The 223011-nt window shown below is 43.3% G+C and overlaps 10 protein-coding genes and 2 long non-coding RNA genes across 23 annotated transcripts in view; 6 read left to right on the forward strand and 6 right to left on the reverse strand.

Moving 5' to 3' along the window:
* The window catches only part of LOC120061359 (prickle-like protein 2), a 15708-nt gene extending 9184 nt beyond the window's left edge, over positions 1–6524 (forward strand). Inside the window, exons 2-9 of the mRNA XM_039011122.1 lie at positions 946–1059; positions 1174–1311; positions 2073–2276; positions 2681–2867; positions 4368–4522; positions 4614–5388; positions 5518–6407; positions 6459–6524. Of these exons, the coding sequence (XP_038867050.1) occupies positions 946–1059; positions 1174–1311; positions 2073–2276; positions 2681–2867; positions 4368–4522; positions 4614–5388; positions 5518–6407; positions 6459–6524 (2529 nt within the window). The remainder of the gene's footprint in view (positions 1–945; positions 1060–1173; positions 1312–2072; positions 2277–2680; positions 2868–4367; positions 4523–4613; positions 5389–5517; positions 6408–6458) is intronic.
* Positions 6525–15289: 8765 nt separating this feature from the next.
* Positions 15290–29752, reverse strand: LOC120061377 (periphilin-1-like). Of its 4 annotated transcripts, none has more exons than XM_039011151.1 (7): positions 29429–29752; positions 28753–28836; positions 28413–28510; positions 28046–28269; positions 25697–25755; positions 21542–21673; positions 15290–15961 (listed from the first exon to the last, which is right to left on the reverse strand). In XM_039011151.1, the coding sequence occupies exons 2-7, from the start codon at positions 28825–28827 to the stop codon at positions 15752–15754; spliced, it is 798 nt and encodes a 265-aa protein (XP_038867079.1). In that variant the 5' UTR covers positions 28828–28836; positions 29429–29752; the 3' UTR covers positions 15290–15751. The 4 variants fall into 4 exon arrangements, with proteins under 4 accessions (XP_038867079.1, XP_038867078.1, XP_038867080.1 ...); XM_039011150.1 differs by having other exon boundaries at positions 29269–29752; XM_039011152.1 differs by lacking the exon at positions 29429–29752 and adding an exon at positions 29269–29294 and having other exon boundaries at positions 28709–28836.
* Positions 29753–30937: 1185 nt separating this feature from the next.
* LOC120061393 lies at positions 30938–37292 on the forward strand. Its single transcript, XR_005478326.1, has 2 exons — positions 30938–31252; positions 36114–37292. It is a non-coding gene; the product is annotated as an uncharacterized LOC120061393 (long non-coding RNA).
* Positions 37293–38421: 1129 nt separating this feature from the next.
* On the forward strand, positions 38422–46792 carry LOC120061391. 2 transcript variants are annotated; one of them, XR_005478324.1, is made up of 3 exons: positions 38422–38517; positions 44768–44916; positions 46613–46792. It is a non-coding gene; the product is annotated as an uncharacterized LOC120061391 (long non-coding RNA). The 2 variants fall into 2 exon arrangements; XR_005478323.1 differs by having other exon boundaries at positions 38435–38664.
* A 9476-nt stretch (positions 46793–56268) lies between these two features.
* LOC120061358 (glutamine-rich protein 1-like) lies at positions 56269–63465 on the reverse strand. 2 transcript variants are annotated; one of them, XM_039011121.1, is made up of 12 exons: positions 63258–63465; positions 61696–61996; positions 61487–61588; positions 61201–61350; positions 60407–61129; positions 60067–60232; positions 59824–59978; positions 59610–59724; positions 59365–59473; positions 59119–59270; positions 58926–59016; positions 56269–57967 (listed from the first exon to the last, which is right to left on the reverse strand). In XM_039011121.1, exons 2-12 carry the CDS (start codon positions 61951–61953, stop codon positions 57790–57792), a joined length of 2199 nt encoding a protein of 732 aa, XP_038867049.1. In that variant the 5' UTR covers positions 61954–61996; positions 63258–63465; the 3' UTR covers positions 56269–57789. The 2 variants fall into 2 exon arrangements, with proteins under 2 accessions (XP_038867049.1, XP_038867048.1); XM_039011120.1 differs by having other exon boundaries at positions 59365–59479.
* A 757-nt stretch (positions 63466–64222) lies between these two features.
* On the reverse strand, positions 64223–70757 carry qars1 (glutaminyl-tRNA synthetase 1). Its single transcript, XM_039011118.1, has 23 exons — positions 70612–70757; positions 69884–70034; positions 69588–69697; positions 69317–69392; positions 69133–69197; positions 68952–69005; positions 68743–68797; positions 68576–68647; positions 68410–68495; positions 68188–68274; positions 67885–67984; positions 67669–67747; positions 67343–67582; positions 67158–67250; positions 66920–67057; positions 66389–66476; positions 66170–66316; positions 65990–66091; positions 65785–65877; positions 65436–65566; positions 65256–65322; positions 64988–65113; positions 64223–64803 (listed from the first exon to the last, which is right to left on the reverse strand). Exons 1-23 carry the CDS (start codon positions 70720–70722, stop codon positions 64753–64755), a joined length of 2322 nt encoding a protein of 773 aa, XP_038867046.1. The 5' UTR covers positions 70723–70757; the 3' UTR covers positions 64223–64752.
* Positions 70758–70970: 213 nt separating this feature from the next.
* On the forward strand, positions 70971–86207 carry ogg1 (8-oxoguanine DNA glycosylase). 3 transcript variants are annotated; one of them, XM_039011134.1, is made up of 9 exons: positions 70971–71086; positions 71169–71243; positions 83101–83233; positions 83410–83777; positions 83901–84080; positions 84202–84383; positions 85053–85200; positions 85297–85346; positions 85528–86207. In XM_039011134.1, exons 3-9 carry the CDS (start codon positions 83124–83126, stop codon positions 85699–85701), a joined length of 1212 nt encoding a protein of 403 aa, XP_038867062.1. In that variant the 5' UTR covers positions 70971–71086; positions 71169–71243; positions 83101–83123; the 3' UTR covers positions 85702–86207. The 3 variants fall into 3 exon arrangements, with proteins under 3 accessions (XP_038867062.1, XP_038867063.1, XP_038867061.1); XM_039011135.1 differs by having other exon boundaries at positions 70971–71243; positions 83083–83233; XM_039011133.1 differs by having other exon boundaries at positions 70971–71243.
* A 6397-nt stretch (positions 86208–92604) lies between these two features.
* On the forward strand, positions 92605–117725 carry LOC120061353 (proline-rich transmembrane protein 3). 2 transcript variants are annotated; one of them, XM_039011111.1, is made up of 5 exons: positions 92605–92840; positions 109022–109165; positions 109258–109907; positions 110127–110420; positions 114856–117725. In XM_039011111.1, exons 3-5 carry the CDS (start codon positions 109361–109363, stop codon positions 116883–116885), a joined length of 2871 nt encoding a protein of 956 aa, XP_038867039.1. In that variant the 5' UTR covers positions 92605–92840; positions 109022–109165; positions 109258–109360; the 3' UTR covers positions 116886–117725. The 2 variants fall into 2 exon arrangements, with proteins under 2 accessions (XP_038867039.1, XP_038867038.1); XM_039011110.1 differs by having other exon boundaries at positions 109022–109907.
* Positions 117726–119529: 1804 nt separating this feature from the next.
* Positions 119530–122594, reverse strand: LOC120061376 (cytosolic sulfotransferase 2-like). Its single transcript, XM_039011149.1, has 8 exons — positions 122435–122594; positions 121204–121342; positions 120987–121109; positions 120715–120815; positions 120506–120632; positions 120311–120408; positions 119988–120162; positions 119530–119782 (listed from the first exon to the last, which is right to left on the reverse strand). Exons 2-8 carry the CDS (start codon positions 121340–121342, stop codon positions 119670–119672), a joined length of 876 nt encoding a protein of 291 aa, XP_038867077.1. The 5' UTR covers positions 122435–122594; the 3' UTR covers positions 119530–119669.
* An 18548-nt stretch (positions 122595–141142) lies between these two features.
* On the forward strand, positions 141143–165736 carry LOC120061655. The gene is made up of 15 exons (XM_039011554.1): positions 141143–141332; positions 144151–144289; positions 144461–144589; positions 144987–145087; positions 145491–145623; positions 145770–145867; positions 146034–146208; positions 160843–160925; positions 163584–163866; positions 163961–164083; positions 164254–164354; positions 164437–164563; positions 164657–164754; positions 164903–165077; positions 165205–165736. Exons 1-15 carry the CDS (start codon positions 141324–141326, stop codon positions 165315–165317), a joined length of 1887 nt encoding a protein of 628 aa, XP_038867482.1. The 5' UTR covers positions 141143–141323; the 3' UTR covers positions 165318–165736.
* A 2587-nt stretch (positions 165737–168323) lies between these two features.
* Positions 168324–184422, reverse strand: LOC120061395 (cytosolic sulfotransferase 3-like). Of its 4 annotated transcripts, none has more exons than XM_039011170.1 (9): positions 184362–184422; positions 176652–176835; positions 170093–170231; positions 169876–169998; positions 169597–169697; positions 169388–169514; positions 169197–169294; positions 168874–169048; positions 168324–168746 (listed from the first exon to the last, which is right to left on the reverse strand). In XM_039011170.1, exons 3-9 carry the CDS (start codon positions 170229–170231, stop codon positions 168634–168636), a joined length of 876 nt encoding a protein of 291 aa, XP_038867098.1. In that variant the 5' UTR covers positions 176652–176835; positions 184362–184422; the 3' UTR covers positions 168324–168633. The 4 variants fall into 4 exon arrangements, with proteins under 4 accessions (XP_038867098.1, XP_038867096.1, XP_038867097.1 ...); XM_039011168.1 differs by having other exon boundaries at positions 184227–184389; XM_039011169.1 differs by having other exon boundaries at positions 176652–176851; positions 184227–184389.
* Positions 184423–184601: 179 nt separating this feature from the next.
* On the reverse strand, positions 184602–195758 carry LOC120061394 (cytosolic sulfotransferase 3-like). The gene is made up of 8 exons (XM_039011167.1): positions 195437–195758; positions 192738–192876; positions 192510–192638; positions 192008–192108; positions 190398–190524; positions 189825–189922; positions 185920–186094; positions 184602–185806 (listed from the first exon to the last, which is right to left on the reverse strand). The coding sequence occupies exons 1-8, from the start codon at positions 195443–195445 to the stop codon at positions 185694–185696; spliced, it is 891 nt and encodes a 296-aa protein (XP_038867095.1). The 5' UTR covers positions 195446–195758; the 3' UTR covers positions 184602–185693.
* Positions 195759–223011: the final 27253 nt, after the last annotated feature.

Below are 223011 nucleotides of genomic sequence, written 5' to 3' on the forward strand. Positions count from 1 at the left end.
CTGAAGCATTTTCCCTACTTTCTATCGTGTGACTTCAGCTCAGCAAGTTTTCCTGAATGCCTATAATTACTTTGATTGTAGCCTACAGGCATTCAGAAATCATAGATACTTTTTTATTTTCCCATCACTATGGGGGCTGCGGTAGCTTTGAGGGTGGGCCAGCTACTGGAAGGTTGGCGGTTCAAATCCTACTGTAGACCAGGGCAAACATCTAGTGGGAGTGAGCTGGCAGCTGGAGGTTTGCTGGCATTGATGTCTCAGGTTGAAGTAATAATTCCTGCTTGTCTCCACGGTAAAGTGCTGCACAGTGGGACCTGTGATGCAATGCTGCCACGCTCCCTCCCTTCCATGTTCCCTAGAGCAAGGCACGTATGTGTTGGATAAAAAGCAGAAGACAAATTTCCATCCTGTATGGACTAATAAAGCTAAGTAGAATAAGAGCCTACAATTGGGACTCTACAAAACACTGTCTGCAATGAAAGAGAACATTGCTCTCCAAGGCTGTGTCTGCGGCAGAGCCACAAGATCCTTTGTTCCAGACACTCCTATTTCCAGCCATTGTTCTCAAGGCCAAGAATGATGGAGGACAGAACAATAACCAACACAGCAGAATATAAAGCCCATCATCTATTCATTAGAAACTGCTGCTTTCAGGTTCATCTGGGAGGGTTCTTTAACTTTTGTTTTTAATCAACAGACATTTTACCATTCAATTTACAGAGATAGTAAAGTTTATAATGATGGGTAGGCACATGGCCTACTTCAGGAAGGATCAGACTAGCCACTCTATCAATCCTGTCATTACAAAAAATCAACAATCGTTGAGTGCAAAAACAAACATGTACCAAGGCTGTAGAAGATGCTATCATTGTCACTATGCTGAACTAAGACCCTTAGCGTTTTGTGAGACTAAAGCCAGAGTGTTGTGGTTTGTGTCCCTGTCAGGTGCATCAGTACTACGGTTCTCTACCCGAGGACAGGGTGCCGTATGTGAACAGCCCAGGAGAGAAGCACCGCATCAAACAGCTAATTCACCAGCTGCCCCCGCACGACAACGAGGTGACACATTAGTTTACCTGATTACCTGTGTCTAGTGACCTTTGACACATTTACGAAGGGATGTCTAATGTTTTTGATATGGGTGACGAAAGAGTGTTTTGGTTTGGTCGTCAGGTCCGATACTGCAACACGCTGGACGACGAGGAGAAGAGGGAGCTCAAGCTCTTCAGTAACCAGAGAAAGAGGGACAACCTGGGAAGAGGCAATGTCCGCCCCTTCCCCTTGTCCATCAGTGGGGCCATCTGTGAACAGGTACTCACTGCTGACACAAAACAAACATCACAGAAATCCTACAGCACAAAGAGCGGAAACATAGAGGGCACCACTAGGGGATGATGCAAATGGGATAAAATCCATGCTACAGCAAATTTAATTTATATTTGAAAATAAATTCAGCTTTCTACTCAGATCTGTTCATGTCTAAATGAGATGCTTTCTCTGCCTTGGTTTTGGATTGATGTCTAATCAGCAGGATTAGCCATAAAAGCCCTTCATTGATAAAATCATGCACTTCACATTTAGAAACATTGGATTATTCATATCGTAACTGGCATCTCTCTCCCCTCCTCTCCCTCCTCCTTCAATCTCCCCTCCGTCTCTCTCCCCCTCCTTCTCCCCCCTCCTCCTTCCTTCCCACTCCTTTTCTCTCCCCCCACCTTCTCTCTCTCTCCTCCTTCTCTCTCCCCCTTCTCCTCTCTCCCCCTCCTTCTTCCTTCCCCCTCTGTACATTTATTTTATCTGACTCTTACTTTATAACTCTATCTATTTATATCTTGGCCCCATTCTCTCTCTCTCTCTCTCTCTCTCTCTCTCTCTCTCTCTCTCTCTCTCTCTCTCTCTCTCTCTCTCTCTCTCTCTCTCTTTCTCTCTCTCTCTCTCTCTTCTCTCTCTCTCTCTCTTCTCTCTCTCTCTCTCTCTCTCTCTCTCTCTCTCTCTCTCTCTCTCTCTCTTTCTCTCTCTTTCTCTCTCTTTCTCTCTCTCTCTCTCTCTCTCTCTCTCTCTCTCTCTCTCAGTGTGGGGGCCAGATAAATGGACGGGACATTGTGGTGTTTGCATCGCGGGCAGGCCACGGCCTGGTGTGGCACCCTCACTGCTTTGTGTGCTGCATGTGTGAGGAGCTCCTGGTGGACCTCATCTACTTCCACCAAGAAGGGAAGATCTACTGCGGCCGGCACCATGCCGAGAGGCTCAAACCCCGCTGCTGTGCCTGTGATGAGGTAAGCACGCCTGGGTTCAGAGGGCTGGGGTGGTGGGCAGTCGGCTGGGTTAGCTGGAGCTCAGCGGGAGATGGGGTTTAAGGGGTGTTGAGGGGTCTCACCTTCCACATCTCAGTTATTTGAGGAAGTCTTGCTGGGTTTGACTAAGTCTTATTTCAGCTAATTCTAAGATATGTGTGATCTTCACTTGGTAAGAATCTGTCTCCGCTTGGTGTGTATTTCTCACCCTCTCTAGTGGTCTATGGTTTGACAGTCTTTTCTGTCTCTCCGGCATTTTATCTTGAATTATTTTTACTACTGATTTTGGTCTATCTATTTGCTTTAGATTCCGGTTTGCTGATGATTGTAATGTATGGTCTCTCTCTCTCTCTCGCTCTCTCTCTCTCTCTCGCTCTCTCTTTTAGATTATCTTTGCTGATGAGTGTACGGAGGCGGAGGGCAGGCATTGGCACATGAAGCACTTCTGCTGCTATGAGTGTGAGGCTCCGCTGGGCGGCCAGCGCTACATCATGAAGGATGGACATCCACACTGCTGCAACTGCTTTGAGTCTCTCTACGCAGAGTACTGCGACGCCTGCGGTGAACACATAGGTACACGGTTCTAGATGTTTCCTGAACATGATGTATACATACATTGAGTGAAACAAAACATTAGGAACACCTGCTCTTTCCATGACATAGATGAATCCAGGTGAAAGCTATGATCCCTTATTGCTGTCACTTCAATCAGTGTATTTCTCTTTCTTTGTTGTTGTCAGTTCGTATGTTCAATTAATAAATCATGTAGTGATTCTATATTCTTCAAAACACACCTGCATCCTATACTTGTACTTCCATATTTACATATTTACTCTATATAACTGCTTCTCTCTTCATTGCTGTCCATCTTCCTCCATCTCTCTTGTTGACATATCCATCCCTGCTTTTCTTTTTACCATTTCTTATTCCCTTGACCTATTTTTAGCCCTTTCTCGCTCTCTGTAGCTAGGTTTCCATCCAATTGGCGACAGATTTTCATGCGAATATTGTAAAATCCTCATAGAAAATATGCACATTTTCCCACCAAGTGTTGTTTCCAGCAAACTGACTTGTGGATAAAAATCAGTGTGTGATGACATAGTGCACACAAAATTCACTTTTTCATGTGCCGAATAAAAATCTAAAGTTCAATGTGTTTCCATCACATTTTCAACTCTACCAACTCTATTTTTATATGTCAAATAGCAGTCAAGCATCAATCATCATGTCGCCAGAATAAGACCATCGAAATGTATTGAAAGGAGCATTAAGATCACTGTGCACTTTCACCACTCTGTGAAGTTCATCATAACTTATTTCATCTGTAGCCTAATAAACTGCATGACTTTACTTGCATAAAAATTTTGGATGGAAACGTGGTTAGTGTCTCTTTTTACATGTATCTTGCCCCCTGTTTTCACGTCTCTATGACTGTGTTGTTCCCACACGCCATCAGTCTCCCTTTGTCTCTCTCTGTATCTCTACCTCCATTTCTCCACTTCTCAAATCATTTCATTATTGACATGTTTTACTGGTGACGACAACCTAACGGAGCCATTCAAAGAACCTGTGGTTGTTAAGTGCCAATAGTCATAAAATCTGAGATAAATGTATATTTATTTAGTTATTTATTTAGTTATTATACAGACCGCATAATCCCAGTTTTGGGTAAAATCACAATATCAACCTTCTGGGAAATAAAACGCAGCGTTTGTGCTGTATTTAATTTCTTCTTCCAGTAAATATCATAAAAATATTTTGTAGGCTCATGTTTTACAGATTAGCTGAGGCTCTGAGCAGGCTCTTCAGAGACTGTGTGCTTGGCTCAGCTAATTACTGAGGAAAGTTACAGTCTCTCACTATAGATAATGGGTTTCAGCCAGTCAGTTAGACTGACGGTAATGCTGCGGATATACCATATGCCTATGCCAGTGTTCTTTCATCCAAAGGCAAGATCAAGCCTCCAATTGTCTGTGATCATTAAGAATCAGTTTGTGATATCCCGAAACTGACACCTTATTAGTAGTAAGCATCATTTCTAATTCTAATGCCAGGATGTGATCCTCTCCCCAGGCATTGACCAGGGCCAAATGACATATGACGGGCAGCACTGGCATGCCACAGAGGAGTGTTTCTGCTGTGCCCGCTGTAAGCGCTCCCTCCTGGGGCGCCCCTTTCTGCCCAAACAGGGACAGATCTACTGCTCACGCTCCTGCAGCGCCGGACAGGTGAACAACCAGCATTTAACTGAATGTTCTGGTGACACCTATATGTGTCTTTTCTATGTATTTCAATTATGTAATCAATTCCATCAAACAGGACCCAGATGAATCCGACTCCTCGGACTCGGCCTTCCAGAGTGCCCGCTCCCGTGAGTCCCGCCACAGCACCAAGATCATAAAACAGGATCACCGAAATACCGAGCAGGAGCGTCGCCAGCCAGCGCCAATGCCTGACCGTCTGTCTGTCGAGGTGGACCCCCTGTCTATCCATATGGACCGTCTGAGCCTTGGCTCCATCCAGACACCCAGCCGAACCCCCAGTCGCACCCCAAGCCGCACCCCTAGTCTCAACCAGGTGTGGATGAGCCGGGACGAACCTTACCCCCCAGCATACGAGGCAGCCTATGAGGGCTCCCCACGGGACCCCTCTCCAACCCCCACGCCCCTGCTCCTGGGCCCGTGTAACCCCAGGCAGGGCTACAGCCCCAGCCCCAAACCCCACCCCCCAACCCAGAGCTCTGGCAACCCAGGGAAGAGGCCTGAGTCCTGGGTTAAAGAGCAGGGCAACACCAAGCGGACGCCCATGGCGGCATTGAGGGGCCAATCCTTCCAGGACAACTGGATCCACCACAGCCAGGACGAGTTCCGGCCACCCAAGCTGAGGACCCAGATGAGTTTTAACGAGGTGTCCAGCCAAGGCCAGGGCTTCTCAGATAAGAGGAGCATCAGCATGCATGGCTTCCAGAGGGACAGCAGGCCCCCCCTGACCAGGAACGCCATGAGCAACGGCATTAGCTTCACAGAGCCCCTCACCCCTCTGGAACAAACCCCCCGAGGATCCATGGAGTCTCTGGCCCTGTCCAACGCTACAGGTACTGTGCCCTCTCACCTGAGTTTAGAAGATAGACAGTAGATATGATCTAATATGATAATATGGCTAATGATTTATGCTCCCAATCAGGTAATAAAGTATAAATAACCTGTCTGTGTATCTTTCCCAGGTAACTCTCTGGATGGAGTCAATAAGCGTCAGGAGCACCTGTCCAGGTTCTCCATGCCAGACCTTAGTAAGGATTCTGGGATGAATGTGTCTGAGAAGAGCAACATGGGGACACTGGGTTCCCCTGTCCAGTTCCGCAGCTCTGAGTCCCTGACCTCCTCTCGGCCATACAGGAACCTGAATGCGCCCGTGCAGGTGGGGTACCCCCTGGGGTACTGGGACGCCCCCCAGCCTCTGGCCTTTGAGGGTAAAGGTCGTGTGGCCCTGATGGGGAGTAGTGGCAACCTCCGCATGCCCGCCGTGATTGAGAGGACACCTCGTCGTCGGCCCAATGAGCCAGAGCCCATACGGCAACAACTACCAACGCAACCACGGCGACGCAAACACCGCGGCAACGGTAATGATGGAAACGGCAACCACCGCAACAGTGGTCGCCACCACCGGCGCTCTCGACGCTCACGCTCTGACAACGCCCTCCACCTGGCGGCCGACCGGGCAAATCACATGATGGAACCACCACACCGTCGCGTTCAGGAGGACTACGACCGTTTACCCGCCGGCCGCACTGCCCGGGACCTGTTTGGGGTTGGGGGCATGGGTGGTTACAGACAACAGCCTTATAGACCCTGCCCTCGCACCACCTCAGACCTCACCCTGCACAATGCAGCGGGGGGCGGGGGGATTCAGCCGCTGGGCCTGGGGGGGCCATACTGTGGTGGAGAGGGGTATGGGGAGGGGGCAGACCCCTGGTGCTCTAGCTGCTCCTCGTCCTCTGAGTCTGAAGAAGATGAGGGGTACTTCCTGGGTGAGCCCATCCCCAGACCTATCCAGCTACGCTACCTCAACAATGAGGAGCTGCGCCACAGATACAGCCCTACAGGGGTGGGAGGGATGGGGGGCCACCATGGACCCATACATGGACCCCTACATGGAGGAAACCACGGGCAGCTGCACGGACAGCTACACATGCGCCAGAGGAGGAAGAGCAAGAACTGCACCATCTCATAGAGAGTGGAAGGGAGAAAGAGAGAGGGAGGGAGACAGAGAAAAATTAAGTGAGGGAGAGAGAGAGTATGTGAAAGAGTGTATGTGTATGTGTCAGAGAGAGAGAGAGAGAGAGAGAGAGAGACATATATATTTGATGTGTGTGAGTTATACAACTGGCTCTGTGCGCGGGGGGGGGGGGGGGGGGTGTTGTTTGTGTACACCTACACAGTATGATCTAATCAGAACAGGAAGCCTGCAATGGACCGGCTTCTTACACAACTGCAATGTTTACAATGGTGACTAACGATTGGCACGAGCATCACATTTGTATTGTTAACTGTTTATTATATAGAACAAGAAAGGTTATGGCAAATTATAAACTGTGTGTGTGCGTGTGCGCGTGTGCGTGTGAGAGTGATACATCTACAGATATATCCAAGAAATACTGGACGTATTCATAAAATGTACTGCCGTAGTAAAATTACTAGCTGTTTTTTCAAACCAGTTAAAACATTTATAGAAATTGGATTCATGCATGCATAATATTCAGTATGTCAACAAGGCATAAAATAATACTGCAAATAGTTGCAATTCATGATGGAATTTAGCAACTATTTAGCATTGTTTTCCATCTTGAAACAGACAGGGGATAAATTCACCATGTCTGTAAAGTTTAATGAATGCTCCCAAATGACTCAGTTTAAAAGAAGTAATGGTACACAGCAACAAGAGCTCTACGGGCCGAAGTGCTCACGTATTTTATGTACCTACTGGACCTTGGAAAACCACCTGAGTGGACCTCTCATACCAGTGATCCACCAATGACTTATAATCAGTCCATCAATTACTAAGGAGAACCAAAAACTGCCTGGCACACACGGCAGCCCTCCAAACCCAGTCAACTGGCTGCGTGATTGTGGAAAATGTGTGCTGTACAGTGTTGTCTTTTACCTCAGTGGAAACCAAGAGCTGCTGAATGTACAGTATCGTTGGCTAGCCGGCCATGTTATCACCATGTATAAGTAGCCTGTTGAACCTGACCCTGTGCTGTGTGTTTTACATAGCCTCCTGCCCTCCCTCCATCCATGCTTACCAAGGACAGCTCTAGCCTTTGCTCCTTGACCATTCAGGCACAGCAGCACCTCATATGGTCCCGTTTTCTCCCGCAACCTGCTTTGTTTTATAGAGTTAGAATACCACTACTAGATTAATAATAATGAAATATAATAACAATAACAATAATAATACATGTTAAATGTATATAACAGTCAAATAAATGTTATTTAATTTATGGATGTAGTAATGTAAATGTTCTGTACATAATGGCCCTACATATTTATATATATTTTGTAACTACAGAATCATTATTTGTATAACATGATGTAGGGATAGAAAAGTCTTGCATGTTTATTTGTTGATGTTGTGTCATATTGGAATTAAAGTGGATTTTAATGAACAGTGAAAATTTCACGTCTTCTTTTGGTAACACTTTCATAGACACTTTCATAACACTTTGTAGATTTGGCATTGTGTTTTAGGTTATTGTCCTGCTGAAAGGTGAATTCGTCTCCCCGTGTCTGTTGGAAAGCACACTGAACCAGGTTTAACTCTAGGATTTTGCCTGTGCTTATAGCTGTATTCCGTTTATTTGTATCCTAAGAAACTCCCTATTCTTTGCCAATTACAAGCATACCCATAACAAGATGCAGCCACCAACATGCTTGAAATATGAAGAGTGGTACTCTGTGATGTGTTGTGTTGGATTTGCACCAAACATGACGCTTCGTATTGAGGACAAAATATAATTTATTTGCCTCAGTTTTTTTGCCTTGTTTCAAACAAGATGCATGTTTTGGAATATTTGTATTCTGTACAGGCTTCCTTCTTTTCACTCTGTCATTTAGATTAGAGATGTAACTACAATGTTGTTGATCCATCCTCAGTTTTGTCATATCACAACCACGCTGTAACTGTTTTAAAATCACAATTGGCTTCATGGTGAAATCCCCGAGTGGTTTCCTTCCTCTCCGGCAACTGTTAGGAAAGACGCCAGTATCTTTGTAGTGACTGGGTGTACTGATACACCATCTAAAGCCTAATTAATAAATTCACCATGCTCAAAGGGATATTCAGGGACTGCTTTTTTTTTTTTTTTTTTTTTACACATCTACCAAATGGTGCCCTTCTTTGCAACCTCCCTGGTCTTTGCGGTTCAATCTGTGCTTGAAATTCACTACTTAGTTGAGGGACATTACAGATACAGTGGCTTGCGAAAGTATTCACCCCCTTGGCATTTTTCCTATTTCGTTGCCTTTACAACCTGAAATTAAAATAGATTTTTTGGGGGGGTTTGTATCATTTGATTTACACGACATGCCTACAACTTTGAAGATGCAAAATATTTTTTCTTGTGAAACAAACAAGAAATAATACCAAAAAAAAAGAAAACTTGAGCGTTCATAACTATTCACCCCACATTTTGCAGCAATTACAGCTGCAAGTCTCTTGGGGTATGTCTCTATAAGCTTGGCACATCTAGCCACTGGGATTTTTGCTCATTCCTCAAGGCAAAACTGCTCCAGCTCCTTCAAGTTGGATGGGTTCTGCTGGTTTACAGCAATCTTTAAGTCATACCACAGATTCTCAATTGGATTGAGGTCTGGGCTTTGACTAGGCCATTCCAAGACATTTAAATGTTTCCCCTTAAACCACTTGAGTGTTGCTTTAGCAGTATGCTTAGGGTAATTGTCCTGCTGGAAGGTAAATCTCCGTCCCAGTCTCAAATCTCTGGAAGACTGAAACAGGTTTCCCTCAATAATTTCCCTGTATTTAGCACTATCCATCATTCCTTCAGTTCTGATCAGTTTCCCAGTCCCTGCGATTAAAAACATACCCACAGCATGATGTTGCCACCACCATGCTTCACTGTGGGGATGGTGTTCTCGGGGTGATGAGAGGTGTTGGGTTTGTGCGTTTTACTTGATGGCTAAAAGGCTCAATTTTAGTCTCATCTGACCAGAGTACCTTCTTCCATATGTTTGGGGAGTCTCCCACATGCCTTTTGGCGAACACCAAACATGTTTGTGTACTTTTTTCTTTAAGCAATGGCTTTTTTCTGGCCACTCTTCCATAAAGCCCAGCTCTGTGGAGCGTACGGCTTAATGTGATCCTATGGACAGATACTTCAACCTCAGCTGTGGAGATTTGCAGCTCCTTCAGGGTTGTCTTTGGTCTCTTTGTTGCCTCTCTGATTAATGCCCTCCTTGCCTGGTCTGTGAGTTTTGGTGAGCGGACATTTTTAGTAATGGATTTAATGGTGCTCAGTGTGATGTTCAAAGTTTCGGATATTTTTTTTTATAACCCAACCCTGATCTGTACTTCTCCACAACTTTGTCCCTGATCTTGTTTGGAGAGCCCCCTGGTCTCCATGGTGCCGCTTGCTTGGTGGTGTCCCTTGCTTAGTGGTGTTGCAGACTCAATACTTATTTCAGTTTTTATTTTTAAATAAATTTGCTAATATTTCTAAAAATATGTTTTTGTTTTGTCATTATGTGGTATTGTGTGTAGATTGATGAGGAAAATAAACTATTAAATACATTTTAGAATAAGCCTGTAACGTAACAAAATGTGGAAAAACTCAAGGGGTCTGAATACTTTCCGAATGCACTGTACACTGAACAGTGATATAAACGCAACATGAAACAATTTCAAAGATTTTACTGAGTTACAGTTCATGTAAGGAAATCAGTAAATTCATCAGGCCCTAATCTATGGATTTCACATGACTGGGAATCCAGATATGCATCTGTTGGTCACAGATGCCTTACAAAAAAAGTAGGGACGTGGATCAGAAAACCAGTCGGTATCTGGTGTGACCATCATTTGCCTCATGCAACGCGATACATATCGGGGTGAACAGGCAGAGGCTCGGGTGGTTGTTGTCCTTGATGATCTTTTTGGCCTTCCTGTGACATCGGGTGCTGTAGGTGTCCTGGAGGGAAGGTAGTTTGCCCCCGGGGATGCGTTGTGCAGGAGAGCCCTGCGGTTGTGGGCGGTGCAGTTGCCGTACCAGACGGTGATACAGCCCGACAGGATGATCTCAATTGTGCATCTGTAAAGGTTGTGAGGGTTTTAGGTGACAAGCCAAATTTCTTCAGCCTCCCTAGACCCACTTCACCGTCTAGTACGGCAAATGCACTGCCCGCAACCTTAGGGCTCTCCAGAGGGTGGTGCGGTCTGCCCAACGCATCACCGGGTCACACTGCTTGCCGTCCAGGACATCTACAGCACCCGATGTCACAGGAAGGCCAAAAAGATCATTAAGGACATCAACCACCCCAGCCACGACCTGTTCACCCTGCTATCATCCAGAAGGCAAGGTCAGTACAGGTGCATCAAAGCTGGGACCGAGAGACTGAAAAACAGCTTCTATGTCAAGGCCATCAGACTGTTAAATAGCCATCACTAGGCGAACTCCAACCAGTATACTGCCCTGAACTTATTCACTATCTCTAGCCAGCAACATCCCGGTTACTAAACCCTGCACGTTAGAGGCTGCTGCCCTATGTACATAGACATGGAATCAATGGTCATTTTAATAATGTTTACATACTGTTTTACTAATTGTAATGTATATACTGTATTATAGTCAATGCCATCCTATTCAACTATTGCTCTATATATACTATTCTATCCACATATTCTTCAGATATACTACATATTCTATCCGCACACTGTCCTTAATGTCTATACATCCCATCACATATGCACACATATACAGTACCAGTCAAGAGTTTGGACACACCTACTCATTCAAGGGTTTTTCTTTATTTTTACTATTTTATACATTGTAGAATAATAGTGAAGACATCAAAACTATGAAATAACACATATGGAATCATGTAGTAACCAAAAAAGTGTTAAACAAACCAAAAAAATATTATATTTGAGATTTTCCAAAGTAGCCACCATTTGCCTTGATGACAGCTTTGCACACTCTTGGCATTCTCCAAACCAGCTTCATGAGGTAGTCACCTGGAATGCATTTGCATTAACAGGTGTGCCTTGTTAAAAGTAAAATTTGTGGAATTTCTATCCTTCTTAACGTGCTTGAGCCAATCAGCTGTGTCGTGACAAGCTAGGGGTGTTAAACAGAAGATAGATGTATTTGGTAAAATACCAAGTCCATATTATGGCAAGAACAGCTCAAATAAGCAAAGAGAAACGACAGTCCATCATTACTTTAAGACATAAAGCTCAGTCAATCTGGAAAATGTGAAGAACTTTGAAAGTTTCTTCAAATGCAGTCGCAAAAACCATCAAGTGCTATGATGAAACTGGCTCTCATGAGAGTTGCCACAGGAAAGGAAGACACAGAGTTACCTCTGCTGCAGAGGATAAATTAGAGTTACCAGCCTCAGATTGCAGCCTAAATAAATGCCTCACAGAGTTCAAGTAACAGACACATTTCAACATCAACTTTTCAGGGGAGACTGCGTGAATCAGGCCTTCATGGTCTAATTGCTGCAAAGAAACCACTACTAAAGGACACCAATAAGAAGAAGAGACTTGCTTTGGCCAAGAAACACAAGCAATGGACATTACACCGATGGGAATCTGTCCTTTAGTCTGATGAGTCCAAATTTGAGATTTTGGTTCCAACCGACGTGTCTTTGTGAGACACAGAGTAGGTAAACGGATGTTCTTTGTATGTGTGGTTCCCAACGTGAAGCATGGAGGGGGAGGTGTGATGGTTTGGGGGTGCTTTGCTGGTGCCACTGTCAGTGATTTATTTTGAATTCAAGGCACACTTAACCAGCATGGCTACCACAGCATTTTGCAGCGATACGCCATCCCATCTGGTTTGCGCTTAATTGGACTATCATTTGTTTTTCAACAGGACAATGACCCAACACACCTCCAGGCTGTGTAATGGCTATTTGACCAAGAAGGAGAGTGATGGAGTGCTGCATCAGATGACCTGGCCTCCATAATCACCCGACCACAACCCAATTGAGATGGTTTGGGATGAGTTGGACCACAGAGTGAAGGAAAAGCAGCCAACAAGTGCTCAGCATATGTGGGAATGCCAAGAGTGTGCAAAGCTGTCATCAAGGCAAAGGGTGGCTACTTTGAAGAATCTAAAACTTGAAGAAAAAAGAAGAAACCCGCACACTGCCCCTGATAGTATCACTGCTCTTTAATACGCTTCCTTATGGCCTCACGGCCTTCGTCAGAGCTTTTCATTTTTTTCAACTGATACCATGCACCTACAAAATAGATAGCTCAGATGTGTGAGTGCCTTTTGAATTAAGAATCTAAAATATATTTTGATTTGTTTAACACGTTTTTGGTTACTACATGATTCCATATGTTACTTCATAGTTTTGATGTCTTCACTATTATTATACAATGTAGAAAATAGTACAAATAAAGAAACACCCTTGAATGAGTAGGTGTGTCCAAACTTTTGACCGGTACTGCATATATGCACACATATTTCTATACTCCGGACTCCAACATTGCTCGTCCTAATATTTCTATATTTCTTAATTCCATTGTTTTCTTTCAGATTTGTGTATTGTTGTGAATTGTTAGATATCACTGCACTGCTGGAGCTAGGTACACACGCATTTCACTACACACAAAATAACATCTGCAAAATATGTGTATGCGACCAATAAAATTTGATTTGATCAGGGTGATTTGTAGATCAGGGTGATATGTGCATTAGGGTGATTTGTAGATCAGGGTGATTTGTACATCAGGGTGATTTGTAGATCAGAGTGATTTGTGTAGAAGGGTGTTTTGTAGATCAGGGTGATTTGTAGATCAGGGTGTTTTGTAGATCAGGGTGATTTGTAGATCAGGGTGTTTTGTAGGTCAGGGGGATTTGTGTATTAGGGTGTTTTGTAGATCAGGGTGTTTTGTAGGTCAGGGTGATATGTGTATGAGGGTGTTTTGTAGATCAGGGTGATTTGTGTATAAGCGTGATTTGTAGATCAGGGTGATTTGTAGATCAGGGTGATTTGTGTATAAGGGTGTTTTGTAGGTCAGGGGGATTTGTGTATAAGGGTGATTTGTGTATCAGGGTGTTTTGTAGGTCAGGGGGATTTGTGTATAAGGGTGATTTGTAGATCAGGGTGTTTTGTAGGTCAGGGGGATTTGTGTATCAGGGTGTTTTGTAGATCAGGGTGTTTTGTAGGTCAGGGGGATTTGTGTATCAGGGTGTTTTGTAGATCAGGGTGTTTCGTAGGTCAGGGTGATATGTGTATGAGGGTGTTTTGTAGATCAGGGTGATTTGTGTATATGGGTGATTTGTAGATCAGGGTGATTTGTGTATAAGGGTGTTTTGTAGATCAGGGTAATTTGTGTATAAAGGTGATTTGTAGATCAGAGTGATTTGTGTAGAAGAGTGTTTTGTAGATCAGGGTGTTTTGTAGATCAGGGTGTTTTGTAGATCAGGGTGTTTTGTAGATCAGGGTGTTTTGTAGGTCAGGGTGTTTTGTAGATCAGGGTGTTTTGTAGATCAGGGTGTTTTGTAGATCAGGGTGTTTTGTAGGTCAGGGTGTTTTGTAGATCAGGGTGTTTTGTAGATCAGGGTGTTTTGTAGATCAGGGTGTTTTGTAGATCAGGGTGTTTTGTAGGTCAGGGGGATTTGTGTATCAGGGTGTTTTGTAGATCAGGGTGTTTCGTAGGTCAGGGTGATATGTGTATGAGGGTGTTTTGTAGATCAGGGTGATTTGTGTATATGGGTGATTTGTAGATCAGGGTGATTTGTGTATAAGGGTGTTTTGTAGATCAGGGTAATTTGTGTATAAAGGTGATTTGTAGATCAGAGTGATTTGTGTATATGGGTGATTTGTAGATCAGGGTGATTTGTAGATCAGGGTGTTTTGTAGGTCAGGGTGTTTTGTAGGTCAGGGTGTTTTGTAGATCAGGGTGTTTTGTAGATCAGGGTGTTTTGTAGATCAGGGTGTTTTGTAGGTCAGGGTGTTTTGTAGATCAGGGTGTTTTGTAGATCAGGGTGTTTTGTAGATCAGGGTGTTTTGTAGATCAGGGTGTTTTGTAGATCAGGGTGTTTTGTAGATCAGGGTGTTTTGTAGATCAGGGTGTTTTGTAGGTCAGGGTGTTTTGTAGGTCAGGGTGTTTTGTAGATCAGGGTGTTTTGTAGGTCAGAGTGATTTGTGTAGAAGAGTGTTTTGTAGATCAGGGTGTTTTGTAGATCAGGGTGTTTTGTAGATCAGGGTGTTTTGTAGATCAGGGTGATTTGTAGATCAGGGTGTTTTGTAGATCAGGGTGTTTTGTAGATCAGGGTGTTTTGTAGATCAGGGTGTTTTGTAGATCAGGGTGTTTTGTAGATCAGGGTGTTTTGTAGATCAGGGTGTTTTGTAGATCAGGGTGTTTTGTAGATCAGGGTGTTTTGTAGATCAGGGTGTTTTGTAGGTCAGGGTGTTTTGTAGATCAGGGTGTTTTGTAGATCAGGGTGATTTGTAGGTCAGGGTGTTTTGTAGGTCAGGGTGTTTTGTAGGTCAGGGTGTTTTGTAGATCAGGGTGTTTTGTAGGTCAGGGTGTTTTGTAGATCAGGGTGTTTTGTAGATCAGGGTGTTTTGTAGATCAGGGTGTTTTGCAGGTCAGGGTGATTTGCAGGTCAGGGTGATATGTGTATGGGAGTGTTTTATAGATCAGGGTGATTTGTAGATCAGGGAGATTTGTAGATCAGGGAGTGTAGGGAGCAGCAGCATGAGACATTACAAGATTGAATCAAACACAGAGAGACCTAATTTTCAAGAACAGATTTTAATGCACCGAGAATATCCAAAGGTTGTGTAAATAGAAACTTGCTCTGTATTGGAAGAAATCACCCTTGTATATCAACATAGTATATAAAAATATTATAGGTCATGTATTAATCATGTCATAAATACATTTTCAATAAAAAAGACAACATTTCAATATAATACCGGGCTTGGAATTCATGAACTACACTTTGGTAGGAAGCACAAGTGCAATAGCTCTATCTTACATCATCACATTGTCAAGAGCAATATTGAAAGTTGACAAACATAAATTATTGAGTTTCAGTAGAAGTCACAGAGCTTCCAGAAGGCTGAGCACCAGGAGTGACTTTGGCTTGACTGACCAAGGACAGACCAGCTCACGAGTTTACATACCCAATATTACATACCCAATCAGCATGTATACACCACAATCAGTGTTTTTGTAGACAAGCCAGCCACTTACACAGGTTAAGACAAAGGTGCGTGTGTGCGTATCACTGTGGATGGTTCCCTGGTGTCATACTCCTCAATGAACTCTTGCATGGCCTCTACACAGCGCAGGCCAATCTCCCTGAGGTTCTCCTGTAGAGATGACTGGATGGGCCGCTCCAGGGAGGGGTCTTTGGCTATCAGCATCTTCACCACCACACCAAACGTGTCACAGTCCTGACGGTACACCTGCATAACACACAGACAGTCAGCTTTTTCACCATCACATTAAAACTGTGCATCACAGTCCTAAAACACAAACCTGTACACGCATCTTTTAAACCACATTATCTTCTAAACCACATTAAGCTGTGTCACAATCCTAATTGTACACCAGCATGACAAACACAAACATATTTTCATGGCACATGGGAGTTTTCTTTGCATTGTGGCTCCTGTTCCAGTGAGGAGCATAGCACAGATTGGTCTAAAGATACCTCAGCTCACTCTAATACCAAAGGAATGCTGCAGATATGAGCCTTCAGACACAGGTGGAGTAAGGCAAACAAAAGATGAAGAGGGGGAGAAAGGGGGTAGAGAGAGAGAGACAGAGAGAGAGAGGTGAAGAGCGAGAAAGAGAGAGAGCAAGAGAGAGGGGAAGAGCGAGGGGGAGAAGCTGGGCTGAAGAGAGAGGAGAATCACAAGAGATAGAGGATGGAAAGAGAGCGGGTGTGAAGAGAGGATGAAAGAGATGATGGAAAGCAAGAGAGGAAAAGAGGATGGAAAGACAGGGATTGAGAGAGTTCTAGGAGAGATGCTTGGGGCGAGAGGTCTCGTCATGTGTATGTCATTACCACTGAGTGGATTAGCAGTCCAGGGCAGCAGCACACACACAGACAGCTGTTCACACGACAGTACACACCATGAAAGGGCACTGTGTGGATCTTTGAAGGATGGGTGTATCAGCTACCTGTTTTGAGACTACTCTCTCACAGAGCCTACCATCTCCAGTAACCATGGAGATGTGAAGAGCGAGAGATACCTTCTCATCAGTCGAGTGGATGGAGACAACACAGCACACCTCCCACTGGCAACGCTTCATGTGATGCTCTGTCACATTGACTGTGACGTATCTATTAAAGCACGTGTATCAAAAGCTATTCAAAGAAAACAGCACCGTGCGCATGTGATGACTCATTATGATTTATGATTAAAAGACCTGGACAAACAACCTGACAATAACAGAAGTTCCATCTGTGAGTGATTGCAGGTAAACTACCCAGGGATGTACAAGCAGATTATAACCTCACCGTGTATTGGCTCTAATCATGAATGATAACCTATTCAACTGATTCAGCTGCTACAATGAAGAAAAAATTATAATAAATTAGAGGTGTCTCTGGCGCAATGTTCCTCAATTAGTTTTGGCACTGCAGTTATCAAATCACCCTTTCCACAACTCCCCTCTTTCTTTCTCTCTCTCCTTTCCCTCCCTCTCTATTCCCCTCGCTCTCATAATCCTACCTCCTCGTCTCTGTTCTTTCCTTCTCTCTCTCCTTTCCCTCCCTCTCTATTCCCCTCGCTCTCATAATCCTACCTCCTTGTCTCTGTTCTTTCTCTCTCTCTCTCAAATTCAAATTGCTTTATTGGCATGAAATACAATTTGTAGATATTGCCAAAGTGGTATGGTGGTACAGCATTTCAGTAAATACAGTACAATGCAATGAAGATAGTGAAATACAGTTCATTTCAGTAGTAATAATAGTACATATATAATCATGTATACATGTACAACACTACTGCTGTTGTATTGTGTAACCTTCAGTCATACATGTAATTAAATAAAAACACGATTATAAAAAGAAACAACAGCTAATAAATAAACAAACATGAATGATGGTTACACTATGTATTACTTGTAAGTTATATACAATGTAAATACCTCAGGGAATTAATTGTTGAGAAATGTCCCTCAGGCTATGGCAATCATATACATATATGGCAGTAATATTTGTAGTTTCTCCCTCACCCAGAATAATTCCCAGCTTTATGTCGTTAGTAAATGCAGAGAAGTTAGGATTTGATTGAGATATTTCTTGAAAAAAAGATTCTTATTTGGGAGTATTTCTTACAGTTGAGGAAAAAGTGTATCTCTGTCTCTACCTCCCCTGTTGTGCAGTGACCACATAGATGCCCCACTTTGGGTAGCCATGTTTTTTTGTGTCTCCCCTTTTCTATAGCAAATTGGTGGTATTTGGTCAGGATCTGTCTCTGTTTTGTATTTCTGACAGAATAGAGACATTCTGACAATTTCTATTCTCTTTTGAGTGCCAAATAGTGATTTTGTTTTCTCTGTTTTTGTTACATTTTTCCAATTTGTCAAATAGTTTTAATTTCTGTAACAATTTGATAGATTTCCCTGTGTGTTTGGATAATAGGGTTGTTTAGTGTTTTTAATAGCTGACACAGGGGTCTCTTTTCAGTGTTAAACTCTTGGATATTCAGTGCTTTGAATTGTAAGGATGTTTTGGGGCTTAATTTGAAACGGTGCAAAAATTTGTGTCATTTTCTTTATATTTACAATTAAAAGGTAAACTTCTGAGTTCTACTCTGCATGCATTATTTGGTACTTCATTTTTGTTATTTTTGATAATTCTGTATTAAGATTTTTCTCCCCATGCTTGTAATCGTAAATACAGGTTAGACCCCAAACCTCACATCCATAAGTGCAATTGGTAAAATTACCCTACTCAATATTTTTGCACAAAAATGATATATACAGTTAAAGTCGGAAGTTTACATACACCTTAGCCAAATACATTTAAACTCAGTTTTTCACAATTCCTGACATTTAATCCTAGTAAAAATTCCCTGTCTTAGGTCAGTTAGGATCACCACTTTACTTTAAGAAAGTGAAATGTCAGAATAATAGTAGAGAGAATTATTTATTTCAGCTTTTATTTATTTCATCACATTCCCAGTGGGTCAGAAGTTTACATACACTCAATTAGTATTTGGTAGCATTGCCTTTAAATTGTTTAACTTGGGTCAAACATTTCGGGTAGACTTCCACAAGCATCCCACAATAAGTTGGGTGAATTTTGGCCCATTCCTCCTGACAGAGCTGGTATAACTGAGTCAGGTTTGTAGGCCTCCTTGCTCGCACACTCTTTTTCAGTTCTGCCCACAAATGTTCTATATGATTGAGGTCAGGGCAATGTGATGTTCACTCCAATGCCTTGACTTTGTTGTCCTTAAGCCATTTTGCCACAACTTTGGAAGTATGCTTGGGGTCAATGTCCATTTGGAAGACCCATTTGCGACCAAGCTTTAACTTCCTGACTGATGTCTTGAGATGTTGCTTCAATATATCCACACAATTTTCCTATCTCATGATGCCATCTATTTTGTGAAGTGCACCAGTCCCTCCTGCAGCAAAGCACCCCCACAACATGATGCTGCCACCCCCGTGCTTCACAGTGGGGATGGTGTTCTTCGGCTTGCAAGACTCCCCCTTTTTCCTCACAACATAACGATGTTCATTATGGCCAAACAGTCCTATTTCTTTTCCATCAGACCAGAAGACATTTCTCCAAAAAGTACAATCTTTGTCCCCATGTGCAGTTGCAAACCGTAGTCTGCCTTTTTTTATGGTGGTTTTGAAGCAGTGGCTTCCTTGCTGAGAGGCCTTTCAGGTTATGTCGATATAGGACTCGTTTTACTGTGGATACAGATACTTTTGTACCTGTTTCCTCCAGCATCTTCACACGGTCCTTTGCTGTTGTTCTGGGATTGATTTGCACTTTCCGCACCAAAGTACGTTAATCTCTAGGAGGCAGAACACGTCTCCTTCCTGAGCGGTATGACGGCTGCGTGGTCCCATGGTGTTTATACTCACGTACTATTGTTTGTACAGATGAACGTGGTAACTTCAGGCGTTTGAAAATTGCTCCCAAGGATGAACCAGACTTGTGGAGGTCTTCAATTTTTTTCCTGAGGGCTTGGCTGATTTCTTTTGATTTCCCATGATGTCAAGCAAAGAGGCACTGAGTTTGAAGGTATGCCTTGAAATACATCCACAGGTACACCTCAAATTGACTCAAATGGTGTCAATTAGCCTATGACATAATTTTCTGGAATTTTCCAAGCTGTTTAAAGGCACAGTCAACTTAGTGTATGTTGATAAACGTTAGTGTATGTTGATAAACGAAAGTTGATAAACTTGTAACCCCAATTTTGAGAAAATGGCCCTTGAATGTTTTGGTACACCTACTGGAGAGCTCTTCTTTATCTACACCCATTCAGCATCATTCACACCCTCTTAAGCCTCAGCCCCACCCATTCCTTTAAGGATTTACGTGAGGCCATGTGCTAAACAATGAGTACGGTAGTGTACAACCAAAGATTTCAAGACTAAAGGCTGGTTTATACTACTTCTATCGACATGTCTGTATACAGTTGTTGCAGCAACATCATGAGCATTTTTTTGTCGTCCGACATCAAAATTGTCGTTGTGAAAAAGTATAAACACAAAAATGACAGGCTGCATGACATCAGTTACTACCCTGCATGAATATACAGGTAGCTAAAGCTAATAGCTAGGTTCAATGTTAGCTACCTAGCTAACAATATGCTATAACTAGCAATGCAAATGGCTCTGAGACACAAATAACATTACTACAAAGATCAGACACGTAACATTAGCTGGCGAGCCAATTAGAAACGTATAATATCTGAAAATGTAGCTAGCTAGACTCTCTTACCCATATAAATGGATGTTTGCTTCTGTCACTGATGCCATGGTTGCCCTTAGTTTAAAGATGTAATCCAGACAGGTGTTTTATACAACAGCCTTCTGTGTTCAGACAGGAAAGCCTAAGTAAAGCCGAAACAAAAGATCTACATACTTTGCTTCTCCCGGGGATTCCACTGATTTCATAACTCGGTCCTCCAGAAAGCGGAGAGCCTTAGCAACATTTGCGCAGTTCTTTATGATATCTTTCAAAAAAGCCGCTTTAGAAAGGATCACCTACACATACTAAACTCATGTTATAGACAGAAGCGCGCTACATGGCAAGCGCAATCCGAACTCATCTCTTGGCATATCCAGCCCATCCATTATCACAGCTAGTGAGAAGGTTCCTGTTTTTATCCATGGCTAAACCAATTAGGCTCGTAATTTAACAATTTTATTTGTATTTACAGATGGCATATACGTTTGTTTTTAAGGCACATGAAAGTTCACGTTCCAGAAGAAATTTGTGCCAAAAGATGCATTTTGATAAAAATAAAAAAACGACATTCAAATGCCTTTCCTGTGAAGTAGTGACGTACGACATACATCTATTTTCCTGAAATGAGTCACAAATGTATCCATCTTAGTTGATTACAGCTGGATACAGTAGATGTTTTCACTTTGCTAGTTGTAGCTAGGCATTTCTTAATGTAAACAAAGCCCACCTTTCTTGTTTTGTCTGAATTGTTTTCTCTTGCTTGTGTAAGTTTAGGTACTTGTTTTCCTGTCTTTTGTTCTGTCCTTTGCAGTTTTTTATTGTCATTTTTGTTGGCTAACAGCAGGTAGCTAGTAGCTAGAAACTCTCTTAGCAACTCTCTTGCAACGTGTAAACAACTGTTCGCGTGTTAGTATCCAGTTGAGTTATCAGGATGAAAGTTGTTTTCTGATTAACTTTATTTTATTCTTCTGATGTTATATTCTTAGTCCTTCTTCCTTTATCTTTCACTCATTTGTTTTTCTCAAATCTACTCTTCCTCTAAATCATTTCAAACATGATATACAATACTAGATGTTAAGAGCTCACTGTACTATACCTGTTCTATTTCTTTCCTCTTCTGTTGGATGGTTCTGTTTCGTGCTGCGGCCCTGCTCACGGTGGAGGGGAGCTCTCTTTCCCTCTCTCTTTCTCCCTCTCTGCTGTGGGATCTCTCCTTCTTTTGAGCCACCTACATAGACACAGGGGAGAGAGAGTTACAAGCAGTTATAAGCAAAGCACTACTTATGAACAGTGAAATTGTTTCAAATCTAAAAATTCTGCATTCCTTCTGGTTCGACCTCTGGTTTTACAGTCTTCTGTGCAACTATAATAGACACATACCACTTCAAATCAAATTTTATTTGTCACACGCACCAAATACAACAGGTGTAGAACTTAGTGAAATGCTTACTTACAAGCCCTTAACCAACGATGCAGTTTTAAGATAAATACGTGTGAAGTAAAAAATAAGTAACAAATTAAGAAATAAAAGTAACAAATAATTAAAGAGCAGCAGTAACATAATAGTGAGGCTATATACAGGGGGTACCGGTACAGAGTCAATGTGCAGAGGCACCGGTTAGTCGAGGTAATATGTACATGTAGGTAGAGTTAAAGTGACTATGCATAGATAATAAACAGAGAATAGCAGCAGTGTAAAAGAGGGGAGGGGGCAATGCAAATAGTCTGGGTAGCCATTTTATTAGCTGTTCAGGAGTCTTATGGCTTGGGGGTAGAAGCTGTTGAGTAGCCTTTTGGACCTACACTTGGAGCTCCGTTACCACTTGCCGTGTGGTAGCAGAGAGAATAGTCTATGACTAGGGTGGCGGGAGTCTTTGACAATTTTTAGGGCCTTCCTCTGACACTGCCTGGTATAGAGGTCCTGGATGGCAGGAAGCTTGGTCCCAGTGATGTACTGGGTCGTACGCACTACCATCTGTAGTGCCATGCGGTCAGAGGCCGAGCAGTTGCCATACCAAGCAGTCATGCAACCAGTCAGGATGCTCCTGATGGTGCAGCTGTAGAACTTTGAGGATCTGAGGATCTTTTGATCCATGTCAAAAAAAACAGCCAGGTCTCTGACCTCCTCCCTATAGGCTTTCTTATTGTTGTCGGTGATCAGGCCTACCACTGTTGTGTCATCAGCAAACTTAATGATGGTGTTGGAGTCATGCCTGGCCATACAGTCATGAGTGAACAGGGAGTACAGGAGGGGACTGAGCACACACCCGAGGGGCACCCGTGTTGAGGATCAGCATGGCGGATGTGTTGTTACCTACCCTTACCACCTGGGGGCGGCCCTTCAGGAAGTCCATGTTCCCTTTGTATTCCTTAAGACCTTAGCACATTTGCCATTCAGAGCCCACCTGATTGTTGTTGAGTTCATCTTCTCAAGGTTAGCAGGCAGTTGGAATCATCAGCATGGTAAAACGGAAGGAGACAACCTTCTGCTTCACTCTGCTCCTTTCTCTCTAAGTCAGACCATCCAACTTTCAATTCCATTCTTTATGCTGCACCTGTGCTCTCTCTATCCTTCCAATTCCCATCATAGCCAGGAGCGCGGAGGACACACACACATATAAATAATCTTACCGAGCAGACTAGCCAAGATTATTCAAATGTTTGAGTTTTTATTTTTTTTATATCTTTGATTTGAAGGACCTTGAAAGACGCTGTATGTGTGTGTGTGTGTGTGTGTGTGTGTGTGTGTGTGTGTGTGTAATAAACATTTTGACAGCGAGCATAATGGGCAAAGAGATTCACTCAAGACTTAAATTCAATATAAGTACATTTGTTGCAGTGCATACCTCCCAGTGTGGTACATACCTCCCAGTGTGGTACATACCTCCCAGTGTGGTACATACCTCCCAGTGTGGTACATACCTCCCAGTGTGGTACATACCTCCCAGTGTGGTACATACCTCCCAGTGTGGTACATACCTCCCAGTGTGGTACATACCTCCCAGTGTGGTACATATCACTTCTGAGAAATTGAAGCAGCAGTCAAGCAAGGGGGGGATCATGGAATAATGGATTATATGTAATCAGTTACATATAAGGGACTACTCAGTTTGCTTCCGTTTATTTTTCAACGCGAAGCAATGAGCCCAATCAGGCCTCCATGACTAAATAAATTAGGCTAATTCGTCCTTAGTTTTGGGGATATGATCAGGTAAAATAATGGCTAATCTATACTGAACAAAAACATAAATGCAACATGCGACAATTTCAAAGACTTTACTGAGTTACAGTTCATATAAGGAAATCAGTCAATTGAAATAAATTCATTAGGCAGTAATCTATGGATGTCATGTCTGGGAATACAGATATGCATCTGTTGGTCATAGATACCTTAAAAAGGAAGGTAGGCGTGTGGATCAGAAAACCAGTTAGTATCTGGTGGGACCATCATTTGCCTCATGCAACGCTACACATCTCCTTCACATAGAGTAGATCGGGCTGTTGATTGTAGTCTGTGGAATGTTGTCCCACTCCTCTTCAATGGCTGTAAGAAGTTACTGGATATTGGCGGGAATTGGAACACGCTGTTGTACATGTCGATCTAGAGCATCCCAAACATGCTCAATGGGTGACATGTCTGTGAGAATGCAGGCCATGGAAGAACAGGGACATTTTCAGCTTCCAGGAATTGTGTACAGATCCTTGTGTCATGGGGGCGTGCATTATCATGCTGAAACGTGAGGTGACGGCAGCAGGTAAATGGTACAGCAATGGGCCTCAGGATCTCATCATGGTATCTCTGTGCATTCAAATTGCCATCAATAAAATACAATTGTGTTCGTTGTCCGTAGCTTATGCCTGACCATACCATAACCCAACCACCACAATAGGGCACTCTGTTCACAACACTGACATCAGCAAACCGCTCACCCACACGATGCCATACACATTGTCTGCGGTTGTGAGGCTGGTTGGAGGTACTGCCAAATTCTCTAAAACAATGTTGGAGGCAGTGTATGGTAGAGAAATTAACATTCAATTCTCTGGCAAGAGCTCTGGTGGGCATTCCTGCAGTCAGCATGCCAATTGCACGCTCCCCGAAAACTTGAGACATCTGTGGCATTGTGTTGTGTAACAAAGCTGCACATTTTAGAGTGGCCTTTTATTGTCCCCAGCACAAGGTGCACCTGTGTAATGATCATGCTGTTCAATCAGCTTCTTGATATGCCACACCTGTCAGGTGGATGGATTATCTTGGCAGAGAAGAAATGGGGATGCAAACACATTTCTGCACATAAGCTTTATGTGCACATAAAAGATCCCAGAAATGTTCTATTTCCGCTCATGAAACATAGGACCAACACTTTACATTTTGCGTTTATATTTTTGATCAGTGTACATTTCCAAGTCCTATTCTTGAGGATCAAGGAGTATTTAATTAATTGGAATGACTGGAAATGTACACAGTTTTTTTAATGTGAAGATATAGCCTAATCGTATTATTATCTGTAGTAGAAAGCAATGGGTTAGAAGAACCCTACATAACCAACCCATAAAGTAAAATGTAACATTCATGTATGGCGAACTATGTAAACTATAAGATTGAATTTTCCTGCTATTGATGTCGTTCAAATGGTAATTTTGTCTTCAAAATTGTAACGCCCAGGTTAGTGGCTGGCACAGCCACAAAGTCATAAAATCTGATTTTAAATATAGCCCTAACCTTAACTACACTGCTAACAATAATGCCTAACCATAACCTCAAAATTTACTATATTGTAAAAACTTATGAAAACAAAAATGTGCTTTTTGGTCTTCATTTAAGGTTAGGGTTAGGCATTAGGGTTAGCACTGTGCTTAAGGTTAGGTTTAAAATCAGATTTTATGACTTTATGGCTGTGACAGCCACGAACCCGCGCCTCTTAAGGGGAAAGTAATCAGATAACATTACAGAGTTTTGATAATCCAAAAGTTACATTGTGGATTACAATTTGACAGGTAAATGTAACGGATTACATTTAGAATGTAACCTACTCAAACCCTGCTGGATAAACTTTTTTTATTTTTTATTATGAAGGAGGCCTACCTCATGTAGTTTTGGAAGAGAGAGGGAATGATTTACAAGTTCAGTCACCACAATACACTAGCAGAGCATGACAACAAATACAGGATGTGTGCCCTCCCTACTTTAAACAGCACAGACTCCCCAGATCCCAAACGTGCTGAGAGGAGTGGTGGAATGTGGACTTACTGTGAACGACACAGGCTGCTTCTCCTCTCTGCTGGCGCCTGCAGAAGACCTGAGAGCACCTGCAACATCACACAGACAAACCACATCTTCAAACAATACAACACAAGCCCCCACTCAACATAACACACACCTATAGCTCAGAACTGATGGGGGATAACTTAGAGCTAAACTACAGCAGCTGACATCTGTGATGAACTCTAATATCCTTGATTGGCCCAGTTGATATCTCTCAATTAACTCTAATATCTGTGATTGATGCTGGGACTACTCAACCTACCCAGTGTCCTCAGGGCCAAACTAACATCCCATTAGTGCCTCTAGCTGCAGGTATAATTCAGGACTAAGCTTCCCCATCTCCATCTCTCTGGCTGCAATCTGCCATCAGCGGGAGAGTTATTGTCTACAGGCAGCACGCAGGGGCTAAAATTAATGTTTCGTTAAGCATTCTTTCAGCATTGGGTGTGATTTGCACAGTCTGCCTCGCAATGTTTGACTGCAGTGTGTGAGGCGATAGCTTTGTTATGGTTCATTACCTGTATTCAAAGCTGGCTGTCTGCCCGGTACCTCACTCCCTCTTTCTCCTTGTTTTCTTTAGCTATATCTCTCTCGTTTTCCATCTCTAACACACACTATAGAAATGAGTCACCATCATAGCAGATCTCTCAGGCACATAGAGCAACCTGTTCCTCACACACTCACCCACACCCACACACCTCCACAGTACTGCAGTCTGCGCAGAGACATAGCAGCTGACTAAAATAGGAGAAAAAACAACCACCACCACTACTACCACAGTTGAGAATAGCGATACAGCTAATTTAAACAAAAGCAAGGAGATGAAAGATGACATGATGGTTTCTATTGCAGATAACAAGACCTGGGTCGTCTTCAGGCAATGCAAAGTTATTCAAGAAAACACTTTCAAACATGATAGAGAATGGGGCTTAAGCATAAGAAGTAATTGATGACTTACAGGCACATCGATTGCGGTCTTACTAAACCACTTTTATTCTTCATGATACTAATGCTAATGTGATGAGGCGAACTTTGATGATCAGAAATATTTACAGTTCAGTACTTAAAGGGATACTTCGGGGTTTTGGCAATGAGGAAGTTAGATGTAGTTTCATGAGTCAATGCTAACTCGCATTAGAGCAATGACTGGAAGTCTATGTGTATCTACTACCATACTAGCAGATACCCATAGACTTCCAGTCAATGCGCTAACGCTAGTTGGCATTAGCTCTCAAAACTACCTCTAAATTCCTTCATACTGGACACAGAGAGATAAAAATGGTATCCACGAGTTCATCTGGCTCCTGGGAAGTAGATAAAGGGGCTCTTTGCCAAAACCCCAAAGTGTCCCTTTAAATATATGCCCAATAGAGTACTGTATAAAATAAATGATATTATAATTTGATGCTCAGCAGCTGTTATGTATTCTACATAAGAGGTGACATAAATACACTGGTGTTTAATGAAGGTTGGAATGATTGGCACTTTTTCAGTAGGATACTATTCTTTGCCATTTCATTGTATAGAATGATGACATAATACTGTCATTATAATATCTACCAATGCTGTGTGCAGACAGTATTATGCAACATTGTCAGGTTGTTGCTTGGTGACTATCAACCACCAGGAATACTGATGAGCAAAACACATTCCAAATGTAGCTAATATATTCACTGTCTGAGTTGACATGAACACTGTTTGCTCATACTGCACTCTAGTGTTCACACGAGGAAAGTGATATAGGTATTTCAGGTATAATTTTTTTGTTGTTGCCTGTACTAGGGCTGGCCGCTATGGGTAAAATATGATATTTTTTTTTACCAAATGTTGCGATTAGATTTTTTGTGCGATATAGATCAAAACATTTGGGTGAACTGTTGGAATCCTAGAAATAGGATGACATATTGAGAAGCTAAGTAGAAAGCAGCATCGTTCTTGTTTTGAACAATCGGCTGACTGCATTTGATCTAAGAGAACAGCATGCAAACTTATATTGATCTAACAGCGAGGAAGAGGAACTGCGCTGCTTGATTGACGGGGGCGGGCTTGGTGGGAAACAGCCACAAGAGAACAAAAAAAATAGAAAACTTTTTTTAAAAGGCCATTACGCGGCTGAGATGCGTTTCAAAATATTTATTGCGATATGAATATTTCACATGTCAATATTGACATTTCGATGTGAATCTGATTAATTGTGCAGCCCTAGCCCCTACTATGAACTCTGCCAAGAGATCTGGTTCATGTTGGCATAGATGGTAATACGCTTACCCTGTAGCCACAGGTTAATTAATTTGGTCAAAACTCCCATCAAACACAACATGAGCGTAAACCTACTGGTGTGTCCTTTAGGTGAGGACTTGGCGGGGGAGTTCCTGTCCATGTTCCTCTGGTCACTGTACTGGCTGTTGGGGCCTGATGGGTCTTGTGGTGGGCCTGGGGGCCCAGGGGGGCCGGACTGGTCTCTCCAGTGAAACCGTGGGCGGGGGGTAAAGGAGTGGTATCTCTGGAACCCAAAACTGAAGCGGGGCTTCCGGAATGAATGATCGTCCCTTATGAATCTGTACAGTAAAGAAAACAGTAGAAAATAAAAAGCGTGAATGAGTGAGAGTATTGTGAGTCGGTGAAGGTGTGGAAATGTTGAAATGACCAAGAACAAACCTTAGGCTACACAAGCCTGCTCTGAAATGTCCTCAGGTCTTACCGTGGTCTGTTGAATCTTCCTCCAAACCTCTGCCTAAACGAACCAGTTATTCTGTTTCTAGGCGGACTTCTCATTCTTCTCAAAGGTTGTTTCTCCTCCTGAAAATGTCACATAGTAAGCTAATTAGTGTTCATGATGATAAATTGTATCCACTGTGATCTCGCTGTAGCCTGGTTTCCAGATCTGTATGCAGCAAATGCCATAGAATGAATATGGCAGAAGAGTTGGCTAAAGCAAACAACTATAAATCTGCGACTGGGACCATGCTGAACCTGGCATTACACAAAATGACTCACATGTAACTTCAGTTAAATTGATTGAGTGATTATATAACTGATACCGCAGTGACATGTTTGATATGTCCCTCGCGTGGCCTCTTGTCACGTGACTCTTCATTGCATTCTCTGTGTGGCATGGTGGAGCTCTGGAAAGTGAAAGTTGAATCATACTTCAGACTTTAGTGTTTTAATGGAGGTGTAACTCATGCATTTTTGTCTGGATTGGGACTGCTAGTACAAAGAGAATGTTCAATGTTTGATTGTGCTATGATGACCAATTATTTAGAAATATGTCTTGTAACAATAGTTTTAGCCGAGCCACAACTATGCCTGTTTGTTTCAGTTGTAAACAACACAGTGCATTGGTTGGACACTTCCTTCACAATGAAACAATCAGGAAGTGGATTTGAGTAGGAGATTACATAATTACATGATCAGGGTGCACTTCTTTGGTAAAACACTTAGTTGACAAAATAAGCTAGCTGACAGCTTAACGGATGTTTTTCCTTCAATGAGACAAACCAGAGTAGGAATGATCACACAGGTCAGTCGGTCTTAAGAATAGCGGGTATATTTACCTTGCCCTGCGTTGTCTCGTATGGCCGTGTATCCATTTATTTTATTTAGAAGTTCCAGTGAAATGGTTGTTTTCATTCAGTCGTTACCAGCAACACACGTCTGATCAGGTGTGGGCTTGTTGTGTTGCTCTGTCAGGTTCGTTTCATTATCACCACCTACCTTATGTATTTCGTGACAGCGTCATTTTACTTTCGATTCCTATGCGAACAATGCAGAAAGCGGTCCGTCCGGGGCATTCAACTTCTTGTTGTAAAAGTCTATGTATGAAAACTTTCAAGAAAGACAGCACACAAAGGCCTATGTACAAATGAGCCTGTCCTATCAACAGGTTTCATTAAAAACTAATTTGAAAAAAACAATAAACAAATGAATGCCCATAAAGGTTTGTACCAGCCATATTGTGCTACCTGGCGTTGTCACTTGTGACTTGCGTTGCCGTCAAACCTGCCTGCGACTTGTGAGGTTTCCGGTGTTGTGGCGAAAATCTCCCCCCTGACAGAATCCCTCCCTTCGCGTGAACGCGCACGCACTCAATTCTTCATTGCTGCGACTTGCTTGCTAGTAGAGATTTCTGATCACGTTAGACTACATTTTATTTTATATGTCGGTTTGATCGCAGGGGAGGCACTAGTAATGTCTGCAGTTTTCGGTTTGGCTATTTGTGTATTAGTCTATAAATAAATATCTTTGACAAAATTCGTCATCGCTCCCATGTCTTATTCGACTAGTAGTTTTTCTGAAATGTTTATTGCTTGCCTAAATGTTTTTCTCTATGTTTCATGTAACACACATATTAATTATTAATTTTGGTTGCCTATCCTGACGTGAAGTTTGTTCTATAGAAAGTATTTGACTGATGTGTGCCAAAATCCCCCCCCCCCCCCTTCTATCTTGGGACTGCAAGGCCTGGCACACTTTGGAATCCTTTTGGTAGCTCATGTTGACCAGTAGTGTGTGCCACAGAAAGTATTTGACACTAGCCACAAAAATAAGGAAATTATAAGGGGGGTGGGGGAATTCGGGCAAGGCCATTTTCTTGCCTGGCGAAATTCTCTCCCCCCCTCTAATTTCTTTAATACCTTAGTACTTTCTATAGAACAAACTTCACTTCAGGATAGGCAACCGAAATTAATAATGAATGTATGTGTGTTATATTAAACATAGAGGAGGGAGTAAAATGTAGGCAAGCAATAAACATTTCAGAACAACTACTAGATGAATAGGACATGGGAAAACTGCAGACATTACGGTCTCCCCCACGATCAAACCGACAAAAAAAATATGAAACGCATCCTAACGTGATCAGAAATCTCAACTAGCAAGCAAGTCGCAGCAATGAAGATTTGAGTGCGTGCGCGTTCAAGCGAAGGGGGGAATTCTGTCGGGGGAGATTTTCGGCACAATGCCTGGAAACGCGGTCATCACTAGTTACAACATTCACAAAGTCATAAACCCTGTCTATTTCAAGTTATCTTCTTAAAGTCTGATTTTAAACCTAATCTCAACCCTAACATTAACCACACTGCTATACTTATGCCTAACCTTAAACTTAAATTAAGAACCCCAAAAAATAAATCATGAATTTTGACGACATCGTCAATTATGACTTTGTGGGTGTGGTAACTAGTGGAAACCGGCAAACACTGTTTAATGATGGGCACAAAATGGCGTTATTTGATTTCCCACTCGTCTTCTGGGCAAGACACGCCTCCGCTGAAGTGTTGCGATTGGCTGCTGGTCGTTAGGTTCGAGTCTTGTAAGCGGTTTTGACTACGGTGCCGAGAAATTGCAAAAAAGTTACATCGAGCGCTTTGTTTTGACTAAGATGCAACGAAATAAACCGAGAAATTGCAAAAAAGTTACCTCGAGCGCTTTGTTTTGACCAAGGTGCAGCGAAATAAAAGAGCAAAAATACGACAGTTACGCCAGATTGTTTCCCGGGCAGCTGTTGAAGATGGTGAACTCAGATAGGATCAAGAAAAGGTAATAATTGATGATGTATCCTCTGATATACAGTACCAGTCAAATGTTTGGACACACCTACTCATTCAAGAGTTTTTCTTTATTTTGACTATTTCCTACATTGTAGAATAATAGTGAAGACATCAACACAATGAAATAACACATATGGAATCGTGTAGTAACCAAAAAAGTGTTAAACAAATCAAAATATATTTGAGATTCTTCAAAGTAGCCACCCTTTGCATTGATGACAGCTTTGCACACTTGGCATTCTCTCAACCAGCTTTGAGGTAGTCACCTGGAATGTATTTCAATTAACAGGTGTGCCTTGGTTTAGAGTTAATTTGTGGAATTGCTTTCCTTCTTAATGTGTTTGAGCCAATCAGTTGTGTTGTGACAAGGTAGGGGTGGTATACAGAAGATAGCCCTATTTGGTAAAAGACCAAGTCCATATCCAAGTCCCCTTCTACTGCCGGTACGGGGCACGGAACCCCGCCAATCCTCTACGACTGGAATACCTACATAATCTGCCCAAGGATTCCAACAGGCCCCTCAGGCGCGACGCCCGCTGAAGGCCCATTCTGCTAACCTGCTAGGCCTGCTAGTTACCTAGAGATACTTGGAACCCTACTAATTCCACGACTGGTCTATCGACGTCACTGCACGAAGAGGCAAAAACAGACTTACCCCCATCGCGACGTCCCCCAAAGGCTAACTTGCTAGCCCCGGTTTGCTAACTGCTAGCTTGCCTGCCCCGGTTTGCTAACTGCTAGCTTGCCTGCCCCGGTTTGCTAACTGCTAGCTTGCCTGCACCGGTCTGCTAACTGCTAGCCCCTGCTAACTGCTTGCTTGCTAACCCGGTCTGCTAACTGCTAGCTTGTTAGCATCGGCCTGCTAACTGTCTGAATCGTCGTGTCCCCAGTCAGCCCAACCACTCACTGGACCCACATGTTCACTTGGCTATGCATGCCTCTCTCCAATATCAATATGCCTTGTCCATTACTGTCCTGGTTAGTGATTACTGTCTTATTTCACTGTAGAGCCTCTAGCCCTGCTCAATATGCCTTAACCAACCATGTTGTTCCACCTCCTACATATGCGATGCCATCACCTGGTTTAAACGTCTCTAGGGACTATATCTCTCTCATCATTACTCAATGCCTAGGTTTACCTCCAATGTACTCACATCCTACCTTACCTTTGTCTGTACACTATGTCTTGAATCTATGCTATCGTGCCCAGAAACCTGCTCCTTTTACTCTCTGTTCCGAACGTGCTAGACAGCCAGTTCGTATAGCATTTAGCCGTACCCTTATCCTACTTCCCCTCTGTTCCTCTGATGTAGAGGTTAATCCAGGTCCTGCAGTGCCCTAGCTCCACTCCCACTCCCCAGGTACTCTCATTTGTTGACTTCTGTAACCGTAAAAGCCTTGGTTTCATGCATGTTAACTTTGGAAGCCAACTCCCTAAGTTTGTTTTACTCACTGCTTTAACACACTCTGCCAACCCGGATGTCTTAGCCGTGTCTGACTCCTGGCTTAGGAAAACCACCAAAAACCCTGAAATCTCCATCGCTAACTATAACATTTTCCGCCAAGATAGAACTGCCAAAGGGGGCGGTGTTGCAATCTACTGCAAAGATAGCCTGCAGAGTTCTGTATTACTATCCAAGTCTGTACCCAAACAATTCAAGCTTCTACTAAAAATGCACCTTTCCAGAAACAAGTCTCTCACTGTTGCCGCTTGCTATAGACCTCCCTCTGCCCCCAGCTGTGCCCTCGATACCATATGTGAATAGATGGGGGGCAATCAATCTTTTGAGCTCGTTCTACTAGGCGACCTAAACTGGGACATGCTTAACACCCCGGCCATCCTACAATCCAAGCTTGATGCCCTCAATCTCACACAAATGATCAATTAACCTACCAGGTACAACTCCAAATCCGTAAACACGGGCACCCTCATAGATGTCATCCTAACTAACTCGCCCTCCAAATACACCTCTGCTGTTTTTAATCAAGATCTCAGCGATCACTGCCTTATTGCCTGCATCCGTAATGGGTCTGCGACCAAACGACCACCCTCATCACTGTCAAACACTCCCTAAAACACTTCTGCGGACAGGCCTTTCTAATCGACCTGGCCGGGATATCCTGGAATGACATAGACCTCATCCCGTCAGTAGATGAGGCCTGGCTATTCTTTAAAAGTACCTTCCTCACCATCTTAAATAAGCATGCCCCATTAAAAAAAATGGAACTAGGAATAGATCAAGTCCTTAGTTCACTCCAGACCTGTCTGCCCTTGACCAGCACAAAAACATCCTGTGGCATTCTGCATTAGCATCGAATAGCCCCCGTGATATGCAACTTTTCAGGGAAGTTAGGAACAAATATACACAGGCAGTTAGGAAAGCTTAGGCTAGCTTTTTCAAACAGAAATTTGCATCCTGTAGTACTAACTCAAAAAAGGTTTGGGACACTGTAAAGTCCATGGAGAATAAGAGCACCTCCTCCCAGCTGCCCACTGCTCTGAGGCTAGGAAACACTGTCACCACTGATAAATCCACTATAATTGAGAATTTCAATAAGCATTTCTCTACGGCTGGCCATGCTTTCCACCTGGCTACCCCTACCCCGGTCAACTGCCCGGCACCCTCCACAGCAACCCGCCAAAGCCCCCACCATTTCTCCTTCACCCAAATCCAGATAGCTGATGTTCTGAAATCTGGACCCCTACAAATCAGCCAGGCTAGACAATCTGGACCCACTCTTTCTAAAATTATCTGCTGAAATTGTTGCAACCCTTATTACTAGCCTGTTCAAACTCTCTTTCGTATCGTCTGAGATTCCCAAAGATTGGAAAGCTGCCGCGGTCATCCCCCTCTTCGAAAGGGGTGACACTCTAGACCAAAACTGCTACAGACCTATATCTATCCTACCCTGTCTTTCTAAGGTCTTCGAAAGCCAAGTTAACAGATTACAGACCATTTCGAATCCCACCGTACCTTCTCCGCTATGCAATCTGGTTTCAGAGCTGGTCATGGGTGCACCTCAGCCACGCTCAAGGTCCTAAACGACATCATAACCACCATCGATAAGAGACATTACTGTGCAGCCGTATTCATCGACCTGGCCAAGGCTTTCGACTCTGTCAATCCCCACATTCTTATTGGCAGACTCGACAGCCTTGGTTTCTCAAATGATTGCCTCGCCTGGTTTACCAACTACTTCACTGATAGAGTTCAGTGTGTCAAATCGGAGGGCCTGTTGTACGGACCTCTGGCAGTCTCTATGGGGGTGCCACAGGGTTCAATCCTTGGGCCGACTCTCTTCTCTGTATACATCAATGATGTTGCTCTTGCTGCTGGTGATTCTCTGATACACCTCTACGCAGTCGACACCATTCTGTATACTTCTGGCCCCTCTTTGGACACCTTGTTAACTAACCTCCAGACGAGCTTCAATGCCATACTTTCCGTGGCCTCCAACTGCTCTTAAACACAAGTAAAACTAAATGCATGCTATTCAATCGATCACTGCCCGCACCTGCTCGCCCGTCCAGCATCACTACTCTGGACGGCTCTGACTTAGAATACGTGGACAACTACAAATACCTAGGTGTCTGGTTAGACTGTAAACTCTCCTTCCAGACTCACATTAAGCATCTCGAATCCAAAATTAAATCTAGAATCGGCTTCCTATATCGCAACAAAGCATCCTTCACTCATGCTGCCAAACATACCCTCGTAAAACTGACCATCCTACCGATCCTTGACTTCGGTGATGTCATCTATAAAATAGCCTCCAACACTCTACTCAACAAACTGGATGCAGTTTATCACAGTGCCATCTGTTTTGTCACCAAATCCCCATACACTACCCACCATTGCGACCTGTATGCTCTCGTTGGTTGGCCCTCGCTTCATACTCGTCGCCAAACCCACTGGCTACAGGTTATCTACAAATCTCTGCTAGGTAAAGCCCCGCCTTATCTCAGCTCACTGGTCACCATAGCAGCACCCACTCGTAGCACGCGCTCCAGCAGGTATATCTCACTGGTCACTCCCAAAGCCAATTCCTCCTTTGGTCGTCTTTCCTTCCAGTTCTCTGCTGCCAATGACTGGAATGAACTGCAAAAATCTCTGAAGCTGGAAACACTTATCTCCCTCACTAGCTTTAAGCACCAGCTGTCAGAGCAGCTCACAGATTACTGCACCTGTACATAGCCCATCTATAATTTAGCCCAAGCAACTACCTCTTCCCCTACTGTATTTATTTATTTATTTTGCTCCTTTGCACCCCATTATTTCTATTTCTACTTTGCACATTCTTCCACTGCAAATCTACCATTCCAGTGTTTTACTTGCTATATTGTATTAGCCTACCTGGTTAAATAAAGGTGAAATAAAATAAAAAATATTATGGCAAGAACAGCTCAAATAAGCAAAGAGAAACGTCAGTCCATCATTACTTTAAGGCATGAAGCACAGTCAATCTGGAACATTTCAAGAACTTTAAAAGTTTCTTCATGTGCAGTCGCAAAAACCATCAAGCGCTATGATGAAACTGGCTCTCATGAGGACTGCCACAGGAAAGGTTGTACTACTGTTTTTTTTTACTCATTGGACCACACGTGCACAGTACTTCAGTTTAGCATATGCCTTATGGGTTACAAAGGTTGTTTGAATGCATATACAATTAATTTCATTTTGGTTCATTTTCTGACAGGGGTTTGGGCATTATCTTGGTATGTGTATATATTATTTTTTGTTTGTTTAAGTAATTAGAATAATAATGAATGTACATTCATTGTGTAATGTACATTCATTTTATACATGCATACATTAATTTTATACATATACATGTGTTCAACTTTGCAGGTAACAACACTTCAAGAACGACCTGGAAAAGCTCTACTACCGCAGAGAATATTGTGCCCTGTGCTACTGAAAAACCATGCCAGTGAGAGGAAACGGCACTGACAACTTTGCAGAATCGGCCAAGAGGATCTTAAAGGATAAAATTCTGCCTGGAACAAATGCTTATAACGTCCCCCAGCTCTTCGACTTCTTGACCACTCGTCTGTCAGCTTACTATGAAGCCAAAGCGGCTTAGACATGCGTGCATACATTTTGTGTATGGGTGGTCTATTCACAGATCAATGACATGCACTTTGAAGTGAAGCGCTCGTCCTCACCTGGCCAGATCTACATAGTGGACATGTATATGGAGATGTGCAATTGTCCAGTGGGATGAAAAGGTGATCCATGCCAGCACCAGACTGCCATTATCATCCATCACCAGTGCCAGAGCAGCAACTTCTTGCCACTAACATCTGAAATGAGAGCAAAATGTTGCATATAGGCACAAATTAAAATATGTTGTAAATCAAAACGTTTTTTTTTTTAATCAGTTGAGATTTATTGTGTAAGACATCCCTTCAAAACTGTAATGTATGTTTGGCCGACGTGGCAGGGTGAACTGCGCTAAGAGATCCAGTGCCATCCAGTGAGCCTCCAGACATACAGGGCCTCAAATCTCAGCACAACCAAACATCGGTCGCACGCAGGAAGGACAGGTTGGGTGGACGAAGACATCCGGGCTGCAGGACGAACCACAAAAACATCAGGGCCTGACCTGTTGAGATTACATACACCTTTTTACTGTAATAGTTGTTCAGGAGTTGTCTGTATTGTCAAACTTGTTTTCCCAAGGTGAAAGACAACCCCGACTCCACAGAAAAGACCCATTGCAACTGACCAATGCTACACGTCTACCAGAAGCTCACAGAATGGTTTATTTAGGGACAGAACTGAGATAGCCAGGGATTCCAGACCCTGGTGAAAGCAGAGTTTGTGTAAATATTTCACTTCACAGCCTCTTAAGTATTTATTTTATTATTAATGTAACATTGTACAGTTGATTGATCCAAATAATGAATGTACAGTATGTATTTAATTATTATTGTGTGATTAAACAGTAGATTGATTCAATTACTATTTTGAATGTCAATGTTTTGTCAGTTTGATGGAATAAAATATTTATATTTACATTCTAAATCTGTTTGTTTCATGAGTGCCATTGATCTTTAATATAAATGGCTATGGTGTGCTTATAAGACGCAGACATTGAGTCTGTCGGTGGTGATAAAAATAAATTAGTCTGCCTGTCCCCTCAGTTCATTAGTAGTCTGTCTCTACTAGCTAGCAAGCTATCACGGTGTGCGTGGAACCCTGCCTGGTGCGCCCTTCAGCTGGCAAATCAGGAGGATTCTTGAGACTAAGGACCTTAATAAGCCAATCGCAGCACTTCAGTGGGGCGTGTCTTGCCCAGAATATGAGTGGGAAATCACATCACAGGATGGCGTGGTGAAATCACATTTTGATGTTACCCACTTGTTTTATAGTGGTGCACCCCAGATAAGCCACAAATCAGACGAATGGAAAAAAACAAGTACTCAAAATGAAAACAAACCAAAGCTTGTTTCAAACTTTATTTTTTTCATCAATGAATGCATGTCAGTTTTAGCAGCAGCCATTGGCGAAACCTGTGATTTAAAATACAGTAAGTTACATAGTGTAGAAATCATTAGGAACACCTTCCTAATGTTGAGTCACAGCCCCTTTTGCCCTCCATGGGGGTGATAAGGGACATATAAGGCTAGGCAACCGTACCACATGACATGATACCAACGCCTTCCTAACGTCTGCGTGACACCTGCATCACATGTCAACGAAAGTCATAATGTGCATAGTTTATATTTATATTAATTAAATCTCAACCTTAAATGTTAGAAACGTACAGTTGTTCCCGCAAGCAGACATTCCAACGTAGCCACCTTGAACTATAGTGTAGCCTACGGCTTGTGTATTTCCTGTTATCGCTAATGGCCTAGAAAAGATTATACCCAATCTATAGATAATCTGTTTTTTCCTCAACACCTCATGGCATGGTGTGTTATTTTATTTCGCTGTATACAGATCTAAATGTTGTTAGCCAATCACAGACTGTGTTGTTACCAGTTCACATCAGACAACCAATAAGAGTTGTGTCCACGGCTTTCAAAGGAGTTCATAGGTGCTATTCGGTATCCTTGGGATGTCCCTTAAGTCGATAGAGCAGTTCATACTTTCCCAGAGGGTATGTGCTATTTGGGATCCTTGGGATGTCCATACCTCTAACACATATAAATGTAAATTGGTTAAAGTTAGTGTTAGTTTAGGGTAAGGACGTCCCAAGGAGTCTGGATTGGAGTGACCATTCATAGAGTGAGAGACTGGCACGGTATTTGAGAGCTCGGCAGCAACACAGACATTCATTTGTTAGTTGTTTTTTTACAAGTGGCAGAAGCGATTTTCGAGTGTCTGCCCCATATAGTTTCATTGGAGACAATGAAAATAATTACCAAGATGTACTTGATCCAATTGAGGAGTAAGTAGGCTATATTTAAGTTGTGATATCGTTAGGAAATATTTAGTCCTACTGTGCTAAGGCAGATTTAGTTTATTTCAAAATAAGATTTTTTTGTTGATAACGTATTGTCGAAAGCATGTAGGCAATCTTACCTACTGAGGAGTGCATATTCTTTCCCAGAGGGTCCGTGCTATTCGGAATCGTTGGGATGTCCCTATCTCTATCAAGTATAAATATATAAAATGGTTAAGTTTTGTGTTAGTTTAAGGTTCAGGGTAAGGACGTCCCAAGGAATCCGGATAGCTGTGACCATTCATAGAGTGAGAGATTGGCACGGTATTTGAGAGAGCTAGCCGGCAAAATAGGCATACATTTTCTTTCTTTTTTTAAGTGGCAGAAGCGATTTTCGAGTATCTGACCCAGATAGTTTCCTTATTAGAGACGATTAAAAAAATTACCAAGATGTCCTTGATCCAGTTGAGGAGTAAGTAGGCTATATTTAAGTTGTGATATCTTTAGGAAATATTTAGGTATACCGTGTTAAGGCAAATGTGGTTTATTTGAAAATAATTATTTTTTGTTGATAACGTATTGTCGAAAGCACATAGGAAATATTATTTACTGTGTCGATAGCGGAGTAGGCTAGTGTACAATAACGTAATTTGATGTGCTAATATTATTTATTTAATCGATTAATTCAATTGTAAATGAAATAACTACTTTTCACTGAAGAAGGGAAACAAGGTATAACATGCTACTTCGATCGAAGACCTAAAATCATGCCTGACAATATCACAACGGTATCCTAATATAGTGTGGATACAGTAGTAGCCTATTCTACAACAATGTATGTGCTATGATTATTTATCTAATTGATCAGTTCAATTGTAAATGTGGATGGGTACGCTATTTCATTCAATGATTACGTTATTGTACATGGTAGATACAGGAGTTGTCTACATGTAAATGGGAATGGGTAGGCTACTTCATTCAGTGAATACTGAATGTCTTGCTATCTCTGGGAGTATGTTAATGATGGCTTTTCAGCTGTTGAACTATGGCAATGTCGAACTAATTTCTAAATCTCTTTCTTTTAGCCAAGATGTGAATTTCTAAATCTCTCTTTTAGTCAAGATGTGAACCAATCAGTTTCACTGCAGGTGCTCAACCCACCACCCTCACTGTTCTCCCTCCACAAGTAACCACATCATCTTCTCCTGTTCAACTACTTTGCCACCACACTAAAAATGACTGTCCATATACCCCTGTGCCCATCTCAGTGTAACATGATCCATCCAAGGCCTCAGCTGGATGCCTAAAATGTGAGAAATGTAAGCAAGATGCTATAGTATGTGTGTGTGTGTGTGTGTGTGTGTGTGTGTGTGTGTGTGTGTGTGTGTGTGTGTGTGTGTGTGTGTGTGTGTGTGTGTGTGTGTGTGTGTGTGTATGGATGGAGTTCTAAGTAAAGACTTGAGAAGATGGCTAAGGAGATAGTAATGAGAGTGAGAGCATACAGTATGAAAATAAAGACCCCTTGGGATCTAAAATGAGTGTGTGGTTCATCAGATGACAGTCTTATAACATGTTATACAATAAATCTATGTTTTGTTCGAAAAATGTGCATATTTCAGGTATAAATCATAGTTTTACATTGCAGCTACAATCAGAAATAGCACCGAAGCAGCTAGAACAATTACAGAGACCAACGTGAAATACCTAAATACTCATCATAAAACATTTATGAAAAATACATGGTGTACAGCAAATGAAAGACAAACATCTTGTGAATCCAGCCAATATTTCAGATTTTTTAAGTGTTTTACAGCGAAAACACAATATAGCATTATATTAGCTTACCACAATAGCCAAAAACACAACCCATTTATCAGCAGCAAAAGTTAGCGATCGCAAAAAAACAGCAAAAGATATATAATTTTTCACTAACCTGGACAAACTTCATCAGATGACAGTCCTATAACATCAGGTTATACAATACACTTATGTTTTGTTCGAAAATGTGCATATTTAGAGCTGAAATCCGTGGTTATACATTGTGAAAACGTAGCAACTTTTTTCCAGAATCTCCGGATATATTTCTGACACTCACCTATTCTGACCAAATAACTTATCATAAACTTTACTAAAAAATACTTGTTGTACAGCAAATGATAGATACACTAGTTCTTAATGCAATCGCCGTGTTAGAATTCTAAAAATAACTTTAGTACGACATACAGCTTACGTTATAGCGAGACAGCGCCCAAAATCTGGGCGGAATATACGTCTAAACATTTTCGACAGAAATACGAAATAACATCATAAATGGGTCCTACTTTTGGTGAGCTTCCATCAGAATCTTGTACAAGGGGTCCTTTGTCCAGAACAATCGTTGTTTGGATTTAGAATGTCCTCTTCGTCTGTCGATTTAGCAACCAAAGCTAGCCAAGTGGCGCAAAGCTGTCCATCGTCACCAAACGCAGAGAACGGAACACGCCAAAACTCCCGAAAAAATTTCAATAATCTGATAAAACTATATTGAAAAAACATACTTTACGATGATATTGTCACATTTATCAAATAAAATCAAAGCCGGAGATAGTAGCCGTCTATAACGAAAGCTTTTCAGAAGCCAATGCTGATGTCCTACCCGCGCCTTCCTGAACAAAGGAAATTGGGGTCATGTCATTCCAAGACCTCTCTTTTGACCTCAGATCAAGCTATACACTCCATTTCTTCTCTCACTGCCTATTGGCATCTAGTGGAAGGCGTATGAAGTGCATGTATACTAATAGATTTCAAGCAAATTAATAGGGAGGCCCTGGAACAGAGCCTCGATTTCAGATTTTTCACTTTCTGACAGGAAGTTTGCTGCAAAATGAGTTCTGTTTTACTCACAGATATAATTCAAACGGTTTTAGAAACTTGAGAGTGTTTTCTATCCAATAGTAATAATAATATGCATATTGTACGAGCAAGAATTGAGTACGAGGCCGTTTGAAATGGGCACCTTTCATCCAAGCTACTCAATACTGACCCTGCAGCCATAAGAAGTTAAAATCTGTTGCACATCATCTCATAGAAAAGGCACGTAAGCCTCACGGAAACATCCAAAGTCAATACAGTGCATTCGGAAAGTATTCAGACCACTTGACTTTTTCCACATTTCGTTACAGCCTTATTCTTAAAATGGATAAATATATACAAATCTCAGCAATCTACACACAATACCCCATAATGACAAAGTGAAAACAGTTTTTTTGAAATGTTTGCAAATGTATTCAAAATAAAAAAACAGATACCTTATTTACATAATTATTCAGGCCCTTTGCTATGAGACTCGAAATTGAGCTCAGGTGCATCCTGTTTCCATTGATCATCCATGAGATGTTTCTACAACTTGGAGTCCACTTGTGGTAAATTCAATTGATTGGACATGATTTGGAAAGGCACACACCTTTGTATATAAGGTCTCGCAGCTGACAGTGCATGTCAGAGCAAAAACCAAGCCATGAGGTCGAAGGAATTCTCCGTAGAGCGCCGAGACAGGATTGTGTCAAGGCACAGATCTGGGGAAGGGTACCAAAAGATGTCTGCAGCATTGAAGGTCCCCAAGACCCACAGTGGCCCCCATCATTCTTAAATGGAAGAAGTTTGGAACCATCAAGACTCTTCCTAGAGCTGGCTGCCCGTCCAAACTGAGCAATCGGGGGAGAAGGGCCTTGGTCAGGGAGGTGACCCGATGGTCACTCTGACAGAGCTCCAGAGTTCCTCTGTGGAGATGGGAGAACCTTCCAGAAGGACAACCATCTCTGCAGCTCTCCACCAATCAGGACTTTATGGTAGACTGGCCAGACGGAAGCCACTCCTCAGAAAAAGGCACATGATAGTCCGCTTGAAATTTGCCAAAAAGCACCTAAAGGACTCTCAGACCATGAGAAACAAGATTCTCTGGTCTGATTAAACCAAGTTGAACTCTTTGGTCTGAATGCCAAGCGTCACATCTCGAGGAAACCTGGCACCCTCCCTACGGTCAAGCATGGTGGTGGCAGCATCATGCAAAGTCAGGATCTTGGGAAAGATAAATAGAGCAAAGTACAGAGAGATCCTTGATGAAAACCTGCTCCAGAGCGCTCAGGACCTCAGACTGGGGTGAAGGTTCACCTTCCAAAAGGACAACCACCCTAAGCACACAGCCAAGACAACCCATGAGTGGCTTCAGGACAAGTCTCAATGTCCTTAAATGGCCCAGACAGATGCCGGACTTGAACCCGATTGAACATCTCTGGAAAGACCTGAAAATAGCTGTGAAGCAACGCTCCCCATCCAACCTCACAGAGCTTTAGATGATCTGCAGGAAGAATGGGAGAAACTCCCAAAATACAGGTGTGCCAAGCTTGTAGCGTCATACCCAAGAATACTCAAGGCTGTAATCGCTGCTATTTTTCAGATTCATCAGGGGGTCCTGCAGCACCGTCAGCATCCCTACGTCCTGTGGCTATGCACATGGGAAACTGTTGAGCATAAAAAACCCAGCAGCCTAGCAGATTAGCTGTTCAGGAGTCTTATGGATTGGGGGTAGAAGCTGTTAAGAAGCCGTTTGGACCTAGAGTTGGTGCTCCGGTATCGCTTGCTGTGCGGTAGCAGAGAATCTATGACTAGGGTGGCTGTAATCTTTGACAATTCTCAGGGCCTTCCTCTGACACCTCCTAGTATATAAGTCCTGGATGGCAGGAAGCTTGGCTCCAGTGATGTACTGGGCTGTGTGCACTACCCTCTGTAGTGCCTTGTGGTCGGAGGCTGAGCAGTTGCCATACCAGGCGGTGATTCAACCAGTCAGGATGCTCTCGATGGTGCAGCTGTAGAACTTGAGGATCTGAGGACCAATGCCAAATCTCTTTAGTCTCCTGAGGGGGAATAGGCGTTGTTGTGCCCTTTTCACAACTGTCTTGGTGTGTTTGGACCATGATAGTTAGTTGGGGATGTGGACACCAAGGAACTTGAAGCTCTAAACCCGCTCCACTACAGCCCAGTCGATGTGAATGAGGGCGTGCTCGGCTCTCCTTTTCCTGTAGTCCACAATCATCTCCTTTGTCTTGATCATGTTGAGGGCGAGGTTTTTATTCTGGCACCACACTGCCAGGTCTCTGACCTCCTCCCTATAGGCTGTCTCATTGTTGTCGGTGATCAGGCCTACCACTGTTGTGTCGTCTGCAAACTTAATGATGGTGTTGGAGTCGTGCTTGGCCATGCAGTCATGGGTGAACAGGGAGTACAGGAGGGGACTGAGCACGTACCCCTGAGGGGCCCCCATGTTGAGGATCAGCCTACCCTAGTCAATGAATAGCATTCTCACGTAGGTGTTCCTTTTGTCCGGGTGAGAAAGAGCAGTGTGAAGTGCAAAAGAGATTGCGTCATCTGTGTATCTGTTGGGGCGGTATGCAAATTGGAGTGGGTCTAGGGTTTCTGGGATAATGGTGTTGATGTGAGCCATGAGGATCCTTTCAAAGCACTTCATGGCTACAGAAGGAGGTGAAGATGCAGATGTGCTTGATGATGGCCGATATTGAGTGAGATATGAAGAACGACTTTGAGCAGAACAGGAATAGGGAAGCCCAGGACCGGAAGATGTTGACCAGCCTTCTTTAGGGCTTGGAGTCGGTCTACCAGAGACATATTGAGGAGATTCTGGACAAGATAGGGATTCTGTGGGACATCATGATCAACAACATTCTCCAGGACCTCCATGGAAGGAGAACAGTCCAGAACTCACTGTCTGCCCGGACCGGCCTTTCTCCGCTGGTTACTACAGCATCACAGCCAGAGAACCTCCATTTCCGCCGCAGCCTCCGTCTGGCCACCATCACCCCCCTGACAGCAGCTGGCAGGAAGCTCCTCCAGGGAGAAGCAGGAGAGGCCCAACAGCTTGGTGATGATGCGGACTTGATGATAAATGGAGTTGAGTTATGTAAAGGGAATATGTTTGTAAAACTATAACTGAAACGTAGTTAGCAAACAAGATTATGTTTATGAGGCGGAAGTATAATAGACCGTATGTACACCTTTTACAACCTGGACATCTAGATATCAGACACTACAATAATCTGCCATCTACCACTCTTAGGATGATGAGGCAAAGAAGACTGGCAAAGGGAAGACGAAGACGAAGAAGAAGCCAGAGAGAGAACAAGCGAAGGAGGAGGAGAAAGACAGTCAGGTGCAGCAGAAGGAGGAAATGGTGGAAAGTAAGCCAGAAGACAATAAAAAGTCAGGGTAAGTGCGCAGTAATTAAAGAGGTTGTGCGTGTTCACAGATTGAGAGAACGATAACTATTTACAGTTGAAGTCGGAAGTTTACATACACCTTAGCCAAATACATTTAAACTCAGTTTGTCACAATTCCTGACATTTAATCCTAGTAAAAATTCCCTGTCTTGGGTCAGTTAGGATCACCACTTTATTTTAAGAATGTGACATGTCAGAAAAATAGTAGAGAATTATTTATTTCAGCTTTTATTTCTTTCATCACATTCCCAGTGGGTCAGAAGTTTACACACAATCAATTAGTATTTGGTAGCATTGCTTTTAAATTGTTTAACTTGGGTCAAACGTTTCGGGTAGACTTCCACAAGCTTCCTACAATAAGTTGGGTGAATTTTGGATTCCTCCTGACAGAGCTGGTGTAACTGAGTCAGGTTTGTAGGCCTCCTTGCTCGCACACACTTTTTCAGTTCTGCCCACAAATTTTCTATGGGATTGAGGTCAGGGCGTTGTGATGGCCACTCCAATACCTTGACTTTGTTGTCCTTAAGCCATTTTGCCACAACTTTGACAGTGTGCTTGGGGTCATTGTCCATATGGAAGACCCATTTGCGACCAAGCTTTAACTTCCTGACTGATGTTTCAAGATGTTGCTTCAATATATCTACATAATATTCCTATCTCATGATGCCATCTATTTTGTGAAGTGCACCAGTCCCTCCTGCAGCAAAGCACCCCCACAACATGATGCTGCCACCCCCGTGTGTCACGGTTGGGATGGTGTTCTTCGGCTTGCAAGCCTCCCACTTTTTCCTCCAAACATAACGATGGTCATTATGGCCAAACAGTTCTATATTTGTTTCATCAGACCAAAGGACATTTCTCCTAAAAGTACAATCTTCATCCTCATGTGCAGTTGCAAACCATAGTCTGGCGTTTTTATTGTGGTTTTGGAGCAGTGGCTTCTTCTTTGCTGAGCAGCCTTTCAGGTTATGTCGATATAGGATTCGTTTTACTGTGGATATAGATACTTTGTACTTGTTTCCTCCAGCATCTTCACAAGGTCCTTTGTTGTTGTTCTGGGATTGATTTGCACTTTCCGCACCAAAGTACGTTCATCTCTAGGAGACAGAACACGTCTCCTTCCTGAGCGGTATGATGGCTGCGTGGTCCCATGGTGTTTATACTTGTGTACTATTGTTTGTACAGATGAATGTAGTACCTTCAGGTGTTTGGAAATTGCATCCAAGGATGAACTAGACTTGTGGAGGTCTTGGCTGATTTCTTTTCATTTTCCCATGATGTCAAGCAAAGAGGCACTGAGTTTGAATTGACACAATGTCAATTAGCCTATCAGAAGCTTCTAAAGCCATGACATAATTTTCCGGAATTTTCCAAGCTGTTTAAAGGCACAGTCAACTTAGTGTATGTCAACTTCTGACCCACTGGAATTGTGATAAAGTGAAATAATCTGTCTGTAAACAATTGTTGGAAAAATTACTTGTGTCATGCACAAAGTAGATGTCCTAACCGATGTGCCAAAACTATAGTTTGTTAACAAGAAATTTGTGGAGTGGTTGAAAAACTAGTTTTAATGACTCCAACCTAAGTGTATGTAAACTTCCGACTTCAACTGTATATGCATGCGTGACTGTAAATTGCTTTGGATAAAAGTGTCTGCTAAATGACATATATTATCCTCTGGGCAGGTTGGGAGGATGGCCCCTTCCCCAGAGGACCTCTACTTCTCCTCACTGCCCTTAATGCTCTCTAGTGGAACACAAGTGTTGTTATGAGTCAACCTGTTGCAACATGTAACACACTGTGAGCCCTTACTGTGGATCATTTGTCTGATGATGCAATGTTGAGTGTAATAAATGGTTATTAATCGGATTATTAATCAGTGTGTTTCTTTGACATAGTTGGCACTGTTGAATCTACCTATTTGATTTTAATTTGTAACTAAGGCTGGAAGAACATAGGCATTCACAGGTCGCAGTTGTAAATGAGAACTTGTTCTCAACTGGCCTACCTGGTTAAATAAAGGTGAAAAAATGTATTTAAAAAAACGATTTTTGTGCACAGCATTGACCTGTCAACACAGCACTTACTATACTATGATGCAATAGGGGAGATACTTTGTATATATAGTGTATGTGGACACGCCTATTAGTGGATTTGGCTATTTCAGCCACACTTAATGCTGACAGGTGTATATAAATCGAGCACACAGTCATGCAATCTCCATAGACAAATATTGGCAATGGAATGGCCTTACTGAAGAGCTCAGTGACTTTCAATGTTGCACCATCCTAGGATGCCACCTTTCCAACAAGTCAGTTCATCACATTTCTGCCCTGCTAGAGCTGCCCCGGTCAACTGTAAGTGCTGTTATTGTGAAGTGGAAAGTCTAGGAGCAACAACAGCTCAGCTGCGAAGTGATAGGCCACACAAGCTCACAGAACGGGACCGCCGAGTACTGAAGCACGTAACGCATAAAACTCGTCTGTCCTCGGTTGTAACACTCACTACCGAGTTCCAAACTGCCTCTGGAAGCAACATCAGCGCAATAACTGTTCGTCGGGAGCTTCATAAAATGTGTTTCCATGGCCGATCAGCCGCACACAAGCCTAAGATCACAATGCACAATGCCAAGTGTCGACTGGAGTGGTGTAAAGCTCGCTGCTATTGGAGCCTGGAGCAGTGGAAACACGTTCTCTGGAGTGATGAATCACGCTTCACCATCTGGCAGTCTGACAGACGAATCTCGGTTTGGCTGATGCCAGGAGAACACTACCTGCCCCAATGCATAGTGCCAACTGTAAAGTTTGGTGGAGGAGGATTAATGGTCTGGGGCTGTGTTTCCTGGTTCGGGCTAGGCCACTTAGTTCCAGTGAAAGGAAATCTTAACCCTACACCATACAATGACATTTTAGATGATTCTGTGTTTCCAACTTCGTGGCAATAGTTTGGGAAAGGCCCTTTCCTGTTTAAGCATGACAATGCCCCTGTGAACAAAGCGTGGTCCAAACAGAAAAGGTATGTCAAAATCGGTGTGGAAGAACTTGACTGGCCTGCACAGAGCCCTGGCCTCAACCCCATCGAACACCTTTGGGATAAATTGGAATGCCGACTGCAAGACAGGCCTAATTGTCCAACATCAGTTCCCGACCTCACTAATGCTCTTGTGGTTGAATGGAAGCAAGTCCCCGCAGCAATGTTCCAACATCTAGTGGAAAGCCTTCCCAGAAGAGTGGAGGCTGTTATAGCAGCAAAGGGGGGACCAACTCCATATTAATGCCCATGATTTTGGAATGAGATGTTCGACAAGCAGGTGTCCATATACTTTTGGTAATGCAGTGTACCTGCTGATATTCACTACTGACATTTTACCATCTTCAGTTTTTTCAATTTGAGACGTTCAAGATTCCTGTTAACACTGGTAACTAGTGACATATCAAACACAAATCAATACCATTTATCTTGAATGCTTTTGATTGTATTGGACATCCTTGTCAAACCATGAGGAAATAGGTCTCTGCAATAATCCTAGGTATACCGGTAACTCAATACTTACGCAAGGCTGTGGCTTGTATGACCTTTTTCTCCTGATCCATTTTGAGCTCTAGGTTGGAAGAGCACTGGTTATAAGCAGAAACCACCAACAAACCTTGGGGAAATTATCATTAGGCACTCATTATAAATGTCTCAATTGTATCTAGTCATGCCATGGTCACTTTCCCTGCTAGAATGAGATGCACAATTGAAAATCCTTGGGATGCTGTAACCTTGACTACCTAGCATTAGAATTTGGATTTCTAGAACTAATGCTAATTCTATGGACGAATGACCCTCTCCTTGTATTCATGGTCTCAATAAACAATGTTCCCCATCTGAAACAAAAATAAAATGAACTGCATTTCACAACAGCAATAAAAGATCCTTCATGCTATTTACATAATGTGTTTGTCTTTCTTGTAAGAATTCTTAAAAGTTGTTTTGGTATTTGTATAAGAGATATAAGTATATAATTAATAAGAATATTGCTAAGACCAGTGGTATCTGTTATTCAAGTCTACTGTGTAGGTCCTCTCTTGATTGGAGTGGTAAAGACAGGTTATCTAGCATGATTTTAAGGTGCGCAGCTGAGTATTATTACATTTTATAGGTACCATTCATGAGCAACGAGTGGGATTAAATGTGGCAGTATTACAATACATCTTCTTAATAAATATCAAATAAACACATTGTCCACAGCCACATACCTTCCTTAAGTATTTGTTTCTTTCTCTCCGCCCCTTTAGTCTCTGTCTCAACCCACCCCTCTCTCCCTGCCACTTTCAGAGAGAGAGCGAGAGAGAGGGAGAGAGAAATGAAATGTGGTGGTTTGGATAACTGGGGCAAGGTAACTTGACAGGATAGAACACATCGAAGCGAAGGGAGCCCCTGGTTGCTCTCTAAACTCTTTCTCACTTAAAGGAACACTTACAAAGGTAATAGTAAAATAAGAAATAATACGTTGGTGTTGCTCACCCCTTCTGGGCTGTACACTTGTTTTGTGTTGTAGACCTGTTGGTGTAGGTTTTTTCTAGTGTTCTCAGGTTGGTGATGAATGTGTTCTTTGTTTGTGTCAGACAGTGTTGAACAGAACGTGTTTTGGATGCTAGCAGTTGATTCTGCAACCTTATTCTGTAGGCTATATTTTACTTTGTTATATAGTGTGTTATATATATATTTTTTTTTAATGGTGTAATATGAGACATTCTTACTACCTCTGAGCTCCTTGAACAAATTCAAACCATCCTGTGTAAGAATGTTAGACTTCCGCCCAACATTTGTTTTCTATATTAATGCACATCTGTATATTTGTATGTTTTTATGAAAGTATTTGTTGTGTGTTTGTGTTTGGTGTGACATGGTCTTTTTGGTGAGCCATATTCCTCTTTAACTAGCGAGGGAAGGGTCAGTAACTTCAGTTTATTTCTACATTCAAGTTACACTTTTCTGACCATTTTGACCAAGGCATAGTAATCACAGAGGCTTTGCTATTTCTTCCACATGATCAGTGATGCAGAAGCCTCTCATCCAGGATTTGGCACTGCAATCATCTGGTCTGTTGTTCTACAACTACCCAACAAGTCTGAACCCCTCTACGCTACACACACCTGTTATTGGTTACCAGAGGAAGCTTAAAGCCTAATCTCTGCACCTGTAACAAAACATGAGGTGAGGAACTTTGAATGTCATTGAGCGACTGGATTGAATAACTTGAGTCTTTGTTGAAATGGTATTGAAGAGAAAAGTAACAATTGATTGGCTGATTGAATGCTGTTAGAACTGTTTTAGCCTATTGTTGCTTCCTCAAGTCTAATGGAATGATGGCATTAAGAACAATCTGGGTGTAGTCATTTGGAAAAATGCCACTTTGAGTAAAACTGGAGCTCAATTTAAAGAGTTGTTTAAAGAGTGTTTATTGACTGAGGATTGTTGCCATATTTCCATATAGGGTACGGGTGTTCTCACGGGCACATATACTACAGGAATTCCATCTGCGCTGTCAATCACTCGCTGCCAAGGACAACAGTGGTTTCTGGCAGAAGTTTGAGGTAAACCAATCTCAACCGGTCTTCTATTGAGTAATACCCTGGCTCTGTAATCCAGAAGTGTTTCCCAACTCCAGTCCTCCAGTATCCCCAACAGTACACATTTTTGTTGTAACCTCAGACAAGCACACCTGATTCAACTTGTCAACTAATCATCAGGCCCTCAATGAGTTGAATCAGGTGAGTTTTTCCAGGGCTACAACAAAAATGTGTACTGTTGGGGGTCGTGGAGGACTGGAGTTGAGAAACATCAGACTATTGAGCCTTGGAGACTTTGTGCAGCGTCTGCTGTGGCAGTAAAGTCCCACTTTCATAGTGTCCCTTCAGTTGCTGTTTTTTCACTGTTCAGGAGCTGAATGATGTTGGTAAAGAGTTCACTACCAGGGCTGGAAACCTGGAGGCCAACAGAGAGAAGAACAGATACCCCTACATACTGCCTTGTGAGTATTATGGTACATACCATATCAGGGCACCACCACATGCTACCTCTGAGTAATAGTTTATTACCATGATAATATGACCTGCCGTATCTAAGCACATAAACATTATCTTCACATCTATCCCATGTGTGGTAATGCTCCCCATTTTCTGATCACTTTGAGTAATGGTCCCTGTGGTTTCAGATGACCACAGTCGAGTGAGGCTGTCCCTGCTAGACTCCCAGCTACACTCAGATTATATCAACGCTAGTTATGTCCCTGTGAGTACTCTGTCTGTCTGTCCATCTGTCGCTGTATGTCTGTCCGTCTATTCATTCATCAAGTCTGCTGTCTGTCTGTCTGCTCCTCAGGGTGGATGTACGGAGCGAGACTTCATCTGTACCCAGGGTCCTTTGCGCAGCACCATCGCTGACTTCTGGAGGATGGTGTGGGAGCAGAACGTTAGGATCATTGTCATGGTGACCGCCCTGAAACAGAAGGACATGGTGAGTGAGGGATTTGATGGTGATGGGACACTGAACAATTCTAAAATGTATTAAACGTTCATGGGTAACATGTTGACTACATCCACAGCATCAAGTTTGACGTGTAGACTTGCATAGTTCTTCTGGTTTTATATTGCTCTCATTGCCACCCATGAAGTTATGGAAAAGTCTTCGTAAGCATATTCTTGCCCCTGTTGATGTGGGTGCTGCACAGAGTGGGTGTATCTACCATGAATTTGTTATAGTGTCACATTTCCTGCTGTGCACACAGTAGTTTCTATACTTTGTTAGTTAGACAACGTGTTGACTGTGTTTCTCCAGGTGCTGTGTGATGAGTACTGGCCAATGGAGCAAGGGACGGTGTCGTACGGAGTGGTCCAGGTTACCACAGTGTCTCGTAAACGGCGTCCAGATTATTTCATCACCACCATTCACTTACGACAGGTGAGGCCTAGGTCCTGTCATATCCTTGTTGTCCTTTTTTATTGTAACAAAGACTATTAGTTTCAGCCACTGGCCAACAGATGTAGGCTATTTCCAAGATGAATCGTGTGTCTGTGAGTGGTACAGATAGTGTGTTTGTCTGGTGTGTGTATGTGGTTGTTCTGGTAGTGTGGTTGTGCTGATAGTGTGCGTGTCTGTTGTTTCAGCACGGTTTTCCCGTAGAGAGGACAGTAACACACTACTACTACGCTGCCTGGCCAGACCAGGGTGTACCCAACAACCTCTCCTCTCTCTGTGCTTTCACTGAGCATGTGAGGCAGCATCTGGACACTCTACCCCTTCTGGGGCCTGCAGTGGTGCACTGCAGGTATGACCTCTCACCTCTGACCCCAACTCACCTAGCTTGCAAACTGTCCCACACTTTTTGTTTTCTGTGTCATTATTTATTAACGTCTACTTAGATTTTTGGCCTTGATATTTCTGTGACAGAAACATTAATAAAATGTTACATTTGCAAGTATACAATGTGCAGCACTCACAAAAGTCTGTTTTTTTGTTTATTAACTGTGAAAATAGCTGAATGCCAGAGTCACATTTCCATCACTGTAAAACATTTAAATCATAGTCATTGTGTTGGTGGTGGTTCCTTAATATTTGCAGATATCTGTGTATGAATCTCAGTTGAGACAATATCTCTATATAAAGTATGTGTGTGTCTCAGTGCCGATTACACATCTTTTAAATGCTGTTTGTATCTCTCTCAGTGCCGATTACACCTCTTTTAAATGCTGTTGGTATCTCTCTCAGTGCAGGTGTGGGGCGGTCTGGGACGTTTGTCGCTCTGCTGTGGCTGATGCAGCTGTGTGTGCGTGGCATCATGCCTGATGTTAGAGCAGCCGTGGAGGACCTGAGACGGCACAGAGTCATGATGGTCCAGAACCTGGTCAGTCCACAACTACTGAGAATATTGATGATTAGCTGAATCAGTTGTGTTGGGATATAAACAAAAATGTGCACCCCTATAGATAGAAACCCTACCCCAGGAAAGTGATTCATTAGGATCCTTGTTGCACATCATCATCATCATCATCAATAGATAACTGAAGGCCTGGAGACAAACTTATTTTGATGCTGCATTGAAAGTAGTTTGTCTCTAGCCTCCCCGTTTATTAAGTTGTGATAATGGTTCCTGATGACCTACTAGTACAACGTGAGGCTATATAACCCTTCAGAAAAGGATAGGGCAGCTGAAGGCTCCTCTCTGCTGGCAAGTTAGTCTGTTCAAGAGCTCAGCTTGTCACAATGTTCATGTCATCTTCATTAGCTGCAGAATGTTCTCAATGTTGTGTTCCCTCACTGCGTGTACCCAGGAGCAGTATATACTGGTTCATCAGTGTCTAATGCACTGGCTGAGTGGAGGGAGTGTGGGACCTCTAAGGTGAGAGCACAAAGCAAACACTCAAGTATTATCTTTTTTCGCAAATGTTAATGTTTCAGATGGTAACAATGTCTATTGAAACAGACAGTATCATATTACACTGTGCTATTTGATTCAGCTGGCTATCAGAACTCTCAATTTCTCAGCAGAGTACAGAGTCATGCTGGCCCTGCTCATGTTGATCGGGGGCAGGATCACCCCCTCACCTCCTCAGGGCGATCAGGTCAGGGAAACCCGCCGAGAGGGAGTCGCAGGCGGCAACAGGAACATCACACACCCCATCCAGTCCAAACCCAACCACAAACCCAGAGCTCCGTGCAACAGCTGCTCAACCCTAGGAACTTGCTAAGAAGACTGCTGCCCCCCTCTATGCATATTAATCCACAAAAACATACTTGAGGACTAATCGCACAAATGCAGACACACCCAACACCTTAATCCGCATTTACACACCAATCTATAGCCACACCCTCATCTTCACTCAGTCACACACCTGGAGGGGCTAACTGTGTCTGAACAAACAATAGTACACACACCTGTATCTACAAGTGAAACCACACATCCAAACTTTGCCAAGTGGGAATGGGCTGATTTATTCCTCTCCAACACACCTGGGGTTGAGGGAAGACGTCCCGACCTAGGGACTACTGTACGTTGTGTGTCCCCTTCCCACACCTGAGTGGGAAGGGGACTTGCCCTATGAGATGACTGTGTGTGTGTGTGACAAAAGACAGACAAAGGAGGCAGCCGCAACAATGGATCCATCTACTTCCTGGATCAGTCCGACAGACATACGGAGAGGAACATGCCTCTCCGGTTGAACCTGTTCCTCCAGACTGGATTACCAACCATGAAGAACTAAGGCCTGAGGTAATGGGGGAGATATGTACTTGATCACAAATGGTGCTGAGACGCACATCTATTCTCATGAATGTCTGACTGCAAAACCAAGATTGTCCCTATGTATAAGGTTGCAGCAATGTTGAAATGCATTTAAAAAGCATAGCAGTGTGCTGGAACAAGATTTGTATGTTGATGTACAACATTGTTTTATGTGTCTCTGACTGCTTGTTAATCCTCCCGGTGAAAAACAGCCTCTACCACAATTTAGACCCTTGATTTACATTAGGAAAATTATATGAAAAACATTTAACTACTTTGTGCAGAAACTAAGCACTATTGTTCACGTTATCTCCAGAGAAAAACACAAACACGTGGTGAGTCACTGCACAAAAAAGGTAATGTTTGAAAATCGCAGAGGCACTGTCATTCTCCATAAGGCTCTGAAAGCACTTACATAACATAAAGTAGACCTTGAAATATAGAAAACCCAGTTTGAGTTTTTCCTGCTCAGGCCACTGTAATTAGAGCCAGGAGTTATCAGACCCTATATCCTGGCCAGGGGAAACTCCTGGTTCTATGATGTATAATACACATGCTACCAAGTGCACTACTTTATCAAGTACTATTAATGCTGTTAGACTCCCTCATACAGTAGCTGCAGGCTGTGATGCACTGTGTTGAGGTCAGAGAATAACAAAGACCTCTAGTGACTAACAGGCTGTATTAGCATAGGCAGAATCATTGAGAGCTTCCACCATTTTAATGTAGTCAACTGGGTGGGACCTCCAACTTCATTGGCTGTTGACTCTGTTGGAGTCATGTCCAACCCAGTCATCAGGAGGGATCAGCCAATCGTAAAGAAGAAAATGTACTATTTCAGAATGGAGATTGCCATAATGGCACAGATGCAAAGAGGAGTCCTCCATCTTGCTCTATGGTTGAGGTCCATGTAAGAAAGTGGTTTAATAGTCAACAATGACTAAGCCTGGGTCACATTCAGAAGCCCACAACGTAGCAAAACATTTAACAGAAAGAAAAAGTCTGTTCTTATGACAAGTTTATGTGGAACACTTTCATTCACTGCCTGCCATAATCCAGTAGGGGCCACAACAGCCCGAGCACCATTCAGTCAGTTCACTGTGCCTCCAGACAGTTCAGTAAGGTCATCACAGGTCTGTTCAGTCCAGTATCACACAGAGAAGGAGAGGAAAACAAAGAGTAAAGCCCATCCTAGTTATGAACTTGCAGGTGAGTCCATATATACACACACCTGTTCACGGCTAGGCAACAATGAGATCAGGAAAACTATTAAGAAAGAGGAAATGCAACAAAGAGGGGTACTCATGACAAAGAAGCAACAGTGTCTAGTTAACACCAGCAACATAAAAAAATATACATGTATTTTACAGAATAAAACAGGAGAAATGCATATATCCCTCAGTCTGTTGGTGAACAGAAAATAACAATTACAACAGCAATGCTTAAATGAAAAAAAAACATTTGAAAAAAGATTTCACAGGTTAGTTTTTCATAATGAATCTTGTTCTGGATGCAGCTCTGCATTGGTTACTAGCTGGCACAACCACAAAGGCATAACATCTGATTTTAAACCTAACCCCAACACTCAAAGACCAAAAAAATATAAATGTTATGACAATATAGCCAATTTTGACTGCAGCTGGCCTATCTAAGGGGAAATCACAGTTAACCTACAGGACAAGACTCATGACACATTAACCTGCAACTACTTCCTTTGGCAAAAATATTTGATGGAAAGGTTGTATCTAAGGCTGAGTTTACAAAGGCAGCCCTATTCTGATGCCAATAATTGGGCAAAAAAAAACTATTGGTAAAAAGAAAAATGTATATATATATATATATATATATAGAATCTAATTGGGCTGTCTGTGTAAACGCAACCTAAGGCTTGCAAGCGGTATTCTCTGTATGGATGAAAGTTAAGTATGCATCTTGGGATGTGCAGTGTACAAAACTTTAGGAACACCTGCTCTTTCCATGACAGACGGACCAGGTGAATCCAGGTGACAGCTAGGATCCCTTATTGATGTCACCTGTTACATCCACTTCAAATCAGTGTAGAAAGATAGACAGGTTAAAGAAGGATTTATAAGCCTTAAGACATGGATTGTGTATGTGTGCCATTCAGAGGGTCAATGGGCAAAACAACAGATTTAAGTGCCTTTGAACAGTGTAGGGCAGTATGGTGCCAGGCACATGAGTTTGAATGTGTCAAGATCTACAACGCTGCTGAGTTTTTCCATGCTCAACAGTTTCCCGTGTTTATCAAGGAAATCCAGCCAACTTGACAAAATAATGGGAAGCATTGGAGTCAACATGGGCCAGCATCCCTGTGGAATGCAACTCAATATTAGGAAGGTGTTGCTAATGTTTTGTACACTGCATGCGCTATACACTAGTACTTCCCAACCCTCTTCTCAGAGACCACCAAATGTTTCAACTTTTGGTTTTAGCCAGAAACTGGTACAACTGATTCAACTAGTCAAGGGGTTGATGATTAGCAGACTAATTGAATCAGGTGTGCCAGTTTAAGGCTACAACAAAAATCTGAAACATCTGTTTGTCCCCAAGGAGAGGGTTGGGAAATCCTGCTATACACAGACAATCAACATATACATTTAAACGCCCACACCAATAGAAATCCACTTTTTCGGGGTGAAAGACAATTGCCAGAGCTTACCCATGATGTTGCACAACAATGTGAATCAATAAATCATCGTTTTAGTCAAAGTATGATATTTGGGCTTGAAGTGACAAATCCAAATGTGTAACTTCGGACGTTTCCATGAGGCTTACCTGCCTTTTTCTATGAGGTGACATGCAAATTATTTTCACCCTACGTTTCGCTTCGGGGCTGGGCTTTATTTAAATGTTATCACCCACCAACATGGCAATATTTATTAAATCAGAAACACCTGCTGCAAAGTTCTTCCTAATCGAGAGTCGTCTGAGAACCAAACAGCTTTTCTCTGTAGCCTACACTTGAGTTTCCACTAGATAAAAACAGCCACAAAGTCAACATTGGCTATATCATACATACAAATTCATGAAAACAAAAAGTAGCTTCTTTTTCACCTTAAGGGTAGGCTAAGGTTAGCAGTGTGGTTAAGGTGAGAGTTGGGTTTAAAATCAGATTTTAAGATCATGTTGAAATAGACAGGGTTTATGACTTTGTGGCTGTGTTAACTAGTGACGACCCTACACTTGGCCACCTTGCCACGGAGCAAATTAAGATAAGGGGTGCAAACTAATGTTTCTACCAGCAAATTATCATAATCCCTTGGATAATGTGTGAAGTTATAATTATTTTTGAGCCGTCAGGAGGGCTGGACCAATGAATTATAGGCCTACTCGTGAATAAACATTCCATAACTGCAGTTGGCAGTAAATCACCAACCAAGCTTTATACTGTTCAAACACCACACTCCGGGTGGCAGTATGAACCCTTTCAGTTTGTTTGCCAACTCATAGAAGTAGAAGAAGAAAATGTACTACTTCAAAATAGAGATGGCCTCAACGGCCCTGCCCATGCTCTCACCGACGCCATAATGATGCTATGTCTAAGTCAATGGTCATTCCCCTCCTCCAGTCCTGCTAGTGTATGTTGGCAACAGCTTCCTGGATCTCTCTCACGATGAGGCAGCGAGCGAGGATGTGCTCCATCTGCTCTCTGTTGATTGGCTGGGTGGAGTACCACAGGGGGCTGTTGGGCGCCACCACGGGTTCAGGGTTCAGGTAGAAGGCGTCGTTGCGGCCTTTAGCACTCTGTGGACTGAGAGAGAGAAGCAGAGAGAGGTTAGTATTATGTGACAAATGGAAAAAAAATGTCAATTTTAACCGCCATTTATTAGTTTTCCATTAAAAACGCTTCATAAAATATAATGGGAAATCCTACTGCGTGGTATGACTGCTAGGGGCAATGAAGTTCTACCGCAGTAGTCCGGGTAGCTATTTGGTTAACTATTTAGCAGTCTTATGGCTTGGGGGTAGAAGCTGTTCAGGGTCTGTTGGTTCCAGAATTGGTGCATCGGCACCGTTTGCCGTGCGGTAGCAGAGAGAACAGTCTGACTTGCGTGGCTGGAATCTTGACAATTTTTAGGGCCTTCCATCTACTGATTAAAAGGAGAATAATTTTAGCATTCTAATGCTGTTAAATCTATGCCTCAACTCCCATTAAAGGAAATAACACCATGTTGAAACGGGAGTAAATGTCGAACAGTGATATTGATGAGAAAGACGCAACTGTTTCAGCAGTGCGGGTCATGGCTCAAATGGTGCTTGCATTTAGCAAATTATCTCAACTCAAGTAGGCCATTGGCAATGGCTGCATATCAACTGCAATCATTTCTGTAATCAGCACTTTCTTTTCCAACTGTTAAGGACGATTACGTGCGGAGCGCTTTATATCCGTCACAAATCATTTGAAAGACGCATATCCCCTTTTAACGTCACAGCATTGTTGCGTTAGGTAGGCCAATTTGTAAAAAAATAAATTTAAAAAAATCCCTTTACGACGATGATCGGGACCTGTTAGTGGTAGTTTTGTGATAACAGCATTGTGATTTAAATTTCTTACTTTTACAGATTTTTTTTTAAAGATTTTTTTTTTAATGTAACGTTCACACCCCTAGTTGTATATTAGTGTTCTACAAATATCAGGCTAGATTCAGAGGCATTATGTACCGTTCAACTGTTTCCTTCACACCCTTACTCCTTGTCCCTCAACTCACCATTTGAAGAGGTAGAAGTCGTAGAGTTTGATGGGGCAGCGCAGAGGGTTCTCTGGGTGCTCCAACTGCTCTGCATACATGTCATCTGTCACTACGGGAGAGGGGTTAGAGGTTACCACCAAGTTTCTGCATGTCACAAAGAGCCATGTACAGTATTTGACCCCTGGCTCTCCTGTCCTGGGTGACCGCTCACCTTTCTGTCCTATCTGGTGCTGGCCAACAGGCTTCAGGTAGCGGATGCTGGTGCACTTGTCTTTGGGGTTGTTGGGGCTCTTCCTGGTGTGTCTCAGGACCTTGGAGAAGGCCAGCTTCAGATGCTGCTCCACAGTCTTCAGCTGGAAGTACCTAGGGGGGACAAAGAGGTGTTAGATACATGCATTTAGTGTGTGTGTGTGTGTGTGTGTGTGTGGGGGTGTGTATGTGTGTGTAACTTACTCACTTGGTGTTGAAGAACATCAGCGTAGTCAGTAGCGTTGCAGGAGAATGGGCACCCAGCTGTTTACACTCCCACAGCATCTCCTCTGTCACCTGACTGGCGATGAGGTAACCTGGGCCAGGAAGTCATAAAACACAGCAAAAAAACATGAAACACCTGACATGTTTTTTTCATCACTAATTCGTACAGGTGATATGTACAATGTGTATGGTTGGGCACTAATGGACTATACCGATTTCTGTTCTTACCTAGTGGATGGACGCTTGGCCGCCATGGCTCCAGTATCCGATGCAGACACTGGGAGAAGCGCCCGTAGTACGGGTCTGAAAACACGTCATCCACACGACCATTATCAACCAGATACTACAGAGAAAGACAGGAAAGACAAGAGAGTAAAAAGATAGTTAGAATATACAGTAGCTTCCATTATAGTTACTATATTCCTGTGTGTGTGTGGGGCACCTTCTGTATGCAGAGGAAGACGTAATAGAGAACGTCAGCCCCATAAGTCTCTCCCTCCAGTCCTCGGGCCTCCTGGCACATGTGAGACAGCCCCACACTGAGCTCAGCAACCGCACACGACACCAGGTCCTCCTGGAACCTCAGTGCCTGCCGGCCTACACACACAAGTATAAACAGTCAATGGGGTGCTGGCTAGCGAGGGGGTAGACATACTGTTCGACAAAAAAAGGTGAGTGTACTTACGGCCAATGGGAGCTAGTTTGTTGATCTCGTCCTTGTCCAGCTCGGCATTCTTCCTCTGGGCCCAGAGCTTCCACACGTCAAGCCCCTCCTCAGGCTTCAGAGAACAGGGAAGCATCATCTCTGTATGCCCCTGGCCCTCCATCTCTGCTACTGCCATGGTCTGACCCTGCGCAGACACACCAGGGCTATCAGTATGCAAAACAAATGCAGCAAGAGACCAGGCCATTCGAGTTAAGATCTCTAAACAGAAAAATTAAATCAAGATTATAAATTATATCAATCTTGATGTAGATATTTGGGGCTTGTAGAATTATAATCTGTAGCTGCTGAATAAAGTGACCTGTAGTTGCTGTACGTCCTGGACCTGCACCCCTCCCTGTGTGTGCAGCACCTGCTGCTGGGGGTCCCAGATGAGCGACTGCGTGGTGTTGCCGTACCCTTGCACCGCCACAGGGATGTGGATGTTCCCGTGCATGAACTGGGCCGGGAACAGAGAGTTGGCCGCCACTGTCTGGTATTGCACTTCTTCATGACCCACCGACGACCCTGTCATCGTGGAAACTGCATGACTCGAGCCGATCGTAACTTGCGTTGGCGTAGTGTGTGCCATTGTCGTTGTAGTCGCCCCACCAACCTGCACAGCGCTGTATGCTTCCTGGGGGATGGCGATGTGTGTGACGCCGCCCTGATCACGTGACCCTGGCGGGGCAGAGTAGACTGGGATGGTCCAGGTCTCTCCAGTGGGGCTGGTGATGGTACCTGTAGCGCTGTACAGGTGGCTGCTATCTACAGTCAACACGTCTGGCCTCAGAGATACGTAGCTCTGCTGCTGTCCCTGACCCTGGGGGATTGCTAGTACAGTGGCCAGCTGCTGACCAGGCAGGGCGTAGGACACTGTGATGGGCATGTCCACCTTACGCTTCTTGGCTGGCTGGAGGGGGGAGGTGGTCTGGATGGTGTTCCCCCGGGGAGAGCCCTGCTGCTGGGAGGGGGAGAGAGCTCCCACCGTCTGGATCTGGATCTGTTGACCACCCGCCACCGCTGCCATCAACTGGGCCTGCAGCTGAGAGGGAGAGATGTTAAAATACATTATCCGTTAGGTATATGTGTACACCAACTGGAATGTGTGTTTACCTGTTGGTGCTGTTCTTCTGTGAGGTCCCCGGACTGTATTAGCTGGGCTGTGGTGACCCCCTGCAGCTGTTGATTGGAGGAGGAGGGCAGCTGCAGCACCTGGCCCCCCACCCCAACCACCTGGCCCTGATGTTGCCCCCCGATCTGCACCTACAGGAGACATATACATTTCAGTTAACCAGGATAGTCATAGGCTCTCAGCAATAATTGGCACTCATTTTTAGGAGAGTGGCAGGGACAGAGCGAGACAGTGAGCGAGAAAGACAGAAAGAGTAGATGATAATACCTGTATTATGTCTTGGCCTTGGTGCATGGCTGTGGTCATATTTGGTGAGAGCTGCTGCTGTGCTGCCATCACCTGTTGCTGGGACACCTGTACCTGCTGTTGCTGAAGGTAGAGCACCAGGTGGTTTTTATTATAATATGGATCATGTCACCAAATCCATCTTGTCTTTCACAAACTCGACATGCTCTTTTCCTCTCTCTGTCTCTTACCGGACAGGCCAGTTCCAGCAGTGACCCAGCCACCTCGGTGCTGTCTGTGTATATGCAGTTTGCTCCCTGCTGGTACACCGTAGTGGTGGTAGTGGTTGTGGCGGCAGCGCCACCCTGATGGTTGAACTCCTGCAGTGCCTCGGGGCCCTTGTTGGCCAGGGACTCCAGGAACTCCTTCATCCGATGCTGGGGGACACTGCGGGCCTTCAGCCTCACCAGATCCTCAAACGAGCCCCCCGAACCCTCCATGTTATTCATCACAGCCCAACGTTACTCTTCTACAGGGGATAGGATGGGGTGCCTGTGTGGACATAGACAAGACGCATGTCAGTTATTTACCTTAAACCTGCAGTAATTTACTTACTGTCATGAAGGCTTAAAGGGCAACTCCACCACTTTTCAACCTCATCTCTTCATCATCTCTTTCCACAATATGTGAAAAAAAGCACATTTCTACATTTTAGAGAAATAAATCAAGTTAAAAAGTTCTACCCGATAACATCAAATGCCAAAACATAAAAAATAAAAAGATTTTCAAACTGATATACGGTGACGTGGGGAGCAAGAAAAATATCGTTGCAGGTTTTGAAAATCAGTTTCTTACTTTTAATCCTACCCTGTGATGTCACAGAGAAGCATTTTTTAGGACCTTATGTTTTTATCCTCAGATCATAGAAACGTACCGTTTTCACATATTTAGACAAAGATAAGGTGCTGTAGATAAAATGTTGAAGTGGTGGAATTGCCCTTTAAGTTACAATGAATATCTAAATAGAGTTGTGGTACACTACAGTTGTCTGTCACAAAAAAATTGCTTTAATTTTGGACGGAAATTAACGTTTTAGGACAAGAATATTTGCTGACAGACAAGGGGGCAACTTTTGTGGCCGTTCAATCGGTAGTAGGTGGCCTTAGACTCCGTTCTGTCCGGACAGGACTATGACAGTGGTTAAATGCAGGAATGTTTACATCTGACAGAAGCTAAAGGTTAATTCTGCTGGCATGGGGTATCGGGATTCGGAGGGTGCTGCAAAAGCGTTGTATCAAGTCAGAGGAATTAAATAATCCACTCCGAAGTCGGAACAATGTTCAGTGACAGTCGAGGTCAGGGCGAGCGCTCACCAGGTAGGTCTTGTCCTGGTTCTTCGCTCGAGCAGGTCGGTTGTGAGAACACCGAAAGAAGATGAAACAATCTCACATTTGACTGGGTGTGAATTAAGTAATTGTTCATATTGTCATTGATACTGAACAAATGCCAAGTGTACATTAACTACTGTTGCTAAAGGCGATATACTGGTGCTGTAAATCTACTGTAGCTAGCTAACGTTACAAGCTAACTAACGTTAGCTGACTACGGTATTTTGCTGGTTCCCGTGGAGTCCCCTCCTCCCTACCGGCCTACTAAACAAACAGAATATGCAGCTCTTCAGCAAATAAAATACGCCATGTTAATGAAAGCACAAAATAGATAATGTGGCGAATAGAACGTCAGTATAAAACGTGTTATGTTCAGTAACAGTATAGCTCGCTCCACTCTCCTCCCTGCCTGGCTTTACTGTTACCTCTCTTCTCCCAGGCCGACCAAATCCACTCTCTCTATCCGCCCAGAAATGCAGCTCCACAAGCCAGTAGCAGCGTTTTTCTTGTGCATAGGAGAGATACAAATTGTCTCAGTGATCTTTTAGACTTGGATTTTTCACGGTTTCTTGCTATTTTGTCTATTATTTTCCCTTTTATTTTGCAGTCAGATTTCACTGGGCGCCATCTTACAACTACACCCCTTTCGTCCAATCAGATGGCGTTCTACTGCGGCGTGTTGCTAACGCGAGATTACCCCCTTCAGATGCCGCGATAAATTGATGTGACGGTCATTTTAAAGGGGACATGCAGTGCAACATGCCACACGTGTCACAACCTCGTGACAAAACGCTTCCAGATGAAGCATAACTCAAGATTAAATAGCAATCTAATTCCTTTAAAGTGCGAATTAAATGTATTGTTCATAAGGCTGTGTGCTGCTCATGAGGAACAACCTAACAATAAATATCTCACTTTCCGTTTTTCCAGTTAAATCTTTTCCACATCCAAAAGCTTGAAAATAACATTTGCTCAGCACTGTAGTAGGTAACATTATTTTAGTGAAGAACCCTGACAGCAGGGTAATAATGACTGTGGGTACTGTGTTTTAGAAACAGCATCTGTCCCAGTCCACCTTAAAGAGCTTCCTACTGGTCTCTTGCCTAGTTAAGGGAGACCACAGTAACTGTGCAAATTATTCTTGTGGAGCTGGGACAGCTCTGGGCAGGCAATAGTTAATTCGCATGCACTCTACTTCCTCAAAAAGTGGTCTGTGTTCTTCCCACAATGCAAGTGTGCCTTTGAGTGGATTGTGTCATGAGTGAGTTAATGTCATCCCTTTCACTGCTTTTTAAAATTAATTTTTGTATTTACCTTTCACTGTTAAAGTTGATTAAGAAACACACCTACATTAACCCAAGGTAAACACTGACTCAGACACATTGTAATATCTATTTTACAATTGTTTTTCATGGTTTTATTCATGGTTTCCTCTCAAATGTGTCACCAAATGTTGCATTTGTAAGCATCTATGTTGTGTGAGATCAGCAGAGCCAAGCTTGATGATGATGATACGTTTGACCATGGACTCAGAGCTTGACAGGATGGGTTTACATCATACAAACTTACAGTAAGACCCTTATTACCCCAATTATAAATGAGTTGTGGTCCTCAAAAGGAGGTACCTTGCAACAGTTTCCAAGTCTGTGCAAATGCTAAACTGAAAGATGCCCGAAAACCCCAATTCTGGATTTCAAATCGACTCCTAAGCACATCTGTAGATCTGGATAGGTCTATTCAATATGGCAAAAAGTCCAACAAGCCTATCAGAGGTCTATCAAGATGGAGCATTGCTTATACCCATTGATACTTTCAGATCTAAATCATGTCAGGTGTAGGGGACAGGGGTTGATTTGGGATTCAGACATGTTTGAGGGCTCATGGGAAGCAGGCAGTCCAGCTTGATCTCATTCTGCCCAATCACATCTTCCCAGGATCCTCTTTGAGGGTGACTGTTCTGTTGAAGACGAGCTGCAGGGAGAAGAACGCTGCTGTTACCCTCTGGCTCATGCTCTATGGAAATTTCTCTTAGGTCACCAACTTCATAAGATGACATTCTACATTTCAAAGTAAACAATTGAATAACACCCCAGTTCTCACTCCTTTTTGCCACCTGTGTCAATCAACTATTCAGTTTCTGGTTGGTGGACCATACCTTGTCTGCTGTGCTGTCTGGGTCCAGTGCGAAGTAGCCCACTCTCTCAAACTGGAACTTATCAAACACCTTCGCCTTGCTCACGGAGATGTCCACCAAGGCACTGTCAATCACTTGCAGGGAGTTCTGGGGGACAGAGAGGACATAGGTAACATTTTGACATGGGTGCATCTCAAGCATCCTCTCCTTGTCTCCTTTCCTTAAATCAGCATGTGTGTATGTGCGGAGGTTGTGTGTGTCCATGACAGTAACACTTAGACACACTCACAGGGTTGATATCACTTAGGAAGCCGCCGGGCACCTCAGACGGGTCCTCAGGATTTTTGTGAAGGAATCTGTGGACAGACAACAAAAAAATTGACAGCGAGAGAGAAATCATTCCAGACAGATGTATTTACAGACGTGTCTCTCTCACAGACACACACGCAAAGCCTCTTCAGTGACTCACAGTCTTTCGTAGAGACGGATTTCACACTTCTGGGGCTCGCTGACCCAGTGGATGAAGGCCTTAGGTTTCTCTGCAGCCTCATGGGAACTACAGCAAAACACCTCCAACTCCACCACCCTGCCCTGGGCGTCCTGAGAGAGATGGAGAGCGAGGGAGAAACAGAGTAAGAAGGCCGAAGATAATAGCAAAGTGAGAATCAGAGAGAGGAAAGGCAGAGGACAGATGAGGTGTGGGGGACAGAAAGAGGACTTTAACATCCTGCCAGGACAAACAGGCATGTTTGTAGGTATATAGTCTTAACATGGTTCTTTGTTTTTTGTAGTCTTTCAATCTGAGAGAAGCAGCTCACCTTGATGACCTTCTGTACAGAGATGACATAGCCAGCATGCCTCAGGCCTACTGGCTGATCTGGGGTCAGACGCTTGTAGCCCTTCTCCATCACCTACAGAGGGAGATTGTGTGTGAGAGAGCAGCAGGGTTAACACACACTTACAATGTACACAGACCTTGTATTGAGAGCATGCGCACTAAGACCCACACAACTTGTCACCTACCTCTCTAAAGTCGCTCTGCTCGATGAAGATGGTGCGTGTAAATGGAACAACATGGCTGCCCATGAACTCATTGGCTGGGAAGTCAGGCACACGGACATCATTCTAGGAGAGAAGATAAATAAATGGTTCGCATTCGCACTAATCCTTGAAGCAAAAGTGATTGTGTGAGTGTTTACATACCCGTATGCCCTCAGGCAGGTTGGTGATGGTGACTTTGAGGGGCTCCAGGACGGCCATGGCTCGGGGGGCGTGGTCATTCAGCACATCCCTCACACACGACTCTAACATGTGGGGCTCCATTGTTGCCTGGGCAACAGTCACTCCCACCTGGTAAGATGGAATAAAACATTCAAACAATAGTATTGCTTACTCCACCATCTCTCTATCCCTCTCTCGTACCTTTGCACAGAAGTTGTTGATGGCCTCAGATGGGAAGCCCCTCCTCCTCAGAGCAGTCAGAGTGAAGAGACGAGGGTCATCCCAGTCCCTGCGAAACACAAACCGTCAGTGGAAGTCTCTCTCACACACACACACACACACACAGATAGTTACTTTGGCAAAAAATAATGTAGTTTGGCTCTGGAAACAAATCATTTGGTTGGGAGAAATCCAGATTTTCATACCATCATACGCTATTACCGAATGTGCACGCAAGGTGCTATAACAACAAAAACACAAAACAATTTAAGCAACAGGGATCTTGATCCAGGAGGGGATTTAATGTCTCTGCTGTAACCAAGAAGCTTGATATTGACAACTAGCCACTTAGCTAGCAAGTAAGCAAACCAAATGCATAGCTGGAGCCCTGAGCTGGATCATACCGTTTCAAAATACCCCGATATACGGTATATTGCCCAAGCCTACAGTTTGGCCATAGAAACAAATAGTTTTGCCTTAAACAGGATTTCCATACGTGTGTGTAATGCTGACCTGACAGTTCCTTCCTCCACCAGTTTGATGATCTTCCTCTTGGAGACCACGGTGTAGGTGAGGTTCAGACGGCCATATTCCCACTGCACAGGGCAGTACACGTCCAGAGCATTACACAGCCAGAAATACGATGACCGCCTGAAGGACACACACAAGCATATTAAGAGAATCAAAGGTTCTAAAGAACCAACAACTTAAAGGAAAGTTGACCCAGAAACAACTACAACACACAGCATACCTGGCCTGGAACTCCTTGGTGCAGAGTGAGTGTGTGATGTTTTCAATGGAGTCACACAGACAGTGGGTGTAGTCATAGGTAGGATAGATACACCTGTGAAGAAAAAAGGCAGGAGGGGGTAGAACTGTGATGAGTATAATGAACTGTTAGAAGAAACGCTAAACAACTGTGTGTGTGTATATTACCATGCGTCCCCAGTGCGATGGTGGGCTGTGTATTTGATCCTGTAGGCCACGGGGTCCATCTTGCCGTCCTCCATCACTATCTTCATCCTGACTGTGGCCTCTCCCTCAGCGAACAGGCCCCGCCTCATCCTGTCAAACAGCACCAATGACTCCTCAGCAGGACGCTCTCGCCATGGTGATGGGGGCGGGTTGTGACCCTTCAGCTCCTCCCCCCGCTGGTGACACACGTAGGCATGGCCCCTAGAGAGATGAGCAAACACAGACACACACATGCAAATTGTTCCACACATATGAGAATAAAGAGAAACACAGATAGCGTCACCCACCTACGGATGAGGTCCACTGCCAGGTCGTAAAGTCTCTGGAAGTTGTCGGAGGCGTGAGTGATTTCATAAGGCTTATAACCTGAGACACACACATACAGATGTTGCAATGTGTTATGGTTGACTGGCATGTCATTACCAGTCAGTGCTAAACCATTCTCTGGATGCTTTGCCAGTGTTGTTGTGATGTTAGGGTAACATTGTACAACGGACACTCACCCAGCCATTCCACCATGTCTTTGATGGCAGTGAAGTACTTCTCCTCTTCCTTTTCTGGGTTAGTGTCATCATACCTCAAGTAGCAGATCCCATCGTTAGCCTGAGGGAGAGAGGACAAGGAGAGAGGAAAAGAGGACAACACACAATTGTGATACTGTGTTATGGTCAGGGTTCTGTCAAGTACCCCATATGAAATCAACCCTTAGCCTTTACCAATAAGCTAAACGTAGCCGAAGCTATACTTAGCCTTCTGGTAGTGGTTAAGAGTGGTGCTGGTGGGTGGAGTGTGTGTCAGGGTCATACCTTAGCGTAGCCAAAATTAAAGTTGATGGCTTTGGCATGACCAATGTGAAGAATACCGTTGGGCTCCGGAGGGAAACGAGTGCGAATCTACAGTAATATAGACAGGCGAGAGAAAAACCAAGAGAGATCAATTAGTGAGTGATCAACAGTTTCACCTGCAGGCAGTATGAACCTTAAATGCATTCTGGTCATCCCACCTGTGACATTCCCTTATCTCCATACCTGTCCTCCAGTGAACTCCAGATGCTGCTTCAACAGGTCCATGGTTTTAGGAGTGACCACATAGCCCTCTGTTTTATAGTTCTCTCCTGGAGAAACAGGTCAGAGGCCAGGGGTTACAAGCTAGTGTACTTAAATTGGTCATGGATGAAGTGTGTCTCCATCTCACCTGGTTTGTGGAAATTCAAGGCCACTCCTCTCAGCTCATCCATCAGCAATCTGCCCTCAATCTTTAACTCCCCTACACACACACACACACAAAAGTATGTCAACACCCCTGTAACAGGGTGACCACTTAACCCAGAGCAGCTTTATGTGGAGTCCCCAGGTCATTACCATTCATAGTGAGCTCCTCCTTCACCTCACCATCTGGAGCCTTAGCCTTCTGAGCCTGCACATAGCGTTATTAATTTAGTACATTTTATGTGATTATGCAGTCACATAATGGATTGATCCATTAGTAAAATTATCTGCACTTTTGCGTGTGAAATATGATTACACATTTTTTTTTATAGACAGCCATGTTGAGCTGTGTTAAATGTTACCTTGGGTTTCTTCTCCAGGTCAGCCTCTGTCTTTGGGCCCAGGAGATGGAGGACCTGAGAGGGAACGGGGTCAGGATTGAACACAGGGTCACAATATAAACACACATCTGAGGTACAGTATATCTATGTTGATATACACAATGCCTTCAGAGGACAAACATAAATGTATTGCTACACACACCTGCATGTCCACCTCGTTTTTGATCATCTTCCCATCAGCCCACATCAGGCCGCCACGAGCCTCACCTGTGAAGACAGAGGCACTCTCAATGAGACTCACATCCTCTCCTCCTTACCAACACAGATATTAATTTCCTCCAGTCCCAGAGGAGGTAATCAATATTCTATCAGGGCTGTATTCTTACCCATGAGCAGTCCCATGTTAAAACGGTACCTCTCCTGCAGCAGCTGGTCTTTGTGCTTCTTGATCACTTTTTCCACCTGTAACATACCACTGTTAGTCAAACCCCTCACACTACCTAGCAACTGTTAATAATCATCATCACTGGACAGAGACTATGTTTACAACATGACAACATTGCATGCAGCATTATGGGTAAACAGGAAATCTCTGGGCCCTCTAGTTAGGGCTAAAGCCAGATGTTTTTCCAGGTCAAAATAAGCTCAAGTCCTCACCTTGTCTTCTATCTGCTCTGGTGTTATGACCACTCCCACTCCACACAAAGACTCAAACTCCTGCTGGTTGATAGGGTCCTGGGGATGGCTCTTCACAAACTCCAAAGCAGCTAGAGAGACGAGAGGAGCATGTTTAAACAGTCTGACACATTATGGATAGTTCACCTCAAAATCAAAGTGTCTTTGTGTGTGTGAGACAGAGAGAGAGAGGAATGGCCACGAGACAAAATGCTGATGACATACAGTCAACAACATTAATCAGCGATGTCAGGAAACGTGTGTTTGTGTGTGTCTACCTGCCAGTTGCAGCTCTGTACAGATCTTGCGTTGAGCGATGTGATCTGTGAGGAAGCCCAGGCGTTTGGCGTCTCGAAGACGAGAGGCCATTGTGTACAGGAGGGTCCCTGTCGCTTTGTCCACTCCTGCCACCCCAAGCACCCGCTGGGCCTATGGAAATCAACCAGTTGGAATAAATAGTGTTACAAATGTCAACACCACTTAACACTATTGAAACCAGTGTTTAGGCCAATACCAAGTTCCAGAGTAGACTAGACCTGGAGATGAACTGACAGGAAAGCTGTCAATTGAATAGTCTGGATTGCTACTTTCAAGAACAAGTGCAGTACTGTGGAGATCCGGGTTATTTTTAGGTGGTCAAGTCAGGGTAAGATGAATTCTAATGACAGGGTACACTAGAAAGAGGACTCCAAAGAAAATTAAAAGGGGCAGGCCTATAACACGTGTATGTGAAAATTTACAGTGAACTATCAGGTCTTTTCTTTCACTATTATCCTTGATTTGTCAATAATACGTTAGAATGTACGTATTCACTCAGACTCATATCGAAGTATGAACTTGTCTGACTGAAATAAATGCCACAGCCAAAAAGAGTCAGTGAAATGACTAACGTTACTAAACTAGCTAACGTTAGAGGGTTTATGATCCTGTCAATACTGTCAAATATAACGTTACCCACGCCCGAGCTGCCAAGATTTCATACTTTTCCCAATCTCTGAAGTCATACCTGTGCAATAGCATCCTTTAGGGCAGAACATAAGGCATCATTTTTCAAAGTCTCCTTCGCTTTCTGCTCACTTAGCCCGATAGAAGTGAATAGTGTCAACGGATCCGCCATCTTTTACAATTTACAACAGCCAAACACGTTGCAAAAAACCATTTGTCTATAGGGGCGGGGGTACTTCATAATCACGGAAAGAATGAAAGGACAGTCATATGAACCAATCATGTCGCGTCTTTTGGACCAATCATGAATGGTGTTTGTTGAAGTCGTTATATTACGCTCTCTCAACAAGCCAATCGTTGGTTGTGTTGATATCAGGAGGCTCCTGAGGAGGGGAGGGGAGGTTTCACAAATGTGTTGGTTGGTTGCATCAGACAGTAGACGAATGAAATGAGAAGTTTGAGTCATTCCTAAAAAAATCTGTAATACGCAGAATAATATTAGAAATATTAACTAGGAAGTCAAATTGGCTGTTAATGTAAGAACGAAGTGACAAATATATTATGTTAGTCAAAGATGTTAGGTCACTCCGCGTAATCTTTATTTTCCATTCTCAACAGTCAAACACCGGGAAAGTCATTATAGGCCCACACACATCCAGGGATTGAAGATACGTGTAAACATCTGCTCTCAAAGTAAGATTGTGAAGCTATAACTTCTTGGAATGACAAGCTGGTTTTAACTTAGATTTGCGTAATATGTTAGCTACTCTACTATGATTTTGAGGTGACTCATAGCATGTGGAGCTAACCTAATTAGTAGCCTGTAGACTAGCTAGCTAACTACTAATTTAACTAGTTATTACCAGAGCAAGAGCCGAAGTAATCAGTATACTGTAACGATCCTGGGTTTATAAGCGCGGAAATCGACTCTGCCGCACGAGCATGCTTTTGGGGCACAGTCGATAGCGCGCTGGACTTCGGGATAGAAGGTCGAGTTTATATTTTTATTTATTTCACCTTTATTTAACCAGGTAGGCTAGTTGAGAACAAGTTTTCATTTGCAACTGCGACCTGGCCAAGATAAAGCATAGCAATTCGACACATACAACAACACAGAGTTACACATGGAATAAACAAAACATACAGTAGAACAAAAGAAAACAAAAAGTCTATATACAGTGAGTGCAAATGAGGTAAGATAAGGGAGTTAAGGCAATAAATAGGCCATGGTGGTGAAGTGTTTTACAATATAGCAATTAAACACTGGAATGGTAGATGTGCAGAAGATGAATGTGCAAGTAGAGATACTGGGGTGCAAAGGAGCAAGATAAATAAATAAATACAGTATGGGGATGAGGTAGGTAGATAGATGGGCTGTTTACAGATGGGCTATGTACAGGTGCAGTGATCTGTGAGCTGCTCTGACAGCTGGTGCTTAAAGCTAGTGAGGAAGATATGAGTCTCCAGCTTCAGAGATTTTTGCAGTTCGTACCAGTCATTGGCAGCAGAGAACTGGAAGGAAAGACGACCAAAGGAGGAATTGGCTTTGGGGGTGACCAGTGAGATATAACTGCTGGAGCGCGTGCTACGAGTGGGTGCTGCTATGGTGGCCAGTGAGCTGAGATAAGGCGGGGCTTTACCTAGCAGAGATTTGTAGATAACCTGTAGCCAGTGGGTTTGGCGACGAGTATGAAGCGAGGACCAACCAACGAGAGCGTACAGGTCGCAATGGTGGGTAGTGTATGGGGCTTTGGTGACAAAACGGATGGCAATGTGATAGACTGCATCCAGTTTGTTGAGTAGAGTGTTGGAGGCTATTTTATAGATGACATCACCAAAGTCGAGTGAAGGATGCTTTGTTGCGATATAGGAAGCCGATTCTAGATTTAATTTTGGATTGGAGATGCTTAATGTGAGTCTGGAAGGAGAGTTTACAGTCTAACCAGACACCTAGGTATTTGTAGTTGTCCACGTATTCTAAGTCAGAGCCGTCCAGAGTAGTGATGCTGGACGGGCGAGCAGGTGCGGGCAGTGATCGGTTGAATAGCATGCATTTAGTTTTACTTGCGTTTAAGAGCAGTTGGAGGCCACGGAAGGAGAGTTGTATGGCATTGAAGCTCGTCTGGAGGTTAGTTAACACAGTGTCCAAAGAGGGGCCAGAAGTATACAGAATGGTGTCGTCTGCGTAGAGGTATATCAGAGAATCACCAGCAGCAAGAGCAACCTCATTGATGTATAGAGAGAAGAGAGTCGGTCCGAGGATTGAACCCTGTGGCACTCCCATAGAGACTGCCAGAGGTCCGGACAACATGCCCTCCGATTTGACACACTGAACTCTATCAGAGAAGTAGTTGGTAAACCAGGCGAGGCAATCATTTGAGAAACCAAGGCTGTCGAGTCTGCCAATAAGAATGTGGTGATTGACAGAGTCGAAAGCCTTGGCCAGGTCGATGAATACGGCTGCACAGTAATGTCTCTTATCGATGGCGGTTATGATGTTGTTTAGGACCTTGAGCGTGACTGAGGTGCACCCATGACCAGCTCTGAAACCAGATTGCATAGCGGAGAAGGTACGGTGGGATTCGAAATGGTCGGTAATCTGTTTGTTAACTTGGCTTTCGAAGACCTTAGAAAGACAGGGTAGGATAGATATAGTCTCTAGCAGTTTGGGTCTAGAGTGTCACCCCCTTTGAAGAGGGGGATGACCGCGGCAGCTTTCCAATCTTTGGGAATCTCAGACGATACGAAAGAGAGGTTGAACAGGCTAGTAATAGGGGTTGCAACAATTTCGGCAGATCATTTTAGAAAAAGTGGGTCCAGATTGTCTAGCCCGGCTAATTTGTAGGGGTCCAGATTTTGCAGCTCTTTCAGAACATCAGCTATCTGGATTTGGGTGGAGAAATGGTGGTGGCTTTGGCGGGTTGCTGTGGAGGGTGCCGGGCAGTTGACCGGGGTAGAGGTAGCCAGGTGGAAAGCATGGCTAGCCGTAGAGAAATGCTTATTGAAATTCTCAATTATGGTGGATTTTATCGGTGGTGACAGTGTTTCCTAGCCTCAGAGCAGTGGGCAGCTGGGAGGAGGTGCTCTTATTCTCCATTGACTTTACAGTGTCCCAGAACTTTTTTGAGTTAGTACTACAGGATGCAAATTTCTGTTTGAAAAAGCTAGCCTAAGCTTTCCTAACTGCCTGTGTATATTTGTTTCTAACTTCCCTGAAAAGTTGCATAACACGGGGGCTATTCGATGCTAATGCAGAATGCCACAGGATGTTTTTGTGCTGGTCAAGGGCAGACAGGTCTGGAGTGAACCAAGGACTATATCTATTCCTAGTTCCATTTTTTTGAATGGGGCATGCTTATTTAAGATGGTGAGGAAGGCACTTTTAAAGAATAGCCAGGCATCATCTACTGACGGGATGCGGTCAATGTCATTCCAGGATATCCCGGCCAGGTCGATTAGAAAGGCCTACCCGCAGAAGTGTTTTAGGGAGCGTTTGACAGTGATGAGGGTGGTCGTTTGGTCGCAGACCCATTACGGATGCAGGCAATAAGGCAGTGATCGCTGAGATCTTGATTAAAAACAGCAGAGGTGTATTTGGAGGGCGAGTTAGTTAGGATGACATCTATGAGGGTGCCCGTGTTTACGGATTTGGAGTTGTACCTGGTAGGTTCATTGATAATTTGTGTGAGATTGAGGGCATCAGGTTTGGATTGTAGGATGGCCGGGGTGTTAAGCATGTCCCAGTTTAGGTCACCTAGTAGCACGAGCTCAGAATATAGATGGGGGGGGGCAATCAATTCACATATGGTATCGAGGGCATAGCTGGGGGCAGAGGGAGGTCTATAGCAAGCGGCAACAGTGAGGGACTTGTTTCTGGAAAGGTGAATTTTTAGAAGTAGAAACTCGAATTGTTTGGGTACAGACTTGGATAGTAATACAGAACTCTGCAGGCTATCTTTGCAATAGATTGCAACACCGCCCCCCTTGGCAGTTCTATCTTGGCGGAAAATGTTATAGTTAGCGATGGAGATTTCAGGGTTTTTGGTGGTTTTCCTAAGCCAGGATTCAGACACGGCTAGGACATCCGGGTTGGCAGAGTGTGCTAAAGCAGTGAATAAAACAAAGTTAGGGAGTAGGCTTCGTTACCTAACGTTACCTAGCTTGCAACTTGTGTAATAACAAAGATAGCTAACGTTAGTGGAATAACGTATTGTAATGAAACGGGCAGGGAGCAGGCCTTGAACCAACAACGTGACTCACACCAGAGCATAACAGACCTATTTCTCTCCATATCCCTGGATTCCTACCGCAAACTCTGAACATTTTCATCTGGATCTTCGCAACTAGCTAACCGGAATCCCGGGTGACCACTCCTGGCTAGCGTTTCCATCCACCCCCATCTATCTTCAGAGCTCGTACTGTTAGGTGACCTAAACTGGGACATGCTTAACACCCCGGCCGTCCAACAATCTAAGCTAGATGCCCTCAATCCCACACAAATTATCAATGAACCTACCAGGTACAACCTCAAATCTGTAAACACAGGCACCCTCATAGACATCTTCCTGACCAACCTGCCCTCTAAATACACCTCTGCTGTCTTCAACCAGGATCTCAGTGATCACGGCCTCATTGCCTGCGTCCGTAATGGGTCTGCGGTTAAACGACCACCCCTCATCACTGTCAAACGCTCCCTAAAACACTTCAGCGAGCAGGCCTTTCTAATAGACCTGGCCCGGGTATCCTGGAAGGATATTGACCTCATTCCGTCAGTAGAGGATACCTGGTTATTCTTTAAAAGTGCTTTCCTCATCTTAAATAAGCATGCCCCATTCAAAAATTGTAGAACCAGGAACAGATATAGCCCTTGGTTCACTCCAGATCTGTCTGCCCTTGACCAGCACAAAAACATCCTGTGGCGTACCGCATACGCATCGAATAGCCCTCGCGATACTCAACTTTTCATGGAAGTTAGGAACCAGTATACACAGGCAGTTAGGAAAGCAAAGGCTAATTTTTTTCTAACAGAAATTTGCATCCTGTAGCACAAACTCCAAAAAGTTCTGGGATACTGTAAAGTCCATGGAAATAAGAGCACCTCCTCCCAGCTGCCCACTGCACTGAGGCTAGGAAACACTGTTACCACCGATACATCCACGATAATTGAGAATTTCAATAAGCATTTCTCTATGGCTGGCCATGCTTTCCTCCTGGCTACCCCTTCCCCAGTCAATAGCCCTGCACCCCCCAAAGCAACTTGCCCAAGGTTCCCCCATTTCTCCATCACCCATATCCAGATAGCTGATGTTCTGAAAGAGTTGCAAAATCTGGACCCCTACAAATCAGCTGGGCTAGACAATCTGGACCCTCTCTTTCTAAAATTATCCATGGCAATTGTTGCAACCCCTATCACTAGCCTGTTCAACCTCTCTTTCGTATCGTCTGAGATCCCCAAAGATTGGAAAGCTGCCGCGGTCAGCCCCCTCTTCAAAGGGGGAGACACTCTAGACCCAAACTGTTTCAGACCTATATCTATCCTACCCTGCCTTTCTAAGGTCTTCGAAAGCCAAGTTAACAAACAGATCACCGACCATTTCGAATCCCACCGTACCTTCTCCGCTATGCAATCTGGTTTCCAAGCTGCTCAAGGTCCTAAACGATATCATAACCGCCATCGATAAAAGACAATACTGTGCAGCCGTCTTCATCGACCTGGCCAAAGCTTTTGACACTGTCAATCACCACATTCTTATCGGCAGACTACACAGCCTTGGTTTCTCAAATGACTGCCTTGCCTGGTTCACCAACTACTCAGACGGAGTTCAGTGTGTCAAATTGGAGGGCCTGTTGTCTGGACCTCTGGCAGTCTCTATGGGGGTGCCACAGGGTTCAATTCTCGGGCCGACTCTTTTCTCTGTATTCATCAATGATGTCGCTCTTGCTGCTGGTGATTCTCTGATCCACCTCTACGCAGACGACACCATTCTGTATACTTCTTGCCCTTCTTTGGACACTGTGTTAACTTCTCTGCGCTACGGATCCCTTTAGCGGGATCATTTTCCTAAACAACCGCTGAATTGCAGGGCGCAAAATATTACTAAAAATATTTATAACGAGACTCCCAGTTACACAATAAATGTTCTTTTTGTTCGATAAATATTACTTTTACAACAAAAAAACGCCATTTGGGTTGCGCGTTATGTTCAGAAAACTACAGCCTCGTTCCGGTCCTGAAAGGCAGAAGACAATTCCCAAACGTATCAGATTCAAAAATATTACTACAAATATTTATAATCATGCAATCACAAGTGAAATATACCAAAACACAGCTTAGGTTGTTGTTAATCCACCTATCGTGTCAGATTTTGAAAATATGCTTTGCAGCGAAAGCAATCCAAGCTTTTGTGAGTGTATCAATCAATGCTAGAACAGCTAGCCCCAAATTAGCATGGTCACGAAAGTCAGAAAAGCAATAAAATGAATCGCTTACCTTTGATAATCTTCGGATGTTTGCACTCACGAGACTCCCAGTTACACAATAAATGTTATTTTTGTTCGATAAATATTACTTTTATAACAAAAAAACGCCATTTGGGCTGCGCGTTATGTTCAGAAAACCAAAGCCTCGTTCCGTTCGACAAAAATTCCAAAAAGTATCCGTAATGTTCGTAGAAACATGTCAAATGTTTTTTATAATCAATCCTCAGGTTGTTTTTAACAAACATAATCGATAATATTTAAACCGTACTGTAACCTATTCAATAAAAGAGAAAGAAAATGGAGAGCTACTCCTCTCGCGCGCAGGAACTAATCAAAGGACACCTGACTTCTTTTGAAAAATCTCGCTCATTTTTCAAAATAAAAGCCTGAAACTATGTCTAAAGCCTGGTCACAGCCCGAGGAAGCCATTGGAAAAGGAATCTGGTTGATACCCCTTTAAATGGAAGAAAGACGGGCAAGGAAACACAGATTAAAAATATATAAAAAATCACTTCCGGGTTAGATTTCCTCAGGTTTTCGCCTGCAGAATCAGTTTTGTTATACTCACAGACAATATTTTGACAGTTTTGGAAACTTTGGAGTGTTTTCTATCCTAATCTGTAAATTATATGCATATTCTACGATCTGGACCTGAGAAATAGTCAGTTTACCTTGGGAACGTTATTTAAAAAATAGAAATCTGACCCCTAGCGTCAAGAGGTTAACTAACCTCCAGACGAGCTTCAATGCCATACAACTCTCCTTCCGTGGCCTCCAACTACTCTCAAATGCAAGTAAAACTAAATGCATGCTCTTCAACCGATCGCTGCCCGCACCTGCCCGCCCGTCCAGCATCACTACTCTGGACGGTTCTGACTTAGAAAATGTGGACAACTACAAATACCTCGGTGTCTGGTTAGACTGTAAACTCTCCTTCCAGACTCACATTAAGCATCTCCAATCAAAAATTAAATTTAGAATCGGCTTCCTATTTCGCAACAAAGCATCCTTCACTCATGCTGCCAAACATACCCTCGTAAAACTGAGTATCCTACCGATCCTTGACTTCAGCGATGTCATTTACAAAATAGCCTCCAACACTACTCAGTAAATTGGATACAATCTATCACAGTGCCACCCGTTTTGTCACCAAAGCCCCATATACTACCCACCACTGCGACCTGTATGCTATCATTGGCTGGCCCTCGCTTCATATTCGTCCCCAAACACACTGGCTCCAGGTCATCTATAAGTCTTTGCTAGGTAAAGCCTGTCTTATCACAGCTCACTGGTCACCATAGCGGCACCCACCCATAGCACGCGCTCCAGCAGGTATATTTCACTGGTCACCCCCAAAGCCAATTCCTCCTTTGGCTGCCTTTCCTTCCAGTTCTCTGCTGCTGGAACGAATTGAAAAAATCACTGAAGCTGGAGACTCATATCTCCCTCACTATCTTTAAGCATCAGCTGTCAGAGCAGCTCACAGATCATTGCACCTGTAAACAGCCCATCTGTAAATAGCCCATCCAACTACCTCATTCCCATATTTTTTTTTTTTTTGCTCCTTTGCACCCCAGTATCTCTACTTGCACATTCATCTTCTGCACATCTATCACTCCAGTGTTAAATTGCTAAATTGTAATTACTTCGCCACTACGGCCTATTTATTGCCTTACCTACCTAATCTTACCTCATTTGCACACACTGTATATAGATTTTTTCTATTGTATTATTGACTGTACATTTGTTTATTCCATGTGTAACTCTGTGTTGTTGTTTGTGTCGCACTGCTTTGCTTTATCTTGGCCAGGTCGCAGTTGCAAATGAGAACTTGTTCTCAACTGGCCTATCTGGTTAAATAAAGGTGAAATATTTTTAATTTTTAAAAAGTTAACTAGCTAACGTTACTGACAGATTAATTCTTACACGGAACACAAACCGGCTGCGTGCGTGCACCATCGTGCATACATTCATTTTGTCCCCCCACACCAAACGCGATCACGACACGCAGGTTAAAATATCAAAACAAACTCTGAACCATTTACATTAATTTGGGGACAGGTCGAAAAGCATCAAACATGTATGGCAATTTAGCTAGCTAGCTTGCACATGCTAGCTAATTTGTCCTATTTAGCTAGCTTGCTGTTGCTAGCTAATTTGTCCTGGGATATAAACATTGAGTTGTTATTTTACCTGAAATGCACAAGGTCCTCTACTCCGACAATTAATCCACACATAAAACGGTCAACCGAATCGTTTCTAGTCATCTCTCCTCCTTCCAGGCTTTTTCATCTTTGAACTTATATGGTGATTGGCATCTAAACTCTCATAGTATTACCACGACGACCGGCAAAACAATTTGTCTTTCAATCACCCACGTGGGTATAACCAATGAGGAGATGGCAAGTGGGTACCTGCTTCTATAAACCAATGAGGAGATGGGAGAGGCAGGACTTGCAGCGCGATCTGCGTTAGTAATAGGAATGACTTCTATTTTAGCCCTTGGCAACGCAGATGCTCGTTGGCGCGCGTGAGCAGTGTGGGTGCAATAATTGACTAACATGGATTTCTAAATTTATTTTGCAACATTCGCGCACGCGACGTGTCCGGTCTGGTCAGCATGTTACCAACATCAATCACATACATGACTAATTGATTAGTGTCTGTAATGTGTACACAATCTTTATAATAACCCACTTGTATTTTGATTTAGGGTTGTTTTTTGTTGGGTTTTTTTTGGGGGGGGGGGTAGATCAGCTTTCTTGTTGCAGACAGATTGTAGGTCCTACCAATTTAATTGTTTGCATAATGTATTTTTATTATTTTCTCTATACTTTTTTCCCTCTACCCTGACATCCATACCCTAATTGGAGTAAACTAATGGATAACAATACTTCTACTGCTACTTACAGCTATTTCACTCACATCTATGGTACCTGTAGTTAAATAATTATACATATATTCTGAATTTCCTCTTTCTTCAAGTGCTGTATTTTCACCCACACTGGCCAATCCAAGATTCATTCTGATTTTAACTCCACTGTTTTTATTGTATGGAAAACTGATGATGGTGGTGTGCACTTTGTATGCATTGAGTCAAAGATGGTTCTCTTGTGATTTCTCTATCATTGACGTGACAAGACTATGTCGGTGAGTAAATAATTAGCCTCTGCCCTCCGTTATATTGGCGAACGTAGCTACAATCACTAGAGCACCAACTGACGAGCTCAGTTCAAGACTATCCTATCAACAAGACCTGAAGGACTGTAGGGAGTTGTGGCTGAATAAGGACATGGACACACCTAGACACACCTAGCTGTTTTTCTATGCATCGTAAAGACTGAATGGCAGCTTCGGTTAAGGGGGAGGTGTGTGTCCCTTTGTTAACAACAGCTGGTGCGGGATCTCTATTGTTAAGTCTTGAGGTTTTACTCACCTTAGAATACCTCATGATAAGCTGCAGACCATACTATTTACCAAGAGTTTTCATCTATAGTTTTTGTAGCTTTCTATTTACCACCACAAACCAAAGCTGGCAGTAAGACCGCACTCAACGAGCTATATAGGGCCATAAGCAAACAAGAAAATGTACATCCAGAGGCGGCACTCCTAGTGGCCAGTGATTTTAATGCAGGAAAACTGAAATTTGTCTTTCCTCATTTTTACTAGCATGTCACCTGTGCAACTAGAGGCGAAAAAACTCTAGATCACCTTTACTCCACACGTAGAAATGCAGACAAAACTCTCCCTCACCCTCCATTTGGCAAATCTGACCATAACTCTATCATCCTGATTCCTGCTTACAAGCAAAAACTCGAACAGTAATTACCAGTAATGCGCTCAATACGGAAGTGGTCCAATGAAATGGATGCTAAGCTACAGGACTGTTTCGCTAGCACAGACTAATATCTTCCGGGATTCATCCGATAACATTGAGGAGTATACCACATCAGTCACCGGCTTCATTAATAAGTTCATTGATGACGTCGTCCCCACAGTGACTGTACGTACATATCCCAACCAGAAGCAATGGGTTACAGGCAACACCCGCACTGAGCTAAAGGCTAGAGCTGCCGCTTTCAAGGAGTGAGATACCTGTCCGGACGCTTATAAGAAATCCTACTACGACTGACGAGCTATCAAACCGTCAAAACGTCAATACAGGACTATGATCAAATCTACTACGCCAGCTCTGACACTCAGATGTGGCAGGGAAACAAAGGGAAACCCAGCCGCGAGCTGCCCAGTCACGCAAGCCTACCAGACGAGCTATATTCTATGCTCGCTTCGACGCAAGCAACACTGAACCATGCATGAGAGCACCAGCTGTTCCGGATGACTGTGTGATCTTGCTCTCCTTAGCCAATGTGAGTAAGACCTTTAAACAGGTTAACATTCACACGGCCACGAGGCCAGACGGATTACCAGGATGCTTACTCAGAGCATGCGCTGACCAGCTGTCAATTGTTTTCACTGACATTTTCAACCTCTCCGTGACCCAGTTTGTAATACCTACATGTTTCAAGCAGACCACCATAGTCCCTGTGCCCAAGAACGCCAAGGTAACCTGTCTAAATGACTATCGCCCCGTAGCATTCAAATCTGTAAGCATGAAGTGCTTTGAAAGGCTGGTCGTGGCTCACATCAACACCATTGTCATCCCAGACACCCTGGACCCACTCCAATTCGCATACCATACCAACAGATCCACAGATTACGCAATCTCTATTGCACTCCACACTGCCCTTTCCCACCTGGACAAAAATAACACCTAGGTGAGAATGCTGTTCATTGACTACAGCTCAGTGTTCAACACCATAGTGCCCTCCAAGCTCTGGGACAGAACACCTCCCTCTTCAACTGGGTCCTGGACTTCCTGACAGGCCGCCCCCCAGGTGGTGATGGTAGGCAACACACATCCGCCATGCTAACCCTCAACACGGGGGCCCTGCAAGGGTGCATGCTTAGTCCCCTCCTGTACTCCCTGTTCACCCATGACTGCGTGGCCACGCACAATTAAGTTTGCTGACAACAAACGGTGGTTGGCTTGATCACCACTGACAGTGAGACAGCCTATAGGGAGGAGGTCAGTGAGGACAACAAACTCTCCCTCACTGTCAGCAAGACAAAGGAGCTGATCGTAGACTACAGGAAATGGAGGGTCGAGCACGGCTCCATCCACATAGACTCATCTGTAGTGGAGCGGGTCGAGAGCTTCAAGTTCCTCGGTGTCCACATCACTAAGGAATTATCATGGTCCACACACACCAACACAGTTGTGAAGAAGGCATGACAAATCCTCTTCCCCCTCAGGAGGCTAAAAAGATTCGGCATGGACTTTTAGATCCTCAAAGTTCTACAGCTGCACTATCGAGAGCATCTTGACTGGCTGCATCACCACTTGGTATGGCAACTGCTTGGCATTGGACCACAAGGAGCTACAGAGAGTAGTGTGTATGGCCCAGTACATCACTGGGGCAGAGCTCCCTGCCATCCAGGACCTCTATACCAGGCGGTGTCAGAGGATGACCCAAGTCATAGACTGTTCTCTCTGCTACCGCACGACAACCGATACCGATGCACCAAGTCTAGAACCAACAGAACCCTGAACAACTTCTACCCCCAAGCCATAAAACTGCTAAATATTTAGTCCAGGTAGCTATTGGTTAACTGTTTAACTATCTGCATTGACCCTTTTTGCACAAACTCTTTTGACTCATCACATACTCTGCTGCTACTGTTTATTATCTGTCCTGTTGCCTAGTCACTCTACCTATATGTATGTACCTCAATTACCTCATACCCCTGCACATGGACTCGATACTGGTACCCCGTGTAATAGCCAAGTTATCCTTACTCATTGTGTATTTATTCTATTATTTATCCTTTTTCTCTGCATTGTTGGGAAGGGCCTGTGAGTAAGCCTTTCACTGTTAGTTTGTTGTTTACAAATTGTGACAAATAGCATTTTATTTTGTTGCTACACTCTTAGAAAAAAAGGTGCCATCTATGACCTAAAAGAGTTCATGGCCTCCACTATCCATCTCATCAGATATCTCTGATACTACAGTATGTGGTGAGTGATCCAGCACTATGTCCCAGCATGCATTGCTGTCGGCAGGGACCAAGTCATGGCGCTCCCTGGCCTGCTCACGATCAGAGCTCCGTTTGGACCTCACACTAGGCTGCGGACAGAGCTTCCGGTGAGTTCCTTTGACCACAGCTTCGCTGATTTTATAGAGCAATGGCAGGCCATACGTTACATGACCCAGGGCTCTGCCAAAGGCATTGCAAGTATTGAAATGATCTCTAATTCACTCACTACCTCTCAAACCATTTATCCTAACCCTCTGTCGTCCCACCCTCTTTTCCCTGCCAGCTGGCGAGAGACAGGGGATGGCCACTGGACCGGAGTGATGGGGGGACGAGTGTGGACTCTCACCCAGACAGACGACACACTATGGTACCACACATACAATAGCCCCAACACCATAGGAGGGGATAGGAGGAAGCGGAGTGCAGGTTCCCTGCTCCAGGGGTCAAAGGGGTCAGGGAAAAGATCAAAGGGAGTGATAGAGGTGAAGGAGGAAGAAGAAGGGGAGCCAGTGGCTGTGACCCCTGACCCAGACAGGAAGGAGGAAGAGCTGCTGAATGATTATTTCCAGCTGAAGGTGAAGCTGGGGGATCTGTACAGAGATTGGGGAGCAGCCGACACACACTTTAACAGCATTGCCAAGATCTTCACAGGTAAGTTGGTCCGTGTTTGTAATACTGTGTCTGTATCTATTATGTCTCTTCCGTGTGTGTGTGTGTGTGTGCGTGCATGTGCGTTTAATACTTTACAGTGTGTGTGTTCTGTCTCTCCCCCAGGTGTGCGTATGCTGCGTCAGGACCCCACAGAGTGCCTGTTCTCCTTCATCTGCACCTCTAACAACCACATCTCTCGTATCCAGGGCATGGTGGAGAGGCTGTGCCAGTCCTTGGGCACCCCTCTGTGTCAGCTGGACCAGACCAGCTACCACGACTTCCCCTCCCTGCATGCACTCGCAGGTTCCACCTCCACTACCACCAACACTACTCTGGCTGATTGTCTGACATCTGTCTATCTCTCTTTTTCAAATCCTTTGTTTTTTCAAATGTTTTCACATGTCCTCTGTGATCTGATTGACAGACAACAGTGTGGAGGCTTGTCTGAGGGACCTGGGGTTTGGGTACAGGGCCAGGTTCCTGCAGCAGAGTGCCAGACAGATCCTGGACTCTCACGGTGGGCCCCATTGGCTCCAGGGGCTCCGCAGTGCCCCCTACCTGCAGGCACGTGACGCACTGCGCACCCTGCCCGGGGTAGGCCCCAAGGTATGCCTCAACCCTTCAGGACAATTAAGGGTGCATAACATAGTAAATGTAGACATAACATAGTAAATGTAAATCCAGGACACTCAAATTTGTATGATATGTTACGTTTGGTATGGTTACATAAGACGGATAGTTACTTAGGGTGGTTGGTAGGGGTGGATGTATAGCGAAACGAATCTGATCATGGACAACTCTAGAATTGTATCTAATTAGCAACTTTTCAACAGCGTACTACTTTTTAGCTAATTTGCACCGACAGTACATAGCATGTTAGCTAAACCTTCCCCTAACCTTAACCCTTTAACCTAACTATTAAACTTAACCCTTAGCCTCGCTAACTTTAGCCAGCTCGCTAATGCTAACCACCTAGCTAGAATTCGTAACATATCATACATTTAGCAAATTCACAACATATTGTAAGTTTTTCAAATTCTTAACATATTGTACGTTTTGCAAATTTGTAACATAATACGATTTGTAATTTGTAACATATACGAAATGAATGATTCACATCCACAAATGAATACATTCCATATGAAACTTAACGTATCATATTAAACGAAGTGTCTCGGATTTGCATACAGAATAATACTAAATGCTCTGAGACCAGGTTGATTATACATTTATTATACACAGGCATAGAAAATGTTACCTGGGTTCCCCTTGTAGGTGGCAGACTGTGTGTGTCTGATGTCTCTGGAAAAGGCCTGTGTTGTGCCTGTGGATACACACGTGTGGCAAATCGCAAAACGAGACTACAGTTGTGCGGCGGGCAACGGGCAGAAGAGCCTCACAGACAAGGTCCACCGTCAAATAGGTAAGGATTCACGGTACAAGGAGGTGTTTAACAGGCTTTAACAGTGTCCTTCTGAATATTACCAATCACTAATTGACTGATTTTGTTTCTGCACAGGGGACTTCTTCAAGCAGCTATGGGGTCCTTATGCTGGTTGGGCACACTCGGTGAGAAAAATAACTGGTGGTCAGAATCCATCCACTCATCTGTTCACTTCCTCTCTCTGCTCTCTCTCACTCTCACTCTCTTTCTCTAATATATCCATCCATCCAACTTGAAACACCGGTAACTTGAACTTTCAATAAATCATGCATTGATGTCAATGGAGCTTGACTGTCACTCTCTCAGGTGTTGTTCTGTTCTGACCTGAAGAAGTTCCAGAAGCTGAAAGAAACACACTCTCTGAAACAGGAGGAGGAGGAGAAGGTCAAGATAAAGGTGGAGGGAGAGGGAATAAACAAGAACATTCAAAAAATGTGTAATAGAAAGGTGAAAATGTCTGTGAAGGAGGAGGTGGAGTGAGGTCAGTAGAGGTTATGTGTTGGTGATTTATGTTGGCTCAGGAAGCTAACCTGAATGTATGTCATTCTTTGCACACCTCTCTGGAGCAACTAGGCTATGAGTCTGACAGTCTTACCTTTTCTCTTCAGGTTCATGACATGATTAACTGCAAACCAAGGTCACTGTCAGTGGAGATTGCTCCTGATCACTTTGTAGAATGATGTAAGACAGAGCTATAAATGTGATACACGTTATAAAAGAGAGAGTTCACTCTGAACCAGACTTCTCACATTATCTGTCATACATTTGTGTTCAGCTCTAAACTGAAGGCTGGTGTTTAATTTTACTGCGATTTCTGTCTGTGAATGAAGCTCTATAGGTATGTGTCATTTTCCACTGCCGTCTCTACATATGAACTACACACATAGAAACCGTGTGTTTATCATATCTTTTCTAGATTAATGGACCACTACACAGACTCTGTAACAGTTCATTTTTATACTGAAATAAACAGGTTTTGGACTATTTTCCTTTGTCAGTGTTGTTTGGAGATTATGCACACATTTTGAATAAGTCTAGTTGTGGATAATCCCACTCCTTTGATCCCCTATATTTGTCTTTCTATCAGTGTAGTATGCTTAGACCATAGAGTTAGAGGACTCTAGTTGGATAAATGGGACATATATCAAAATATTATATCCCTATTATTCTCTATGACCCAGACAGAAAAGGTGCAGAGTGTCAGAGGTGGCCTCTAGATGGCAATAAGATATGGGAAGATTCTGCATCATAGTATGATGTGATTTTTCAATGTCAGTCACTGTTAAAATATTATTCTACTTTATACTTCATTGTTTGCTGAGCTTATATTAAGTAGTCAATGGCCCTCAGGGTAGCCTATGTGCCAATGCATTTAGCAGTGTTGACGTGTGCAGGTTCATATGTCCAAAAATGTTGCCCATTACTGGTGCAATACACACTCAATCTCTCTTGACGATTCTATATGTTTACTGTGCATGTCTGTGAGTCTGTCCAAAATAAGCAGTATGTCCGGCCAGCTGTGAAATCCCATGGTGTCTGTACATGTATCTATAGGCATTAGTCAGGTGCGTCAGCATGTCTGTTTATAGTTGGGATTGCAGTTATCTGCCCTCAGTGCTATGAGCTATAAGTGTGTGTATGTCACTCTGGGCTGTCACTGGTGTCTAGGATAGTGTGGGCTATATGGGAGTCACTGGGAGAGTTTAACTGTAATGTAACCTGTATGTAACGTAGATATATTTTTTGCCAACTCCTCTGTCATGTTTGTTGTCAGGCCATTTGCAGTTAGCTACAGCACAAACAGACCTGGCTAGAGTGTATGGATTTGAGTGTGTCACTCAAAAATCAAGACATTTATAGATCAAGACACTGTGATTGAAGTACATAACATTCGTCATTTTCCTGAATGGATATGTGTGCGCATTAATGGGTAGCCTAGGCTACTTATGTATGTAAGCATACATTCATGTATGTATGTGTACTTGCATATTTGTGTATGTCTGCATCCATAGGTTCTTTGTGTGTGTGTGTGTGTGTGTGTAAGCGGTGTGTGTATAAGGGGTGTGTGTGTGTGTGTGTAAGCGGTGTTTGTGGTGTGTGTGTGTATATAAGGGGTGTGTGTGTGTGGTGTGTATGTGTGTATAAGGGGTGTGTGCAGCCATGTGTGTGTTAATGTGTGAGTGAGTCAGCTTTCATCTCCAGTCCAGTTGAGTTGGGCAGGAGCTGGGGTCCAGCTTTAGGGCACAGAGAGAGAGAGAACACACATATATAAATAGGAGTGGAAGAACAGGAGGGGAAAAAACAGCGGGATGGATAGAGGAGAAAAGGGGGGATTGACGTAGGTCGACTAAATAGGCGATATTAGCAACATGAACACAAACACATTTGCTCGCTATGACCAAAATAGCCCTAGTACCCTGTATGTTGCGTAATTGATAGGTCCCAGTGTGTATCTTGTCTGTCTATAGTGTGCATGCTGAAAGGAGAAGATGCTGGTCCCCTGAAGCGGTTGTGTTACTCTCCTCAGCCACCAGGGGGCACACTCCCAGAGCCCCAGCACAAAGAGGGGCTTGTGTCCCCTGCCAGATGTGCAGCAGTAGGGGTGTGTTGAAACATGTGAGGTTTGCGCAGAAACATGTGAGGTTTGTGAGAGAAGGTTGTGTGTGTGGAGATGTGTTACAGAGAAAGAGTATGGCGTGTGTGTGTGTGTGTGTGTGTGTGTGTGTGTGTGTGTGTGTGTGTGTGTGTGTGTGTGTGTGTGTGTGTGTGTGTGTGTGTGTGTGTGTGTGTGTGTGTACACGCATGGACTTGAATGCGCGCGTCTGTGAGAGAGAGACCGAGTGTCTTAGTATGCTAGAAATGTATGTGTGTTGATTTATCTGTATGAGTATGCGTCCATGTGGCTCTCATTGATATGGCTTTGGTGTTCTTCTTAAATGAAAGACAGCGTGAAAGCCAATGGAACATCTGCCTCTTCACAACTTTCTCTCTCCGGCACACGTGCTCTCTTCCTTTCACATACACCAAACATGGTCTGTCTGTCTCCTACTGTTCCTCTCCCCTCTGTCTAGTAATAGAAGACACATGATAGCTATTATATTAAACAATAACAGCTGCAATATTTGTTTTATCCTCTGTTAAATAGACACTGAGATGTGTATAGTACTGTACAGAGACTGGAATGGGGTACACCCCTCTTGTCCTTCCAGATCTGATGAAACCCAATGCTGGTGGAGGGAGAGGAGGAGACTGAGGGAGAGGGAGAGCGACCCCTATACAGATCTCTATTTTCGGGGCCCAGAGTGGGGGATTATCCCTGAGTGTCTAGACAACCAGAGAGAGGCCGGAGCCAGTGGAGGTATTTTGGTGCTAAGCTCCCCACTGACTCCTCTGTGGTTATACATTAGCATATGAGAAGCCTGAGCTAGGGCTAATAAGCAAGGGTTTATCACATCAATTAAATTAATATGGGTCTTAATCTGATTGCTTTTATCCTGCTGTTGCAGTGTTATTTACATGCCTTTTTTTGGAAGGAAAGATCTGTTCTGATTTAGAGGTAGATGTGTGTGGCTTCCTGGCAGGACAGCGTTTTTTCCATTGGGTTTCAGTCTAGAAGTCCTAATGGTATGCATATACCTCATTGTTCCAGGAAGGTGTGTGATCTACTGCCTGCCTGACTGTTTGTGTCTGACTACTGGTATGTTTGCTAACATGAGGCTGTGAATTTCTGTGTGACTGTTTGTCTCTGTGTTTTCAGACCGACAAACTCCCTCTCTCAGCTCAAGGACATTTCACAAAGAACACATATGGCTTCAAGTGTGCCGGAAAGCAAACCATGTTTGTTTCTAGACCTCCTGAAGCATGTACTGTACCCCTCTAACTATCTGTCTGTCATGTTCTCTATCTCTCCATGTGTCTATAATATGTCTTAGGTTATCTTTCTGTCTCTCCCAGTGGTCCTCTCTTTCTCTGTCAATCCTTCTCTCTCTCTCTCTCTCTCTCTCTCTCTCTCTCTCTCTCTCTGTGATATATATTTCCATGTGAGACACATGGACACTGAGTGAACAACCCCCCCCCCCCCCCCCATTTTGCCCTCAAAACAGTCTAAATTTGTTGGGGCATGGACTCTACAAGGTGTTGAAAGTGTTCCACGGGAATGCTGGCCTATGTTGACTTCAATGCTTCCCACATTTGTGTCAAGTTGGCTGGATGTCCTTTGGGTGGTGGACCATTCTTGATGCAACTGTTGAGCATGAAAAACCCAGCAGCTTTGCATTTCTTGACACAAACCGGTGCACCTGGCACCTACTGCCATACCCCGTTCAAAGGCACTTACATTTTTTGCCTTGCCCATTTACCCTCTGAATTGCACACATACACAATCCATGTCTCAATTGTTTCAAGGCTTAAAATCCTTCTTTAACCTGTCTCCTCCCCTTCATCTACACTGATTGAAGTGGATTTAACAAGCGACATCAATAATGGATCATAGCTTTCACCTGCATTCACCTGGTCAGTCTATGTAATGGAAAACCCAGGTGTCCTTAAAATGTTTCACACTCAGTGTAGATATTCTCTCATATATCGCACAGGCAGACAGATAGACTCCTGTGTTGGGCTGGTGACTCATTGGGGCCTTTTGGGTGATTTTAGGCTGTCAGCTGAAACAGGCCCAGCGATAGGACCAGATTACTGTAATCTTGTTAGCCAGGGAACGTAGCTGGATAATTCCCCGGTCATAAGCTAAACACACAGCAACACATTCTCCCATTCACACTATACACATTCCTGTGGTCATTCCTATAGCATAGCCTTTATGTGCTGTGGTCATTCCTATAGCGTAGCCTTTATGTGCTGTGGTCATTCCTATAGCGTAGCCTTTATGTGCTGTGGTCATTCCTATAGCGTAGCCTTTATGTGCTACGGTCATTCCTATAGCGTAGCCTTTATGTGCTGTGGTCATTCCTATAGCGTAGCCTTTATGTGCTGTGGTCATTCCTATAGCGTAGCCTTTATGTGCTGTGGTCATTCCTATAGCGTAGCCTTTATGTGCTGTGGTCATTCCTATAGCGTAGCCTTTATGTGCTGTGGTCATTCCTATAGCGTAGCCTTTATGTGCTATGGTCATTCCTATAGCGTAGCCTTTATGTGCTGTGGTCATTCCTATAGCGTAGCCTTTATGTGCTGTGGTCATTCCTATAGCGTAGCCTTTATGTGCTGTGGTCATTCCTATAGCGTAGCCTTTATGTGCTGTGGTCATTCCTATAGCGTAGCCTTTATGTGCTGTGGTCATTCCTATAGCGTAGCCTTTATGTGCTGTGGTCATTCCTATAGCGTAGCCTTTATGTGCTGTGGTCATTCCTATAGCGTAGCCTTTATGTGCTGTGGTCATTCCTATAGCGTAGCCTTTATGTGCTGTGTAGTCACACCCATAGTGTAAGAACATGCATTGCAGGCTGTAGGAGTCATTCAAATTAAATCATACATTAAAACACATACTGTACAAGTTTTCATACTACACATTTACAAACTGAAAAGACGTAAGCATCACTTTCAAGTAGCTTGCTTGCAGAAATCTTATCAGAAATTCAGTTCCATTGAACTTTTTCTAACTCTGTCTCTGTCTTCCACACTGTCAACGTAATTGAGGGACAATGAAAGACAGAGACGTGCATACACACGACAACAAACTCTCTTTGTGAGATAACGACAAAGAGGCGGAAACACACACAGTCATTGTTACACAGACACATTCATAAATGCAACTCTTGTGTTTGATTGGAGAGAAAAAATGCTGTGGATATAATAAAGAGTAACTATTCCAAAGTATTTTATAACAACCTAAATGATGCGTGCGATTGCCTTGTCTGTCCGGGCAGCTGTGAAGCTATGAGAAATATTTTGTACCTGCTTGACTTGATGGAGGATTTGTCTGAGTTTGTTTGTTTCCTGTCTCTCTGTGCGTTTTGAATGTCATTTGCATATTGTCATACCATACTGTATGCACACTGATTTGATTACGCTCTGGAAGTTTTCCCACCCCAACCCTCACACTTCACCCCAAGCCTCTCTGTCTTTGTTGCTGGCTCAGTACTAATGTAATGGTACTAGGAAAATCCTTAGAGGTAAACAGGGTATTTTAGGGCCTTGGTCTCGGAGCAGTAGTGTGTGACTGAGAGAGAGAGAGAGAGCATCACTTAAACATGGGAGTCAATTGATTATCTGTGACTTCCTTCTGAAGTCTTCAGCATTGTGTGTATGGGTTGTTGTTTGTTTACAGTCTATGTGGCAGTGGAACACTGCCTGACATTGTGGATAGTACATGTACACTGGCCTTGTATCTGGGGTGCAGCAGGACAGATACTGTAGTTCAGCCTGGAGGACTAGAGGAAGGGTGAGGGTCTACTCTTATCACTGTTAAAGAACTCCCCTGCGCTGAATAGAACACTGTTGACACAGAGTCCATGGACAGCTTAGATAAACACTGTCTCTGAGTGTGTTACATGTACTAACCCTGTCCTTATATAAGGACAGGTGTATGACTACAGGTGTGTGTGTGAGTCATCTGTAACTCCCCTGCTCCTTTAAGCAGTCCCTAGGCTCTCCCTGAATCACCTGGACACACCCATCCTCGGAAGGTTTGAGGGAGAGGGGGGGGGGGGGGGGGGGGTGATAGGGTGGCATGGAGCCAGGGTGCAGAGCTTGGCACAGGGAAATACCAACGACCCTGCCTGCCTCTCTCCCCTCCATGACTGAAAGAGAGGGGAAGAGGAGGGTAGAGTTTCACCATGAGAACGCAGTTTGTTCCAACCCTAACTACTGGGGTGGCAGCAGCAGCTCATAACTACTTCATTTACTGCAACAATCTCTCTGAACTGATGGTCAGAATCTGACAATCCTAGAGGTTAAATAGCTGGCTTCAGAACTAATTTATCACACCATGTCAATATTATCACCCTCATCATGCAGTCTTACAGTCGCATTACCAGATGCTGATAGCATAAAATACGTAAAAACAGAATGTAATTATGAATAATAATAAAATAAAAAAGGTTGAAACATAGCAAAAGAAAGACCTGACATTTTATAATTTCTTCAAGAGAGAGAGAGAGCTCAAGAAGGGGGGAGAGAGTGAAAATGAATATTCTGACTATGAGTGGATAATAAAAACGTCCGTATTCATCCCATCATGTAAGGCTGGAATCTACATTTCGGCTAATTTGTTGGTGGGCCCGGTGTCTCGGTGCTTGAGCAGATCAGTTGTGTAATAGTAACCGCTTCGGGCGGTTGGAGGTAATCATGTTGATCCGCATGTGAGCCAGAGAGAGAGAGAGGGAGGGGAAGGGAGGGAGAGAGATGGAGCAATTTTAAAGGGGCGTGAGTTCCAGTGCTTGCTCCTGCTGGTTTGGTTTATCGTAGAGAGAACTGGTAGCGGTAGTCTAAATCAATATCGACAGAAGACTGACTTTCCGTATTTTAGCCTATAGTTTACGGCTCACCAGAGGTGGAAGCGCGAGACTGGAGGCTGTGGATACGCATTCGTGCCCGCTGCTATATGCCCGAGGCATAATCGGATGCAGACGACGTCATATATCTGAGGACGGGACAAATGAGCGCAGGTAGGTTTTGAATGAAGAAAGGCGAGTATGGGGATAGCCTACATTAAAACTGTATGAACGAAGACGATGCGATAGGCCTGCAGGCTATGAATGATCCATATGTGACCTGTGCGTTTAAATATACCATATTCATATAGCGTTTTTATTATAAATGTATTATACATTTTGGCCTATGGTGCGCTATGTATGCCATATCCTGTCAAGATGAATGAATAAAGTCGAACTTTAAATATTTATGTGGCTGCTGCATGCAGTCGTTTTTATATTGTTGGTAATCTGTGAAAGAGGCAAAGAGCAGGCGGGGACCGTGGGGACACAGGCTGCTGCGGAAATTTTAAACCAGTTGCGAAAATTGGCAGCATCGTCAATTCTGTAGCCTGTCGTATGGAAAGAACGGGTAGGAAAGACGAGCCTCTCTTCCCAATGATGCGATGATACCAGATAAGCTACAACACCAGACTATTCTCTTCACGACGACCTACTCATGTTTAATTACATGACATACCCAGATCCCCAATTTACAATCGGAAAGAGGAGACGGGATCAGTTTGGACACACGCAATGAGGGGATTATTGAGATCTCGATTCTGGACGTGGACTACGATTATTCAAATAGTTTAGGATTCGTTGAAAGAGCAAGCAACACGTTGATGTGCACACAACAAACCCCATTAGTGCTTCTGTGTGTTTTTAGCCTGCTCATTTGAAAGTGCGCCTGAGGTCTGTCCTCAAACTGGCACGCGTGTTGTGTGTTTGTGAGTGTGTTTACGAGGGTTGCCCAACCAAGGCCCGAGGCAGAGGGTAGGCGTATGGGGCCGTTGGATAATCTAGATTCACCTGTTTCTCATCAGGACTTCAACGACAGCCGCAGTTGAATCCAGTTGAGGGAGGGATAGAGGGAGAGAAGGAGGGAGCGAGGGGGGCGTGCCACTGCGAATCTGGATCGTAACGGGCGGCAAACTGCTCCAAAGAGCTACTGGATTGAACACAGAGCCCTGCCAGACCACTTGGATTGCAAAGAGAAACAAAAACACGTCGATCCACCGACTAGAATAACAGAATGTCAACCCCAAGAACAGCATTTTGCTCTGGGAGGATTTACTGCCTACTTTGATACCTACTATTATCTTAGAGAAGGAGGCTTTTAGAAGGGACACGTGCAAACCATACACTCCAGACCACCTTGAAGGTATGGGATATCAAAGCAAATTTTTATGGTTTAATCTGTTAAGAGTTTATCGTTCTGTCAAATGTTAGGCCAGAGTGGGGTGTGAAGCTGGCAGGATAGTGGGAGGGAAATCCTCTCCAGATAGGAAAGTGCACAGGGCAGACAGATCACCCATCAACAGCAGGACAGATAGTAAAGTGCACAGGGCAGACAGATCCCCCATCAACAGCAGGACAGATAGTTCACATATGGGCAATTCCACGGTAAAATAATGATGCTAAGACTTTAAAATTGATGTCAAACAAAAACTAACGATTGAAAATTTAACCAAACCATACAACTGTTACTGTTGAATTGTCCATATCTGACTGACAAAACCTTCAAGAACAAAAAGGCTACCTGACAGAAAACATCACTCACAACCAACCCCAAAACCTACTGACCAAGCACTATGACACACCACAGACAGAACATAGAGCACAGACAGAACATAGAGCACAGACAGAACACAGAGCACAGACAGAACACAGAGCACAGACAGAACATGGACCACAGACAGAGCACAGACAGAACATAGAGCACAGACAGAACACAGAGCACAGACAGAACACAGACCACAGACAGAACATAGAGCACAGACAGAACATAGACCACAGACAGAGCACAGACAGAACATAGAGCACAGACAGAACATAGAGCACAGACAGAACACAGACCACAGACAGAACATAGTGCACAGACAGAACATAGACCACAGACAGAGCACAGACAGAACATAGAGCACAGACAGAACACAGACCACAGACAGAACATAGAGCACAGACAGAACATAGAACACAGACAGAACACAGAGCACAGACAGAACACAGAGCACAGACAGAACATAGAGCACAGACAGAACACAGAGCACAGACAGAACATAGAGCACAGACAGAACACAGAGCACAGACAGAACATAGAGCACAGACAGAACACAGAGCACAGACAGAACACAGAGCAGACAGAACAGAGAGCACAGACAGAACACAGAGCAGACAGAACAGAGAGCACAGACAGAACACAGACAGAACATAGAGCACCGACAGAACATAGAGCACAGACAGAACACAGAGCACAGACAGAACACAGAGCACAGACAGAACATAGAGCACAGACAGAACATAGAGCACAGACTGAACATAGAGCACAGACAGAACACAGAGCAGACAGAACAGAGAGCACAGACAGAACACAGAGCACAGACAGAACACAGGGCAGACAGAACAGAGAGCACAGACAGAACACAGAGCAGACAGAACAGAGAGCACAGACAGGACACAGAGCACAGACAGAACACAGAGCACAGACAGAACATAGAGCACAGACAGAACACAGAGCAGACAGAACAGAGAGCAGACAGAACACAAAGCAGACAGAACACAAAGCACAGACAGAACACAGAGCAGACAGAACACAGAGCAGACAGAACACAGAGCAGACAGAGCACAGACAGAACACAGAGCAGACAGAACACAGAGCAGACAGAACACAGAGCACAGACAGAACACAGAGCACAGACAGAACACAGAGCAGACAGAACACAGAGCACAGACAGAACACAGAGCAGACAGAACACAGAGCAGACAGAGCACAGACAGAACACAGAGCAGACAGAACACAGAGCAGACAGAACACAGAGCACAGACAGAGCACAGAGCAGACAGAACACAGAGCAGACAGAACACAGAGCAGACAGAACACAGAGCACAGACAGAACACAGAGCAGACAGAACATAGAGCACAGACAGAACACAGAGCACAGACAGAACACAGAGCAGACAGAACACAGAGCAGACAGAATAGAGAACAAAAAACTGACAGAAGACTGCAAAGTGTGTAGATCACAGAACTTGTGATCTGACATTATGCTGTGGATAGTGTAACATTCTAACATTCTACAGGGAAAGTGATCCATATGGATGACTCATCAATCAATCAAATGTATTTAGTAAGCCCTTTTTAAATCAGCAGATGTCACCAAGTGCTTATATAGAAACCCAGCCTAGAACTCCAAAGAGCAAGCAATGCAGATGTAGAAGCACAGTGTCTAGGAAAAACTCCTTAGAGAGACAGGAACCTAGGAAGAAACCTAGAGAGGAACCAGGCTCTGAGGGGTGGCCAGTCCTCTTCTGGCTGTGCCGGATGGCGATTATAAGAGTACTTTGGATGGGTAGCCTCCTCAGTATTCCACTACTCTCAGCTCTTATCATCAGTTAAGAGTCTGCCAATCAGGGTGTGTTTTCTGTGTGTGTCTCTGCTCTGTCTGTATTCACATCTGAACTATAGTGTTGGTATTCACAAATGTGTTTTTGGGGTTCCATGATCCTCTGTATGCTCCGCTCATTAGTGTTACAAAGGCAACCCGTATTTGACCTTTGTGTGTCTGTACGTGTGTTCATGCGTGAGTGGGTGTCTAACTGCAGTTAAAATACCTCCCTGTCAGAGTCAATCTTGGCCTTTGAACTGTGGCCTGTCTCAGAAGAAGCAGAACATCAGAGAAGATGTCTGCCTCCGATGTAGTTGGGTGTCCACCTCATCCAGAGGTCAAAACATGAAGGCAGGAGTCAGATGATTGGTTCTGGAGCCACAATAACAAGCCCAACCCAGTGGACCAATGGACACATCTCTAAGGCTTTGTCATGTGACCCTTCTGTGTGGTCCAAGTCACATTGGACAGGGTTATAGCCCCGGACAGAGGGTCAGGGTCAACGACCTTTAGTGCATGGCTGAATAGAGGGTTCATGATGGTGTGTCTATAGGTTTCATGGAGTTCCTTTCACCAGGTATTTATGAACTCATTTTGGAGATAACATATCATGACAGTTATCACAAATACTGCATGTTGTGCTTATCATTGGATCCTTTAAACGCTTAATGTATTTATAACTATATGTTTTCTCATCAAGGTATTGAGACAGAGATAGTGCGCTACAGGTAATCAGAGTTGTTGGGAATAAATGAGTGAGTTAGTGTGTATGTGTGTGTGTCAGAGGAGGGATGGTCTGGTTTGATAGTGATCGGTTTGTTTACATTCCTGCAAGATGGTGGAATCTTAAGGATCATATCGAGCCCCTCTAACCTCCTTTACCCCATACATACATACATACATACATACATACATACATACATACATACATACATACATACATACATACATACATACATACATACATACATACATACCACAAACAAACACACACACACGTCCTCTCACCTCTCCCCTACATGGCACTCTTATAGGCCATACATAGGTACCTTAAGCTGAGGGTAATGCAGTAATACTTTAAAGGTCCACTGCAGCCATTTTTATCTCAATATCAAATCATTTCTGGGTAACAATAAAGTACATTACTGTGATTGTTTCAATTAAAATGGTAAAAAATAAACAAAAATAACTAAATGCAATTTATCAAGCAATAATTTTGCTTGGACTGTCTGGGAGTGGTCTGAGAAAGGGGTCTAATTGGAGGAGCCTAATGGGAGAGATGTGTAACCTAAAAACTAGCTGTTATTGGCAGAGAGGAGGGCTAACTCTTTGTTATTGGTCTATTAACCTAAATCCAAAAACCACAGTGAGCCAAACAAGCTGGAATTTCAAGCAGTTTTTTCAAACAGATCTTACACTGAAAGTGCATTATCATAATTTTCACAATTTCACAGTATTATTCCAACCTCATACTGTGGAATTATATATAAAACACAGGAAAAATCTAGTTTTTGACTGCACTGCCGCTTTAACTGTTCTGTTGGACTTTGGAACCGCTCAGTGTCCCTCCATGGCATATCTCTCTAGAGTGCTCTATTTCTGTCTCTTTCTCTATCTGTTTCTGAGCTATAAACCTCCCCTATTATTCTCACTCTCTCCCTCTCTCTCCGCATGTATGCTATCAGTCCGTTGATCATTATTTCTCTCTTACCTCTCCTCTCTCTCTGCCCCTCTGTTTCCCACTCTCTCGTTCTCCAGATTGAACTTTATTTTTCTGTCTCCTTCTTCCATTCTTTCTGTCATTCTCCACTTCCGGTCTTCCTGTTCTAAGATTCTAACGTAATTCAGTCTGACTATTTAATCCTGTTTATTAGAGGGCCACCTTGACATTCGAGACCCCACAGTCACTCCCATTCACTCACTCACTCTCAGACACACACACATGCTCACACACACACACACATGCAGACACACATGCAGACACACATGCATGAAGGCCAGTATGTCACCGTTCAGACCGTTCAGACTGGTGCTTGCTGGGGAGAACTCAGCGATCACTCTGTCCACAAACAGGATAGTGTCTGTTTCTGGAAATATTCACTCAAATTAAGATGCTCAGACTCTCTGGAATCTGGCAAAAATGTGTGTGTGTGTGCAAGAAGTATAGAGAAAGAGATTGTTTGTGTGAGTGTGTGCGCGTGTGTGTATGTGTGTGTGTGTGTGTGTGTGCGCATGTATGTCGGTCTGGGCAATGTGTGGGTCAAAAGTGGCTATGAAATGTGGTCATTTCAGTTGAATCTGGAACAGAGATTTCTTTCAGAATTGTAGAGGTATTTTGGCTTGCTATGATTATGTGGCTTGGTTTAGGTTCAGTTTAGTTTGAGCTTAAGGAATTAACTTTACAGTTCCTGATATTTGCCTGTGGTTTTTGGAAGCCATTCTTTTTTGGAAATAAGGGTTTGCTTTGCACCTGTTTCATTTTTGCACCTGATATTAGTAGAATCAATAGTATTATCATTAGCAGTCTAGTTACGGTAATAGAAGTGTTACAAACAGAGAGAAGTGTAACTTTACTTGTAGTAGTAGTAGTGATGTCATGCAATATATATCTGTATGTATGGCAATCCTCAGCTTGTTGCATGTTGTTCTACTATATTATATTGTCCTCAGGCCTTCCTGTAGATGAATAGAGACGTTATTGTGAGAGTGACGGCATACCCCCCTCTTCCATTCCATTGCACGCATTTAGTGTTCTTCTGCCTCAAGGGACAGATCTCAGGATATAAATACCCTCCTCCTCCCTGCACCCATTTGCCCTCTACAGATATTCACAGAAAGACACAAGACACTCACAGATGCTGTAGTATTGTGTGTGTGTGAGCGAGAGAGAGGGAGAGAGAGAGAGATTAATGTTGACAGGGATTCAGATAAAGCACCAGGGTGTTTCTCCTCTCTATGAATCCCATTTGGCTAAGGGCCCTCAGAGTGTCTTAAATCAGGACCACCGCCTACGCACACACACTCACACTGGATGAACTGTGATTGCAGTAGTAAGACTACCATCGAGGGGCAATGTTTTTTTGTAGGCCCATTTTTCAACTGTCAGTTTGTTAAAAGTCAACTGCCAGGTTGCTAGTTTTACCCTGTGATAAGGTGAGATGGCTTAGTTCCACTGTGTTCCAGGCTGCCCAGAGTGACATCTTGACACACACCTCATCATAACTTTAGAGACTGTACACACTTCTAGCCCCCTCACAGTTTCTCTATCCCCTCCTGTCTCTGTTACTTTATTTTTCACTCAATCACATACACACAGGCTAATTTGCTATGGTCAAGACATACCAGCATCATTGAGTCAGTTTCCCCTGAAACCGTGTCTCTCTGCCGCCCACATTCTCTGCTTCATTATATCCCTAATGCTCACCTCACCCTCTCCCTCTCTCTCTCTCGTTTATTTTCCTTTCTTTCTCCATACTTTCCACTCCCCCTCTCTGTACCTTCCACTGTCTGCTTCGTTATATAGCTATCCATCACCTTTTTCCATGCATCTCTCCCAACCCTCCTCCCTCTCTCATTTTCTTCTTCTGTTTATCTCTCTATCTTCACTGCCCTATATCTCCTCCCACAGGAGTACAATACAACCATGTTGAAATAACACCACCAGAACGAGGGAAGGGGGTGAAAGGGGGGGGGGGTAAACAGAGTGATTCATCGGAGGTGGATTGGCCAACAGAAGGCTGGAGTCTGGGAGAAAGAGATGGTTGAGTGGGAGAAAGAAAATAAACAGCAAAACTACTGTGACGAGGTGGAGATGGAGACGTATACCTCTTACTTACACTCTCTTTCTCTCTCTCTGTTCCTCTCTTTCTCTGTGCTTCTCTCTCTCACTATCCTGCCCTAAATCCATCAATTTCTCTGTCTTTCTTAGTCTGTTTTCTCAGCTTTGTTTAACATCTATATGGGAGTATTTGAGCATCACATGCTATTAGCAAGATCTCAGTTACAGGGACAATCTGTGATTGCTACATGTGTTTTGTGACTTTTAAATTCATGATATATAGCCATTGATTGTATAACGTGTGCGTGCGCTGGGAGTTGGGAAGCAAGTTCAGGGAGTAAATAATTTAATGAATGAAACATAATATAAAACAAGAAACCACGAACAACGCACAGACATGAAACTGAAACAGAAACAATGACGCCTGGGGAAGGAACCAAAGGGAGTGACATAAATAAGGCAGGTAATCAAGGAGGTGATGGAGTCCAGGTGATTGTCATGAGGCGCTGGTGCGCGTGAAGATTGTGACAGGTGTGCGCAATAATCAGCAGCCTGGTGACCTAGAGGCCGGAGAGGCAGCACACGTGACAGATTCTTGTAGAATATAACTTGTAAAGGCCTCATGAGCTTCGTTCAACTGTTACCCCATCAGAACCCCAATTATGAACTTGTTTTACTCTTTGCTAAATAATGTAATTGTAAACAAACACCATATGGTCAAAATTATAATTTTGATATCATGAATGATTAGTCCTTGCATTTAAATGTTTTTATTTTTTTTAAAGTAACCTTTATTTAACTAGGCAAGTCAGTTAAGAACAAATTATTATTTACAATGACGGCCTACCCCAGCCAAACCCTAACCCAGATGACGCTGGGCCAATTGTGCGCTGTCCTATGGCCGGTTGTGATACAGCCTGGAATCGAACCAAAGTCTGTAGTGATGCCCCTAGCACTGAGATGCAGTGCCTTAGACCGCTGCGCCACTCGGGAGCCCATAGCTCTGTCTTTGAATTTTAGAGTGGTTACATTTCTCCAGCCCTATCCCTCAGCTGTTTACTGAAACAGTGGCGGGGTGGCTTTGTTATTGTTTGAACTGCAGATTGCCCCTTTTAAGATTTAAATTCCTCACATGTACCCATAGATTTTCTCACATATGCTCACTCTCCCATGATGGTGCACACACCTGCACGCGCACACACACACACACACACACACACACACACACACACACACACACACACACACACACACACAGTGTCCTTACACATACTTACTCACGTATGTCACTCCCATAACCACTTCACACATATGTTGTTCATGAGCATAACACACACGTCAGGATTAGCGCACATATGTTTGTTCTCCTACATGTGATTTAAGAGAATGAGGCATTGGTATAGAAGGGGAATTAATGACTCATAAGGAGTAGGATGAGGTTGCCCGAGATACTGATCTGTTTTTTGTTTTCTTCTCTAAGGGTTAACGTTGGGATTTGGTGAGGGTAAGCTGCTCCTAGATCTGTGCCTTTGGGTAGTTTCTCCCTAGTCTGTGAGTTACAGTAACTGGTTGTGTGTGTGGGTAGGGGAGGGGATTTTGAGTTAGCGGATGCCAGAATGAAGGAAGGGGGGTGTTTTTGATAAGACCTGTGGGGTGAGCTATTCTGATCCAGGAGAGCAGCAGGGTGTGCATGCTTTTGTTTCAGCCCAGCTCTAATTTAATACACCTGCTTAAACCCATCCATTAGTTTGATCAGGTGTGTTGGTGCTGTGTTCCACACCCAGATGCCCTTGGTACCAGAGCAGCTCACCCCTGGTCTTATGAAAAACATCCCCCTCAGTCACTACCTCATCCTCTGACTCAATAGCCCACACCTGGTTAAGACAGACAGACATGACGACTGTATGAGGATTAGACAGACTGACGGCTGTTTTACTATGATTGATAGGATTGTGTGATCATGTACTGTAGGAGCAGCCTGTTCACTGTCTTCTACTGCATCACCTTCAGACAATGTTACTGCTGTTGATTCAGACCTGGAGTGAACGCACAGAGAAAAAAGGATAAATAATAGATCAATTATAACACCAGGAATAAATACACAAGGAATAAATACACAATGAGTAACGATAACTTGGCTATATACATGGGGTGCCAGTACCGAGTTGATTTGATATTTTGATGTACAGGGGTACGAGGTAATTGAGATAGATATATATATTATACAGTGCTGTGAAAAAGCATTTGCCCCCTTTCTGATTTTCTCAATTTTTGCATATTTGTGATACTGAATGTTATCAGATCTTAAACCAAAACCTTATATTAGATAAAGGGAACCTGAGTTTACAAATAACAAAATAAATGAATGCTTATTTTATTTATTTAATTAACAAAGTTATGAAACACCCAATTCCCCTGTGTGAAAAAGTAATTGCCCCCTTACACTCAATAACTGATTGTGCCACCTTTAGCTGCAATGACTGCAACCAAATGCTTCCTGTAGTTGTTGATCAGTCTGTCACGTCACTGTGGAGGAATTTTGTCCCACTCTTGCATGCAGAACTGCTTTAACTCAGCGATATTTGTGGGTTTTCAAGCATGAACTGCTCGCTTCAAGTCCTGCCACAACATCTCAATTGGGATTAGGTCTGGACATTGACTAGGCCATTCCAAAACTTCAAATGTTTTACTTTTTAACCATTTTCATGTAGACTTGATTGTGTGTTTTGGATCATTGTCTTGCTTCATGACCCTACTGCACTTCAGCTTCAGCTCACAGACGGATGGCCTGACATTCTCCTGTAGAATTCTCTGATACAGAGCAGAATTCATGGTTCCTTCAATTAAGGCAAGTCGTCCAGGTCCTGAGGCAGCAAAGCATCCCCAAACCATCACACTACCACCACCATGCTTGACCGTTGGTATAAGGTTCTTATTGTGGAATGCAGTGTTTGGTTTTTGCCAGGCATAATGGGACCCTTGTCGTCCACAAAGTCATATTTTTGACATCTGTCCATAGAACATTCTTCCAAGAGTATTGATGATCATCAGGTGCTTCTAGGTGCTTTTTGGCAAACTTGAGTCAACTTTTTGGATGAGATCGGTGCCATTTTGTCGAGCAAAAACTAAACACTGCATTCCGCAAGATGCTCTCAATGTTGCAGCTGTAGATCTTGTTGAGGATTTGAGGGCCCATGGTGAATCTGTTCAGCCTCCTGAGGGGGAAGAGGCATTGCCGTGCCTTCTTCACGACTGTGTTGGTGTGTGTGGACGATGAAAATTCCTTAGTGATGTGGACACCGAGGAACTTGAAGCTCTCGACCCACTCGACTAGTCGATGTGGATGGGTGCATGCTCGGCCCTCCGTTTCCTCTAATCCACGATCAGCTCCTTTGTCTTGCTGACGTTGAGGGAGAGATTGTTGTCCTGGCACCACACTAACAGGTGACTGACCTCCTTCCTATAGGCTGTCTCATTGTCGTCAGTGATCAGGCCAACCACCGTTGTGTTGTCAGCAAACTTAATGATGGTGTTGGAATCATGCGCGGCCACGCAGTCGTGGGTGAACAGGGAGTACAGGAGGGGACTAAGCATGCACCCCTGAGGGGCCCCTGTGTTGAGGGTCAGTGTGTTGGCCCGTCAGGAATTCCAGGATCCAGTTGCAGAGGGAGTTGTTCAGTCCCTTGTGTCCTGAGCTTAGTGATGAGCTTCCAGAGCACTATGGTGTTGAACGCTGAGCTATAGTCAATGAACAGCACTCTCACGTAGGAGTTCCTCTTGTCCAGGTGGTTCAGTTGAACAGAGGATAGTGTTAGTAATATAGGTATAGAGAAACTGTAGAAAGAGGCTGGGAGAAATAAAAAGAGATAGTCCACATATAGAGAGAAGAGAGTTAAAGTGTCAGAGAGAGAAAGAAGAAGCCAATGAGAAAGATAAAAATACAGATAGAGAGATAGTGCTCATCTGCCTTGGAGGAGTGGAACCATCTGTGCTCCTTTGCTCTGATCATTCTGCAGGCTTTCTGCATTATGCAGCTTAAGGTGTGGGCCAAAGTCGGGTCTGTGTGTGTGAGTGTGTGCGTTTGCATGTGTGTGTGTGTGTGTGTGTGTGTGTGTGTGTGTGTGTGTGTGTGTGTGTGTGTGTGTGTGTGTGTGTGTGTGTGTGTGTGTGTGTGTGTGTGTGTGTGTGTTTGCGTGCATGTGTGTGCGTGTGTGTGTGTGTGTGCGTGCAGTACGTGTGGGTCAATGACTCACTGTAACTATACACGACACCACACCCCTCTGTGTGCGTGCTGCTGTCGTGCCGCTTGGACCTCTGGGAGAATTCAGTGACATGCCCTCTGAGTCAGCACAGCAGAACAGCTATAAACACCCCTCTACATAGGCACACACACACACACACACACACACACACACACACACACACACACACACACACACACACACACACACACACACACACACACACACACACACACACACACACACACACACACACACACACACACACACACATGCTATACAAAAACTCAATAAAGAAAGAGAGAGATTCACACAAAGACCATATCTATGAACCCAAGTACGCCAGAGAGATACTAACATATCCCTATACCTCTGATGCTGTATTGACCCCAGATGGCAATGGGCATGCAGGCAGCTCAGACGGCGCTGGGCAGACGAGCAGTGCAGGCGGCGTAGGGCAGACGAGCAGTGCAGGTGGCGTAGGGCAGACGGCCGACTCTGACCTGCTGAGGCGCACAGTAGGCCTGGTGCGTGGTGCCGGAACTGGTGGTACCGGACTGGAGACACGCACCTCAAGGCTAGTGCGGGGAGCAGGAACAGGGCACACTGGACTCTGGATGCGCACTATAGGCCTGGTGCGTGGTACCGGCACTGGTGGTACCGGGCTGAGGGCACGCACCTCAGGGCGAGTGCGGGGATAAGGAACAGTGCGTACAGGGCTTTGGAGACGCACAGGAGGCTTGGTGCGTGGTGCCGGAACTGGTGGTACCGGGCTGGAGACACGCACCATAGGGAGAGTGCGTGGAGGAGGAACAGGGCTCTGGAGACGCACTGGAAGCCTGGTGCGAGGTGTAGGCACTGGTGGTACTGGGCTGGGGCGGGAAGGTGGCGCCGGATATACCGGACCGTGCAGGCGTACTGGCTCCCTTGAGCACTGAGCCTGCCCAACCTTACCTGGTTGAATGCTCCCCGTAGCCCGACCAATGCGGGGAGGTGGAATAACCCGCACTGGGCTGTGTAGGCGAACCGGGGACACCATTCGTAAGGCTGGTGCCATGTACACCGGCCCGAGGAGACGTACTGGAGGCCAGATATGTTGAGCCGGCTTCATGGCACTTGGCTCAATGCTCAATCTAGCCCGTGCGGGGAGGTGGAATAACCCGCACCGGGCTATGCACACGTACAGGAGACACCGTGCGCTCTTCCGCATAACACGGTGTCTGCCCGTACTCCCGCTCTCCACGGTAAGCATGGGAAGTGGGCGCAGGTTTCCTACCTGCCTTTGCCACACTACCCTTTAGCCCCCCCCCCCCCAAGAAATTTTTGGGATTTCTTCTCGGGTTTCCGTGCTAGCCGCGTACCTTCATAACGCCAGTTCCTCTCTCCGGTTGCCTCTGCTCTCCTAGCTGCTTCCAGCTGTTCCCATGGGAGGCGATCCTTTCCAACATTAGCCCAGGGTCCTTTACCGTTCATAATTTCCTCCCATGACCATTCCTCCTGGTACCGCTGCTGCTGTCGCTGCTGCCCGTTGCCACGCTGCTTGGTCCGGGTTAGGTGGGTGATTCTGTCGCGGCTTTCTTCCTGGGATGAAGGAGAGGACCAAAATGCAGCGCGGCTAGTGTTCAACATGATTTAATAAAGAATAATTTAGAACACTACAAACAACAAAACAAGAAATGTGAAAACCGAAACAGTCCTAACTGGTGCAGAACACAAAGACAGAAGACAATCACCCACAAAATCCCAACACAAAACAAGCCTCCTGTATATGATTCTCAATCAGGGACAACGATTGACAGCTGCCTCTGATTGAGAACCATATTAGGCTGGACACAGAAACAGACAAACTAGACACACAACATAGAATTCCCATCCAGCTCACGTCCTGACCAACACTAAACAAGCAAAACACATAAGAACTCTGGTCAGGACGTTACAATATAGGACTCGTTTTTACTGCGGATATAGATACTTTTGTACCTGTTTCCTCCAGCATCTTCACAAGGTCCTTTGCTGTTGTTCTGGCATTGATTTGCACTTTTCGCACCAAAGTATGTTCATCTCTAGAAGACAGAACGCGTCTCCTTCCTGAGCGGTATGACAGCTGCGTGGTCCCATAGTGTTTATACTTGCGTACGGTTGTTTGTACAGATGAACATGGTGCCTTCAGGTGTTTGGAAATTGCTCCCAAGGATGAACCAGACTTGTGGAGGTACACAATTTTTTTTCTGAGGTCTTGGCTGATTTCTTTTGATTTTCCCATAATGTCAAGCAAAGAGGCACTGAGTTTGAAGGTAGGCCTTGAAATACATCCACAGGTACACCTCCAATTGACTCAAATTATGTCAATTAGCCTATCAGAAGCTTCTAAAGCCATGACATAATTTTCTGGAATTTTCCAAGCTGTTTAAAGGCACAGCCAACTTAGTGTATGTAAACTTCTGACCCACTGGAATTGTGATACGGTGAATTATAAGTGAAATAATCTGTCTGTAAACAATTGTTGGAAAAATTACTTGTGTCATGCACAAAGTAGATGTCCTAACAAACTATAGTTTGTTAACAAGAACTTTGTGGAGTGGTTGAAAAACGAGTTTTAATGACTCCAATCTAAGTGTATGTATTCTTCCGACTTCAACTGTATATATATACCAGACTCAGACATTGCTCGCACTAATATTTCTATATTTCTTAATTCCATTCTCTTACTTTTAGGTTTGTGTGTATTGTTGTGTGTTTAAGTGATAATGCCAAAGAAGCCTGTGTTTGGAGGATATATTTGGAGGGCTACCAACATATTCAAATAATGATTTCATCCTTCCACAAGATATAGTCTCGACACAAATCTAGGGTTGCTACCCAAGCCGGCTGGTCGTTCGTTCTACCAGTTTGGTTGCTAGAGACGCGACCCAGTCGTTCAGTCTTTTTGTTCTGTATTTATGGATGCAACCCAGTCGTTCGTTCTAAATCAAATCAAATGTATTTATATAGCCCTTCTTACATCAGCTGATATCTCAAAGTGCTGTACAGAAACCCAGCTTAAAACCCCAAACAGCAAGCAATGCAGGTGTAGAAGCACGGTGGCAAGGAAAAACTCCCTAGAAAGGCCAAAACCTAGGAAGAAACCTAGAGAGGAACCAGGCTATGAGGGGTGGCCAGTCCTCTTCTGGCTGTGCCGGGTGGAGATTATAACAGAACATGGCCAAGATGTTCAAATGTTCATAAATTACCAGCATGGTCAAATAATAACCTGTGCAACAATGTATCATTTTACAAATGCGATCTCTCCCATTCCAGTAGGCTAGCTAACCCAAGAATGAACGTGAAACTAATAATTCACCATTGAAACCGTAAACACTCTGAATTCCATTCATTCATTAAACAGCGCAGTGCGGCCTATGTATGGCTATTGGATATTTATTAAATCATTGTTCATTGAAGTTCTTGTCTCATCATCATTGAATCTCTTCTAGCTAGCTACATGCCAATGATTTGTTTAGCATAGCAACGTCAAATTAATAGAATGATTAGAATTAACGACTGGGTCAAAACGTGAGAAAAGGACTAAGGACCAGACCGCTTGGGTAGCAACTTCAGAATGCAAAAGGTATCTGATTTGGCCTGGAGGCAAGGGAAATAATGGCTATGAGTGGCAATCGGTGTGAGAGTTCACTCAAGAGTTATTGGCAGACCCTAACATGAAGAACAGAAAGCTCTAGAGTGCCATTTTTGATTCTCCGCCAAAGAAGAGGCAAGCACTGACTGTCACCAACCAGCGCCAGGACCATGGACAGTTCTTCCACTTGTGTGCCATAAATTGAAACGTCGCTATTACTATCACCAACTGGCTTGGTTAGCTCGGGCTCGCCAACCATAATAGGTGTTGCCTATGTAGGCCTATTGGATATTTATTAAATCGTTATTTATTGAGGTTCTTGTCTCTCACCATCATTGAATCTCTGCTAGCTACATGCCATTGATTTGTTTAGCATAGCAACGTTGAATGAATAGAATTATTAGAATTAACAACTGGGTCAAAACATGAGAAAATAACTAAGAACCAGCCTGCTTGGATAGCAACTTCAGAATAAAAAAAACAAATGTACTCATAATATCAAGTTTATTTTATATAGCCCTTCGTACATCAGCTAATATCTTGAAGTGCTGTACAGAAACCCAGCCTAAAACCCCAAACAGCAAGCAATGCAGGTGTAGAAGCACGGCGGCTAGGAAAAACTCCCTAGAAAGGCCAAAACCTAGGAAGAAACCTAGAGAGGAACCAGGCTATGAGGGGTGGCCAGTCCTCTTCTGGCTGTGCCTGGTGGAGATTATAACAGAACATGGCCAAGATGTTCAAATGTTCATAAATGACGAGCATGGTCAAATAATAATCAGGAGTAAATGTCAGTTGGCTTTTCATAGCCGATCATTAAGAGTATCTCTACCGCTCCTGCGGTCTCTAGAGAGTTGAAAACAGCAGGTCTGGGACATTTTTTTTTAAATGTCATTAATATTTGTATAAATATGTTGGCAACCATTTTATAAAAGCAATAATGCTTTCAAACCCATTAATTTTTGTGTGACAACTCCCTCCAAGGGCTGTATCCCGGCCCTTGGCTTCGCCTCGGGCCTCAGAACAACCTTCTTCGGGAGTGGGCACAAGATAATTCCCAGGTTCTCAGGAATTATTGCTTAAATATTCACTGAGTGAACCTCATCCATATCTCTCTGTTCTCTCTGTGTCTACAGAGCTCAGTAAGAGGATGGTGTGACAGACGGACAAACAGACGGACCGTATAAATCATCACCCTCAACAGCCAGACCATGGCCACTGTATCCCTCCTCCTCACCCTCACCTTCCTCCTCTGCTCTCTCCATCCCTCTACCAGCCAGGTGATTGTAAGCTCCTCCTCCTTATCCTCCTCTCTTCCAGACCCTGTCATCAGTACATCCCTCAAACCCAGCTTTCCCTCCTCTCGTCCCAGAGGCCAGAGCGATGTGCCAGTCAGAGTCAACAACAGAGATTGGCCCACAGAGAGAGCAGGTGGGGGGCAGGTGGGCTCTGAACTGGGGCAGGTTGGGGAGGAAATGGGCACTAGAACTACAGACCAAAGTCAACCCCTTTCCCCTTCTCAGAAACTCAACATTGGATCAACCCAAAGCCAGTTTACTTCTGTTGAGGCTTGGACAGGTACTATGGTAACCGCAGAGCCAAGTGGAGTTTCATCTGCAAAGGGACCAACGGCTCTCCCACCCACCAAATCCTCAGGTGATGAACGATTAACATCAAGGGGCAGGACTTCTGATGGACCAATCATACCGGAGGATTTGGATGACTGGCTGGCAACTGGATCAGGAAGTGAAATTGTCCCTACAGTGATTGTGAAGGAGGAGTCACTGGTTGCGTTGACTACACATATGCCACAGTTCCGGCCACAGGCTCAGACAGAGTTCAGCAGAGGTCTGGTGTCCAATATGGCCGAAGCTCAGACTACCCCGACGGTCAGCCTCACTGTTCAACCCCGCCTCTCTGGGCTGACAATAGCCAATAGGATCCTCTCCACACAGTCACCTGACAGAGTGACAGCCATACCTGTGGTGACACAGCCAGCCTTCATTGGAGGAGTAGTTACAGGTGAGTAACTAAAGGGTAGCTAATATGATGTTTATGAGGAATATGTTTCAACCTATGAGTGGTGGAGTAATATGCCTTCATCCACAACTGGAGCTTGAGTACTACGCTTTAACCACTGAGTTCTTTATCATGTTGTTATAACTCTTAAGTAGTATTTGAGTGACATTAGTGTTGTTGTCAGCAGAGAGGCTGCTTCATGTCTTTTGACTCTTTCTTCAGGTAATATATCAGATAATGCCACTACGCCAACAGACAGACCAATAGCAGGACAGACCCCCACTGTGACATCACCATTACCCAGACCCATCACCCCTGGATCCACCAATCAACAGCCACATTCTGTGACGCCTCAAGGAACCACAACACTAGGAGTGACCACCACAACTACAACCAATAAGACGGCAACAAAAGCAGAACCCAGAAGTACTTCCTCAAGCACAACCAATCAACCGAAAAAGGCAACTGAACCAGAAAGAACTACAACAAGTACCACCAAACAGTCGACCAAGACAGGTAGAGAGAGGAGGATTTGGGGTGTTGTAGTTTCCTGGGTGGAAAACAATGGCAGCTGTGACTGCGCCTAAGTTTCCTTTTCCTGTGAGGATTTAAAGTGGAATTATTTATGCAGCTGGAGTTTTTCCTGGAAGTCCCTGGAACAGGCTCAAAGGAGGGAAGAGGCAGAGACAGAGTGGGCGAGAGAGGGCGGGATGGAAAGTGGAGGAGAAGGTGTGCAGGGTAGACTCAGGCAGGAAAATATGCACAGGAGTAGAGAAAATGAGAGATGGACAGAGAGAAGAGGATAGAAACAATGTAGAGTAGAGGAAAAAAGAAAACGAGAAAGAGATAAAAGATGAAAGAGTGACGCTGAGAGTTTGAACGATAGAAGGCAATAGGGAGGACAGAGAAGAGTAAGGAGGTTGTGAGTGAAAGAGAAAGTGAGGCAGGAGGAGAGGTGGGGCAGAGAAAGTACACAGGATGAATAATGTAAACCAGATGGATGTAGAGAGTGATGGAGGAAGGAGAGAAGTGGGAGAGAGGGAAAGCAGACAGAGAAGGAAAAGCGTCACATGGGGTATATGAATCGGTCACTTAGATACCATCGGGAGTCGGTCTCTTAGATACCATCGGGAGTCGGTCACTTAGATACCATCGGGAGTCGGTCACTTAGATACCATCGGGAGTCGGTCACTTAGATACCATCGGGAGTCGGTCACTTAGATACCATCGGGAGTCGGTCACTTAGATACCATCGGGAGTCGGTCTCTTAGATACCATCGGGAGTCGGTCACTTAGATACCATCGGGAGTCGGTCACTTAGATACCATCGGGAGTCGGTCACTTAGATACCATCGGGAGTCGGTCACTTAGATACCATCGGGAGTCGGTCACTTAGATACCATCGGGAGTCGGTCACTTAGATACCATCGGGAGTCGGTCACTTAGATACCATCGGGAGTCGGTCTCTTAGATACCATCGGGACAAACATTTGAGCCACGTTTAAACAACCCTCCATTTGGTCTGCCAGGGGTGTACTGAAACTGAATGATTTTGTGTGTATTGGCAAGTGTGTTGATCTCGTTAGTGTGTCAGGACACGTGCGTGCGTGTGTGTGTGTGTGCAACACTTGGGTTTGTGTGTTACAGGGTGGGGACGTCCAAGTGCCTCCAGCTGTGAAATGTGATCAGCACATCTGGGACGTGTCTGAGTCCTGCTGCTTAGGGAGTGTAGTTTGGAGAAGGAAGTTACACACATGTGAGAGGGTGTGTGAGTGTGTGTTTGCGCATGTGTGACCATTTGTGTGTGTGCTTTTTCCTGAGTAGGTGTGAGAGTCAACGTATGTACGTGCCTCAAATATTGTGTTTGATAGACGAGAGAGAGAGAGAGAGAGAGCGAGAGAGAGAGAGAGACACACTGTATTTGGCAATGTTAACATATGTTTCCCGTGCCAATAAAGCTTTTAAATTGAAAATTTAAATTGAATTGAAAGAGAGTGAGAGAGAGAGAGAGAGAGAGAGAAAGAGTAGAGAGTGAGAAAAAGAGAGAGTGCTTTGGAGAGAGAGAGAAAGAGAGAGACAAAAAGAGAGAGCCAGGACGTGTAACACATGTTGGAGTCAGCCATCAGTCAGTCAGTCAGTGTGTCAGGTTTATGGTGTGTTCTTCAGGGTGAGTTAGGAGCTCAAAGAGCTCTGAGTGTTCTCTGTCAAACTTTTACTTCAGATGATTCTGTTCCACAATGGATCACCATTCATTTCTTTCTCCAAGTGTGTGTGTGTGTGTGTGTGTGTGTGTGTGTGTGTGTGTGTGTGTGTGTGTGTGTGTGTGTGTGTGTGTGTGTGTGTGTGTGTGTGTGTGTGTGTGTGTGTGTGCTTGTCTTTAAAGAGGGTTGGGGGAGACAGAGAGAATGTACGGTTACAAATTGTCTGGGATTAATGTTTAACCAAACCCAATACATTTCCAGTTTGGACAGTATAAGTTGTGGTATGTTATAGTAGTTCACCCTCTCAGTGTTATCTTAGTGCTAAAGCTCTGGCTGTTGGAGGTGATGAATGGGATTGTGATTGGAGTGTTGTTGGATTTAAGGTGGAGCACTCTGGGATCTTTGTTCATTTGATTGTTTTGCCTTGAAATGCAGAAAGTGTGTGTGTGTGTGTGTGTGTGTGTGTGTGTGTGTGTGTGTGTGTGTGTGTGTGTGTGTGTGTGTGTGTGTGTGTGTGTGTGTGTGTGTGTGTGTGTGTGTGTGTGTGTGTGTGTGTGTGTGTGTGTGTGTGTGTGTGTGTGTAAGAGAGAGTGAGATTGATTGACAGAGAAGGGAGGGGGAACAGTCATATGTAGATAACTGATTTATTCCACGTGACAGGTCTTTGATGGTCTCAGTATGTGTCATGTGCTTCATGCAGTTTTCCATTCCCACAGATATATTAATTTACTATATGTTTTTAATATTATGTAAAGAGATGTTCTCATCAATTACATCATCTAGTAGTGAGCAGTAAGCTCCAATTAAAATACATTATATAAATGGCTGATGACTCAGCCCTCCTTACCAGCTTAATGTCACTCTGAGTTTGTGTAGTGTGTGTATGTCTTTACCTCAAGATACCTCCAACTAATTGTGCGGTGTGTGTGTGCGAGCGTCTGACATGCGAGTGTGTGTGATACGCGCACCACTTTGATGCGTGTTATCTAATCTGTGCTCCAGACTCTACCTGTGGAGAGGAGAAGACACTCTGTATCCAGGTTAAGTCGGTAGGCCCCATGCTGGGCCCTGCTGGGAGGTGCCTTATGTAAGAGCTGACGACTGTCAACAAACACCTACTATCTACCCTCCACACACATACACTACATGACCAAAAGTATGTGGGCACCTGCTCTTAGAACATCTTATTCCAAAATCATGGGCATTAATATGGAGTTGGTCCCCCCTTTGCTGCTATAACAGCCTCCACTATTCTGGGAAGGCTTTCCACTAGATGTTGGAACATTGCTACGGGGACGCAGTTAGCATTAAAATTTATACCAAACGTGTTCAATGGGGTTGAAGTCAGGGCTCTGCGCAGGCCAGTCAAGTTCTTCCACACCGATTTCGACAAACCATTTCTTTATGGACCTTGCTTTGTGCACAGGAAGCATTGTCATTCTGAAACAGGAAAGGGCCTTCCCAAACTGTTGTCACAAAGTTGGACGCACAGAATTGTCTAGAATGTCATTATATGCTGTAGCGTTAAGATTTCCCTTCACTGGAACGAAGGGGTCTAGCCCGAACCATGAAAAATAGCCCCAGAACATTATTCCTCCTCCACCAAACTTTACAGTCGGTACTGTACATTGGGGCATCCACTAAACCCAGCTTTGTCTGTTGGACTGCCAGATGGTTAAGCGTGATTCATCACTCCAGAGAACGCGTTTCCACTGCTCCAGAGTCCAATGGCGGTGAGGTTTACACCACTCCAGCCGACGCTTGGCATTGCGAATGATGATCTTAGGCTTGTGTGCGGCTGCTTGGCCATGAAGCTCCTGACTAACAGTTATTTTGCTGAACTTGCTTCCAGAGGCAGTTTGGAACTCGGTAGTGAGTGTTGCAACCCAGGACAGAGGATTTTTAAGCTCTATGCCTTTCAGCGCTTGTTCTATGAGCTTTTGTGGCCTACCACTTCACGGCTGAGCCGTTGTTGCTCCTAGCCGTTTCCACTTCACAATAACACAATTTAAAGTTGACCAGGGCAGCTCTAGCAGGGCAGACATTTGACGAACTGACTTGTTGGAAAGGTGGCAGCCTATGACTTTGCCATGTTGAAAGTCACTGAGCTCTTCAGTAAGGCCATTCTACTGCCAATGTTTGTCTATGGAGATCGCTGGAGATTGCATTGCTGTGTGCTCGATTTATTTTATACACCTGTCAGCAACAAGTGTTGCTGAAATAGCCGAATCCACTCATTTGAAGGGGTGTTCACATACTTTTGTATATGAAGTGTATATCGACATATTATCTACCTGCCACAAACACTATCGGGTGAAGAGGAGGAGCAAAGGGAGTGATAACAAGAGAGAGAGACATACTTTACTATTTGGAATGTAGGTGAGACTTGTGTGGGGTTGAGAGAGGTAAACTATTTCACAATTGCTCGATGTGATTTTTGCCCTCATTGGAGAAAAAAAACTGTTGAGTTGTCCTTTGGCCTGGTATGAGAATAGAAGGTCAAAATAATCAACTCCCTTTGGGTTATTTGCTGCCTTGTGGAAGAGAACCTGCTGCGCTCTCAATACACTTCTCATAGGAAATTAGCCTCCTGTAGTGGGTTAGATTTTCCACTGTATGTGTCAACTCGTTATAGCTAGGTTCTGCTCTTAAAGAAAATGTTTTTTTATTATTAGTGTCAATCATTCCAGTCAGATGTTTTGGGAAAGTTCAATATGATTCATTAACATAATTTCTCTCTCTGCCTCCAGGGACGACCCCTCTCCTCATCACTCCTACTCTACAGATTGTCAGAGGGCGGTACGTTCCCAAAAATGACAGCCGCCTAGCACAGAGGAACCACTCCATCCCCGTGGGCCGCCCTCGCCTCCCCCCATCCTTCACTCCTTCCCCCCCTCCTTCCCCCCCTCCCAGCTCCTTCCCCTCCCCCAACGGCACCTCTCTGCTGTGGGATGACCTGAGCAGGACGCTGTCCTTCGCCTGGGAGCTCCATGTCTACGGCTCGGCTGGCCTCTTCCTGCTCCTCCTGGCTGGAGCCGCCCTGGGCCTGGCCCTATCCCCCAGCATGCACTGCCCTCACCGTGGTGCCCTGACCCTGGCTAATGCCCTCCTCCTCCTGGTGGGCGCAGCAAGAGCAGCCCTGTTCATGATTGACCCCTACGGAACAAGGAAGATTCTTCCCCGGCCTGCGGTGACTGCTCTCTATAACCTCCCTCTGCCGTTACTGGTGTGGGCGCAGGCTGCCCTGGCTCTGCTGGCCATGAAGGGGACAGGAGTGAGTCTGTTGCCCTCTGCTCTGGAGCGCCCTCCTCTGGTAGCTGTATTGGCTGTGTTACAGTGCACCCTGCTTCTGGCTGCTGACCTGCTCTCCCCAGCCCTGTCCCCAGCCGTGCCTGTCACCCTGCAGTCCCTATCTCTCTGCTGGGGCTTGGCTCTCTGTCTGGGCTACCTGTGCTACGTCTTCCCCCGCCTCCGCCATCCCACTGCCCAGCCACCTGTCCTAGAGGAGGGGAGGGCAGTTAAAGCCTGGCCGGGGCGTAAGAGGGCAGGGTTGGTGCTGGGTCGTGTGCTGGCAGTGTGTGCCCTCCTGGGGGTGCTGTGCTGTGGCCTCCATGTCCACTCCACCCTGTGGCTATACGGGATGTTGGGGGACTGGAGGCGCTTCTGCTGGGGCTGGTGGCTGGTGCACTTCTGGGCCCGACTGTTGGAGCTGGCCTGGGCCTTTTCTCTCCTCCTATTGGGATCCTGGGTGTTCTGGAGGCCCCGGGGGGCCCGAGACAGAGGAGATGGGGGAGCAGGGGAGGGCAGGGCGGGAGGAGAGCTCCCCTCCCCTGGACAGTCCTCTGGGTCGACACACAAACACACCTGCTGGGCCAAGATAGTCCAGAGCCTGACAGGAAAGCCCTGTGGGAAGTCAGAAAGTAACGGGGTGGGAGGATCAGTAGGAGGAGGGGCAGGGGAGCTGCCTAATAACTGGGCGGGGCAGGAACGCTCGGGGGCAGACATCAGTAAGAGCCTGATCAGAAACCGTGAGGCTCCGCCCTCACAGCCGCGCTGTGTCAAGGACAGCAACCGAGGCCGCAACCAGAGGGGCAGGTCTGCAGAAAGGGATATGTCTGACGGGTCCACAGGGTCACTGCTGCGGCTGCAGCCGTTAGGCCGGCCACTACAGCACTCTCAGAGCGGCAGCCTGGAGCAGGAGAAAGAGTCAGGGGTGTCTCTGTATGATTTTGACCTGCGACCCCCCTCCCCCATCGACCTGGGCCGCAGCATCGATGAGGCCCTGCACCGTGAGCACCTCCTCCATGGGGGCAGCTTGTTCCAGCCCCTGTGTGCCCCCTCACCCACTCCTTCACCGGACTCAGCTGTCAGCCAGGGGGGGCCCTGGCTCCGCAGGAACAGTGACCCCCAGATCTCTGACAGCAGCGAGGACCGCTCAGCCCGTACAGAGTTCTCCGTGCCACTGGGGGGTAGTGTGCTCAGCAGTGTTCCCAGCAGGCAGGTCACTGCTCCTCCCACGCCCTCTCACCAGGGGCATCGCTGGGCCGGGGATGGGGGGGTCAGTGTCCCCTCCTCAGTGTCCTGTCCCGTTTCCCTGCGCCCCTCTAGAACCTCCACGGGACATCTCGGGAACGAGGGAGGAGACAACACGAGGCCGTTCCTCACCCCAGACTCTGAGACACAGAGTGGGAGGGCAGGCAGGGAGGATGGGAAGAGCTACCTGGAGGTCAACAGGCAGGATGACTCGGCCAGCGTCAGCAGTGAGATTATTAACCTCTGAACCCTCAACTCCAACCCAGGACATCTGGACCAATGACCAAGCCCCAAACAAAACCATCAAGAACCAAACTTACGTAATACCTTAACTCTTAGGTGATAACTTTAACTATATCTTGTCAACTAGATAGACTTTATCATAAACATTGACTCAACTACATTCAGACTGCCATGTGAATCATGGACAGAGGACTTATTTTAAGAAACTGAGGGAAAATACAGAAAAGCTTCCCTTGACTAAAACAGTTGTCTTATCTAAAACTAAAACATTATCCAGTGTTTGCTCTAAATCAGAGTGGTTCAAAGGCTGCTAACCGGAATCAGATTCTGCGGCATAGAGCACAGGTTCAAACAACAGAACACACACACACTCATGCCTACAGATACACACCTGTGTACCTTTGACTAACTCGCTACATTTCAAGCATCACCTACTGCAGGGCATACATTCACTCTTTGTAACACTTCTGTTTAAGGTGTCTTGAGAGAACAGAGGAATGGGCACAGGATTCATATTGATGACAACCCAGGGATTCCTTAAAATATCTATTGGTCATCCCTACAATTCCCTCTGAGGATCCATTGCTTAGATACCATGTTTTATGGATGTATGTCAAATATGAACGTGGTAGCTCCTACTTTTATGAAAGCCATTGTGCTCCCTGTGAAAATGTCTTTATATGAATTTATTGACTTTGTTTGCGTTGATAGTATTAATCTGCTGTCCTTGATATTTCAACTTGATGCATACATGCGTTAATGTGTTTTTAGGATATGTGCCATAAACATTGATCATGTCGGTGGTTGTTTTGATGTTATGCTTCAAAATACATTAATAACGCATTACCTGACTGACAATGGTGTCTTTCCGTAGTTCCTCTTGCAGGAAAGTAGCGTAGAAGTCCACACTCCAAAAACATAGGATTGCTAGTTATCGGCTCATAATTGAGTTGCTGTTTCAGTACAGTCTGCCGTGTATGTAAATGTGATGTTTATTACATAAGGAAAGCAACCTCCTAGAGATACTACTGCAGAAAGAAAGTTGACCTGTGTAGCTGTGGCTGATGCCTGGAGCTCTAGCTAAAATAGTTCCTGCTAAAACTAGACATTCTAAGACATTTTTGTTTGAACGTGACGCTGGTACATTTCGCCTGCTGATTCTGGTACATTCTATCATCACGGCCCGTCAAAGGATATGACTTCATTTTAACATTCAATAATACTGGCAACAGTGTAAACATACCCACAACATTTAATCAGTTGCAGCATATCAGTGTATACCGTAGACTTGAGTTATTTTTAGCTGTACTCATTGCTCCACACAGTTAAGCTGTGTTGCATTACACAACGCTGACCTACTGTGAAGCACAACGCTCTTGTACTATAGTAGTACTTTACAGATGTCTATAAGCCTAGACCTGAGCACTCTAGACTGAAGTATTTTTATTACAGGAAAAATCATAAGTATATTATGTAACATAAGAAGGTATGTAAATGCTGTTCTTTTTTTCAGTTTGTAAATAAAGGTATTTACTGTGAGGACAATCGAAAGTGGTCTTGCTGAGGTCTCTGAAGTATAGAACAGTTGTCTACTAAGAGAGTGATAAATGGCGCTGGCTTGGGGAGGAATATTGGAAACAGTGACTGTCCAGCCCTAATTTATGATGTTCATTGCTCTGTTCAGGATAGAAGTGTTGAAAAAGGTTTCACAACAGTACCTGGAACTGCTACAATGGTTAGTGTTTAATGTTTAGGGGTTAAAGAGCAGTGGGAATGGCACGTCCTCATTTGGAGCTGTATCATTTCAAAACAGTTCAAAACTGTCCAGTGATCTTGAACGGAGCTCAGAAGTCAATCCCATATTTCCACTTGAGACCCAGGTTGAGTAAAATAGGCACAAAATGAGAGAACATGTTTTGAAACGGAGTGAAATGGGGAGGTACTACCGGAAGCCGTCCAATAAGAAACTCATTAAAAAAAAATCTGTTTCAAAATCCTTCCAAACGTGTCCTACTGAACACAACCCGGGTCCTTGTGTGACAGGATCTCGTGTTTCCTGTTTCCTGCCTTCCTCAGGGTCAGTGCAGTCTCTCCCTATGATGTGAAATGCTTGACTTGTGTGGTATTTACAGTACAGTACAGTACAGTACAGTACAGTACAATGGGATTCTGTTGTTGTCTACATTTCAATGACCCCGTCTGATTTCAGTGTACTTTGCTGTTTCTCTCGAGGTACTGTAGAAATCATCCTTATAACCACAGGTCCAGGATCAGATTACCCTACCTCCAATTCTATCCTTAACCATTAGGGTGGGTGAAGAATATTTGACCCTGTATCAGTGATGTGGGGCAACTTCTGCCTCCTTTATTTCATTATGGGTTTGAGTTGGGAGGACCTTCATCAGTGACTGACAGTTGTGGGGATGTTTGTGGTGTTTCCTCCACCAATGCGGTATGTGCCATACTACAGTAAACCAATCTGTTCTCCTCTCCATACAGTAGTGACAGTGCAGAGGTACAGTAGTAGAGAGATTAAAACATTCACTTCATTCATTTGCTCATTGACTCTGTTTATATATGAAGTTGTATTATTTTTGTGCTGCTGCCTCTTATCTGGTTTCAAATAAACATGAGAAATAAAATAAAAATTGATATCAGGTGTTGTTTATTTACAGTAGTTAGACAGTATGTCTTTGGTGCTCATACTTACAGTATTATGTGTCATTACATTTTTACATGCAGTCACGTTCTTAAGACCTGTAGAGTGCTTTAGATAATGAAGACAGTCCTAAATTGTTGTGCGAAACCGAAGCTGAGTGTTTTCCATTTTCTTCTTACAGTCTTCATCAAACTGTTCACTCTGGGCCACAGTGAAATGGTTCTTCCAGTCACCAACCTTTCCTGGAGACAGACAGACAGACAGGTATATTGATAGTTTGATCATTCAGTAGATGCAGAATAAAGTATTCCAATGTCTGTGACGACGTTGTGTCTCTCAGTGTGTTCATGTGTGTCTGTTGTGATAGCTGGAAGAGCTGAGCTCCAGCAGTTTAATGTTTATTTCTCTCTCTCATTCTCTCTCACACACACACACACACACACACACCTTTGCGCATAAAGGGGGATATCGTAAAGTCCATGACTGGGTCGGTGGAGTAGTTGGCCATGCTGTTCTTTTTCATAGTATCAAACTGCACTCCTCCTCTCACCCTCTCCTTCTCCTCTGCTGAAGGAGACAAACCTAGGAAGGAGCACAGCCTGTCCAGCTCTCTCCCCGTATCCTGTAGGAACACATACACACTGGATGTAGAAACAGCTAACCTACTAGAGCAGTAGTTAGTATGGCTCTTGAGCATATGTGTGCACTGAGCTCATCAGATGCATCTTAATAATACTGTAACACACACCTAGCATCAGTATTCTACTCACCTCAACCATGTCCTCATAGAAGAGGTAGAGGATTTTGGAGTGAGTCTGTTTCTTCTCCCACCAGCCAGTCACATGGTTGAACCATGAACCAAACACCACTAAGGAAGTGCAGAGTACCGGTAGACAAATTCAGTGTGAATGGGGACTATTATCACTTGCTTATTCAATCACTCCTTTATTCACTCGTTTACTCACTCTTTCCATCCATGAATCTCTGTAAGTAGTTGTTCCAGTCTCCTGGCTCTGGCTCGGCCTGGTTCATGCGATCAAAGTGGAAATAAGACACGGCATTATCCTTGGCATTACGGGCCACATACACTATCTGCAGAGAGAGAGAGGGATTGCGTTTATGTATAGTGGTTATATAGTGGAGAAACATAGAAGACAAGTTACAAATACTGCACCCTGCAGTTCTGCTCCCAGAAGGACTTGGGCAGCAACTGAACTGGGAGGTGAGTCTTGATGAGGCGAGGAGAGGTGGTTAAGTTGTCCAGCACCTCCACCCCTAGGACAAACAATATAATAATGCAAAATAATGTTTGATGGACATTATCACTGTTCAGCAGTTTCTGTCATGATGTCAAGACTTTCGTTACTGCTTTGAAGACATCAGCTCAATTTTTTAAAGAGAAATGACAAAATAAGAGAGGTAAGTTTTCCAATGCTCTATTCTAACCTGGAGGGTAAAGAGGAATGAGCAACTCCAGGAAAGGAACTTTCTCAAAGATGGGTCTCTGATGCTCAGGGTCTGTCTGGCCAAAATACAGCAGGTCTAGAATGTAGGAGACCCATGTGGTTCCTAAGAGAGGAATACAGATAGGGGACACATACACAGTCATTTACAAACCCAAACCCAATCTTTAATGAAACATCAACATCAGACTGAGAGAGACCTGCTTTGGGGTAGGTAGCGATGAGAATGTCATCTGGTCTGGCCTGGAAGTTCTGTACATTGTCCCAGTTGTCAGTGAAGTAGTTGGTCATGGAGACTCCATGGAAGTCAAAGAGTTTTGGTCGAGGTGGCAGCTCCATCTGTAAAAGTGGGACATGTATTCGATCAAGGATCACCACAGTATTGTTTATGCTTGGATATATTAAGCGATCTGAATGGTTGTATTATTCAAACATAGAGAGGAATAACGCTCCATTGATATGATCGCCTACAAATGTTAACAAAGCCTAAGTCTTAATGTTTCTCAAAATGACAGTAAAAACGTACTACAGGTGAAAGCAATTCCTACATACCAAAATAACTGACTTACCCTGTTCTTTCTGAGTAAGATACCTTAGGGTGAATGCACTGCTTACAAAATGACTCCTAATTATTCTCTGTGCTCCTCCTTTCCTGTCTCCTCCCCCATTCTCTCTTCCATCATTTTCTTTTCAGGGTCGGGTTTGTTCTGGATCTACTCCAGAGTTGAGGGGCTTTTCTGCTCTCCCTCACAGTATTTCATGTCAATACTAAATCACCAGGGGGCACTGACACTACCAGAAATACACCACTGGGTGGCAGCTGACCATTGCAATGGCTGCTGGACACAGGATTGAGCGAACAAACTTTACCTAAAGTTTACCAAATGCTTCCCAGTCGAAACAGTCCACGCATATATTATGACAACATTTTGTGACGTTTTTGTACGTTTTGGTGTTCAACACCGTACGGCGGGTTTTTTTCCTGGCTATTCAAGCAAACACCATTTTTTCTTGAGGTTAGACGTTTTTCTGTGATTGGTCAACAGTTGGGATTTTTCTATTAAGTGTTTGTTGTCATTCAATGACAGAAGACTAGTTTTCATGCAAATTTTCACTCTAGAAATACTGCACCAAACATCTTAGTTAGATTACTTAACTAAGACCTCCTCTGCAAAAACTTCCAAATGAATTACAGATTTCTTGAATGAACTTAGATTAATTCTCACTATTTTGAGGAAATGCACTGGCTATGTTGTTGACAAGCCGCCGCGTTTTTCTTGTTTTTCATGTGAATGGCGTTTGCTTCACCTTGCCAAGTTCTGCTAGAAACAAACCCAACCTATGTATGCGGATGCCTTTACACACCTGACCTGAACCCAAACATACTAAATCACCCACCTTCCATCATAGCACACACATACACTTACTCACCTGATAGGCTACTGAGTCGGCAGTGTCCTGGAGTAGATAGTGTCTTGTCTTTTCTGTGACCTCAAACCTCCTGCACAGTCTTCAACACACGGTCTAAATCACTTTTCAACAGTGTGGGTGTGTCTAACTCTTACCTGACCAAAGACTAGGCTGCAGAGTGTGTGCCTGTGCAATGTGTGAGGCGTGTACACACATCTTTCACCTACTGCACTAACCTTTGATCACCCAGTTGCTTGTTAGACACCCACAATCAATACAAAAAGATACTCTGTAATGTTACTTGGTAAGAAGGTTTGGTGAGGAGGTCAGATGTCACAGGTAAATATTCATACAGTAGTTGAGGAGATCCAGAGTAAATCCACCTTTAGTAAGGTATGTGTTAAGGTTCTCACAGGCATAATGAACAACGTGTGTGTGTGTGTGTGTGTGTGTATGTGTGTTTGGACGCGTTTAACTTTTCTTGTGGGGACCAGAAGTCCCCACAAGAATATTAAACAAACAAAAATTGTACCAGCAGGGGACATTTTGTTAGTCCCCACAAGATCAAATGTTAATTCTATGGGGTTTAGAATTAGTGTTAGAATTACATTAAGGTTTAGGGTCAGGAGCTACGGTTAGTTTTAGGGTTAGGTTTAGGGTTAGGTTTTTGGGTTAAGGTTAGTGTCTCCACAAGGTTAGCTGTACAAGACTGTGTGTGTGTGTGTGTGTGTGTGTGTGTGTGTGTGTGTGTGTGTGTGTGTGTGTGTGTGTGTGCCAAGAAACAAAGGGATATGCTGTTGGATCTGACAATCTTGATGGCTGTACAATCGTCTCAAATAAAACTGTGAAGGACCTCAGCGTTAATCTGAACCCTGATCGCTCTTTTGACAAACCTATCAAGGGCAGCTTTTCTCCGTCTTTGTAACATTGCAAAAATCTATAACTTTTTGCCCAAAAAGGATCATCCTTGCTTTTGTCACTTCTATATTAGACTACTGCAACTCTATACTCTCTGGCTACCCGGAGAAAAGCACTACATAAACTTCAGTTATTGCTAAATACTGTATGTCTGCTAGAATCTTGACTATAACCTCAAAATTGTATCGTATTTTTCCAGTGCTAGCCTCTCTATGCTGGCTTCCTGTTTAAGCTAGGGCTGATTAAGGTTTTACTGCTAAGCTACAAAACATTTCATGGACTTACTCCTACCTATCTCCGATTTGGTTCTGCCATACAGTGCATTTGGAAAGTATTCAGACCCCTTAACTTTTTCCACATTTTGTTACGTTACAGCCTTAATCTAAAATTGATTAAATCGTTTTTTCCCCCCTCATCAATCTACACACAATACCCCATAATGATGAAGCAAAAACAGTGTGCTTAGGTTCATTGTCCTACTGGAAGGTGAACCTTTGCCCCAGCGTCATGGAAATTCCTACTGAGAGAGACTGTCATTTCTTCAAACAATCATCTTTATTTAAATGCCAGAGATGTTATCATCAAATGTCCAGACTGAGTTTGATATAAATTGTCTCACGCTGGCTTATAGCACTCATACATGTTAACGCCATGGATCTGTCCATTGTCACTCTTCTTATGCTATCACGACTCAGGATATGACCCAGTTGCAGCCACAGGAGACGGATAGTACAGTTCTCATAATATGTATTATACAAGGGGATAGGCCAGGGCAGGTCGAGGTTAGGCAGGTCATTAATCCAGAGCAGAGTCAAAGAGGCACACAACGGCAGGCAGGCTCAGGGCAGGCGGAATGGTCAGAACCGGGAAGACTAGAAAACAGTAACTAGACAGACTCGAAAACGGGAAAACACGCTGGTAGGACTTGAAGGGACAAGATGAACTGGCAACAGACAAACAGAAAACACTGGTATAAATACACAGGGGATAATGGGGACAATACAGATGAAACAGATCAAGGCGTGACAGGCCCTCACCCCCTTGGCCGCTCCAACAGTGGGCATCACGAGTGCCGCACAAAGCTGGACAAACAGGTATTGGAGGTGATTTACATGGGACGGGTGATGAATTTCACCTAATCACAGTGTCCACTGATCACTAAGGATGGAATGTACAGTATCTTACCCCAGATGACGTCTTTGTTGTCCCTATGAAGGTGTTTGGTTTCCAGACCAACTCAGAGATCATTGAGACATGGCAGGAGGAGCACAGCTCCACAGCTTACACTATAAATGGTTATGTCTCATACCTACCTGCACACAACGGCAAGTATCCATTGACAACCAACGCATTAAGCTTAACCAGGTTGAAAACAACTGCACCACTATTCGTATTAAGGGAATTTACACTAACCTTGGAAAAAGGTGAATACAACTTTATCACCTGAATGCAAAGTATATTGGTTGATACATTGTTTTTATAATAATTACATTCCATGTAACAAGTGTTGTAACGTTCGTTCTCCTCCTCGTCTGAGGAGGAGCAAGGATCGGACCAATATGCAGCGAGGTATGAAGACATAATGATTTATTTAAAGAAAGACTAACACGAAAAAACTCTTAACAAACTACAAAACAATAAACGACGTAAACAGACCTGAACATGAGAACTTACAGACAACGAAGAACGCACGAACAGGAACAAACTCACAAACGAAACAGTCCCGTGTGGCATAAACACTAACACAGGAACAATCACCCACAAACAAACAGTGTGAACAGCCTACCTTAATATGGTTCTCAATCAGAGGAAACGTAAAACACCTGCCCCTGATTGAGAACCATATCAGGCTAATTGAAAAGAACCCAACATAGAAACACATAACATAGAATGCCCACCCAGCTCACGTCCTGACCATACTAAACAAGGACAAAATAAAGGAAATAAGGTCACGTGACAAGTGTAAAGAAGGCTTATTGTGAAGTAAGATTTAACAAGTGGGACAACCGTTATGCAAAAATATATTAACAAAATGACATTTCCGTCTTTTGTTGTTGTCCCTAGGTACATAATCATCTGTGAGGACTGACTTCCCTCTTGACTCTCCTTTTGCTCGCCAGGCAGAGAAAATTGCAAATGCACTGGAAAACAATCAACTTGAGTTTTAACAAACTATTTGTCAGAGAAGCTGGTCCTAGACTATGGCACCCATGTGATAACAAGTGGTGATTTAGGTGCCAATCTGGTGAAAGAGGACTTGATTCTGAACTCCTTTGTAAAAAAAAAAGAAAAGAATTGTGACAAAGCTAAATTCACTGCATTTACAGCTTTCTCATTTTTATTGATATGGTTAACTAGATATTTCTTGGCAGAACTTGACCACATGGCTGGACAATAATCAAAACGAGACAAACCTGGAGCCTGCAGGGCTTGCTTTGTGGAGTGTGGTGTCAAAAGAGCAGAACATCTCTTTATTACGAACAGACCTCTCCCCATCTTTACAACCACTGAATCTATATGTTGACCTTGACGAATTGCCACTGCATTCTGAACATGGTAACATTTCCTGATCTCCCAGAGCCAACCATTCATAGGTTGGCAAAGTCTGTGATTGAGGCTGTGCAGCGTTAATACATCGTTAACCCACGCCCAGAATGTCTTGATTGAGACTAAGAACTTTAACTCCCAAGCTAATGTTAGAGATGATTCCTGCATGGACCAGACCACCAACTTCAGCGTTGGTGTGTCGTAACATTGTATCTTTAATGTGACGACTGCAGTTTATCGAATAAATAACTTTGTTTATAATTACGTGATTAAATTAATCAGGTAATCCTTAACTCAGTAACCTGGGGCACCATGGGAAAAGTTTGTTTAATGACTTTCCGTTTCCCAAATTAACTCAAAGAATATCAGAATATTGATTTTACAGCAGTCGCTAATTAATTAATTTCCTCTACAGTCTCATCCTGAACGTTGCATAATTCGTAAATCTGCACAAACCAGGGTCTCACTAAATCATTCCATACCACAACAAGCTAAATGATAATATAAGATACACATACATACAGTCTAGGCTATTGATTAGAACTTAGTACAATAAAACAGGTCCCTAGCCGACCAACACAATATGACGTGTTACACAAGATGGGGATCTAGAAAGAGAGAGAGAGAGTGCACGAGAGAAAAGCACACTTGGATACATTTGTAAACTATGCTTAGTTTAGCTCTAACACCTTGCCCCGAACTGCCGCTCTTATGGGTCAGAATTATAATGATGTAATTACTTGTTGAAGGTCTCCATTGGGTATCTCTTCGTGGACCGAGTTCCGCTTAGGAGGTATAGCCGAAGACCTTCTTCTCCGATGGCGGCACCTCCTTCGTTACCGGGTGTAAGTCTCTGATTGTCCACACAATGTCAGTGTCCTTTCTCTTAGTGGTCTGTTCCCTTGCATTCGTTCTGTGAGAGTGGATGATCTTGTTAGACAATGAACAAAAATCATAGTTCATTGTTACAAAAACATTCCCTTTGATCTGGATATTTTCTATACAACACACAGTATGTAAACATCATGTACAAAATGGCGCCGGAAGAAATGGCAGCAGTTTTACGGGCGCCCAACCAATTGTGCTATTACGTGGGGGGTTTTCGCGTTATTTGTAACTTATTTTATACATAATGTTTCTACAATCGTATCTTACGGCAAAAAAGAGCTTCTGGATATCAGGACAGCGATCACTCACCTCGGATTAGGCAAAGATTTCTTCTTCAACAAGCAAGACGCACAAGACATTCTCCAAACACCCGACAGGGCCAACATCCCCGTTATTTGCAAGAGGAAGTCACGCAGGTACAGAGGACAAAGAGCCGGATGCCTAGTCAGGACACGGAAAAGGCGAGTGGGAAAGCTGCTGTTACCGTCCATACTACTCGCCAACGTGCAATCATTGGACAATAAACTAGACGAGGTACGATCACGAATATCCTACCAACGGGACATCAAAAACTGTAATATCCTATGTTTCACGGAATCGTGGCTGAATGACCACATGGATATTCAGCTAGCGGGATATACGCTGCACAGGCAAGATAGAACAGCACACTCCGGTAAGACGAGGGGGGGGCGGTCTGTGCATATTTTTAAACAACAGCTGGTGCACGAAATCTAAGGAAGTCTCTAGATTTTGCTCGCCTGAAGAAGAGTATATTGTGATAAATTGCAGGCCACACTACTTACCTAGAGAGTTTTCAGCTATACTTTTCGTGGCTGTTAATTTACCACCACAGACAGATGCTGGCACTAAGACCGCACTCAGTCAGCTGTATAAGGAAATAAGCAAACAGGAAACCGGCCTAGTGGCCGGAGACTTTAGTGCAGGGAAACTTAAATTAGTTTTACCAAATTTCCATCAACATGTTAAACGTGCAACCAGAGGGAAAAGAATTCTAGATCACCTGTACTCCACACACAGAGACGCGTACAAAGCTCTCCCACGCCCTCCATTTGGTAAATCCGACCACAACTCTATCCTCCTGATTCCTGCTTACAAGCAAAAATGAAAGCAGGAAGCACCAGTGACTCGGTCTATAAAAAAAGTGGTCAGATGAAGCAGATGCTAAACTACAGGACTGGAATATGTTCCGGGATTCTTCCGATGGCATTGAGGAGTACACCACATCAGTCACTGGCTTTATCAATAAGTGAATCGAGGATGTCGTCCCCACAGTGACTGTACATACATACCCCAACCAGAAGCCAATGATTACAGGCAACATTCGCACTGAGCTAAAGGGTAGAGATGCTGCTTTCAAGGTGCGGGACTCTAACCTGGAAGCTCACAAGAAATCCTGCTATGCCCTGCGACGAACCATCAACCAGGCAAAGCATCAATACAGCACTAAGATTGAATCATACTACACCGGCTCCGATGCTCGTCTTATGTGGCAGGGCTTGCAAACTATTACAGACTACAAAGGGAAGCACAGCTGCGAGCTGCCCAGTGACACGAGCCTACCATACGAGCTAAATCACTTCTATGCTCGCTTCAAGGCAAGCAACACTAAGGCTTGCATGAGAGCATCATCTGTTCCAGACGACTGTGTGATCACGCTCTCCATAGCCGACATGAGTAAGACAGGTCAACATACACAAGGCTGCGGGGCCAGATGGATTACCAAGGACGTGTGCTCCGGGCATGTCCTGACCAACTGGCAGGTGACTTCACTGACATTTTCAACATGCCCCTGATTAAGTCTGTAATACCAACATGTTTCAAGCAGACCACCATGGTCCCTGTGCCCAAGAACACAAAGGCAACCTGCCTAAATGACTACAGACCCGTAGCACCCATGTCCATAGCCATGAAGTGCTTTGAAAGGTTGGTAATGGCTCACATCAACACCATTTTCCTAGAAACCCTAGACCCACTCCAATGTGCATACTGCCCAAACAGATCCACAGATGATGCAATCTCTATTGCACTCCACACCGCCCTTTCCCACCTGGATAAAAGGAACACTTATGTGAGAATGCTATTCAGTGACTACAGCTCAGCGTTCAACACCGTAGTACCCTCAAAGCTAATCACTAAGCTAATAATCCTGGAACTAAACATCTCCCTCTGCAACTGGATCCTGGACTTCCTGGCGGGCCGCCCCCAGTGGTGAGGGTAGGTAGCAACACATCTGCTACACTGATCCTCAACACTGGAGCTCCCCAGGGGTGCGTGCTCAGTCCCCTCCTGTACTCTCTGTTCACCCACGACTGCATGGCCAAGCACGACTCCAACACCATCATTAAGGTTGCAGACGACACAACAGTGGTAGGCCTGATCACCGACAATGACGAGACAGCCTATAGGGAGGAAGTCAGAGACCTGGCCGGGTGGTGCCAGAATAACAACCCATCCCTCAACGCAACCAAGACTAAGGAGATGATTGTGTACTACAGGAAAGGAGGACCGAGCACGCCCCCATTCTCAGCGACGTGGCTGTGGTGGAGCAGGTTGAGAGCTTCACCAAGTTTCTTGGTGTCCACATCAACAACAAAGTAGAATGGTCCAAACACACCAAGACAGTCGTGAAGAGGGCACGACAAAGCCTATTCCCCCTCAGGAGACTAAAAAGATTTGGCATGGGTCCTGAGATCCTCAAAAGGTTCTACAGCTGCACCATCGAGAGCATCCTGACTGGTTGCATCACTGCCTGGTACGGCAATTGCTCGGCCTCTGACCACAAGGCACTACAGAGGGTAGTGCATACGGCCCAGTACATCACTGGGGCTAAGCTGCCTGCCATCCAGGACCTCTACACCAGGCGGTGTCAGAGGAAGGCCCTAAAAATTGTCAAAGACCCCAGCCACGCCAGTCATATACTGTTCTCTCTACTACCGCATGGCAAGTGGTGCCGGAGTGCCAGGTCTAGGACAAAAAGGCTTCTCAACAGTTTGTACCCCCAAGCGATAAGACTCCTGAACAGGTAGTCAAATGGCTACCCAGACTATTTGCATTGTGTGCCCCCCCCAACCCCCCAACCCCTATTTTTACGCTGCTGCTACTCTCTGTTTATCATATATGCATAGTCACTTTAACTATACATTCATGTACATACTACCTCAATTGGGCCGACCAACCAGTGCTCCCGCACATTGGCTAACCGGGCTATCTGCATTGTGTCCCACCCACCACCCGCCAACCCCTCTTTTACGCTACTGCTACTCTCTGTTCATCATATATGCATAGTCACTTTAACCATATCTACATGTACATACTACCTCAATCAGCCTGACTAACCTGTGTCTGTATGTAGCCTCGTTACTGTATATAGCCTGTCTTTTTACTGTTGTTTTATTTCTTTACCTACCTATTGTTCACGTAATACCTTTTTTGCACTATTGGTTAGAGCTTGTAAGTAAGCATTTCACTGTAAGGTACACCTGTTGTATTCGGCGCACGTGACCAATAAACTTTGATTTGATTTTATGTACATATTATGAAAACTCTTCAAGTTACTATGTTTTTGTTATAATTCTGTCATTTACCGTTTAATAACATAACGAAAACAACATACATTTTAATATTCCATCTATCATTGCTACCACCATTTGGCTGATGAAATATAATGCCCCAAAGTCAGTTTTTTGCATGTTGCAGGTAGATTCTCCATAGGCCGACCATACATTCCAATCCTCTACACTGAGGACAAAGGATTTGTTTTCTGCCTTAAGATTTACAATGGGCGTGAGGTGTCATAAATCCCCCCCATCAATCCCTCTATACCTCTCCCCCTCTGCAGGGGTGAGAGATGTCTCTGTAGGACTGTGATCCATGGAAACCTGACCCGAACAGGCTAGTCATGACAGTCCCCCTGTGGTGGGTTGAACTTGGAAGGATTCTGCATTTTGCATAAGAATTACCATTTTATTTTAGGATTTCAGCAAGCTGCAGACCACCACAAGAAAGGACATGGGAGGTCCGGCTGTGACTCTGTGTTCCGGCCAGTCGTCCGGTTGTCCCGGCTAGTGGATCTAGGCAGTAACTCAGGCATCCGTTAATAACGCACAACACTCAAGCAATACATCATAAGGTATGGCTTGTTTGAGTTGGTTTTTCTCGTCATATCCCCAACAAAGTGGAGAGGATTGGAAGAATGGAGTGGTTTGTTATCTGTGTTGATTTTCAAGACAGGTAACCCACCTTCGTGACCCAGTGGGTCCTCTATCGGAATGGGAGAGGAATCATCTGTTGCAACGCTACTTACCTTGTGCGTCTCCACATCTGTATCAAAGTCTGTAGACAAAACCTGCGGGGAATGTTGACACAATGGTGTGAATTTCAGCAGACTCAGTCTCCGGCAATTGTATGCCTAGTCACGATGACTTATACTTGTCCTCTTTCTCAAATTTCTTTGAGAGTACATCTCTTATCAGAGCTTCTATATTGTTTCGGGTTAACGTTTAGATCATTGCTGAACACTTTGTTGCTCTTGTTACCCTTGTGTCCTGACCCTTTGTGAAGGTTAGGTGCAGGGACGTAGCGGCCAGGTCAATCTCTACGGGACCTTCTAGTTTGGGGACGTTCATCATAGCTATCTTTACTGCGGTGGTTATCGGTGTGGTGGTTACTTTTTTTTTTTTTTTTTTTTTCCCTAGGGGTGGATCAGCTTAATATTGCGGAAAGAATGTTGCTTCCAATGTAATTGTCTGCATCATTTCCAATCCCCCATATTTTTTTGGGTAAATATATATATCCATACACGCATGCATACATATACACATATATACATACACATACCTATATAGACATACATACTTTTTTAAAGAATATACCTTTATTATTATTCCCCGCAACCCTACCACCGCTCCCCCAATTGGAGTAAACTAATAAACACTTCTGCTTTTACCTTCAATTTATACATCTTATACCTATTTTACAGACACAGTCTACTTTATAATAGTTCTCTCTTGTTTGTTCTTAGTCCTTCCTCTATTTCTGTTGTCCATCCAATTTTATTTCCACTTGTAACTGTGCTATTTCACAAAAGCTCCGCACCTATACACATTTCACAGATCCCGTATGCCCTACATTGTTTATCTTGTTATTAGTCCCACCCTTCAGTTCCACTCAACCCTTCCCATCTATCTTCCAACATCATCCATTTCGGATTTTTATTTGCCATATATTTTTCAACTGTGCTGTGATGCTTCACAAAAGATTTGAACCTTCCTATTCTCATAGCTTCTACAGATTGTAAATTAAAAATAAACATTTTTGCTAAAATAATTATTATATTATTGATTGATTGACTATGGCTTTTCAAATCCCCCAGTATTGCTATCTGTAGCGTTAGTTCTAGGCAAATGTTGCAATTCTTCAGCCATTCCTGGACCTGTGACCAAAAACGAGCTACATATGGACAATACCAAAATAAATGATCTAATGACTCTGCCTCCTCACAACAGAATCTGCAGAGCTGGGAAGATTGTATACCCCATATATATAACATTCTATTAGTTGCAAGAATTTTGTACAGTAATTTAAATTGAAAAATTCGAAGTTTTGAATCCGGCGTTGTTTTGCGTATCAATTCATAAACCTTGTGCCATGGAATGGGTACATCGAAAATCTCTTCCCAACTATTTTGCAATTTATATGGCACAGCTGTCAGTTTTTTGGTCCTTAAATGAAATTGGTATATGTTTTTATTTATCACACTTTTCTTTAACCATTTATGTTCTTTAATACAGGGCCGACATACAAGTTCCTTACTTTTTTCCCCTTCTACTTGCCTCTTCCATTTTTGTGGTAATGCTGCAATTAATTGGTTGTAATTTTGGGTAGAGCAGACATTTCCATATGTCTGTGTTAGCTGCATGTGTGACATAACTCCACCAGTCCTATTTATGATATCATTCACAAAAATTATACCTTTTTTAAACATTTCTTCGATAAATACAGTTTTTTTATCAATTACTATATTTGAATTTAACCACAATATTTGTTGTACTATTTGTTCCGTCCTTTCAGGTGGATTAAACTGAAATTGCAACCAACTTTCTAAGGCTTGTTTAAAAAAATAAAGATATTTTGGAGATTATTTCCTTTTCAAACAACCGAAAGTGAGCAGGTGTAATCTGAATAAAGAGAAAAAGGCCCTTCTTGAACATAGGATGAGACATTCGTACCAATTTACTAGAGAACCAGTTTGGATTTAAGTATAACTTTTGTATGACTGATGCCTTTAGTGAGAGGTCTAATGCTTTAATATTTAATAATTTCTGCCCTCCGAATTCATATTCGTTATATAAATAGGCCCTTTTAATTTTATCTGGCTTGCCGTTCCAAATAAAATGGAATATTTTTTGTTCATATAATTTAAAAAGCAGGTCACTAGGTGTAGGCAAAACCATAAGCAAATAGGTAAACTGTGATATGACTAAAGAGTTAATCAGGGTGATTTTTCCACAAATAGACAAGTATTTTCCTTTCCATGGTAGCAAGATCTTATCTATTTTTGCTAACTTTCTATAAAAATTTATTGGAGTGAGATCATTTCTTTCTTTTGGGATTTTTATACCGAGTATGTCCACATCTCCGTCAGACCATTTAATTGGTAAACTACATGGCAATATAAAATGTGTATTTTTTAGTGATCCAATACGTAATATGGTACATTTATCATAATTTGGTTTTAATCCAGAGAGGATAGCAAAGGTATCTAGATCCTCTATGAGGCCGTGGAGCGACTCTAGTTGTGGTTTTAAAAGAAAACATGAATCATCAGCGTACAATGACACCTTGGTTTTTAAGCCACGGATTTCTAATCCATTAATATTAATGTTTGATCTAATTTTAACAGCTAACATTTCGATGGCAATAATAAATAGATATGCCGATAGTGGACAACCTTGTTTTACTCCTCTAGATAGTTTAAAATTTTCTGAGATGTAGCCATTATTTACTATTTTACACCTAGGGTTACTATACATAATTTTAACCCATTTTATAAGAGATTCCCCAAAATTGAAATATTCTAGGCATTTATATATAAACTCCAGTCGTACTTTATCAAAAGCCTTTTCAAAATCAGCTATGAAAACCAGACCTGGTGTCCCCGATATTTCATAGTGTTCTATTGTTTCCAGTACTTGCCTTATATTATCTCCAATGTATCGTCCATGTAAAAAACCTGTCTGATTAGGATGAATAATATCTGACAAAACTTTTTTTATTCTATGCGCCAAGCATTTTGCTAGGATTTTTGCATCACAACACTGAAGTGTAAGAGGTCTCCAATTTTTTAATTGGACTGGATCTTTATATATACCACTTGGGTCCTGTTTCAGTAATAACGATATCAGACCTTCTTGTTGCGTGTCTGATAATCTACCATTTATATAGGAGTGGTTAAAACAAGCTAATAATGGTCCTTTGAGTATATCAAAAAAAGTTTTGTATACTTCCACTGGTATGCCATCCAGCCCTGGAGTTTTCCCATCCTTAAAGGCCCCAATTGCATCAAGCAGTTCCTCCTCTGTAATTGGGCCTTCACATGAGTCTTTCTGTACAGATGTTAATTTTACATTATTAATAGGAAAAAAATCCATACAATTAGTTTCAGTTAGTGGAGATGGAGGAGCCTGAAACGAAAACATATTCTTAAAGTACTTTACTTCCTCTTTCAAAATATAATTTGGTGAATCATGCGTGACTCCATCATTTGTAACAAGTTTTAATACATTTTTTTTGGTAGCATTTCTATATTGAAGATTGAAAAAGAATTTGGTGCATTTTTCCCCATATTCCATCCAGTTCGCTTTATTTTTATAATATATTACACTGGATCTTTCTTGAATAAGTTCCTCCATTTCTTTTTGTTTTTCCTCTAACTTATTCTGTGCCTCTATGGTACCGTTTTTATTGCTATCTAACTGTACTGTTAGTCCTTCAATTTCCTTTGTTAATATGGACTCTTTTGATCTAAATTCCCTTTGTTTTATAGATGAGTACTGTATTGCATGGCCTCTAAAGGCACACTTAAAAGTGTCCCATACAATAAGGGGATCTGCTGTACCTATGTTATGTCTGAAAAAGTCAGTTATAAAATCTTCTGTCCTAGTTCTAAACAATTTATCATCTAGTAGACTTTGATTAAATTTCCAATATCCTCGCCCACGTGGAAATTCTGTAAGAGAAATATATATGCCAATTATGTGATGATCCGACCGCATTCTGTCCTCTATCAACACTTTTTTAACTTTTGGTGCCAGAGAGAATGGTATAAGAAAGTAGTCAAGACGACTAGCTTGATTCAGCCTCCGCCATGTATATCTCACTAAATCAGGGTATTTAAGTCTCCATATATCCACTAATTCCAATATATCCATGACATTCATGATTTCCTTAAGTGCCTGAGGGTGATAGTTTGTAGTGTGATTTCCTTTCCGGTCTATAGAGGTATTTAAGACCGTATTAAAATCTCCCACTATAATAATAGAGTCTAGTGTTGCTTGTAGAGTTGATAAATTCTTATATATATTTTCAAAGAAGCTTGGATCATCATTATTCGGACCGTATAGGTTAACAAGCCATATTTGTTTATTGTCCAATAACATATTTAAAATAATCCATCTACCTTGAGGATCTGTTTGGACAATTTGCACATTTGGATCAAAATTATTGTTAATTAAAACTATCACCCCTTTTGAATTTCTTTGCCCATGGGAGAAATATATTTTGCCCCCCCAGTTCTTTTTCCACAAAACTTCATCTAAAATTGTTGAATGGGTTTCCTGTAAACAATAGATATTATAATCCTTCTCTTTTAGCCAGGTAAATACTGATCGTCTTTTCTTATTATCTGCTAAGCCATTACAATTGTAACTGGCTATACTTATTTCACCACTTACCATAATGAGACACACCTTTCATTCTTTTAATCAGAATATATTTTTGTAAACGTACTATTAAAAAGTAACATAATGATTGAGTGTCTATATAGTTGTACCATGATATTTGCATTTCTACTAAGTAAACCTCCAATTGGTCCCTACTATTCCACCCGCTAAAAGGCCTCATCTCGAGATGGCTTGTCATCCCAATGCCCGGCAGACCACCCTCGACCCCCTGTATCCCATAGCCCTGAACCGACTGGGATCCATTCTTTGAAAAGAGCATACAGTGCCATTTACCGAATTGAAGTAGATCAATTGCCATATGCATTTCCATTGCCCTCACCTCGATTTGTATTATATATATCTGTGGATCATCCTCTATTGTCCCTAACATCTTTTACTTCTTCCTTCGCAACAGTTGTGGGATACACACATACACCCACACACACTCAGCCCTTACCCCCACACAACCATAAGCTCACTTTCTCAACAATTGCACCATCCCAGAGCCCAACTCAAGATGGGTCATGATTTACAAATGCACTTGCAGTTGCAGCTACATGAGAAGGCCTGCAAGACCGCACAAAAAATGAGCAAAAATTGAGAGATTTATTTACCATTGTCACATCCTAGATAATGGAGGTCAAATGTACACCTTATTCCTGAAACACCCACAATACGGCCACCCGTCATGACCATGTCCCCACGCATCTCCATGCAGTCCGACTTTGATTTTGTGCCGCCAGGGCCACAATAATATACCCCCTCTCTGAATGTCCGAGTGTGACCCCCTCCCCATGGGTTACTGCAGCTAGTGTTGCCAGCACTGCCACTGCCTGGGTGGGGGCACCCCACCGGAATCCCCACCGGCTAGGTACAAGGTCGTCAAGGTTCTCATTAGCAGCTTTGAGAATTTCCTTGTATATTATGCTCTCCCTTTAGGGGGCTTTGGCTTTGCAGGACCAACCCTGCCAAGCAGGCTCAGAATCTTGAGGGGGCAGTGCTGCTCTTGGTCTCTGACCTCATTTTAGCTGCATACAGAGACCGCTTACAGCGAGCACATAAAACAGTTAGGGACTTCTCCTTAGTATCTGGGTCATTCAGGTGGGTGTCTAGGGTATAGTGCCATGGACCGTACCATTAAAATAGGATAATAAATAATTAGATATAATTTATAAAAAAATATTTAAAAAATGTAGTTCTCCATGATAGGACAATAAATAAATAAGACGTATAATTCATTATAAAAGTATATCCATCATCTGAACAACATTGAAAGCCCTCTCATACCCGGCTCACAGCAATACATTGGCTCTGGGATATGCAACCATTTCCTTACTCACTCACTCAACTTTCCAAACATAACAAATAAAATAAAAAATAAACACAAACCATACCATCCACACATACTGTGCCTTCTGTTTACTTAGTTTTTATCTTCACTATGTTGAATTAGTGCTTGTGTGTTCAATTAGTTATATGTGAAGATTTATAGAAAAGCTATATTTTTTATTGTATTGTTACAATCAGTAACCGGGCTTGAATTGTGTTTATTTCCCTCGTCTATGAGAACTTTGTAATTTTTAAAATAACCATGGAGTCGTCTTTGTGTCTCTGAACAACTGGTTATCAATATATAGTTTATCAACGACGAGAGCTACTCGTTTCGCTTTTAATCTATTTTCTTTGAAAATTGGATACAGAACTTTACGCCGTTCTGCAATTTCCTTCGGAAACTGATCATTCATGCCAATTTTGGTCCCAGCAAGTCTTTTACCCAGGCTTTTAACCATTATTTTATCTTTAAATGAAGCAAATTTGGCAACGATTGGGCGTTCGTACCTCTGCCCTCTCTGTCCGAAGCGGTGAACGCGTTCAAGTTGGATTTTGTCGATAACTTCGCGTGGAATCTGAAGCGCTGTAAGGAGGAACTCTCTAACTATAGATTCAGGAACTTCTCCTTCTTTTTCTTGGATACCTGTAAGTACCAAATTCTCTCTCATGGATCTAGTTTGCATGTCCAGTAAGGCTTCCTTCAGAACGGTGTTCTCCTTTTTAATTCCATTCATTTCGGTTTCAATCTTATTGACTGTCGCTTTTAGCTTGTGTGTTTCCTTCTCCAATATCGCAGCTTTTTCATCACTCATCTCTAGGCTTGCCTTCAACTCTTTTATATCCTTACTAACTAATTCAAGTATACCCAGTTTGTCATTTATTGATTTTAACAGATCGGTTTCGACCTTTACCATTCCCGGTGGTGAGAATATTAAATCATCAGTGTCTGTAGAAGAGTCACGTTTTCGTTTTGTAATCGGTTCCCCTGTCTTACTCTCCGTCATGTTTGGTTGTTGCCTGTTTTCGTAATATTTGTCGATAAATGTCTCTAGTTTTAGGATTTGTTTTGTGTTATTGTCCAGATTGAAGGTTATCACTCACCAGATTATGTAGTGCTAATATTTTAGTCTAATTTAGCAGATATTTCGAATATTATGTTTTATCTTGAGGTGCTCTACATAAATCCCTTCAGTCCGCCATTACCCTTACGTTACCTTTACGTCATACGTCACCCCTCTACGAAGAGTGGTGTGGTGGTTACTTGGTAGCCACCCCTTTTGTGCGCCATCTTTTACCGCACCTGTCCCTGATGCCGCACCTTCCAACTGGAGGGTGCGGCACCAAGCTCGAAAACCGAGCTGTCTGGGCTCTTAGCCCATCTTGCTTTTGATGCTTCAAAAGCTGTGCTTGCAAGCTCTTGGAGTGTCGAGATCGGCAAACCAACGTGAGCAGTAGGGCCCAAGTAGTTAATGAAGTTGGGAGACATGTTTGACAGAAACAGTTGTTTGAATGGTAATAGCTCTTTCATTCCTGTTTCAGTGAGCATGCCAAAGTAAGCTGAACAAAGCCTATGATAGTAGGCTTGTTGGTGTTCATTTCGAGCTTGTTTGATATTGTTAGCCAACGAGCTGTCGTGTTTGCGAGTCGCAGAACCACTGAATTCTATTTTCAAAACCGTGGCAAGTTTAGCATAGTCGAATTGCACGTGTTTCTCTTGTAGATGGATGAACCTTGTCATGTGTCTGTTGGACGTTCACTTCAACAGGTAGAGCCTGCCGGCATTCGTAGCATTTGGGTAGCCATCCAAGGCGTCCTCAATGTCTGCTAAGAACGTCTCGGTGTTGTTTAGCTTAACTGGGACGGGGTCAAAGATACGGAAGCTTTTGACGATTTTGTCAAGACGTTCCCCGTCAAGTGCGCGGGGAGCATCTGCACCCTCCTGTGGGGACTTGTGGGCCGAAAGGCCAAGAGGAAAAGCCAAGCTATGGTTGTGTTGGCTAGGAGGCGCCATGTCACTGTGGGCTGAATAGCCAAGAGGAAGAGACTGAGGGACCCCTAAGAGAGGTGAAATCTCCTGTCGTCTACATTCCCTCATTCCCTGAGATCCAGTTGTGACCTACAGTGCCTTGCAAAAGTATTCATCCCCCTTGGCGTTTGTCCTATTTTGTTGCATTACAACCTGTAATTTAAAATGATTTTATTTGGATTTCATGTAATGGATGTACACAAAATAGTCCAAATTGGTGAAGAGAAATGAAAATAATTACTAGTTTAAAAAAAAAAAAAAGAAAAAAAAAAAGAAAAGTGGTGTGTGCATTTGTATTCACCCCCTTTGCTATGAAGCCCCTAAATAAGATCTGGTGCAATCAATTACCTTCAGAAGTCACATAATTAGTTAAATAAAGTCCACCTGTGTGCAATCTAAGTGTCACATGATCTGTCACATGATCTCAGTATGATCTCACAGATAACCTGTTCTGAAAGGTCCCAGAGTCTGCAACACCACTAAGCAAGGGGAACCACCAAGCAAGCGGCACCATGAAGACCAAGGAGCTCTCCAAACAGGTCAGGGACAAAGTTGTGGAGAAGTACAGATCAGGGTTGGGTTATAAAAAATATCCGAAACTTTGAGCATCCCACAGAGCACCATTAAATCCACTATAAAAAAAAATTGAAAGAATATGGCACCACAACAAACCTGCCAAGAGAGGGCTGCCCACCTAAACTCACAGACCAGGCAAGGAGGGCATTAATCAGAGAGGCAACAAAGAGACCAAAGATAACCCTGAAGGAGCTGCAAAGTTCCACAGTGGAGATTGGAGTATCTGTCCATAGGACCACTTTAAGCCATACACTCCACAGAGCTGGGCTTTATGGAAGAGTGTCCAGAAAAAAGCCATTGCTTAAAGAAAAAAATAAGCAAACACGTTTGGTGTTCGCCAAAAGGCATGTGGGAGACTCCCCAAACATGTGGAAGAAGGTCTCTGGTTAGGAAAACGCTATGTCTGGCACAAACCCAACACCTCTCATCATCCCGAGAACACCATCCCCACAGTGAAGGATGGTGGTGGCAGCATCATGCTGTGGGGATGTTTTTCATCGGCAGGTACTAGGAAACTGGTCAGAATTGAAGGAATGATGGATGGTGCTAAATACAGGTAAATTCTTGAGGGAAACCTGTTTCAGTCTTCCAGAGATTTGAGACTGGGACGGAGGTTCACCTTCCAGCAGGACAATGACCCTAAGCATACTGCTAAAGCAACACTCGAGTGGTTTAAGGGGAAACATTTAAATGTCTTGGAATGGCCTAGTAAATGCCAGACCTCAATCCAATTGAGAATCTGTGGTATGACTTAAAGATTGCTGTACACCAGCAAAACCCATCCAACTTGAAGGAGCTGGAGCAGTTTTGCCTTGAAGAATGGGCAAAAATCCCAGTGGCTAGATGTGCCAAGCTTATAGAGACATACCCCAAGAGACTTGCAGCTGTACTTGCAGCAAAATGTTGGGTGAATAGTTAAGCACACTCAAGTTTTCAGTTTTTTTGTCTGATTTCTTGTTTGTTTCATAATTAAAAATATTTTGCATCTTCAAAGTGGTAGGCATGCTGACCAATCAGAGCCGGCGTGGAATAAATCAAGGACTGAGAGGATGGGTATTCTCCAGTGTCTTTGACAACATATTGCTCTGTTGCTAGGGAGCTTTGAAAGAGCAGAAACCCTCATGTGAAAACCAGTTTTCAGGGTCATGTGGGTTTATTGAAGTGAGTTGCTTTATGACATAGTAACCTTACCCCGTTCATGATATAAATCGTGAGAGGAGCGCTAATACACACATACATGTGTTCACAAAAGAAAATCCAACCCACACACTGGAAAGAAGAGTTAGAACCCATTCGAAGAAAGAAGTATTAGAGCAAGTGTATATGTGCATGTGAAGCAGAAGGAGGGTGGTGGCTAACATGGGAATAAAAGGGAAGGATATGGAGGGGTGGCTTGACACAATACATCTGTGATGTCACTGTGATTGCAGTAACCAGAGTGAGATAGAGAGAGAGTTCTGAACTTATGTAACAAGGAGTGGAGGTAGGATACGAATGTGAAGCTGGGATGGAAAATCTAAACCAAAGCAGGAGAGATTTTTTTTTGCCTTTAGTGAGGGAAGAGAAAGGAACAGGGGAAGGAGAAAGAGAAGGAACGCTTGGACAGAGACAAGAAGAGACTGAGAAGACTGGCCAAACAGGATACTACTGAATTCCATTCAACATGGAAAATGTGAGTCTGTAGCTTTTTTTTTTTTGTCAAATGTTCTGTGCCAGTAGCTGATATATCTTATGATTTTATTTACATCTTTCAACATTTTGAGTGTAATGTGACTGACATTTTTTATTTTCTCTGCTCAGAAATTGGGTTGTCTTACTGCAGATTGATTTCTATTGTGTATTTGTGCATGATGGCTTTGTAATTTAACATGAATAAACATTAAGTTCATTAAGGGTCAAAAGGAAGTTGTTATGAAGCAGAAAGTTGTTTAAGTTATTCAAAGTTTTTACTGACACCAATGCAAATATTATGAAATGTATTCAAATGTACATTTTACTATTCGATAGAATCGAAGAGATTGTTGCCTGACCTGTTCCAACTATTGCATGAGACTGACAAAGGTTTTACATGCCTAAATCTGAATGAAGGAATCCCGACCTGAGTTAAGCGCCTGTAAATGGAACCGAATTCCCTTTTTATCCACTTTTCGCTTTATGTGTATTCTGATCTTGAATTTAAGCACGAGAGTTGTGTTTCCGAGGACGTACGGCTCTCGACCTTCGCATCTCAGGAGTCCGTATGGGAGTTGCAGCGATGAGACAAGACTGTAACTACCAACTGGATACCACGAAAATGGAGAGAAAAAGGGGGTAAAAAAAAAGCATGAGAATAGCATGCTATTCACCCGCTATTTGTTTGGGGTGGAGATGAAAGAAATTAAGGTGTGGCGGAGGTGTGTCTACACACAAGCCGTATTCTGACCTTGACTTAATTCCCTCATAATTCCACCACCTTTACGCGATGAAACGATTAATAAGTAGAACTACATCTGCTTTCCTTTTTCCCTGATAGAAATAACACCATTCCCCATGCACTGTATTTTAAAAATTGGTAAGAGCTATTGATAAGAGCTAGGTAAATGGGTAAGCCGTTTGGGTAAGGGGATTGTAAATAACAATTATTTTAAATCTATTTTACCATATGATTGCTGGAGACAAACGTGAATCTAGTTATATGGCAGTAAACTGAAGCATATCAACACATCACTTTTTCCACAGTGAAGTTTATGAAATGCTGGCTTTATAACTTGCAAGGATGACATTTGGAGACCCAACCAATAGGCTTCTGAAGCCATACGCAAATGATAGTATATTGCCGACCCTACCGAGTTGATTTTTGATTTCTAAAATGTTTTCATTATACCATTAGGGCTAATTGGAAAAGCTGTTTAAAAGAGGACATTGTATTCCTTTTTTTTTTGTACTCCCTGACGAAAGCCATGCAGCCGAAACGCGTCGATTTTTAAAACTTTGTTTCTATTGAACATGCCATACTAATAAAGGCATTTTAATTAATTATATGAAGAGTGCCTTGGTCCTCCTTTCTTTTTGATGACTGTATTTTTTATTTGCCAATATATTTCGTGCGAAAAGACTATCGAAAGCAGTTTTTGTATTATTCAAATACTTTCCTAACCGTAAATAAAAAAGTATATTTTTAAATCTTCCAATTGGGGCTGAAAGGAGATGAATATGCGTGTATGTAGGCCTACATGTCTTTCTTTCATTGATACCCTAATATTCTGAACCATTCTCTCCATATATTCTAGTCTTTCAAGAAAATTCAAATGAAAGATACACCAAATTTAAAGGGATGGCTTTAGATAAATGCAGTGAAAACACTACTGAATGAAAACTCCAATCGAAAATTTGTTAGCCAGCAAGTGGGAGGGTTTTCAGAAGTTGAATTACATTTATTCAGCGATCACAAAGTAACCACGCCTGCAAAGCCCGTTACGCACCTGCATAAGGTAAGTCTGAATACCAACTACTGAGAAATGTGTAGGAAAGGTGTGTGTAAGAAATGCCTAATTTCCCAAGTCTAAATAGACCCCATAGCGCTTGTGCTTGTTTTGAAGTGTGTACAGATAAATTCTTTACCCAAAATAAATCTACCTGTAAAGACAATATGCTATGCCAGGAAACCTGCAGGCCTTTCCCCTTAATGTAACATAACCAGCTTCTTACTTTTCCAGAGACAGGATAAAATTGCCTATTTTAAACCTATTTTTATGGATCACATGTCAGGAACATTATGTTTGAGAATGTGAGAACTTGGGACCATGAGGTTCTATCTGCAAAAGGATGATTCTGAGATATTTGGCTTTAAAGTTCCAAATAGTGTCAGTGTCAAGTCCGCTCCTGCTCCCCCTCTCCGGTGCTAGAGGTCACCAGTTCACTCCTCATTATGCACACCTGCCACCATCGTTACGTGCGCTTTATTATGGGACTCAACTGGACTCCATCACGTCATTTACCTCCCCTATATCTGTCACTTTCTCAGTTTCTTTCCCGAGTCATCATTGATGTTATGTTTCTCCTGTCCAGACACTGTTCTTGTTTTGTTCATGTCTTTTATTAAATCCACACCCTGTATCTGCTTCTCGTCTGTTGTTACTGTCAGCAATTTTTTTCTAGTACTCTTTTGAACATAACAACATGAATTGGCGTATTTAGACCACTATCTTGGTAGAGAACATTGAATAAAACAAAGCTATGCCGACAACAACATTTTAACAAATGCAGATAGAACCTTGTGGTCCTAGTCAGCTAGTTGTACTTTACAAAGTCATCATGACTGTATGCAGTCTATAATTTTCTGTACTTTGTCTTTTGACAAGAACTGGCAAGGAATTATATGTTGAAACTGTGATCTCTTGTCACCTGGAGAATATCCTTGAATGAAGCAAGAATATTAGTGAATAGTTGATTATTGTAACTCTCCCTGATAATATCTCTCTGATCAGTGGTGGAATGTGTTGTTGTTACAGATGGAGCTGCCACCTCGACCAAAACTCTTTGACTTCCATGGACTCTCCATGATCCACTATTTCACTGACAACTGGGAAAACATACAAAACTTCCAGGCCAGGCCAGATGATATCCTCATCGCCACATACCCCAAAGCAGGTCTCTGTTTGTGTGTTGCCAACATTTTGTAGGGATAAATGGATGACCAGAGACGCAGCTCGTTGACATGCCTCTCTCTCCCTCTTTCTCTCTCCCCATTTCTCCATCTTCTATCCGCCCTCTTTCTCTCTCCCCATTTCTCCATCTTCCCTCCCCCTTTCTCTCTCCCAGGTACCACATGGGTCTCCTACATTCTAGACCTGCTGTATTTTGGTCAGACAGCCCCTGAGCGTCAGACTTCACTGCCTATCTATGAGAGAGTGCCATTCCTGGAGAGTGACTTCCATATTCTCCCTCCAGGTTAGAATACAACCCTGATATAACTCTACACACTGTGAAGCCTTTATCTTGATTACACATCAATAAAGTGTGAAGGGCACTGTGTACTCCAAATAAATAACTGATCAGCTGACAATGACTCTGCACTTAAAAGACACATCCGAGTCTGTGTAGATCAAATCTTTGACAAACTTGAATACAGAATCTGGAAAACACCATGCACTATACCAAAGTCCTTATCAACAGGCTTTTAACTGACACAAAGTTGAAGGATCATTTTCATGGCTTGAAATCTTATACTGTGAGAAGTTATGCCAATCACATATTACAGCTACATGACAATAAGCAGTTTTACTGTTAAGTCATCCTTACCTCCAAAAAGTAACCTATTCAGATCCCCACCCCTCTGTACACATAGGAACGGAGCTGGCAGACAAGTTATCCACCTCTCCTCGCCTCATCAAGACTCACCTCCCAGTCCAGTTGGTGCCCAAGTCCTTCTGGGAGCAGAACTGCAGGGTACATTATATGTCAATTTCTCTCTCTCTGCTTGTTGTCTGTGTAGTCTCTGAATATGACTCCACTCATGTCTGCTGGTGTAGCATATGGTTAACATTTATGCATCCTCAAACCTCCTTTGCTGCTTTTTGACCAGTAAGTGAACTTAATTAATGACGCAATTTGTGTGAATCCCCAATGGAGGGCAGCATAGCATTACACAGTACACTAACGATATCAAACCTCTCCAGAACCAGCTTGGGACTCCTTGTGGACTGTGAAAACTCTATAGAAACCCAGTCTTTGTAAACAGTTTTTATTGTCCTCATTTTTCGCATTTCCATTTCATTTTGTGTTGTTTGTTTTAAATGATATACACTTACATCAATTAATGTTGTAACTGCGACGATTTCTCTCTCTGCAGATAGTGTATGTGGCCCGTAATGCCAAGGACAATGCAATGTCTTATTTCCACTTTGACCGCATGAACCAGGCACAGCCAGAGCCAGGAGACTGGAGCAACTTCTTACAGAGATTCATGGATGGAAAGAGTGAGTGAAGGCGAGAATGAACGAGTGAATGAAAGAGTAAGTGAACAAATAAATTATAATGAGTAAGAGGGAGAGTACTGATGCTGTGATTCTTTCCTGAGTATGTATATCTCGCTAACATTGTCTCATGTCCACATGGCTTTTTCCCTCAGTGGTGTTTGGTTCCTGGTACGACCATGTGACTGGCTGGTGGGAGAGGAAACATACTCACTCAAAACTCCACTACGTTTTCTATGAGGATATGGTTGAGGTGAGTAGAACAACTACCTCCTGTGCCATAAAGGTGCTGACCTCTTTGCAGATTATGTAGCACATTAACGTACATAAAGGCAGCGTGTATATCAGTGTTATATTGATCATCTCTAGCATTAGCTTTCAGTGAGGAAGAGTACAGTGTCCAGTGTGTTTTCCTGCAGGATACGGGGAGAGAGCTGGACAGGCTGTGCTCCTTCCTAGGGTTGTCTCCTTCAGCAGAGGAGAAGGAGAGGGTGAGAGGAGGAGTGCAGTTTGATACAATGAAGAAGAACAGCATGGCCAACTACTCCACCGTCCCAGTCATGGATTTCAAGATCTCTCCATTCATGCGAAAAGGTAGACCTCTCTATTTCTCCCCTACGCCTTTCTCTCTCTGTCAGTCTTTCTCTCTGCCTCAACAAATTTTTCTCCGCTCACACACCCTCTGTCACACTCCAGGAAAGGTTGGTGACTGGAAGAACCATTATTATTATTTTATTTTTATTTTTTAAATTTTTATCCCATTTTCTCCCCAATTTTCGTGGTATCCAATCGCTAGTAATTACTATCTTGTCTCATCGCTACAACTCCCGTACGGGCTCGGGAGAGACGAAGGTCGAAAGCCATGCGTCCTCCGAAGCACAACCCAACCAAGCCGCACTGCTTCTTAACACAGCGCGCCTCCAACCCAGAAGCCAGCCGGAGGAAACACAGTGTACCTGGCCCCCTTGGTTAGCACGCACTGCGCCCGGCCCGCCACAGGAGTCGCTGGAGCGCAATGAGACAAGGATATCCCTACCGGCCAAACCCTCCCTAACCCGGACGACGCTATGCCAATTGTGCGTCGCCCCACGGACCTCCCGGTCGCGGCCGGCTGCGACAGAGCCTGGGCGCGAACCCAGAGACTCTGGTGGCGCAGTTAGCACTGCGATGCAGTGCCCTAGACCACTGCGCCACCCGGGAGGCCCTGGAAGAACCATTTCACTGTGGCCCAGAGTGAACGGTTTGATGAAGACTATAAGAAGAAGATGAAGAACACCACCGTACAGTTCCGCATTGTAGTCTAGGGGTTGTGATCAGGTTGACTGGTGCATATGCATCTCAGCTCTGCTGGAGTCATGGTGCTGAAATGTACAATATGCTGATACTATCTCTACTGTATAAATAAGAGAGCGAATGATGTCTTACTTTGAGATAAAGTCAAATGATAGACATGCACAATGTCAACAATGGTTTGTTTAGTTATATACACACACGCACTGTATGCTCATGTAACTTTACAATTATAGCTGATAATTGAGTTGAGAACAAGTTATTACATTAAATAAACTAACCAAAAGAGGAAGAGCGTAAACACAAAATGAGACATGGTCGTTAAGTTAAAAACAGAAATAGAGAGAGTGAAAATAAAATATAAACAAAATAAATACTAGAGGGACAAAATGAATCAGCAAAATATTATTATCAAAGTCATATTGATGTACACCTATTTTACATTTTGACATGATAAATGTTTCACTTTGAACAGATGCTAGCTTTGTTCCTAAACTCAGGCCCCTACCAGACTACAGTCCAACGTTTACCCATGCAATCAATGTTGACAGGTATTGTAGCTAAACATGTCAAATAGGTAAAAGTGTTATAAGTTGTGGATGTTTTTTATATGCTTTTGTATGTGTGCATGTCACAGATTATTGTGGAATTAAACTAAAGAAAAATAGCAGTGCAAAAATAACATCTGTTGTTAAATCTGCCTTCAAATTCATACAGTTGATTACATGAAGAAATTAGAAACGCCTACTAATCACAAAGCTATAATTCTGATTTAAAGTGTGAAACATAACCTAGAGACTTTTTGGTTATAACCAGCATGTTAGACATTGTCAAGCTCTCCATCCACTCTAAATCTTGTATTGTTCCTGGAGGCTGTTGCCATAGTGATAACCAAAACAATAAACAGCAAAGACAATTACAACAAGTTCAATGAGGATACCAAAGGCTCCGCCCACTGACACTGTAGATGATTCGGGATCATTTGGCATCTTAGATGATGCAGGATCAATTGCTGTCTTAGATGATGCTGGATCAATTGCTGTCTTAGATGATGCTGGAACATTTGCCTTAGATGATGCTGGATCAATTGCCTTATTAGATGATGCTGGATTAAATTCTGTTAGATTCTCAGGCATCATCCATGCACCTCCATTCCTAATCCAGGGCTGATCTCTTTCACTCATTACTGCCACAATTTTTGTGTCCATCATGCTCACCGATGGAGGTGGCAATTGGATTGACAACAACTGTGACCCTGAGAACCAAACCGATTGAGTACAATACAGAACCTGGCACCCATTGCTAATAGCAGCGAGGTGCTGGCTGAACTGTGGGGGACAGCGCTTTTGTCCCTCTGCCAATAGATTGATGTAGCAGCAGTCTCATTATTACTGTTTAGGCAAATCTTCAGGCCGTTGGACAGCAACTTCAGAGGGGACACGTTTGGGGGCAGCTCCTGGCTTTAGAAGAGATGGGCTGAAAAGCCCTCCAAAGAGGTACCCTGAGAATCTTTCGGTCTCGTGGATTGTGGCGCACCAGTAGGTATCTATGCATTCAGAGTGGACATGTTAAGAGTCTACACACATATCTTTGCTGCATCTGAAAAACGTAATGCACAACCCCTAATTGCTTTCCTTATGATTATTGTTTTGATTATTGTCCAGTCGTGTGGTCCAGCGCTGCAAGGAAAGACCTAGTTAAGTTACAGCTGGCCCAGAACAGAGCGGCACATCTTGCTCTTCATTGTAAGAGGGCTGATATAAATACTATGCATGCCAGTCTCTCTTGGCTAAGAGTTTAGGAGAGACTGACTGCATCACTTCTTCTTTTCATAAGAAACATTGTGTTGAAAATTCCAAATTGTTTGCATAGTCAACTTACACACAGCTCTGACACACACACTTACCCCACCAGACATACCACCAGGGGTCTTTTCACAGTCCACAAATCCAGAACAAATTCAAGAAAGCGTACAGTATTACATAGAGCCATTATTGCATGGAACTCCATTCCATCTCATATTGCTCAAATAAACCGCAAACCTGGTTACAAAAAACAGATAAAGCAACACCTCACAGCACAATGCCTCTCCACTATTTAACCTAGATCAGGGCTGCCCAACCCTCTTCCTGGAGATCTACTGTCCTGTAGGTTTTCAGTCCAACCCTAATTTAGCGTTTCTGATTCAGCTAGTTAAGGTCTTGTTGAGCAGCTAATTAGTAGAATCAGGTGTGTTAAATTAGGGTTGGACTGAAAACCCACAGGACGGTAGATCTCCAGGAAGAGGGTTGGGCAGCCCTGACCTAGATAGATTGTGTGTATGCATTGATAAGTAGGCTGTGTGCTTTTAAAAATGTTTTATATAGTTCTGTCCTCTTTATTATATCATGTTTCATGTTTTGTGTGGAACCCAGGAAGAGTAGCTGCTGCTTTTCCAACAGCTAATGGGGATCCTAATACAATACCAAATATGACACTCATTTTGATTGGAGCCCTCATTTCGTACCTCAGAGCATAAAAGAGTTGAGTTGTACGGGTGACGGCATGTGTAAGAACCCCTGTCTGGGTTCTGTTGGGCTAGGGCCTGGCAGAGTGGCTCTGCATCATCAGAGAGTTTAGGGCAAATTTGGTACATGCCACCTGTCATGACTGGCCTGTTCGGGTCAGGTTACCGTGGATCACAGTCCTACAGAGACATCTCTCACCACCGCAGAGGGGGAGAGGTATAGAGGGATTGATGGGGGGGTGGGTTTATGACACCTCACGCCCATTGTAAATCGTTAGATAGCAGGCAAATCTTTTGTCCTCTCAGTGTGGAGGATTGGAATGTATGGTGGTTCTATGGAGAATCTACCTCAGAAGGTAACATGTAATAAATGGACTTTGGGACATTATATTTCATCAGCCAAAACGGTGGTAACAATGATAGATGGAATATGAAAATTAATGTAGTTTTTGTTATGCTATTAAAACTTAAATGACAGCGTTATAACGAAAACTTTGTAACTGGAGGAGTTTTCATATGTCAATGATGTTTACATACTGTGTGTTGTGTAGAAAATATCCATATCAAAGGGAATGTTTTTGTAACAATGAACTATGACTTGAGTTGTCTAACAAGATCATAGTACAGTGTGATACCTTGCCTCATAACTACATATGCCCCAGAGAACTTGCCATAAAGACGGAAACACCCCTTTGTGACCCAGGGGTATTAAACATGTGAGTTAAGAATTTACATATCACACTAAAACGGACCACAGCTGCAGTGCGATCTAAGATAGTCGCGATCCCACAAACGCAACATGAGGAAGAGGACAAAGGAACCTCTTAACAATCTAGGCTACGGTTGATTACTGTACCTAAGAAGGGGAATTCAAGAAGAACCAGCCAGTTATTCTCTTCAAATCATCGGTTGTCTACACGGCCCTCCTAACCAAGCTGGGAGGGTCTGCACGGCTGAGAAGTCCACTCTCACAGAACGAATGCAAGGGAACAGACCACTAAGAGAAAGAACACTGACATCGTGTGGACAATCAGAGACTTACACCCGGTAACGAAGGAGGTGCCGCCATCGGAGAAGAAGGTCTTTGGCTATACCTCCTAAGCGGAACTCGGTCCACGAAGAGATACCCAATGGAGACCTTCAACAAGTAATTACATCATTATAATTCTGACCCATAAGAGCGGTAGTTCGGGGCAAGGTGTTAGAGCTAAACTAAGCATAGTTTACAAATGTATCCAAGTGTGCTTTTCTCTCGTGCACTCTCTCTCTCTCTGTCTCTTTCTAAATCCCCATCTTGTGTAACACGTGTCATATTGTGTTGGTCCGTTAGGGACCTGTTTCATTGTTCTAAGTTCTAATCAATAGCCTGGACTGTATGTTTGTGTATGTGTATCTTATATTATCATTTAGCTTGTTGTGGTACGGAATGATTTAGTGAGACCCGGGTTGGTGCAGATTTACGAATTATGCAGACTGTAGAGGAAATTAATTAATTAGCAACTGCTGTAAAATCGATATTCTGATATTATTTTAGTTAATTTGGGAAACAGAAACTCATTAAACAAACTTTTCCCATGTGTCACGTTCTGACCATAGTTCTTTTGTGTTTTCTTTGTTTTAGTGTTGGTCAGGACGTGAGCTGAGTGGGCATTCTATGTTGTGTGTCTAGTTTTCCCGTTTCTATGTTTGGCCTGATATGGTTCTCAATCAGAGGCAGGTGTTAGTCATTGTCTCTGATTGGGAACCATATTTAGGTAGCCTGTTTTGTGTTGGGTTTTGTGGGTGGTTGTCTTCTGTCTTCGTGTGTCTGCACCAGACAGAACTGTTTCGGTTTTTCACATTTGTTGTTTTGTATTTTGTAGTGTTCACGTTTTTTTGTCTTTATTAAACATGATGAACACTAACCACGCTGCGCTTTGGTCCTCTCCTTCATCCACAGAAGAAAGCCGTTACACCATGGTGCCCCAGGTTACTGAGTTAATGATTACCTGATTCATTTAATCATGTAGTTATAAACATAGCTAATTATTCGATAAACAGCAGTCATCACATTAACAACACAACGTTACGACATATTTGGCACCCCCTGTGAGGAATCTAAGATAAAACTAGGCCTCACTTTTGAATTAATTCCATAGCATTTGGGTAGCAAGATGCGTACACACCAATAATAGCTATAGGCAGGATTATTGTTGAGAGGGTAATATGTGTCACGTTCCTGACCTTATTTACTTTGTTTAGTCTTTGTTGAGTTGGTCAGGACGTGAGCTGGGTGGGTATATTCTATGTTTTGTGTCTCATTGGTTTAGGTGTGTCTTATTGGCCTGATATGGTTCTCAATCAGAGGCAGGTGTTTTACGTTGTCTCTGATTGGGAACCATATTTAGGTAGGCTGTGTTCACTGTTTGTTTGTGGGTGATTGTTCCTGTTCATTGCGTTCTTTGTTTTCACTAGGTTCACATCTTCAGGTCTGTAGCGTCGTTGGTTTCATTTCTGTTTATTGCTTTGGTCGTGTTTAATAAGTGTTCCAATAAATATGGAAACGTACCACGCTGCGATTTGGTCCTCCTCTCTTTCACCCGAAGACGAGCGTTACAATATGTGTGGTTTTTCCTTTTCACCCAGATACTGGTAGGGAGAGAACCACTCCTATGTTGTATATCTGACGAAAGTCAGTTTGTAGGGGATTTAACAAATACTACGAGCCAGGGCATATGAACCGGCCGATGTTTAGGTATTCGAAAGGAATAGACGCGTTGGGCCACAACGTAGTGTTATTTCTGTCTATGGCTAGTAGTATTTTAAGGGAGGACATAGGGCGAGCCGATTGAAATTTGAGTTGATTTTTTAAATACATTTTTTAAAGAAATAAATTATACCTATATTTAACTAGGCAAGTCAGTTAAGAACAAATTCTTATTTCCAATTACGGCCTAGGAACAGTGGGTTAACTACCTTGTTCAGGGTCAGAACGACAGATTTTTACCTTGTCAACTCGGGGATTCGATCTTGCAACCTTTCGGTTACTAGACCAACTCTCTAACCACTAGGCTTCCTGCCGCCCCATATATATCTTCACCGAAGCGGTTAAGTATCTCTCCAGACCAACGATGTATTTCTTTGTTCTCCGCGCGTTCCGGTCAACATCGTGAAACATATCGCAGAAATGTTGAACGTGAGACGTCACTTAGTAAACCTGTTCCCTTGTTCGAGGGAACTTTCCTTGTGCTGGGAAGTGGAATTCCCGCACAAGTGAAGCTAATTATTTCACCAAGTGCTAAGCTAACAAAAGGGGGAGCAGACATTTTTGTTTCCCCCTTTGTTCAAAGTGAAATCCCGAGCCGGGCGGGAATCCCGTATGATTTCAGCTTTTGCTATCAGTGACCTCTGGTGGTGAAGAATCACCAGTAATTGTTTTTAAATAATTCAGGTTACACTGTATGGTATCCAACCAATCTCAACTGATTGGATATCATTATCTCGTTTAATTTAATAAATAAGTTAAATTGCCATCCTACTTTTCTGGGTCGTTTATTGGGATAATACACAAACTAATTTGTTCCAACCAATGAGACAAAGTTAAACTTTTCCACATTAACTTAGATACAGCAACGCGTTCAGGTTAATTAGTGTCTTCACTGACATTTTCAACCTCTCGCTGTCTGAGTCTGTAATACCAACATGTTTTAAGCAGACCACCATAGTGCCTATACCCAAGAACACTAAGGTAGAGGGGGCTGAGCACACACACCTGTGGGGCCCCCGTGTTGAGAATCAGCGTGATGGAGGTGATGTTGTCTACCCTCACCGCCTGGGGTTAGCCCGTCAGGAAGTCCAGGATACATTTGCAGAGGGAGGTGTTCAGTCCCAAGGTCCTAAGCTTGGTGACGAGCTTGGCGGGGACAACGGTGTTGAACACTGAGCTGTAGTCAATGAATAGCATTGTCAAATAGGTATTCCTCTTATCTAGGTGGGTGAGGGCAGTGTAGAGTGCAAATGAGATTGCATCGTCTATAAATCTGTTGTGCGGGATGCAAATTGAAGTGGGTCTGGGATGATGGAGTTGATGTGTGCCATAACCAGGCTTTCAAAGCACTTCATGATTAGAGATGTGAGTGGTACAGGGTGGTAGTCATAGTGGCATGAAGCCTTCGAGTTCTCGGGTTGAGTAAAATAGTCAAAAATGGGAGATGTTTTGCAACGGACTGTAATGGGGAGGTATTACATGAACACCTCCAATAAGAAACTCTACTCTATGTTTTTATGTTTCAAAAGCCTTCCAAACGTGTGTCCTACTGAACACGACCTGGGTCCCCGTTTCTTGCCTCCCTCACTTTCACCTCGAAGTACTGTAGAAATCATCCTTATAAACACAGGTCCGGGACCTACCTGCTACCTCCAATTTGAACCTTAACCATTATGGTGGGTGAAGGATTTCTGACCCTTTATCAGTGATCATGTGCTACTTCTGCCTCCTTTATTTCATTTTGGGGTTGAGTTAGGAGGACCTCCATCAGTGATTGACAATTGTGGGGATGTTTGTGTTGTTTGCTCCAAAAAGGCAGTCAGGTGCAGACTGGGACAAAAAGTCAGCCCTGGCATTTCAGCTACACCAGCCCACATCACGCCAACATGTCCCTCTGTTTTCTTCCTACCCCCACTGCACTCACCTCTGAGCTGTCTCTGCTTCAGCCTAGCATAATTTCCCACAGCACTGGTACCAGAAGACCAGGGGACCACACTGCCTGTGCTGGGCCCAGCAGCATCTTAGTTCTGAATGAACAAACACATCCTAAGGGTTAATTGCTATTACCCATAAATAATATTGAGACATATAGACACAGGTACTGCCAGTTTATTTACTGGTATGGTAACACTTTATTTTAAGGGTCCATAATAAACCATTTATAAGGCATTTATAAGGCATTTACAAACTGTTTGCTCACCATTTACTAATCACTACTCCCACATTTGTAAAGCTAGTTATTCACACATGTATTTATATTTCCTTAAACATCCTGTGTTGCGTGCTGGTTCTTTTACTAGGTACAGCAGGAATGTCTGCCAATGGCATGCCCATATTTTTGTGAGTAATTACACTGGACACTCAAAACATTTAAGTATAAATAGCACTCACTTTAGGGAGTGTAAAAATACTTCACCAATGATTATTACATGGTTTATTAATGTGGGAGTAATGATTCATAAACGGTGAACACAATTTATAAATGTCTTGTAAATGGTTTATTACAGACGCTTAAAATGAAGTGTTACTGTTAGTACTTTCTAGAGGCCCTGTTTCTAAATTGGGCAGGGGGAACACTTGAAACGCACTAATATGACATATGTAGTTAGGCTGTTATAAGGAATTATATAAACCAATGGAAATCTATAAGGCATTTATTCAGTGCTTTTCTTTGTCTAATATATGTGTTTATTCATTTACAACTAGGATGGGTAAATACTGTATTCACACCCCTTGACTTTTTCCACATTTTGTCGCGTTACAGCCTGAATTTAAAATGGATTAAATGTAGATTCTGTGTCACTGATCTATACACAATACCCCATTATGTCGAAGTGGAATTATGTTTTTAGAAATGTTTACAAAGATTAAATGTCTTGGGTCAATAAGTATTCAACACTTTTGTTACGGAAAGCCTAAATAAGTTGTGCTTGACAAGTCACATAATCAGTTGCATGGACTAACTCTGTGTGCAATAATAGTGTTCAACATGATTTTTAAATTACTATCTCATCTCTGTACCCCACACATACAATTATCTGTAAGGTCGCTCAGTCGAGCAGTGAATTTAAAGCACAGATTCAACCACAAAGAACAGGGAGGTTTTTCAATGGTTTGCAAGAAGGGATCATATTATTGAATGGGTAAAAAACAAAGAGACATTGAATAGGCCTTTCAGCAGGGTGCAGTTATTAATTACACTTTGGATGGTGTATCAATACAACCAGTCACTACAAAGATACAGGTGCCCTTCCTAACTCTGTTGCTGGAGAGGATCAACAACATTGTAGTTACGTCACAATACCCACATCAATGACAGACTGAAAAGAAGGAAGCCTGTATGGAATAAAAATATTCCAAAACATGCATGCTGTTTGCAATAAGGCACTATAAAATAACTGCAAAAAATGTGCCCAAAAAAGAAACATTATGTCCAGGATACAAAGCGTTATGTTTGTGGGAAATCCACTCTTACAATTTTCATACAACAGGTGTAGACCTTACAGTGAAATGCTTACTTACAGGCTCTGACCAATAGTGCAAAAAAGATATTAGGTGAACAAAAGGTAAGTAAAGAAATAAAAAAAAACATTAAAAAGACGGTTGAAAATAACAGTAGCGAGGCTATATACAGACACCGGTTAGTCAGGCTGATTGAGGTAGTATGTGCATGTAGATATGGTTAAAGTGGCTATGCATATATGATGAACAGAGAGTAGCAGTAACGTAAAAGAGGTGTTGGCGGGTGGTGGGTGGCGGGACACAATGCAGATAGCCTGGTTAGCCAATGTGCGGGAGCACTGGTTGGTCGGGCCAATTGAGGTAGTATGTACATGAATGTATAGTTAAAGTGACTATGCATATATGACAAACAGAGAGTAGCAGCAGCGTAAAAAGAGGGGTTGGGGGGCACACAATGCAAAAAGTCTGGGTAGCCATTTGATTACCTGTTCAGGAGTCTTATGGCTTGGGGGTAAAAACTGTTGAGAAGCCTTTTTGTCCTAGACTTGGCACTCCGATACCGCTTGCCATGCGGTAGTAGAGAGAATAGTCTATGACTGGGGTGGCTGGGGACTTTGACCATTTTTAAGGCCTTCCTCTGACACCGCCTGGTGTAGAGGTTCTGGACCTCTACACAGCAGGACAATAACCTAAAACACAAGGCCAAATATACACTGGAGTTGCTTACCGAGATGATATTGAATGTTCCTGAGTGGCCTAGTTACAGATGACGACTTAAATCGGCTTGAAAATCTTTGGCAAAACAAGAAAATGACAATCTAGCAGAACTTGAATAATACAGTTGTCGGAAGTTTACATATACCTTAGCCAAATACATTTAAACTCAGTTTTTCACAATTACTGACATTTAATCCTAGTAAAAATTCTCTGTCTTAGGTCAGTTAGGATCATGACATGTCAGAATAATAGTAGAGAGAATGATTTATTTCAGCTTTATTTCTTTCATCAAATTCCCAGTTGGTCATAAGTTTATGTACACTCAATTAGTATTTGGTAGCATTGCTTTTAAATTGTTTAACTTGGGTCAAACGTTTCGGGTAGCCTTCCACAAGCTTCCCAAAATAAGTTGGGTGAATTTTGGCCCATTCCTCCTAACAGAGCTGGTGTAACTGAGTCAGGTTTGTAGGCCTCTTTGCTCGCACACGCTTTTTCAGTTCTGCCCACAAATGTTCTATAAGATTGAGGACAGGGCTTTGTGATGGCCACTCCAATACCTTGACTTTGTTGTCCTTAAGCCATTTTGCCACAACTTTGGAAGTATGCTTGGGGTCATTGTCCATTTGGAAGACCCATTTGTGACCAAGATTTAACTTGCTGACTGATGTCTTGAGATGTTGCTTCAATATATCCACATCATTTTCCTCCTCGTGATGCCATCTATTTAGTGGTGCACCAGTCCCTCCTGCAGCAAAGCACCCATGATGCTCCCACCCCCGTGCTTCACGGTTGGGATGGTGTTCTTCGGGCTTGCAAGCCTCCCCCCTTTTCCTCCAAACATAATGATGGTCATTATGGCCAAACAGTTATATTTTTGTTTCATCAGACCAGAGGACATTTCTCCAAAAAGTATGATCTTTGTCCCCATGTGCAGTTGCAAACTGTAGTCTGGCTTTTTTATGGCGGTTTTGGAGCAGTGGCTTCTTTCTTGCTGGGCGGACTTTTAGGTTATGTCGAAATAGGACTCGTTTTACTGCGGATATAGATACTTTTGTACCTGTTTCCTCCAGCATCTTCACAAGGTCCTTTGCTGTTGTTCTGAGATTGATTTGCACTTTTCACACCAAAGTACGTTCATCTCTAGGAGACAGAATGCATCTCCTTCCTGAGCGGTATGACAGCTGCGTGGTCCCATGGTTTTTATAGTTGCGTACTATTGTTTGTACAGACAAACGTGGTACCTTCAGGCGTTGGAAATTGCTCCCAAGGATGAAGCAGACTTGTGGAGGTCTACAATTTTTTTTCTGAGGTCTTGGCTGATTGATTTTGAGACACTAGCCTTGAAATACATCCACAGGTACACCTCCAATTGACTCAACTTATGTCAATTAGCCTATCAGAAGCTTCTAAAGCCATGACATCATTTTCTGTAATTCCCCAAGCTGTTTAAAGGCACAGTCAACTTAGGGTATGTAAACTTCTGACCCACTGAAATTGTGATACAGTGAATTATAAGTGAAATAATCTGTCTGTAAACAATTGTTGGAAAAATGACTTGTGTCATGCACAAAGTAGATGTCGTAACCAACTTGCCAAAACTATAGTTTGTTAGCAAGAAATTTGTGAAGTGGTTGAAAAACAAGTTTTAACCTGTTTGGGCAGCAGGGGCAGTATTGAGTAGCCAGATAAAAGGTGCCCATTTCAAACGGCCTCGTACTCAATTCTTGCTCGTACAATATGCATATTATTATTACTATTGGATAGAAAACACTCTCTAGTTTCTAAAACCGTTTGAATTATATCTGTGAGTAAAACAGAACTCATTTGGCACAAACTTCCTGACCAGGAAGTGGAAAATCTGAAATCGATGCTCTCTTCTAGGTCCTGCCTATAAATGGGCATGATATGTATTAGTATACATGCACGTCATACACCTTCCCCTGGATGTCAAGAGGCTGTGAGAGAAGAAATGGAGTGTTTATCTTGGTCTGAGTTGGAATAAATCGTCTTGGAATGACGTGTCACCCATTTCCTGTTTTCAGGAAGGCGCGAGAAGGAACCGGGGATTGCCTTATGAAAAGCTTTCGTTATAGGCGACTACTATCTCCGGCTTTGATTTTATTTGATACATGTGACCATATCATCGTAAAGTATGTTTTTTCAATATAGTTTAATCAGATTATTGAATTTTTTTCGGGAGTTTTGCCGTGTTCCGTTCTCTTCCGTTTATTGACATGGAGAGCTTCGTGCCACTTGGCTAGTGTGCTTGCTAAATCGAGAGGGAAAAAGGACGTTCTAAATCCAAACAACGATTGTTCCCGACAAAGGACCCCTTGTCCAACATTCTGATGAAAGATCAGCAAAAGTAGGAAACATTTTATGATGCTATTTCATATATCTGTCGTACATGTGAACTAGTCGTTGGCGCCCAGCTTTTGGGTACTCTCTAGCTATACCGAAGCTGTATGTCGTAATGAAGTTATTTTTAGAATTCTAACATGGCGATTGCATTAAGAACTAGTGGATCTATCATTTCCTATACAACATGTATTTTTTAGTTATGTTTATGAATAGTTATTTGGTCAGAATATGTGTGTCAGAAAAAGTGTCAGAAAAATATCCGGACGTTGTGGGAAAATATGCTACCTTAGCACAATGTATAACCACTGATTTCAGCTCTAAATATGCACATTTTCGAACAAAACATAAGTGTATGTATAACCTGATGTTATAGGACTGTCATCTGATGAACCTTATCAAGGTTAGTCAAAAATTATATATCCTTTGCTGGTTTGTTACGATCGCTAACTTTTGCTACTGGGAAATGGCTTGTGTTTCTGGCTATTGTGGTAAGCTAATATAACGCTATATTGTGTTTTCGCTGTAAAACACTTAATAAATCGGAAATATTGGCTGGAATCACAAGATGCATGTCTTTCATTTGCTGTACACTATGTATTTTTCAGAAATGTTTTATGATGAGTAATTAGGTATTTGACGTTGGTGTCTGTAATTATTCTGTCTGCTTTCGGTGCAATTTCTGATTGTAGCTGCAATGTAAACTATGATTTATACCTGAAATATGCACATTTTTCGAACAAAACATAGATTTATTGAATAACATGTTATAAGACTGTCATCTGATGAAGTTGTTTCTTGGTTAGTTTGGTTGGTTCTTGGTTAGTTAGGTTGGCTTTGTGCATGCTACCTGTGCTGTGAAAAATGTCTGTCCTTTTTTTGTATTTGGTGGTGAGCTAACATAAATATACGTGCTGTTTTCGCTGTAAAACATTTTAAAAATCGGACATGTTGGCTGGATTCACAAGATGTGTACCTTTCATTTGCTGTATTGGACTTGTTAATGTGTGAAAGTTAAATATTTCTAAAAAATATATTTTGAATTTCGCGCCCTGCACTTGAAGTGGCTGTTGTCATATTGTGGGCGGCCTCGGGCTTGCAGCCAGAAGAAGTTTTAATGACTCGGAACCTAAGTATATGTAAACTTCCGACTTCAACTGTACACATCTCCCTGGTATATTGCATAATTTATGCAGGAGCATACAATACATTTTTGGACTCACCTTGTTGTGGTGTGCTCACTTGAACAGGACAGTGGCGGGGCGGTCCGTCGTGGGCAAGTTTTGTCATCAAAGTCTGGCATTCTCTGGATTTATGGCGCTTTCAAGACAACTGGGAACTCTGGGAAAAAATCAAGGTTGAATCTAGAAAGAGGCCCGAGTTCCCAACTTGGAATTCCTAGTTGGATGACTGTTCAAACTGTATTTTCTCAGTCGGAGCTCGTTACCAGTTGTCTTGAACTCACTGAAGTCTGAGATTTCCCAGTTTCGAGTATCCAGTTGTTTTGAAAGCGGCTAAAGTCATGCTGGATTGACAGAATGGCCAATATTGAATGTTTATCCTTTTAAACTTGGAATAGAGACCCTTAAACCCAGACTTGGACCATACATCCACTTCACTGAATAGCAGGCTAGTGATTGCTTTGCAATGCTTGCATTTAGCCACTGATTCCTTCCAAACCACTCATTATTGAATTTCCGACTTGTTTTGTAATGTTTATGTCCAATGGCCGATGAGCACCGAGACATTTTATCTATAATTTATCCTCATCATTTCTCTTCATTTCACAAGGATTGAAAAGGATATGCCAGTAGATTGTTGCTAGCTAAGATTTTGAAAGTATGATGCTGACATGATCAGTCCAATCAAAGCTACTGTAGATATAACATGATTTGACGTCATTTTATCTGTAGCCAATGACCTTGAATCTTCTTGGATGGGCACTTCTAATGTAACTCTATGGGAGCAACCAAGAGGCTTTAATGTTTTAGCTCTCCCCGTAGAACTTCCAGGCCAGACCAGATGACATTCTCATCACTACCTACCCCAAAGCAGGTCTCTCTCAGTCTGAGGTTGATGTTTCATTAAAGATTGTGTTTGGGTTTGTAAATGACTGTGTATGTGTCCCCTATCTGTATTCCTCTCTTAGGAACCACATGGGTCTCCTACATTCTAGACCTGCTGTATTTTGGCCAGACAGACCCTGAGCATCAGAGACCCATCTTTGAGAAAGTTTGTTTATACATTCTTTGAAACTGTAACAATTCCTACTCGTGTACAGTATATAGTATGACTAAACATAATACATTGATGTTCATGTACTTGTACTTAAATTCATATGAAATGTCCATATGACCCAAAGCGGTTAAAGAGCCAGTAATTTGCACATACACACACCCTCCACTTTTCACAGCTGTCTCAGCTGTATGTTCACTATGCCTGTGAAAAGCATGACACTTGCACTGTAAAAAGTGGGATGGCGCTGTTGTTCATCTGAAGTGCTTCTACTGTTTGGAATGATAGAAAATTACACTTTGGTTCTTCCAACCCACTTTATTCAATTTGCCTAAAATCAAATAATGTATTTTTTAGATCAGTGTGATTTTTATTTATTTAATGAAAGCTTCTAAATTGCTTCCAACAACTCATGCGCTTGCACATTGAATAGTGGCAGGGGCAATGTAGTGGTGGCAGCTTATCAGAAGAGTTGGAGGTGTGGCTAATGGGGGCTTTTTTTCACACGTGAGAGTGAATGTCATTCCAGTTAATGTGTCTATTGTATTTGATATTAAATGTTAAACTTGTACACTGCCAGCATCTGTAATGATACTTAAATAAATGCATGTGGTACTAAAGTGCCTGATGAGGCTTTATGTTGAGGTAGCCAATGCTTGGTTATTATCTCCTCAACTACTGTATGAACATTTACCTGTGACATCTGACCTCCTCACCAGACCTCCTTACCAAGTAACATTACAGAGTATCTTTTTGTATTGATTGTGGGTGTCTAACAAGCAACTTGGCGATCAAAGGTTGATGCAGTAGGTGAAAGATGTGTGTACACGCTTCACACACTGCCCAGGCACACACTCTGCAGCCTAGTCTCTGGTCAGGTAAGAGGTAGACACACATACACTGTTGAGAAGTGATTTAGACAGTGTGTTGAAGACAATGTAGGAGGTTTAAGGGCACAGAAAAGACAAAGACACTATCTAACCCAGGACACGGTCCATTCAGTAGTCTATCAGGTGAGTGTGTGTGTGCTTTAATGGAAAGTGGGGAATTGAGTATGTCTGGGGTCAGGTCAGGTGTGTAAAGACATCCGCAAACATAGGTTTGGTTTGTTCCTAGCAGAACTCGGCAAGGAGAAGAAATCTTTGCATACTCCCTTAAAAAGCCATTCGCTTGAAAAACAGGAAACAAGCAGCAATTCTACCGTTTGTCCTCTTGAGACGGCATTTCAAAAACATAGCCAGTACACTTCCTCAAAATAGTCTGAATTAATCAAAGATAATTCAAGAATTTTGACATTTTTGCCGAGGAGGTCTTGGTTGAGTAATTTTACATCTAACTAAGATGTTTGGTGCAGTATTTTTCAAGTGAAAAAAATTGCTTGAAAACTAGCCATCTGTCATTGAATGACAACAAACACTTAATTGAAAAATCCCGACTGTTGACCAATCACAGAACGTCGACTTACCTCAAGAAAGAATGTGTGCTTCAACAGCCCACAAAAAAAATGTTGAACGCTGTATTTCACCAAAACCAACAAAAATGAAACAAAATGTTGTCATAATGTATGCGTAAACTGTTTTGACTGGGAAGCATATGGTAAGTTTAATGTAATATTACCTTCGCTCAATTCTGTGTCCAGCTGCTACCTAGTGGTGAATTTCTGGTAATGTAAGTACCCCTGGCGATTTAGTAGTGACACATGAGATGCTGAGAGAGAGAGCAGAAAAGCTCCTCAGCTCTGGCGTAGATCCAGAACAAACCAGATCCTTTCCCTCAAGTGAAAAGAAAATGATGGAAGAGAGAATGGGGGAGGAGACAGGAAAGGAGGAGCACAGAGAATAATTAGGAGTCATTTTGTAAGCAGTGCATTCACCCTAAGGTATCTTACTCAGAAAGAACAGGGTAAGTCAGTTATTTTGGTATGTAGGAATTGCTATCATGTGTAGTATGGTTTTACTATCATCATTTGAGAAACATTAAGACTTAGGCTTTGTTAAAAGGATCTGACCTTTTTTTTCAATTTTCGCCTAAAAATGACATACCCAAATTGAACTGCCTGTAGCTCAGGACCTGCTGCAAGGATATGCATATTCTTGATACCATTTGAAAGGAAACACTTTGAAGCTTGTGGCAATGTGAAATAAATGTTGGAGAAAATAACAGATTAGATCTGGTAACAGATTATACAATGGGAAAAAATATTTTCTCCCCTTTCTTTTCTGTACCATCATCTTTGAAATGAAAGAGAAAAGCCATAATGTATTATTCCAGCTCAGGCGAAATTTAAATTTTGGCCACGAATTGGCAGCAGTGTATGTGCAAAGTTTTAGACTGATCCAATGAACCATTGCATATCTGTTAAAAATGTTTTATCAAGACTGCCCAATGTGCCTAATTGCTTTATTAATACATTGTCAAGTTCATAATTGTGCACTCTACTCAAACAATAGCATGATATTCTTTCACTGTAATAGCTACTGTAAATTGGACAGTGCAGTTAGGGTAACAAGACTCTAAGCTTTCTGCCCATATCAGATATGCCTATGTCCTGGGATTTTTTTGTTACTTACAACCTAAAGTTAATCACATTAGCCTACGTTAGCTCAACCGTCCCGCGGGGGGGACACCGATCCCATAGAGGTTTAACATTTGTAGGCAAACATATCAATGGAGCGTTATTCCTCTCTATGTTTGAATAATTCAACCATTTGGATCGCTAAAAGATTCTGTTCAAGTTTCATATCAAGCATAAACAATACTGTGGTGATCCTTGATCGAATACATGTCCCACTTTTACAGATGGAGCTGCCACCTCGACCAAAACTCTTTGACTTCCATGGAGTCTCCATGACCAACTACTTCACTGGCAACTGGGACAATGTACAGAACTTCCAGGCCAGACCAGATGACATTCTCATCGCTACCTACCCCAAAGCAGGTCTCTCTCAGTCTGAGGTTGATGTTTCATTAAAGATAGTGTTTGGGTTTGTGAATGACTGTGTATGTGTCCCCTATCTGTATTCCTCTCTTAGGAACCACATGGGTCTCCTACATTCTAGACCTGCTGTATTTTGGCCAGACAGACCCTGAGCATCAGAGACCCATCTTTGAGAAAGTTCCTTTTCTGGAGTTGCTCATTCCTCTTTACCCTCCAGGTTAGAATAGAGCATTGGAAAACTTACCTCTCTTATTTTGTCATTTCTCTGTAAAAATTGAGCTGATGTCTTCAAAGCAGTAACTAAAGTCTTGACATCATGACAGAAACTGCTGAGCAGTGATAATATCCATTAAACATTATTTTGCATTATTATATTGTTTGTCCTAGGGGTGGAGGTGCTGGACAACTTAACCACCTCTCCTCGCCTCATCAAGACTCACCTCCCAGTCCAGTTGCTGCCCAAGTCCTTCTGGGAGCAGAACTGCAGGGTGCAGTATTTGTAACTTGTCTTCTATGTTTCTCCACTATATAACCACTATACATAAACGCAATCCCTCTCTCTCTCTGCAGATAGTGTATGTGGCCCGTAATGCCAAGGATAATGCCGTGTCCTATTTCCACTTTGATCGCATGAACCAGGCACAGCCAGAGCCAGGAGACTGGAACAACTTCTTACAGAGATTCATGGATGGAAAGAGTGAGTAAATGAGAGAATAGAGGAGTGATTGAATGATCAAGTGATAATAGTCCCCATGCACGCTATGAATTTGTCTACTCTGCACTTCCTCAGTGGTGTTTGGTTCGTGGTTCAACCATGTGACTGGCTGGTGGGAGAAGAAACAGACTCACTCCAAAATCCTCTACCTCTTCTATGAGGACATGGTTGAGGTGAGTAGAATACTGATGCTAGGTGTGTGTTACAGTATTATTAAGATGCATCTGATGAGCTCAGTGCACACATATGCTCAAGAGCCATACTAACTACTGCTCTAGGAGGTTAGCTGTTTATACATCCAGTGTGTATGTGTTCCTGCAGGATACGAGGAGAGAGCTGGACAGGCTGTGCTCCTTCCTAGGTTTGTCTCCTTCAGCAGAGAAGAAGGAGCAGGTGAGAGGAGGAGTGCAGTTTGATACAATGAAGAAGAACAACATAGCCAACTGTTCCACCCTCCCAATCATGGATTTCAAAATCTCTCCATTCATGCGAAAAGGTAGACTTCTCAATTTCTCCCCTATACCTCTCTCTCTGTCAGTCGTTCCCTCCTCCCCTCTCTATTTCCACCACCTTTTCTTTGCTCACGACTCTCTCTCTCTCTCTCCCATTCTCCCACTCTCCAGGAAAGGTTGGTGACTGGATGAACCATTTCACTGTGGCCCAGAGTGAACAGTTTGATGAAGACTATAAGAAGAAGATGAAGAACACCACCGTACAGTTCCGCACTGTAGTCTAGGGGTTGTGGTCAAGTTGATTGTCTGATTGTTTGTGGTCAGGTTGATTGATTGTTTATTTGGCGCATATGGACCTACGATAGGCTCGGCTGGGGTGTCAGTCTTCCATTGGTCCACAGTTAACTGGGTTATGGTGTTGAAATATACAGGGTGAGGATCATATCGTATCATATCCTAGAGTGTGAATGAGAAAATCATGGAGTGTCTTTTAATATCATTTTTTGAGAATGATTGATGCTACTTTGAGAAATTAGCTATAGGTTGAGAACTAAAAACAAAAGTAAAATGAGGACATTCTGCACAGTACATTCTTAGCAATGTGAGCTATTTGTAAATCCTCTTGCCTGGTCTGTTTTTCAGTGTATGAGAAAAAAAACAGTGAGAGTCGATACAGTAATAAATATGTGAATGGAGAAGAGCATTATTAAGCATCAAGCATTGTTTTATGCTGTTTAAAAAATATACATTCTTTGAAACTGTAACAATTGCTACTCGTATACTGTATACAGTATGACTAAACGTAATACATTGATGTTCATGTACTTGTATTTAAATTGATATGAAATATCTATATGAACCAAAGCGGTTAACCTCTATGGGATCGGTATCACCCCGCGGGACGGTTGAGCTAACGTAGGCTAATGTGATTAGCATTAGCTTGTAAGTAACAAAAAAAATCCCAGAACATAGGCATATCTGATATGGGCAGAACGTTTACATTCTTGTTAATCCAACTGCACTGTCCAATTTACAGTAGCTATTACAGTGAAATAATACCATTCTATTGTTTGAGGAGAGTGCACAATTATGAACTTGACAATGTATTAATAAACCAATAAGGCACATTTAGGCAGTCTTGATTCAACATTTTGAACATATATGCAATGGTTCATTGGATCAGACTAAAACGTTGCACATACACTGCTGCCATCTTGTGGCCAAAATTTTAATTTCGCCTGAGCTGGAATAATACATTATGGTCTTTCTCTTGCAATTCAAAGATGATGGTACAGAAAAAAAAGGAGAAAAAATTATTTTATTTTCATTTTATAATCTGTTAACAGATCGAATGTGTTATATTCTCCAACATTCATTTCACATTGCCACAAGCTTCAAAGTGTTTCCTTTCAAATGGTATCAAGAATATGCATATCCTTGCAGCAGGTCCTGAGCTACAGGCAGTTCAATTTGGGTATGTCATTTAGGCGAAAATTGAAAAAAGGGTCGAATCCTTTTAACAAAGCCTAAGTCTTAATGTTTCTCAAATGATGACAGTAAAACCATACTACACATGAAAGCAATTCCTACAAACCAAAACAACTGACTTACCCTGCTCTTTCTGAGTAAGATACCTCAGGGTGAATGCACTGCTTACAAAATGACCCCTAATTTATTCTCTGTCCTCCTCCTTTCCCGTCTCCTCCCCAATCTCTCTTCCATCATTTTCTTTTCACTTGAGGGAAAGGGTCTGGTTTGTTCTGGATCTACTCCAGAGCTGAGGAGATTTTCTGCTCTCTCACCATCTCATGTGTCACTACTGAATAGACAGGGGCACTTAAAATTACCTGAAATTCACCACCAGGTGGCAGCTGGACACAGAATTGAGCGAAGTTAATATTACATTAAGCTTACCACATGCTTCCCAGTCAATACAGTTTGCGCATATATTATGATAACATTTTGTGTCATTTTTGTTCTTTTTGATGTTCGACAGCGTTGATGTTCAACAGCGTGGGCTGTTGAAGCACACATTCTTTCTTGAGGTAAGTCGAAGTTCCGTGATTGGTCAACAGTAGGGATTCTTCAATGAAGTGTTTGTTGTCATTCAATGACAGACGGCTAGTTTTCAAGCAATTTTTTTCACTTGAAAAATACTTTTATTTAAGTATTGAATAAAGTAGTGTAATTTTCTATCATTCCAAACAGTAGAAGCACTTCAGATGAACAACAGCGCCATCCCACTTTTTACAGTGCAAGTGTCATGCTTTTCACAGGCATAGCGAACATACAGCTGAGACAGCTGTGAAAAGTGGAGGGTGTGTGTATGTGCAAGTTGCTGGCTCTTTAACCGCTTCGGGTCATATAGACATTTCATATTAATTTAAATACAAGTACATGAAATACAAGTACAGACTACAAAAATGGTTTCCTAAAAAAAATCAAATCCAAACCTGGCCAAAAGAGCACTTTTCCTTGGCTAAATGGAGATATCTGGAAACTGATGAAAGAAAGAAATCATGCTCTAAAAACAGCTATAAAGTCCAAATTAGAGCATGACAGACGTAGGTTTACCATGTTGAGAAATAAGGAGATGAAAGAAATCAGACAGGCCAAGGCAAACTTTTTTATTAACATAATTGGTAAAGGAAAGGGAAATTCTAAATTGATCTGGGAGAATCTAAAAACGTTAACAGGGAAAGACCATAGTAACACTGCAAAAAGACTAGAAATCATGGTGAATAACAATCTAACACAGGATACAGTCGAAATAGCAATAGCCTTCAATTCCTACTTTATTGACTCTGTCAGGGTACTGACACAGAACCCCTCCACTGGTTTCTTGGGCTCAGTGCTAGTAAATGACGCTCAACCTGTCTTCATCATAAGGGATGTTTCTGAGTCAAAGGTGAACAAGGTGATTAGCTCACTAAAGAACTCTAAAGCCAACGATGTGTTTGGGCTGGACTCACCTTTCTCAAAAACTACAAGAGTCACTCATTGGCCCCATTACTAAGGTCACCAACACATCTATTGGTTTGGGAGTGTTTCCAAGGGTCTGGAAGTCAGCCATAATAACGCCCATCTTTAAATCAGGCGACCCTGCTGACGTGAGTAACTACAGGCCCATTAGTATACTACCTGTGGTGTCGAAGGTTGTTGAAAAGTGTGTAGCAGAACAACTGATTGCCCACCTCAACAACAGCCCCTTCACATTACACTCCATGCAGTTGGGCTTCAGAGCGAAACACTCCACAGAAACGGCCAACTGCTTTCTTCCGTAAAAATGTGAAGTCCAAGATGGACAAAGGGGACGTTGTTGGGGCTGTGTTTTTGGACCTAAGGAAGGCTTAACCATGAGATTCTCATCACAAAATTGTCCAAGTTCAACTTCAGACACTTCATGATCTTTCTCATTCACACTCCAGGATATGATACGATATGATCCTCACCCTGTATATTTCAACACTATAACCCAGTTAACTGTGGATCAATGGAAGACTGACACCCCAGCCCAGCCTATCGTAGGTCCATATGCGCCAAATAAACAATCAATCTAGCTGACCACAAACAATCAGACAATCAATTTGACCTCAACCCCTAGACTACAGTGCGGAACTGTACGGTGGTGTTCTTCATCTTCTTCTTATAGTCTTCATCAAACTGTTCACTCTGGGCCACAGTGAAATGGTTCATCCAGTCACCAACCTTTCCTGGAGAGTGGGAGAATGGGAGAGAGAGAGAGAGAGTCGTGAGCAAAGAAAAGGTGGTGGAAATAGAGAGGGGAGGAGGGAATGACTGACAGAGAGAGAGGTATAGGGGAGAAATGGAGAAGTCTACCTTTTCGCATGAATGGACAAATCTTGAAATCCATGATTGGGAGGGTGGAATAGTTGGCCATGCTGTTCTTCTTCATAGTATCAAACTGCACTCCTCCTCTCACCCTCTCCTTCTCCTCTGCTGAAGGAGACAAACCTAGGAAGGAGCACAGCCTGTCCAGCTCTCTCCCCGTATACTGTAGGAACACATACACACTGGATGTAGAAACAGCTAACCTCCTAGAGCAGTAGTTAGTATGGCTCTTGAGCATATGTGTGCACTGAGCTCATCAGATGCATCTTAATAATACTGTAACACACACCTAGCATCAGTATTCTACTCACCTCAACCATGTCCTCATAGAAGAGGTAGAGGATTTTGGAGTGAGTCTGTTTCTTCTCCCACCAGCCAGTCACATGGTCGTACCACAAACCAAACACCACTGAGGAAGTGCAGAGTAGACACATTCATAGTGTGAATGGGGACTATTATCACTTGATCATTCAATCCCTCCTTTATTCACTCGTTTACTCACTCTTTCCGTCCATGAATCTCTGTAAGAAGTTGTTCCAGTCTCCTGGCTCTGGCTGTGTCTGGTTCATGCGGTCAAAGTGGAAATAAGACACAGCACTGTCCTTGGCATTACGGGCCACATACACTATCTGCAGAGAAAGAGAGAGATTGCATTTATGTATAGTGGTTATATAGTGGAGAAACATTGAGAACAAGTTACAAATACTGCACCCTGCAGTTCTGCTCCCAGAAGGACTTGGGCAGCAACTGAACTGGGAGGTGAGTCTTGATGAGGCGAGGAGAGGTGGTTAAGTTGTCCAGCACCTCCACCCCTAGGACAAACAATATAATAATGCAAACTAATGTTTAATGGATATTATCACTGTTCAGCAGTTTCTGTCATGATATTAAAGACTTTAGTTACTGCTTTGAAGACATCAGCTAATTTTTTTACAGGGGAATGACACATTGGGAGAGGTATGATTAACATTTCCAATGCTCTATTCTAACCTGGAGGATAAAGAGGAATGAGCAACTCCAGAAAAGGAACTTTCTCAAAGATGGGTCTCTGATGCTCAGGGTCTGTCTGGCCAAAATACAGCAGGTCTAGAATGTAGGAGACCCATGTGGTTCCTAAGAGAGGAATACAGATAGGGGACACATACACAGTCATTCACAAACCCAAACACAATCTTTAATGAAACATCAACCTCAGACTGAGAGAGACCTGCTTTGGGGTAGGTAGCGATGAGAATGTCATCTGGTCTGGCCTGGAAGTTCTGTACATTGTCCCAGTTGCCAGTGAAGTAGTTGGTCATGGAGACTCCATGGAAGTCAAAGAGTTTTGGTTGAGGTGGCAGCTCCATCTGTAAAAGTGGGACATGTATTCGATCAAGGATCACCACAGTATTGTTTATGCTTGATATGAAACTTGAACAGAATCTTTTAGCGATCCAAATGGTTGAATTATTCAAACATAGAGAGGAATAACGCTCCATTGATATGTTTGCCTACAAATGTTAAACCAGCCAGGGCCTTGGTCACTGATCTGTCTGGAGCTGTGTTATTAGGAATGTAAGTACAGCATGCTGATCCGAATATCACACACACACCACCCTTCTCGGCCAGTAACATATCCAATGCTATTCTATTGTGTCATTTCATTAAACTAGTTGCATCTGTCTGTTCTGCTGACCCTTTTATCACATCCCTGGTATAGTTGATGAAACGCTGTTGATTATAATAGATATAATTAATACAATCTACATTCTTATTGAGAGTTAACCACCAGAAAATGCTAGACTCCAACCCTGCTAATATCTGGTGTCTAGCTTTAAATTTGTCTGGCACCCCCTGTGGAACCCCAATATTGTCAATATATACTCTGTCGTCAAAAGTCCCAGACGGAGAGCTTCTTCTTGCCCGCTTTACTGGCATGAGGTCATGGTGATGGATGAGGGTGAAGGCATTTCTAACTGTACAAGAGCACATATGCCCGACCAATTTGTAGGTAGAGTTGACCATAATTCCACTCCCCCACACAACCACCAGACATCAGCTCTCGGTCTTTTTATTTTACTGAAGTCCTCGGAGCTCAACCACCCGGTCAGATCCCTCATAGTCACATCAGTTGTGACATTCTCAGTCTTGTTACATCTAGCCACCTCCTCTACGTCCCTCCCATGAGGGTTGTACCGGGCCAAACAATAATAGTCTCCTCCTGCCACTACGAAGGGGGGAAGCCTAGATCTAATAGACACATAGGGATACAAATAATGTAGATCAGTACAGCTATCATTGTCAGGCTTTCCTACTTTCATGGAAGCTTTACCATACACGCTACCCCTCTAGGTGAATTAGTTCCATCAAGTGGGAACGGGATGGTCGTTAACCAGGGTTTAGCTGTTCCACAGGCATAGCACACTTCCTTAGCCATAGACCTTGCTGTATATTGGATCCAAAAAGGACTTCCGGGTTGGAGCGAGTAGTCGCATTTCGCTTCGCTCCACAGGTAGTATTACATTTCATTTCATTTCATTACAGTACAACGGTTTGATTTGTTTGATCTTAGCACTTTTTTTCTTAGCTAGCTACATAGCCGTCTTTGTATCAAAGATAATTGTGTAGTTTAGATTATTATCGAATTATCGAATCTTCTAACGTTGTCAACACTGCTAGCTAGCCAGCTAGCCAACTTCTACCGAAACATTACAACGGAACGATTTGATTAGTGTAGTGTTAGCTAGCTACATAGTTGTCTTTGCTGTCTTTGTATCTAAGATAATTGTGTAGTTTAGAGTAATTATCTAGCCAGTTATCGAGGTTACCTAGCCAGCTCCACTTTCAAACAAAGTCAGTTAGCCAGCTATTTTCGCCGTCCTAACGTTGTCAACACTGCTAGCTAGCCAGCTAGCCAACTTCTACCGAAACATTACAACGGAACGATTTGATTAGTGTAGTGTTAGCTAGCTACATAGTTGTCTTTGCTGTCTTTGTATCTAAGATAATTGTGTAGTTTAGAGTAATTATCTAGCCAGTTATCGAGGTTACCTAGCCAGCTCCACTTTCAAACAAAGTCAGCTAGCCAGCTATTTTCGCCGTCCTAACGTTGTCAACACTGCTAGCTAGCCAGCTAGCCAACTTCTACCGAAACAGTACAACGGAACGATTTGATTAGTGTAGTGTTAGCTAGCTACATAGTTGTCTTTGCTGTCTTTGTATCTAAGATAATTGTGTAGTTTAGAGTAATTATCTAGCCAGTTATCGAGGTTACCTAGCCAGTTATCGAGGCTACCTAGCCAGCAACACTTTCAAACAAAGTCAACAACGCAGCCACTGCTAGCTAGCCTACTTCACCAGCCAGCAGTACTGCATCATTTTAATCATTTTAGTCAATAAGATTTTTGCAACGTAAGCTTAACTTTCTGAACATTCGAGACGTGTAGTCCACTTATCATTCCAATCTCCTTTGCATTAGCGTAGCCTCTTCTGTAGCCTGTCAACTATGTGTCTGTCTATCCCTGTTCTCTCCTCTCTGCACAGACCATACAAACGCTTCACACCGCGTGGCCGCTGCCACCCTAACCTGGTGGTCCCAGCGCGCACGACCCACGTGGAGTTCCAGGTCTCCGGCAGCCTCTGGAACTGCCGATCTGCGGCCAACAAGGCAGAGTTCATCCCAGCCTATGCTTCCCTCCAGTCCCTCGACTTCTTGGCACTGACGGAAACATGGATTACCACAGATAACACTGCTACTCCTACTGCTCTCTCCTCGTCTGCCCACGTGTTCTCGCACACCCCGAGAGCTTCTGGTCAGCGGGGTGGTGGCACTGGGATCCTCATCTCTCCCAAGTGGACATTCTCTCTTTCTCCCCTGACCCATCTGTCTATCGCCTCCTTTGAATTCCATGCTGTCACAGTTACCAGCCCTTTCAAGCTTAACATCCTTATCATTTATCGCCCTCCAGGTTCCCTTGGAGAGTTCATCAATGAGCTTGACGCCTTGATAAGTTCCTTCCCTGAGGATGGCTCACCTCTCACAGTTCTGGGTGACTTTAACCTCCCCACGTCTACCTTTGACTCATTCCTCTCTGCCTCCCTCTTTCCACTCCTCTCCTCTTTTGACCTCACCCTCTCACCTTCCCCCCCTACTCACAAGGCAGGCAATACGCTTGACCTCATCTTTACTAGATGCTGTTCTTCCACTAATCTCATTGCAACTCCCCTCCAAGTCTCCGACCACTACCTTGTATCCTTTTCCCTCTCGCTCTCATCCAACACTTCCCACTCTGCCCCTACTCGGATGGTATCGCGCCGTCCCAACCTTCGCTCTCTCTCCCCCGCTACTCTCTCCTCTTCCATCCTATCATCTCTTCCCTCTGCTCAAACCTTCTCCAACCTATCTCCTGATTCTGCCTCCTCAACCCTCCTCTCCTCCCTTTCTGCATCCTTTGACTCTCTATGTCCCCTATCCTCCAGGCCGGCTCGGTCCTCCCCTCCTGCTCCGTGGCTCGACGACTCATTGCGAGCTCACAGAACAGGGCTCCGGGCAGCCGAGCGGAAATGGAGGAGAACTCGCCTCCCTGCGGACCTGGCATCCTTTCACTCCCTCCTCTCTACATTTTCCTCTTCTGTCTCTGCTGCTAAAGCCACTTTCTACCACTCTAAATTCCAAGCATCTGCCTCTAACCCTAGGAAGCTCTTTGCCACCTTCTCCTCCCTCCTGAATCCTCCTCCCCCTCCCCCCCCCCTCCTCCCTCTCTGCGGATGACTTCGTCAACCATTTTGAAAAGAAGGTTGACGACATCCGATCCTCGTTTGCTAAGTCAAACGACACCGCTGGTTCTGCTCACACTGCCCTACCCTGTGCTTTGACCTCTTTCTCCCCTCTCTCCCCAGATGAAATCTCGCGTCTTGTGACGGCCGGCCGCCCAACAACCTGCCCGCTTGACCCTATCCCCTCCTCTCTTCTCCAGACCATTTCCGGAGACCTTCTCCCTTACCTCACCTCGCTCATCAACTCATCCTTGACCGCTGGCTACGTCCCTTCCGTCTTCAAGAGAGCGAGAGTTGCACCCCTTCTGAAAAAACCTACACTCGATCCCTCCGATGTCAACAACTACAGACCAGTATCCCTTCTTTCTTTTCTCTCCAAAACTCTTGAACGTGCCGTCCTTGGCCAGCTCTCCTGCTATCTCTCTCAGAATGACCTTCTTGATCCAAATCAGTCAGGTTTCAAGACTAGTCATTCAACTGAGACTGCTCTTCTCTGTGTCACGGAGGCGCTCCGCACTGCTAAAGCTAACTCTCTCTCCTCTGCTCTCATCCTTCTAGACCTATCGGCTGCCTTTGATACTGTGAACAATCAGATCCTCCTCTCCACCCTCTCCGAGTTGGGCATCTCCGGCGCGGCCCACGCTTGGATTGCGTCCTACCTGACAGGTCGCTCCTACCAGGTGGCGTGGCGAGAATCTGTCTCCGCACCACGTGCTCTCACCACTGGTGTCCCCCAGGGCTCTGTTCTAGGCCCTCTCCTATTCTCGCTATACACCAAGTCACTTGGCTCTGTCATAACCTCACATGGTCTCTCCTATCATTGCTATGCAGACGACACATAATTAATCTTCTCCTTTCCCCCTTCTGATAACCAGGTGGCGAATCGCATCTCTGCATGTCTGGCAGACATATCAGTGTGGATGACGGATCACCACCTCAAGCTGAACCTCGGCAAGACGGAGCTGCTCTTCCTCCCGGGGAAGGACTGCCCGTTCCATGATCTCGCCATCACGGTTGACAACTCCATTGTGTCCTCCTCCCAGAGCGCTAAGAACCTTGGCGTGATCCTGGACAACACCCTGTCGTTCTCAACTAACATCAAGGCGGTGGCCCGTTCCTGTAGGTTCATGCTCTACAACATTCGCAGAGTACGACCCTGCCTCATACAGGAAGCGGCGCAGGTCCTAATCCAGGCACTTGTCATCTCCCGTCTGGATTACTGCAACTCGCTGTTGGCTGGGCTCCCTGCCTGTGCCATTAAACCCCTACAACTCATCCAGAACGCCGCAGCCCGTCTGGTGTTCAACCTTCCCAAGTTCTCTCACGTCACCCCGCTCCTCCGCTCTCTCCACTGGCTTCCAGTTGAAGCTCGCATCCGCTACAAGACCATGGTGCTTGCCTACGGAGCTGTGAGGGGAACGGCACCTCCGTACCTTCAGGCTCTGATCAGGCCCTACACCCAAACAAGGGCACTGCGTTCATCCACCTCTGGCCTGCTCGCCTCCCTACCTCTGAGGAAGTACAATTCCCGCTCAGCCCAGTCAAAACTGTTCGCTGCTCTGGCACCCCAATGGTGGAACAAACTCCCTCACGACGCCAGGTCAGCGGAGTCAATCACCACCTTCCGGAGACACCTGAAACCCCACCTCTTTAAGGAATACCTAGGATAGGATAAAGTAATCCTTCTAACCCCCCCCCCCCCCCTTAAAAGATTTAGATGCACTATTGTAAAGTGGCTGTTCCACTGGATATCATAAGGTGAATGCACCAATTTGTAAGTCGCTCTGGATAAGAGCGTCTGCTAAATGACTTAAATGTAAATGTAAATGTAATCCACTCCATCCACAAATTGGTATCCACAAACCCTGTTTCTACCTCTATAACTTCTTTGAGATCTTTAGTTTGAACTATCCTCACCAGTCCTTGACTCTGGATGACTCCACGGGTGACGTCCGTTCTATCAGAGGTATTGCTTGTATCCTGGCTGGCTGTAGATCTATCACCAGCCCTAACCTCTACTACCCGGAATGGTACCTTAGTGTCGATGCTGGTCTGGTCGAAGCCAACATACCATAACCCGAGATCCTCTTTCTTCATGCTTTTAACCTCTTTCAGCTAGGGGGCAGAATTTTTATATTTGGAAAAATAACGTTCCCAAGGTAAACGGACTATTTCACAGGCTCAGATATTAGAATATGCATATAATTGACAGATTAGGATAGAAAACACTCTAACGTTTCCAAAACTGTCAAAATATTGTCTGTGAATATAACAGAACTGATTTTGCAGGCGAAAACCTGAGGAACTCCAACCCGGAAGTGCATTTTTAAAAATGTTATCCCTGTTCCATTGCTTGCCCCTCCTCCATTTAAAGGCGTATCAACCAGATTCCTTTTCCAATGGCTTCCTCAGGCTGTGACCAGGCTTTAGACATAGTTTTAGGCTTTTATTTTGAAAAACTAGCGAGATTTATCAAAACGCATCAGGTGTCCATTGATTAGTTCCTGCGCAGGAGAGATGTGGCTCGACATTTTCCATCTCTGTAGTATTGAACAGTTTACCGTCCGGTTGAAATATGATCGATTATGTATGTTAAGGACCCTATTTGGTCTACATAGAACTCAACGGACACATCCTTCCCCAACTCTACTCTCACCTCCTTTCTATCCAGATTAAGTGACGTCAGGTATCTTGGTAATGCTAAATCCTCTTCTTTCACATTATGGGTCAAGTTACCACCTTCTGCCTTCTCGAGTGGTTCATGGTGTATTAGGAATATGGCTCCCACAATTAGACAGCTCAGACCGATCAGTACTCCTATCAAGCCCCACCCCTTTCCGGAGAACATATCACTGGCTAGAGGCCAACCCATACTTCCACTTCTATTGAACGCACACTGTGAGGATCGGGCGGGTTAGGGAATCTTCGTTAGAGAGGTGACCCCCGAACCCTATTGGTTTTCGGTTCTTCTCCTAACTCTGTGTTTGTTCGACAGTGTCAGTGTGTCTTACCCTCTTGCAGTGTGTAATATGGACCCAGGTGGCTCTTTCCGCTATTCGTACTGCAAAGGCTGTCACCAGTAGCACCTGGTATGGTCCTTCCCACCGTGGCTGTTTCCAGTCTTTTTTCTTGAGGGATTGGACCCAGACCCAATCTCCTGGTTGGATCTATGTGTCACCTTACTCTGCAACTCTTCTGTTGGGCATAGAATCTTTGACATACGGGCGTGGTAAACAATTTCCTCATGTGTTCTGTAATGGTATTTTCTGATTCAACATAACCCTGTTCGGGCTCTCCTAACTCGGGCATCCTATAAGGCCTCCCAAACACTTTCTTGAATGGAGATAATCCATCTTTATCAAGGGTTATCCTTATGGTCATTATCACTATGGGTAAGCACTGTACCCAATTTCTACCTGTGCTCATGTGAGTCTTTCTTAACCTGCTTTTTATCGTACCGTTCATGCGCTCTATCAGACCTGCCGATCGCGGATGATAGGAACAATGTTTCTTCATATTTATACCTAATTTCTGTCCAATGTTGTCTATAATTTGATTAGAAAAATGGGACCCATTGTCGGAATAAAGGGTTTCTGCTAGACCAAATCTAGGAATAATATCTTGGTATAATGCCTTAGCCACTGTTATTGCATCTGCAGAGGTGGGAAAAGCTTCCACCCATTTAGTATATTTATCTATGATAGTTAGACACCACTTTTTCCTTCACTTTTAGTGAGTTCTATAAAATCAATTTCTAGTTGTTGGAAAGGATATTTCGCCCAGTGATATTCTCCCTGTGGTGCTTTCTGTCTACCCTGGTGATTATTCTGTGCACAAATAACACATCTGGAACAAAAAAAATTAAGTAATTTGTGATCCCGTATGCTACGAAGTGCTTCCTTATTATCTCCACCATCCCTCCTGTTGATACATGGCTCTGCCCAACATTGCTGCATATTTAAACAATGACTTAGGTAATATAGGCAACTTATCATGACACCAAATATAATTTCTATATATTGCTCCCAACTTCTCCCATTTTAAAATCTATTTTATTGGTGCTCTAGACTGACAATCTTTTAAGATGGTCCTGTCTATGTTCACTTCCTCTTTTAAGAATTGCTGTGTCGGCGGCTGTGGCTTGAGGCCTGCCCTCTTCGCTTCCTGGTCTGCCCTTCTGTTACCGTTGCTAATACTATCTGTTCCTGTAGTATGAGCCTCACACTTACAAATTGCTAACTTCTCTGGTAAAAGAACAGCATCTAAGAGATTCAAAATCAACTGAGCATGTGTAATCGATTTACCAGAAGTGGTTACCATTCCTCTGTTTCTCCATTGGGCTGCAAAGACATGTACTGTATTAAATGCATAGGCACTGTCAGTATAAATGGTAACCCGCTTACCGATCCCCAACTGACATGCCCGGGTGAGTGCAACAATCTCTCCCTGTTGTGCTGAATAATTCCTTGGTGCTCTGCTTCCAAAACCTCAACTTCTGTTACTACAGCATATCCTGTGGCATTTGTGCCGTCAGGGTTCTTTCTCGATGAGTCATCTACAAACATAGTCAGTTCCCCATCAGATAAAGCTAGGTCTGTCAAATCTGGTCTTGGTAAGACAATTTTCTCAGTTTCCGTTACACAATCATGTGGGCTGCCATCTATTTCAATTGGAACTAATGTGGAGGGGTTCAGAGTAGTACAACTTTCTATTGTTAAATTAGGCATATTTAACAGAATTATCATACATGATAGATGTCTAGCCGGTGACATGTATGCCATTTTGTGTTCCTATAGCAAAATGGATACAGCATGCGGAACCTTTAGCATGCGGAACCTTAGCATGCGGAACCTTTAGCATGCGGAACCTTAGCATGCGGAACCTTTAGCATGCGGAACCTTACAGCATGCGGAACCTTCATGATAAAGTACCACTGAGGCAGAGTCTTCTACTGCCTGTGCGGCTGCCACCACAGATTACAAGCACTGTGGCATAGCCTGAGCTACTTCATCTAGTCGGGAGGAGCAGTAAGCGATTGGCTTATTTTTTCCCCCATGTTTCTGTGTTAGTACAGATGTCATGAACCCCTCCCTACAAGCCACTGTTTGTGTGAAGGGCTTATCATATCTGGGGAATGCTAAGACTGTGCTGGAAGTTAACAGCTTCTTGATGCTCATAAACTGTTCATCTGCTTCCCAAGTCCACTCTATCTTCTCTCTGGCTGCCATAGCTTTACCATATATCAACTCACTGAACTTTCCGGTATGTAATGCAAAGTGGGGTATCCACGCATGGCAATAGTTAATCATTCCAAGAAAACTCATCATCTGTTTCTTATTGAGTGGTTTAGGTGCTTCTAAAATGGCTGTTTTTCTAGTCAAGTTAAGTGTTCTCCCTTCCTGTGTTATGGTGTGTCCTAGATAGATAACCTCCCCCCGCCACAGCCACAACTTTTTCTTACTGACTTTATGCCCCTGTTCAGCCAAAAACATTAACAGAGCTAGAGTGTCAGCTTTACAGCCCTCTTGAGAGGGGTTCGCCACCAATATGTCATCTACATATATCAAAATTTGACTTCCTCATGGAGGGTCAAACTGACCTAGATTTCAGGTAATAGCCTGGCTGTAAATTGTGGGACTTTCCAAAAATCCCTGGGGAGTCCTCGAGTACGTCCATTTGCTCCCCATAAAAGTGCACCCGAACCACCCTTGACTATCGGGGTGTACTGGAATGCTAAAGAAAGCATTTGCCAAATCTATCACTGTAAAGTAGGAATTTTCAGGTTTCAATTGGTTAAAAAATGTATGCGGATCTGGCACACATGGAGCCCATGGATCGATACTATTATTAACCCCTTGTAGATCCATTACCATTCTCCAATCTGTACTCTGAGCTGCTTTTTTAACTGGGAACAGGGGAGAATTACAAAATGCTTCATCGCCTGGAATGATTACCCCTCCTTTCCTTAATTGCTCAAAAATTGTAATACCTTTTATTGCCTCTGGTTTCATGGGATATTGCTTCTGATATGGCCTATGATTAGATTTAGGTACTACCTGTATTGGAGTTACCCCTTTAATTAATCCTACGTCTGCTGGACCTTGTGATCATAAATGTTCAGGGACTATCTCTAATTCTAACTCCTGTTCTTCTGTTAACAGGTACTCCTCTCCTCAGTATTTTACACACTCATTCAGATGTACACCAGGAACACTATAAGCTCTCCAATTTAGCTTCCTACGATACCTATCGTTTGATGGACTGTGTTGATCTCCCCAATCATGTCTACCCAGTCTGTGATTTTCCTCCCCTTTGACACCCACTGGCCCATGTCCTCCCACCCTTCCAAGGGCTCCTTGGCGAGAGATACATGGGGACTCCACCTTTCTCTGAAAAGCTTCTGACTCTGAGGAGGTAGCTCCACTTCCACAGCAGCATGAGTGCTGTCATAGTGAAACCACTTTAACCCTATAGTTCTCTCTGGGGTTTTAAGTAATGCTTCCTCATAGACTGGATCTGGACCTGGGTGTTTGTTATAGCAGAGAGTACAGTGTAAGTCATTGGGAGACATCTTAATGAGTCCTGGTACTACTTTGTCTGAGAGTTCCATCAAGGTTTTAGGAATATCCGTTATCCCCCAGCAAATCCTGACTGTACCAATAACATGGCATCCCGTCCCCACAGACAACCATATTATCTCTGACAATGTAGGCCTTCATTCCCCTCTCAGTGGGAGTGACGGCTACATTCAGTTTAGTCATTACATCCCGGCCTAACAGGTTGACGGGGCATAGCTTCAATATCAGAACAGGAACAGTGGCTTCTCCCCCAGATAACTCATGTTTCAGTGTTACAGGAGCGGATAGCCATTCCATGAATTGGTGACCTGATGCTGACCGTGATCTTTTCCCCATTACTTTTTACCCTGTCGGGAGCATCGTCTGCACAGATTGCTGTGTGACAAGCCCCAGTATCACACAGAAATGGAATTTTCTTTCCCATTATTGTTAGTGTCAAATAGGGTTTCTGTTCCTGTTGGAATGCCAAATCAATAGTAGCCAATTAAAAAACTTCACAATTAGTGTTTACAACCGAATCCTGAAAATCCTCCTTCTTCTCACTAGAGTCTATTCCCCCGCTCCCCATAATTAGTCATGCCTCATCTTCCTCTTCCTCCTCTGAGTCTGGCTGAAGGTGCCTGAGCTTTTCTCTCTGTAATTGCCTCGACTCTCTCTCCTGCCTCTCCTATCCTAGTTCTTTTTACAGTCTCGGTGATTATGGCCTCCTTCATTGCAGTGTTTACACGGTGCCTCACAATCTCTAGCAAAATGTCCTGCCTTGCCACAATTGAAACATTGATTCCCCCTTTCTCTCCTACACTACTAGTCCGTCCTCCTCTGTCACCCATACACTTCCCTGCAATCTCTCCTAGAGTAGCCATTAGATACTCAGCTCCCTTCTGTTCCTTTTTTGCTCTCTCACTTTTCCCATGCTGCTCATAGTGAACAGCATATCTTTTCACCCCTCTCAGCTCTGCTAGCCCCCACGCCTACTAGGTTCTGTTTGATGGCATGGCTTATCTCGGGACGCATTCCACTGAGGAAAGCAATATTTAATTGCTGATGATACGGGGCAATAGGGGGCAGCATTTTCACGTTCAGATGAAAGCATGCCCAGAGTAAACTTCCTGCTACTCAGGCCCAGAAGCTAATATATGCATATTATTAGTATTGGATCAGTCTAAAACTTTGCACATACACTGCTGCCATCTAGTGGACAAAATATAAATTGTGCCTGGTCTGGAACAATACATTACTTTCTCTTGCATTTCAAAGATGATGGTACAGAAAAAAAGAGGAAAAACATGTATATTTTCTTTGTGTAATCTTTTACCAGATCTAATGTGTTATATTCTCTAACATTCGTTTCACATTGCCACAAGCATCAAAGTGTTTCCTTTCAAATGGTATCAAGAATATGCATATCCTTGCAGCAGGTCCTGAGCTACAGGCAGTTCAATTTGAGTATGTCATTTTAGGCGAAAATTTTAAAAAAAAAAGGGTTGGATCCTTTTAACAAAGCCTAAGTCTTAATGTTTCTCAAATGATGATAGTAAAACCATACTACACATGATAGCAATTCCTACATACCAAAATAACTGACTTACCCTGTTCTTTCTGAGTAAGATACCTTAGGGTGAATGCACTGCTTACAAAATGACTCCTAATTATTCTCTGTGCTCCTCCTTTCCTGTCTCCTCCCCAATCTCTCTTCCATCATTTTCTTTTCAATTGAGGGAAAGGGTCTGGTTTGTTCTGGATCTACTCCGAAGCTGAGGGGCTTTTCTGCTTTCCCTCTCAGTATCTCATGTGTCACTACTGAATCGCCAGGGGAACTTACATTACCAGAAATTCACCACTTGGTGGCAGCTGGACACAGAATTGAGCGAAGTTAATATTACCTTAAGCTTACCATATGCTTCCCAGTCAAAACAGTTTGCGCATATATTATGACAACATTTTGTGTCATTTTTGTTAGTTTTGGTGTTCGACAGCGTTCAACGTTTTTTGTGGGCTGTTGAAGCACACATTCTTTCTTGAGGTAAGTCGAAGTTCTGTGATTGGTCAACAGTAGGGATTCTTCAATGAAGTGTTTGTTGTCATTCAATGACAGACGCCTATTTTTCAAGCTATTTTTTTAACTTGAAAAATACTGCACCAAACATCTTAGTTAGATGTAAAATTACTCAACCAAGACCTCCGCGGCAAAAACTTCAAAATTCTTGAATTATCTTAGATTAATTCAGACTATTTTGAGGAAGTGTACTGGCTGTGTTTTTGATATGCCATTGTGGGAGAATTTTCCAGTCATCTGGTGATTCTCAGTAACTATACTGTTCTCTTTGAAGTAGACAGAAAAATTTATATAAGTTTAAATATTAGACATGTGTAAGCAGAATGAAGGCTGAAGCCCATGTGAGTGTACAAAGCTGGACCAACATCGAGTTAACCATTAGACATGTAAAAAACAGAACGCAAGCAGAATCTGTGTGGATGAGGCATGGTAGACTAACAAGACGTGACTGGTCTGGGCCATGTCTGATCTTGTGAAGGCTAACAGACACGCACATGGGTTAACTTCTTATGGCTGCAGGGGCAGTATTGAGTAGCTTGGATGAAAGGTGCACAGAGGTGTCCATAGTAATCTGCCTGCTCCTCAGTCCCAGTTGCTAATATATGCATATTATTTGAATTATGTCTGTGAGTATAACAGAACTCATATGGTAGGCAAAAACCTGAGAAGTTCCACTTCCTGTTTGAATTGTTTCTGAGGTGGCAGATTTTCAACCAAGCTCTTATTGAAATTACAGCGAGATATTGATGAGTTTTCACTTCCTACGGCTTCCACTAGATGGCAACAGTCAATAGAACTTTGTCTGATGACTCTATTGTGAAGGGGGGCCGAAGGAGACAGGAATTAGTAATCACTGCCATGAGGTGACCACGCATTGAACAGTCGCCTTCACATGAGGAGGACCTCCGTTCCACCGCTCTTCTGAAGTCAATCTAATTCTCCGGTTGGAACGTTATTCAAGATGTATGTTAACAACATTCTAAAGATTGATTCAGTACATTGTTTGACATGTTTCTACTGACTGTTACGGACCTTTTGGACATTTCGTCACGTTATAGTGGATGCGCTTTGTGACTTTGGAATTGTTTACCGCTGACGCGCTAACCAAAGTAGCTAATTCGACATAAATAACGGACATTATCGAACAAATCAAGCATTCATTTTATCTCTATTTCTGCTTTTTGTGAAAGCTATCTTTCGCTGGAAAAATGGCTGTGCTTATTGTGGTTTGGTGGTGACCTAACATAATCGTTTGTAGTGCTTTCGCTGAAAAGCATATTTGAAATCGGACACTTTGGTGGGATTAACAACAAGATTACCTTTAAAATGATATAAGACACATGTATGTTTGAGGAATTTTAATTATGAGATTTCTGTTGTTTGAATTTGGCACCCTGCACTTTCACTGGCTGCTGTCATATCGATCCCGGTAGCGGGATGCAGCCATAAGAAGTTAATCATACATCGGCCTGAACTTGTGAAGACCTTTGACAGGAACATTAGCTAATCAGTGATAGGCACCAGTAGGAGTATGCATGTCACGCCACCAGTAGAATCTATGCCCGAGCCAGTAAGAGAATGGAAACTAAGACAAGATTCACAAAGTGGAGTGACGATGTTATGTAACTGTATAAAACCAAGCACAAAGAATGAAGAGTCAGTTCTTCCATGGAATTGCTTGGCTTTGTTACTCTCTGTAATAAAGTCTATTCAATAAGTATTTGATTCAATATTTTCCACAACACCGTCTCAAGAGGACAAAAAGTAGACTTGCTGCTTGTTTCTTGTTTTTCAAGCGAATGGCTTTTTAAGGGAGTATGCAAAGATTGCTTCTCCTTGCCGAGTTCTGCTAGGAACAAACCAAACCTATGTTTGTGTATGCCTTTACAAACCTGACCTGACCCCAGACATACTCAATCCCCCACCTTCCATTAAAGCACACACACACTCACCTGATAGACTACTGAATGGACCGTGTCCTGGGTTAGATAGTGTCTTTGTCTTTTCTGTGCCCTTAAACCTCCTACATTGTCTTCAACACACTGTCTAAATCACTTCTCAACAGTGTATGTGTGTCTACCTCTTACCTGACCAGAGACTAGGCTGCAGAGTCTGTGCCTGGGCAGTGTGTGAAGCGTGTACACACATCTTTCACCTACTGCATCAACCTTTGATCGCCAGGTTGCTTGTTAGACGCAAACAATCAATACAAAAATATACTCTGTAATGTTACTTGGTAAGGAGGTCTGGTGAGGAGGTCAGATGTCACAGGTAAATGTTCATACAGTAGTTGAGGAGATAATAACCAAGCATTGGCTACCTCAACATAAAGCCTCATCAGGCACTTTAGTACCACATGCATTTATTTAAGTATCATTACAGATGCTGGCAGTGTACAAGTTTAACATTTAATATCAAATACAATAGACCACATTAACTGGAATGACATTCACTCTCACGTGTGAAAAAAAGCCCCCATTAGCCACACCTCCAACTCTTCTGATAAGCTGCCACCACTACATTGCCCCTGCCACTATTCAATGTGCAAGCGCATGAGTTGTTGGAAGCAATTTAGAAGCTTTCATTAAATAAATAAAAATCACTGATCTAAAAAATACATTATTTGATTTTAGGCAAATTGAATAAAGTAGGTTGGAAGAACCAAAGTGTAATTTTCTATCATTCCAAACAGTAGAAGCACTTCAGATGAACAACAGCGCCATCCCACTTTTTACAGTGCGAGTGTCATGCTTTTCACAGGCATAGTGAACATACAGCTGAGACAGCTGTGAAAAGTGGAGGGTGTGTGTATGTGCAAATTACTGGCTCTTTAACCGCTTTGGGTCATATGGACATTTCATATTAATTTAAGTACAAGTACATGAACATCAATGTATTACGTTTAGTCATACTGTATACTGTATACGAGTAGGAATTGTTACAGTTTCAAAGAATGTATATTTTTTAAACAGCATAAAACAATGCTTGATGCTTAATAATGCTCTTCTCCATTCACATATTTATTACTGTATCGACTCTCACTGTTTTTTTTCTCATACACTGAAAAACAGACCAGGCAAGAGGATTTACAAATAGCTCACATTGCTAAGAATGTACTGTGCAGCCTGTCCTCATTTTACTTTTGTTTTTAGTTCTCAACCTATAGCTCATATCTCAAAGTAGCATCAATCATTCTTAAAAAATGATATTATAAGACACTTCATGATCTTTCTCATTCACACTCCAGGATATGATACGATATGATCCTCACCCTGTATATTTCAACACTATAACCCAGTTAACTGTGGACCAATGGAAGACTGACACCTCAGCCGAGCCTATCGTAGGTCCATATGCGCCAAATAAACAATCAATCAACCTGACCACAAACAATCAGACAATCAACTTGACCACAACCCCTAGACTACAGTGCGGAACTGTACGGTGGTGTTCTTCATCTTCTTCTTATAGTCTTCATCAAACTGTTCACTCTGGGCCACAGTGAAATGGTTCTTCCAGTCACCAACCTTTCCTGTAGAGTGGGAGAGAGAGAGAGTCATGAGCAAAGAAAAGGTGGTGGAAATAGAGGGGAGGAGGGAACGACTGACGGAGAGAGAGGTATAGGGGAGAAATTGAGAAGTCTACCTTTTCGCATGAATGGAGAGATCTTGAAATCCATGATTGGGACGGTGGAATAGTTGGCCATGCTGTTTTTCTTCATAGTATCAAACTGCACTCCTCCTCTCACCTTCTCCTTCTCCTCTGCTGAAGGAAACAAACCTAGGAAGGAGCACAGCCTGTCCAGCTCTCTCCCCGTATCCTGCAGGAAAACACACACTGGATACTGTACTTGTAGTATTATCTAAAAGTATTATCTGCCAATCCATGTTGTCCTGCATCTGAGTGAGGACAACCCCTAGCCCAAAAGACGATGCATGTGCTGATACCTTTGTCTTAGAGTGGGGACGGTACTGGGCCAGCACTCTCTGTGGGGCCAGGTCTCCATTGATTTTATCAAACGCCGCCTGTTGCATGTGACCCAATGACCAGTCATTCTCTTTGGCTAATAATTCTCTTAAGGGTTCGGTTTTGTCTGAATTCTGTGGGAGGAACTTACCCACGTATGTGACCATGCCTAAAAAGGTCCTAACTTCAGCCACGTTCTGGGGGAGGAGCATGTCTGTGACGGCACTGAACTTGTCCTTGTCTGGCTCTATTCCAGCTGCACTGATTCTGTGTCCCAAGAACAAGACCTCTGACTGTGAGAAGGTGCATTTTTCATTGAGTGTCAAGCCAGTCTCCTGGAGTCTAGTCAGAACTGCTGTGAGTCCTCATGTTCTGCTCTGTCCCATCCGCAATCGAGCACGTCGTCCGCATGGACTATGACTCCACTCAGCCCATCCAACAGCTGGGACATGCGTCTTTGAAAAAGTGGTGGCCAAACCGTGTTATAAACATTGTGAGCGCCCTACTCTCTGGTGACATCGGTATCTCCTAACATCCTGAGCGGTATCCAGCTTTGTGATGACCATCCATCTGGGCCGTTGACTGTTCCATTGATGGTAAGATATGTCTCTCTCTGCAGAGGGCCTCATTCAAGTTAGTCATGTCCACGCAGATCCTTATGTCCCCATTGGCATTTGGGAACCACCACCATCCCTGCACACCAGTCAGTGGGACTCTCTATTTTAGACACAGCCTCAATTTCTTCCATCCTCCCCAACTCGTCCTTTACTTTGGCCAATAAAGGGATAGGCACATGGCGGGGGGTGGTAATGGCATTGGGGATGTCATCCTTCTTGAGGCAGATTTTGTAGTCACCTTGTAGCCTAGGAAGTTTTGGGGGGAATTTCTTTTTGAAAACTTTGATTGTCAGACAGCTAAAAGTGTCCTCTCCTGTGACATTTCCTGCATTCCTCATCCTTTCCTGGGCAATCTTTCCAGTTGTGGAAAGGGGATTTCCCACATTTGCCACAAACGCTTGAACTGGTTACTGGCCCTGTCCGTGATTGTTTTTTCCATGTCTGTCTCTGTGTTCCTCTCAGTTTTTTTAGCGCGGTATGAGAACGCATATATTTCCTCACTCTCTTAACTCTGTCTGCATAGAGCTTCCGCTGCACAGCATTTCCTGCTGTTTTTTACTGTCTCACTGCCTAACGTGATTTACAGCTTTGGACAAGGTAAGCTGTAAATCCAACTGTAACTTCAGAAAGTTAGATATTTCTTATTCCCACTACAATCTGATTTTGGATCAGTTCTTTCCTGAGTGAGCCAAACTGTCAAACTGACAATGTTCCGCTAGCTTGTGAACAGCTGTGATAAAGCTGTCGGCGGTTTCACCCATCTTCTGTTTGCGCACATTAACTTCTTTATGATAGGGGGCAGCATTTTCACTTTTGGATGAATTACGTGCCCATAGTGAACTGCCTCCTACTCTGTCCCAGATGCTAATATATGCATATTATTATTACTATTGGACATAAAACTCTGAAGTTTCTAAAGCTGTTTGAATGATGTCTGTGAGTATAACAGAACTTATATGGCAGGCAAAAACCTGAGAAAAAATCCAAACAGGAAGTGAGAATTCTGAGACTGGTCAATGTTCAACTCATCGCCGATTCAATTCCCTGTAAGATATGGATCTGTTTGCACTTCCTACGCCTTCCACTAGATGTCAACAGTCTGTAGTACGTGGAATGAAGCCTCTAGTGTGATGTGGGGCCGGATTGGAGGTGTTTCAGTCATTGGTCTGGCAGAATGCCAGTTCCTGGTCACGCGCTTTCCTCATGATATCGCCTTGCGTTCCATAACTTCTACAGACATGAAGGAATGCTCCGGTTGGAACGTTATTGGATATATATGATAACAATATCCTGAAGATTGATTCTCTACTTAGTTTGACCAGTTTATTCGACCTGTTATATAACTTTGAAGTTTTCGTCCGAGTTCGCCTGCATTTGCGCGAGCGTTTGGACATGTGCACTAAACATGCTAGCAAAAGTAGCTACTTAGACATAAGTATTGGACATTATCGAACAAAACAATGATTTATTGTGGAACTAGGATTCCTGGGAGTGCATTCTGATGAAGATGATCAAAGGTAAGGGAATATTTATGATGTAATTTCGTATTTCTGTTGACTCCAACATGGCGGAGAAATGTTGTTATGTTTGAGCGCCGTCTCAGATTATTGCATGGTGTGCTTTTTACGTAAAGTTTTTTTGAAATCTGACACAGCGGTTGCATTAAGAACAAGTGTATCTTTAATTATATGTAAAACATGTATCTTTCATCAAAGTTTATGATGAGTATTTCTGTTATTTGACGTGGCTCTCTGCAATTTCTCCGGATATTTTGGAGGCATTTCTGAACATGGCGCCAATGTAAAGCAAGATTTGTGGATCTATGGAACCCTGACCTGTTCACCGGACGTGCTACCTGTCCCAGACCTGCTGTTTCAACTCTCTAGAGACAGCAGGAGCGGTAGAGATACTCTCAATGATCGGCTATGAAAAGCCATTTACTCCTGAGGTGCTGACCTGTTGCACCCTCGACAACTACTGTGATTATTATTATTTGACCATGCTGGTCATTTATGAACATTTGAACATCTTGGCCATGTTCTGTTATAATCTCCACCCGGCACAGCCAGAAGAGGACTAGCCACTCCTCATAGCCTGGTTCCTCTCTAGGTTTCTTCCTAGGTTTTGGCCTTTCTAGGGAGTTTTTCCTAGCCACCGTGCTTCTACACCTGCATTGCTTGCTGTTTGGGGTAGGCTGGGTTTCTGTACAGCACTTTGATATATCAGCTGATGTAAGAAGGGCTATATAAATAAATTTGATTTGATTAGAATTTTTTGCAGAACTGAAATTCCATACTGTCATCTGTGCAGACCATGAGTAACATCCGATAACCCAAACGATGTCTTGAGTGGCACCTTTCGCACCCCACTACGCCATATATGGTTCCTTTCAAAACATCCACTCCTTTCAAAAGCCCCTCTTTTCCTGAGGTGCACTGCACTGAGATTCCATATCAGTAGGTGGCAGTATAGAGACCCTGAGGGATGAGTGCTCTGAGAGATGACGTCGCAGCTGGACCCATCTCGGCTTCTACCTCTTGTAACGTTGCCCGCAGTAACATAGTCCTCTCTTGTTAACTAGCCCAATTATGATCTACGCTGCTTATCTCTGTTTCTGTGCCCTCCTTGCTTTGAAACAGTCTGTCGGCTGTATGATTCACGTGGTAAGTCCTTCACGTTATTGTGATTATTAAAACCTCTCTGACACCATGTAGTATTATTTCAAATAAGGAGGCACGACAAGGTTCAAGCTTCAGCATGTCTACTAGCCGATGCTGTGCATGTCATACATAGGTACGGATACCCACAAGGGACATCCTACTACAGTACTCTTCCTCACTGAAAGCTAATTCTAGAGATTATCAATATAACAATATAACACGGATATACACACTGCCTTTATGTAAGTTACATAATCTGCAAAGAGGTCAGAACCTTTATGGCACAGGAGGTAGTTGTTCTACTCACCTCAACCATATCCTCATAGAAAACGTAGTGGAGTTTTGAGTGAGTCTCTTTCCTCTCCCACCAGCCAGTCACATGGTCATACCAGGGACCAAACACCACTGAGGAAAGCAGCCATTTGGACATGAGAGGATGTTAGAGAGATAGATAGAGATGCAAATATAGTCAGCAAAAACACTGATCAATAAGCCAGAATCACAGAGCCTTATCAACATGTTCGCTGCTCTGGCACCCCAATGGTGGAACAAACTCCCTCACGACGCCAGGTCAGCGGAGTCAATCACCACCTTCCGGAGACACCTGAAACCCCACCTCTTTAAGGAATACCTAGGATAGGATAAAGTAATCCTTTTAACCCCCCCCCCCTTAAAAGATTTAGATGCACTATTGTAAAGTGGCTGTTCCACTGGATATCATAAGGTGAATGCACCAATTTGTAAGTCGCTCTGGATAAGAGCGTCTGCTAAATGACTTAAATGTTAAATGTAAACATCTGTACTGTGCTATCTCTTACTCATTGTAATTGATTTGTTCACAGACTCGTTCATTCACTTGTTTATTCTCTCATTCACTCACTCTTTCCATCCATGAATCTCTGTAAGAAGTTGTTCCAGTCTCCTGGCTCTGGCTCGGCCTGGTTCATGCGGTCAAAGTGGAAATAAGACACTGCATTGTCCTTGGCATTACGGGCCACATACACTACCTACAGAGAGAGAGAGAGAGAGAGAGAGACATCGTTGCAATTACAACATTACTTGATGTAAGAGTATATTATTTAATTATACAACGTGTGGGTCTAATCCTGCATGCTGATTTGTTAAAACCACATTCCAGCCGGTGTCTGTTCCACAAGTTACCACCGGCTAAAGCTATGATGTCGAAATACCTATTTACTCTGTTCCATCTCACTGCGCAATCCACTGTCTCATCAGCCCAGCCAGGCAATTTATAATCTTGATCTCCACTATAAAAAGCATCTAGACATTCTCACATTTCTTTTAGACTAGCATTTGTATAAACCTTGCTGTCTGTCTCTCCGACATTTGCAACATTGTTTCAATATTAAAATTCAATCTCCAGCGGTCCCATAGTAATGAACATGTTGGGAGTCAAGACGAGACAGACAGGCAGGCAGCGTTTCTCAGCCAGTCGAAATCATAAATCAGCTGGCATACTTTTTATGGATGTATACAAAGAAATGTTCATAGGAAACAGGTAAAATGAAGTGAAATGCAGATAGTTTGCAGTCTTTTCAGCTTCAGTTTGAAGTGAGTGTGTTAGCTGTGTTGTTGGCTAGCTCCTCTGAACAACAGTGTCCTGACGAGAGAGCACATTTTCTACATCAGGTGAAATCGCTCATCATTAGTTAATTGTTATGGATGTATCCAAATAAATGTCACTGGAAATTCTGGATGCTCTGTTTGACTAGACTGTAAGTTAGCCATAGTTGGATAGCTGGCAAACAAGGTATAAGAACATTTCCAACCGGTATGGCAATCGAACATTTAGAACGAACGACTGGGGTGCGTCTATAGATACAGAACAAAAAGACATAACTGAGTCCCGTCTCTGGCAACCGAACCGATCGAAAGGATGACCAGCCGGCTTGGGTAGCAACCTTAGATTTGTGATGGGACTACATCCCATGGAAGGATGAAATTGTATGAATAAATTCATCAAAAGAAAGTTTTTTAATGAAAATTTGTCAACCCGTTGTATAAAAGTGATAATGCCCTCGAAGCCAGTGTTTGGAGGATATATTGGTACAGTTTGCCGGACCTCGACTTCATCTCGGGCCTAACAACACCCATGTCAATATATCCTCATAACACCGGCTTCTCGGGCAATATCACTTAAACAAACCACACAGAAGGAAATGGAAGAGGAAAAAATTAGGACAACAAACACTGTTTACAAAGACTGGATTTCTATAGAGTCTTCGCAATCCACACGGAGACACACGCTGGTTCTAGAGAGTTTTGCAAAGGTTAGTGTATTGTGTAATGCTGCCCTCCATTGGGGATTCACACAAATTGTGTCATTAATTAAGTTCACTTACTGGACAAAATGCAGCACAGCAGGTTTGAGGATGCATAAATGTTAACCATATGCTACACCAGCAGACATGAGTGGAGTCATATTCACAGACTACACAGACAACAAGCAGAGAATTACATATAATGTACCCTACAGTTCTGCTCCCAGAAGGACTTGGGCACCAACTGGACTGGGAGGTGAGTCTTGATGAGGCGAGGAGAGGTGGATAACTTGTCTGCCAGCTCCGTTCCTATATGTACAGAGGGGTGGGGATCTGAATAGGTTACTTTTTGGAGATAAGGATGATTTTTACAGTAAAACTGCTTATTGTCATGTAGCTGGAATATGTGAATAGCACAACTTCTCACAGTATAAGATTTCAAGTCATTCAAAAAGTCCAACTTCGTGACAGTAAAAAGGCTGTTGATGAGGACTTAGGTTATTGTATTGTGTGTGGTGTTTTCCGGATTCTGTTTTCAAGCATGACAAAGATTTGATCTACACAGACTCGGATGTGTCTTTTAAGTGCAAAGTCATTGTCAGCTGATCAGTTATTTATTTGGAGTGCACAGTGCCCTTCACACTTTATTGATGTGTAATCAAGATAAAGGCTTCACAGTGTGTAGAGTTATATCAGGGTTGTATTCTAACCTGGAGGGAGAATATGGAAGTCACTCTCCAGGAATGGCACTCTCTCATAGATAGGCAGTGAAGTCTGACGCTCAGGGGCTGTCTGACCAAAATACAGCAGGTCTAGAATGTAGGAGACCCATGTGGTACCTGGGAGAGAGAAAGGGGGAGGGAAGATGGAGAAATGGGGAGAGAGAGGCAAGTCAAAGATTTATCTCTACAAAATGTCGGCAACACACAAACACAGACCTGCTTTGGGGTAAGTGGCGATGAGGATATCATCTGGCCTGGCCTGGAAGTTTTGTATGTTCTCCCAGTTGTCAGTGAAATAGTGGGTCATGGAGACTCCGTGGAAGTCAAAGAGTTTTGGTCGAGGTGGCAGCTCCATCTGTAACAACAACACATTCCACCACTGATCAGAGAGATATTATCAGGGAGAGTTACAATAATCAACTATTCACTAATATTCTTGCTTCATTCAAGGATATTCTCCAGGTGACAAGAGGTCCCAGTTTCCACATATAATTCCTTGCCAGTTCTCTTGTCAAAATACATACAGTGTGCTGCCATCCTGTTAGAAGGTAACAGATTATTTTATTACAATGGTTAAAATGGATTTTCATTGTGTTCCATGGTGTTATTTGCCCCCTAGTGGAGCTTTCTGGTACTTAGACTGTACGCAAACAGGAAGTGGAGAATTCGTTCTGCACGCATAGAAGCAGCTAAAAACAACGCTACGGTGCAGGTCTTTCAGTGTAGTTATTTCTTGTCACGCTTCAGCCTTGGAAAATATTTGTTTTTAAGTTCGATTCAAGCATTTAGCTAATGATGATAATTTTGTTATTGATAGAGTTGCTTACATATTGTAATGAAACAGCAGGGAGCAGGTCTCGAACCCTCGACCTCCTAGCCCGAGGTCCGGCGCGCTATCGACTGTGCCGCAAAAGCATGCTCAAGCGGCAGAGTCGATTTCCGCGCTTATAAACCCAGGGTCGTTACACTACTCCCTCCTTTCAAAGAGCGCGTCCTCGCGCTAGCTTGCGACTTTACGTCTTACAGGAACGCGCTCACCGGCCAAGCACACGCACTGTCGTGGATGCGAGGTCCGATCACTTCCGACACCAATGTAATGAAACAGGCAGGGAGCAGGTCTCGAACCCTCGACCTCCTAGCCCGAGGTCCGGCGCGCTATCGACTGTGCCGCAAAAGCATGCTCAAGCGGCAGAGTCGATTTCCGCGCTTATAAACCCAGGGTCGTTACACTACTCCCTCCTTTCAAAGAGCGCGTCCTCGCGCTAGCTTGCGACTTTACGTCTTACAGGAACGCGCTCACCGGCCAAGCACACGCACTGTCGTGGATGCGAGGTCCGATCACTTCCGACACCAATGTAATGAAACAGCAGGGAGCAAGTCTCGAACCCTCGACCTCCTAGCCCGAGGTCCGGCGCGCTATCGACTGTGCCGCAAAAGCATGCTCGAGCGGCAGAGTCGATTTCCGCGCTTATAAACCCAGGGTCGTTACACTACTCCCTCCTTTCAAAGAGCGCGTCCTTGCGACTTTACGTCTTACAGGAACGCGCTCACCGGCCAAGCACACGCACTGTCGTGGATGCGAGGTCCGATCCCACTTCTGACACCAGTGTAATGAAACAGCAGGGAGCAGGTCTCGAACCCTCGACCTCCTAGCCCGAGGTCCGGCGCGCTATCGACTGTGCCGCAAAAGCATGCTCCAACGGCAGAGTCGATTTCCGCGCTTATAAACCCAGGGTCGTTACAATATCAATGTTGGTTGGTTCCATTTACTCACACAAATTGCAATGCCTTTCGTGTATGCCGTTAGCTGTATTACTTTGCTCGTGCGTCATGCAAATGAATTGTAAAATATACAATACTGTAGTTTTGTTACTGTTTCTAGTGTAATATGCTTTGTTATTCTACATAGATGGTTGTACATTATTAGAGTAATGAAAGGAGTTAGTCAATTACCATATGAGTAACAATTAGCTATATGGTTTGGCATCATGCCAGATGCATGGTACCTTAGCACGTGCTTTGTATTCATGCAACTTCAAATGTATAATATACAGCTACAGTATGTCGGTGTGAATTGAATACTAAAGTATATTCTTTTCTGTATTTTGCAGTTTTACAACATAAACGTTTTCAATATGTTCATTCAAGAAAAGTCACGCCTTGGGAGTTTTATTGAAGACTTAGTTGTTAGCTATCTGTCTAGTTTTGCATGGGAACGCAACTCAAGGGCAGAATATACAGTACAGAAAATGATAGACTGTAGATAATCACGATGACTTTCCAAAGCACAACTAGCTGACTATTAACATTGTATGTTTCCAACATAATGAGGCTGATATGTGATCTATAAAAAATAGGTTGAATAGGCCATTTGATCCTGTCACTACAAAAGTAAGAAGCTGGTTATGTTACGTTAAAGGGAAATGGTCTGCAGGTTTCCTGTAATGGTCTCTATAGGTAGATGGTCAGTAATTTCGGGCCAAGATCTTATCTGTACACACTTCAAAACCAGAGCACAAGCACTTTCAGACTTAGGCATGTAAAACCTTTGTCAGTCTCATGGAAAATATCTAAGAAAAGGCAACAATCTCTTCATTATATCGAATAGTAAAATGTACATTTGAATACATTTCATAATATTTGCATTGGTGTCAGTAAAAACTTTGAACAACAACACTATCTGCTTTTGACCCATAATGAACCTCATGTTCACCACAGTCACATTTATTCATGCTAAAATACAAAGCCATCATGCACAAATACACAATAGAAAGCCATCTGCAGTAAGACAACACAATTTGTGAGCAGAGAAAATAAATAAAAGTCAGTTACATTACTCAGTGTTGAAATATGTAAATAGAATCATAAGATATCAGCTACTGTCACAGAACATTTGAAAAATAAGAGAAGCTCACATTTTCCATGTTGAATGGAATTCAGTAGTATCCTGTTTGGCCAGTCTTCTCAGTCTCTTCTTGTCTCTGTCCAAGCGTTCCTTCTCTTTCTCCTTCCACTGTTCCTTTCTCTTCCCTCACTACAGGCAATGTATTTTCTCTTGCTTTGGTTTAGATTTCCCAACCCAGCTTCGCATTCTTATCTTACCTCCACTCCTTCTTACATAAGTTCAGAACTCTCTCGCTCTCTCGTTACTGCAATCACAGATGTATTGTGTCAAGCCACCCCCTCCATATCCTTTTATTCCCATGTTAGCGACCACCCTCCTTCTGCTTCACATGCACATATACACTCGCTCTAATACTTCTTTCTTCGAATGGGTTCTAACTCTTCTTTACAGTGTGTGAGGTTGGATTTTATTTTGTGAACACATGTATGTGTGTATTAGCGCTCCTCTCTGTAACGTTCGTCCTCGGAATGAGACCAAAGTGCAGCGTGGAAAGTGTTCAGAATTTAATGTTCACAAAAACAAAAGGCGAAAACGCACAGTTCTGTCAGGGAAACAACCTAAACAGAAAACAACACCCCACAAAACCCAAATGGAAAATGACAACTTATATATGATCCCCAATCAGAGACAAGGGTAGACAGCTGCCTCTGATTGGGAACCACACACGGCAAAACAAAGAAATAGAAAACATAGATTTTCCCACTCGAGTCACACCCTGACCTAACCAAACATAGAGAATAAATAAGGATCTCTAAGGTCAGGTCTAAGGTCAGGGCGTGACACTCTCACGATTTATATCATGAAAGGGGTAAGGTTACTAGGTCATAAAGCAACTCACTTCAATAAACCCACATGACCCTGAAAACTGTTTTTTAATAAGGTTTTCAGCTCTTTTGAAGCTCCCTAGAACAGAGCAATATGTTGTCAAAGAAACTGGAGAATACCCATCCTCTCAGTCCTTGATTCATTCCATGCCTGCGCTGATTGGTCAGGCTAGCGGATATGAGCAGATTTCAACAACACATTGGATCCCCAGAGAGATGTGTAGAAAGTCTGCATGGGTCTGGTTCTAGATGACCTCTCCTCTCTCTTGAAGTAATGCACTGGTTGGATCCTTTGTGCTCTGGGTCTGTGAATTACCACTTCACCATAATGTCAGGTACTTTCCCTCTTAATGTCCTTGTTAAGCCTAATTTAATTTGCCGCCCTCGTAGGCCCTCTCTTTTACCCCTCGGACACATTGTTGGCACCTTTTCAAGTAAGCACTTGCTTCCGGAACACTGGACCAAGCGACCCTCGAACCAAAGAATTTGTCTACTCAGAGAAGGAGGGATTTGTGCAACCAGTTCCCATAAGATGTCGTCTACAGGCAACATTATATGTTAAGGTGATTGCATGTGTGTGTGCGTGACACAAACTGAAAGTGGGAGTATGAATCTCTGAGGTATGTGCGTGACAGAGAGTATAGGGTGGAACAGAGTGAGAGAGGGAGGGGCACTCTTCCACCGCTCTCATGCAACAGAAAGATAAACTATTTTAACTCTTGCATGTCAGAGAGAAAGAGAATGTGTGCCTGTAATCAATCAATCACATCTATTAATGAAGCTCTTTTTACATAGGCAGATGTCACAAAGTGTTTATACAGAAACCCAGCCTAAAACCTCAAACAACAAGCAATGTGGATGTAGAAGCATGGTAGCTAGGAAACACTCTCTAGAAACGCAGGAACCTAGGAACAAACCTAGACAGGAACCAGGCTCTCTTGTACCCCTCTGCCTCTAGTCCACTGGGACACATTGTTGGCTCCTTTTCAAGTAAGCACTTGCTTTCCGGAACACTGGACCAAGCGACCCTCTGACCAAACAATTTGTCTACTCAGAGAAGAAGGAGGGATTTGTGCAACCAGTTCCCATAAGATGTCGTCTACAGGCAACATTATATGTTAAGGTGATTGCATGTGTGTGTGCGTGACACAAACTGAAAGTGGGAGTATGAATCTCTGAGGTATGTGCGTGACAGAGAGTATAGGGTGGAACAGAGTGAGAGAGGGAGGGGCACTCTTCCACTGCTCTCATGCAACAGAAAGATCAACTATTTTAACTCTTGCATGTCAGAGAGAAAGAGAATGTGTGCCTGTAATCAATCAATCACATTTATTTATAATGCCCTTTTTACATCAGCAAATGTCACAAAGTGCTTATAAGGAAACCCAGCCTAAAACCCCAAACAACAAGCAATGTGGATGTAGAAGCACAGTGGCTAGGAAAAACTCCCTAGAAAGGTGGGAACCTAGGAAGATACCTAGAGAGGAACTTAGCTCTCTTGTACTCCTCTGCCTCTAGTCCACTGGGACACATTGTTGGCCCCTTTTCAAGTAAGCACTTGCTTTCCGGAACACTGGACCAAGCGACCCTCTGACCAGACAATTTGTCTACTCAGAGAAGAAGGAGGGATTTGTGCAACCAGTTCTCATAATATGTTGTCTACAGGCAACAGTATATGTTAAGGTGATTGCATGTGTGTGTGCGTGACACAAACTGAAAGTGAGAGTATGATTCTCTGAGGTATGTGCGTGTAAGAATGTTCTAAGATAAATACACAATGCAGCAGACTAGAGATCAAGAGGGCTAGAGAACAATAGAACTAGTGTTTTTCAGTTCAACATCTGTTTAGGATCTGTGTAGGAATTTCAGTCCGGGACTCATAGCTACATGTGGAAGGTTTTCATTGGTCCAAATTGTCTATACATTGAGCCTGAAATGGGATACTTGGTATTTGGCCACTGGCTCAATTTTACTGCAAGGAATTCTAATTGGTCAACCACAGGCTAGGCCTGGGTAGAAACTACATCCTGTCTCTTTGTTCAGTGGAGAAAACACTGAGGACAGGGAAGAATAAACATCTACTTTCCAGCATAACAACTATGATTTGTTCTCTTTGAATAAATATATTTTTCTATCCTGATTTTCTTTGGTGTCTGTGTTATTGAAGAATAACATCAACTGCTAAAGTGCGACAGTGAGTAAAAGGTGGAACAGAGTGAGAGAGGGAGGGGCACTCTTCCACCACTCATGCAAAATAAAGATAAACTATTTGAACTCTTGCATGTCAGAGAGAAAGAGAATTTGTGCCTGTAATTAATCAACCACATTCATTTATAAAGCCGTTTTTACATCAGCAGCTGTCACAAAGTGCTCATACAGAAACCCAGCCTAAAACCCCAAACAGCAAGCAATGTGGATGTAAAAGCATTGTGGCTAGGAAAAACTACCTAGAAAGGGAGGAACCTAGTAAGAAACCTAGAGAGGAATCAGGCTGTAAGAGTTGGCCAGTCCTCTTCTGGCTGTGCCGGGTGAAGATTATAAGAGTACATGGCCGTTAAGGCCAGATTGTTCTTCAAGATGTTCAAAAGTTTATAGATGACCAGTAGGGTCAAATAATAATCACAGTGGTTGTAGAGGGTGCAGCAGGTCAGCACCTCAAGAGTAAATGGCAATTGGTTTTTCATAGCCGAGCATTCAGAGGTCAAGACAGCAGGTGCGGTAAAGAGGGAGAGGGAGAGGGAGAGAGAAATAGGGTAGAAAACAGCAGGTCCGGGACAAGGTAGCACGTCCGGTGAACCGGTCTGGGTTCCATAGCCGCAGGCAGAACAGTTGAAACTGGAGCAGCAGCACGACAAGTTAGCACATCTGGTGAACAGGTCAGGGCTCCAATAGCCGCAGGAAAAACAGTAGAAACTGGATCAGCAGCATGAGCAGGTGGACTGGGGATGGGGACAGCCAGGATTTATGAGACATGGTCCTAGGGCTCAGGTCCTGAGAGAGAGAGAGTGTACTTAAGTTCACACCAGACACCAGATAAGACAGGAGAATTTCACCAGATAGGACAGACTGACCCTAGCCCCCCAGCACATAGACTATTGCAGCGTAGATACTGGAGGCTGAGACAAGGGTAGTCTGGCCCTGTCAGACAATACCCCCAGATAGGACCAACCAGGCAGGATATAACTCCACCCACTTTGCCAATGCACAGCCCCCACACCACTAGAGCGATATCAACAGACCACTAACTTACTACCCTGAGACAAGGCTGAGTATAGCCCACGAAGATCTCCTCCACTGCACAAGTCTGAAGGGGCTTCAAACTGAACAGGAAGATCACGTCAGTGACTCAACCCACTCAATTCGAGTATTGCAAAAAAAGCCTGGCACGACGTGACGCACCCATCCTAGGGACGGCATTGAAGAGAACTAGTGAGCCACTGACTCAGCCCCCGTCATAGGGTCAGAGAATCCCAGTTGAGAGAGGGGAGCAGTCCAGGCAGAGACAGCAAGGGAGGTTCATCACTCCAGTGCCTTGCCGTTCACCTTCACACCCCTGGGCCAGACTCAATTATAGGACCTACTGAAGAGATGAGTCTTCAGTAAAGACTTAAAGATCGAGACCGAGTCTGCTTATCTCACATGGATAGGCAGACCATTCCATCAAAATTGAGCTCTATAGGAGAAAGCCCAGCCTCAAGCTGTTTGCTTAAACATTCTAGGGACAATAAGGAGGCCTGCATCTTGTGACTGTAGCGTATGTGTAGGTATGTATGGCAGGACCAAATCTGAGAGATATGTAGGAGCAAGTCCCTGTAATGCTTTGTAGGTTAGCAGTAAAACCTTGAAATCAGACCTAGCCTTAAAAGGAAGCCAGCGCTGGTGTAATATGATAAAAAATGTGGTTCTGGTCAAGATTCTAGCAGAGGTATTTAGCACTAACTGAAATGTATTTAGTACTTTATCCAGGTAGCTGGAGAGTAGAGTGTTGCAGTAGTCTAATATATAAGGGGAAAAAGCATGAATGAGCTTTTCTGCATCATTTTTGGACAAAATCGTTCAGATTTTTGCAATGTTACGAAGATGGAAAAAGCTGCCCATTAAATATTCTTGATACACTGCTCAAAAAAATAAAGGGAACACTTAAACAACACAATGTAACTCCAAGTCAATCACACTTCTGTGAAATCAAACTGTCCACTTAGGAAGCAACACTGATTGACAATAAATTTCACATGCTGTTGTGCAAATGGAATAGACAAAAGGTGGAAATTATAGGCAATTAGCAAGACACCCCCAATAAAGGAGTGGTTCTGCAGGTGGTGACCACAGACCACTTCTCAGTGCTTTCACTCTAGTGGTAGCATGAGACGGAGTCTACAACTCACACAAGTGGCTCAGGTAGTGCAGCTCATCCAGGATGGCACATCAATGCGAGCTGTGGCAAGGTTTGCTGTGTCTGTCAGCGTAGTGTCCAGAGCATGGAGGCGCTACCAGGAGACAGGCCAGTACATCAGGAGACGTGGAGGAGGCCGTAGGAGGGCAACAACCCAGCAGCAGGACCGCTACCTCCGCCTTTGTGCAAGGAGGAGCACTGCCAGAGCCCTGCAAAATGACCTCCAGCAGGCCTGGATGAGCTGCACTACCTGAGCCACTTGTGTGGGTTGTAGATTCTGTCTCATGCTACCACTAGAGTGAAAGCACCGCCAGCATTCAAAAGTGACCAAAACATCAGCCAGGAAGCATAGGAACTGAGAAGTGGTCTTCTTCCTTATGTCTGAAACAGACTTTCAGGGTTGGCAATTATGGGGCTTCACCATGTTTCATCAAAATGTATAGCTGTGTGTCATCCGCATAGCAGTAAATGTTGACATTGTGTTTCCGAATGACATCACCAAGAGGTAGAATATATAGTGAAAACAATAGTGGTCCTAAAATAGAACCTTCAGGAATAGAAAAACTTATCATTGATTTGTCAGAGGACAAACCATCCACAGAGCCAAACTGATATCTTCAGACAGATAAGATCGAAACCAATTAGCGTTTCCAATCTCTCCAAAAGAATGTGGTGATTGATGGTGTCAAAAGCGTCACTAAGGTCTAGGAGCACAAGTACAGATGCAGAACCTTGGTCTGACGCCATTAAAAGATTATTTACCACCTTCACGAGTGCAGTCTCAGTACTATGATGGGGTCTAAAACCAGACTGGAGCATTTTGTATACATTATTTGTCTTCAGGAAGACAGTGAGTTGTCACGCAACATCTTTTTCTAAAAAGTTTGAGAGAAATGGGAGATTCAATATATGCCAATCGTTTTTTTTAATTTTCCGGGTCAAGGTTTGGCTTTTTCAGGAGAGGCTTTATTACTGCCACTTTAAGTGAGTTTGGTAAACATCTGGAGAATAGGGAGCCATTTATTGTGTTCAATATAGGAGAGCAAAGCACAGGAAGTATCTCTTTCAGTAGTTCCGTTGGATTACGGTCCAGTAGGCTGCTGGAAGTTTTAGAGGCTATTACTATTTTCGTGAATGTGTTGAGAGATACAGGATTAAAAAAACTTGAGTGTCTCCATTGATCCTAGTTCCTGGCAGTTCTATGCAGACTCAGTTCTATGCAGACTCAGTTCTATGCAGACTCAGTTCTATGCAGACTCAGTTCTATGCAGACTCAGGACAACTGAGTTTTGGAGAAACTCCTGTAAGAGGAGTCTGTAATGTTCTTTATAACGATCATGATCTTTTCGTCGATTGAGCACTGCTGAAGTGAAGGCCATCCTAACTTGGAGAATGTGATTTTTAGTTAGCTTTGCAACAGTATCAAAAATAAATGTTGTATTGTTTTTATTCTCCTCAATCATGTTGGAAAAGTAGGCAGCCCGGGCGCCGTATGGATGGTGTGACACAATTTATGGATAGTGTGATGCAATTGCGGAGCCTCTGGAGCCAAATTCAGCTCCGTAGCACATTGCCGTGCGCCTCTCAAGCGGAGGGCTCCATATAGCTCCACATTGACATGATTGGTTGACTGCAGGTGAGTGAGGGAGGACCTGAATAAACACAAACATACTTCCTTGACAACCTTCTTCACAACAGCACTGTGCTGCACGCGAAGTGCAATAAGTATGAATGCCCTGACTTCTGATTAAATTGTTATAAAGAGTTAAAAGTGAAATGGTCTGGCAAGTAGCAACAAAGAGTACAGCAGTATGGAGACATCGCGGAAATGCATTGTGTCACCAGTCACCAAACACACTGAGTCGGCGTTGACTGACACTCATTCAAAAAGTAAATGTGACAGCCATTCAGACAAATTAACAGAGAAACATAAACACATTGTTTTGGTAAATAACACATACAATCTGTTGTGAAATCATATTTCTACACATCTATTTCAATAGCTGCAGAAATCATCAGTTGAAATATAAGTTTTAAGTTTTGTCTCTCTCATTCAATTTCAGCAATCCATCATCTCTGCCACCTCTGCACAGTGGATGTCAAGCCATTTCTCACAATTTATTTAGTATTAGGACTACTATTGTTTCATTAGTGTATATCTCAGAAAGTTGTTCTATCCAAGGCATCACAGAAAGTAACCCACATCATGTAATCCAATATGTACACATTGAAACAATTCAGGTCATATTATTAACTCAAAAGGGCAACTAAGTAATTGATTTGGACAGTTTGTGGATTTAGAAAAACGGGGATTGCACAAGTAGGCTAGTTTATTGTAGCTTGGCTCTACTTCAAACAGTATTGGGTTGTTTTAGTATTGTACAATGTAGGTTAGGGAACCTATTTAATGGATGTGTTATACCAATAAGTGTTCTGATATAACCAGAATTGACAATGTTTTTAAAGCATCTGATATTATGACAGGTAGGTACTGTCATGGAAATTCAACACGGGGACACTCAAAGTCACGATTAAATGAATGACTCTTTATTGTCAGCAAGCTGGAGATGTCACAGTCAAACTTCGATGCATAAAGTAAAACTGAAGTCTGAAGTGAGCTCTGCTGGGGCCGTCCCATTAGTTCTCTTATATACTGCTTAGACAGACAAGTTGCATGATTTACATTATTCATTATTCATAATTATTTCATCATTAACTTTTGGTTCATGCATGTAACCGACCAATAGCTCACGAGGCTTCTTCTCTCCAAGCTGAGACCTTGAAACTGAGATATCCCTTTCCATTCTCAAAACAATGTTCTGGGTGTACTGCCAAATTGCTTCTACTAATACTGAGGATTCCTCCCACTCATGATCAATCAGTCACTTTCATGAACCCAGTCTAATTGGTTATTAGAAAAGCACATAATGTTCCTTCACATTCCCTCCTCTTATCACTCTGATAATTATTGTTCAATTTTCAGGTAATCATTAGATTATAGCTTCTATCAAAAGGAGGTTCTTCTATTAAAGTAAGTGAAATCAACACATAAAACCAGACACTTCATTCTTTCAAACCTTTCATTCTGGGTTGTACAATCTAAAATACACACAAGGCATCTGTAGACTCAGATTGTTTCCAAAGCTCTTAACTATTAAACCATTGCAGTAGAATGTTTTAACTCAAGACCTTCACTTCGTACAGTTACACATATGCTTCATTACACAATTTCATTTATGGATTCTGGCAATAACATTTCAGCTGGAGTTTATGACGCGAGTGGCATGTTAATGATAGACTGGTATCTCAATGCATTTTTTATCTAAATTGCTGTAAATATTGCAGTGTGCAGATCTCCACAATCAACCTGATACCCCAAATAAACAGAGAGAGAGGGAGAGAGAGAGGGAGAGAGGGAGAGAGTGTGTTTAGGGCATTTCTGATTCAGGAAATCCAGACAAACTATTCACTGTATGACAAATTATTACTACTACCAATATTCTTAATACAAATATCTAAGGCAAATGTGACTCACCACCTGGATCCGGTCTTATGTAGCAACATTTGAATTTCTGTTTTACATTGGATAAAAGTAGAGACTCAGAGCTACAAAATGGTATATCATACATTGCATTTGAGGAAACAATAGGAAAGTAATTCTGCTTTGAAAGATGATCAAAATCACTTTTGATAAAACCGTCTTTCAATGTTTTGATACTACAATTGGAGAGCCCTTCTTTGTCTACACCCATTCAGCATTATTCACACCCTCTTAAGCCTTAGCCCCACCCATCTCTTTAAGGATTGATCCTTGCGTTCTGTACTAACTTTCCAGCTACTTCCAGACATCTAAGAGAGAGAGAACAGCTCACTGAACATTACTTGCACTAGCAGAGCTGGTTAGGCTGTTATGTTATCCAGAGCGTTGGTGACTGCAACTGTGCTGTCAGATTGTCCATTCGTAAATTCAGAGTGTTTCGCGTTCAGAGCGCATACTGGATGCTCTGGCCAATAAGTAACGTAAACTAAGTCACTTTTGTACAACGCGCTGGTCCGTACAATTGACCTTATTTTAGCGCCCAAAAAATGTAATACTTCCAGATCAACTGTAATATCAATACCATTGTAAAGCACAATTTCTCCCCTTTCCAACATAATCAATGACGAAACCTTCATGATGCCCATCTCTGCATGATTCAAGAAGGCAATGAGCTCCATTGGGTCATTTTAAAAATGGCGGTGGGGAAGCTAAACCTATTGTGTGATTGTGAGAAGGAGAGATGTTGTGTGGGGAAACAGCTTTTTTAACTCGATCTGTCCAACTTATCACCTTATCGCCTCTAAAATGTAAATAAAACACTATAAAGAGTTTATATAATGTGTCATTACATACCTATTTGAAGGTTTGGGTCGAATTTGATTCGGGTTTTTAGGGCGGTGCAATAGTGATCTTCAGAAGTAAACAGCGGCTTTTGAGAGTCATGATACTTTGCAGTGACGACGCAAAAAATGACAAGGTATCCCCGCCTTACCCTGTCCCTGTCCCTTTCTTGTTTTTAAAGGGAAGTGCTACACCTGGTGGAGAGAGGTTGTAAGACAGAATTAGTTGCTTTATGCGTGCTGTACGTTACGCCATGACACGTCACGATGTAACGTACAGCGTCGGAGGGGTCAGTTTTTTTTACTTTTCTCCAATACTATAGAGCCATTACCATGTCAATCAACACTTGAATAGAAACACAGTTCACACCCCAGATTTTGATGTCAACACAGTCACTACAGTCCCATTCGTTTTCTTTGCAGCCTCGTTTGAATGTCGTGGTTGCGCACATTTGTACGGAATGGGGTTAGCGTACGTTAGGGTTGTTCTGAAAGCTCCGACCTCACAACAACAGTCAAGCACCCAAGCTAACTGGCTAACATTGGCTAGCTACTTCCAGACACATAATGAGAGAACACCCCACTCTGACCATTTTACTCCTCCTAGCAGAGCTGGTTAGCCTGTACTGCTCTGGCGTTCCGCCAGCGGAACTCCTCCCACATTCCACTGAAAAGGCAGAGCGCGAAATTCAAAATATATTTTTTAGAAATATTTAACTTTCACACATTAACAAGTCCAATACAGCAAATGAAAGGTACACATCTTGTGAATCCAGCCAACATGTCCGATTTTTAAAATGTTTTACAGCGAAAACAGCACGTATATTTATGTTAGCTCACCACCAAATACAAAAAAGGACAGACATTTTTCACAGCACAGGTAGCATGCACAAAGCCAACCTAACTAACCAAGAACCAACCAAACTAACCAACAAACAACTTCATCAGATGACAGTCTTATAACATGTTATTCAATAAATCTATGTTTTGTTCGAAAAATGTGCATATTTCAGGTATAAATCATAGTTTACATTGCAGCTACAATCAGAAATTGCACCGAAAGCAGCCATAATAATTACAGACACCAACGTCAAATACCTAAATACTCATAAAACATTTCTGAAAAATACATGGTGTACAGCAAATGAAAGACAGGCTTCTTGTGATTCCAGCCAATATTTCCGATTTCTTAAGTGTTTTACAGCGAAAACACAATATAGCATTATATTAGCTTACCACAATAGCCAGAAACACAAGCCATTCCCCAGTAGTAAAAGTTAGCGATCGTGACAAACCAGCAAAAGATATATAATTTTTGACTAACCTTGATAAGGTTCATCAGATGACAGTCCTATAACATCAGGTTATACATACACTTATGTTTTGTTCGAAAATGTGCATATTTAGAGCTGAAATCAGTGGGTATACATTGTGCTAAGGTAGCATCTTTTTCCCACAACGTCCGGATATTTTTTCTGACACTTTTTCTGACACACATATTCTGACCAAATGACTATTCATAAACATAACTAAAAAATACATGTTGTATAAGAAATGATAGATACACTAGTTCTTAATGCAATCGCCGTGTTAGAATTCTAAAAATAACTTCATTACGACATCCAGCTTAGTTATAGCGAGAGAGTACCCAAAAGCTGGGCGCAAACGACTAGTACAACATGTTCGACAGATATATGAAATAGCATCATAAAATGGGTCCTACTTTTGCTGATCTTTCATCAGAATGTTGTACAAGGGGTCCTTTGTTGGGAACAATCGTTGTTTGGATTTAGAACGGCCTTTTTCCCTCTCGATTTAGCAAGCACACTTGCCAAGTGGCGCGAATCTCTCCATGTCAACAAACGGAAGAGAACGGAACACGGCAAAACTCCCGAAAGAATTTCAATAATCTGATTAAACTATATTGAAAAAACATACTTTACGATGATATTGTCACATGTATCAAATAAAATCAAAGCCGGAGATATTAGTCATCCATAACGTCAGCTTATCAGAAGGCAAATCCAGGTGCCTCCTCGCGTGCTCCAGAAAACAGGAAACTGGTGACACGTCATACCAAGAGCTATGATTCGAGTCCAGATCAAGTTACACACTCAATTTCTTCTCTCACTGCTTGTCGACATCTAGTGGAAGACGTATGAAGTGCATCTAAACTAATAAATAACAAGGACTTTAATAGGCAGCCCCTAGAAGAGTGCATCGATTTCAGATTTTCCACTTCCTATCAGGAAGTTTGCTGCAAAAGGAGTTCGGTTTTACTCACAGATATAATTCAAACGGTTTTAGAAACTAGAGAGTGTTTTCTATCCAATAGTAATAATAATATGCATATTGTACGAGCAAGAATTGAGTACGAGGCCGTTTAATTTGGGCACGATTTTCCCCCAAAGTGAAAACAGCGCCCTCTGTCCTCAACAGGTTAGGCAGTTTTCATGTTGTCCAGCGCGTTGGTGACTGTAACTGTGCTGCTGGCAACAATTGAATTACGCTTTGTTGCAGACGTTTACTGACACAGGACATATTCAATGGGTGTTGAGCATTCAAAAATTAATCAGTTATTTTGCGCTCTGGCACACTAAGACGAGAGTCTTTTGTTAAGAAATGGAGCTAGATAGGTAGCTAGGTAAACACTGAATCCCCAACGCATGACATAATGTTAGTTAGCGAGCCAGCCAGCTAAAGTTACCTAGTTAGCTAACAGTACACTAATGTGAAAAGAAAATACTTTGTCAAAATTGAGTCTTTTGTTAAGACATGTAGCTAGCTGGATAGCTAGCTAAACAATGGACCATAATCACAACTCATGATGTTACTACCCTGCATGAATCTGCAGGTAGCTAACCAACCAGGTTCTATGGCTATAACTAGTCAAGCAAATGTGTCTGAGATACAAAGAATAAGACTATACACAAATTTAGCTAGCGACCCAGCCAGCTAACGTTAACTAGCTACCAAGCCAGCTAACGTTAGCTAGCTAACAGTACACTTGAAATGAAACCACTTTCTGTCAAAATTAGAAACGTGTATTATCTGAAAATGTAGCTAGCTAGACTATCTTACCAGTATACATCATGGTTGGCGCGTCTCCTGTCTGATGCCATTAATAAATGCCCTTAGTTTGACGATGTAATCCAGGCTGGTGTTTTCTCCATCTCCTTAGCTATCATACTCGAATTCCACCTATTTCTAAAATCGATCCTCCAGAAAGTGGAGAGCATACACATAACGTTAGCTAGCTAACAGTACACTGTAACAAGACATTAGGTTTATGCAGTTTTACTACGCAATATATTTTTTTTAAAGCTGCGTTTGACACGATTACCTAGACATACTGACCAGCTCCAATGCACAGACGCGTGCTATATGGAAGACCAATCCAAACTCATCTTTCGGCATGTCCAGCCCACTCATTATCTCCGCCAGTCATGGCTAGCGGGAAGATTGCTCGCTTTTTCTGTGGCTAAACCAACTAGGCTCGTAATTTAACCATTTTATTCGTATTTACAGATGGCATACACGTTTTATATTAAGGCACATGAAAGTTCACATGTTCGAGAAGGCATCCGTGCCAAAAAACGCATTTTGCTGAATATATTTTACGTTCAAACAGCTCTCCTGTGAAATCGTGACTTGCGACATACACCTAGTTTCCTGAATCGGGTCACACATGTCAAAGAGAATAACAACACACAGTTGAAACCATTTTTGCAAATTGGCTTATACTCCCTTATCACTTGGCGATCTCACCACAGAGTTACAGGGTCAGGGAGTTAAAGGGCTAACATACACTTCTTCCCTTTTGACACATGACTCATAACGTGCGTCCAAAAAACAAACAACACTGCCGGGGCAGCGCTCTCTCTCGCTCCTTCTCGTGGTCCGAATCACACATATGACTACTGATAAATTATAAACTTCTTCCTAATTATCAGTGTGTACATATTACATTTATACAGAGGACAGAGGTCATTCAACCCCATTAAGTGAGTGTTTCTTTCCCTTTTCTTTCCCTGTATTTCAGACTCATTATTTAAAGACATTTCTAACATTTCCCCAAAAAATTGTACCAGGTTTACATTGGGTTTTTCAGTATATACAGTATACAGTATCAGTCTCAAAAGTTTGGACACACCTAGAGTGTTTTTTTGTATTTTACCCCCTTTTTCTCCACAATATGATCTTGTCTCATCGCTGCAACTCCCCAACTGGCTCAGGAGGCGAAGGTCGAGTCATGCGTCCTCCGAAACATGACCCGCAAAACTGTGCTTCTTTAATTTTTTATTTAAAAAAAAATAAAAAAAGAACCCCTTTTCTCCCCAATTTTCGTGGTATCCAATCGCTAGTAATTACTATCTTGTCTCATCGCTACAACTCCCGTACGGGCTCGGGAGAGATGAAGGTCGAAAGCCATGTGTCCTCCGAAGCACAACCCAACCAAGCCGCACTGCTTCTTAACACAGCGCGCCTCCAACCCGGAAGCCAGCCGCACCAATGTGTCGGAGGAAACACCGTGCACCTGGCCCCCTCGGTTAGCGCGCACTGCGCCCGGCCCGCCACAGGAGTCGCTGGAGCGCGATGAGACAAGGATATCCCTACCAGCCAAACCCTCCCTAACCCGGACGACGCTGGGCCAATTGTGCGTCGCCCCACGGACCTGCTGCGACAGAGCCTGGGCGCGAACCCAGAGACTCTGGTGGCGCAGCTAGCGCTGCGATGCAGTGCCCTAGACCACTGCGCCACCCGGGAGGCCCTCAAAACTGCGCTTCTTAACACCTGCCACCAATGTGTTGGAGGAAACACTGTACACCTGACAACCGAGGTCAGCCTGCAGGTGCCCGGCCCACCACAAGGAGTCGCTAGAGCACGATGAGCCAAGTAAAGCCCCCCCAGCCAAACCCTACCCTAACCCGGATGACGCTGGCCAATTGTACGCCGCCCAGGAGGCCCCCAGTATTTTTCTTATCAAGAGAATTTACGTATGTGCAACCAAAACTCGGACAATAGATACTTCAGAAAATGTCCTTTGTGTGCCCTTTAAGGTGCATCCTTTCTAGCCTGTGAAAACCCCAAATAAACCCCACTGTCACGTCCTGACCATAGAGAGCCCTTATTTTCTATGGTCGAGTAGGTCAGGGCGTGACTGGGGGGTTTTATAGTTATTATTTTCTATGTGGGGTTCTAGTTTAGTTTTCTATGTTTTTATTTTTATTTTTAAGGGGTGGATCAGCTTAATATTGCGGAAAGAATGTTGCTTCCAATGTAATTGTCTGCATCATTTCCAATCCCCCATATTTTTTTGGTAAATATATCCATACACGTATGCATACATATACACATATATACATACCTATATAGACATACATACTTTTTTAAAGAATATACCTTTATTATTAATTCCCCGCAAACCCTACCACCGATCCCCCAATTGGAGTAAACTAATAAACACTTCTGCTTTTTATACATCTTATACACATTTTACAGACACAGTCTACTTTACAATAGTTCTCTCTTGTTTGTTCTTAGTCCTTCCTCTATTTCTGATGTCCATCCAGTTTGATTTCTATTTGTAACTGTGCTATTTCACAAAGGTTCCGAACCTATATACATTTTACAGATCCCGTATGCTTTACATTGTTTATCTTGTTATTAGTCCCACCCTTCAGCTCCATTCAACCCCTCCCATCTATCTCTCAACATCATCCATTTCGGATTTCTATTTGCCATATATTTTTCAACTGTGCTGTGATGCTTCACAAAAGAATTGAACCTTCCTATTCTCATAGCTTCTACAGATTGTAAATTAAAAATAATTTTTTTTGCTAAAATAATTATTATATTATTGAATGATTGACTGGTAGAGCAGACATTTCCATATGTCTGTGTTAGCTGCATGTGTGACATAACTCCACCAGTCCTATTTATGATATCATTCACTAAAATTATACCTTTTTTAAAAATATATTCGATAAATACAGTTTTTTTTATCAATTAGTATATTTGAATTTAACCACAATATTTGTTGTACTATTTGTTCCGTCCTTTCAGGTGGATTAAACTGAAATTGCAACCAACTTTCTAAGGCTTGTTTAAAAAAATAAAGATATTTTTGAGATGATTTCCTTTTCAAACAACTGAAAGTGAGCAGGTGTAATCTGAATAAAGGGAAAAAGGCCCTTCTTGAATATAGGATGAGACATTCGCACCAATTTACTAGAGAACCAGTTTGGATTTAAGTATAACTTTTGTATGACTGATGCCTTTAGTGAGAGGTCTAATGCTTTAATATTTAATTTCTGCCCTTCTAATTCATATTCGTTATATAAATAGGCCCTTTTAATTTTATCTGGCTTGCCGTTCCAAATAAAATTGAATATTTTTTGTTCATATAATTTTAAAAGCAGGTCACTAGGTGTAGGCAAAACCATAAGCAAATAGGTCAACTGTGATATGACTAAACAGTTAATCAGGGTGATTTTTCCACAAACAGACAGGTATTTTCCTTTCCATGGTAGCAAGATCTTATCTATTTTTGCTAACTTTCTATAAAAATGTATTGGAGTGAGATCATTTCTTTCTTTTGGGATTTGTATACCGAGTATGTCCACATCTCCATCAGACCATTTAATTGGTCAACTACATGGTAATGTAAATTGTGCATTTTTTTGTGATCCAATACGTAATATGGTACATTTATCATAATTTGGATTTAATCCAGAGAGGATAGCAAAAGTATCTAGATCCTCTAAGAGGCCGTGGAGAGACTCTAATTGTGGTTTTAAAAGAAAACATGAATCATCAGCGTACAATGACACCTTAGTTTTTAAGCCACGTATTTCTAATCCCTTAATATTATTGTTTGATCTAATCTTAACAGCTAACATTTCGATGGCAATAATAAATAGATATGCCTATGGACAACCTTGTTTTACTCCTCTAGATAGTTTAAAACTTTCTGACATGTAGCCATTATTTACTATTTTACACCTAGGGTTACTATACATAACTTTAACCCATTTTATAAGAGACTCCCCAAAATTGAAATATTCTAGGCATTTATATATAAACTCCAGTCGTACTTTATCAAAAGCCTTTTCAAAATCAGCTATGAAAACCAGGCCTGGTGTCCCTGATATTTCATAGTGTTCTATTGTTTCCAATACTTGTCTTATATTGTCTCCAATGTATCGTCCATGTAAAAAACTTGTCTGATTAGGATGAATAATATCTGACAATACTTTTTTTATTCTATGCGCCAAGCATTTTGCTAGGATTTTTGCATCACAACACTGAAGTGTAAGAGGTCTCCAATTTTTTAAATGGACTGGATCTTTATATATACCACTTGGGTCCTGTTTCAGTAATAATGATATCAGACCTTCTTGTTGCGTGTCTGATAATCTACCATTTATATAGGAGTGGTTAAAACAAGCTAATAATGGTCCTTTGAGTATATCAAAAAAAGTTTTGTATACTTCCACTGGTATGCCATCCAGCCCTGGAGTTTTCCCATCCTTAAAGGCCCCAATTGCATCAAGCAGTTCCTCCTCTGTAATTTGGCCTTCACATGAGTCTTTCTGTACAGATGTTACTTTTACATTATTATTAGGAAAAAAATCCATACAATTAGTTTCTGTTAGTGGAGATGGAGGAGCCTTAGACGAAAACATATTCTTGAAGTACTTTACTTCCTCTTTCAAAATATCATTTGGTGAATCATGCGTGACTCCATCATTTGTAACAAGTTTTAATACATTTTTTTTGGTAGCATTTCTATATTGAAGATTGAAAAAGAATTTGGTGCATTTTTCCCCATATTCCATCCATTTCGCTTTATTTTTATAATATATTACACGGGATCTTTCTTGAATAAGTTCCTCCATTTCTTTTTGTTTTTCCTCTAACTTATTCTGTGCCTCTATGGTACCGTTTTTATTGCTATCTAACTGTACTGTTAGTCCTTCAATTTCCTTTGTTAATATGGACTCTTTTGATCTAAATTGCTTTTGTTTTATAGATGCGTACTGAATTGCATTGCCTCTAAATGCATACTTAAAAGTGCCCCATACAATAAGGGGATCTGCTGTACCTATGTTATGTCTGAAAAAGTCAGTTATACATTCTTCTGTCCTAGTTCTAAACAATTTATCATCTAGTAGGCTTTGATTAAATTTCCAATATCCTCACCCACGTGGAAATTCTGTAAGAGTAATATATGTACCAATTATGTGATGATCCGACCGCATTCTGTCCCTTATCAACACTTTTTTAAACTTTTGGTGCCAGAGAGAATGGCATAAGAAAGTAGTCAAGACGACTAGCTTGATTAAGCCTCCGCCATGTATATCTCACTAGGTCAGGGTATTTAAGTCTCCATATATCCACTAATTCCAACATATCCATGACATTCATGATTTCCTTAAGTGCCTGAGGGTGATAGTTTGTAGTGTGATTTCCTTTCCGGTCCATAGAGGTATTTAAGACCGTATTAAAATCTCCCACCATAATAATAGAGTCTAGTGTTGCTTGTAGAGTTGATAAATTCTTATATATATTTTCAAAGAAGCTTGGATCATCATTATTCAGACCGTATAGGTTAATAAGCCATATCTGTTTATTGTCCAATAACATATTTAAAATAATCCATCTACCTTGAGGATCTGTTTGGACAATTTGCACATTAGGATCAAAATTATTGTTAATTAAAACCATCACCCCTTTTGAATTTCTTTGCCCATGGGAGAAATATATTTTGCTCCCCCAGTCCTTTTCCACAAAACTTAATCTAAAACTGTTGAATGGGTTTCCTGTAAACAATAGATATTATATTCCTTCTCTTTTTGCCAGGTAAATACTGATCGTCTTTTCTTATTATCTGCTAGGCCATTACAATTGTAACTGGCTATACTTATTTCACCACTTACCATAATGAGACACAACTTTCAATTATTTTTATCAAATTATATGTTTGTAAACGTACCATTAAAAAGTAACATGATGATTGAGTGTCTATATAGCTGTACCATGATATTTGCATTTCTACTAAGTAAACCTCCAATAGGTCCCTACTATTCCACCCGCTAAAAGCCCTCCTCATCCCGAGTTGGGTTGTCATCCCAATGCCCGGCACACCACCCTCGACCCCCTGTATCCCATAGCCCTGAACCGACTGGGATCCATCCTTTGAAAAGAGCACACAGTGCCATTTACCGAATTGAAGTAGATCAACTGCCAAATGCATTTCCATCGCCCTCACCTCGATTTGTATTATATATAGCTGTGGATCATCCTCTATTGTCCCTAACATCTTTTACTCCTTCGCAACAGTTGTGGGATACACACATACACCCACCCAAACACTCAACCCTTACCCCTACACAACCATAAGCTCACTTTCTCAACAATTGCACCAACCCAGAGCCCAACTCAAGATAGGTCTTGATTTACAAATGCACTTACAGTTGCAGCTGCATGAGAAGGCCTGCAAGACCGCGCAAAAATGGGCAAAAATTTAGAGATTTTATTTACCATTGTCACATCCTAGATGATGGAGGTCAAATGTACACCTTCTTCCTGAAACACCCACAATACGGTCACCCGTATTGACCATATTCCCAAGCATCTCCATGCAGTCCGACATTGATTTTGTGCCACCAGGGTCACAATAATATACCCCCTCTCTGAATGTCCGAGTGTGACCCCCTCCCCATGGGTTACTGCAGCTAGTGTTGCCAGCACTGCCGCTGCCTGGGTGGGGGCACCCCACCGGAATCCCCACCGGCTAGGTACAAGGTCGTCAAGGTTCTCATTAGCAGCTTTGAGAATTTCCTTGTTTATTATGCTCTCCCTTTAGGGGGCTTTGGCTTTGCAGGACCAACCCTGCCAAGCAGGCTCAGAATCTTGAGGGGGCAGTGCTGCTCTTGGTCTCTGACCTCATTTTGGCTGCATACAGACCGCTTACAGCAGGCACATAAAACAATTAGGGACTTCTCCTTAGTATCTGGGTCATTCAGGTGCGTGTCTAGGGTATAGGGTCATGGACCGTACCATTAAAATAGGATCATAAATAAATAATTAGATATAATTTATTTTAATAATGTAGTTCCCCATGATAGGACAATAATAAATCAAATGTATCATTTATTTTAAAACTGTTCCACCATGATAGGACAATAAATAAATAAGATGTATAATTCGTTATGAAAGTATATCCATCATCTGAACAACATTGAAAGCCCTCATACCCCGGCTCACAGCAATACATTGGCTCTGGGATATGCAACCATTTCATTACTCACTCACTCAACTTTCAAACATAACAAATAAAATAAAAATTAACACACACCACACCATCCACACATACTGTGCCTTCTGTTTACTTAGTTTTTATCTTCACTATGTTGAATTAGTGCTTGTGTGTTCAATTAGTTATATGTGAAGATATATAGAAAAGCTATATTTTTAATTGTATTGTTACAATCCATAACCGGGCTAGAATTGTGTTTATTTTCCTCATCTATGAGAACTTTGTAATTTTTAAAATAGCCATGGAGTAGTCTTTGTGTCTCTGAACAACTGGTTATCAATATATAGTTTATCAACGACGAGAGCTTTTAATCTATTTTCTTTGAAAATTGGATACAGAACTTTGCGCCGTTCTGCAATTTCCTTCGGAAACTGATCATTCATGTCAATTTTGGTCCCAGCAAGTCTTTTACCCAGGTTTTTAATCATTATTTTATCTTTAAATGAAGCAAATTTGGCAACGATTGGGCGTTCATACCTTTGGCCTCTCTGTACGAAGCGGTGTACACGTTCAAGTTGGATTTTGTCGATAACTTCGTGTGGGATCTGAAGCGCTGTAAGGAGGAACTCTCTAACTACAGATTCAGGTACTTCCCCTTCTTTCTCCTGGATACCTGTAAGTACCAGATTCTCTCTCATTGATCTAGTTTGTATGTCCAGTAAGGCTTCCCTCAGAACGGTGTTCTCCTTTTTAATTTCATTCATTTCGGTTTCAATCTTATTGACTGTCCCTTTTAGTGTTTCCTTCTCGAATGTCGCAGCTTTTTCATCTCATCTCGAGGCTTGCCTTCAACTCTTTTATATCCTTACTAACTAATTCAAGCATACCCAGTTTGTCACTTATTGATTTTAACAGATCGGTTTCGACCTTTACCATTCCCGGTGGTGAAAATATTAAATCCTCTGTGTCTGTAGAAGAGTCACGTTTCCGTTTTGAAATCGGTTCCCCTGTCTTACTCTCCGTCATGTTTGGGTGTTGCTTGTTTTCGTAATATTTGTCGATAAATGTCTCTAGTCTTAAAATGTGTTTTGTGTTATTATCCAGATTGAAGGTTATCACCCACCAAATTATGTAGTGCTAATATTTTAGTGTAACTTGCCGATATTGAATATTACGTTTTATCTTGAGGTGCTCTACATAACTTCGTTCAGTCCGCCATTACCTTTACGTCCGCCACATCGCTCTACCTATTTTAGCTCATGTTGGTGTTTGGTATGATTCCCAGTTAGAGGCAGCTGGCTATCGTTGTCTCTAATTGGGGATCATATTTAAGTAGCATTTTTTCCACCTGTGTTTTATTGGATATTGTTTTGAGTTAGTGCACGTTGCACCTCTGTAGTCATGGTTCGTTGTTTGTTTCTTTCTTTGTTGTTTTGTGCATTTTCTAATAAATATTATGTGGAAACCATATCGCGCTGCAGTTTGGTCCGATAATTATTCCAGAGAACGTGACAGAATATCCCATCAAACCAGGACCAAGCAGCGTGCCCAAAGAGGAGAGGATTTCTGGACATGGGAAGAAGTGATGGGGTGATGGGGAAGTGATGGGGAAATGCGAAACCCTTCCTTGGCGACAGACTGAAGGAGATTATGGAGGACAGCGATGACGACAGGGCTACAGAAAGCCCAAGGACAACCCCTAGTTTTTTTTTTGGGGGGGGGGGGGGGGGGGGGGGGGGGGGGGCACATGGAGCTGGTGGCTGAGCAGAGGGAAGAGCCAGAAACTGTCAGGGAGGCAATGGCGAAGTTGGGAGAGTGAGATGAGAGAGATGTTGTGCAAGTGTGTTCTGCTCAACATCCGACCAGAGGATCCGGTTAGCAGTCTGGTGCAACCTGTGCCGGTTCCACGCTTCTGGCCTCAAGTATGCCTCTCCAGTCCGGTACGTCATGTGTCTCCTCCTCGCACTCTCCCTGAAGTGCGTGTCCCCAGTCCGGTACGTCCTGTGCCTGCTACTCGCACTCTCCCTGAAGTGCGTGTCCCCAGTCCGGTATGTGCTGTGCCTGCTCCTCGCACTCTCCCTCAAGTGCGCCTTCCCAGTCAGGTACGTCCTGTGCCTGCTCCTCGCACTCTCCCTGAAGTGCGCCTTCCCAGTCAGGTACGCCCTGTGCCTGCTCCCCGCAGTCGCCCTGAAGTGCGTGTCACCAGTCTGGCGCCACCTGTGCCGGCCCCACGCATCAGGCCTCCAGTGCGCCTCCCAGTCCAGAGCTTCCGGCGACGGTCCCCGGTCCAGAGCTTCCGGCGACGGTCCCCGGTCCAGAGCTTCCTGCGACGGTCCCCGGTCCGGAACCTCCTCGGACGGTCCCCGGTCCGGAACCTCCTCGGACGGTCCACGGTCCGGAACCTCCAGCTCCATGGCCGGAGCCTTCCCCTGCGCCGATGCACAGTCTAAGCATGGCGTCCAGTCCAGCTCCAAGGCCAGAGTCTTCTTCTGTGTTGGTGCTGTCAGGATTCACCTAGCGGTCATGATTTGGTGCTGTACAAATGTTTGATGTATTAGAATAATTGATTATGCTTATGTTATATTAATAGAAGGGGAGGGGTTATAAGACCCCTCCCTCCTTACATTTATAGGGTCCTAGACTACAGATTAACAATATATATTTTCATTATATTGTTTTAGAATTGTTCCACAGTTTTCTCATTCACTCACTCAATGTTTGACTAAGACATAACTCTGCAGGGGAGTGTGGGAGATAAGAGACTACTCAGACATTCCACAATAATTCAACTTTGGGGAGGGGACATTTATTGTCTAGCTCTTAGATAAACACTGAAACTCTATGTTTGTATACCCATGGATGCAGGGTTTTTGTCTCAGGAGTAAAAAGGTAATGACAGTGACATCACTAAGGTGGGATTTTGGTTTAATAAAACAACTTGAGACCTTTTGTTTGGGGCAGAACTTACTCAGAAACATACGTGCTATGTTCCTGTTTGTCAACTTCTGTCTGCAATTGCATTAATAACGTTTTTTGAATGATTTAATTAAAAATATTGTCATAATGCTAATTTCACCAATGAACCAATGATTGACAAAGAAGGATGGAAGGAACGAACCCTAACAGTGCCCAGTCCAGGCACAGCGTCCAGTCCCGCTCCATGGCGGGAGCCTTCCCCTGCGCCGATGCCCAGTCCAGGCACGGCGTCCGGTCCAGCTCCATGGCCGGAGCCTTCTCCTGCGCCGGTACACAGTCCAGATACGGCGTCCAGTCCTGCTCCATGGCAGGAGCCTTCCTCTGCACTGATGTCCAGTCCAGATCTGGTGTCCAGTCCCGCTCCATGGCAGGAGCCTTCCTTGATACCGAGGTCCAGGCACAGTGTTCAGCCCGGGTCCATGGCTGGATGAGCGGGTTCTTCGGCCCGCACCAAAGCCACCACCAAAGATGGTGGATCCGGGAGCTGAGCAGGCTCTTCGTCCCGCCTCAGAGCCGCCCCCGATGCAGGCGGATCCGCGGGATGAGCGGGTACTTCGCCCCGCACCAGAGCCGACACTAGACACCCCCCTAACCCTCCCTTTTGGTTTCAGGTTTTGCGGCCGGAGTCCGCACCTTTGGGGGGGGGGGGGGGGGGTACTGTCACATCCTGACCATAGAAAGCCCTTATTTTCTATGGTAGAGTAGGTCAGGGCGTGACTGGGGGGGTTTCTAGTTATTATTTTCTGTGTGGGGTTCTAGTTTAGTTTTTCTATGTTGGTGTTTGATAGGATTCCCAAGTAAAGGCAGCTGGCTGTCGTTGTCTCTAATTGGGGATCATATTCAAGTAGCATTTTTCCACCTGTGTTTTATGGTATATTGTTTTGAGTTAGTGCACGTTGCACCTCTGTAGTCACGGTTCGTTGTTTGTTTCGTTCTTTCTTTGTTGTTTTGTGTGTTTTCTAATAAATATTATGTGGAAACCATATCGCGCTGCAGTATGGTCCGATAATTATTCCAGCGAACGTGACACCCACACAATAAATGAAACACAGTATTAACACCACTAACAAATATTCATAACTGTAACGGCTCTCTTCCTGGGATGAAGGAGAGGACCAAAATGCAGCGCAGTTAGTGTTCAACATGTTTAATTAAACAATAAACGATGAACATTAACAAACATTACAAAACAACAAACGTGAAAGCCAAGACAGTCCTATCTGGTGCAGAACACAAACACAGAGACAGGAAACAACCACCCACAATCCCCAACACAAAACAAGCCACCTATATATGATTCTCAATCAGGGACAACGATTGACAGCTGTCTCTGATTGAGAACCATATCAGGCTGAACATAGAAACAGACGAACTAGACACACAACATAGAATTCCCACCCAGCTCACGTCCTGACCAACACTAAACAAGCAAAACACATAAGAACTCTGGTCAGGACGTTACAGTACCCCCCCCCTGAGGTGCGGACTCCGAACGCACCCCTAAAACTCAAGGGGGGGGGTCTGGGTGGGCATCTGTAGGCGGTGGCGGCTCCGGCGGTGGACGAGGACACCACTCCACCACTGTCTTTGTCCCCCTCCTTAGCGTCCTTTGAGTGGCGACCCTCGCCCACGACCTTGGCCTAAGAATCCTGCCCAAGGCCCCCACATGATTTAGGAGGTAGCTCAGGACAGAGAGGTAGCTCAGGACAGAGAGGTAGCTCAGGACAGAGAGGTAGCTCAGGACAGAGAGGTAGCTCAGGACAGAGAGGCAACTCAGGACAGAGAGGCAGCTCAGGACAGAGAGGCAGCTCAGGACAGAGAGGCAACTCCGGACAGAGAGGCAACTCCGGACAGAGAGGCAACTCCGGACAGAGAGGCAACTCCGGACAGAGAGGCAACTCCGGACAGAGAGGCAGCTCATGACTGGAGGGCAGCTCATGACTGGAGGGCAGCTCATGACTGGAGGGCAGCTCATGACTGGAGGGCAGCTCATGACTGTAGGGCAGCTCCTGACTGGCTGGCGGCTCTGGCGGCTCCTGACTGGCTGGCGGCTCTGGCGGCTCCTGACTGGCTGGCGGCTCTGGCGGCTCCTGACTGGCTGGCGGCTCTGGCGGCTCCTGACTGGCTGGCGGCTCTGGCGGCTCCTGACTGGCTGGCGGCTCTAGCGGCTCCTGACTGACGGACGGCTCTAGCGGCTCCTGACTGACGGACGGCTCTAATGGCTCGGGACAGACGGGCGGCTCTAATGGCTCGTGGCAGACGGATGGCTCTAATGGCGCTGGGCAGACGGATGGCTCAGACGGCGCTGGGCAGACGGATGGCTCAGACGGCGCTGGGCAGACGGATGGCTCAGACGGCGCTGGGCAGACGGATGGCTCAGACGGCGCTGGGCAGACGGATGGCTCAGACGGCGCTGGGCAGACGGATGGCTCAGACGGCGCTGGGCAGACGGATGGCTCAGACGGCGTTGAGCAGACGAGCAGTGCAGGCGGCGTTGGGCAGACGAGCAGTGCAGGCGGCGTTGGGCAGACGACCGACTCTGACCTGCTGAGGCGCACAGTAGGCCTGGTGCGTGGTGCCGGAACTGGTGGTACCGGACTGGAGACACGCACCTCAAGGCTAGTGCGGGGAGCAGGAACAGGGCACACTGGTTTCTCAAAGCGCACTATAGGCCTGGTGCGTGGTGCCGGAACTGGTGGTACCGGACTGAGGGCACGCACCTCAAGGCTAGTGCGGGGAGAAGGAACAGTGCGTACAGGGCTCTGGAGACGCACAGGAGGCTTGATGCGTGGTGCCGGAACTGGAGGCACTGGGCTGGAGACACGCACCACAGGGAGAGTGCGTGGAGGAGGAACAGGGCTCTGGAGACGCACTGGAAGCCTGGTGCGTGGTGTAGGCACTGGTGGTACTGGGCTGGGGCGGGAAAGTGGCGCCGGATATACCGGACCGTGCAGGCGTACTGGCTCCCTTGAGCACTGAGCCTGCCCAACCTTACCTGGTTGAATGCTCCCCGTAGCCCGACCAATGCGGGGAGGTGGAATAACCCGCACTGGGCTGTGTAGGCGAACCGGGGACACCATGCGTAAGGCTGGTGCCATGTACACCGGCCCAAGGAGACGTACTGGAGGCCAGATATGTAGAGCCGGCTTCATGGCACTTGGCTCAATGCTCAATCTAGCCCGCCCAGTGCGGGGAGGTGGAATAACCCGCACCGGGCTATGCACACGTACAGGAGACACCGTGCGCTCTTCCGCATAACACGGTGTCTGCCCGTACTCCCGCTCTCCACGGTAAGCATGGGAAGTGGGCGCAGGTTTCCTACCTGCCTTCGCCACACTACCCTTTAGCCCCCCCCCAAGACATTTTTGGGATTTCCTCTCGGGTTTCCGTGCTAGCCGCGTACCTTCATAACTCCGGTTCCTCTCTCCGGATGCCTCTGCTCTCCTAACTGCCTCCAGCTGTTCCCATGGGAGGCGATCCCTTCCAGCCAGGATCTCCTCCCATGTGTAGCAACCCTTGCCGTCCAAAACGTCTTCCCATGTCCATTTCTCCTTTCTCTGCTCCTGCTGTCGCTGCTGTCGCTGCCCGTAGCCACGCTGCTTGGTCCTTTGTTGGTGGGTGGTTCTGTAACGGCTTTCTTCCTGGGATGAAGGAGAGGACCAAAATGCAGCGCAGTTAGTGTTCAACATGTTTAATTAAACAATAAACGATGAACATTAACAAACATTACAAAACAACAAACGTGAAAGCCGAGACAGTCCTATCTGGTGCAGAACACAAACACAGAGACAGGAAACAACCACCCACAATCCCCAACACAAAACAAGCCACCTATATATGATTCTCAATCAGGGACAACGATTGACAGCTGTCTCTGATTGAGAACCATATCAGGCTGAACATAGAAACAGACGAACTAGACACACAACATAGAATTCCCACCCAGCTCACGTCCTGACCAACACTAAACAAGCAAAACACATAAGAACTCTGGTCAGGACGTTACAATAACAGGCGGGTTTATGTGTGGGTGCTGGCGTGTGTGGTAAAATGTAGGGTAAAAACAAACAAAAGGACCAGGCCTTACTTCATTTGGGAGCTCCCTAAACAACCAGATCCGGGTACCTTTAAAGTTTAAACTGTAAAGTACACAGTCTCAATAACTGCTCTCCTAAGGCACCTGCCTCAGGAAGCCTTTCAAAGGGAGAGATACAGAATCATTGGTAAATTTGGAAGTGGGCTTTCATCAGTCCTGTAAGAAAAAAATAAACATTTATTTAGTTTTCACTATGCTACATCTTAGTCAGTCCTAAGATTTCCTTAAGCTTAATTGAGCTTACTTCATCTTGGGCAGGAAGTCTTGATAAAACATGTGCATACAGAATCATACTTCAGACACATCAGATGATACAGTGTCCCGTGAAGCGGAATAGGCACTTTCTAAAGTAAACAATCCCAGAGCCCCTTTGTTCTAATTTTATCATTTTGACCTGTTGCATTGACACATGTCCTGTACTGACTGTCCCTGTAACATCAACTAGGCAAAATATGAAACCTGTTTAATTAACAAATCTGCTAGGTCCTTCAAAAAGTTGGTGCTGGCTTATCAGATCTGTACCAGTACAGAGGGATAGACCAACTAGTGATATATGTTTCAGTAAGATTTGATTTTTTGCATTTATAGTAATGGTTATCAACTGTACTGCAATGATGGAACGTAAGTCGCAGAAAATTGAGGTTGTGGTGGC

This window comes from Salvelinus namaycush, chromosome 16 (genome assembly GCF_016432855.1).
Source record: "Salvelinus namaycush isolate Seneca chromosome 16, SaNama_1.0, whole genome shotgun sequence".
Classification (NCBI taxonomy): domain Eukaryota; kingdom Metazoa; phylum Chordata; class Actinopteri; order Salmoniformes; family Salmonidae; genus Salvelinus; species Salvelinus namaycush.

Bases quoted from the DNA above. Each gene is read 5' to 3' on its own strand.
- LOC120061377 (XM_039011150.1), bottom strand. From the start codon at position 29,304: ATGGATACACGGCCATACGAGACAACGCAGGGCAAG. The intron at 25,756-28,045 runs GTAGGTTTACGC...GTGATGTTGCAG, and splicing joins CTCACCTAAAGGACACACCA to GTGCTCTCAGGTCTTCTGCA. The intron at 21,674-25,696 runs GTAAGTCCACAT...GTGTCTATGTAG, and splicing joins AGCAGCCTGTGTCGTTCACA to GTGGCTCAAAAGAAGGAGAG.
- LOC120061358 (XM_039011120.1), bottom strand. From the start codon at position 61,953: ATGAATAACATGGAGGGTTCGGGGGGCTCGTTTGAGGATCTGGTGAGG. The intron at 61,589-61,695 runs GTAAGAGACAGA...CTCTACCTTCAG, and splicing joins TGCTGGAACTGGCCTGTCCG to CAACAGCAGGTACAGGTGTC. The intron at 60,233-60,406 runs GTCACTTTATTC...GTGTCTGCGCAG, and splicing joins AGGACGTACAGCAACTACAG to GGTCAGACCATGGCAGTAGC.
- qars1 (XM_039011118.1), bottom strand. From the start codon at position 70,722: ATGGCGGATCCGTTGACACTATTCACTTCTATCGGGCTAAGTGAGCAG. The intron at 69,198-69,316 runs GTAAGAATACAG...CTGTCTTCACAG, and splicing joins TAACATGGGACTGCTCATGG to GTGAGGCTCGTGGCGGCCTG. The intron at 65,567-65,784 runs GTGAGCTGCTTC...CATCTCTCTCAG, and splicing joins CTGTACAGAAGGTCATCAAG to GACGCCCAGGGCAGGGTGGT.
- ogg1 (XM_039011135.1), top strand. From the start codon at position 83,124: ATGTCCCAGCATGCATTGCTGTCGGCAGGGACCAAGTCATGGCGCTCC. The intron at 83,234-83,409 runs GTGAGTTCCTTT...TTTCCCTGCCAG, and splicing joins GGCTGCGGACAGAGCTTCCG to CTGGCGAGAGACAGGGGATG. The intron at 84,081-84,201 runs GTTCCACCTCCA...TCTGATTGACAG, and splicing joins CTCCCTGCATGCACTCGCAG to ACAACAGTGTGGAGGCTTGT.
- LOC120061353 (XM_039011110.1), top strand. From the start codon at position 109,097: ATGGCCACTGTATCCCTCCTCCTCACCCTCACCTTCCTCCTCTGCTCT. The intron at 109,908-110,126 runs GTGAGTAACTAA...CTCTTTCTTCAG, and splicing joins CATTGGAGGAGTAGTTACAG to GTAATATATCAGATAATGCC. The intron at 110,421-114,855 runs GTAGAGAGAGGA...CTCTGCCTCCAG, and splicing joins CAAACAGTCGACCAAGACAG to GGACGACCCCTCTCCTCATC.
- LOC120061376 (XM_039011149.1), bottom strand. From the start codon at position 121,342: ATGGAGCTGCCACCTCGACCAAAACTCTTTGACTTCCATGGAGTCTCC. The intron at 120,816-120,986 runs GTTAGAATAGAG...TGTTTGTCCTAG, and splicing joins CATTCCTCTTTACCCTCCAG to GGGTGGAGGTGCTGGACAAC. The intron at 119,783-119,987 runs GTGTGTGTGTGT...GTCTGTCTCCAG, and splicing joins ATCCCCCTTTATGCGCAAAG to GAAAGGTTGGTGACTGGAAG.
- LOC120061655 (XM_039011554.1), top strand. The intron at 164,355-164,436 runs GTGCAGTATTTG...CTCTCTCTGCAG, and splicing joins TCTGGGAGCAGAACTGCAGG to ATAGTGTATGTGGCCCGTAA. The intron at 165,078-165,204 runs GTAGACTTCTCA...CCCACTCTCCAG, and splicing joins CTCTCCATTCATGCGAAAAG to GAAAGGTTGGTGACTGGATG.
- LOC120061395 (XM_039011170.1), bottom strand. From the start codon at position 170,231: ATGGAGCTGCCACCTCAACCAAAACTCTTTGACTTCCATGGAGTCTCC. The intron at 169,698-169,875 runs GTTAGAATAGAG...TGTTTGTCCTAG, and splicing joins CATTCCTCTTTATCCTCCAG to GGGTGGAGGTGCTGGACAAC. The intron at 169,295-169,387 runs GTGAGTAAACGA...GCACTTCCTCAG, and splicing joins GAGATTCATGGACGGAAAGA to TGGTGTTTGGTTTGTGGTAC.
- LOC120061394 (XM_039011167.1), bottom strand. The intron at 192,109-192,509 runs GTTAGAATACAA...CTGTACATATAG, and splicing joins CTTCCATATTCTCCCTCCAG to GAACGGAGCTGGCAGACAAG. The intron at 189,923-190,397 runs GTGAGTGAATGA...TGCTTTCCTCAG, and splicing joins GAGATTCATGGATGGAAAGA to TGGTGTTTGGTCCCTGGTAT.